At 43.4% G+C, this 275,094-nt stretch overlaps 7 protein-coding genes across 14 annotated transcripts; 4 read left to right on the plus strand and 3 right to left on the minus strand.

The window, feature by feature from the left end:
- Positions 1-14,571: 14,571 nt before the first annotated feature.
- Positions 14,572-106,227, minus strand: clip2 (CAP-GLY domain containing linker protein 2). 4 transcript variants are annotated; one of them, XM_055657930.1, is made up of 19 exons: positions 105,488-106,227; positions 105,081-105,322; positions 77,092-77,639; positions 59,050-59,174; positions 57,867-58,080; positions 56,776-56,973; positions 54,148-54,251; positions 51,309-51,369; positions 46,914-47,018; positions 39,845-40,762; positions 35,679-35,736; positions 34,822-34,905; positions 34,269-34,425; positions 32,592-32,751; positions 28,981-29,151; positions 28,058-28,144; positions 25,300-25,403; positions 23,437-23,545; positions 14,572-19,318 (listed from the first exon to the last, which is right to left on the minus strand). In XM_055657930.1, exons 2-19 carry the CDS (start codon positions 105,193-105,195, stop codon positions 19,307-19,309), a joined length of 3,330 nt encoding a protein of 1,109 aa, XP_055513905.1. In that variant the 5' UTR covers positions 105,196-105,322; positions 105,488-106,227; the 3' UTR covers positions 14,572-19,306. The 4 variants fall into 4 exon arrangements, with proteins under 4 accessions (XP_055513905.1, XP_055513908.1, XP_055513906.1 ...); XM_055657933.1 differs by lacking the exon at positions 46,914-47,018 and having other exon boundaries at positions 105,488-106,223; XM_055657931.1 differs by lacking the exon at positions 105,488-106,227 and having other exon boundaries at positions 105,081-105,481.
- Positions 106,228-109,209: 2,982 nt separating this feature from the next.
- rad51d (RAD51 paralog D) lies at positions 109,210-126,358 on the plus strand. The gene is given in 11 exon segments (XM_055657934.1): positions 109,210-109,463; positions 111,360-111,421; positions 113,147-113,215; positions 113,218-113,267; positions 115,437-115,518; positions 118,703-118,837; positions 120,236-120,331; positions 120,930-121,020; positions 123,371-123,441; positions 125,051-125,209; positions 125,377-126,358. Coding segments are annotated over 11 exon segments (999 nt in total). The 5' UTR covers positions 109,210-109,381; the 3' UTR covers positions 125,479-126,358.
- A 3,540-nt stretch (positions 126,359-129,898) lies between these two features.
- On the plus strand, positions 129,899-169,043 carry LOC129710735 (complement factor B-like). Its single transcript, XM_055657935.1, has 18 exons — positions 129,899-130,058; positions 136,378-136,584; positions 137,671-137,856; positions 140,887-141,057; positions 143,942-144,016; positions 147,053-147,177; positions 148,345-148,477; positions 150,895-151,029; positions 152,156-152,236; positions 153,368-153,520; positions 154,262-154,383; positions 156,629-156,737; positions 159,350-159,494; positions 160,025-160,110; positions 162,720-162,850; positions 165,068-165,149; positions 167,008-167,057; positions 168,383-169,043. The coding sequence occupies exons 1-18, from the start codon at positions 129,914-129,916 to the stop codon at positions 168,503-168,505; spliced, it is 2,259 nt and encodes a 752-aa protein (XP_055513910.1). The 5' UTR covers positions 129,899-129,913; the 3' UTR covers positions 168,506-169,043.
- Positions 169,044-171,376: 2,333 nt separating this feature from the next.
- LOC129710736 (P2Y purinoceptor 4-like) lies at positions 171,377-178,326 on the plus strand. Of its 2 annotated transcripts, XM_055657936.1 has the most exons (2): positions 171,377-174,257; positions 176,147-178,326. In XM_055657936.1, the coding sequence occupies exon 2, from the start codon at positions 176,147-176,149 to the stop codon at positions 177,152-177,154; it is 1,008 nt and encodes a 335-aa protein (XP_055513911.1). In that variant the 5' UTR covers positions 171,377-174,257; the 3' UTR covers positions 177,155-178,326. The 2 variants fall into 2 exon arrangements, with proteins under 2 accessions (XP_055513911.1, XP_055513913.1); XM_055657938.1 differs by lacking the exon at positions 171,377-174,257 and having other exon boundaries at positions 175,625-178,326.
- A 19,261-nt stretch (positions 178,327-197,587) lies between these two features.
- lig3 (ligase III, DNA, ATP-dependent) lies at positions 197,588-234,591 on the minus strand. Of its 4 annotated transcripts, none has more exons than XM_055657941.1 (21): positions 234,468-234,591; positions 230,043-230,613; positions 229,075-229,176; positions 227,376-227,570; positions 225,893-226,044; positions 222,527-222,693; positions 218,377-218,454; positions 216,977-217,145; positions 215,694-215,849; positions 212,539-212,670; positions 211,797-211,876; positions 209,752-209,839; positions 208,198-208,275; positions 206,031-206,154; positions 204,803-204,945; positions 204,624-204,698; positions 204,025-204,171; positions 203,204-203,381; positions 202,109-202,200; positions 200,253-200,324; positions 197,588-199,266 (listed from the first exon to the last, which is right to left on the minus strand). In XM_055657941.1, the coding sequence occupies exons 2-21, from the start codon at positions 230,611-230,613 to the stop codon at positions 199,033-199,035; spliced, it is 3,033 nt and encodes a 1,010-aa protein (XP_055513916.1). In that variant the 5' UTR covers positions 234,468-234,591; the 3' UTR covers positions 197,588-199,032. The 4 variants fall into 4 exon arrangements, with proteins under 4 accessions (XP_055513916.1, XP_055513915.1, XP_055513914.1 ...); XM_055657940.1 differs by lacking the exon at positions 234,468-234,591 and adding an exon at positions 234,226-234,427 and having other exon boundaries at positions 203,219-203,381; XM_055657939.1 differs by lacking the exon at positions 234,468-234,591 and adding an exon at positions 234,226-234,426.
- Positions 234,592-234,739: 148 nt separating this feature from the next.
- On the minus strand, positions 234,740-256,197 carry LOC129710738 (E3 ubiquitin-protein ligase TRIM50-like). The gene is made up of 6 exons (XM_055657943.1): positions 252,905-256,197; positions 244,626-244,721; positions 242,745-242,975; positions 241,832-241,854; positions 239,067-239,191; positions 234,740-238,045 (listed from the first exon to the last, which is right to left on the minus strand). Exons 1-6 carry the CDS (start codon positions 253,307-253,309, stop codon positions 237,498-237,500), a joined length of 1,428 nt encoding a protein of 475 aa, XP_055513918.1. The 5' UTR covers positions 253,310-256,197; the 3' UTR covers positions 234,740-237,497.
- Positions 256,198-256,338: 141 nt separating this feature from the next.
- On the plus strand, positions 256,339-272,527 carry nsun5 (NOP2/Sun RNA methyltransferase 5). The gene is made up of 10 exons (XM_055657951.1): positions 256,339-256,497; positions 258,633-258,755; positions 259,246-259,411; positions 260,285-260,393; positions 265,123-265,261; positions 266,974-267,089; positions 267,979-268,157; positions 268,946-269,159; positions 270,725-270,889; positions 271,912-272,527. The coding sequence occupies exons 1-10, from the start codon at positions 256,405-256,407 to the stop codon at positions 272,045-272,047; spliced, it is 1,440 nt and encodes a 479-aa protein (XP_055513926.1). The 5' UTR covers positions 256,339-256,404; the 3' UTR covers positions 272,048-272,527.
- The last annotated feature ends 2,567 nt before the right edge of the window (positions 272,528-275,094 follow it).

The following is a 275,094-nucleotide window of genomic DNA, read 5'->3' on the forward strand; positions in this document are numbered from 1 at the left end:
CATCACTGAAAAATCTAAGGAGCCTCTCATGCAGCCATCGTCACCACAGAGCAGCAGCACGCACACCTCCTGCCAGGCTGTGGCTTTGTGGAGCACGCCCATTCATGAGCTGGAGGCCTGCCATCAACCGGGCTGACCTCTACCTGATATGAACCACTCGTCATTGTGAACCGAGTGTCAGCAAGATCAATGCAGCAATGTGCCTTTACATCAACACACATTGTTCTGCGATGGAATGGTATGTGCAGCCTGCACCAACATGAATCCATGCAGGTTATCTACACAATACAGGTTTAGCACTTCTGTTTAGGAGCAATCCAAGTTCTGAGCACATACAATTGACAAATGCTGGATTAGTACTTTTGTTGCCTGTTTGTCTGGATTATTTTTACGAGGCTCTAACTGAACCAAGGTAGTTCATCATCTGCTTTACAACACTGTCGAGTTTCCGAAAGTTTTCATTTGACCACGAGGAGATCGTGAGGTTGTTAAAAGTTCACAATAAAATTAAGTGTTCCCTATTCTGGCTCCGAAGCAGTCAGCGAACCTGCTAATGTACCTGGCTTCAGATCACTGGGGTGGGCTGCTATATGCAAGCAAAAAATAAAACAGTGCATATCCTAAATGCCAGAAACAAGATCAGAAAATGGGCATAAATTCACCCTCGGTAACCACTGTGCACGATGGCAGCGGTTATGTTGTGTACGCTATGTTAGAGTTTGTTGCATTGTCTTCAATGGAATCAAATTTTAGACCTTCAGGACAGTGTGGAGCCATTGCCACATTATATGTAAACTATACGCAAATAAGGGTGGATTTCTCACATAGAAAACAAACTGCTACTTCCAAAAGACGTGGTCTGCATTTATGGACTTACTACAAGTATAAGGTGCAGCAGTAATTTTAAAAATAAATGGTGCCAGGATCTGGTAACGGGGGAAGAAAAATATGGTTGGTATATCCCTTTTTGCTTAGTTTTTTTTAATAATAGAGCAATTGTTTCTCTTTCTTTCTCTCTTTTCTAGGGTCTATTTCTTAACTTTCTTCTCTAACTGTCTTTCTAATGGGCTTTCTTTTCCCAACACTTTCCTGCACTGTCACGACTCTCTCTCTCACTTTCCTTACTTCCTTTATTTCTATCTTTCTTAAAGCTCAAAAAATGAAGGGGTACAACAAATGTAAGAAGATATACGTGGTGTGTATTACTGTAACTTATTGTACTTCTAATAAATAAATAAATAATCATTAATTTTTTTTAATTTAAAACAACAACATAAAAAACAAAAAAACTGCTAGACGAACAGCAGGGTCAGGCAGCTAATCAAAGAGATATAGTTATGAGTTTAAAATACATTTTGATAGATACAGTAAATGGATAGGAAAGGTTGAGAGGGTTATGGGTCAAATACAGGCAAATGGGACTAGCCCAGTATATCAAAGATAGACACAAAATGCTGGAGCAAGTCAGGCAGCATCTCTGGAGAAAAAGAATAGGTGATGTTTTGGGTTACATCAGACTCAGTATATTGAAAGCAAGGGCTACCTGAAGTTAGAGAAGTCAATGTTCATACCGCTGGGGTGTAAACTACCCAAGTGAAATATGAGGTGCTGTTCCTCCAATTTGCACTGGGCTTCACTCTGACAATGGAGGCCCAGGACAAAGGTCAGATTGGGAATGGGAGGGGGAGTTAAAGTGCTGATCAACTGGGAGATCAGGTAGGGGGGCTGAGCGGAGGTGTTCAGCGATCACCGAGACTGCACTTGGTCTCGCCGATGTGGAGAAGTTGACACCTGGAACAGCGGATACAGTAGATGAGGTTGGAGGAGGTGCAAGTGAACCTCTGCATCACCTGGAAAGACTGTTTGGGTCCTTGGATGGAGTCGAGGGGGGAGGTAAAGGGTCAGGTGTTGCATCGCCAGCGGTCGCAGGGGGAAAGTACCTGGTGAGGGGGTGGTTTGGGTGGGAAGGGATGGGTTAACCAGGGAGTTTCGGAGGGAACGGTCTCTGAAAGCTGAAAGGGGTGGAGATGGGAAGAAGTCGCCAGTAGTGGGATCCCGTTGGAGGTGGCGAAAATGTTGGAGGACTATATGTTGTTTACCACCCCCTCTCCAGGTCAACTGCAGTTCTTTCCTACACATGTTTCCGTGTTATACAGCTCCATGACTTCATCACACTTTCTGTGGAGTGCAATGGACATTTGGGATTTTGGGTCGAGATCCTTCATCTCGACTGTAAGATTAGAGTGGTGAGAGGCAGTATAGCATGAGGGGGGGGGGGGGGGGGGTTAGCATGAGGCAAAAGATGGCAAGCAACAGGTGGATCCGGTGAGGAGAGGTTGATTAACAAGTACATGGATAGGACAAAATTGGAGGGATATGGACCAAAAGGCAGGTGGGACTAGTGTAGTTGGCCGGTGTGGGTAAGTTGGGCTGAAGGGCCTGCTTCCACATTGTATCACTCTATGACTCTATGACTCTAACAGGTGGGGTAAAGCGGGGAAGTGTGAATTTCTACCAAATGCTGGAAATGTCCAGCAGGAGTATTTGTGGGGAGAGTGTAGTGGGGGTGAGTGTTTCTGGTCAATGATTTTCTGCCAGAGATCTGACCATTTAAGCATTTTCTGAAATTGTCCAGTTGGTTCGAGAACCTGTAGAATCTATTCTGAGAAGGTGTATTGGACCTGAAACCAACTCTGCTTCTCTTCACCCTCAACAACTTTACATTTGACTCCTCCCATTTCCTCCAAACACAAGGCGTAGCTATGGGCACACGCATGGGCCCCAGCTACGCCTGCCTCTTTGTCGGGTACGTTGAACAATCCTTGTTCAATACGTACCAGGGCCCCATCCCCGACCTCTATCTCCGTTACATTGTTGACTGCTTTGGGGCCACCTCCTGCACCTACATACAACTGTGGCCACTAGTCACCACCAAACTCCAAAATCTGGACCATTCAAACAGACCTCATCAGATCCATCGCAGGGGACGGTCCTGACCGACATACATTACAAACCCACTGACTCACATGGCCATGTGGACTACACGTGCCAGTCCCCTGTAAAGACTCCAACCCCTACTTCTAATTCCTCCGCCTACGCCGCATCTGTTCCCAGGATGAGACATCCATACCAGGGGAAAGACTCCTTCAGGGGACGGGGATTCCCCTCATAGATGAAGCTCATACACAGGGTCTTACTACCCCATAACACTGCTCTTGCACTCCCCATCCTTCGCAACACGTCATGTATCTCTTTTACCCCCACCAGCCGGTATCACATAATATCCGCCTGTCCGCCAATCCAACGGACCCCACCACTCGCCAATCTTCCCATCTCCCCCCATCCGCAAAGACCGCTCCCTCCGTATTGTCTTTCCACCCCCTCCCCGGGTACTTTCCGTTGCAACCACTAGAAATGCAACACCTGTCCCGGAACAAAGACTTTTCAAGGACCCAAGCAATCGTTCCAGGTGCACAAAGGTTCACCTGGCTCCTTTCTACTGCATCCTCTGCTCTAGGTGTCAGCTGATTTACACCAATAAGTGTAGGTTGGGCGATCGTTTAACCGAAACCTCCGCTCAATCCGCAATAACCAACCTGACCTCCCGGTGGCTCAGCACTTCAACTCCCCCTCCCATTCCCAATCCGACCTCTCTGTCCTGGGTCTCCTCTATTGCCAGAGTGAGCAACAGCAGAAATTGGAGGAGCACCTCATATTCCGCCTGGGGACCTTGCGTCGGATGGCCCTAACATTGAGCTCTCCCAATTTTGCTAGCCCTTGCTGTCTCCACCCTTCCTTAACTAGTTGTCTCCTCCCACCCTCCTATCAGCCCGCCCTCGGGCTCCTCCTCCTCCCCTTTTCCTCTTCTCCCCCCCCCCCACCCCCAGTATAAACGTCGCCTATTTCGTCAGTTTTGCTTTTGCACCCCTGTTAATGCAATTTAAAGATATGAATCTTCAGGTTGTGACCTGATGGTGTTTCCAGTATCATTCGTTGCTGTGGTCAATCGCTTGTCCCAGTCTGGGGATTGAACCACTAGTAATCAAATGCTCAAACAGGGTGAGGTGCACGTTTTTATGCCAGGCCTCATGCCAGCAATACATTAGCTGTGAGACATTAAACCCTTGGAGATCTTTGAATACTTTAAAGACTTTCCTGGCAATAAACCTCACGTCATGTACTCTTTAGTATGATCTATACACTGTGAACATTGTGCATGTAACCTGACTGGTTATCACCATTGCTTTTCACTTGCTACATGTACCAACCCACCACCAGATAAAAATCCAACTTGTGGGCATTTAAGGCAGCCAACGACATCAACCACATGTCTGGTTCCCTTCTGAGCTACAAAGGGTCACACCATTTACACCATCCCTCACCACAGGAGCTTGTCAGTTTTGTCCTGTTAATGAAAGTCCTTCATCTTAATGATGAAACCTTCATTTTGCATAATATCGACTGTTGATTCTGGATTGACCACCACAAATCTCTCTGGGTGAGGTTTTAAGCCAAACATGCCAATCATCTGTAAAAGTGAACATCCTGAATACCTCACATGACAGTATGTATATATAACAGTGCAGCAAAACTGAACACTGCCCTATCCACCCAGACACCAGATTAAATAACGACACAACAATATACTTCTGGTTCCCTGCGCGCAAGTCACACCCCACACCATAATTCCTTCATTAATGATGAAACCTTCAGCATAATATGACTGCAGGAAGACCACCACAAATCTGCTTAAGAATGAATATGTATAAGTGAACATGTATATGTGTATATATAAACACACACACATATATACAGACACACATATACACACACATATATACATACATATATATACTCACACACATACACATATATATATATATATACATACATACATACATATACACACACAAATATATGTATATACATACATATATACATATACACACACACACATATATATATAGCTTAATATATTAATTGTTTTTTATGAAATTATATATATATATATAATTTCATAAAAAACAATGAATATAATTAAGCTATATATATATATAATAATTAACAAAACTAAGCAAAATGACCCTCTGTTGATTAGTAAAATAGATCCATCAAGCTTCTTCATTAAGATGTGTTATCCCTCTTTACAACACATTAATTGGGAAACCATTTGACCATCAACACTGCAGCATCTCAAGGCTATACGCTCAGTCCCTTGCTCTACTCTCTCCATACCCATGACGTGTAGCCAGACACAGTTCCAGTGCTATCATTATATTCACTGGCAATTCCAGCATTGTTGGATGAAGAATGTTCATTGAAACTTCTGTTTCATTCTGGGAGGATGCATTGATGGACTTGGATCTGGGACATGTGCCAGGCAATGCGGTATAAGAATTCACGTGGGAAACACTTAAGAAACAGCTATCACAATATCTTAAAGTTTTGAATAGTTACGGGGAAAAGATACAGATCACTCTTGAGGTAGAAATAAACAATTGGATAGGAGCCAAAAGTCAATGTGATGGGAACAGATCCAAGCTGGGTAATTTCAGGCACAACTGTAATCGAGTAATGGGAGGTGTTCCAACTTTAGGTACTGTACGTTCCCCACAGGTGAGAAGGTGAAGGCCAGGACTCAGCAGACGATCAAAAAGACAAATAGTAAAAATAGGGCAGGATAAAGAAACATGCGACAGGTGCCAAGATGTTAGAAACCGACCACTAGGATGATTAGAGGGGAAATTTAGAAAAAGGAAATGTGGGGGAGAAAGAGGGAGCATGAGAAAAGACTGACAGCAAAATATAAAATAAAGTATTAAAATATTCTACAGACACGTGAATAGGTTGCATGAGAGGATGAGCTGATCGGAGACTAAATGTAAATTTATTATTGGAGGTACAAAGCATGGCTCAGACACTGACTGAGCTCCTTCCACCAGTCCGCCCTGAGGCAGTAGACTGGTATTGGCATTATCATGGTTTATTATTGTCACGTGTTACAAGATACAGTGAAGAACTTTAGCTGTGGCTATCCAGCCAAATCGTACCCGACATTAGTACAATCAAGCCACACACAAGTACAACAGGTAGTGCAAAGAGAAACTCACCAGAGCACAGACGTGGCATTTAAGAGGCTTTTAGATTTAGGCATGGACATGTAGGAGGGATATGGATCAAGTGTAGACAGATTTGTTTAACTTGTCCTCATGGGGTCAATGGGCACATTCCTGTGCTGTACTGTTTGATGTTCTATGTTGTAGACTACAACTTTCTAAATTATTAAAAAAAACTTTAAAATGTAAAAACAGTAGAATGTATATAATCCAGTCGAGAAAATGCTTTGAATGATTAAATATGTTTAAATGAACAAATAAAGGTAAGTAAATGAAAACGAGCCCACTCCCTCTCTCATACAGAAGTGGTATCTACATCTAAACGAGTGGGTGAGGACCACTGCCCCTGGATCAGTTTCAGCTGCAGATTCACTGACTGGGGAACTGGTGGAGATTGGGTACCACTGCTGGACTCCAACATCGGAGCGTTGGAATGACGGCAGCAGTGAGCTGCAAGGAAGTTCGGGACCTTTGTGCCCGGGCACATTGAACCTGAATTAAAAATTAATTCAATTTCAATTGAGCTGCAAATTTTTGCCTGTCATGGAGATACAAGCAGCAGTTCTGGATAAAGCTTCCAATGTTTCCAGAAAATTTGGGGCAATATGTTGAGTATCTTGAAATTCGTATTTAGTTTATTCATTCTCATGCAAAACGCATTGGGATATTTAGCCATTGTAAAGGAGCTGAATAAATGCAAGTGATTGTTGCATCGTTCAGGAAACACTAGTGGTCTTTAGGATGCTGAAGGAGAGTTTGAAGTAAATACTAAAGGGACCTCCAGCACAGAATCTTACTGCATATGCCTGTTCCAGCTCATTAAAAGATCTCCCCTCTTAGTTCTGGGCCACTGTTTTTTCTCGATGGAACGTTTCCAATTGAAACAATTCTTTTTTGAACATTCCACGGAATCAGCTTCCCCCTTGTTCTCAAGAAGAGCACGTTGGATCAAAGCCAGACACTGCACTTAAAAAGGACAATACTAAATGTTACTGCTGAATAATGAAAGGCCTGGATAGTGGATGTGGAGAGGATGTTTCCAGTGCTGGGAGAGTCCAGGACCTGAGGCCACCAGCCACTGAATCAAAGGATTTAACTTTAGAATGGAGAATGAGGAGGAATTTCTTTAGCCAGAAGGTGGTGAATCTGTGGAATTCATAGTCACAGATGGCAGTGGAGACCAAGTCAATGGGTATTTTGAAAGCAGAGATTGATTAGGTTCTTGATTAGTAAGGGCATCATAGGTTACGGGGAGAAGGCAGGAAAATGAGGGTGAGAAGGAAATTTCGATCTGCCATGAACAAATGCCGGAGTAGACCCGAATGGCCTAATCCTACTCCTGTGCCTTATGGTCTTATACTAAATAGTACGCTGAACTTTTCTCAAAACTGGATAACCTTAACGCTAAGTCATGAGATTGATATTCCAATCTGGTTTATCAACATGAGACATTTTTTTAACTTCTTGATTCTAGGGTGGCACAGTAGTCCAGCTGGACGAGCTGTTGCCTCACAATACCAGAGATCAGAGTGCGATCCTGAGCTCGGGTGCTGACTGTGTGGAGTTTGCACGTTCTCCCTGTGACCATGGAGGCTTCAATTTCATCCCACATCCCAAAGGGGGAGGGGTGGGGGGTGTTGTAGGTTAATTTGCCTGTGTAAATTGCCCCTAAGTGTAGAGAGTGGATGAGAAAGTGGGATAACATGGAAGTAATATGAGCGTGTGATCGATGGTTGTATGGACTTGGTGGGCCGAAGGGTTTGTTTCTTTGCTGTATCTTTAAACTAAATTAAACTGTACATCAGGAATTGAGGCATTTGTTATCCACGCCCATGAGCTTGCTATTCTCTCTTTCTTTTGATCTCTCTCTTTCCAAATCCTCTCAGTTTATTTTTCAGTCTTTGCAATTCCCTTGTCGAGCTCCTGGCACAGCTAGAGCATGTGGCTGCTCTCTAAATGCCATTTGTTGCCCTCGTTAGCAGCTAGTTTGCTTTAATTTTATTGCCGCACCACACTGATTAAGATGTTGATATTGGCACCCACATACCATCCTGTCAAGGCCAGAAGCAGAACCAGAGCAAAACAGCAGTCATTCGCCTATCTTTTCATGCTGCTGAGTGCATTCTGCTCTTGAACCTAGAAATTGGATTGCATAGTGTTTTTGTTTTATGGACTGAACTATCCCCAAGTCAATTGTGCTACTAAACATTGCTGGGTGAAATTTAGCGAGTCCAAAAATTTCACTGGGCACTTGTATGCCTGATCCATGACAACGTGGCTGATCTTTCCACAGCATCAGGCATGTAGCTACTGATACCTCTGGTCACGCACTGCACACTTCCACCCACAGACATTGGAGCTCTCAGCTACACACCGATGACCTTCCCACCATAACAGCCCAGTACAATGAGCAACTCATCACACATTGCCATGTAAAGGGACACTGTGCTGACCTTCTCAATCATCTTGTGCAGTGCGTAGAGTTTGTTGCAAGTGGCTGGGGGGTGGGGGAGGGGTGGCTTCCTGCACATTTAGCTGCTGAGGTATCACTCAGTCGGTGCCCCAATGGTGACTCAGGAGGATTTGGGATAGACAAGGCATGCAGCTTCAAATAGGCATTTCAGCCCACGAAGTCGGGGTGGGAAGATTGCAACCTTCACGTGGTCCGCCCTGTTTCGACGAATGCAATCAACCCGGCGTGCACAATCAAATAGAACAAGTTGTCCTACAACTTTAGGCTGTGCACACCATACGCAAGAAGAAGACGCCCACTAAGTCCATGCCAACCACTGCACACATCCATTTACCTGCATTTTATCTACTGCCTTCTTGGCCTTGGCGATTCAATTTCTTGTCCGTCTGCTCTTTAAATGCTGTAAGAATATCCACTTCCACCAGTTTAGAGATGCAGTACGGAAACAGGCCCTTCGGCCCACCGAGTCCGCGCCGACCAGCGATCCCCGCACACTAATACTATCCTCCACACTGGGGATAATTTATAATTTTTACCAATGCCAATTAACCTACAAACCTGTAAGCCTTTGGAGTGTGGGAGCAAACCGGAAAACACCTGAGGAAAATCCATGTGGTCACAGGGAGAACATAAAACTCCATACAGACAGCACCCGCAGTCAGGATCGAACCCGTGTTTCTGCCGCTGTAAGGCTGCAACACTACGGCAGCACCACTGTGCCACTCTACCTGAACACTACCTCCCCAGGTCGTGTGTTCAAACTTCCAACCCACTGTGTATGACGGGCAAAAGATACAAAGGCTCCAATATATGTACCACAACTTTTTTTCCCATTGATACCAGATTATGAATGATCCTCCAATACGCTAGGGTGTAGTTCTCACCTGCCAACCCACGTCATTGCGGATCTTGCACTTTTTGTTATTAGCACTTTCCCTGTAACTATAATGCTATAACACTATATTCTGCTCTGATATGTTTCTCTTTTCACTACCTGGTGAATGGCTGGATTGTACTCATGTATAGGATGATATGACCAGATAGCACAGAGGGATTTTCATTGTACCTCTATACACATGAATATAATAAACCAATATCAATATAAGAAGCAACATTCCATCTGACCTTATTATTACAGCTTACATTTGTGTGTTAGCTTTCCATGTTTTATACAATAGAGCTCTTCAGATCTTTTTTGTGCAGCAGCTGCCTGCAATTTCTTATCATTTAAACATTACTCAGTTCTTTCTTGTGATAGAAACAGCCAATGTCACATTTCCCCACATATTGTCAATTTGGTCACAAGATAAAAGGCAGTGTATGTAAGGTTTAGGAAGATGAAATCAGTCAGGGCCTTTGAGTAATATAAAGCAAGCATGAAAGAACTCAAGCAGGGAATTAGATGGGCCAAAGGAGTCCACAAAATTACATTGGCAAGTTGGACTAAAGAAAATTCCAAGCTTTTTACACACAATAAAAGAGTGACTAGGGAGAAGGTAGGAGGTGCTCAAGGGTAACGGAGGGAATTTAGGCTTGGAGGTAGAAGATGTAGATGGGGAATGAAGGGATATGGATTACCTGCAGGCAGAGGAGGTTAGTTGAACTTGGCATCGTGTTCAGGCTGGACATTGCGGGCCGAAGGGCCTACTTCTGTTCCATGTACTGCTTTATTTTCTATGAAGGGTTGACAACTAATACTTTCTCGCTTCACATGAACCAGTTTTATGATTTAAAACTGAAACATCGGGAGTCTGCAAAACGATGGAACAAAGCAAAAATCCTGAACTCCAACAAGATAAATGACTGAGAAAGTTTATCGGAGCATTATTTCTGAAGGTCGCGTCCTTTGAAGTGCATGGAAAATTTACAAGCATGGTGGTGTGCAGCGTTAGTTCCTGCCTGAAATAAGTAAACACAGTCTAAACAAATCTCGCAGCGGATGAACTAAAACATAAATTACAAAAGAACACCTGAATATATAAAGGCAACTGTGTAAGCAGAGTGTGAACAAGGATATATATTGAGAGTACAAAAACACATTTATACTATATTCGTGGCATGCGAGGGAACTGCTGAGGCAGAATTAACAAGCCCCATCCAGTTTTTGTTTGGCCTCCCAGTCCATCAATCGCTCCCAGGCTTCCTGAGACTGGCCATTGAATGCAGTGAGTCATCTTTGAAGTCAGATGTTGAGTAGATCACAAACCCCTGGGCAAGGCAGATGCCTGGGTATCAACTGTGCTGATTCATTGCCTTGCACATGCCCATAGACATCAACACTGAACACCGAGTTCCTGGTGCACTGCCAACCTTTATGGGAGGAATGGTTGAAGAAAGTTTGGTTCGTTGAGCAAGTGCGTAAAGAATGATGTTGCAATGCAAAAAGATCATCCCCTTACAGAACATAATGATAATAAATTTTATTTATGGGCGCCTTTCAAGAGTCTCAAGGACACCTTACAAAAATTTAGCAAGTAGAGGAAAAATATGTAAGGGGAATGAAATAAATAGTAGAGACATGACTAGTACACAAATTAAAGACAGAATTCAATTCAAAACACAATATGAGGCAATTCATGCACATATGAAAAGGGAAGGGGACGTGGGACTAAGGATAGGCAGAGGTGAAGAGATGGGTCTTGAGGCGGAACTGGAAGATGGTGCTACCACTGGAGACAACCATCTTTTTCTGCTGCATCTCAGTTTTCCTCGTCTCCTGCTTCCACGGGCCAGATCATACAGACTCGGGTGCTGACTAGAAATTGTCACCCACTCTGCAGCAATCCTCACACTTACCAGGGCCAGACGCAGGTGGACTATCTCACCGACCATCCACACCCTTCAGTCCAGAGGGCTGGTCTGGAGACGAGAGGCCTTGGGGTAATGCAGTGTTGGGGCCGCCCCCCACAAAACCACTGGTCGCAGACCGTTTTGAAACATAATTTAAAACAGCGAAGCAAAATATTTCTTTAACCCTCCCAAGAGCATCACAGTCCCCACTGAAATAAATGATCTGAACTGATACATGATCAGTACAACTGCCTGTTTGTCAGAAAAACCCTGGTCTGAGTCCATGTCTAATATGCCTGTAAATGTGAAATCTCCTTAGATTTTGCTTCACATGCTGGAATCTCGGATATAAATAAAAGCAGAAATAAATCTCATCAACCTGAAAGATTGACTCTGCTACTTTCTTCCCAGATGCCATTGGAACCACAAATAACTTTCAGCCTTTTCTCTTTTCATAAGATAGACACAAAAAGCTAGAGTAACTCAGCGGGCCAGACAGCATTTCTGGAGCGAAGGAATGGATGACGTTTTGGGTCGAGACCCTTCTTCAGACTCTTTTCTTATTTCAGAATTCCAACATCGTCAATTTCTTTTTGCCTTTTCTACTCCAGATTTAGTTTTGGTTTGCTGAAGGGTCATCAACCTGAAACGATAACATTTTTCTTCCCTCTCTCAACAAATGCTACCTGACCTGCTGGGATTTTCCAACATTTTCTTTTATTTCAGATCACAATAATAATTGTGTTTTTTTTAGTCTGTATCCCTTCCCCATTTATCTCATTTTTATATCTTCCCAGCAGCATCACTGTGATGAATGGATCATCACTACCATTTTGTCTCATTCAGTCCCCCACTTTATCATGGGGTATCTTATTTGCACCCCACCCCCCCCCCCCCCCCCCCCTCCCTCATTACTTTGCAACTTATAACATTTTCAATCTCTACTGCTTCAGAGTTACTGATGAAAGTTGAACTGAAGTACTAACTTTGTTCCTCCCTCACAGATGCTGTCTGACATGCTGAGTATTTCAAACATTTTCTGATTTTATTTCAGATTACCAGCATCTGCATTCATTTTGCTGACTTCTTATTTCAGTTTCAAGAGCTGGTGCCTGGTCAGAAACCCCCTGCAGATGGCAGCACAATCCAAAATATTCCCATTTTCCACCTTTGTAAAGCAACATTGATTGCTTCCAAAATTGCTGCATCCAAGTGCAGTGAAGGTTAAAACAGAGTTCTTGTTTGAATGAATCGATTGCCGTTTTGATTTTTGAAATAATTCCATGATAAGCAAATGATCAAGGAACCATCTATCTCTAAGGTACACAAAAATGCTGGAGAAACTCAGCAGGTGCAGCAGCATCTATGGAGCGAAGGAAATGGGTAACGTTTTGGGACAATGCATTTCGTTGTCTCTGTACTGTAATGACAATGACAATTAAAATTGAATCTTAATCTGAATCTGAATAAAGTCAGTGATTCAAATGCAATGACAAACTTAAGTTTTGATAAGGACTTTAAAAAAAAGATACAGCGTGAAAACAGGCCCTTCGGCCCACCGAGTCCACGCCGACCATCGATCACCCATTCATACTAGTTCTAAGTTATCCCATTTTCACATCCACTCCCTACGCACGAGGGGAAATTCACAAAGGCCAATTAACCTATAAACCCACAGAAATTTGGGATGTGGGAGGAACTGAAGCATCTGGAGAAATGATCACAGAGAGAACATGAACATTTCACACAGACAGCACCCGAGGTCAGGATCAAACCCTCACAAAAATTGCATGACAACTCCTCAGGTAAATTGCATAAGAATCGTTATGTTTAGATTGTAAAAGTTAGAAGAAATAAGATCAGCACTGATATCATCTGTTGGAAGAGTTGGTACTTCATATAGAATATTGGGTGTGCAATGCAACATCGGGAACATGTTTCCTGCCTCTAGCGTGTCCAAACCCTTAATAATCTTAAATGTTTCAATAAGAATCCCTCTCATCCTTCTAAATTCCAGAGTGTACAAGCCCAGCTCAATTAAAGTGTTTAGCAACCGGGGGATCCGGGACTGAGATTCTTCCCTCTCTACTGAAGGCCAACAGGACCAGCCAGCCTTTCTCTATCCACAGTAGAATGGTCCAGGATGATCACAAATGGTTGTAGAAATGGGTAACTCAATCACATGAAGACTGAAGAAGGATCTCGCCCCAAAATGTCACCTATTCCTTTTCTCCAGAGATGCTGCCTGGCCTGTTGAGTTTCTCCAGCATTCTGTGTCTATCCCCATGACAATACAATTGGATGCAATCAAAAGCTTAGTCCAAGAGGTGGGCAGTGTGGAAGGCCTTAACGTGGATGTTTTTGGGTTGGGGGAGATTAGGAAGTATAGGGTGCCAAAGGCACAGAGAGATTAGGAAACAAAGATGAGAATGTTAGTATTAAGGGACCAGACCCGGGCCTTTCTCTATCCACAGTAGAGAATGGTCCAGGAGTGATCACTTTTACTGGCTCTTGGTGTTGAAAGCAGAGATAGATGGGTTCAAGAAGGAACTGCAGATGCTGGAAAATCGAAGGTACACAAAATGCTGGAGAAGGATCAGCGGGTGCGCAGCATCTATGGAGCGAAGGAAATGGGTAACGTTACCCATTTCCTCCGCTCCATAGATGCTGCTGCACCCGCTGAGTTTCTCCAGCATTTTTGTGTACCTTAGAGATAGATGGTTCCTTGATAGACATGGGGGGGGAATGTTTATCAGGAGTAGACAGAGATTCAGAGCTGAGGTTACAGTGAGATCAGCTGTGATCGTGGTAAATGTTGGGACAGACTCAGCAGTCTAACAGACCTTCCCCTGTTCCTAACGTTTTGTAACCAGTGGAGGTCTCCAGGTCCTGGCCCTACCATACACTGTGGATAAGCTGTCCTGATGCAGTAAATTGCACTGTGTTTTTATAAACTGAGGGTGAAGAGCAAACACAACAGCCCCAAGACTCAATCCTTACCAGGAGGGTGATTCAGTCGGGTTAATCTCACTGGATTTCCGAGAATGTCAATCGCACACTCCAAACCCTTCGCTAACAACAACCCACTATTACTTGCAAATCAATTTTGCGATATTGCATTTTAATAACAACATTGATCGGGCCAGATGGGGGCAGAATGCTCTTGTAGTGACATTAATGGATTAAAACAGCCAAGGAAAACAGGATTCATTTTATTTTGAAAACAAGGTTCACACATGTACATCTCCATGCAGTTTACTGTAATAAGTGTTAGCCATAACTGAGTGTTAAAGATTAAATATTCACAACCAGCTCCACACATTAAGACAACAATGAGAATTCTGTTGAGCCTGACTGTAGCCTGCATCATAAGCACTGGAGTATGGTTGGATCATTGCGCCTCACCTCTGCACACGTGTGGAATTGAGATAAGGAGAAAGATTCTATACAGTATCTTCACTATATGACAGTAGATATAAAGGAGACTCCCACATGGTGCTGCACCTCTGATTCTGGCAACACTTATTCCGGCAACAGTCCCATCAGATTGATTCATGAAAAATGCTCTAGGTGATAAGCAGAAGCAATAGGCTGGGGGCTGGTTGTCTACACATTTACCTAGGCATCAAATGCTAAATGCAGACTGCTTTTGTTTACTACAGCACTGCAGTAGTCCCTCGTGGAAGCTTCATTATATGAATCAGTTAAGCAATCTCATTGTAAAGCCCATTTAAGATCAAAATGCCAGAATGTGTATAGGGGGTTAACATACAGATACAGAGCATAAAGTCAGCTCTGCTGTTGGAAGAACAGAATCAAGATTGGAGCACATGAATGGAGGGACAAAGGCTCCACTCCCATCCCCTGATCTTGCCAGTTTCCACCTGCAGCAATGCAGTCATACCCAGGAAGGGGATATGGATGGGGCGCAGAATACAACCAGGAGGCTCGAATGGCCACGTTGGTCTCTCTAAGCAAGTACATTGGGAAAGGCCTCTCTTTGAAACCCAAGAGCTCATTTCCAGGTCCAATTCATCCTTTTTGCAATCAGAGAGACACAATGTGGCAAGACATAATAGATCATTGGGGTGTGAAGGATGTCATACCCCTTGTAAGAAAAAAAAACATTTTAAAATTGTCACAGTGAAACACTTCAGAATGAAGGATGGTTACAACTATTGGCAAAGCACAACTGACTCATAGTTCCTTCCAATACAATACTGTCCATTCTTGTTAGTGTTCAAAATAACTCAATATATTTAATTCTATGGACAGTGTCGTCTATTGACGCTTGGAGACCATGTTACAGGTAGGTTTCCATTCAGATCTCATAAAGCAATAAAGCCAAGGAACTAACGGTCAGCAAACTTACGCTACTTCACAGTTCTGCACTGTAGCCCCTACCTTTAAGCCATTCGCACACTGGAACCCTGTATAGTTACAGTATACAAAGCTGAACTACCACACTGCATTCTAATATTATATCATGTACACACCATTTAATGTTAATCCAGTGTGTGCATGTGCGCATGCGTGCGTTTGTTGGAAGCCAGCTTTTGGACAAGAGGGATAATGCCATTATCATTAAATTATTGATTATTATTAACAGATCGTTAGTATTTTGTAGCATGTAGTGGGCAGAAACAGGGCAGGATTTAGGCTGGTCAAGTACAACAGATCAGGTGCAATGCATGAAGCAAATTGGCAGCTGTTTTCTCACAGTTAGGTACTTGCCAGTGAAACATGTGTAATGCCTTCTGGGAATAGTACACTTTATTTAACACTTCATATTATGACTGAAAAGGCAAAACAAATGTTACACCTTAAAAAAACAATCTACATCTAGATTAATAAATGATATCTACACACCATTCATTCACCGTGGGTTACAATCTTCTGGGAAATAGATGAAAAACCAAATGCAGGATTTAAATTATGCATAAAATTTCACATCACAAAATAGGTTTTAATCATTTGGGACAAATTTACAGTCAGCACTCTGACTTGACTCAAGATCACAAGTATCATTTTCAATTGCACTATGAAGTTAAAAAAAATGAGGGAGAGAGCCTGCACCAATTCAGATGCTGGGACTTGACCCAAAGCATGGATAGATATGTCCAGACACATATGGCCAGGCAAAGCATGGCCCGACCCGCTGAGTTACTCCAGCATTTTGTGCCCTACATTGTGGACAGCACCAACCTACTTTTAATGCTGTCAATGTAATAAGAACACTACCAAACAATACCTGAAACTGGGGCAATAAAGAGGTTTTAGGGCAGATGCTTGGCTAAAGCGGGAAAGAGGTGGGGAGGTTCAGGGAGGCAGCTCTAGAAAGGAGGGTCTTAGAATCCATGCTTTCAGCTGGAGAGTGCCAAGTGCGATTCTTTATTCTACCCACCACCCACCTTAACATGATGGAACAGGATGCCTGCCACTGTGGTACAGCCCCATCAATGAGGAATGTGCTGGCTTTTGTCAAGGCATTGCCACACTGGAAGGAAGAGCACAAGGAGAGTACCATCCTTTCAGCTATTAATAGGGTGGCTGCCCCTTGGCTACAGTTTCTCAGGAACATTAAGCACAATCAGTGGCATATATTCGAGGTGATGACCTTCAATACGTCAACTGCAAAAATGGGAGTAAGGCGCCTTCGTTTCTGATGAGAGGTTCATGAGCACCAACTCTTTGCAAACGTCCTTCAGCAAATACCAATGGGGTAGCTGCAACACATTAGGTGTAGGATATCAGGGCTGGTCCATGAACAGGTAATGCTGGAGATGCCTTGCAGGCCAGGCTGCACCGGCACAAGAGGCAAATGTTTCAGATGAAAGGCTCTTTCTTAATGGGGACTCTGATGGAGGGTCTTTTACCCGAAACGTTAACTGCTTCTCCTTCCACTGACGCTGCGTGACCCGCTGAGTATTTCTAGCATTTCCTATTTATATTTCAGACTTCCAGTCACCACTGTAGTTGATTTTCATGGCAGCCTCTGGTGAAGAATCTCATTGGTGGCCAGACCATGGATAGTTGTAAATGTACAAGTGTGCTGAATGTTTCTTGTTGAAACTGCCCCAATCTTATAGCTGAAAATAAAAACCCAACCAAAATTAAACCTCAGTAGTGAAGGGAGCTGCTGACGTTACCAGACAGGGGTTCTGCAACTTGTGGAGCAACTGGTCCCCCCCCAGGAAACCAGCTCCCCCTCACCCCACCATCACAACATAACCTAGTAGAGCATCATCCTCAACATCAACAGACATGGTATTCTTGGGTAAACATGCTGAGAATAATTGGAATGGAACACATCCATGGTGGGCACCACTATCTGTACCAAGGACTCCCAGGTCTGCTGCATCTTGGCTCCTCGAACCAGAAGGTTGTGGATCAAGGGTTACCTCTGAGCCTTGAGCTCCTGCTGAGGGCAAAGGTCGCAGCAGATCCCGAGAGAGCCTTGCACTGGCGATGTTGGTCATTGGCAGGTCATTGCCCTGTTCAGGCGGGTACAACAGAGCCTACAACAAGATCTGTAGTGGAGAAACAAGGGCCTGTCCCACTTGCGCGGGTGTCATTTGCGCGTCATAATTTACGTACTACGACACACACCGCGCGCACGGTGCACGGTGATGTAGGCTGTGACGCGTGGTCACGTGCGGTGCCCCAGGATTTTGGGATTCACAAAATCTTCGCGAGCCACCTGTCGTGACACACAAATGACGCCCAAGTGGGACAGGCCCTACAAGCTTCCCCAACATCCGGGTCTGACACCATCGCTGGAGTACTTATTGTAGGATGAGAGAAACATCTAAATGGGGAGGTACTCTGGGACATGCCTGGAATACAGAGTAGAGGCTAAGTATCTCCATCAGGGTGCTAGCTGTGACAGCGTGCTGGCATCTCCAAATCTGAATACCAGCTGATTCCAACACAGTGATGTGTAGCCGTTGGTGCTACGCCTCGAGAGACATGTTAAACCAAGCCCCTGCATCCTTGCAGTGGGGGCAAACAAAAAAAGCTCCTGACATTATTCAAAGAGGGAGCCCTCTTCAGTGTCCTGGCCAATTGTGATTCTTCCAGTCAAGATCTATCTTCCAGTCCCTTCTGTCATTGCTGTTGCAAGACCTTGGCATGTACAAGTCGTGTCCGATAGGGGCTTCCCTCCACAAAGTGCTACATAATGGTGGCAGGGCACCGGCTGTTCTGATTAGTGGTGAGCTCTGTGGAGAGTGAAGCACTAATCCAGCCTCAAATCCAAGCTCCCATGCAATTAAATAACATTTGGTAATTGTGTTTGTACATCACGTCCACTGTGAAACAATCTCCACGGGTACAGCATTCAGAACAATGTTTCCTGCACGTCAGAATGGGCTGGGTTTACTGTGCATCTTGAAGCTGATCAGGAAGTGTTTTTTTCCTCCTAAATCACTCAACTTGGTGTTTGTTCCACCACGATCTGAGAATCTGGGAATACAATGCGTGGGAATGGCGTCCGGGACAGGAACAGCAACTCGAAAGGTAATGACAACCATTGGGTTCTGGCCTAACAAATGTGGGTTTGCTCTTTTAATAAACACTGTATATTGGCCTCATTAAGAAAGAAAAAAAAGTCCTCCTTCAAGCTCAAGATCTGCTCGTGAGCAAATCAACAAGAAAAATGGTCAATGAAGAGGACTGTACTTGGGCAGGAACACGGGTATCGACTGATTTAGGTGTTTGCAGTGTTATGGATGGATAATGGTGACTGACTGGCTCTGGAGGCACCTTCCACTCCTATCGTGGCTACAGGATGGACACAGGGGCTTCAAACTCCAAGCTCTATCGCTGGTGAAAAGCAGTTTAAAAATAAACACAAGGGTCTTCCAGTTGATTATCTGCACAAAGCACCGAGCAAACTGGCTCATCCCATCGGCGAATGCATTCTGCATCAGTGCTGGACCTGGGAGAGAAAGAGAGCAGGAAAGAGTTAGAGAAAGAAGCGTATTGGGAACGGGAGGTTGTGACATGCAGGTTTGTAGGTTAATTGGCTTGGAAAAATATAACATTGTCCCTAGTGTGTGTGGGATAACGTTAGTGGTTTGCAGATCACGAGTCGGTGTGGTCTCGGTGGGCCAAAGGGCCGGTTTCCACACTGTATCACTAAACTAAACTCAACCCCGGGCCTTGCAACTCCAGGAGAGGGCTATTTTACTTCAGTGTCAATCAGCCATTGGCCAGTATTATATTCAGAGTGCTGATTGTAGGTCGGGGAGTAGGGGGGGGGGGGGGGGGGGGGGGGGGGGGGGGGGGGGGGGGGGGGGGGGGGGGATGGGGGGAAGGGGGCAGGGATGTGCCTGTTGGGAAGGTGTGGGGTAGATGAGTTGTTCTTGCCTTCTGTTATTGGTGTCGTGTTGGGAGGAAATAATGCCCAGTTTTAGTTGCTGATGAGGGCACACACCTTCCTAACATCATTAATGTCTTATTATTATTATTATTATTATTATTAATGTTTAGTGTTTTCTGAGTCATTCGTAACTGTCACTGTATGTCATGTTGTTATTTGTGCGCGGAGCACCAATGCAAATTCCTTGTATGTGAATACTTGGCCAATAAACTTACTTACTTACTTATCATATAATGACACAAGAGGTGGATATTCGGCCCATTTGTTCATGCCAGCTTCTGCAGAAGAATCTCATTTCCCTCTCCTTGTTTCCCCTGAAATTTATTCTCCCTCACACAGACTAATCAACCTTCCCCTTTCATTCTTGCTGCCATCAACCTTACACCAAGGGTTCATTTACAGCACTCAATTAACCTACTGTGTCTTTGAGATGTGGGAGGAAATTGGAGCACTGAGTTGGAAGGTGTGGGTTCAACCAAGGTCGAGTTCTTTTCCCTGGTGAAGCAAAGCAGCAAGGCTGGCAAATATTGAGAACGAAGATCAGAAAACCTGCCCAATTTAGTCAAGTCAAGTCAAGTCACTTTTATTTCTATAGCACATTTAAAAAACAACTCTCGTTGACCAAAGTGCTTTACATTGGTGGAGGTACCCTGTACTAACGTTATACAACAATGTTCATAGAACATAGAGTCACATTCAGATCAGAGGTCAGCGGGGAGCCTGGCATATGGAGGATGGCATCAGTCATTGGATGAGTCCTGACTGAAAACAGGAGGCCAGTGTCTTTTTACGCCTCAGTCATTTTCCCACAAACTGTACGGATTCTTCATTACGTTTTGTTGGAAGAAGAGGGGAGTGTGACTATTGGTCTTGTGGAGTAGGTGCAAGTAAACGAGACAGTGTTCAGGTAGTGATCCTCCAGGGAATGTGCAGCCAAATGATCCAATACTCCAGTTGGAAGAAGAGTGGCAGAAATCTCTGTCAGCTACAGCCTCATCATCATCTCCCTCCTGGACCGCCATCAGGATTAGACTAATGCCCCTGTCCCACTTAGGAAGCCTGAACAGGAACCTCCGGAGACTTTGCGCCCCACCCAAGGTTACCGTGCGGTTCCCGGAGGTTGCAGGTGGTTGCAGGTAGTGGAAGCAGGCAGGGGGACTGACAAAAACCTCCGGGAACCGCATGGAAACCTTGGGTGGGGCGCAAAGTCTCCAGAGGTTTCCGTTCAGTTTTCCTAAGTGGGACAGGGGCATAAGCAGTCCAAAGAAGGGTCCTGACCCAAAGCATTACCTACCCACGTTCTCCAGAGATGTTGCCTGACCCAAAGTTGCTGGAGTAACTCAGAGGGTCTGAAGAAGGGTTCCGATCCAAAACGTCACCCATCCTTTCTCTCCGGAGATGCTGCCTGACCCACTGAGTTACTCCAGCTCTTTGACGGATTAGTCTTGGAGGGGAGGATGCTCATCAACCATCTAGTACAATACAGGTGTCCCCCCCCCCATGAAACACTGGCCAGCTTGAGGAGCACCTTCAACAACAGACTGGTTCCACCAAGATGCAGCTCAGAACACCACAGGAGATCCTTTTTCCCTGTGGCTATCAGTCTGGAAACTCCTCCCCCTTCTAGACCGACCCCCCACCCCCCCCTGTTGGGAGACCTATTTCCCTTTTGAGATAAATAACATTCTATCGAAGTCCTTTCAGGGATTAGACTGCTCTTTTGCATTGTGGAAGAATTCTGTTCATAGACTGCTGCTGCCATCTTGTGTAGGTTGCCGTTACTGCAGGCGCACTCCCCACACAATCATTGTGGTGAATGGTTTGGAACATAGAAGAGCACAGCATAGCACCTAGCCCTTCAGTGCACATTCACTGAACAGGTGTAACGGGGATAGAAGCCTATTCTCCCCCTCACCCCACCATCCGACGTATTTAGTGTTAAAGTATTTGAAGAGGAACACAACATACAGTTGCCACTGAGGAGACTCATTACTGCCTGCACCGGATTCCTTTGGTGTTGTCCTGCTGGCAAGTGTGTATTGTCCCTGAAGATGATACGGCCACGATTGAAGAATCTTCTCTCAGTTGTGTTATCTCTCCTCCCCATCTCTGGAACCCTCAGCCGATTGGTAGCATTCTCAGATCTTGCTTATCTATTTGATATTCATCACTCCACTTTCGAGTCCTCAGCTACCAATGATATGGAATTCCTAAACCTCCGGGAACCGCATGGAAACCTTGGGTGGGGCGCAAAGTCTCCAGAGGTTTCTGTTCAGGTTTCCTAAGTGGAACAGGGGCATAAGCAGTCCAAAGAAGGATCCCGACCCAAAGCATCTTTCTTCTCTCCTTTATGGTGTTCCTTAAATCCACATATTCTTTGACCACTGTCTTCCATTCTGCCTAAAGTCCCTTCACAGTTTGGTGGCAAATTTCGGTTTCCAACCCCGCTCAACATAGTTTTGCACAAAGGTGCAAGAACAGTCACAAAGAGTTGCTGACTTTAATCGCACAACTCAATGCCTTTTTCATGGTCCACTATAGGTTGGTTGCTCCAAAGCTGGAGATAAAAATCATGTCTACATTCGAACACCAGACTCAGAAAAATAGTATATTCCGACACACTTCAAAATTGAAATCGTGATTTTACACATTGAGCCTGGATACATGAAGAACACTATTAAATGTTATTTTTTATTTTTGTATATTTATTGTCAGTGTATGTTTATATTGGCAAATTAAGATACATGATTATAACCCCCTCATTAAATTATGAATGGAATAATTGGATGACTTAGATTTTTATGGCATTGACAAGGAGTGGTATGGAAATAAATGCAATCTTCATGACTGCCAGCTTAATAACCAAGCAATACAAAGTGCAGCAGCTAGTCTAAGGAGCTATGTCGTAATGTGTAATTAAGTAGATGTCAGCTGTACAGGTGATAATTGAACGTCATAATTCAGGTAATATCAGGATAACAACAAATACAAGGTTGATGGAAAAGACAAAAACAAATCATTTTACTACGAAGTCTGGAAATTGGATTTGCTGCCTTTTGGAATCTCTTTCCAGTTTCCTCCACTCCCCACTACTCTTAGTCCCAAGGTACACAAAAATGCTGGAGAAACTCAGCGGGTGCAGCAGCATCTATGGAGCGAAGGAGATAGGCAACGTTTCGGCCCGAAACGTTACCTATCTCCTTCACTCCATAGATGCTGCTGCACCCGCTGAGTTTCTCCAGCATTTTTGTCTACCGTCGATTTTCCAGCATCTGCAGTTCCTTCTTAAACTCTTAGTCCCAATCTGCCACAACATTCCTCATTGGTTATCTATAGAGTGTGTGATCATTAATTCAACTCCCTTCTAAACAAATGTTTCTTTCTCCTGACTTTCCGTGTGGGTCAAATCCAAACATATTGCAACATTTCTTATCTTGTAATTCAAAGTTGCCTCAAAACATGGAACCTTTAATCCTGCTCCCAAGTCCCCCTTTTCCACCCATAACATGGAACGTCTAGAAACCAAACTAGTCATGATGTAACTCTTGTTAATTTAACTGTTGCTACCATGGCGATCTCTCTTACTACTGTGGTGCATTGGCTTTGATTATTATACATTTGTCTTTGTTTTTCAGCAAGCACAAGGTTTTTTTTTCCCGCGGCAAAGGCCTGACCTTTTCTGCAGTCTCGGTTCGATCACTTGACGTAGATTGTCTGACTGGAAGATCTCCGGAGCCTTTCAATTGGGGCGATTCAGGGGATGCACAAACACTCATCTCTTCTCTGTGTGGAGAAACACAAAAGCAGCCCTTTAATGACTCAATCCTTACACAAACTGTCTCGTTTAAATCTTTTACGTCTTTGGCATGTGGACGTGGGAATGTAAGTATTCTTCCAATTGCTTTGTTGAAGAAAGGTTTCTGATTGCTATTTTACAGCTACATTTCCCACATGGAACTGTGATTAAAGTTCTTTAACATGTAGAATAACTCAATCTCAAGATGCACACATTTAGCCAAGAACGGAACTCACTATCAAAACATGGAGGGGACGGGGGACACAATTTGTTGGTGGCCGTGCGCGCATGCGCACACTCACACACGTGCTCAATCCAGCACTAAATGCAGCTCAACTGCCTGTCTCACCGGGTTAACTACAGCCCTGTCTGGACTGACGGGACACCAGCGTTGCTTCTCCGCGCTGGCCATATTTCCCGCAAGCCCAGGCAAGTTAACCTGGCGGGGATGTCGCCCACCTCTCAAAACATGGGGGGGGGGCGTGTCCCCTCTGGCCCCCCAGGGTTTTCCGCCCCTGCATTTAGCAAATTAAATCTTTGAGGGCAAGATTGATGTATAAATGTATTTGCAGCTTGGTGGCAATATCAGAATAAACAGCTTATTCCAAGTGGTCAAATCACCACGACTTTGACATAAATAATTCAGATCATTCTGATATCTCTGTTCTTGTAAGTATATGCAATTATAAACAATTGTTGGTTAAGGGATCTGGACCATATCAAATTATCCAATTATATATAGAATATAAGAATCTGTCTCTTTACAAATATGGATATGCCATGAAATACAACCCACGTCCTCCAACAGATCTCATTTCACATCGAGCTTCATACAAGACCCTCTCTACAACCAGTAATTACCCCATCAATCAGCTCTTACCTTTTGATTCTCATTAATGCCCGATTTCATCAGACTAGGTCACATTGCCTGCATATTATAAATAGGCTCATTCAGTATAATGAAGACAACATGAGTCGATGGGAAGGAGTTAGATGTGGTCCTTGTGGCTGAAGGGATCAGGGGGTATGGAGAGAAGGCAGGTACAGGATGCTGAGTTGGATGATCAGCCATGATCATATTGAATGGCGGTGCAGACTCAAAGGGCCGAATGGCCTACTCCTGCACCTATTTTCTATGTTTCTATTAATGACCGAATTGATCATACTGGAAAAAAACACCTGATATTAATGTCAAAACAAAACAATACTTACAACAGGCCAGAGCATTGCGATGGGTGGGGAATTCCAATTAATATTTCTACGAGAGGGTGTTCCCATCTCCCTCTGCTGTTTATGTCTCAGACTAAACGTACGGAGTGAGGGGGGTGGGGGGAGCGGGGGGGGCAGGAGTCACTGGGGGAAGCTCTCGGGTAATGGAAGCTCTAAGCTCTATCGGTCCCCTTAATTGGTTAACAGATTCCATACCATGTTGGAACACGATTGGTGTTGTCCACCCTCCTGTTTCAGAATGAAGGAGGGTCCCCACCCGGGAACGTCACCTATCCATGTTCTCCAGGGAACCCAGCCCCGCTGAGGTACTCCAGCACCGTCTCTCTTTCTCCCGCCCCCTTGGGTTCGCCTTGACTTGCCCCCGGCCGTGGGCAGTGGTTGGCAGCCCAGTGGGTTACAGGGTGATGGGCTGTGCCTTGCCTCAGGCCCTCTGGCCCTGGTCTACATCCTCAGCCCCGGCACTGTGGCGGTAACTAAGGGAAGACGGGCCGATCGTCAGACACATGCGTACATTTCCTTGAAGAGCTTTTCTATCCTCCTGTTTTCGGTCACCAGCAGCTGCTTCGCTCGGCTGGAATCGTTCTGGCGCTGGGGGGAGCGTGACCGCGTGTATTCCTGGGGGAAGGAAGAAAATTGGGAGGTAAAGACATCGAGCTTTAAATGTTATACAAAAGCACAATACTGCCGATGCCAGAAAGCTGAGGTAAAAACTGAAATGCTGGCAACACTCAAAGGAAATATCAGTCACTGCCTTCAGGATTAAATTTGTAATTAGAATATATTGCAATATAACTATCAGCAGTTTCACCATTATAATGTTATAAATGGGGCTGTCACCAATTAATCAGGTGATTATAAAAATGATTATAAATTAATTGCAGTTTAATCATGTTGTAAATCAACAATGGAATACAATGTTTGAGATCAGTTCAAGAAAAATATGTTTTGTTACCGAGAGGAAAATTCTCAGACTGAGAAAAGTGAGTGAGAGGGAGAAGTGGAGGAGGAAGAAACAGGCCGAGTGGAGATTGGAGAGGGGCTTGTGAACTGAGGGGGGGGGGGGGTGGAGTGGGGTGGAGTGGGGGGCTGGAGCTATGGATGGGGGTGGGGGGGGGGGGGAGGGAATATGGAGTGAGCCAGGATCAAGATACAATCTACATTCAGGCCGTCAGCTTTGGTCAGACACCTTCCTGGTGGATTTCTCACCTGCCCACTGCATTAATCAACTAATTTGATTCAGACTCTTATACCACAGAAACCGGCCCTGTTGTCTGTGTCTGCACTCATCATTAAAGATATTAATTGTATACCAATCCATTTCATTTTCTCCACAGTCCCATCAACCTACCCCAGATTTTACCACTCACCAACACCAAAGTTTGACGACACAGTTGTGCAGCGGGTGGAGCTGCTGCCTCACAGTGCCCTGTGACCACGTTGGTTCCCTCCAGTTGCTTCCCACATACCCAGGTTCATAGGAGCGCATGAGAAAGTGGGAAAACATGGAACTAGTGTGAATGGTCAACGTAGACTCAGTGGGTTGTATGCCCTTTCCCATGCTGGATTTCTAAACTACACTAAGTTGCAATTTAAATAGCCAACTAACCTACCGACTGCCACGCCTTTGGGATAAGAGAAATAAAAGGAGCACTATGCAGTTACAGGAAAAATCGTGCAAACTCCACACAGACAGCACCAAAGATTAGGATTCAATCCAGGGAGTTGGTGCGTGTGGAAAACAGCTCTACTTCCTGGGCCACTGTACTGCCCAAAAACCTTCTTGGTACTGCCAGTTTTTTCAACTAGAGGGGGGAAAAACAGAGAAGGCAATCAGAATTTTCTTCTAACTCTGATACAAGAGAGCGCAGATGCTGGAACCTTGAGCAATAAAAACCCAAAATGCTGAAGGATCTCAATGGGTTTGTGGAAGGAATGGACAGACAATGCTTCAGGTCAGGATCTTCTAAACCCCCCCTACACCCGGAGGTTGCAGGTGGTTGCTGGAGGTTGCAGGTAGTGGAAGCAGGAAGGGAGACTGACAAAAACCTCCGGGGACCTCAGGGAACCGCCCGGGAACCTTGGGTGTGGCGCAAAGTCTCCAGAGGTTTCCGTTCAGGTTTCCTAAGTGGGACAGGGGCATAAGCAACTCCAGCGTTGCTTGTAATTTTTTTTCATTTTACCGAGATCAGTGGGAAGCTAAAGATGAAGCTCGTGAAACTGAAGGCAATCTATTGATTCGGTGAAAGAGGTTGAGTGGCTGGAGACAGAGACTGGAGGTAATGGGCAGGTTCACTAATTGCTAGATGTCCTGCAAGGATCTGCTTTGAGGCAGAAACTACTCTATGCATTTTTCATGATTTAACTGATGGGATGGAAAATAAGTTTGACATTAGGAAGATAGACAGTATCATTAGTGTAGAGAGAAAGATAAAATTACACACACTAATCGGTTGAACAATTGAGCAAATGTAGGGATAAATGGATTTCACAATGGAAGGCAAACTGGTAAGTCGTCTACTTTGGATCTAAAATGGATAGAATGCAATGCACTTTAAATAGTGAAAGCATAGATATTGTGATGTCCATGATCACAGATAATTAAAATATTATGGTCAAGCACAGGGAGCAGTCAATAAGTCGAGTGCAAGGTTTATAAGATCAAGGTGTCGGAACATGTGATCGCTTGGACAACTCTTGGATATTGCAGCTCTTCAGGACTTCATATCCCAAGGATAATTTGAAGTGTGAAGAGCGAGCAATACAAGGCTTCCCGGACTGCTGCCCCTGTCCCACTTAGGAAACCTGAACGGAAACCTCTGAAGACTTTGTGCCCCACCCAAGGTTTCCGTGCAGTTTCCGGAGGTTTTTGTCAGTCTCCCTACCTGCTTCCACTACCTGCAACCTCCGGCAACCACCTGCAACCTCCAGGAACCGCACGGAAACCTTGGGTGGGGCGCAAAGTCTCCAGAGGTTTCCGTTCAGGTTTCCTAAGTGGGACAGGGGCATAAGCACATTGCAGTCGCCTCCTGCTCTCTTTCTAAAGAGATAATTGTGGGAGGCAGCTCCAGATTCTGGTGAATACCCGATCACTCGGGAGAACTGGGAATCATTGACTCTCCAAGGAGATCGTGTGGCAGCTGAAATTGCCTTTTAGTGTCTCCCGATGTGTGACTAAGAGTTGCTTCCATACATCAAGGTCATTTGCTTTTTGTTTCATTTCAGACAGAGATATGTACTGAATATATCAAGCAGCTGAAATCCGTGCTTACCTCCTGCTTGAAGCACCTGCTGTCTGTCATGGCTTCAAGTTGACTCCGTTGATGAACCCCATTGGCTGAACTGGCACAATCCAGTGTCTGGAACACAGAAAGAACAGGACACTGTTTATCTACAGGCGGAAAAGTGCACAGGAAGAATCACCATCTGTATCACCTATCCACACATTGTACATTCAGAGATGGGAAAAGACAATTGCGATGGTAGTGCAAACAGAAAATGCTGCAAAAGCTCAGCTGGTCCGGCCAGCATCTGCGGAAAGAGTTTCAGGCAAAAGATAGACACAAAAAGCTGGAGTAACTCAGGGGGACAGGCAGCATCTCTGGAGGGAAGGAATGGTGACGTTTTGCATCGAGACCCTTCTTCAGACAGGCATCTGGCCCTTGCTCAAAACTGAGGAAGCGAAAACCTGCCTGTGAAGGGAAGTATCTAAACCAGTAATCGGCAGGCAAAAAAGATAATTGCAGATGTTGGAAACCGCAGTAAAATAAGAGAATTCCGGAAATACACATTACAGTGTATGTGGAGTGTCCACACTGTCCGTGGAGACAGAAATACAGTTAATATTTCAGGTTAATTACTTTTCATCAGGGCTTATAGAAAGATTTTTTAGTGAAACATTAACTGACGGGTACTGCATGTCCTGCAGAGTCTCTCCAGTGTTCTTTAGCCTCTCACTTGCATCTGCAGCCTCTTTTGTCCGCAAGCTTATTGGGCTTGACTGGTTGGGCAGTGCATCTACACAGCAGTTGCAACACAGTAAAGTGTGCCAAGGTACACGATCGGAGTGCCATCAAGTCAGTTTTGACTGAAGCACACATCATCGCAGATGACCGAAAGCTTGGCCAAACTCACAGATTTCAGATAGTGGTTTAAAATAGAGGTGGAAGGATTTATGAAGGAGCTGGGTACTTGCCTGCATGGCTTGCATTAGTTTCTCCATTTGCTGGTTCTGATCCAGGGCGCTCCGCAAGGCCTCTTCAGTGTTAACCAGCCTTTGTTGCAGTTTGGAGATCTCGGTGTCGGTCTCGGTGTCTTGCAGAGAAACGGGCCGTCGTTTCTGATCGGGTTTGTACTTTTCAGTACCCTGGAAACAGAGAGAAAGTCATTGCGGTGCAGATTGGTGATGAGAAATGCTGTAAAATAAAATAAAAATCCCTTGAACTCTCTTTAATACAATAAGAATCAAATGGGAAAATTGGTTTTGTCACAATGATTCCAGCAATCCTGGAGTGTGGGGAATCATCACCCCGCATGCAAAATAGTCTGTTTTCCTTTGCAGCTTCTTATCCTTGTTAGTTTTGTTTACCATTTACCTCGTATTTCTAAGGGGGTGAAGAGACAGAACGATGAGTTTGTCCGAATGGAGGCAATGTTCACTCATAATGCTCAGAGAGGCTTAAACTGCTCTATAGCTGTTGTGGTTAGGGCGAGTCTAGTATCACAGGGCACAGCCTCAGAATACAAACATGTGCCTTTAGAATGGAGATGAGGAGGAATTGAATTAGCCCAGAGGGTGGTGAATCTGTGGAATTCATTGTCACAATGGTTGCACAGTGGTAGAGTTGCTTCCTTACAGTGCCAAAGGCCCGGGTTCGATCCTGGTTACAGGTACTTGTCTGTACAGAGTTTTTATGTTCTCTCCGTGAACTGTGTGGGTTTTCCCCGGGAGCTCCGGTTACCGCCCACATTCCAAAGCCGTACAGGTTTGTAAGTTAATTGGCTTGGTAAAATTGTAAATTGTCTCTGGAGTGTGTGTGGGATAGTTTTAGTGTGCGGGGATCTCTGGTCGGTACGGACACGGTGGGGCGAAGGCCCTGTTTCTGCGCTGTATCTCCAAACTAAACTAAAACTAAGATGGCAGTGGAGGGCCTCATTGGGTTATGTTAAAGTAGAGATAGATAGGTTCTTGGTTTATAAGGGTGTCAAAGGTTACGGTTAGAAGGCAGGAAAATGCTGTCAAGAGGGAAAAATAGATCAGCCATGACTGAATGGCAGAGCAGACTCAATGGGCTGAATGGCCTCATTCTGCTCCTATTTCTCATAAACTTATCACGACGAAATCAGCTTTTCCCTGATAAGTTTTAAACTGGGTCTTGAGAAATATTGATTGTGGGTTTGTTGTGTTTAAATGAGTCTAACATTAATCATAGAGGGTCACAAATGTATTATTCTGTGTTAATCCATGCGTCACTAAGATCAGAGGTCGTGCAGCAGACATACATCTTGGAAAGATTTGCGTCGCAAAAGCTCGCTGTTAATTTACATTCAAAAAGCCACATCAGCAACAAAAAAAAAAAGCAGACTAAAAGTGCAGCACTCTTAAACAAAAAGTTCCTGTTAACAGAAAGAACAAACAAGGAAACCTGAAAGTATGCAGCACCTGTTGCGACTCCAGGATGCCCAAAGCACTGCACAGCCAATGAAGTACCAAGTCAAAGCAAAACAAAGTGGTGCTGCAGCCTAAATTCTGAACCTCAGGAATATTTCTGATGCAGGCAGCGAACATTGGGTAGGATTTATGATATGGACAACAGGCACTCGGACAAGAACCTGTAATAATTAGCTGTGGATCCATCATAATCCCTACTGCACCATTGAAGTATACCTTGATAAACTGGGCTGTCCTTTGTGTCTCTTTGTCTCTCTCTGTAATGTAGCTGATCTAGACAATGATATAATACAAGAGTAATTCTTTTGTTCCAATTCACTGTCTGTAAAATGTTTTATAATTTCCACAGCCAACTTTCTTTAAACCCTACATTACGGTAGTCCAGAGGGAATCGCAATTTCATTGAAACACCCATGTAATTGTCAGCATTGCAAGGTGCCTACCCTGAAATTGTCAATGGTGGCACCACATGACAAAACGGAAATGTTGCTCACTACCAACACTGACGGCCTTTCATGCACACAAAATAACGACCAAAAAACATAGTTAATGATAATCCGTGACTGCATTTTCGACAAACCTTGTTGCCCACCTTCCAATCTCAAGTGATCCAGCATGGTGCAAATCTTCAAATAAACTGTACAACAGGAGGACGATGTACCCTTCAGTCACTAAGAGCCAGGAAATATGTTCCCGATGTTGGGGGAGTCCAGAACCAGGGTGTCACAGTTTAAGAATAAGGGGTAGGCCATTTAGGACTGAGATGAGGAAAAACTGTTTCCACCCAGAGAGTTGTGAATCTGTGGAATTCTCTGCCACGGAAGGCAGTGGAGGTCAATTCACTGGATGTTTTCAAGAGAGAATTAGATACAGCTCCTAGGGCTAATGGAATCAAGGGATATGGTGAGGAAGCAGGAACAGGGTACTGATTTTGGATGATCAACCATGATCATATCGAATGGCAGTGCTGGCTCGAAGGGCCAAATGGCCTACTACTGCATCTATTTTCTATGATTCTATGCAACTATTACTGTGCTATTCCTTCAAATTGTGCTTTGTATTGTATTGCATTGTATATCTTTATTGTCATTTCCTGAGTATTCGCATACCCAGAGGAAACAAAAAAACGTTGCTCAACCAGTGTCCATTCAGTGTGCATGAAAAATAAATAGAAATAAAAAAATACATGTATCATGAACAAATTTAACACTCTACTAAACATTCGACAGGCGTTCCAACCGGCAGCGGCATAACAGTGGCTCTGCTGCAGTGTGGGGGTTTGTGCGCGATACTTGGCAGGGGGCAAAGTCCTTTGTGTTGCCACATGCCACCGCCAGGTCCGTCATATGAAACAAACTTCTGATAGTCGACAAGACTAATGGTCAATGTGGACAGAGCCATCCATCACGGTCACCCAGAACTGCTTCCCGGGGTTCACTGCTGAAAATAGAATAGCTCTTCCTCCCCAATCTCGTAGCATTGAAGTGCATTAAACAGGGGGCAGCCAGAATGGAAGAGTACACCCAACTGATCAAAGTGGATAGAGCCATAGAATACTAACTTGGCCATGCCAACCAATGTGGTCCATCTACTCTAGACCCCACCTGCCCACGTTTGGCCCATATCCCTAAACCTTTCCTGTCCAAACATCTTTTAAATGTTGTTATAGTACATGCCTCAACTACTTCCTCTGGCTGCTCGTTCCATATACCTACCATCCTGTGTGTGAAAACATTGCCCCATCAGGTTCCTTTCTCACCTTAAACCTATGTCTGCTGGTTCTCGATTCCCATGCTCTGGCTAATAAAAAGCCATTGTTAAAAAGAAAATGAATTGTATTTATTTATTCCACAAATAAACCTTTCCTGAAGATGACTATGTGTTTGTAAAGATAGAAAATAAAACCAAGAGAAGACCGTTTGCCGCTACAAATCTCCTCCATTATTTAATATGATCATTGCTGGTCATCATGTTACTGCCTTCTCTCAACGGCCATTGATCCCTGTAGCCTCAAGTAACACAATGGTTTTGAATTAAATCCAAAGCAATGAATCTCTGGATTTATGGCTCCTGATCTATGCTGCGGCTCAGAGGCTGGAGTTCAATGTTGGTGCACAGGGCTGCTGCTTACTTACAAGGACATAGAGTTTCTCTCGGAGGACCTTGATGTCTTCCTGCAGCTTCTGTTCCTTCATTCTCCACTCAGATTTATGAACTTCCCGGCTGAGGTCCTTTTCACCGGCACAGGAGTGACGATTGGTCTCCAGTAACAGTGAGCGGAGTTCATTTAGATTCCTCGTTTCCCAGACGAATGAAAGGTTCAATGAAGAGAAACAAATGGATGTCATCGGTGGAATTGAAAACCAGCATTAGTAAGGATGCAAGCATTTTGATAAATGGTAGCCATTACAAATCTGTACATTGTGCTGTTAGTCTGCCCCAAGTTTAGCACCCAACTGTACATTGAAAAGTATCTACCTACTAGGAAATTCTGTTAATTTTAAAGTTTAAACCTGTCTGGATTTGAGGGTATAATCTACGTTCACAAATCATAGGAGCAGAATTAGGCCATTCGGCCCATCGAGTCTACTCTGCCATTCAATCATGGCTGATAACCTTTCGCAGCCCATAACCTTTCGCAGCCTTACTAACCAAGAAGCTGTCGATCTCCATTTAAAAAATACCAGTGATTGGAGAAACATGGGTTGTTTTCTCCCCTCAGCCTCCGATGCTCCAGAGATCTGAGAGAAGCATCAACGTTATCAGGTGCATAGATAGATTAGACAGTCAGAACCTTTTTCCTAGGGTGGAAATATTGAAAACTAGAGGACATAGCTTTAAGGTGAAGGGGGCAAAGTTTAAAAGGAGATGTGTTGGGCAATTTTATTTGTCCCCTCACACAGAGGATGGTGGGTGCCTGGAACACAGCCTGGAACACAGTGCTGGGGGGTTTGGTGGAGGCAGATATGATGGTGGCGTTTGAGAGGTGTTTAAATGGACACAACGATCTACAGGGAGTGGAAGGGAATGGATCTTGTGCAGGCAACAGGGATTAGTTTAACTCACACTGTTCCTGTGCTGCCCTGCTCTATATTCTATGTTAAACAGTTCAAGCTGCTGGTGATACAACACTGAAATTAACTGAACTATGATTAAGGATAAAATGCATAAGAAGGTACTGCAGATGCAACCTGCTGCCTGACCCTCTGAGTTAGTCCAACTTTTGGTTTTGGTGTCTACCTTATGGTTAAGGATAACATCATTTATAGGTAGTTTATTCATTTATACACCAATTCAGTTAACAACATTTTGACCATCTCTCCGTACCTTCTTCCGTGGCAAAAATAAATTGTTTGCATCTATTTCAAAGTGTGGAGTGTATTGCAGGAACGACCTCTGGGCAGCGTGCTACATAGTAGTGGAGGAGGTACTTGAATGAACTTACACTGCATGAAGCCATTCCTGCAATTAGGACTGGATTTTTAAAAATACTGTAACATTATTCAAAACATTGCAGCATTTCTCACCTGTTCCCTCAATAAACAAAATATATGCAGCATTTATTTTAATATTCTCAGGTTCACAAAGCCACATTTCTTGTAAACTAATGTAAAATCAGCAGGAACGTCAAATATCTGTTCAGGTGCCTTTCCCCATCCATTGTTACTCTGCTGAAGCTTTTCACATCTACTTGTGCTCCTGATCGTTCCCCAAGCACTACCTTCTCTATATCCATTGCTGCGGTGACGTCAGCTTCTTCCCAACGTACCCACATGTCTTTTCGGCACCGATGCGAGTTGAACAACCCTCACCTCTCCTTTTTCAGCAGCTCCTGACTAATGAGGACAAGCTGTCCGGAGGCGTCGTGGGATTTGCGGGTCAAGGCCTCCAGCTCCATCTCCAGCTTGACTTTTTCCTTCGTGGTTACGTCAACCTTTTTCTCCGAAGATTTCGACTTGTGTTCCAGAGCTGTGGGATCAAAAAGGCATGGCTAATATTCTGACGCAATTACCGTGCAGAAAATTCTATACCTGGCCATTCTGCAGAAATAATCAAATGCAGCAAGGAGGAAATTTATTATTCTATCTGGGACATATGACAGTAAAACACTCATGTAAAACATAAAACATATGACAGTAAAACATTCCGCTCAGCAAGCATGCTCTTAATGGGTAACATGTTTTCATTTATTATGGTTATTTATACGATCACAGGACAAAATAGCATAAAGTTTCCTGAGGAATACCGCAAGTCCTCCTGCAAATATGGTCATTTAATTTTTTATAATACTTTAAATAATGACAAAAGTTCAGCCGTGTTTATCTCAACACAATACGGAAGAACAATCACGTTCAACTGACTTACCGACAACCTGGGTTTTTAATAACTCAATCTGCGACGACATTGAAGAGACGTCCTTTTCCCTTTTACTGAGCTTGTCCAATAAATCTGACGGTGTAGAGGCACAAAAACATAGAGAATGTGTGGTTAGCTCAAAGACTCAAGGAACTGCAGATGCTGGAACCCTCAGCAAGAAATAAAGGGCTGGAGAAACTCAGCGGGTCAGGCAGCATCTGTGGAGGGACTGCATCTTGGCTCGGGATTGATGGAGTTGGTGGAGGAGAGGGGAGAAAGCTGGAAAAGAGAGGTAGGGTGGGGGCAAAAGTAGGCAAATGATAGGTGGATCCAGGGGGGGGGGGGGGGGGGGGGGGGGGGGGGTGGGATTGGCAGATGCTTCTCCCATCATCTTAATCACCTCATTCCTTCCTCCTCCTCTTCCCTAAGCTCATCTCCCATCCCCAAATCGTATACTTCCCCTTTCCCCTCCCTGTCCCGTTTCACCCATAACCCTCAACTCCATCTGTCCATTTCACTCTTCTTTCCATTTCTGACTTTCAACTCCTTTTCACCTCTAGCGTTTGATGTAATCCCACCCCCCCCCCCCTCCCCCTCCCCTCCATAACCAATAAACCCCCCTCCTCATCTGCGTTCACCCATCACTTGCCAGACTTAGCCCCAACCCAAACTCTTTTCCAGCTTTCTCCTCATTCAGCCTACAGAAGGGTCCCAACCCAAAGTGTTGGCTCTCCATTCCCACCACATATGCCACTGACCTGCTGAGTTCCTCGGGCACTCTGTTGCTTGCTAGAGATTACCTCAAGTTGTGTGAAAATATTAAATAAAGCTTAAAAAAGAGAAAATCATAAATCACATCGAGTTACCTTCCATTGATTGCTTCATTTTCATTTTCTCTTTCAAGATGTTATTGTTGTCCATGGCCTGGAAACACAAGGACATTACTGAGGCGTTTTAGTCAACACACAGTCTCCCTGTTTAACCCTCAGGAAAAATAAAATTAGTGCTTTTTTTTTAATAGATATCCAATAAAATATGCATTATGAAATTCTGCACCCTTTAAATGTGAGTGTTAACAAGCAGAGATTAATTGCTTATTGCTGATTGAGCATTCATAGAATTGTTACTCCCACCCTGGTCTCCTGATAGTGGCGGAACAAAGCATTATTTATCTGTCCCTCTGAAAAATGTCTCACGTCTCACGATGTTGGTGGGAGCTTCCAATTGTTGCACGTGATTTCCCAATGCCTTGGAAAATCAGAGGTCTTTACATCAGGATGAAGCAGGATAGTCTCTGGTGCACAGGATGGGGAGAATGTTCTTTACCCTTGTCATCAGCCAGGTGCTGCTTGACAATGAAGAACACTTGACGAGTCCCTTGGAAGAGAGCAGCGTTGAGGAGAGGAGCTGGTGAATGTCAAGAAGGCAGTGAAGGATTGCACAATCCAATTGTCCCTTACAGAGGCCAACTACCTAACACAATGCCGTGCATCAACCTCTGTAACATCTGCAACTCACGAGCTGCCCAAAACTGCCACGGTTTTGGATAAGATTGCTTGGAGACCAACTGGACTTTGAGGGAGGGAATTTAATGGTAAAGGTCAATATTAGTACAATGACCCGTGTCACTTCCTCCCACCCTACGATGCATCACTAGTTCATCACTAGACCCGACGAGCAAGATTGAGGCCGAGATTCCTGTTCAGCCATCAAATTGGTAGATGGGCCGTTGGCAGAGCGCCGAATCCTTGCAAGTCGAGGCACCATCATCGCTCTGTGACCAGCTGAGGGAATGGTGCAGAGCCTGATCCCTTCATCAAACAACACTGTACTTGTAGAAAATGTGACTCTTTTGCCCAGATGCTGAGACACGCAAATCATTGATTAGGTGCCCATGCTACAGAAAATAAAGAAAAGGCAATATTAAATATAACATCTGCCGTGACTTGTCAGCATCTATGATTTATTGTTCCTGCGCAAAGTCGGCTGGCACATTGTTCCCTGCAGTGAGCAGCGTGATTAACTTTGTTAAGCAAGCGCCAGAAGGACATGCAGCCTTTAAGTGATGTTGAAGCTGGTTGTAAAGCGAGAGCTCAAGAGGTCAAGAGGAAAAGGACAATGATTATTGTTCCCAGAAAAGTCCACAAGTAATAGTGTCGGAGCAAAGCCATGCAGGCTACAGCATGCAGTATTAATTCAGAGGGCTGATGAATCTCACCAAATGCCTTTTGTCCTCTTCGGTCCTTGAGGAGTTTAAAGAATATAAAAAAATATAACATTCGGAGGAATCTGAAACAGACTTCAAGAAGGGAAAGCCGAGAAAACAGAAGCAATGTAAACTTAAGGTAGAAATTTGAGCTTTTCACAAATGGCTGAACCTCTCACGTAGATGACCATTTTTTTCAGGATGGAGTCGATTTGACGGGAATGTCGTCGCCATCTTCATGAAGGAATCCATGTCGGCAGTGCTCATGTTTGGTGCATGAAATCTTACTCATGGAGATTTTACAATGAGGAAAATATCGAGTGAATGTTTGGACCCAAACACTGCAAAGTAGAAGTAGTAATGGCAGTACACCAGGGTGAAAGGTCACACAGGGTTGGTAGGTAAAGGGGGAAAAGATGGCCACCTATGGGTTCGATGATGTACTTGGTTCTTCCTCTGGAGAGCTGGAATGGTGCTCTGTAAGTTGATGCTTGCCTCACTATTATGGAGAGTGTGGCACTGGCTTATGTGCCTTTGTAGCAAACCCATACAACACCATGGATTTATAACACAAGATACTCTTTGAATTAGTGGTCTGGTTTTAAATGTGGCTTTATCACGACACCCTCTTGGCTGCCATGACGGTCACAGGCCTGAGGTGTGTCTGCAGCATACCCCGTCAATCCAGCTGGACTACTCACTCAAATGTTGGTCTGCTGTAGGATTAGGAGCACCTGCATATCTGGAATATTGAGGGTGTTCCAGGTGAAGCTTCACAGTATGTACCTAGGAAGTAAGTGGCTTATAGACACAAAATGCTGGATCAACTCAGCGGCACAGGCAGTATTGCTGGAGCGAAGGAATGGGTGATGGTTCGGGTCGAGACCCTTCTTCAGACTGAGAGCAGCTAATCTTCTTTCAGCACCAGGCGTTATAGAACACAGGGCAACATATCCGTCAGGGTGGACAGCCTGGAAACGATCTGTTTTAGAGACAGTTCAAGGATTGTCAGTGGATAGCGGATAGCCAGTGACGTACATCCCCCCCCCCCCGGAGTCAAAGCCCGGTGACACTTGGCATACATACTGTATTGTACCCGAGGGGTTTCAATCGATCCCCCACCATCATGCCAGCTTGAAATGACCTTGAATTCAGGGCAGTTGCAGGGGTGTAGCCTAACTGTACGAAGTAGCAAAAATTCAGTGGTGACCTGCAACATGGCTCAAAGGAAGTAGAAGAGTTCAACAGCAGTACTATGGTCACCCTATGCCTAGTCAGTAAAATGAAGACAATGGTTAGCCACTGTGTTTATCTCAGAACCTATGCAGTGTTTCTGGCAGTGCCTTTTTAGCAAAGCAGCTTTCACAATGACTGGATAGCACAGGCAGACGAGTGGAGTGCATGCCAATGCCACCGATTCCAAAATCCTTTTGGTCACAAATCGTTCAAAATCTTCCCGTTTTCAGCAGAGAGAACTCCCAGAATGATGCTACGGTGAATTCTTCAATCCAACTGCTGTTGTCCAACAGGGGGGGGGGGGGGGGGGGGGGGGGGGGGGGGGGGGGGGGGGGAGAGTGGTAGCACTTTTACCACTGAATGTGCTCGGTTCAGGCCCCACTGCCGATTTAAACAGACAATCTGCATGGGCACGACCGGTGTATTGAGGGACAGCAAAGAGCCTCATTCTTGACGTTTGGGCAATTGGTGAACCACGGCTGAAGCAAAAGCACAGCCACGGTCGCAAATTGATTGACCTCGTGATATGGTGCACTACAGGCGTGCAATCCGATGCAGCTCACCAATTCCCAATGAAGCTCCGGGCCTGATGAGGCCAGGGATTTTGGTGACCGGCGGTGATTTTGTGATTTTGTTACCTTAGGAATATGTGGTAAAGCCTTTTGCAACCACCGCCAATCTGTTCGTGGCAAGCAGACAGAAGTGACCCAGGTCCCAATAAATGTCAGGCCAGGGATTAATCCAAAGGGCCATCTATCAGTTAAGTGGAAATGATCCTATGTGTTTAAAGGAGTTTTCGGTATCCCAAAAGTAATAATGTGCTACAGGCACTAAATCAATATACTGTTGCACCTTCTTCCCAATTACTGTGGCAGACAGTTAGAAATAGAGTGGAGATTAGAACCAGAGCAAATTTCTTCAGTTATCTAGGAGTCCATTATCTCCCCACCTTTAAAGAAACATACATAGTTAGCGTTCTCATTCATTTTCCTTCCTCTTGGCCACTGCCTTTTATTCCAGCGCACATGTTCAGATTTTTCTGTCTGGCGTTTAAATATCTGTTGTTGATGCAGAACTCCCCAGTCATTGAATTGTGACAGGAATAGAAACTCCAGTCAATTTACTCCTCCTTTAAACAGGCCCACCAAAGCATTATCCAGTAAACAGCCAACTCTCACAGAGCAAGGGGTCACACTGTAGTTACGCTACTACTTGTCAAAAAATTTCTTGTGGTACAGCTGGGACTCTTTAAACATCCATCTGTGAAACACCAAATGTGTGTGGTAATTGTGCCAAGTATCAATGAAACTTCAAATTACATTTCATGTGTGAAACGCATTTTCCTCTCTTGCCATTTAACACAACTTCAAGTCAATGTACAGACATCATATAATATTTAATTGTTCAAATTCTGACATCTATTATTTTAGTATGCTTAAAGCTTGGATATCATTAAATCCTTCGTTAACTTATCTTTAATATATTCCAAGTTGATTTTAATTAGAGCTCAATAGGTCTAACATGATTTCTCCTACCACAAACAGACCAAAGATATATATAATGTTTTTTTTTTTGGTTTTATTCTCATACTTCGGAAGAGTGCCGAGCCTCCATTGCTTGCAGCTTCTCCTGTAGGGTTTTATATTCTTGCTTGTGTTTGATCTCAGACTTCTGGAGCGCCTCATAGTCCATCATTTTCCTCTCGGCCGTGAAAATCTGCTCTTTTAAGAAGCTGATGGCCTGTGCTTGGTCCTTATACCCAAGCTGAAGTTTCGCCTGCTCACCGAGCCTTAGCTCTGCATTGTGGAGCTGGTCGACGGCTGCCTGGAGTTCTTGCCGGTATTGGCTTGCTGTCGTGTCCAACTTGTTTCGCCAGTTGGAATTGCATTCTTCCAGATCACACCTGGCTTCTTGCAGCTTGACTCTGAAGTCCTCCTTCTCCTTTATGTGCAGCGCCATCTCAATTTCATGCTTGGCCTTTAGGTTCTCCCACTCCAGCTGGCGTTCCATCTTTAGGCTTTCCATGGTGGCCCTTAGCTCCACCAGCTCACTGTTGTGCACATCAGTGCCCGAAATTAATGAAACCTTGAGTTCCTCAAGAGATTTCTGGTGGTCAGACACCAACGTGTCCAACTTGTTCTTCCAGTTGTCCATCATCTCCATGTTCTCCCTGGTTGCTTGGTGGAGTTTCTGCCGGAGCTCACCGACTTCATGGACGTATTTTTCATCGCTGGCCTTCAACTTCTCCAACTCTTGCTGGCTCTCCTGCAATCTGGCCTCGTACTTTTCCCTCAGTAAGACGTTCTCTGTCTGGTGCTCCTTGGTGACCGATAATAGTTGTTCTCGCAGCTTGAGGGCCTCCGACTGTAGGTTGTAGGGACTGTGCTCAGCAGTGCCCGAGGAGTTTGGGCTTCTCAGTCTCTGTTGCAGTTCGTCAATCTCATATTTCCTTAAACTCAGTTCATCTTCAAGCTGTGCGATCCTCGACTTTTCAGCCACCGTTGTAAGCTAGGGCCGGAAAGCAGAGAAAATGTTAATACCCATTGTATAATCACTCTATCATTTTCTGTCAGTGTTTTGTAATTTGCCAAGATACAAATTTTGACCTTCAAAGGTTTTCTATCATCACTGCTCCATACACGTAAACGCAGAAAATCTTTGCTGGCTTTACCCTTATCCTGGCTGAACGTTATTCCCTAATTATGTATCTATACACTGTAAATGGCTCGATTGTAACCATGTATTCTCTTTCTGCTGACTGGATAGCACGCAACAAAAGCTTTTCACTGTACCTCGGTACACGTGACAGTAAACTAAACTGAAAACTGATACAGGAGGTGGCTGTAGGGACCATTATATCTGCAACAGCTAAAGAGGTACCCAGCCTAACCCTCCAGCAAAAAAAGATAGTGCTGAGTAACTCAGTGGATCAGGTAGCATTTCTGGAGAGCATGCATAGCTGATGTTTTAGGTCGGGACCCTTCTTCAGTGGCTGGGGAAAGCCAGCCGAAAAAGAGGAGGGACAGGACGAAGTCTGGCAAGAGAGACCATATCTGGATACAAGTGAGGGAGGGAGGTTGATAGACAGATGGTTGGAGAAAGGCCAGAGATGAAAAGACAAAGACATGTGAAATAAGGATAGAAGTTGTGTAAATGGTGAAGCCAGGGAAAGGAATATGGGTGGAAGGAATGGGGAGAAATGGGTGCATCTCCAGAGGCTCAAAGGGAAGAGGCGTTGTAGGTTCATGATCTAAAATTGGAGAATTCATGTCATTGGGATGTAAGCTACCCAAGCGTAATACCCAAGTGCTGATCCTCTAGTTTGTATGTGCCTAGGTCTGACAATGGAGGCGGCCCAGGACAGAAAAGTCAATATGGGAATGGGATGGGGAGGTGAAACGATTAGCAACTGGGAGGTCCTGCAGGCCTTGGCATGCCGAGTGCAAGTGTTCGGCAAAACATTTGCTGTGTCTACGTTTGGCCTCACCAATGTACAGGAGGCAACATCAAGAACACTGGATGCAATAGACAAGGCTAGAGGAAGTGTATGTGAACTTCTTCCTCACTTGGAAGAAGCCCCTGGATGGAGGCGAGGGAGGAGTTACATCTTCAGCTTTTACATCTCCTGCAGTTGCAGCAGAAAATACCTAGGGAGGGGAAGGTTTAGATGAGATGGGGTGAGTGAACCAAGGATGTGCAGAGGGAGCGGTCTGTACAGAAGGCAGAAAATGATGGAGATAGGAAGATGTGGCTGGCGATGGGATAACGTTGGCGGAAATGTTGGAAAATGATCTGTTGGATGCATAGTCTTGTGGGAAGATGAGGACAAGAGGAGCTCTATCCTGGTTCCAACTGAGGGGGAGGGGAAGTGAAAGCAGAACTATGGGATGCAGGGTAGGGTATCTGGTGCTCCTTTAATAACTAGCACTGGCCACTCAAATCAGCTGCCCCGGACATTTTTATGATTGGTTTATTGTATTTTAACATTGTGATTTACCTGTTTTTAACTATTTATTTATACTGTTCCATCAGGGACGATTGTTTTTAGTGTTATTATGTGTGAAATGTTTTACATTTCATGTGCGATACTCCGGTATTCCCTGGGAAACGTCTTTTCATTTTGCACTGTACAACTGTTGCTTGCAAGATGACAATAAAGGTTGATTGATTGATTGATTGATGAGCAATAATATGTTCATGCAGCTTGAGGGCCTCTAACTGTAGGCCAAACCTGCACTCAGTAGTGCCTGAGAAGTCCTAGCAACATTAAGGATGAACAATCCACTATCATTGTGTTCCTCCACACCTCTCTCAGAATCGCCCACTTATTGTGCATCTCCGGCCTTGTTGCACCTGGCCCGTGTATTAATGCACACTTCTCTGCATTAAATTCCATTTGCCATTTCCCTGCCCAGCTGCTCAGAGAATCAATACTTTCCTGCAGCCGAGGATTTCCTCATCCTTGCCAACCATATGGCTAGTTTTTGCATGATCTGAAATGTCTTTAGAATGCCATCTACATTTAAGTTTAAGCCATTGAGATACATTGCAGAACAAGGTTTGAGCACCAAACCTTGTGGAACTCGACAAACATCACTCTTTACTTCTCACCACCATTAAATTTAGTCCAATTTTCCACTCTCCTTTGGATCCCATAAACTTTTACATTCACTCTGCTGTGTGGGGTTTTGTCAAAAGTCTTGCTTAAGTTCATGTAGTGCGCTCCTTGCAAATGCACTCCTTTTCATTGCCTCAAAAAATTGAATTTGCTTGGTTGGGCAGACATTCCGTTAACAAATCAACGTTGACTAATCTGTGACTTTCTAGATGCAGAGCTTTAAATGAAAGTAGGAGTCCAATAATTCGGCAGCCATTAAATCAAAGCTAGCTGGTTTCTTGGTTTATTCCTTCCTCCCTTATTAAACAATGGTGCCGGGTTCCCTTGTGATGAGGAGCCAGCGGTTGCATTCCTAGAAAAAGGTCTGCAACGCCATTTTCCATGAGGCAAAGATGCATCATCCATGCATGCGTCAAGAACACGTTGAAAGAATCAATTTTTCGTTTATTTATTTATTTACATTTTCTCCACATTAATTCTGTGAGAGTCAATTTTATTCCATCTCTCAAATTTTTGGCTGTTGATTGGTGAATTCTCTCAGGGTGAATTTCTGTTTATCGAACAGCCATAACCGAGGGTTCATTCACCTTTATAACTTCAAGAGAAGTCCAATTTTCTGGCATCATAGCCAGGGAGAACTGATATTTTCCTTTTTAAAATTATAGTAAGAGCAGAGTTAAGAACTAAGATTTAGTGTGGTGCTTAGTAAACTGCCAATTATTACGTACAATGCAAGTACATCTGGTGCTAAATAGTTTCACTACACCCAATCAATTTGATGGTCTTTGTCATGTTGCACTGAACGCACTTGAGTCAGTGATGTAAAATTGGTAGGAATTATCCCAGAGTTATCTCATCCATGGCAAATCCCCACTTACTTTATAACAGTCGTCATCTCAGTACATTATCATTGTTTCACATTTTTAAATATAGCAACCTAGATCAATCCAAGGTTATGCGTCATTGTCCATTCATATTATAATTGTAACCTCCAGATGGTGCGGTGAGAGGAGAGACTGAGGGAGTGAAACCAAGAAACAGAAAAAAAACACTAGGAATGAAAGATCAAAACTGATTTCCAGATCGGGAGAATGCACTAGACTGAGACCAGATGAAATTCAGATATAAAAAGCACCAGGCAGATCCTGAGACAATATGTAATAGAGATGGGCAGGCAGCAGAAAAAAGGGCAAAAGGGTGTTTGGTGTGATAGTTCTGTTCATTTCTCTGGTTTCCAGTGTATGTTTGCAAATGTATTGCTCCAGCCCTTGACTGGACGCAGTGTCCTTTGACGCAATCCATTTCAAAAACCAGATCCTGGAAATGACTCCACTGCTCCATAAAGAACAAATTATTTACATCCTCGACATGGACTCTGTGCCAATGGTTTTGCTCCATTTATCCTTCAGCTCACCCTAACAGCATAGTCTCCTAACCCCAACTCCCTCTTCGGATTATCTAGCTTCCCCAAATTTGCTTCGATGACCTATGTCTTACTTTCAATTGAGATGCAAAGTTCCAGAGTCTAACTACTTCTCGGTTCATGACATTTTGTCTAAATTCCCCTTTGAATTTATGAGTCACCATTTCCATTGCTTACTCTGTCATTCTGGTTTAAACCACAAACTGGAAGCATCTTCCCTTTGTTTACTGGATTGAAGCTCGTCATAAACGTTAGTCTTGTTTAGGTTACCCCTCTCTGTTTGGTCTTTGTTGGCAGGTGCAAAATCTAATTATTACACCCACTGTCCCACAATGTTGTTCAAAGATGGAAACTAGAACTTGTAGAACACATGGTCGAACATTGGATTTACACAAATGTAAACAATTTCAGTTGGATTCTTTAATAAAATTTAAAAAAAATCTGCTATTCCCCACTCTCACCACGTTCTTGACTTTAATTTGGCCAGTCTTCAATTTTGAAAATCTTTCCTGCTTTTTAGTGGATCTTCAACAATGTTCCTCTTTAAATAAAAGGATTCTCTGCACGGAATCCCATTACCTAAAAAGACCTTCCCAGGCCCACATTTATCAATCCTATGGACAATCTACCGATATTCTATATGAAGTATCATGAATAGCTCCTGCAGTCATAGTGCAACTACTTCTACTTAACACTATGCCTCTACCAATGTATATGACAAATCAAAATGCCCCATTCTATCTTCTCTAAACTCAATTGTTATTTTTACATTCTGGAGGTATACTTCTCCAGTTATGTGTGATACTTTATGCTTTGTTAAAGGAGCAACTCATTTAAAATCTTTTATATCCGAGCAGCATTACACAGAATAAATCCAATAACACATCCATTACTTAAATTCTATACAACATGGTCCAATTTGTTCTGGTAAATATTTTTCTCCACCCTCCAACATTTGTTTTTCTCATCCCAGTCTCTCTCTCATTACCAGAAACTCTCTCTCATTCTTTCTCTACTGCTCTTTGCCTTTTATCTTTGCCTCTAACAAATGCTTCATCATTGTTATACTCACTTTTCAGCCCGCACCTTTTTTTTTTTTAAATGTACAGTTACAAAGCAAAATTATTAGTTATACATCATGTTTGAATGGGATGATTAGTTCAAGAGACCTAGAACAGTAATCACAGGACAGAGAAACAGGGGCTTTGGTTATAGGTTAAAGCACTGGATTGGAATGGAAAAAGCCCCATCTCCACACCCCGTGCCAGCTCCCCACCCAAGTTGATGATATCTGGTACAGGCTGAGGTACAATGACTACATTTAAAATACTTTTGGACAGACACACAGACAGGAAAGGCCCAAACGTGGGCAAGTGGAACTAGCTTAGCATCTTAATCAGCAATGGGCTAAAGGGCCTGACTCCGTACACTGACTTAATTGACTCTGGGTTATGAAAACTACCTACGGGCCAATTCCTCCTTAAGTCAGTTTTCTGTGGCTACCCATGCAATAGTCACCCCCCATACCCTTGCTATAATTCTTTCATTTCATTAATAATTTCCCCAATAGAGTTAAACTCAGAATTAAACTAATTAAATATATACCAGATCCAGTCATTACCATGTGAAATTAAATATTTATCATCCTTAATAAGAACTTGAATTTTTTTTTTTTAATGTATGGGAGAATTTGAGTAAAGCAAGATCTCTGCAAGTAATGTAGAAATCAGGAACTGCAGTTGCTGATTTACAAAAGTATCAGAGAGCGGGAATGGGCAGCATCCCAGGAGAACATAGATAGGGGACATTTCAGGTCTGGAAACATTGTCATTTTTTACCTGCCATCCTCGACATAGCAGGTCTGACAGTAGTCCTCCCAGGTTCACATTGCTTTCCCACCACCCCAACCAAACTGAAAACACCTCCGACTCCAAGACCCCTCTCCCCTTGGGATACTCATCCTTCCATGTCTATGGGATCCCACCTGCACTCAGCAATTCTCCCCTCTGTTTTTATGATGCCGCTCCCACAGTGAATATCTACAACAGTTCCTCTCAATCCTGTGAGAAGCAAATCTAAATTATCTTTCCTCACGAATTCTTCATTGTGACCAACCATTGGAGATGTATTTGGTGCTCAAGATAGACACAAAAAGATGAAGCAACTCAGCAGGACAGGCAGCATCTCTGGAGAGAAAGAATGGGTGACGTTTCGGGTCGAGACCCTGCTTCAGACTAAATCTGATTTAAACAATTCTTTCATCAGAAATAGCATAAACCGGCACCTTTGAAGTGAAGGCCACAAATCCTGTTGCTTCACACACAGCCGATGCCACAGGCAGTGCTAACGGACGTAACAGGCAGCTTCCTAACACACATTCAGCAAATTAGAAGACAGTGTCAAGCTTTTGCAGAGCAGTTGCCAAGCAGAAATATCAAAAGGCTCACAATCACAGAACTACAAAAAATAAAAACACCTCTCCATTTATCTCCCAAAGCAAAGCGAAAGGCACAAATCAAACCCAATCAGCTTGAAAATAAAAATGCTCGTGTGAAGCCAAGCCGTTCCCAGGCAAGCCATGACACGGGTGGGCAGAAGGCCACATCAACTGGTTTTACCCGGGTGTCTTCAAACTCCTTTTGGAGTTTTCCAGCTTTGGTCCTTTCGAACATCAGGCTGTGTTCGAGCTCCCGAATACGGGCATGCTCCAACTTGGTTTGAGTCTGTTAGTTCCGTGGGGAGAAGATGTAAAGGAAAGAGGAAGGGAGAGAGACAGGCTGTAATAGCTCAGCACAATAAAGTCAACAGAGAGAGACAGAGAGAGACAGAGAGAGACAGAGAGAGACAGAGAGAGACAGAGAGAGACAGAGAGAGACAGAGAGAGACAGAGCAGGAGGGGGAGTGGGAGAAAAGACAAATGGAAAGGGGTTAGAAAGTCAAACACTAGATTAAGACTGTAGGAAAGAACTGCAGATGCTGGTTTAAATTGAAGGTCGACAAAATGCTGGAGTAACTCAGGGGGACAGGCAGCATCTCTGGAGAGAAGGAATGGGTGACGTTTCGGGTCAAGACCCTTCCTCAGACTGATGTCAGGGGAGTGGGCAGGGCAGAGATGGAATGTAGCCCGAGTCAGTAAGACTGGTGCAAGGACTGGGAAGGAGGAGGGGATGGGGAGAGAGGGAAAGCAAGGGCTATTTGAAGCTAGATTAAGACTTCTCCATTTCACCTTTTGAAAGATGCACCAGTTATTCCAAGCAGTTCTCCAGAGAGTAGAACATTCTGTGTGCAACTCATCTATAGCTGATTGCATGATCCTTCCAGTCATTTGCAAGCTACCCGTAAAATCTTTGGTGGTCTTCCCATCAATGGGAGAACTCTGGGCTCACACCCCGAGTTCCCCACAGCTGTAAACTGAGATTGGAAACCCAGTACTCTGAAGATCCTCATGATGGCCCATTACCGCATGACTGTGGAGAAGCTGGAAATGAGTGTCGCTTGGCACCACATCAGTCCCCCGATAGGTACCACAATGAGGGTGCTACTCCTTCTGATTACAGAAGGAACAGACATGGGGGAGGCTGCCCTCAAAGGGGGTCAGGTAGGAGCTACTTTGTGCACACTTCATACTTGGAGTAAACTATAATGCAGTGTTGCAAGCAAAAACAGGTTATCACAACCTAATGGAGGAGGAGGGGGGAATGGGTAGAAATAGAGACAGAACTGCATTGCTAGATAATCAAAATGATAGCATATTAGAAGAAACATAATGATAAACAGTTCAATGCCAATGGACAGACATTAAAGAATAAATGTTTATCACTTACGTTACACAATATTCCTGACAGGCTAACAAAAATGTCACATTTTTATTGATTCATGCAAGAGATGTCCCTACATTTACCACTGCCAACAAGTTAAAAGCTTCAGGAAACAGCAATGGTTGGTTGAATTCTATCTACCATGACAAGATTGGATCAGCTTTTGAGTCGTAGCTACATTTGGATCAAACCAACTCATAGTCACCTCCAATCCACCCCATTTCCCTACCCCATTTTCAATAAACTTTATGTTTAGGCTTAACTTGGTGTTATTGATGGGACATTGCCTCAACTTAAGTGGAGCAATATCTATTGGGGCAAGACAGAAACATATGGGGCGGTGCAAAAGGATTGTACATCGCACTTGGAGTCTAAAGGCAGATTTACTTCACTAACTTTGGAGGAAATGAGCAATTGGTGGTAGTAAGGCTTAGTGAACACAGACCCTGAAGTTTTGATTTAAATGCCAAACTTTTGTTTCAGTTTTATATGTGCGGCAGGTATGGATCTCACTATGGATAAGGGAAGCCTCAGAGCTCAGAAAGTGCCAGATGTAGCTGGAGATGTTTTACCATGCAACAACCTCCTTTGTTCAAAAATCTAAAAATAGCGCAGCCTAGAAGTAAATGTGGTTGAGAAGCCACATTATTCAGTGCTCCTGCAAGGAAGTGGCAGCAATTCACAGGCACATTGTAGATGCATTCCAATGCACCTCGCCACATGGCTGGTCACTAGTACTAACAGATGTACATCTTTGTGGTCGTCTCTTAACTGCCCTCTGAAATGGCTCAGCGGGTTGGCGAATCAAACCATGACAAACCTTATTAGGAATAAAAACAGGACAGACCATTCATTGTTGACATGGATACAGGATTCAAATACAATGGCTCATGCAAGTCACTCAAGCCTGGAAAAATCCTCCTCATGAACATCTGGAAATTAATTGTAGAAGCATAAATCTTCACCACATTTAAAAAATAAATAGCTGGATGATCACAGGGAGAGCCATCGCTGTAAGGGCTGTAGACCGATAGCTGGGACTAATCAAAACAATTTGAGCCAGTCATAACATGGGCTGAATGGCATCCTCCCAAACTCAGAAACTATCTGCTGATTACTACCTATTGTCCTCTCTCAGAACTTCTCCACGTTGATCAGTGTTGGGACACACAGCTTCGGGGCACAGACAACACTCTGGGTTGGAGACTTCAGTCCATCTTGGCCAATTTGATTTACTCCATATTATATCAAGAAATTGTAAAGTGGACTGGCTGCACTAAAGTCTATAGAAACATCCGGCTGTAATCTTGAAGACTTTAGCCAAGCTGCTCCAGTACAAAAGGGGTGCATTGTCGACACAACAATTCATAAGAAGCAAGACAAATCTGATCTGCTCAATTACTGCATGCTGTCCTCTTCCAATATCAGCAAAGTGCTGGATAATCTCATTGACACTGACACTTACTCGCCATTTACTGGCATGGGTTGCAAAGTTTAAGTTCCACCGGGACCACTTGCCTGCAGAGTTCACTGCAGCTCGAGTCCAAGTATGAACCAAGGAGCCAATTCCCAGAGACAAGGCGAGAATGACTGTCCTTTACAACAAGACGGTGTGTGACCAAGTGTAACCTCAAGATGCCCATGTTAAAATGAAGTCAATTGGAATTAAGGGGAGCATTTCATTAGCTAGGTTCCCACCATGGCAGCACAGTGGCACAGCAGTAGAGTTGCTGTCTTACAGAGCTTGAGTCCCAGGTTCGATCCTAACTACAGGTAGTGTCTGGACACTGTTTGTACATTCTCCCCCTGACCTGCGTGGGTTTTCTCCGGGATCTCTGGTTTGCTCCCACACTCCAAAGACGTACAGGTTTGTAGGTCAATTGGCTTGGTACAATTGTAAATTGTCCCTAGCGTGTGTAGGATAGTGTTCATGTGCGGGGATCGCTGGTAGCAGACTCTGTGGGCCGAAGGGCCATTTTCCGCGCTGTATCTCTAAACTAAGCCTCTCATTTGATGGTGTTGAACATTGGAGGCATCTCAGGATGCCCCAGGGCAAAGCTATAGGGGAGAGTCTTTGGTTCAAGCACCATCAGCTGATTCATCATTCGCTTTCCCTAGATCAGAACTGAAATTTAGCCTAATTAGTGCTGTTTACAATTCTATTCACAACTTCTGATTATTTTTTTTTGAGGCCATACTCACAAGCAACAAACCAACACAAGTACCAAGTAACTCAACACAGCCCAGGAAATGATTGTGGCTGCAACAAACTCTATAGATCCTGAAACATCCGGCTGCAGTCTTGAAGACTTTAGCCAAGCTGCTCCTTTACAAAATGGGGTACTTTGTCCACACAACAATTCATAAGAAGGAAGACAAATCTGATCTGGTCAATTACTGCATGCTGTCCACTCCCAATATCAGCAAAGTGATGGATAATCTCATTGACACCGACACTTACTCACCAAATACTGGCATTGGTTGCAAAGTTTGATCCAAATAAAAATAAAGTTAATCACCCCTGGCACACAATGGCATTACCATCACCGTACTGAGCTCACCACTGTTCAGGTGGGACACCGTCATCACAACAGCATAACAGATGTTTGGTGTCCTGTAATGAATGGCTCACCTCCTGATTCTCCAGCATCTATTCGCCATGTATAACGCATCCCAGAAATACTTTTGCCAGTCCTATTTTTACAGGTATCAAATTAAAGGAAAACTCGTCTGTTTGAAAACTGGGATTAAATAACTATTACTAGGCGCTCAATATTTTTTTTAATTGATTCAGACATTGAAAGTTTCCACACCTTTCTTACTTCCAATACAATTTGCCAATTTGCAATTTGTTAGCAAATAGTTTGACACAGAAAATCTACCAACCCCTTAACCTTCAAGTAATTAAACTGCATAGTTCCTCAAGATCTTTAATGCAAAAGTGTCATTATTGGGTAGGATCGCTGAATACAGCAACATGACAAATCTTTTTGCAAAGCTATTAATTCATTGATCAATCCATGCATCAATGCCAGACCATCCACACCCAATATCATTGAAACTGGGGAAGCAATAGTAAAATGCCAGAAAGCAAATGCAAGTTAAGTTGTGCTTCCTAGTTTGGATTTATTGATGAATCCAATGTATTTTGAACATCACGATATCAATCAAAGTGCCCATGTTCAACACGATTACCTCCAAATCTCCTTTGGTAATTGATTCTTCTTCCACTCGGAACTGGAGATCCTCTATTTTCCTGTTAATCAAGAGAGTGAAAGAGCAAAGTTAAAGTTAGTCAATCAGGAATATTAGACAGACTACAGCGTGACAAATCCAAATATTGCAACACTATTTGCTCGAGTCAGAGAGTTAGTAAATAACATATTTTCTGAAAATGTTGGAGCTAGCGGCACAGTGGCGCAGCTGATCGAGCTGTTGCCAAACAGCACCAGAAACCCGGGTTCCATCCTGACCTCAGGCGCTGGGTGGAGTTTGCTCCTTCTCTCTGTGACCGCGTGGATTTCCTCCGGGTGCTCTGGCTTCCTCTCACATCCCAAAGACGTGCGGGTTTGCAGATTAATTGGCCGTCTGTAAATTGCCCCTAACATGTAGGGAGGGAGTTGATGGAAAAGGACGATGATATAGAAATAGTGTGAACGGCTGATCGGTGGTGAATCTGTGGGCCTAAAGCCTGTTTCCATGCTGTGCCTTTAAACATATCAAAATCATAGTTAACTGTAAAAGACGAGGGATAGTAATTCAGCACAGAAACGTGCCCCTCAACAATATGGAACATTTTGCAAATCCCATTTACTCACACTGGGAGAATATCCTTCTATGCTTTGCCTTTTCAAATGCTTTTCTCATTACATCTTAAATGATGTGATGCATCTGCCTCCACCACCTCTTCCGGTGGCAAACTTGCCCTCTGATCCCCTTTAAACATCCTCTCACTCATCTTAAACCCATTCTCTCTTGCTTTTCATATCCCTATCAGAGGAATAGGCTTGTGACTAACTACCCTACTTGTATATACCCATCAGGTAATTTCATCGCGTAATAAAAAAGGAACTGCAGATGCTGGTTCCAAAGAAGGACACAAAATGCTGGAGTAAATCTGCAGGTCAGGCAGCATCTCTGGAGAAAAAGGCATCGACCCTTCTTTGGACGGATAACTGAGCAAAAAAAAAAACAAAAAAAATCGGGGCCAGCAACCGATGACCTAAGGCAAGGAGGTTCTCTGATAGGCCGTTTGTTGGCTTGAGATGGTTAAGCCCAAGAGGGGTACAATATTGCGACCCGTGGCATTGGTTAGTGGTTAGCAACCAGGAAATCCATAGGCCTTGGCGACCAATCACAATTGTCCAGCGAAACAGACACCGAGTCTACGTTTTGTCTCGCCATGTGGGTTAATTGGCTTCTGTAAATTGCCACTAGTGCGTAGGATCCAAAACTAGAACAACATAGAACTTGTGTAGGGGTGATCGATGGTTGGTGTGGATTCAGTAGGCCAAAGCGTGGGCCCGTTTCCATGCTGCATCTCTAAACTAAAATTACCTGTGGAGAAAATATCCCTCTAGTCAGTCTGATATAGAATCCTAAAAATCTACAGCATCGAACCAGTCCCTTTTGTTGCACCCTCATTTACACTGACTGTGATGCCTACATATGCCAATCCCATTTGCACCATTAGGCCAGAATCTCTCTGCTCCTTTCCTATCCAAGTACCTGTGCAAATGCCTTTTAAACAATGTAACAGTATTTACTTCCATGACCTGATCTGGCATCTCATTCCAAACATTCACCACCCTCTGCATGGAAAAACTTGCATCTCAGATTTCCTTTGAATTTCTCCCCTTGCACTTTAAATCTGCATCCTTTAATTTTAGACCGCCCCATCTTAGGAAAAGAAAAGATTCTGATTATCTATCTTATCAATGCCTCTCATAATTCTGTAAACTTTTAAAAGTCACTCCTCAGTCTCCTATGTTAAAGTGAGAATAGATCCAACCTCTCCAATCTCTCCTTTTCACCACAACCCTACATTCCCGGCAATATCCTGGTGATTCTCTTCCATGGTCTCGCCGTTGCTACCAAGAGCTTCCTGTAGTATGGCAACCAGAACTGTACACAATACCTCAAGTGCATGGACTTTATCTTGCATTAAATGTTATTCACGGTATTCCCTTTATCATGCATCTATACACTGGGGATGGCTCGATTGTAATCATGATTTGTCTTTCCGTTGACTGGTTAACACGTAACAAAAGCTTTTCACTGTACCTCGGTTCAGATGACAATAAACTAAACTGCAACGCATCTCATCATTTACACTCAATTCCCTCCATCTATAAAGGCAGGCGTATCTATTTCCTTTTTCACTATCCTAGTCACCCGTGTCATCACTTTCAGGGAGCTATGGACTTGTACCCAAAGATCTCGCTGAACATCAATGCTCTCATGGTCCCAGCCATTTATTCTCCAAGTACATCACCTCACATTTGTCTGGTCTATGTTCCATTGACACCACACCACCCAACTCTTTAGTTTGATCAACATCCTCCCATATCTTTAAACAACCTTTTGCATTATCAATAACTCCACCCATTATTGGCATCGTCCAGAATTGATCACATCAGCCCAGCTATATTCGCGTGCAAGTCATTTATATAAATGACAAACAACGAAGGTACCAGCTCCAGTCCCTGCGGCACAACACTTGTTATAGATTTCCTGTCAGAAAATCTGTTGATCTTCTCACTGCTTTGAACATGTAATCACACAAATGCATATCTTAAAGGAAGCAGTAATTAAATACCATATTATGGAAGCCTTGAGCGGTTTCTGATTTTATGACATGTTTTTTTTTCTTCCTCACTTCCTAGACTTTATGGTCTTCTTTTACCAAACCTTTCCTCCTCCCCACATATGCCACCTTCTTTAATCCCTCCTCCCCCCCCCCCCCCCCCCCACCCACCCCCCCACACTCAATTTACCAGTTACCACTCTCCCCTGACTCCACAGGTCATATTACCTTTTCTCCTCTTCCAGGGTGTTTAGCAGTTCGTGCTTTTGTTTTTCAGTGTTGGTCAGCATGGTTCGTACAACCTGAAGATTCCCCTCAGCCTCCGTCACAAACTGCGAGAAGAAAAATAAAACCAAGTCACTTCTCCACTGTATAGCTTGCACTTTTTGGGTCTGGCATGGAAATGGAAGTGACCATTATGCCCAAGTGGTTCAATTGAAATGGACACTAGACCTTGCTACAAAACACACTGGGCATTACTAGAGATGTTTAGAAATGCGTCTCGTCCCTTGTGTTATGCCACTGGCGACAAGTTTCCTACATGCCACGCCACTGAAGTCACTGGAACTAAATAATCAAGTCAAGAGTGCATAATTGTCATATGTACCAACAATTGATCAATACCATTCTTGTTGTTGCAGCTTTCAGGCCTGTGCATGTAGTACCTCACAAATAATATAGTTTTTAAATACAATAAATTTTGAAACTGGGATACAAAAGGTGGGCCTACTCACTGCATACCTAGCAAACATTAGAAGATTAATTTGGGCCCTTTGAGTCGACTTCTGGGAGAGGTCTCCAACTATTTTAAGTTGTCATTCTTTATAAGAGACAACGTTCAGGGGACGTGATCCAAGGTGTGGGACAAGAGGAGGATGATGATGATGAAGATTTTGGGACATGGCAAGACTAGCATTCAGAAGGATGAGTGCCTGGGCTTAGTGATCGGATTATGTAGATGGTGGGGATTGAAGGGGGAAAGTGGAGACTCAAGCCTCCATCGGAATGCTTTTGGAACAGTGTGTCAGGAGATGGGAAGGCTACGTGTTGAGGGAAGCTTTTTGCTGGGCAGTCAAGGGATCAGAGATTTGAGGGAACTGTCACTTCCCTCACTGTTAGGACAGATGAGGGCTGCAATAAAACTGGAGCAGCAGCTTTGCGGTGGGGGTCGAATGCCCAAAGAATGAAGGACTTACTCGAGATGGGTTCTGGGAACGTCCATCAATTGTCTAAGTTCCCCCCACAAAGCCCTAAAAGGCATAAGTGCGCAATAAGAACATCTTGTGCATGACTGAAATGGGAAAAATGTTTGCCTTTGCCAACCATACAAGATCAACTCATGTCCCAAGTTTTAATCTGAAGGACAAAGAAATGGGCATCATTGTGTTTCATTCTAGAGAGAAAAGGGCCTGGCCCACGAGCATGCGATTGCATGCGTCTAGCGCGACCAAACGTGGTGGCTTGAGGCGTACGGCCTCGCGTGGCCGGTCCCACTTCCAACCGCGGAGCCATCTGAAGTTGTGCGGGGCTGGTCCCGACATCATACTCACCAATCAGCTGGGCAGGAGGCGGGTCGACTGAATTTGGACGTCGCACGGCGTCGGGCGGTGACGCCACGCGCTATGTGTACGAAGTCAAGACGCTACGTACAGCATCGAGGCGCTGCATACGGCCTCGGTGCGGCTGCGGGCCAACAGACCGTTGCTGCGCGGAATTTTTGGACAGTCAGTTTTTCGGAGCCCCACGCGATGTCGGGGCCAGCCCCGCACAACTCCATACGCCTCCGGCGATCGAAGTGGGACCAGCCCCGCGAGGCCGTACGGCTCAAGTGACCACGTTAGGTCGCGGTAGCCACATGCAGTCGAATGCTGGTGGGGCAGGCACTAAAAAGACCAGTCTTCAATTGCACACTGCTGTAAAAATTAGCATTTTGCAATTGGATTTCAAAGAGTATACTTTAAACAGTCACACTGTCACAAAGGCATGTAAAAAAAGTACATCTTCATTCAGGTCTGAGGTGACTGATCTTTGAACAGTTACCTTGAATGAGATGAGAAGTTAATAAGGAGTTGCAAATACCAAGCCCACTACATCTGCAAAGACAAGACTGCAGTGATGTCATTATAATGTAGATTGTGAGGTTGTTACCCCGGACTACTCATGAGCCATTTCACAGGAGATCCACGTTGCATAAATAAACGCAAGTAAAAGTCAAAGCATCGATAGACAGCTGGTACATTCAGTTTAAGAAAACCAAAATCAATCCAATCTTCAAAATATAAATGAACTACTGGACAGAACTTTAAGAAACTTATATTTTCAGTGCCAGGATAGGATTGTTCCCGAAATAATGACGTGATTTAGCTAAACTGTTGAAATTAATTGCATTGTTGAGAAGCAACTCACAATAAAATGGATGCCACTAAAATACCAGGGAATGTGTTTTGAATAGATCAGAATCAGAAGGTCAGGTCCAGAGTCTTTCATTTCAAGGCTTAATTTCATCAAAACAGTACATTTTATTTTATTTGAAAGATATAATTGCTAAGCAATAATATATTAATTGAAACTTGCAACCAGTGGCGGACTGGCCAAGGTGTCAGCTTGCCCGATGGCAAGTGGGCCCCTAATGAAGTGATAGCAAGTGGGCCCCTGTTAAATGATCGCATTGTAGTTGTGGGTGGGTCCTCTTTGTCTCCTGGCAACCAATATTCTTAGACCCCGTCCGCCACTGGTTGTGTGATGATTCCACCTTTTTCTGCTGCCTCTTTGATAGCTCTTTAATCAACACATCCACACCATTTGCTATCTGACAGTTCAGAAACCAGTGGTGTAGAGCAGTGTTAGGCGTTGTACCTGTGCATGAGTAGCCTTCAGGATTGCCAGCTCCTTTTCCACTTCACAGATGTGGCTGGTTGCCTTGGCAACCTCACCTCGCTCCAGGTCTCGTTCTGCCAGCAGCTGCTCGATGTGCTGCTGTTTCTCCTTGAGAGCTTCCTGCAAGGCCGTCGTGCCAGAGATCTTCCTGGCGTAGCGAGAGGACGTCTCGGTCAGCTGAGGGAAAGAAAGACAGATGATGAGAGGCTGTGGAAGTGAGGATATATCACAGTTGCTGGTGCAAATCCCAGGCCTGGCAATTTCTTGATTAGTACAGGCGTCAGGGGTTATGGGGAGAAGGCAGGAGAATGGGGTTGAGAGGGAAAGATAGATCAGCCATGATTGATTGGTGGAGTAGAACGGCCTAATTCTGCTCCTATGACTTATGAATAATGTCTATAACTGGCCTTGTATTGTGGCTCAGCACTGATTCAGAGTTGATTCATGACGCCAAGCGGCAACAACTTCACAATCTTTACCACAACTAACTTCGGGCCAAAGAACAAAAAAAATCAAGTTGGGTCAGTTGACAGTGTTGTCACAAAGTCAAAGGCCAGCGAGCTTACATTTTCCTCTCAAACGTACAACCTGCATATCTTTAGGACGTGGGAGGAATCTTGCACTGTCAGAGGGAGAACAAGCAAACTCCACACAGACAGCATCTGAGGTCAGGGTTGAACCCGTGCCCCTGGTACAGCGAGGCAACTGCTGTACTAGCTGCACCACTGCCACGTGCGAATGCAGGAAAAAAACACAATAAACCCATTCCACAAATATTTTTTGGGTTAATTCCCACTGATGCAATGATAGTGAACCGCTTATGAATCCATCCAAGATGGTCTTGAGCAAGTGATAACAATAAACCAGTCAGGCTGTGATACAAGATGGAAAAAGGCAAAGACCTACATTGAAAGGCTGCTGGAATAAAAAAAAAAACAAAAAAAAACAAGCACACTTTAGAGCTTCAATATCATCAATAAGTCATTGGCAGTTGCATCAAGGACCTTATGCGGCAAAAAGCAGACCAGTAGCTCTGGGTCTGGAGATGGTTGATGTAAGCAGATCCTTACCAGTCCCGTCCTGCTAGGTCTGCCTCCAACTGAAGATGCCACAGAGCTGACGGAACTTATAGAGGAGCTGCTCGGGCTCTGCGTCAAAGCCGACACTCCCATGGTCATCCTCTTACTCTTTTTGCTCTTGGCCGGAGTGGTGGAGGGGAAGCCAATCCGCATGACCTTGTGAATGGGAGCAAAGAGACCGAACTTGGGTGGGCATTGGAAGTACCTGCGAGGCACAGAAGGGAAGCATCAGATCCTGCTGCTAAATACAAGAAGCGGGCAGAATTATCTGCACCCAAATTACAAATATCCTTCATGACAGACATCCAACTGCATGGACAGTGGATGCAGTTCATGAGGTTTCTCATTGGGATATTTATGATAACAATCGAGAGAGCAAATGGCGTCAATGATGGGGCGACTTTCATAATTCAACGCAGATTACACAGGCAAGGGTACTTTGGGAGAACACCATTTCTCTCTTTTGCTTGGAGAAAATCAATCAGTCACTCTCAGTAGAAGTGTTTAAGAAGGAACTGCAGATGCTGGAAATTCAAAGGTACACAAAAATGCTGGAGAAACTCAGCGGGTGCAGCAGCATCTATGGAACGAAGGAAATAGGCAACGTTTCGGGCCGAAACGTTGCCTATTTCCTTCGCTCCATAGATGCTGCTGCACCCGCTGAGTTTCTCCAGCATTTCTGTGTACCTTCTCAGTAGAAGTAATGGTTTTGCTTCCAGACAAATAGAACAATTCATTTTTTCCCCCCCCACAAAAGCTAACCCACAGTTAAATCAATTTAATAGTGGGGACAAGGTAAATGCAGTAGGATGTTCTCGATGCATTGATTTACAATATTGCAGAACAAAGTACCGAAGCAGGCACGTTCCTTCCCTCTTATCCCAGATCAGATAGCTTCAAATTCATGCCGACACACTTCCGTGGTTCTGAAATAACAAGTCAATTTCTTGGAACAAAGTCTAAGGATTTCCGTCCATGGAAAAAGGGTACTGGATAACTCAAGCACCCTCATATTATGGTGTATGACAGGGCAGGCATTGTTAAAGACATTCCCAATGGTCAGTTCCCATGCACTCATCATCTTGTATATATTTCTACAAAACCTTTGTGCATGTCAGATGGGGTGGTGGGAAAACCGACTCAACGTGGAGAGGTTAGCAAGATGGTCCTTTACCTTGTTCCAGCAACAGCTCCGTCATTTTTACCCAGGGGCTCGTCCAGCTCAACTCCACACCATTCACCTTTGGCGAAATCCGTTTCCCCCACGTACTTCACCACTCCAGTCTTCGTGCCGCCCACCTACAAAGATGATAATAAGAATTAACTAAAAAAGTTTCATCGCCGCGTCATTATTTCCAAAGTGCCACTCACCAAAAAGAAGGTAGACCAAAATGCTGGAGAAACTCAACCGTTGAAGGGCTTCGACCCGAAACGTTGCCTATTTCCTTCTCTCCATAGATGCTGCCTCACCCACTGAGTTTCTCCAGCATCTTTGTCCACCATTGATTTTCCAGCATCTGCAGTTCCTTCTTAAAACACTTACCAAAAGACCTTGTGATCCCCGAATCTAACGCCATCAAGCGGTGTTTAGGAAGGAACTTCTGTTTAAACCGAAGATAGACACAAAAAGCAGGAGTAACTCAGCTGGTCAGACAGCATCTCTGGTGAAAAGGAATCGGTGACATTTTGCATCGAAATGTCACCTATTCACTTTCTCCAGAGATGCTGTCTGACCTGCTAAGATACTCCAGCTTTTTGTGCCCATCTTATGGTGCCGTCACTTTCCAATCAAAACTTTCCTTTAACTTGCGGCTCTGATTTGATGACAGCAAGCCTGCATTGCTGCAGTGGTTTTACAAGTCTAGAGTTGGGACCTAGAGTCCTGCGGTGAGCTTATGAACACTATAGCCTCATGGCAGCTCTGCTTGGGTTTAATGCATCATTTAAAACAGTTTATGAACTCCTTAGAGAAGGAGGGGTGGTGGACAAAGGGGAAAATGGAGGGAGGGGAAAAGGGTTCACAAGACCATTCTGAGAATGCAACTCTAGATTACAAAGTGTTTGTGTTGCAAGATCAAATTGGTCGTTCTCACTTCAGGCCTCCATCCCAAAACCATTTCTAATGTAAAAGTTAGAAATGACCTCAGCGAACACTGCTGTTTTTTGGAGTCTGTCCAGGCCATTTGTCAGTTTGTCCTTTTTGTCATAAAGTCCACTTCAATAACACTGCATGCCGTGGTCTCACCTAGACCTTTAGCATTAAACTAGCACTTCCGCAGATGCTCATTGGGGGTTACTCCCAACTAACTAAACAAGAGGGCAAATAAGTCTGAAGAAGGGTCTCGACCCGAAACGTCACCTATTCCTTCGTTCCATAGATGCTGCCTCACCCGTTGAGTTTCTCCAGCATTTTTATCTACCTTCAATTTTTCCAGCATCTGCAGTTCCTTCTTAAACAAGAGGGCAAGATCATTAGTAGATTCTGGGTCTCAGGTCAACGGAGGGGATCATGACAGAAGCTTCCTCGTGGCGATCCCCGGAAACGACGACACAATGCACTCTGTGACTCATCGGGTGACCAACTCTGTCAACATGCTGGACGATGGCAGAAGGCAACACCAGGTTATACATGGTCTGACACACGAGACAGTGATCTGTTATCAAACTCCATCTTTCATAAAACGTGTCCGCTTTGAAACAAAGAAGCCATCTACATCACTATGGTGGCCAATGGTAGGATCCCCACTAACAAGATTAAGTCCAATTCTCAGTCGCCATTGTCTTTTGTACTTGGCTTCCATCAATGGCTGAGAATTGGTAAAATGCACAGAGAGCACATTGTATAAATTAATCTCCCAAATGGTCAGTCAGAGAATTTGCAGCACTTTACAGAACCTTGGCACATAAATCACTCTGGCTCCCAAAAGGGGGGTGGGGGAAAGCAGCAGCTATCTAAAAATTACTTATCGTGAATTCCAGGAAAGCATGCATGAAAATAAATGCTTTAGCACCATTGAGAGCCTTATTAATCTTACAAAAGGCATGTTCGTGCAAATCTGAATTTGAGTTCTCTGCAGTGTAGGCCCAATTGCAGTGCTAATGGAGATAGATGAGCATTGATTTTCTGATCTCGCATTACGCCACATCACAGCCGCAGCTGGATTGAGAAAGATGGTGCGTGCATCTGTGCTGCTGCTGACCTTCACTAGGAGGAACGTCAGAACTAGCACCAACCATTTGGGAAGAAAATGGATCCCACCAAATCCACATGATTTACCAAGAACCAAAACAATTGTCATAGAGGGAGTCCAGAGAAGGTTCACCAGACTGATTCCTGGGATGTCAGGACTATCTTATGAAGAAAGACTGGATAGACTCCGATTGTACTCGCTAGAATTTAGGAGATTGAGGGGGGGATCTTATAGAAACTTACAAAGGGGTTGGACAGGCTAGATGCAGGAAGATTATTCCCGATGTTGGGGGAAGTCCAGAACTAGGGGTCACAGTTTAAGGATAAGAGGGAAGTCTTTTAGGACTGAGATGAGAAAATCATTTTTTACACAGAGTGGTGAATTCTCTGCCACAGAAGGTAGTTGTGGCCAGTTCATTGGCTATATTCAGTCATTTATGGCCCTGGCCCTTCTTAGTACAGGTGCCAGGGGTTATGGGGAGAAGGCAGGAGAATGGGGTTAAGAGAGAGAGATAAGCAAGCTAAGATTGAATAACAAATAGATTTGATGGGCCGAATGGTCCAATTCTGCTCCTATAACTTATGACGAGTAACAGGGAACCTGTAAGTTCAAATCACACATATGCAAATGGCAAAAATTACTTTAATAGATAGATAGATAGATCCTTTATTGTCATTCAGACCTTACGGTCTGAACGAAATTATGTTGCCTGCAGTCATACACAGAATCAATAATAACAAAACATACAATAAACACAAATTAAACATCCACCACAGTGAGTTCACCAAGCACATCCTCACTGTGATGGAGGCAAAGTCTTAGTTTCCATCTCTTCCCTCCTTGTTCTCCCTCTGCGCTGAGGCGGTCGATCCAGGCCGGAGATGCCGCTCTCCAGTCCAGCGGACCTCCGTGGTGATGTCGCCGCTGCCGAAAGCCAGAACGCCATCTCCGCTCCGAGACGGCCCGCCACAGCATCAGCTCCGGGCCGCCGCCCCAGCTCCAGGTCCTGCAGTCTCTGCACCGGGCCGCTGCCCCATCTCCAGGCCGATGCCCCAGCTCCAGGTCGCCGCCCCAGCTCCAGGTCCTGCAGTCTCCGCTCCGGGCCGCCGCCCCAACTCCGGGTCTCGCAGTCTCCGCTCCGGGCTGCTGCCCCAGCTCTGGGCAGCCACCCCAGCTCCAGGCCGCCGCCCCAGCTTCGGGTCCCGCAGTCTCAGCTCCGAGTCCCGCTGCATCAGCCCCAGGCCGCCGCCGAAAGCCAGAACGCCGCACCAGCAAGTCGGGCCACCGCTGCTCAGCCCCGAAGACGGCCAGCTTCTCGTTGGTAAGTCCTGGCTGGCTCTGCCTCCGGAGCCTCGGGGTCAGTCGCAGGCTGGAGGCCGCCAGCTCCGCCATTAGGCCTCAGCGCAGACGGAGGCAGAGAAGGGGGATACGACATGAAAAAGTCACATTCCCCCGAAGGAAGAGACAGAGAACATGTTCCACCCCCTCTAACACAACCCAACAAACTAAAACTTAACCAAAACAAGACAAAAAAAACAACAGAAAAAAGTAAAGACAGACGGACTGCAGGCGAGCCGCAGCTGTTAACAGCGCCGCCACTTCTCGAGAGAGTGACTGCAATGATAGCTGTGTAAACCCAACATGGTTCACATCTATTTCAAGGTTGCTGACCTAGCCTGGTTTAAGTGTGACCTCAGTATTGCACTATGCGGCAAGGTTTCTTGCAGCAAGGGACTCATCAAGTTTTGCTTTTATTTCTAGTTTCTACGGCACACTTCGGGTTCAACACTTTTCTCATGAAAAGACACAGAGTGCTGGAGTAACTCTGCGGGTCAGGAAGCATCTCTGGAGAACATTGGGTAATTTGGGTCGGGACCCTTCTTCAGACTGCTTGTTGCCAGAGGATTACAATTTTGAAAGAGTGTGTTTGTGTCGCCAGTGTCCTCAACCATTGAGTTCCAAGGAATGCAGAATGGAGGAATGTCTGAAAATAAGTGGACTGAGAATAAATCTCATTTCTCGTCCTGTTCAATCTGAAGAGACTGAAATAGTGGATTTTAAAAAATGCAAGCGAAAAATATATATATTTCCTCCTGGAAAGTTTAATATACAAAGCCAACTAGCTTAATTTTGGTGCCAGAAGGTTTGGTTTGTATAATTTCGCAATGTTATTTGCTTGCAATGACTAAACATAACTTTTTACGTTAAAAGACAATTAATCGGTTAATAAAGCAACTTCCCCGAATAAATAGTGTGGTTAAGAGGCAGGATGCATTTCCATTTTTGCAGCAGTCGTTCACCCAAAATTGTTCTCTCGTTTGTGTCATCGACCTTTCATTAGTTTTGATAGCAAATTCTGCTCCGAGGTGACCGACCTCACATGCGAAGGCAATAGGAAAAGGATTGCTATATCCCAGGATAGGACTTCCTTTCAAAGAAAAGGGTTAGAAATCCATTCAGGAACAAGTTAGAAAGCTGGTTAACCATCACACAGGACATTTGTCCTCTTCTCCAGGAGCCCAAAGTCCAATTGGAAATTCAACTCTTTCCATATTTTCTTTTGGCAGGAGTTTCTATCTCCATAACACTACCCTCCCCCTCCACCCAGGGTAATATGCCCCCAAATTACATCAACATTAGCTGAACAAGCAAAAGTTGTCTGCAGCAAGATATTCATCTCGCTGGTCTGAAAACAACTGTTTATATTCACCCACAGAAACACTGATTGTACAAAATCTGGTTTTCCCTGGAATAATTTTTTTAAACCAGATTTGTCGTCCTATCTAGCGATCTGTGACCATCATCTTCACGTGATGTCTGGGTCATGGTCTGGACCACTCCAGGCTGCTACATGCTGTGATATATTTTGCTGCGCACTGCTACATTAGAGGGCACCCAATCCACACTGAAGGAGACGAGACTTCATTTAATTTTCTTTTGTCTATACGAGCAGGCAGAGTGCTTGTGGGCATTTGCATGTGGCACTGGCTTCTCCAATGTGCAGACTTTTATAGACCCCTCTTCCTTCCCCCCCCCCCCCCCACACCCCAAGATCTCCCTGGCTGGAGTTAATGCTAGAAGTCCAGGATGGGACTAGGGAAATCCAGAACTAGAGAACATAGGTTTAAGGGGAGAGGAGAAAGATTTAATAGGACCTAGAGGAGCAACTTTTTCCACCAAGGTGGGTACTACATATGGAAAGAGTTACCAAAGGAAGCAGTTGCAAAAAGTACAATACCAACATTTTTAAAACATTTGGACAGGTATTGGGATAAGAAAAGTTCAGAGATACATGGGCCATGGGACAATCTTAGATGGGGCATCTTGGTCAGCATGGGCGTTTGGCCGAAGGGCCTGTTAACATGCTGTATGACTTTATGACACACCCGAGTGTGCAATTGGACAGTCTCTGCAAGCTACTTCACAAGAACGTACCCCCTGTGGACTTTCTCCCTGACCAGCATCCATTGAGAACACACTCATAGCCAGATGAGTCCCTTGAATTGCGGTGTATCCCTTTAAGAGCCAGTGTAAAAATCGTGGTTGCGATGTTACAGGGAACACTTTAATAGGGAATGCGAGGAGGAAGCTGACAAATTGCATTGATAACAGTGAAACATGACAACTGCTCTGTGATCCTTACAATAACGATTTGTTCTTTAAATGATGTTCACAAAAACAGGATCAGGGTGACCCAATGCATGGTTTTAAATGTTAAATGGTTAAACTGTGCAATGCAATTTCTAAGCCAAAAAGCTGAGTCGTAACACCATCAGCCTTGGAGTTGGCAAAAGGCGAGGCAGATATCTGCGAGTTACAACAAGTAGTTGATTGTAAGGCAGACAATGGCATGTTACGCAAAGCAGTCCACTCAAAGACTGGAGGGGATAAAAATTTACAGCTGAACCACAACAATCACTCTGTCAAAAGAGCACTTTTCGATAAAAAAAATGTTGAGGATAGTTATGTACAAGTTACATATAATCATGCATAAACTCAATCTCAGTCACTGTCAAACACCAGCTCTCCAAACTGGATTGAGAGTAGAATGCACCCAGTCTCAGAACTGCAGAACCATAGAAAATATACAATAGCAGGAGACCGTTTGGCCCATTGCCAGTTTAAAAACTATCCCACTAAGCCCAGCTTCCAGCATTAACCCTGTGACCATGCACGTAAAGTACTGTCAAGCATTGTTCAAATGTGATACTTTATTCTTTCACAACCATTTGTAGCAGCGAATGCTGGATGAATCGCTATCTTCACTCTAATCCTGCTAGAGATTATTTTAAATCCTGTCGTTATTACTTAATACAAAGACCCCCCCACCCAACTTAATTTTATATGCCTCAACTAAATATCCCCTCAGCCTTGTTGCAAAGAAAACAACCCAAGATTCCCTCATAGCTACAATGTTCTTTTGACTTTACAGATACAATGCAGAAACAGGCCCTTTGGCCCACTGAGTCCGTGCTGACCAGTGATCAACCCATACCCTAGCACTATCCTATACACCAGGGACAATTTACACATTTATTTCCCCCAAAGCCAATTAACCTACAAACTTGTACTTCTTCAGAGTGTGGGAGGAAATTGCAGAAAACACAGTCACAGGGAGGGCATGCAAACTCCGTACAGACAACACCTGCAGTCAGGATCGAACCTGTAAGGCAGCAGATCTACCTCTGCTCTGCACTTTTCTGGAAATGTCTTTGTAAATGTGTCTTTGCCTCTGCACCCTCACCAGTGCAAACAAATCTTCCCTCTCACATTGTGACCATTGTTGTATTTAATATTCAAGCAGTGGCCTAACTGGTGGGCCCTGTTGATTAGTAAGGGAGTCAAATGTTACAGGGAGAAGGCAGGAGAATGGGGTTTAAGGGGGGAAAAGTGATCAGCCATAATTTGAATGGCGGGGCTGACTCGATGGGCCGAATGGCCTAATTTAGCTCCTATGCCTTAATGTCATATGGTTGTATAAAGCTAGAGAACAACTTCATGTTCTTGCATTTGATGCATCCATTAACAAAGAAAGGCTTCTTGTCTATATCTGTATCCACCTTATTGATTTGTCCTACCATTAATGATTTGTGGATGGACAGCCCAAGGACCATTGTTCTTCCAAACACTTGATATTCTCCAGTTTATTGTATAGTCCCTTGCCTCGACATTCTACTTACGAGTGGGCTGCCCCTCACCATGGCACTCAGCAGATCCCCTGAAGATATAGATTACAGTCTGAAAATCCTGTGCCTTACGCAATTTTGGAAAGACTAATGCCTCCCAAAGATTGCAAATTGCAAGGCTAAATTGCCCCACGGAAATACTAATATCAATTATGTGGCTTTTTAATTAGTTAAGCTGCAATCTTGCTTGGGCACTTTGCATGCATGTGCACATTATAGCCTATAATGGAAAGGGAAGCAGTTTGCACTAATAACAGAGCACAGACTACAATGTTAAATGGATGAGAGTAGACTAGCAGCCTGGTGATTACAAGTTTGATTGATTGAAAGATCCCTAGTTCTATATTATCCTGCTTTCTCATCCACTCCCTATCACTGGCAGCAACTTAGAGGCCAATTAACCAACAAATCCACATGTGGGAGGAAACTGGAGCACCCAGAGAAAACCTGCGCAGTCACAGGGGGAATGTGCAAACCACACATAGATAGCACCCGAGGTCGGGATTGAACCCGGGTCTCTGGCTCTACTAGGTACACCACTGTGACAACCAAGTTCAAGACTCAAGATGGTAAATTGCATCCGATAAGTGGGTAAGAGGATCTCTACCAGTCTAGAGACATTAGTTCTGCTTGGAAGGTGAATTTTGAAGGGCAATTTCAGATCCAAAGCTCATTTTCAGCATTCGGGTGCATTGTTCTGACTTAGAGTGCTCCGATGGCTGTGGGTTTACCCCTCCCAGGCCTCTGGCTTATGTTCTTAGATATGTCACCAGCTACCACAAAAGCAGGTGTCCTTTCTCACAAGCAGCCAGCAGTCACTATGCTTCAATGCACAGAGCAGGAAGCAATAACTGCCACAGGAGAAGCTAATCAGCTTGTGGGCAATCTGGAAGATCGCAGGTGAATAACATGGTAACTGCATACCAGCTGTGTGTTCACCTGCAGTTAATGATTGCTCCCGAGGGATCTGGAGCAGCCTTGCATTCAGTCAATGACTTGTCCCACCTGCAGTAAACCAGCCGGCGTAACAAACCTGACCAACTGCAGAGTCTGATTGACCTCATCAGTGACAGCACTGTTGGAACTGGCTGCTCTGGCAGGCAGCGTGTGTACATCGCCAACAACTATTCCAGCTAGTGTCTCCAGCAGAGCTCCAGAGGGATCACAAGGCAACTTCAAGAGTAAAAGTACGTGACCATCAGGCATTGGGAAAGGCGTAACAAAATGTTCCAGCGGGAAGCACGTGTTGCTCCTGTAGGCTGTGGGGCTCTGGCCCAAGATAAAGTGACTCTTAGCCTTGTGGTGATCACCGATGAGCCTCTGTCCACACCGCATGCACCAAGCACTGGCTCCTTCACCTTGCACCGTTCATAGAGCCACGCAGCACGGAAGCCAGCCCTCTGGCAGTGCTCACCATCAAGCACCCACTTATGCTAATTCCAGTTTATTCTCTAACATCATTTACACCCCTGCGGCATGAACATTGACGTCTCCAACTTCAAGTAGACATTGCTTTCCATCTCTCTCCATACCCTCCCCCTTCCCAGTTCCCTCACCAGTCTCACACTACATTTTATCTCAGTACTGCCCACTCCCCCGACATCAGTCTGAAGAAGGGTCTCCACCCGAAACGTCACCCATTCCTTCTCTCCAGAGATCCTGCCTGTCCCGCGGAGTTACTCCAGCATTTTGTGTCTACCCAGTTTATTCTCTCCTGTCTTTTCTCCTCCAGATCCAGAGTCTACCACTCACTTCTCACAAGGGGCAATTTACCTAGCAAGCTACCAAATACCAACCAATGTACCTACCAATTAACCTACCAACCTACACATCATTGGGGTGTGGGAGGATCAGAATGTAGTCTGAACAGTGGCACATCTATAATGGCCCTGGTTCACCTATAATGGCCCTGGTTCACCCCTGACCTCCAGTGCTGTGTGGAGTTTGCCTGCTCTCTCTGCGCTTTACGTTGGGCCCATGACTCCCCAAATCCTTTGTCCATGTGCCTGTCCAAATGCATTGACTACCTCCTCTGGCAGCTCATTCCACCATTCTTCATATGAAACACTTGTCCCTCAGATCCCACTTAAATCTTTCACCTCTCACCTTAAACATATGGCCTCTAATTTTGGACTCCTCTAAAATGGGGTAAAAGACAGTGACCATCCACATTATTTATGTCCTGAATCATGGCAGCTAAAGCAACCACCATATTAACTGTCATCAAAGTGCTGTCTGAAGAAGGGTCTTGACCCGAAACGTCATCCATTCCTTCTCTCCAGATGATGACAGTGATGTATTTAGTGGGAATGGGACATTTGAAGGTGCACAAACTGCCTGACTACACAGGGGGGAGTTTGTCAGGCTGCATCCAGGCCCTCGAGACCTGGCATTAGTTGTCAGGTTATCTTCTCCCAATACTCTCTCTCAGCCCTACATCACTGGAGGGCTTCCTGAGTCCCTGCAGACGCAAGGCATCTCACCTCGTTCATCAGGACCTCATTCGTAACCCAAACAAAGCCACAGCAATTCCTCCAACCACCATCGTTAGCCACATACATAAAACCAAAGTTCAACATCCATGGTTTGGCCGACAGAAACACCAACACCTTCACCAACAAACCTCAAAAAGTAACTTCCACACAGTTTCTTAGCATCAACATTCGAATCCCCCTTCATTAGTCAGAGTATTGAGTATAGAAGTTGGGAGGTCATGTTGCAGTTGTACAAGACATTGGTGAGACCGCATTTAGAGTATTGTGTTCAGTTCTGGGCACCATGTTATAGGAAAGATAATGCAAAGTTTGAAAGGGCTCAGGGAAGATTTACGAGGATGTTGCCAGGACTGGATGGTCTGAGCTATAGGGAGAGGTTGAGTAGGCTGGGACTATTTCATGGAGTGACGGAGTGATCTAATAGAGGTGTATAAAATCATGTGAAGAATAAATTGGGTAGATGCACAGAATCTCCTGCCCAGATGGAGGGAAATCGAGGACCAGAGGACATAGGTTCCAGGTGATGGGGAAAAGATTTAATAGGAATCCGAGGGATAATTTTTTCCACCCAAATGGTGATGGGTGCATGAAACAAGGTGCCAGAGGGGGTTGTTGAGGCTGGGACTATCCCAACATTTAACAGTTAGCCAGGTACATGGATAGGACTGGTTTGGATGGATATGGACCAGGCAGGTGGGACTAGGGTAGCCGGGACACGTTGGCCAGTGTGGCCAAGTTGCGCCGAAGGGCCTGTTTCCACATTGTATCACCACGACTCGATGACTCAATAGCAGTGTCAGAAATCCCGAGCTCACGTTTTCCATGAGTTACTCTTGGATGTCAGATTCAGCTCAAGGATGCACTCCCATCAGATCTTGCTCTGGGAACTAGACCAGTTCAAAGCTTTGACAGAGTGGCCTCCCCAAGTAGAGAGCAGTCCCGATCTACCATCTACCTCATTGGAGACCCTCAGACTATCTTTAATCAGACTTTACGTTGCACTAAACCTTATCCCCTTTATCTTGTATCTAGACTCTGTGGACATCTTGGTTGGAATCATGTATGGTCGTTTCGCTGACTGGATAGCATGCAACAAAAAAAGCTTTTCACTGCACCTCGGTACAGGTGACAATACTAAACTAAACTCGTCTACGGTCATTATAAAGATAACAGAGTTGACACATAATCTCCACACACTGTTACTGACATCCAGTGTTTTAGCTTGCATTACATACATCTTGTGCTAGCCTGGGATGAAATGTGCAAGTCACTGGTTTAAAACCAGGCTCCTGCTGACAGGGGAATGTACATGACTGCAGCTTCACACTGGCTGCAAGCTGAAAGTGTGGTAATTAACAGACAACATTAAGTTGACGTGCCACCGCATCAGAAGCAATGGGACCGAGCTACATTTCATTTCAATGGTCGTTCTGTCTAAACCCCCCTCCGTTTTCTTTCATGCGTGATTGGGATTCAACCGCCCATCTTTGCATTTGCTCCTTATCTTATACCTTGGTCGCAAAGCTGCAATTGAAAATTAATCATAAAATAGATTGCACCTTACGGCTTGTGTATAGCCTGATAAATAATTTATCCCGCATCGCTTCCCAGCATATCATCTGCAATTGTGGTTAATGGAATTGGTCTTCATGCTGGGAAGGCCGTCAGGCTCAGCTTTTCAGAGGTCAGCCCACAGTAGGAGGGAGGAGAGAAACAGAAAGTGATCGGACGTGCAAGGTGGAGGCAGGCAGGGGGTGGGGTGAGGTGGCAAGTCAGGGAGAACAAGGAAGGAATTTGAGGAGGACAGCATGTAACGCCTGAACCCAAACTCTTTGCACACACGTTCAATGAGATTCAAAGCAGTACAGTGGAATTAGTTATCCCTTTTTTTGTTTCTTTTTTTTAAAATAAAAACTGAAGGATACACTCCAAAGTTGTCTTTTCCCAGGCCCAAATATTCAACTTTCTCTCAAGTTTCCTTCCTGGGATGGGTTATTGTCACTCCACGCTTCACAGCACTGTCCATTTTACCATCTCATGTCCCAGCACCAGGATTCCCGCAGACCATTATATACACATTGAAAAGGGTTTAAATCCCGATTTGGTAATGTTATGATCTGCATTTACACACCACCAACTATATCATGTCCAGAGGTCTGTATCCAGCTATCACAAGTCCATTTTCAATGGGATAAAATTAATGCTTAAATTGTGGCTTTCTGCATTTCCCTCCCTTTTCGCACCATACACATTTCACATTGTGAGCAACAAATTACATATTTATCCCCTACTGTTCACAATGCCACTGATAGTAGCAATGGAAAGCACAGAATGTTGTCCAACCCTAAACTTATGATGGACCTGCCAGTGACCGGACTGAGATTAAGAAATACATAGGCAGGTGATAATAGCATTCTCCCAGCCTACATCTGTGCAGCCAAGTCACTGCGCATTGCTCCTTTCATCAGCCCCTTGGGCAGTGAAGCTGGTGGGGGGAGGGGGGGGATAAAGTTATTTAATCCTCACCATTTTTCATTCAAGACAGAGCCTCGTTTTACTTTGATTCTCATCTTCGTGGCAAAATGTTGACACAGCTTCTCATCTCCACAGACGCTGCCCGACCTGCTGAAAGTTTCCTTTATTTTCCCTTTTTAATTCAAGTTTTAGTATCTGTAGTTTATTTTTCCGTTTTCCAGACATAGTCCAACGTCAGTCTTCAGCATGGGGACTGAAGCATGAGCCAGGTTACTGACGTATAATCTCTTTAAAATGATTTCTTCTCTAGGTTATTTCCCCCCCACTATCTTCAGAAGTCAAATGGTTTGAAGGAAATTAAAATGTTCTAGTTAAAGTTTCAGATTGAAGACCCTATGGCTTTAATGAGATGCCTTTTTCCACAGTTGTTGCCTGATCGGTTGAGCATTTCTAGCATATTCTGTGGTACTATTGATGTTACAATACAAAGATCCCGATTCCAGACTAAATTCAGTGTAACACTCATGAGTACAGCATACAAGCCCTTTGGCCCACTTTTTTTTCTATGCTGACTATCATGCCTATTTATTCTAATCCCACATAATTCCACATCCCTCGATGTCTAGTTCATTCAAGCACTTGTTAAGACTCCTTCTAAATGTTGTTACCGTTCCTGCCTCCCCAATGTCTTCTGGGAACTCATTCCCGATACCTGTACCAACTACTCTGTAAAAAAAAACAACTCAGCAGTTCTCCTGCCATGTGAAGCTGGTTCTGGCTATCTACCCTATTTATGTTTCTTACAGTTAAAACTTTAGGTCAAAATCTGTTCTGACGAAGAGCCTTTGTCCTGAAACAATAAATCTATTTCTCATCCCACAGATTCACCCCGACCTGCTGAGCGTTTCAACCATTTTCTGTTCGTATTTTAGATTTCCAGAATCTAGTTTATTTTTCATGTAACAAACTAGCACGCTGCAGGGTATCACTAAGCAGGATACCAGAGACACCATAGAAAATAGGTGCAGGAGTAGGCCATTCGGCCCATCGAGCCAGCACCGTCATTCAATATGATCATGGCTGATCATCCAGAATCAGTACCCCGTTCCTTCTTTTTTCCCCCCCATATCCCTGGATTCCGTTAGCCCCGAGAGCTAAATCTAACTCTCTCTTGAAAACATCCAGTGAATTGGCCTTCTGTGTTGGAGGATTCCACAGATTGACAACTCTATGGGTGAAAAAGCTTTTCCTCATCTCATTCTTAAATGGCCTTAACGGATGTTGTTCTTCCTGGTTTTTTTTTAAATGTTTAAAAAAAAAAAAATGTATATAAAAGGACCAGGAACATTATATTTTACAATACAGGAAGTATTCAGCACAACTGTGCTTTGCTGGCAGACGTTTTGCTTTAAACCCACATGGTTTAATTGCTAAATCTATGAGAGTCAGAGGCCAGTTTTTCCTCAAAGGAATTAGAATTCAGAGACGAGGATACTTCATTCAGATCTCACATAATCTTGTATCCATTCATTGCTATTACTAATTAGTTCTGGTTTCTCAAGAGCAAATTTGAATAATGCTTGCATGAATGTGGAAATGGTGATTACAGAGCCTTTATAATTCTTCTTTTAATCACAATTGGATTTAAGATCAGAGTAAAGTAGCGCATTGAACAGTTTTCACAGGAACAAACGCTTACAACAATCTCCTCTTTAAGCCATTAAAAATAGTTTTAAGTCTTTATAAATAGTTATAATAAAACAGACAGCAGCATTAGATTTTTCAGCTGTGGTAACACAGATGTTGCAAAGTGAAATAGTCATTTGCTCTGTGTTATAATAGTACCTGCTCTGTTGATGAAACAAGCTTTGAGGATAAGGGTCAGTATCAAAGGTATACAAAAAAGCTGGAGAAACTCAGCGGGTGCAGCAGCATCTATGATGCTGCTGCACCCGCTGATTTTCTCCAGCTTTTTTTGTGTACCTTCGATTTTCCAGCATCTGCAGTTCCTTCTTAAACACAGGGTCAGTATCAAGTTCATCTAGAGTCTAGGGTAAGCAGCATCTTGTGAAGGACAAACCAGAAGTCACAGCACCTTGTCTGGCACCAACCATTTTTCAGCAAAACTAACGTTACCAATAATTGCAGTAAAGTACAAAGGGAGCACGGTACCATTTGACAAAGGGTAATTTACAGCAACAGCCGAACACAGTCCTTTCTATTAAGTGAGTGAAATAGCACAGGAACAGACCGTTTGGCCCACCGAGTCTGAATCGATTTTCATAAACCAACACTACCCTATATGCACACACAAACTACAGACAATTTACAGAATCCAAGTAACATACAACCCAGTATGTCTCGAGTGTGGGAGGAAACGGGAGCACCCGGACAAAACTCATGCACGTCACAGGGAGAGCACACAAACTCCATACAGTCAGCATCCGTAGTCAGGAGTGAATCCGAATCCGACGCTGCAAGGCAGCAAATCAACCACTACATCACCATATCTACAGAATAATACCTTACAGAGACAGCCAACAACTTTTTCTATCCTTCTCCTTCCCCGTTCTGATAAAGGGTTTGCAACTTGAAACTTTAACATTAGGGCGGCACTGTGGTGCAATTACAGCGCTTGCAGTGCCAGAGACCCGGGTTCGATCCCAACTACAGGTGCTGTCTGTACAGAGTTTGTGAGTTCTCCCTGTGACCGCGTGGGTTTTCTCTGAAATCTTCAGTTTCCTCCCACACTCCAAAGACACACAGGGTTGTAGCTTGATTAGCGTACAGGTATGAAGGTTAATTAGCTCGGTGTATGTGTAAAATTGTCCTTAGTATGTGTAGGATAGTGTTAATGTGCAGGGATCACCGATTGGCGTGGACTCGATGGGCCGAAGGGCCTGTTTCCATGTGTTATCACTAAACTAAAACTAAACAACGTATCTCTTTCCACAGATGCTGCCCAACACACTTAGTGTTTTTTATTTCAGATTTTCATGCTCAGTTATGATCTCTGTTACCTTTTGCCCACCACGGGCAGGTCAGACTCTCTAGAGGTGGTGATACAGCCAGGAGCACAGTCCTCGACATTGACACCAGATCCTAAGATATCTCGGGGCATCAGATCAAACGAGGGCAAGAAGCCAGTGGTCTCAGATTGAGCACCAAAGCTATCAAGGGCAAAGTATTCACTTTGCATGGAGGAGTTGAATATCCTCCATTCAAGAGTAGCTTGATAAGGGATATAACTGGCCAAATACTGAAGGGGCAAGCTGTCAGACTGGGTTTGTGGTAAATAGCAAATTAACCAACACAAGGGGAAAAACCTGCTTCACCTCGTCCTCATCAATCTGCTTGTGCTAGTCACATCTGTGCACAAGAGCACTGGTTGAAGCTCAATCCTTGGGGAGACAAAGTCCTGTCTTCACACTGAGGTCATCCTCCATCGTTTTATGTAGCACTACAAATGTGCTAAATAGTAAAGACTCATGACAGGAGGACCCGCAGACCAACACCGTAGATCATCAAGAAAGGTCTGAAGAAGGGTTTTGGCCCGAAACGTTGCCTATTTCCTTCGCTCCATAGATGCTGCTGCACCCGCTGAGTTTCTCCAGCTTTTTTGTGTACCTTCGATTTTCCAGCATCTGCAGTTCCTTCTTAAACATCAAGAAATGCTGCTTGTCTACGGAACTGGTGCACTACAATGCTGAGATTATATTCTGCACACTGCATCTTCCCCTTTGCTCTACCTATTGTACTGAGTTTGTATTTATGTAGAGTATTATCTGACTGGATAGCATGCAACACAAAGCTTTTCATTGTACCTCTGACAACATGACAATATACCTAAATGTGTGTTACTATAACTGTATCAGCATGGCTCACATTCCCCTCACACCCTCATTAATATCAGGTCAGGGTAAAATCAACCGTGATTCAATGAAGAATGTGGCAGGACATAGTGTGAGCCCTCCAGGCTTACCATGCCAACCAGGTGAAGCTGCAACGCAGGGTAACTTGCATGTTAAACAACAGCATGCGTTAGACAAAGCAAAACAATACTACAGGTTTAAGGCGAGGGGAGAAAGATTTAATAGGAACCGGAGGGGTAACTTTTTCACGCAAAGGGTGGTAAGTGTATGGAACGAGCTGCCGGAGGAGGCAGTTGAGGCAGGTACTATGACAACATTTAAGAAACATTTAAACAGGTACATGGATAGGACAGGTTTAGAGGGATAGGGGCCAAATACAGGCAGGTGGGACTAGTATAGATGGGAGATGTTGGACGGTGCGGGCAAGTTGGGCCGAAGGACCTATTTCTAAACTGTAAGACTCAATTCAAAGCGTATCTAGCTGGGACAGGAGGTGGGCAATCACACAGGTAATGGTGAGAGGGAACTCCAACAACCTCAAGCCCAATCACGACGAGACCCAGCTGGAGACAAGACTGAAGCATTCTCAGACAAAAGAGTTTGAAGGAGGTCCAAACCCAAAAAAGTCACCTCTCAATTCCCTTCAATCATAGGTCAGAGCTGAGCATGTTTGATGAGTATTACACAATGTTCATCTCCTTTCACAACCTTTCAGCCCATGTCTGTTGGCAGCAAAATTGAAACTTCACACAAGGATGGGATGTCAAGCAAGAATTTATATTCGCACCACTAAAGTCCCAGGCAACAGCAACGATTGTGCGGCATGGTAGCAATATAGTTGCTGCCTTACAGCGCTTGCAGCACCGGAGACCCGGGTTCGATCCCGACTACGGGTGCTGCCTGTACAAAGTTTGTACGTTCTCCCCATGACCGCGACAGGCATGTCAGCTAATTGGCTTGGGGTATGTGTACATTGTCCCTAATGTGTGTAGGATTGTGTCAATATGTGGGGATTTCTGGTCGGTCTGGTCTCGGTAGGCCGAAGGGCCGGTTTCCACACTATCTCCAAAACAAACTAAAAAATAAAAGGTCGGGCTAATAAACACTACAACCTCCAAACAAGCTCCGACCTGTGGATAGGAGTGCTATAGATCTGGGACACCTTCCAGATATCAGACAATTACCGATTGTGTTAATCAAAGTTGGAATAAAGATAAATAGCTCATAGAACTCTCACGGTAGAAAAAGGTTCAAATTTGCAATTGGTATTCTTGCCTGAAACAACACAGGAAACCTGTGGCTAGACCAATAACACTACAAAGAACGGGCACCAGTAAAAGTCAATACTATTTACATTATCATCCATTAAGACTAACCGTGTCCTTGGCATCTCTCATGGAGGTGAACTGATGAGCACCACATGATCTAGAGACGTGCCAAGATGCTGGTGAACCCTCCACACCCATTATGCACATTCTGGACATCAGCAGTGATTCTGGCTCAGGTCAAGAAGATAAAACTAAAAATATTTAACCTTTCACTGATGGGAAGTGAACTGAAGTTTAAAGAGGTGACAGGTAAGTTTGGCGAGAGGGAAGCTTGCACATTACAGAAAAAAAATTAATAAATTAAATTAAATTAATAAATTTTAAAAAACCACAGCTCCAGTAATGATGTACTAACTCTAAATTAAAAATTAATGACCAATCACCGGGTTGGGTTACCGTCAGAAACCTCAGACGTTACAATAAGACAATTGCAGCTTTTTTTCTGGAGATTTCTGTGCAGCGGAACAAGTGGAGAGCTTCTCCAGCTAACGTTGGAGATGCAGGGACATTGTAAGCCACCAGACTGTGGTTGTACCACACACTGCCTCACTGTCCTGTTAGACACAATGTCTGTCATTGACCCCCATTGTTTAAAGGCAATATCGAGAGTTCTGCCAATTCATCCTTTCACAAACAAAAAGTGCTCGATGCCGAGAATGAAGAACTTACCAGAACCCGATCCCCACATCTCAGATCTTTGTCCCCTTTCTTTACAGATCCGCTGTCGGACAGGTTTGATCCCGACTCGTTCCCAGTCTTCATGGAGCTGTTCAAAATGCTTTCCCTCAAAGGAATGGTGCAGTTGATGCGCTGAGTGGAGAGCGGTGGGGTGGCAGTGCCATGATGCGAGGCTGACACTGGAAACGTAACGGACTCGACGGAAAGCGCATCGCTCCCGGCACCGTCACTCGAGGGGTGCAGTGCCAGCTTCGAGGGTCTTGTGAAAATACCTTGCAAAGCTTCGCACTCGAAGTACCGCACGCCTCCGACTGATCCATCATTCTTCCCCACTGGATCGTCGAGGACAACGCCAGCCCATTTACCGGGGGCAAACTGTGCCTCGCCAAGGAACTGTATGATGCCTGGCTTCACACCGTTCACCCAGATACGGTCTCCAATGGCAAAATCCCCAATGCAGTCATCTCCCATCTCGGCATTCTTTGATGTCAATCTTTCACCACACGTGGGGGCAGAAACCTGCTTGTGCACGGGGGAGCCTAGAAAAACAGCAGGAAGAATTACAGAATGCATCAGTTTTCAAGAGACAAGCCAATGGTCACACAGCCACCATTGGTTAATGGGCAACAACATTGACAAGAAAACAAAAAGCCAAGATGCCTGGGGCAGACACTGCATAATGAAAATCACATCATGTACAAAACCACAACCTGAAAATGTAGCAGTCTGCCAAATATGGTGGATCACAAAAATGAAGGACTTAATTCCCATAATTTGTACAGTGGAAAATGAATAATAACTCCCATCGATATTTTCTTTAATTTTTATGCCTAAATCTTTCATGGTCCAGTAAAATTAGACCGTATTTTCAGAACAAATTGTTGCATTTAAAAATATCCTTTTCTATATTTAGTTTCACCAATACAGCTGCTGATCTCCAAGCCCGATTTTTCTACTGACCTCTTTACTGGACCTTATACCTCTTGGGCATCTGATCATGACCCCCTCCATCAACAAGAACCTCCACCCATTACAGGTCAACAGAGGCTCTCCACTCGACTACTTGGACAATAAAAACACATATGTCAGGCTGTTGTTTATAGACTACAGCTCGGTGTTCAATACCATCATCCCCCCCCCCACCCCCCACCCATAACGGAACTGGGCTTCGGTGCATCTCTCTGCAAATGGATCCTTGACTTCCTCATCAACAATCCACAGTCCCTTTGAATTGGCAAAAACGCTTCTCAATAACAATCAGTACGGGAGTACCTCAAGGCTGTGTGCTCAGCCCCCTGCTCTACTCACTCTATACTCATGACTGCGTTGCCGGACACAGTGCGAACTGATGACACCACAGTTGTCAGACAAATTACTAGTTGGTGATGAGTCAGAGTATAGACACGAGATCGGTCAACTGACCAAATGGTGCCAGCACCACAACCTGGCTGTCAACGACAGCAAGACCAAGGACCTGATTGTGGACTTTGGAAGAGGAATGATGAGGACCCAGGAACCTGTCTGTACATCAACGCCTTTACTTCCTGAGAAAATTACAGAGATTCGGTATGTCAGAGAGGCTTCTCTTGAACTTCTACAAGCATACAGTAGAGAGCATATTGACTGGTTGCAACTTGAATGTCCAGGTGCAAAGAAGTCTGCAAAAAGTTGTGAATACTACCCAGTCCATCATGGGGTCTGACCTCCCCACCATTGAAGGGGTTTACCGGAGTCACTGCCTCAGAAAGGCAGCCAGCATCATCCGAGACTCACACCATCCTGGCCACACACTAATTTCACCCCTGCCATCAGGAAGAAAGTACAGGAGCCTGGAAACTATAACATCCAGGTTCAGGAACAGCTTCTTCCCAACAACCATTAATTACTACAACTTCAAATAAGCTCTGAACTATATAAACTATTATTGCACTATTATTATTTGGGTTTTAGAATGCATACATGTGTGCCTGTCTACACACCCTGAACATTTTTTTCTCATTTAATATATTGTTTACAGTGTACTGTATTTACATATTCTGTTGTGCTGCTGCAAGTAAGAATTTCACTGTGCCATCTGGGACACATGACAATAAAACATTCTTGACTCTAACCTACATGTTGCCCGTGTCGACTGCAAAATGTCAGCTCTCTCTGGCGCCATCGGTGTTGAGGTCCACCTTGCACTACCATGTACATGTTTTCTAGTTGCATTTTGCACTAATGTCTTGTCATCGCCAGTCATTTTTATCACTTTATACAGTTTGCATTGTGTTGTGTGCAACTTATGTACGATTTATGTTTTTGTGTGTTATCTGTGTCAGTGATGCTGCTGCTACAGGCTAGATGTTCATTGTGCCTGTACTTCACCGTACCCGTGTATATGACAATAAATTTAACACGACTCAATCCAATACCATTTCCTAATTTCCCCATCCCGACTAATAATCTCCATTGTGCACCCACACTCCACCTGATCCATATCCCCTCCAAAATGTACACTGTACCACATGCAATCCTGACATCTGCAAAGGGAGAACTTTTCTCTGTGAAAGCCCTGGCAGCCCTCAAGCAAAATGCTTGCTGGCCCATTGTGCAGTACTCCAGTTATCAGCAATTTCTAGGCGGGGAGTTTCAGATGGTGGATAATGAAAGCAGAGAAAAGCCCTTGAAATACTCTAACATGCAATGTCTCCTCTACTAGAACATCTGTAGATTAATGTTAGGTGTTTGCGCGAAGTTCCTGTCCACGTATCTGGAGATATGCTTTTACAAATTTCTGTACCTCTTGGCTGATGGAAGAGGGGAGAAGAGGAAGTGACTGGTCCAAGGAGACTTACTGTTGCTTTTCACCAGAAGCTCCTGAGAAAGTGTCTCTTCCCTATGGATTACAAAGGGACCAGTGGTAGGAGCTGTTGTAAAGCTATGTGGTGGCCCCAGTATCCACCCACAGCTGCAGCCAACAGATGTGCTTCTTTGCATCGATTTCTTCACCATATTCAGGATATGAACCAGCATCCAGAACTGCTAGGGTTGACAAAAGTGCTGGAGAAACTCAGCAGGTGCAGCAGCATCTATGGAGCGAAGGAAATTGGCAACGTTTCGGGCCAAAACCCTTCTTCAGACTGATCCCTTCCCCCGAACTGCTAGTTAGCGATTGATGCAAATGCCTTCATTCCTAGTGGACTACTTCATTGTCACAGCACCTTTACTATTCAGCTTTTACTTATAAAATCACCACTTCTGAAACATTCAGATTTAATGAAATGCGCCATAAAATGTTTGGACAGAAAATATTTTACCCTTGTAGAACGGAATGGAAAAATCTACCAACATTTTAATCATATGCTGAATGTGAAGTCCAATAATGTTTATCATATTTGCATTTCATGTGTGCATGTGTGCAGGTAGAACAGGAATTAGAACAATCTTTCTGCTGAATGTTGATCTATACCAGCCCACTCAATGTGACAAATGGTATTTAACAGCCCACTCACAGCTTGCTCTCTGAAAGCAGTAAAGCTGCTAAATTAGCTACTAAAGAACTACTGTCTGTGTAACGTCAATGTTTTACTGAGGCAGAAGGATTAACACCGGCATAAAATACATTTTCTCATGGTACATTGAGGGAAATTTGTGAAATTCCAGACCTGTGCTTAAAGCAACTTTAAGCAGCGCTGTGAAAACCGCATTCCACATGTGTTGCATCTCTGCAGTGGTATCAATGGAGCTGGTGTAGATCCCAACCATGTTCCTATCAAAAGCAATGCTTTGCCAAAACTGAAGTGGCACAATGTACAATACAGTCTGCTGGCTTTGCCCAATCAGTCCAAAGATAGTGCAGAACTAATGCAAGTTATGGAAACGGGCCCTTCGGCCCACCACGCACATGCTGGATTTTTTATCCATCTAATCTAAAACAACCTCATTTACCCACATTAGGTTTGTATCATTTTATGACTAGCTTATTTAATGCCTGTCTAAATGCTGCTTAAATTAGGTATGTTACAAAACCTACCTGAATCGTGGCTGAGCATCTGCCCTGCCCCGTGTGCGCGATTTTGGCGCTGTTTAGAGGGGGCGGGTTTAAAACGCGATTTTTACTAGGCTGTTGCAATCGAAAATGTTCAGCCTAGTAAATCATTAACGGAAAATCGCTGAAAGACCCCGTCGCAAAAGGTATTATTAGTTTTTATGGCCTTGTATAATAGTTATAGTAGTTTAAAAATCACTCTCTAAACCCGCAACCTCTCGCAGCCCCAGGGTTTTATAAAGCAAACAATTAAAGGTATGTACCTTATTTTTACATTAAATGGGGCTTCTTAAGAACCCTGTATATAAAGTTTTCTATAGCGAGTAGTTCATTTTGGGCTCTTTATATCCCGCAGTATTTTTCTGGGCACTTGAGGGCACAAATCCAGCGCAATGTGAACGTTCTAAACCAGTGCGTTCACAGGAACCCACTAGAAAGCCGATTTAAATTGACTTTAATTTACAGCAATTGAACACTAAATTCCTTCCATTTGGCCTATAAATTGATGTAAATGAGATTTAAAAACCATGTTTTATTGTGAATTATTTGTGAATATTATTTGGACACTTGGGCTATTTAAAAATGTTAATCATTTATTAAGAAATGGATAGATGTTTAGATCTAGTAATTGAAGTTTGAAATTAGCTACAATTGGGTAACTAACTAATTATATGCTTTAATTTCAGGTCATCCAAGTAAGATTATTTTATATTTGTTTCAGAATGCTTCAATCTATGATAACTGAAAATTTCATTCAGTTCTCTTAATTTTTAAGAAGGTCATGGGCTTTTGACTGTCCACGATCACAGCTTTTATGTTATGTCCATAGAAAATCAATAGGGAACAAGATGCTAATTTCCGAGTATGAAAATGGCCATAATTTTTTATTACTTGAGATATGAAAGTGAATTAGGTGTCAAATTAAACTTATTGTTATGCTTTATCTGATGGGATAAATTGCAGACTTGATTTTTTAAATCTCAAAATTTTGTAACATTGCTACTTAAATGTAGTGATTGTATCCGATTCCACCATCTCATCTAGCAATACATTCCAGATAACAATCAACCACTCTCTGAAAAAGTTATTCCTCAGATGCACTTTAAATCACCACCCTCTCATCTTAAATCTATGCTCTTTTGAAACACCAACCATAGGAAAACTGATTATTTACACACAGTACACCTCTCCAAATGTTATACACTTCTATTGGGTCACATTTCAAGCTCCTTCACTCCAGAGAATACTAGCTTAGTCCCTCCAATCAAAGGAGGACCAAATGAGGGGGGGGGACCGCCATGGGGGTTGGGGGGGGGGGGGGGGGGGGGGGGGGGGAGAACAAAGGAGCGGGATATTTTGTAACTTTGCCAGCACCCTTTACGTGACGAACATTTGCATATCTACATTTGCAGTGTTGTGGGAGCCGGAATAACCAGATGCAAGTACAGGAAGGTCCACAGTGCGGTGCAGAGTGGAGTGCATGCATTTTTATTTTAAAGGGATCCCTTTGAAAAACGGATCCAGAGTGATACCGAGTGTTAGCCTTGTCGGTAGCCAAGACCATTCTGTCACCATTGGAATCTGTGGGTTGCGAAGGGTGGCCAGACTGAAGCACTACTGGCATGTAGTTAGCAGTGGATGAGGTGAGGAAGTGAACATTGACACCCACAACCTTACAACCTCCGAGGGGTCAGCAGAGACAGCCTTCTTTAGATTTCTGATTGACCTCAGCTAATTAGAAGGGAACAACTGTTGAAGAATGGAGGGAGTGAAAATAAAGAGTTACAGATTAGCCAGCCTTCCATCAGGGTCGCTGTTAGTGTTAGTTGTCAAAATTCTTCTTGCCTTTTTATTTTAATTAACGTCATCTTCTCTGCTCGTCATGTTTACACTGCAGCCAGTTTCGCTCAGTCGCCCCTCATCGTTGCTAAATCTATGGAGGGTTTGTTCTCAAGCTTATGTCACCACATCTGGAGGTCCTGAGTCGTGACTGGCAGGCAGACGACTGTCAACTCTTCTCTTCAGCTCAGCCACGCACAGATGCACGCATCGTCTGGCGACACCCCCCATCATCTCCTCTCTCGCAAGCAACCACAGAAAAGCTACACTCGTTGACAGTGATGACTTTGTTTTTAACCGCTGCAAGACTGCTCTGGACATTTGGTTCCTTAGGGGGGAGGAATAGTCCAGTTGCAACAAAGCAACTGAACAAGACACACCCACCACATCAGCCGAGCTGTCTGGGATGCTGAGCAAGTCTCTAAAAATAGTCTTGCGTTGCAACTTAGACCTCCCCTCCCCAGGTCAGTAACCAAGGCAACCTTACGGAGTTAGAATCAAAGATCTTATAGCAGAGCTCTGCTCCAAGATCTTTGGTTAGAATCACGGAATTGGTTATTATTATTATTTTGGGGAATGAGTAGCTACAGTAAACATCTCTCTGAATCCCGCCTCTCTGGAGGAGACACACACACACATCTGTTCCCAGTTTCTCCCGCAATACGAGATCCGATTCAAATTTTCCAGAAGCCAGTCTCTGCCTGGTTTAATTCGAAATCTCTTGCTCGCTTCCTGCCGGGGAACATATGGTGTCAATAAATGTGGCATCTGTTGGTCAATTTCCCCCACTCCACAATGGAGAAGATCCCACTAGTCCGAGCTGCAGAGGCCAGCGCAAATTCACCACAAGCAAGCTCGCACAAACATTGGCACGGTTTCAAAAGAGTTAGATTTGATTTATAGAAAGGCATCTTCTGTCCGATCACTTCCATTGATTTATGATCCCATTCCATTTTAACAGCAAAAGCTCTATGGGTTCTGGCTCATCATTCTAACAGCGGCATTGAAGAAATATGAACCCGCACACAGAGCAATCCTCTGCATTGTGCTGCAGAGTGGCGCAGCTGTAGAACCCCAGCCTCACGGCGCTAGAGGCTTCGATCCTGACCTCAGCTGCTGTCTGTGTGGAGTTTGCATGTTCTCTCCTTGCGGCCACGTGGATTTCCTCCAGATTCCTCCCTCATCCCAAAGGTTTGCAACTTAATTGACCCTCTGTAAATTGCCCCATGTGTGTAGGCAGTGGGTGAGAGAGTGGGATCACATAGAACCGATGTGAGCGGATGATCGATGGGCCACTGTGGGCCCGTTTCCACGCTGTATCTCTAGTTTACCCTTTTTTTTTAAATCCCCAGCGGGGATCTATATGGATTCCTGCTGAATCCAATGTCAGTATTACAAGCCCAACAAAATTCAGCATAGCCCAAGGCAGCCACGTTCATTTATCCTTCGGTATACACCCGATGTTACAATCCCTCCCCTCCAACATCTTTTGCCCCGAAACTCATTCCTGCCCCCAGTGGGTAAACTCATGATCAACTACCTACCTTTCGCAAAATGCATGTTGAGAAATCTTTGCATCATGTTGTTCGACTGCGCTTCACAACTCGTTCTTAATGATTTCCAACAGAATGCTTAGGAGCACGTTTCCAACATCGAGACTCAAACACCAATAAACGCCTATTCAATGCAAGGCTGCAATTTTATATCAGAGCCCAAGATTCCACAAGAGTAAGCCATTTCCTTTTCAGATTCTTCTGCCTTGCGTCACTTTGGAACTTGTTCAACGTTACAAACAAAATATGTTGGGGGCAGGGAACAATCTGGCAACTTGCTTCCTTTTGCCTGCATGACAAATAGGCTATAACTTTTGAACCAGGAATGTTGTTGAAATGAAGATCTTCTCATCCACGTAGTTCATTCGTTCATGCTTTTTAAATTACACAACACTCACCACTGCCCCATACAGCACCGGCAAGCCCACAATAACCCACTGTCCCACCGTCACCTGGCATCTTCACGGGTAACCCACCCCACCCCACCCTGCCAGCAACCCAACATTACAGTCCCACCATCTCACCCCTTCACCACCCACAATACTCATCCACCCCATCCACTCCCCTTCCCCCTCAACTACCCACCAGCCTCATCCTTCCTCTCAACCACCTTCCCCATCACATCCTTCCCTCTCCTCAACCACCCAGCCTGTCCCCTTCCCCCCCTCAATCACCCATCCCATCTCCTCCCACAACCACTCACCAAATCCCCTCCCTCCCCTGCCTACCCCAACCGCAACCACTCCCTTCCCTCCACCATCCACTCCGCCACCTACCCATCCCCTCTCTCCATCTATCCCATCTGCTTCACTCCACCATCTACCCCATCGAAGGGCCGAATGGCCTACTCCTGCACCTATTTTCTATGTTTCTATCCCCCACCACCACCACCACCATACCCTCCCCCTGCCTCCACCATCAACCCCATCCCTTATCACATTCTCGTCCACCTCCCCTCCCTTCCACCACCTATGCTATCCCCTCCCTCCCCTCCTCTCAACCACCCACCCCCAGTCCCCTTCCAGCCCCTCACAACTGTCCCAACCTATTCAATTTCTGTCCCTTTCCCATCCCCTCTCCCCAGATTGTTTCTGGCTCCCCTTGCAACATACCCCCCTATAATCTCATCACCTCCCCATTTTTCTCACCCAATCAGCCCTCTTACTCCCAACACACACCCCATTCCCGTCCACTCACAGTGGTCCTCCTTATTCCCAACCACAATCCACCTCGAACCCCAATCCTCTCACCCTGCCCTCTTCACCCCAGTTCCCTCCCAATCTTGATCTCTTCCTGTCTTCCCCCACCAACACATACACCATTCGTCATCCCCTGAACCCTATCCCAGACCCAATCATTAACTCACTGAGAGGTGGCAGGTGCTGGCTTGGTAAACTCTGAGACTGGATGTTTAAACCAAGGCCCACATTGGGTAGTGCTTTAACTGACATCTCCCAGCCTGATTTCACATTAATCCTTCCAGCAAGATGAAGCAAGCAACTTTCATTCTGTCTGTCTTAGCTGGAATCAGTTGCATTTATCTGACAAAGTTATCCAATTCCTTTATACTCACATGTGTGACCATGCCCTGACCAGTAAATGTGGCTTGCAAACAATATATAATTACTCTTATTAAGTAATTGAAGGTAATTTATTAGACATGTCAGCTGATCTAGGACTCCTGAATTTATTGGCAGCAATCAGTTCATTGAATTCAGTGACAGCTGTGCTGCTCACATAGTATAAAGTTCAGTTTAATATTCACTTCAGATGGCTTTCCCTTCAAGGAGAAACTTTAACCTCCCATCTGTGCTGCTTATTGTAGTGTACGCTGGAGTAACATCAGAGGTGTGGGGAGTTGGGGAGAGAAACATCTGTTAAGCTTGCACACTGACTCACCAGCAATGGTCCCTTGTGGTAAGAAGGAGTAAGATTAAAGTTGCATGGATACTGTCATGGAAAAGGCAAGTGTAAAACGTGTGCTTTTCACATTTGGCTGAGCCACTTCCTTCTGTGTGTAGGAAGCAACTGCAGATGCTGGTTTACACCAAAGATAAACACAAACTGTTGAAGTAACTCAGCGGGACAGGCAGCATCTCTGGAGAGAAGGAATAGGCGACGTTTCATTTCGAGACCCTTCTTCTGACTGATCAGAAACGTCACCCATTCCTTCTGTCCAGAGAGGCTGCTTGTCCCACTGAGTTACTCCAGCATATTGTGGGTATCTCTTCCTTCTTCTCCAGATAGATGGCACCACTAATAAGGGTCAGCGATCTCACACAAATCCTTGGGAGGGAACTACAACCATTGTATTTAATAGTGGACCATGATCTGTCCTGGTCCACAGAGTGAGCATGTGGTCCAGGCCCCTCTGAATTACTGATTTCCTGCTGCTCTGTTGTGAAAGAGTTGGGACCTAAGCAAACTGATCAAATGGGTTTGATGGTAACTCCTTCCTCCATTGGGTGAGACAAGGTCAGGAGAACTTCAAAATGTGACAATATCTAACGCTATCCCAACTTCCTGAGGTGTCATCAAAGGGTTTAGTTTAGTTTTTTTTAGTTTACAGATACAGCATGGGAACAGGCCCTTCAGCCCACCGGGTCTCTGCCTACCAGCGATCCCCGCACATTAACACTATCCTACACCCACTAGGGACAATTTTTACATTTACCAAGCCAATAAACCTAGAAACCTTTGGAGTGTGGGAGGACCACAGGGAGAACGTACAAACTCCACACAGACAGCACCCGTAGTCAGGATTTAATCCGGGTCTCCGGCGCTGTAAGGCAGCAACTCTACCGCTGCGCCACTGTGTCCCCTGTTGTCAGTGTTAGCCACCTTCTCCATGTCAATTAAGATCAAGTATTGCGGAAGTATGTTCCTAAAAGCACGTTGACTTAGGGTGGTACAGTGACCCAGTGCCTGAAACCCGGGTTTGATCCCGGCTACGGGTGCTGTCGGGGCAGAGTTTGTTGTATCTCTGGGTATCCTCCCACTTTCCAATGACGTGTACGTTAATTGGCTTGTATAAATTGCTCCTTGTATGCAGAATGCAAAAGCGAGATTATATAGAATGAATGCATGGGAGGTCAGTGTGGACTGGGTGGGACGTATAACTAAAACTAACTTAGTTACTCATGGCGTGTTCAGCGAGGCAGAAATCTAAAATGATTGTTTATTCCCCCATTTAATGTTGAAGCCATTGAGTGTATAGGGTGACCATGTGCCTGGAAAAACTCACAATTAGTGTTGAGGTGAGGTGCAGACTTGAACATGAGGAGAAGGGAACATGCTGCAAAATCGAACACAAATAGAAAGCAGCACAGAACGGTAGTCCAGGCTTCAGCCGAGTTTAACAAGGGAATTAACAAGGGGATTTTGGAAAGAGGGTTGGACTAAACATTTCCAGCAAGATGCCAAGTGAAATCACAAAATGCAATCGCAAAATAGTGAGCTTCTAATTAGAAATAGAACTGGGTATTATGTGATGCTGGCAAACTTGCTTCTGAGAACAGTTGATATCTATTTGACAAGGTATGGGCAGGGCCTCAACCCAAGAGCAGGGCCTCAAACCAGTGCCATTGGAGATTGTAGAAAGTCATAAGTTTGAAACCCATAAGCAGAAGGGCAGGAGAGACAATTTGCAATTTCTCTAGTTTAAAAAAAAAATCAGATGCAGCTTTTCAATTTCGGATCACACGCAGTGAGACATATTTGCATGTCCAGCCCACGTCACTCACAAAACACACTGGATCAAACATTGAGACGGAATACAAGATGACTACATCCACAGAAAGGAAAAGGAATATCCAACTGCATGTTGGTGCAAATGCTGCATACAGATCATCAGCAGAGGTCAATAACAGCAGCTCCGTTATCAATGCAAGGTTATGTGAATCTGACTGGTGTCTAAGGGAGGGTTTGGCAAGAAGCCTCACTATTGTTGCAGAGGGAATCATTTAGCACAAGTGCATTCGTTCTGAACAGGAAGTATTAGAAACAAGGTCATTTTGAACACCACAATAAAACATTGACCTGCAGTATGTTGCCTCAGCTATGGAATAACACCCCAACGGGCTGCACTCCGGTGAAATTGCTGATGGACTAGGGACACAGAATGTGGGCGAGTCTCGCTCAGTCCAATGGTGGAAAGGCAGATAAAACTGCATAAGCATCAAAACGCAAGCTGCAAGAAGAAATGGTTCTGTCTGCGCAGACGATTGTCTGTACTGAGACCTCCCAGTATTTTGCAGTTGAGAAGACGGGATTTTAGGATATTAAAGGAAGTAGAGAATTCAAAACATTACCCCGAAGGTTTGGAGAAAAATTCGTAGAAGTTAACTGAGATCAATTTGCTCCTAGTGCAAGATATCCATGAATAAAACAGTGACTGAAGATGTTTCTGAAGTGAATATTGCCGTTGCTCATGAGCAAACATGTTATTTGTGTCAGCATTGAGTCCAACGATGAATAGATACATCAAGGCCAAGCTGTGAAATCAACAAAGGTATTACTAGTACCATTGCAAAGATCTTAGAGAAGGAGAGATCCTGTGTCTCCAAGTTAAATGTGCAAAATTTGTAAATACAGTAAACCATCCTTATAACAGACAACCGGGGCGGGGGCGAGAAAGGTGTTCATTATTGCCTATTGTACAGAGTAAGGGATTACCGAGTAATAGACTAGCATTGTATAAGTAGTAGAAACAAAGAACTGTGGATGCTGGTTAATACACTAAAGGACGCAAAGTGTTGGAGTGACACGGCAGGTCAGGCAACATCTCTGGAGAACATGGATAGGTGATGTATTGGGTCCAGACCATTCTTCAGACCCTCGGTCTGGAACTGGACCTAGAATCCAGGTGAGTTGACAGTCCAGGCCTGGTGGCGTCCGGGGGAGAGGTGAGAATCGACGGAGTCTTTGGTCGCAGCCCGCGGGGCAGCCATAGCGCAGGTAAGAGTTGGCATTGGCGGCAGGGACAGGCACAGCCGGGAAGCAGCCAAATGGCGCAGGCAGCCCAGCCTGGATGTGGCCATGGAGGATGTGCGGACCGCTGGGTGTCGGCAGCCCAACTTGGCCGTGAAGGTCGACAGGTTCATCCGCTATAACCAAAATGTGTTATTAAAAGGTCCATAATAATGATGGTTTCTGTATGTTTAATCACTTCCACATTTGTTTTTAGCAAGGGAAACTGCAGCAAACGCTACATTGTCTTTGAACAATGATTGTTGCTTTAAGGCTGCTACTCCTGTTAGGGACCGTGTCTTATGCCAAACTGCGCTCTGGGTGGCAACAATACATTTGACAGTTTAAGGGCCCTCACACAAACCTCGTTTGAGCTCAGATATGACAGTCTTCTTGAACACTGCAGTGTAGTCAGCAGCTCAGAATCCATTGAACACAAATACATTACAAAAACATCACCATCCTAAGAGGAAAGCAGTTGATTGTGGAATCCATTCATATGTTTTGAATGTCTGCCAACTAAATGCAAGAAAGCAGGAAGGCTCTGTGCAGCAGAGCAGTGTACAGGCTACACCAAAATAACCTCATCCTTACTTCTCTTGTTTCCAAAAAGCATGGGAGTCCCTCCAGTGATAAAACACCATTGAAGGCTGGAAATCATTGAGTTTAAGGTCATGTGTTGTCACCATAGCAACAACCACAAAAGTATTGACCTTTTTGCAATGGAAGCTCAGTTTCATGTTTGATCGTGCAGCCAGGTGTTGTCTTTCTTCCTCTTTTACTGAAATAAACTGGGCCCAATGTTAGGTTTATAGATGCTGCCGACTCACATTCAGATTCGTTTATTGTCATATACAGCAGGGTTGAATGGAATTCCTTGTTCACACGAAGCCTACAGAATAAACAGTACTGTCCTACGGTACAGATAAATATAGCAATAAATACTGCACAGACAAGACAGCAGAATGGTGCAAGATTATAATGCAAAATCTGTGCAGAATATGAGATGATAATAATGGAATAGATGAATGAGGCAGAGTAAAGAAGGGCCTGTCCCACCGTGATTTTTCGGCGACTGCCGGCGTAATATCAGTGTCGCCAAAAGATTTTGAACATTTCAAAACCCAGCGGCAACAAAAAAATGTTGCGACACTTGAAAAAACACCGCGCGTCAAACGTGATCACGCCGCGTCACGCCACCACCGCATCACGCCGCTAATTTTTTGGTGACCCGATACGTCAGTCGATGATGCCGGCAGTCGCCGAAAAAATCACCGAGTAGGAGTATGTGCCAGCACCTCCGGGAATGAGTTGTGAAAGAGATAATTGTTTCAGGAGCAAAAAACAAAGTGTTGACGGAACTCTGCAGGTCAGGCAGCATCTGTGGAGGGAATGGAAGGACAACGTTTCGGGATGCGGCCCATTCTTCAGACGGTTTTGGATGTCGGATAGCAGTGGGGAAAAAATGTTCTGGAGTCATTCGAGCTGTTGTATCTTCTCCGAGAAGGGAAATGGAGAAAGGGGAATGGCTGGGGTGGCAGGCATCCTTGATTGTCGTTACATGGGTCCGTAATCCTTATGTCATGCTGTCCCCCAAGATCCAGGTGGGACGTGAAAATGCTTGTAGAAACAGAGGCAGCAAAGATCAGGCCATCAGGTGCTCCTTCAAGTGATTTCCAGACCTCTAATCCAAAACACTTCTCATTCCTCCAGATGCTCTGGTTTCCTCCCACATACCAAAATACGCCATCAATGATTTTACCGAGTTGAGCTTTGGAGGTTTTCCTCTGGATGTCTGCAGCTTTCGAGACTTCCACTTGTAAACAGCTTAGCAACCACAGGTGTGACTCTGTGTCAGATAACTTCACAATGGAGACACAGTTCAAAATGCATGAGGTTGCAGCTGAACGCTAGCAAGAGGGATATCATACAGATGGATTAAATACGCTCACCCTGAGTTGAGTCTCATTTTCTATTTATTGCTTTCGGGTAGAGTCATACAACTTCAGCCTTACTTGTCCACGCAGATCAATATGCCCCATCTACACTAGTCCCACCTGTCTGTTTTTAGCCCATGTCCCTCTAAAACCATCCTATCCAGGTACCTGCCCAAATGTTTCTTAAACGTGAAGATAGTACTGCAGTTACCCGAGATTACAATAATTCTGTTCAATATATTATTTTCTCGACAGGCAAAGGGACTGTGCTGTGTTAGAATGGTGAGTGGCTAACAATAGATCTCGATTATATTTAATACCAAAGAGACAGGTAGGTCAACCCAGCTAAACAGGAGCATTTTTACTGGGCAATGCACTGTAATCCTATCTGTGGAGGCCGCAGCAGAAGTAAGGACGTTGACTGAATGGAAGGACAAGAATATGACCATAGCTGAAAGTGCTTTTACTGTCAAAGTTCCTGCCAGGTTGCCATGGCGGCAGAGAAAGGAGGTGTGGAACTCCACACACAATCTCCATTCAGCAAATGCACAGAGTCAGTGCAAAAAAAAAAAATAGTGGAGTCAGCAGAACAGTGACTGTTAAATCTGGAGCCAGCACTCGGTTCCTTACAAACATCCAGTTGATTACAATTTCAGGCCTATCCTCAGAGTTTAAACCTTCAAACACAACCAGCACCATAAATACATTTCTTTATGTCTCAAAGGAATCCCTGTCATGTGGAAAGAAACCTTTCTCTGCAAGTGGTGATTAATGGGCCTGATCGTGCGACACGTCCCAAGGTTGTGCGGGCGAGGTGGTACAGCTCGACGCACTCTGAACCTCTGCGGTGTTGCAAGCAAAACGTTCCAGGAGAAAGCTTCCATGCCCCTGGTGGGCAAGTCCATCTTCATCCTACTGTCCCTGCATTTAAACTCCAGATTAGTATGACTGATCTATCCAAGTTGTCGCATCCAGAAAAAATGGGAAAGAGCGGAAACACAGCAAAATAACAGTTATTTTTATTTAGCAAGAGCTGAGGGATAGATAAGGTGGTCTACAAACCTGCAGGCTGAAATATTTAGCAAATGGGAGGACAGAAGCTATTCGGGCTGCTGTGTGGGTTTCTGATTAGATAAACTAAACTTGGATCCACCCCATCAAAGCTAAAGTCATGTTAAACTTTAAGGCAGGATTAACAGTAGATGGTTTATTTCTAAGTGTTCTCAGGAAAGCCAAACAGCTCACAGGTAGGGTTGCGGGCTTTATGCCTTTGACAGTATTGACGTTGAATTAGATTTTATTGGAAAACATTTCAGATTTAAGGTTGGTTTCCTGAGGCAGATTTAGAACATCATTCTAGCTGGTCCATTGCTATTGTTCATCAATATCACTCAATATCACTGGGAAAGATCACATTTAGCAGAGTCATCCGAACATGCTGAGTTAGTGCACAGAGAGCCAGCCAGCATAGGGCAGGTCAAACAAGAGGGAAGCAGAGGGAATGTAAAGTAGGAACATGTGAGGTTAGTTGCATTGTTTGGAAGAGGAGGAAAACAGAATACTTTCTAAACAATGGGAAATGAGTAAGCATTTGGTTTACAGCGAATTTTTGGTTATGCAAAACATGAACACACAGGCATAATTAGGAAGGCAGGTGCAATGTTGGTGATTATTATACTGTAGGTCAGACTTGAGCGTTGAAATGCACAAGGAAGAATGTCTTTCCAGAAATTATTTACCAAACACACCTTCACCACTAGGCATGCGGCCCTGCAGATAATATCTCTTCAAGTCCACATCTAAGTACCTCATCAATGCTTTGACAGTTTCAATCTTCAAAGTTTCTGATCCATATTATAGGCAAAAATATTTTGACCCTGTCTTCCCTCTAATCCTTCTACCAACCTCTTTAAATCCATGCCTGGAATGGCTGGAACTGTGAGTGCACTCAAGTGAATGCACAAGATGTTTGCAGCACCAGTGACTGACAGCCATTTAGTTTGTTCTTCTGTCGTTGCAAATTTTAGTTGCACCAGAGGCCTTTACTGGCCAGGAGTTGCGATCGGGTGTGCAGGTGTTCAGGGAAGAGAGGGCCAGAGGGAATGTTGAAATCGGACTGCGAGAGAAGTGATTTGTGGGGAGAGAGTTCAATAGATTCTAGCAGAGACATTGGAGCCGAAAAGTGGAGCAGGAGGTGCGGTCGGCTTAAAGATCTGGCGTAGGAGGTAGGTTTAAAGGTTTGGGACAGAGATGGGTAAATGGCAGAAAATCAGGGCCTGGGGCTTGTTAGGAATGTGGTTTATGTACATTGAGGGCTCAAGTGGGTGTATGGAACACAAAGGGTGGTGGGTGTAAGGAACAAGTTGCCAGAGGAGATAGTTGAGGCAGGGACTATCCCCAACATTTGAGAAACAGTTATAGACAGGTACATGGATAGAACAAGTTTGGTGGGATTTGGACCAAATGCGGACAGGTGGGACTAGTGTACCGGGGACATGGTGGCCGGTGTGGGCATGTTGGGTTGAAGGGCCTGATTCCACACTGTATCGCTCCATGACTTAAATTATCAGGGCTTTGGTACCTCAAAGAGTATCAGAAGGATTGGGTTTCAGGGCATGTTACTCAGAGGACTTTGGAGCAAGATGGGTTTAGGAGGACTGGGGGAAGGAGCTGGTCCCGTATTGATAATGCATCCAGCACTAAGCTATTATAATCAAACTCTCCTGCGAGTGCTCAGCAATGGAGAACTGGCTGTGGTCTCACAGATCATAGAGAAGCTGTGACATCGATGGAGGGCGTTTGGCCCATTCTGATTATGCCGGTCAAAAAAAATGCTATCCACTTAATTCCACCTTCCAGTGGTGGGCGTGTAGCCCTGCAGCTGACAGTGCCTAAAGTGCACATCCACGTACAGCTTCAATGTTTAGTTTAGTTTAGGGATACAGCGCGTAAACAGGCCGCGTCCGGGTCCGCGCCGACCAGCGATCCCCGTACATTAAAACTATCCTACACTCACTAGGGACAATCTTTACATTTACCAAGCCAATTAATCTACAAACCTGTACGTCTTTGGAGTGTGGGGGGAAACTGAAGATCCCTGAGATCTCTCCCACACAGGTCACGGGGAGAATGTACAAACTCCGTACAGACAGCACCCGTAGTCAGGATCGAGCCCGGGTGTCCGGCGCTGTAAGGCAGCAACTCTACCGCTGCGCCACCGTGCCGCTATGTGATGAGGCTTTCTGTCTCAACCACCTTCTCAAACAGCGAGTTCTAGACCTCAACCAACTCTAACACACGCACGTTGGGCCACAGCACATTGTTGGGATGTGGGAGGAAGCTGGAGAACCCATCAGACACTTGTGTAGTCAAAGAGAAAACAGGCAGACTCCACACACACGCCACCTGGGTTATTACAGCTGCAAGTGCACATTATATGCAATTAATTAACAAAATCCAGCATTTAAAGCTCAAGTAAGGAACAATGTAATGCTGGTCCAATCCTTTTTAAAGATGTGAATACTCATGTGGCCATGTGGGTTTTTGCTTGATCACAAGTCATTAAGGTTTTTAATATGATATTGACAATGCTATATCGGTAATTAAAATCACTTGGAGAAACTAGGAGCTTTGAGTCACCTACAGGAATAATCAGAAACTCAGAATTCAGGAGTGTTTACTGGAGAATGGAAAACGACGAGCTCTGCCAGATCTCAAGTTATGCCACGGTTACCGACCTCTCCACAAGGCAGCAGGTGTGGAAATTGCAGCATCACATTTTCATTGAAAGCTTAGCAGCAAAAGCATCATCATCCAAAGTATGGCATCAATCAACTGGACCCAAATATAAAACTTTAAATGACATATTTTGCGTCATTTGATTGAAGAAGTTAATTCACTCATTGAGCGGTTTACAATTGTATAAATCTGTCTATTTCAATAATCAGGAAAACAGACAGGCCTGGAATTTCTTTACAGCTAGCAGAGGTGAGCTAAGTGATCGCTATCAAACAGTGATGTTCTTTTTACAACCATGTTCTCGGGATATCTAAATCCAAATTTTATTAGTTATTTATGTTATGACATCAGTTGGAAGCTGCATACCAAATCTTGTTGCGCTTATGTGCAATGACATTAAAAGATATTTTTATTATTATTCCTTCTCTACTCCCAGAATTGTCAATAATTCCTTTCCCTCCACAGATACTGCTCAATCTGCTGAGTTTCTTCAGCAATTTCCAGCATCTGCAGTCTCTTGCGTCTCCACAACATTGTCTGTCTGTTTGACATTGCAGAAGAATGCTTGAGGTTGCAGGGAGATATGGATGGTTTGGCTTGTTGGCCAGAAAAATAGCAAATGCAATTTGATCCAGAGCAGTGTGTGAGATTGATGGTGGTAGGTATATGGAAGAAACTGCCAGAGGAGGTGGCGTAGGAAGAAACAATTGCAACATTTTAAAAAGGCTTTCGGATAGGAAGAGAGTAGAGAGAGATATGGATCTAATATAGGCAAATGGGATCAGTACAGATATTATCATGATCAGTATTGATGAGTTCGACCAAAGGGCCAAAGTCTGTGCTGCACAGCTCAGTGACTCCATGAAGACACTTCAAACTTGAAAACCAACTCAGAATCTGTCTACTCATTTTTCTCCAATGGAAATGCTGAACAAGCTACATATCACTCACTGCCCTTGACACCAAACTGGATGGTAACTGGAGTGGCAAATTGCTGACTTCTGGCATAAACTTCACTGAGAAAATTGAGCAGAGGAACAAAAATAAAACTGGGAAATCGGTCTAAAATAATGAATATATAGATACAGCATTCCAAAAACAAACCGACAGCCACATACAAGGAAAGATGGGGTAGGTAATCAGCGAAGAAAGATGCGGCAAGAGCATTTCAGGAATTGAGGCCTTATACTGTATGTAAGAAGGAACTGCAGATGCTGGTTTAAACCGAAGATAGACACAAATAGCTGAAGAAACTCAGCGGGACAGGCAGCATCTCTGGAGAGGAATGGGTGACGTTTCGGGTCAAGACCCTTCTTCAGACCGGTTAGGGATAAGGGAAATGAGAGATATAGACGATGATGTAGAGAGATAAAGAACAATGAATGAAACATATGCATAAAAGTAACGATGATAAAGGAACCATGCCTTGTTAGCTGTTTGTTGGGTGAAAACGAGAAGATGGTGGGACTTGGGTGGGGGAGGGATAGAGAGAGAGGGGCCGGGGCTGCCTGAAGTTAGAGAAATCAATATTCATACCTCTGGGCGTTAAGCTGCCCAAGCGAAATAGGTGATCCCTTTGCATTCTCCACCTTTCTATCATACAACTATTTCATCTCTTTCTTACTCCCCTTTTCTTATTGCTTCATCTTTTTCTTTTCCTTCACATCCATCCTCTTCTCTGCTTCACTATATTTCCCTCCTCTCCCCTTTTCTACTGCAGCTGTGACTGGGTGACTGGAAAGGAGCTGTGATCTGGCTGTGATACGTGTGTTGGTCTGGGCCTCATCGATTGCTCCCAGCAAAGAGCTCGGCTGACAGAACTTGCGGCTGCACGGTGCTGCTCCCACGGCAGAATCGTGACCAATCTCTGCCTCCTAATCCCATTTTCCTGCCTTCTCCCCATAACACCCGACACCCAAATTAATCAAGAATTTGCCTATCTCTGTCATAAAAATATCCACTGACTTGGCCTCCACAGCCGTCTGTGGCGATGAGTTCCACAGATTAACTACCTTCTGACTAAAGAAGTTCCTCCTCACCTCCTTTCTAAAAGAGCTCCCTTCACGTACTAAATTATGGTGTTTCCCATTTTAACCTATTTGAGATACAATGGGCAGATCACATTAAACCTGACACAGTGACGTTTTGTTCCTAGTATTGACCTCCACTACAATGTTATTCAGTGCGCCAGAGTATAATGAGGGATTTTAGAAGGACACACTGCGATCATAGGACTGCTCTTTCGATCTGAACATAATAGAATACAAAGCAAAATCCCAATAATTCATACAGTTTATTGATAACCACTTTTTCCCTTGAGGGAAGTATTGCTTGTCATCCACGAGTTGTATTGGAGGGAAACCTGGGGCAATAACAGACGATTCGAAAAGAGAACAAGACAGGCTTGTTTTCGGTTGATGAATTGTCCATGGCATGGGTGAAGGGCTTCAGCTCAGTGATTCATTCCCAGTCTTTGGAACCCATAATGGTACAGACACAGGCTGGAACATGAATCAAAAAACAAGTGTAGCAGAAATGACTGTTGCCCTGTTCTAATCTGAATGATAAGTGCACTCCTCGCAAAGCCCTTTCTCCATCAGTTTAATGGAGGTCATAGCCCACTTACTTTCTGAATGACAATTATAAAAAAAAATTAAACTGGAAGAATTACTGCCTTCATTCAACCCTGATATTATACCAAGTGTTTTTTGACATGGCACAAATGAACTCCAGGGCCTTTGATAGTGTATTTGTTCATTGGTCTGGATTGATTCGGTTATAAACCTACTGGCTCTCTGTTACAACAGCTGCACATTCAGTCTTAAACCAGAACTAACAGCTGCTTACTAGCTAAGGTATCTTTCATGGTTAGTCCTACAAGTGTCCCAAGCCCAGTCCATTAAAGTGGCAAGTATTTGGAACAATTGAAAACCAACATTTGAAAGTACTGTTTTATATTAAGCTTTCCTTAATGTTAATGGAGTTTAGACAATCAACAGAGCTAGGTTTGGACCAAGCTACAGCTTTAAGTTCGTACAGCATTTTGTGTTAAAATGGCGATAATTGAAGTTTAAATTTAGAGGGAGATTTTCCCATCTTTACCTCCTTTAAAAGGAAATTCCAGCCATCCTGGAATCTTTGTAAGAAGAAGGCTCATAAGAAATTTGAGTGTACGATGAGCTTGGGCAAGGGGCTTTTAAAAGCATCTTTGTGATATGCATGTTAAAATATTTTAAAAGTCTAAAAATGTGCAAAAATTGAATTTCTACATATTCTTAAAAACAAAGACATTTCAGAAAGTTGAACACGTCAACATATGAAAATGAAAACTGCAGTTGTCAACGGTGGTGTGAATTTTACATTAATTATAAAACCAGTTGAAACACATTACGTCACCAGATCATTGCAAGAATTGTGTAGAAAAAGGGGGAATTGGAGGCTTTGAGGATTATAACTGCTGTTGAATTGAGATATCGAATCAAATGAGGTAACTGGTCAAGGGGTCCTGAACTTCCAGATTGACCAAGTGAAGAACACCAGCCAACCCTTCCATAAAATGGAATCCGTAAACGAGGGTACAATCCAATTCTTCTCTACATCAATGCAGACATTGGACTTTGTCTCTGGGCTGTACAGTACAGTATTGCGATGTACTGCTGATAATTATATTCTGCACTTTGTATCTTTCACTTCGCTCTCCCTATTGTATTTGAGTTCGGTTTAATTATATTTACAGGTATGTATAAGATTATCTGATTTGATTGGATAGCATGCAAAACAACGTTTTTCATTGTTCCTCAGTATACACGACTATAATAAACCTAAACCAGACCCCGCAAGGCCTGCCAGTTATCTGGAGATTTTAATTACTTTTAAGGACAAAGTTTAGTTTCCAAATCAAAATGGCAGTATCAACAGTCTCACAAGATTGCAAATCATAGTTTCACTATACCTCAACTCTGTTTACCTCATGCATCCCCATATCCCTTGATACTCATTACATAAAGGACCTATTCAACGTTGACGTTATGGCAACAACCACTGCCTTTCATAGGAGATATTCTGAAATTGTTAATTGTTAACAATGTTCTCTTCACTTCCCTTTCTGAATGGCTTATATAAACTTTAAGATGATATCCTTTGATTTCTATATCAGAAACAAATAATTTATTGGTATTTATCCTACCAGATGCTTTGAGCATTTTATACACCTCATCCAGACCAAATTTCAATCTTATCATTCATTATGGTTTTGTCTGTAACTATGATTGAGAGTACCTGAAAACATGTTTAATGGTTGTGCTAATTATAACAATACGGTGAAGGTTGGTAAGCATGAAGGAGAATGGATTAGTTGGATCTGTTCGATAAGGCAGTTTAAATAAGGTGGAACAATGATCATATGCTTAAAGAGGGAGCAAGGCATTAAAAAAAGGCTTTATAATAAATTTTATAATAGAAAATTATAACATACTTTTAATAAAGTACACCGAACATCTTTCTCAGGATTTCCAACAGCATTGTGCAGTCAATGCACTTCTAAAGCCTGGATACCGACCGCTATAGAATGGGAAGGTCGTGTCTTGCAAACTTGATTGTATTTTTTCAGAAAGTATACCAATGGGGAAACTCATTCTACAATGTTATACTGGTCACGTTCACACATTTGGTTTGCATACGGATTAATGTTGTCAGATTCAGTCTTGGAGCAGACTTCAACAAGCCATTCATGAAAATAAAGATATTCCGAGACGCACCACACCGCAACAAACACAAAAGCTCTACTCTGTGCCTCATAGACTGTACAGCTGTGGTCTGATGTAATACTAGTTGGGTCCCACCCCTCCTCCCTCTCTCAGCATCTCACACCGTCTGTGCTAAGCCCAGTGGTTTGGCCTCCAATACAGTCCAATACTTCAGTGCGATTTTGGTATAACAGTAGACAAAGAAATCTCTCCTCTCAATGCCTCCTCATGCTCTAAATCATTCCGAGTGAAATCTCACATACAGAACCAGTGCCCATAGAGATGTTACCTGGGTGTTACTGAGTCCTGGAAGATGTTAAGCAACAGCACTGGTAGTGCAGAAATTAGAGAATCATAGAAAGTTACTGCACAGAAGACCATTCCGCCCATGCTGACTAACAGTGACCTGTTTAGGTTGCTGCTGCTGCCCATTTGTCATCTTACTGTACATTAGGTGACAACACAATATCTGGATCTTTTCAATGAGAGCTCCAGCCATTAGCATCTTTGCAGACAGTAAGTTCCAAATTGCAGCAGCTCTCAAAAAACATTCCTCAGCTCTCAAACCTTCCTCAAACCTTCCACATATTCCTACTATTCTACACTCTTTCCATATTAATCCAATCATCTAGAGAAAGAAGCCCTTTCTGACTTCCTGTACCTGTACACCACATGATTAAAACTCCCTCAGCCTCCTGGGTAAAAAAAAAACCCCACTCTAGCCAATCTTTCTTCAAAACTATAATTATCCAACTCTGTGAACTATCCCTTTCTCTCTTGAGATATTACATCTCTCCAATCTCCAAAAACAATATATTGTCAGTCAAGTACTTCTGCTGGACACAAAATGCTGGAGTAACTCAGCGGGACAGGCAGCTTATCTGGGGAGAAGGAATGGGTGACGTTTCGGGTCGAGGCCATTCTCAGACTGATGTCAGGGGAGTGGACGGGACAGAGATAGAATCTAGTCGGAGACAGTAGGACTGGTTTGAGAAATGAGAATGGGGAGGGAACGGAGAGGGAAAGCAAGGGGTATTTGAAGTTAGAGAAGTCAATGTTCATACCGCTGGGGTGTGAGCTACCCAAGCAAAAATATGACGTGCTGTTCCTCCAATTTGCACTGGGCCTCACTCTGACAATGGAGGAGGCCCAGGACAAAAAGATCAGATTGGGAATGGGAGAACGAGTGCTGAGCAACCGGGAGATCAGGTAGGTTAAGGCGGACTGGGCGGAGGTGTTCAGCGAAACGATAGCCGAGCCTGTGCTGGGTATCGCCAATATACAGGTGTTGACACCTGGAACAGTGGATACAGTAGATGAGGTTGGAGGAGGTGCAAGTGAACCTCTGCCTCACCTGAAAAGACTGTTGGGGTCCTTGGATGGAGTCAAGGTGGGAGGTAAAGGGACAGGTGTTGCATCTCCTGCAGTTGCAGGGGAATGTACCTGGGGATGGGGATGGGGATGGTTTGGGTGGGAAGGGACGAGTTGACCAGGGAGTTGCAGAGGGAACAGTCTCTGCGGAAAGCAGAAAGGGGTGGAGATGGGAATATGTGGCCAGTAGTGGGATCCTGTTGGAGGTGGCAAAAATGCTGAAGGATAATATGCTGTATGCGATGGCTGATGGGGTGGAAGGTGAGGACAAGGGGGATTCTGTCTTTGTTACGAATGGGGGGAGGGGGAGCAAGAGCAGAGCTGCAGGATATCGAGGAGACCCCAGTGAGAACCTCATCCATAATGGAAGAGGGGAACCTCCGTTCCCTAAACAATGAGGACATCTCCGATGACCTGGTATGGAAAACCTCATCCTGGGACACAGATGTGGCATAGACGGAGGAATTGGGAGTAGGGGATCGAGTCTTCACAGGAAGCGGGTGGGAAGAAGTGTAGTCTAGAGAGCTAGGGGAGTCTTCTGTTACATGCACTGTCGTCAAATGGCAACCAATTTTTCACACAGCATGTTCCCCTTAAGAGTAATGTGAGAGTTAGATGTCATGTCTTAGTGATGCAGGTTGATGCACATTGACTAGAAATCTGGGGACAAATCTCCTTTTCTTTCTCCTTGAATATGGCCGAGAGGCGTTTCATATTAGTTTCTGAGGACAGATAGGGCCTCAGTTTGAGGTGTCATCTGAAGGATCTCATATCTGCCATTGCTGCACCAGCTCAAGACAGGGCCTTGTGCTTCAGTAGATGAAATGGGATTTCTGATTGCGGAACCAATCCAAATTACAGGCCTCCGTCAAGCAGCGGTCTGTCCAAGCTCACATGCCATCTGCTCTTGTAGTCCCTCTCGTCTGGAGCACACTAACCAAGCCAACTAACTAGTGTGGCCCAGAGAAGTATGTGTTCAGTTCTTACCTCAACAGCATGTATAGAGAGAGAATATTTAGTGCAGACCCTAAAGCCCGAGCAACCAAAGATGTACCGGCCACTTGGATAATAGCTATAATTGGGGGATCCCATAAAAGCCAAGTTGCACAAGTGCAGATATCTTGTGGAGGTTGTGGAGATTTAGAAGCTTGCAGAGATGTGCAAGGCTGTGTAATGGCATGGCTGTGGAGGGATAGCAAGGATGAGCATTTTAAATTTGGGAGCCTCTATGTACCAAGAAGAAGTATGTGGTGAGCTGGATTTGGCAAGAGTTAGATTACAGTCAATGTCATTATGTGGCTGAGAGAGCTGCAGAATAATCGAGTCAATAGCACCATAGGTATAGGAGAGGGTTTCATCAGCAAGGTGAGTGGTACAAGGCAGACTTAATGATGATGCAGATATCTGATAACCTGGTTCATCATCAAGACTTGCCACTGAGAGAGATGGAGTTGGTGGTTTATAAAACAGAGATCCAAAGCAATGACTTTAATATTTGATCGGGGGGAGTTTCTAATCATCCAATACAACCTGCCTGAGATTGGAAGGGGCAAGAGAGGTGATGAGGATGTGGAGCTGGCTCTTGTTAGTGCAACCCGATGTGTTTTGGACCAGAGATAAACACAAAATGCTGGAGTAACTCAGCGGGATAGACAACATCTCTGGATAGAATGAATGGGTGATATTTCGGGTCGAGACCCTTCTTCAGACCATTCTTGATATTATCAAAGGGCAGCATGCAAATAAGAAATAGATTCTTGAAGGAACACCACAGGTAACATGCAATGTGGGAACAGAAGCCATGAACTAAATTGACCCAACATGTAACAATGAAGTATAATATTATAGATAAGACTTGGAAAGATTATTTGGGAAGATGGTGTGGCCAACAGTGCTAAAGGTTGCAGGCAAGTTGAAAAGGGTGATGAGGGCTTGGGCAATGATATCACAGTCACCTTGAATGCAATATTTGAATTTAATAGAAGGCATTTTATTGTGTAACTATTTTGACTCAAATCTGAACAATTAAACATGCCATTAAAACATTTTCCTATTAAAAAACATATCGTTTTTAATAGGTTTTGATTGTTTATGAAAGGCAGTACAGTAGCAGAATTAGTTCAGCCACTGCCTTACAGCACCAAATACCCTGGTAACTCCTCATCTTGGGTGCTGTCTGTGTGGAGTTTGCATGTTCCCTTTGTTATTGCCAGGGTTTCCTCTGGGTGCTGCCATTTCCTCCCACATCTTGAAGATCTGCAGGGCAGTAGGTTAATTAACCATTGGCCCTGGGGTAGAATCTGAGAGTAGTTTAAGGGAATGGGAATGGGGGTGTGGGGGTTGGGGGATTAGGGGGCAGTGAATAAAAATGGGTAATAGACACAAAAAACTGGAGTAACTCAGTGGGTCAGGCAGCATCTCTGGAGAAAAGGAATAGGTAACATTTCAGGTCGAGACCCTTCTTCAGAATGAGAGTCAGGGGAAAGGGAAATGAGAGATATAGACGGTACATAGGTGAAATGAATGAAAGATATGCAAAAAGCGACAATTATCAAGGAAAGGTGGGGCCCACAATGGTCCATTGTTGGGTGTGGGGTAGGTGATAATGAGTTACACAGACAGTGAAACTAATACAATGACTTGGGTGGGGGTGGTGGAGAGAGAGGGTTTGCAAGGGTTACTTGAAGTTAGATAAATCAATATTCATATCGCTAGGTTGTAAGCTGCCCAAGCGTAAAAAAATGGGATCAAGTCACATGGGTGGTGTTGTCTCAGTGGGCCGAATGGCCTGTTTCTGGTCTGCATTCCTCTACAAACACACTTGTAAATGCTCTTCTTCCATTGAGTTTCGCTGGTCAGCTCAGAGATAGCTAGCACTAGGAATGCCAGGGGAATCCACTTCAAGGCAAGGGCAGATTTGGTGGGATGATCAGGGGTCAACATGGGTGGTGAGCAGCACCAGGGACATCCCAGATCAATATTCCAGGGATAGAATCTGATAGCCATGGGAGATGACAGCACATTCCGTGGTCCAGGTAAGGAACACAAGAGAAATAAATTGGCATTTCCTTATTAACCTAGATCATTCCACTATGTTCTACATCACAGTTAATCTTAGCACAGGCTCCTAATTTCAACCAATAAAGAGTATTTATTCGTCCATTTTACAAACATCTACATTTCATTGAATGAAAACCACCCGTCATCAATGTGATGGTGCAGCACATTTCAGGGGCAGTGATTGGGGATGGGGGGGGGGGGGGGGGGTAAGATTCTTTATCTTATATTCTCAAAGGTACTTTTAATCACCCAACAAAAATTGTGATTACGAAATCACAAAATTGTCAGTGTCTTGAAAGTTGCAGAATATACCACTGTTCAATTATTGATAACAACGAACTCGTATTTAAAGAGCACCTTGAATATAGCACAAATCTTCAAAAGCAGCATCGTTGAGCTAAATTTGATACTGAGCCACATCATAATAGGCGGGTTAATGTCAGTAATAACTCGGACGGTCAAGTGACAGATAGGGTTCCAGCCCCGTGCAAATTTACCTCACAATAGCGCCAAGGTGCTTTGTGCATTTGAAGGCGTCAGATTTGATGCCAGTCCCTAGGACGGGTGCGTAAGGAGAGGAAAAAAGGCAAACAAAGAATTTGTGTGAAGGGCTCTCTTAGCCCACCGAGAGAAACGCAGTCACCATGTTATGCTGAGAATGTAGCTACTGGTACTATTCATTTTCTCTACCAAAGACAGCGGTTTCTCCGGGGCGGTGCTCTGTGTCTCGGCCTCTTACCTTCCTTGGGTCCGGCTGCCGCTGCAGTGCCTCGGCCCATTGGGCTGGAGCTGGAACTGGAGTGCTTGTTGACCCGTCCGGGGGCTTTCAGCCCACTTGGCTTTAGCAGGCTCATCTCAATAACGTCTGCCTTCCTTTCTCCCCGGTGCAGACAATGCTTGTTCTCTAGGAGGAGCGGGGATTAGCACTGGCTGCTTCACGCATCTCCCCAGCCCGTCACTCCCCTCTCATCCTTACAAGACCTAATTGTTAACCAGAAAGACAGAGAGAGAGAGAAAAAAAATCTGCATCACAGCCGTAATCAACCCACTGACCCTCCTGCAGAAATCAGCGGTAGCCCACCCCCATCTCCGTGATCCGCGACCCGCTTTACATCCAGGAGAGGTCCCTTTATTCAGCATCCTTACCGTGTCTTTCCTCTCATCCAGCTCGTTGCGCTACGCCGATTGATTATTGGTGCTCTCGCTCCCTCCCTCCCGCCCCTGGGCTGCTATCCTACCGCAGCCTCCCCGCCTCTCCCTTTGGCTGCCCGTGTAGGATGCAGGAGAGCCGAGGAAAGCTGACAGCACCCAGTCACATGGAGCCGCACACACTTGCACACACCCGCGTCCCCTTCATGCCAGTGTGCGGATTGGAGCAATGAAGCATCGCACGTTTTTCCTGGTCATTCAGAAATCCGGAACCCAAGGAGCTGTCCAATGCTGCGCTTTCTGCAACAATAAAAGCAGCATTCACACGAAAGCCACCGAATGAGTGTGTGTCCCCCCCCCCCCCCCCAGACTGACTGAGCGAGCCGCCCTTAATTCTGGACAACCAGCACCAGGAGACTGGCTCGTATCCAATGCAGTGTTTTTTCAAGCAGGAGGGGGGTTCACAGTTCACTGGAAGGCTGTGATTGACTCCCAGCTCTGCTGAGTAAATGAACAAAAGGAAAAGTGATAGGGGGAGGGCGCTGTCTCCCCCCAGCTGCCTCTTGTTTCTTCGCCAGCCTGCCTTATGTTTTATTCATTGGGGAAGCAGCTGGGACAGGAAATGAATGTCAAACAAAGGCGGAAGCTCAATTCTGGTTGAAGTGCTGCTCCTCTCGATCTGCTGCAGAAAATCCTGTCGGGACAGTGTTGAGGAAGGAGTTTTGACAGCTTCACTCTGCCGCGACACTTTAATCACTCCCCAACAAGCATCGGTATTTTTTTTAAATCAAGGCTTTAACAAAAAATATTAAAATATCATACGCGTGACCCCAGGTTGGCATGAGATTCATTTTTTTGTATACAGTTCTGTACAAGTATCGCCATTTATAGTGATGCCTGTACTGAACGGTATACAATAATGCATTTCACTGTACCTCGGTTCATGTGACAATATAGCACCATTGAGTGAGAGGTTGACAAAAATGCTGGAGAAACTCAGCGGGCGAGGCAGCATCTATGGAGCGAAGGAATAGGTGACATTTCGGGTCGAGACCCTTCTTCAGACCCTGAAACGTCACTATTCTTTCCTCCATAGATGCTGCCTCAACCGCAGAGTTTCTCCAGCATTTTTGTCTACCTTCGATTTTTCCAGCATCTGCAGTTCTTTCTTAAACATTGAGTGAGAGGTAATCGGAACAATTCTTGGTACTGTGGAAACAAGGAATTGCAGATGCTGATTACTACACAAAGTGCTGGAGTAATTAAGCAGGTCAGCCAGCATCTCTGGTGAACATGGAGAGGTGATGTTTTGGGTCGAGATACCAAATGTCACACGTCTATGTTCTTCGGAGATGCTGCCTGACCTGCTGAGGTACTCCAGGACTTTGTGTCCCTTTGTTTTTAATTATTGGTTCTATCATTTAATCTTACTGGCATTGCGCATTGGGCTCTGTCCTCTATTCTTGAATATCTGCGGGCACTTGTTAAGTTTATATGTGAAGGCCTGTCGTCTTAGCAAGATATGGAAGGCTGCTGACAATCCATACATCTGTCATAGAGTCATATAGCCCTTCAGCACAACTTGCCTACGTTAATCAACATGCCCCATCTAAACTAGGCCCACCTACCTGTGTTTGGCCTATATCCCTCTAAACCCGTCCTATCCATGTACCAAAGACAGACACAAAATGCTGGAGTAACTCAGAAGGTCAAGCAGCATCTCCGGATAGAGGGAATGGGTGACGTTTTGGGTCCAGACTCTTCGAAGCATCACCCATTCCTTCTATCCAGAGACGCTGCCTGTCCTGCTGAGTTACTCCAGCATTTTGTGTCTATCTTCAGTGTAAACCAGCATCTGCAGTTCCTTCCGACACTATCCATGTACCATGTACACCTGAATACAGTGCTGCAGTATTAATACAGCACAAAGAAGCTGGGTGGGACATCTTAAATAATAATCTACAGGACTTGGGTCCAGGAAGATATTGAATATCTCCTTGTCATCTAACTGCTTGGTGAGAATGCATTTGTGCATTTTCACCTCATTTTCTATTGATTGCAAACATTGTTAAGTAAAGTACTAAATCACTGGCAAAAACCAAAGATTTGAACAAACAATTGTACAGGTGTTGAATGCTGGAAAATCGAAGGTACACAAAAATGCTGAAGAAACTAAGCAGATGCAGCAGCATCTATGGAGCGAAGGAAATAGGTAACGTTTCGGGCCGAAACCCTTCTTCAGACTGATACTTAGGTCTTTTACTGGTGTTACCATTCTCTAAAACATGGTGCTGAGTTGCTACGCTTTGGGTTGAGAATACTAAAGCCTAAATTTAATTATAAATGAATTTGACTTAGAAAGAATAATTCAGTATTATCAACATTTCTGTAACACCCAGCTCTTATAGAGTGGCTGTAAATACATAGAGGTTAGAAGAAATAATAGAAACAAAGTGAAGTGGCAGTTATGTTGGTGACCTCACCCTCTGTTAATCTGATAATATCCAGGTCCTTATTAAATAGTGAGGGAAACAAACAAAAAAAACACCATCAAAGTCGACCTGAGTAATAATACCAGCTATAAAAATTAAATTAAGGGAGAAAGCAGTTAGCTGAAAGGAGGAAAAGGTCAGAAAGTTAAAGATTAACCACAGCACATATGCATTGGTATTATTAACACAGTTATGGCAGTAAGCCACACAATGCTTAAGTTAAGTTAACAACAAAAAACCCCAGAAAATTCTACAAACACTCAGCAGGTCAGGCAGCATCTGTGGAGGGAGAAACAGAATTGATGGTTCGGGTCAAAGATCCATGGCCCGTGATTAAATTGCAGGGCGAGTAGGTAGTGTTCTTTACTATTGATTCAGAGACACAAGTTCAAATGCCATCATGGCCGATGTGGAATCTGGATTTTCTTTCAAGAAGCTAGAAATGATTTCCATGATCTAGTCTGTAATCATAAAAACAAACGCATCCAGTTCACCAATGACCTTCAGGGTCTGTTGTCCTTACCCAGTCTGGACCATAAGTGTGACTCTCGACTCACCAATCTGGTTGACATTGAATTGTCTCCACAGTTCACAAAAATGCAGCATGGACAAAAAAATGGCTTGCCATTGATGTCCACGCTGCATGAAAAATTATTTTGTCTTAAACTGTGGGGTTTACCAAAGATAGACACAAAATGCTGGAGTAACTCAGTTTACCAAAGATGTAGAACAAAAAACTAAAATAAACTATGGGGGAAGTTTTGGCAAAATATTAAAGGGGCAAATGGTATAGGAATGGAACTCAATACTACGATCACAACGGTATCTCTAATTTCCCTCTCCCCTGACTCTGTCTGAAGAAGGATCTCAACCCAAAACGTCACCCATTCCTTCTCACCAGAGATGCTGCCTGTCCCGCTCAGTTACTCCAATATTTTGTGTTTCTGTTCAATAACATGTTCCGTAAGGTCATAAGTGATGGAAGCAGAATTAGGCCATTCAGCCCATCAAATCTACTCCGCCATTCAATCATGGTTGATCTATCTATCCCTACCTAACCCCATTCATCTGCCTTCTCCCCATAACCCCTGACCAGTACTAATCAATAATCTGCTTTAAAAGTCTGCGGCTTTAGGGGGCGGGATTATATAATATTTACGGTCAGATCTGCCTGGAGGACGGATTATACGAGTGATTACGGGAGCGGCCCATTTTCTTTGATACAAACCGGGTGACGTCATGGGGTTCTGGAACTTTGTGACAGAACGTTCGATGTTGTTAAATTGTGGCGGGAAAGCGCCGAGTTTCAGTATAGGGCCAGTATAGGTGGACAAGCTGCCGGACAGCGGGCTCACTCGGCTGCTCACACCATTTGCCCCAAACTCCCCGCTCCTCCACCATGGTGATCCTCAGAGAGGGCATCTGCCCCGGAGCCACCGCCCAGCTCATCAACGCTTTAAAAGAGCAGAATGTGAAAACAGGTATGGAGTGGCTTGTCGCCCCACAGACCCTAGTGGGAAATGCAATACTCACAAATATAGTCTTACCGCCTCAGGACGTACCAGAGGGCAGTATCGTCAATTATTATGCTGTACGAGTGCCCAGGCAGAGGGACGTAGACATGTTAAATTCCCCAACTAGAATACATTCCCTTACAAGCCGAATCTCGCCAATTTTTAATTTGGTGGATTTCAATTGGACACCAAAATAGGATTACCTGCGGGATTGGATTGAGTCCCGGATTTTTGTTTACTCCTTGCTTCCTGAATTACGACATGTTACTTAAAACGCTCTGCTAGGTAATTAAACAGGCAGAGTCGGCAAAGGCCAGAGATCTCAAGGTTTTACGGCAGTTTTTTTTCTATCTTTTGACCTTTTGTAATTCATCCAATTGCCTCTATTACATTCTCCTGGATATTCCTTTTGTTATTTGGCTCTTGCCAACTTTCCAACGCTTTTATGTGTAACCTGTCACCAGATGGTTCAGGAGGAGGGAGGAGGGAGGAGGGAGGAGGGGAATGTATGGACCACTGTGACTCCAGACCCACTGAGGGTTAACTCTCAAATGACCAAACAAGCAACTTGGTTCAAGAGGTGTAAGGATGGGTAATAATGTCTAGACTATATAGTTGGACAGAAATATGGACAGGAAGGATTTAGAGAGGGATATGGGACAAATGTAGGAAAATAGGATTAGCCCCGAATGCCACCTTGGTCAGCATAGGCACGTTGGGCCAAAGGGCCTATTTCCATGCTGCATTGCTTTATATGACTCTAAATACTGTCTCAGATATCAACATTTAGTAAATAAAAAATTGTTCCTGTTCCCCAGTGACCTCACTTTGTTATTTTCCACCCCCACCTGTTTCCCTGCGATTTAAAATGTGTTTAATTTCTAACATTTTCAGTTTTGACTATAAATAATGGCATGAAATGCCAATTATTCTCTCTCTGTGGATGCTACCTGACGTGATTAACATTTCCAGTATGTTTTATTTCAGCATAGCCAGTGTTTTGTATTTGAAAGTTGGAAATCTTAGATCTCCTTTAGTAAGACCACCAAGCCGTGGGGACTTCATCAATCTGATGAAGGGTCTCGACCCGAAACGTCACCAATTCCTTTTCTCCAGAGATGCTGCCTGATCCGCTGAGCTACTCCAGCTTTTTGTGTCTACTCAAGCCATGGGAGAGTCCCTCTCATCTCCAGCGAATATTTATTAAACTTCTAGGCATAGCTATGAGCATCACACTCATCACAATCCCTGTTATATTAGTAGGGAGATAATCCTTTGCATTGTCCTGGTACACTCCAAGAGGCCAAATTCTTGTAATGTTATGTAAAGATGCTGTATATTTGTCTGACACAGTTTACACCTGGAGTTTGGTTCCTATGTCACCCAGAATGATGGTTTTTAAATGGCTATGTTTGCAAGGACTTGTTCTCTATTTTGGGAATTGCAATCTAATTTGTACTGGATGTGGGGTTGTGAGAGTTGAGTGCTATCCTTGGCTTGTCGTAAGTGAATGCACAGAATCGGAATCATTCCAGCGAAGAAATGTGAGGTGGGAGCGTCAGTCTGGAACCGACGATAGAGACAAAATACTGGAGTAACTTAGCGGGACAAGCAGCATCTCTGGATAGAAGGAATGGGTGACGTTTTGGGTCGAGACCCTTCAGACTCTTCAGAGGTTAGTCTGGGACCCTCTGTACTCAGTTATGTACAATCAGCCTTGCGTACACTTCAGAAGACAAGGAGCGCTGGAGTAGCTCAGAGGGTCAGGCAGCATCTCGGGAGAACATGGATATGAACATTTATAAACCAGTACCCGCAGTTCCTTATTTCTACTCCTCTTACATACTCTTCAATCTGTTTCAGTGGTGGACTTGGTGTCTGCAGACATTGAAGATCTGGCACAGAGGTGTTCTATTTCTTACAAGGTAATAAAGAAACTCCCTCGAATGGTATTTCTAACTGAAGGCAAGTGTATTAAGCTATTGTTGTTAGCTGATGGTTTACAGGGAAATATTACTTAACTCTGAATGATGCTCATTCATTAAACCAGCATATGCAGTTCCTTTTTATTATATTTAATGAATGATGCTGCTGCCTTAAACAGGGCTTCTTTTCTTGCTCCAAGTTGCCATATTTTGTATTTTGGGCAATGCTGGTAGGACGCATTTAATGCTCACCCCTGGTTCCCTTGAGTTTTAGCTTCAAACACCTTGCTTGATCTCTTTAGAAGGCAGCCAGGGATGAGCTATGTTAAAATGGAAATGGAGTCATGTTTGGGTCAGGATGGATAAGGACCGCAGCTTTCCTTCTCTCTGGTTGGCGCAGTGGCAGAGCTGCTGCCTCGCAGAGCCTGAGACCCAGGTTCGATCCTGACATAGGGAGCAATGTTCCTCCTGTGAGCGCGTGAGTTTGCTCCGGTTTCCTCCCTAATCCCAAATCCCAAATGCGGGTTTGTAGGTTAATTGGTAAATTGCCCCTAGTGTGTAGGGAGTGGATGCGAAAGAGGGATAGCATAGAACTAGTGTGACCAAGTAGACACAAAATGCTGGAGTAACTCAGCAGGACAGGCAGCATCTCTAGAGAAGGAATGGGTGACGTTTCGGGTTGAGACCCTTCCTCATGTGATCGATGGTTGGGCATGGATTCAGTGGGTCGAAGGACCTGTTTTCATGCTGTATCTCTAAACTCAACTTAACTAAAAGACCAGTCTGTTTATTATTGACAGTCCAACAAGTTTGCTTCTGTCAAAAGTACTTGCTATTCTTTTTGCAATTTGATGGCCTCTAACTGTGCTGACTGGTTTGGAAGCTGTGCACGGGATGATTTGTGCTCTCTCTCTGGGATGGAGCGACTCACCTTCTCACAGCTTTGAGGGTTTTCATAAGATCATGTGATAGGAGCAGAATTAGGCCATTCGGCCCATCAAAACTCTGCCATTCAATCATAGTTGGTCTCTCTATCCCTCCTAACCCCATTCTCCTGCCTTTCTCCCCATAACCTCTGACACTCATAATAATCAAGAATCTATCTATCTCTGCCTTAAACATATCCACTGACTTTGCCTCGACAGCCTTCTTTGGTAAAGAATTCCACAGATTCACGACCGTCTGTCCTAAGAAAGTTCTTCTCATCTTCAGTCTAAAAGAATGTCATTTAATTCTGAGGCTATGATCTCAAGTCCGAGACTCTCCCTCTAATGGAAACATCCTCTCCACATCACAAGTTGAGTAGCATTAGCAGCCAATGTTGTTTGATCTTTTTCTCCATCAGCGGTGGCCCATCGCCTGAGGTTTTGGTTCACACCTGGGATACGTACCGGAGGTCCCTGCGATGCCCTGCTACCCCAGGAAAGTGTCGTATCCTTCACCTAGCGATCTAAGGTGTTGGCAGTGACAGGCTGTGCCCACAGTACGAGGCAGCACAGACCACATCACGTTCGAGTTTTAGAAAGGAAATGAGGAGGATTTTCTTTAGTCAGAGAGTGTTGAATCTATTGGATTCTTTGCCACAGAAGACTGGTGGGCCTTAGGGGCTGTATCTCTAATACTAAACCTAACCATAACAACTTTAACTACCTTTCTACTGATAATAGAAAGTTTTGCAGTTTATTTCTTGAATTTGCCTACGGTTAACTTCTTTCCTGCTTTCAGACTCTGGTGGCTGTGAGACGTGTGCTGCTTGCTCAGTATTCCCCATTCCCTTCCAATGCTGCCGACCTGTATATGAGGAACTGCTGGGCTCCACTGCCATTCTGTCCACAGGGAACCAGAGGTAAGTACTGCCCAATGCACCTGCTGTGCCAGTAAATGTAAAGAAAACTGCTTTATAAATCAGAGCATTGAGATATAAGTTAAAATTGTCAGGCATTGGTAGCCAATGGAACCATCTCAACAAAATAGAGAGAGTACATTTACTAGAATGTTGCCTGGGTTTCAACAACTAAGTTACAGAGATAGGTTGAATAAGTTAGGTCTTTATTCTCTGGAGCGCAGAAGGTTAAGGAGGTACTTGATAGAGGTCTTTTAAAATGATGAGAGGGATAGACAGAGGTGACGTGGAAAAGCTTTTCCCACTGAGAGTAGGGAAGATTCAAACAAGGGGACATGACTTGAGAATTAAGGGACTGAAGTTTAGGGGTAACATGAGGGGGAACTTCTTTACTCAGAGAGTGGTAGCTGTGTGGAATGAGCTTCCAGTGAAGGTGGTGGAGGCAGGTTCATTTTTATCATTTAAAAATAAATTGGATAGTTATACGGACGGGAAGGGAATGGAGGGTTATGGTCTGAGCGCAGGTATATGGGACTAGGGGAGATTATGTGTTCGGCACGGACTAGAAGGGTCGAGATGGCCTGTTTCCGTGCTGTAATTGTTATATGGTTATATGGTTATAACCATCTCAAAGCATTTCACTGTTACCTAGATACATATGACAATAAAGGATCGTTGAATCATTGAACTCGGCCCAAGTAGACAGCAACCATCGATCACTTGTTGACACGAGTTCTACGTTATCCCACTTTCGCATCCACTCCCTATACACATGTGGGGCTGCACGGTGGAGTCGCGGTAGACTTTCTGCCTTACAGCGCCAGAGACATGGGTTCGATCCTGACCACGGGTGCTGTCTGGACAGAGTTTGTACATTCTCCCCGTGACCTGTGTGAGTTTTCTCCGGGCGCTCCGGTTTCCTCCCACACTCCAAAGATTCCGTATAGGTTTGTAGGTTAATTGGCTTTGGAAAAATTGTAAATTGAGTGTAGGAGAGTGTTAATGTGCAGGGATCGTGGTCGGCGCGGACTCGATGCGCTAATACGTCTGTTTGCGCACTGTTTCTCTAAACTATATGTACCGAGGTACATTGAAATACTTTGTTTTTGCATACAATGCCGTAAGATCACACAGCAGACCTCACCTCGACAGTACACCATGTTCTGGTGCCGACAAAGGGACGAAAGTTCACCAAACAGTTCATGGAAGGGCCTTTTCCATGCTACATCTCAAAACAAAAAAAATCACCACCAATTTTCACCACTAAAATTCACTTGGACCATCTCTGACACCTCCATCCCCTTTCGCGATCTCGCAATCTCCATCACAGTAGATACACTGTCAACCGACATCTATTATAAGCTCACTGACTCGCACAACTATCTCGACTACACTTCTCCCACCCGGCTAAGTTACTCCAGCAGTTTGTGTCTAAATTCCTATGCTCCTCAGTTTTAATGATTACTCATTACAGTTTCCAGGGGAACAAAGTGAGCAGGACATAAAGAGCAATGCTCTTGCAATGCTGTTTGTTTCGATTTTAATCCTCCATTGCAGTGTACACTTGGATCCAGGTTTACGGTCTACCACTGTGGATGGGATTTAACAGTGTACACACAGTGTGCAATTACTGACAGATCGCCTGATTCCTTCAGCTCAATTTCCAGAGTAACCCAGTGTCAATGTTAGAAAAAAAATGCAGGAAAGGTTTGCAAGGATGGGAAAGTCATTCAGCTCACCCGTCTTGAACCAGATGTTCATAAATTCATTGAGAGGTGCAGAATTAGGCCTTTCGTTCATCAAGTCTACTCCGCCATTCAATCATTGCTGATCCATCTCTCCTTCTCAACCCCATTCTCCTGCCTTCTCCCCATAACCCCTGGCACCCGTACTAATCAAGAATCTTATCTAACTCTGCCCTAAAAAATATCCATTGACTCGGCTTCCACAGCCTTCTGTGGCAATGAATTCCACAGCTTCACCACCCTCTGACTAAAGAAAATCCTCCTCATCTCCTTCCTATAGGTATGCCCTTTTATTTTGAGGCTATGGCCTCTGGTCCTAGACTCTTCCACTGGTGGAAACATCCGCAGATGTAGCTGCTGCTCTGATGAGTAGTGCTGTTGTCTGCTCAGCCATTCTTTACTCAAGGTGTCTGCTTCTTCTCTGTAGCCTGGACAAGTTGCTGGATTCGGGCCTTTATACGGGAGAGCTAACAGAGTTTGTCGGATCACCAGGCAGTGGAAAGACTCAGGTAAGGAAACTGGTCTTTTGCAGCTACTGTTCTTGCAGATTATCTAGGTCACGAAAAAGTCCTCTGTCCAACCATTCGTTATTCCTCTTCAGTTTTCTTGGAAAACTCCTTGCTAAACTCAGAAGATTTACATTCATTTGAGGCTGACTGACGCTGGCATTTTTTGAATTTGTGACACTCATATGAATGGGTCTTCCTTATTCGTCAGTGCTCTAACCTGAACCATAAATTAATTTCCCTTAGCCCATCCTTCCTATAAACGATGGTATTTTTAAATCACTATCGTAGTATCATTTAACCCAAACTGTGGTGTGTTCATCTCTGGGGATAAGCAAAGCATCTGTGGAATTTACACGAGAGAAACTGTGTGACAGCACGTTTAATTTTCATCATACTCCAAGCCTCTGAGTTGACCCTCAAGTGAGATGATTTACATGGGCAACTCCAGGAGTGAAGTGTAGGAAGGAACTGCAAGTGCTGGTTTCAGATCATAAGTGATAGGAGTAGAATTAGGCCAATTGACCCATCAAGTCTACTCTGCCATTCAATCATGGCTGATCCACTTCTCCCACCCATTCTCCTGCCTTCTCCCCATAACCTCTGACACCCGTACTAATAAAGAATCTATCTATCTCTGTCTTAAATATATCCACTGACTTTGTCACCACAGCCTTCTGCAGCAAAGAATTCCACAGATTCAACACCCTCTGACTAAAGAAATTCCTAAAAGAATGTCCTTTAATTCTGAGACTATGACCTCTAGTCCCAGAATCTCCCACTAGTGGAAACATTCTCTCCACATCAACTCTATCCTAGCCTTTCACTTTAAACCAAAGATAGATACAAAAAGCTGGGGTAACTCAAAAAAGCGGGTCAGACAGCATCTCTGAAGAAAAGGAATAGGTAAATGTTCAGGTCGGGACTGAAAAAGGGATCTTGACCCGAAACGTAACATCACCTCCTTTACTCCAGAGATGCTGCCTGAACTGCTGAGTTACTCCACCTCTTTGTGTATATCCAGGAATAAAGTCATGTTTTTTGTACAGTGTGTGGAAATACTAACCAGACTTATTACGACTGATCTTCAGGCAGCCTGCAGTCATAAACTGTGGCCTGCACTGGGAAATAAAGAATTATCAACATATTGAAGAAATCTGGTCTCCTGATTTTTACCGGAAGGCGGGAGGGGACAGGGCTGCTGCAGTGAAGTTTGCGTTGGGTCCTTGAGGCCCAAGTTGGTGTGATGGGCGGCCGGTGACACACCACCCTGTCACTTTGTTGCCCAGGCTGCAGGCCCAACCAGTGCCTCGCCGCACACGAGTTACCAGCGTACTCCACCAGGAGGCAGTGTCCAACAGCTCTGGTATCCCCACGTGTTGCAGCCATCCGCCAGCAGGTGGGGCCCCGCTGTCTCACTGCAGTCAATGGCTGGTCAACAGGAGGATTTGTGCCCCATATATGAGGAAGGATGTGCTGGCTCTGGATAGGGTCCAGAGGAGGTTTTTCGGGAAAGATCCCAGGAACGGCCATGCGGCACGTTGGCGCAGCGGGAGAGTTACGGCCATATAGCGCCAGAGACCCTGGTTCGTTCCTGCCTACGGTGCTTGTCTGTACGGAGTTTGTACGGTCTCCCCATCACCTGCATGGGTTTTCTCCCAGAACTTTGGTTTCCTCCCACACTACAAAGACGTGCAGGCTTGTAGGTTAATTGGCTTGGTACAAATATAAATTGTCCCTAGTGTGTGTAAGATAGTGTTGTTGTGCAGAGATCGCTGGTCGGCACGGACTCTGTGAGCCGAAGGGTCTGTTTCCGCACTGTATCTCTAAACTAAACTAAATGAGTGGGTTAACATATGATGAGCTTTTCAAGGCACTGGGCCTGTACTCGCTGGAGTTTAGAAGGATGAGGGGGAGACCTCATTGAAACTTACTGAATAGTAAAAGGCCTGGAGAGAGTTGATGTGGAGAGGATGTTTCCACGAGTGGAAGAGTCTAGGACCACAGGTCCAGACCTCAGAATTAAAGGATCTTCCTTTAGGATGAAGATGATTTCTTTAGGCGGAAGGTGATGAATCTGTGGAATTCATTGCCTCAGATGGCTGTGGAGGCCAAGTCAATAGATATTTTTAAGGCTGAGGTAGATAGATTCATGATTAGTATGCGTGACGGGGGTTATTGGGAGAAGCCAGGAGAATGGGGTTGGGAGGGAGAGATAGATCAGCCGTGATTGAATGGAGAAGTAGACTTGATGGGCCGAATGACCTAATTCTGCTCCTATCACTTGTGAAGTTATGATTGCAGGTTCCTTGTGAACCGGTGAAATGGCCCACTCGAGCTGTCCAATCAGATTAATGAACCTGCAGAGTGTGTTTTGGGCTTTTGATCTTCACTGCTTTGGCCCTAATATCTATTTGGGTTGTGTATCGAGGTCATTTCGACAGGCACATGAACAGGCAGGGAATGGACGGATATAAAAAGTGTCTCAACCCAAAACGTCACCCTTTCCTTCTCTCCAGAGCTGCTGCCTGTCCAACAGTCCTCCAGTATTTTGCGTCCTTCAATGGAGCGATGTTAGGCAGATGACACGAGTTAATCGCGGCATAGACAGGGTGGGCTGAAGGGCCCCTTTCTGTGCTCTAGCTTGGTTTTACAGATACAGCGTAGAAGCAGGCCCACCGAGTCCACTCCGACCAACAATCACCCAGACACTAGTTCTATCGAACACACTAGGGACAGTTTGCAACAAACCTGCACGTCTTTGGAATGCGGGCAGAACCCAGAGCACCCGGGGAAAGCCCACGTGGTCACAAGGAGAATGGACCGCACAGACAGCACCCGTAGTCAGGATCAAACTCGGGTCTCTATCACTGTAAGGCAGCAACTCTACCGCTGTGCCACTGTACCACTTGTAATGTTTTATGTTCTCGATCCTGAGTAGTAAGGGTTCTGTGTGTAGATGGGTGTAGGCGAGAGAGATGCTGATAACCGCTGAGGATAAATTCCACACGGATGCACAGAACTAACCACGTCAGCGAGACCTGTGCCTTCCGCTGTTCCTCCGGCACTGATTCTCCTGCCTCTCCTTGTCAACTCCATCCTCTCAACGTTTATCAGTGTGTACAGGTGGTGGGCCAGGCACCAACCAGCCTCAGTGGTCTCAGCTCTGCTCTGACTTGTGTTAAAGGTGTGCCTCAGCCTGGCTGTCAATGTCGCGTGTGCGCTGAAGCAGAAGGTGCTGTACGTCGACACGACGGGGGGGCTGAGCAGTGCCCGCCTCCTGCAACTGATCCAGAGCCAGGTGGACAGCCTGGAGGAGCAGGTAGGGGCCGGGCTAACCCCCACTCCCTCTCTCACTCACCCCCTCCGCACAACCCCGTACATAGACACAAACACGTTAACACCTCCTCCCATTCCCCACACTGACCTTCCTGCCCTGGGTCTCCTCCACTGCCAGAGTGAGGCCCAATGCAAATTGGAGGAACAGCACCTCGTATTTCGCTTGGGCAGCTTACAACCCAGCGGTATGAATATTGATTTCTCTAACTTCAAGTACCCTTGCTTTCCCTCTCTCTCTCTCTCGCTCCCCAACTCTAGTTCTCCGACTAGTTTCACTGCCCTGATTCATTTTATTGATTGCATGCCTCGTTGTCAGCTTCCCCTCAGCTAACAATGAACGATTCTACATTTCCTTATCTATGACTGACTCTCTTGCCCCCCCCCCCCCTTACCCCCTCACTCCTCCCTCTCCCCTGACTCGGTCTGAAGAAGGATCACGACCCGAAACGTCACCCATTCCTTCCTCTCCTTCTAGACGCTGCCTGACCTGCTGAGTTTACCATTTTGTGTCTGTCTATGGTCAAAAAGGCCCTGAATGAGCTTGAATCATTTTTGGACTTTAGAGATACAGCGTGTAAACAAGCCCTCTGGCCCACCGAGTCCATGCCAACCATCGATCACCCGTACACTAGTTCTATCCTACACACTAGGGACAATTTCCAGAAGCCAATCAACCTACAAACCTGCATGCCTTTGAAGCGTGGGAGGAAACCGGAGCACTCGGAGGAAACCCACTCAGTCACACGGAGAACGTGCAAACTCCACACAGCCAGCACCCATAGTGAGGATCGAACCCGGGTCTCTGGCGCTGTGAGGGAGTAACTCTACTGCTGTGCCACCGTGCCATCCACATTCAGGGATGCCCCAGCACTTTGCCAATTCCCACTTTATTTATTTTTTTCCTGTCATTCCACCCCATCCCCGTCCGTCCTTCAACCCTCTTCCTTTCTCACTGACTGTCTACCCATTCCATGCCTCCTGTGATTCACATATAATATAAGGAGAGGCATAGATAGGGTAGACATTCAGAACTTTCATTTTCTTAGGTTGGAAAAATCAGATACTAGGGGACATAACATTGAGGTGAGAGTGGCAAAGGTTAGGGAGATGTGCGGGGCAAGTTTTTTTTTTCCACAGAGAGTTGTGAATTTCTGGAAAGTGCTGCCAGGGGTGGTTGTTGATGTAGGTATAATAGTGGCGTTTAAGAGGCTTTTGGATAGGCATATGGATATGCAGGTTTATGTGTGGGCAGATAAGAGTTGGTCTTGGCATCATGTTTGTGCAGAGACATTGTAGGGTAATGGGCCAGTTCTTGTTTTGTACTGTTCTATGTTCTCCCCACCCCCCCCCCCCCCCCCCCCCCCCCCCCATCATTGTGCAGAGTGAAGCTCTCCAGAGGATCGAGGTGATCAGGGTTTTTGAGGTGTACCGCTTGCTGGAGGTGCTGCAGTATGTCCGGGCGACCTCCACATGCCAGGTACTGGCCTTGAGGGGAAGGGAGGGTGGGCCACTCAACCATGAATAATGAACTACCCACATGCAGGTTCCTTTCCTTCCGCCCCCCCCCTGCCCCCGCCCAGCCCCTGCCCCTGCTCGACCCGGCCCCTACCCTGCCCCCGCCCGTCCGTCCCCCTGTCAATAGGAAATGCACGACTTACTGCTACTGTTCACATCGCTGTTTCCCTTCGTTCAACTGTTAATATCGCTGAATCCCTTTGTTTGACTTTGCATCTCTGTATCCCCTTCATTATCACCTCTTCCCCAGCCAACGATGGTTCATTTTGGTCTCCACCCTTCCTTGCCCTAATTAGTTGTGACCTGTCCCTACCTCCAGTACTCCCTCCCTCCCCTCCTTTTCTTTCAGTCTGAAGAAGGGTTCCAACCCTAAATGTCATCTGTTCCTTTTCTCCAGAGAGGCTGAGTTACTCCAGCACTTTGTGCCCATCTTCGGTATAGACCAGCATCTGCAGCTTCCTACACTTACCGCCCCTTATGTTGGTGCCCGCTCGCCATTCCCCGCCGTCCCGCTCTCTCACTGGGCGATGGTGGTGACTGGGGCCATCTTGTCTCTGCAGGTGACGGGTACGCGTGGTTCAGTGAAGGCCCTTGTGCTTGACTCCGCCACAGCCGTGCTCTCCCCCATTCTGGGGGGCCAGCAGATGGATGGTGAGCTTGTGGGGGGAACCCTTCCATCGGGCGGGCTGGTCCGCTCCAGCTTCAGAGCAGCGAGTGAGGGGTTCTAGCCAAGCGAGTGTCGGCTGCTCGCCTGTGGTTTGTGTCTGCATCTTCTTCACATCTTCCTCCCCGGGTTGTAAGGACAAAGGCTTTTTCTCAATTGCGTAGAGACCCGGGTTCGATCCTGACCTCGGGTGCTGTCTGTGCGGAGTTTGCACGTTCTCCCTGTGGCCACGTGGGTTTCCTCCAGGTGCTCCCATTTCCTCCCACATCCCAAAGACGTGCTGGTTTGTAAGTTAATCGGCTTCTGTAAATTGACCCCAGTGCGCAGAATGCAAAAGTGGGATAAAATAGAACTAGTGTGTGGGTGATCGATGGTCGGCATGGAGTCAGTGGGCCGAAAGGCCGATTTCCACACTGCATTTCTAAAAAAATGGGAATGCTGGAAATCTGAAATTAGAAGCCGAAAGTGACCGATCATATAGTTGTGGTCACCTCTGATTCTCTCTCTGACCTTTGCCTATTTCATCCACTCTCTACTTTTATTATTGATAATCTCATTACATTTTTGAGGGTAATTAAACAGGTTTGAAAGGGTTGCGAGCACCTAGGCTGGTAGTCTCGCATTAAGGCAGCATTGTTTTTAAAATGGAGCTCAGCCTTTCAAAGCTAGAGAGAGGGAGAAATTGGCGATGGCATCATGAGACGCCACACACTCGATTGGCCGAAAGACCTGCGTCGTAAGGAAATGTGGAAGATAGGAACACACTTTTCCCCTCACACCGGTCCTGTTAACATTTCCCAATGTAAATAGTGTTGAAAGCCTTTTGGTCTGGAGTCTGGGAATGGTACATTGATGTCGAGGGCATGTCTGCTGATAGTGTTGGAGATGAGCCAAAGAGCTGTTAAATAAATAGTGTCTATTTTTAAAATTTCTTGTTCAATGGCCTCTGTAAATTGCCCCCCCCCCCCCCCCCCCCCAGTATGTAGAGAGTGGACGTGAAAGTGGGAAAACATAACTAGAGTTTTGGAGAGGCCTCGTTGGGCCAAAGGGCCCATTTCCATTGTCTCGAAACTAAGCTAAAAAGTTGTGTGAGTGTCCCTGAGGACCAAGGTGACTGCTAGTCCTTCTTGGAAAGACTAAGCTGGGGAACTGACTGGCAACATTACTCACTGTCTGACAGGACCAGGGAAGGGAGCCCAGAGGTGGTGTGTTTACTGCGCACTGGAGGAGCCAGAATGGTCAACGGGAAAGTCTTAAAACAACAATGACTTGGGATGATCGACACAAAATGCTGGAGTAACTCAGCGAGGCAGGCAGCATCTCTGGAGAGGAGGAGTGGGTGATGTTTCGGGTCGAGACCTTTCTTCACGAAATGTCACCCATTCCTTGTCTCCAGAGATACTGCCTGTCCTGCTGAGTTACTCCAGCACTTTGTCTCTACCTTCGGTTAAACCAGCATCTGCACAATAATTTTGGTGATTTGTGGTATTGACTTTAGAGATACAGCATGGAAACAGGCCCTTCGGCCCACTGAGTCCGCATCTATCAGTGATCACCCGTACACTAGCACCATCCTACACACTGGGGACAAATACCATATTTTTTTAATCAAAGCCAATTAACCTACAGACCGTTACATCTTTGGAGTGTGGGGGGAAACCAGAGCACCCGGAGAAAACCCACGCAGTCACAGGGAGAACGTACAAACTGCGCCTGTAGTGTAGTCGGGATTGAACCCGGGTCTCTGGCGCTGTAGGGCAGCAACTCTACCGCTGCACCACCGTGGGTTAGTAAGTCGGGCACAGTTCATCTCCGTGTTTGGCTGAGTTTAGTCAATCTGACAATTCACAGCAGACCGGAGGAAAATGCTGGAAACACTCAGCAAGTCAGGCAGCATCTGGGGAAGGAAAAGCAGAGTTAACATTTTCAGGTCTAACACCATTCATCAGAAGTGGAAATAAGAGAAAACAAGTTATTTTTCAGCAGTGGAGGAAGGTTTAGGTTTGTTCTAGTCACGTGTACTGAGGTACAGTGAAAAGCTTTGCATACATGCTGTTAAATCAAATCAGCAAGTCAGGTAGGGATTAATGGGGAGAACAAAGGAAATATCTGTAATTTGAAATCAAAGAGCTCCATGTGGCGGTAGGAAGTAGATTACGTGTCATTGTCTGTGTTAATGCTAAATTTGTTATCCTAGACTGTAGGATGTGCTCAGCAGACCAGGCTGTATAAGGGTGAGGGAATATCTGAATCAAATCGCATGGCAGTAACTTTTCCCCTTCCTCCCTCCCCCCCCCCCCCCCCCCCCCCCCCCACTTTATGGATCTTGTCTTGTAGGTATGTCCCTCATGATGCAACTTGCGAGAGAACTGAAGCTATTAGCCAGAGAACTGGGCATCTCCGTAATTGTGAGTAAAAGACCTGTCCCACACAGAGGGCTCTGAATGATGGCCAAACAAAGAACTGCAGGTGCTGGTTTATACCAAAGATAGACACAAAGTGCTGGAGTAACTCTGCGGGTCAGACAGCATCCCTGGAGAAAAAGGATAGGTGATGTTTTGGGTCGGGATCCTTCTTCAGACTCTGTCTAACTCTGAAATATGTGCTCACTTGCAAATGTCGTGGCACATAGGATATTGTTCAGAATGATTCCAGGGATGATTGCTGGAGTCGGGAAACTGGGATTGCTTTTGGGTGAAATCATGGGTGACAGCTTTATGCTCTTCTCTAACCTCACGGCTTTGTTATTTGGAGGAGTTGATTGGGGAATATGTAGGAGAGTGACGTTGAGATGACCAGGATAACCTGACTGGTATGTCAGAGGTCGGAGAATGCATCATGAACCGGCATAGATTGTGTTCCTTCTCGTCTGAATTAGAGGGTCAGATACTCACTGGTAGTTTTAACACATTTTAATTCACTCACAAAGTGCTGGAGTAACTTAATGGGTCGGGCAGCATCGAACAAGAACACAGATCGGTGACGTTTTGGGTCCAGACCTCTCTAAAACCTGAAGATGCTGCATGACTTGATGAGTTACTGCAGCACTTTGTCCCTTCTTCTGGTAACCAGCATTTGCATTTCAATGTTTACTATATTTTAATTCGCAATCAGCAAAGACATAAAACCTTAAGTGAAAAGCCAATTGATTCTAGAATAGTGGAAGGAGTGGATGAGGAGAGGATAGTTCCACTAGTCGGAAAGTCTAGGACAGAGGCCATAGCCTCAGAATTAAAGGATGTTCCTTTAGGAAGATGAGGAGGATTTTTTTGTTTTTAGTCAGAGGGTGGTGAATCTGTTGAATACATTGCCCCAGAAGGCTTTGGAGGCCAAGTCACAGGATATTTTTAAGGTAGAGATAGATAGATTATTGATTAGTACAGGTGTCAGGGGTTATGGGGAGAAGGCAGGAGAATGGGGTTGGGAGGGAAAAGATTGAGCAGCCATGATTGAAGGGTGAAGTAGAATTGATGGACCGAATGGCCTAATTCTTCTCCTATCACTTATGAACCATTCTCCTTGGGCAAGCTGGAAAGGGTAGAGGGAAGATTTACGAGGATGTTGCCAGGACTAGAGGGTCTGAGCTATAGGGAGAGGTTGAGCAGCCTGGGACTTGACTCCTTGAAGCGCAGGAGGATGATGGGTGACCTTATCTAGGTGTATAAAATCATGAGAGGAATTGATTGGGTAGATGCGCAGAGTCTTTTGCCCAGAGAAGGTGAATCGAGGAGCAGAGGACGTAGGTTCACGGTGAAGGGGAAAAGATTTAGTAGGAACCTGAGGGGTAACTTTTTCATTCAATGGATGGTAGGTGTACGGAACAAGCTGCCAGAGGAGGTCGTTGAGGCAGGGACTATCCCAACAGTTAGACAGGTACATGGATAGGACAGGTTTGGAGGGATATGGACCAAACGCAGGCAGGTGGGATTAGTGTAGCTGGGACAAGTTGGCTGCTGTGGGCAAGTTGGGTTGAAGGGGCCTGTTTCCAAACTGTATCACTCTTTGACTGTATGGCAGGTGACCAACTGTGTGGTCCGGGACATTGGAGGAGGGGTGAAGCCCGCCCTGGGATGCACGTGGAGTTACGTCCCCAACATCCGTATCCTGCTCCGGCGTGGAGCTGACGCAGCCGGCCCCGGCAAGCACAGTGCTACTGTACTGAAATCCTCCAGGCAGGTGAGTGGCAAATCAGGCAACCCGACTCATCCCCATTGTCTCTGTGCCAACAGCAGCAAGTGAGCCCAGTTCATGAGACTCCCCCCATCCCCCCCCTCGACCTCGCCCTCTCCCTTCCCTCTGATTATTTTTTTCAAACCATGATCTAGTTATCTTTTTGCTTGCAGCCAACCAGAATGAGTGTAGAATTTGACATTACTTCCTGTGGAACTCTGAGCAGCCGAGCTGCTGCTGCTCTGCCCTCTGCCGGTGACCTCGACAGCACCTAACCGGATCTGTGTGGAGCTCTGTAACCATGGAAACGTGTGTAAACACCTCCATTTCAAAGATAGCACGATAGGCGCCGTTTTGACTGGGGCGTTCCCTTCCCTCACCTCGACCTGGTGCAGTTGACTGGATGGTGAGAGTGCGCGGCCACTGCCTGTCTTCAAGGTGCTGCTTCAACAACATTGCTTCCCTGCTGCTTCTGAGCCACCTCGGTATCTGGAGAGACATGACAATGAGCTTCTGGAAATTCCAGGAGCAGAAAGTGAGGCCCAGCGTCATGCCTGGAATCCAGGAAGAGCTGAGGATGTACCCGGCAGCTTGACTTTGTGAAGACAGTCGTTCCGAGCGTGCACCTTTGGCAACCTGGAGCTCGGGCTTGGTGCGGAGACTACCAAGAACGGCCGGCTGTGTCGCATTGAACAACACAAGGCTTCTGCGGTCGGCCTTTGTATTGTGGCAGAGATTGAGAGGAAGCATTTTAAAGCCAGCGTACATTTCGGCCACGGTTTTACCACGGGGAATCGTTGGACAGCCTTATCCCTGGATGGGGAAAGAACATCCAGCTCCAAGTCAAGTATTTACAGCATTTGCCTTCCTGGTCATCGGTCCCACCAGGGATTCTAGACCCTGACAGTGGCTAGCACCTTCTCCTGCACATTGAGCCTTGTTCCCTCAGCAGCACCGTTCCCCTTTGGAAGAGAGGACATGGACTGGAGGCCATGTTGATGATGTTGGGGGAGAGCTGTACTGGGCAGAGTGTGCTGTTCAGAAGCCAAATCTCCATTGTAAGACTGATTGATATCTGATGTGATGTGGATATAACTACGTATTTTCAATGCCTATTATTGCCCCAAAAATGCAAATAAAATGATATTGTTAATATTAACGTCTGCAAATGGAAACTAAATATGCTTTCGGCTTTTCATCTGAAAGGAAAACCTGTGTAAATCTGACTGCCAGACTGTTACCAAACTGGAGATCTGAACTCTTCAACCCGTGTGAAAGGGCTATGGTTACCCAAAACGATAAGGCCCATCTCTGTGACAGTCTGGCTTTCCAGATTAAAAGACATATTCTTCAGAGATGCTGCCTGACCCACTGAGTTACTCAGGATTTTTATATTCAATTGTTTTTTATGAAATGTTGTTTACTTCAAGAAAAAGTCATTTTATGTGGCGAAAGGTGCACTCTGAATGTGAATCTTTTTATCGGAGACTCTCTTGGTAAATGTTGCAGAGTTGGCACAGAATCAACTAACGGCAGCACAATTCTGGTTGGCACCGTGATTTCACCGAGTAGATAATCTCCGGCCATTCCCCTCAATCCCACGCACACGTTAAAAATATCTTCAAAGGCACGACACTCCACATGTCCTTTTTGTCCTTTATCCACTTTCACAGATTCCCCTCTTTGACCGTCACTTCTGAATACGAGGACGAGCGTCACTGTTCAGTGTTGCTCCTGGTCCACAACCTATCTCTTGTAAATATTAGTTCTCTGTAACAATAAGTTATCCATTGGACTCTGTCTCTGCTTCCATCCCAGGCCCACATCAGTGAACCCATGCTACCTCAGTAAATAATCATTGTTTACTCACTTCGATAGTACTTTATTGTCACACATACTGTCATAGTGTCACACAATACATATTGTCAATGGTACTTTATCGTACACATACAGCGAGATTTTTTTTTGCATACAGTTAACTATACATTGGGCATCATATTTAACTACAAGGGTGTAAGATAGTGGATTACACTGAAACAGTATACGAGAGTTTCTGGTGCCATCTTGTAAGAATAAGGGGTAGGCCTATTCGGACTGAGATAAGGAAAAACTTTTCCACCCAGAGAGTTGTGAATCTGTGGAATTGTCTGCCACAGAAGGCAGTGGAAGCCAATTCATTGGAGTTTTTCAATCGAGAGTTAGATTTTGTTCTAGGGGCTAACGGAATCAAGAGATATGGGGAGAAAGCAGGAACGGGGTACTGATTTTGAATGATCAGCCATGATCATATTGAATGGCGGTGCTGGCTCCAATGGTTACTCCTACACCTATTTTCTCTGTTTTCCAGTCCATTGGTGTTAAGTGTTAGTGTGCCATTAAGGCCCTTTGTCCTGGCGGCTGAACTTGGTTGGAGTTGCAGGGGTCGGCATGGCCTGGCCATGTACAGTGCCCTCCATAATGTTTGGGACAAAGACCCATCATTTATTTATTTGCCTCTGTACTCCACAATTTGAGATTTGTAATAGAAAAAAATCACACGTGGTTAAAGTGCACATTGTCAGATGTTAATGAAGGCCATTTTAATACATTTTTAAGTTTATTAAGTTTTATGAATAAGTTTATTGGCAAGTATTCACATACAAGGAATTTGCCTTGGTGCTCCACCTGCAAGTGACAACATGACGTACAGTGATGGTTAGGAATGACACATAAAACATTAAACATTAAGAATAAACATTATAGTTTAAACATGTGAATTGAATAAGATACCAGAGCAAAAGGAGGCTACAGACTTTTGGTTATTGAGTAGAGCTACTACTCGTGTTTTTATATCTGGCTGTGGCAGCTTTGACAGTCCGGAGTCGCCTTCCAGAGGGAAGTGATTCAAAGAGTTTGTGTCCAGGGTGAGAGGGGTCAGAGATGATCTTACCTGCTCGCTTCCTGGCCCTTGCAGTGTACAGTTCGTCAATGGAGGGAAGGTTGCAGTCAATAACCTTCTCAGCTGATCGGACTATTCACTGCAGCCTCCGGTTGTCGTGCTTGGTGGCTGAGCCCAACCAGACCATGATGGAGAAGGTGAGAACAGACTCTACGATGGCCGTGTAGAATTGGACCATCATTGCCTGTGGCAGATTGTGCTTCCTCAGCTGCCGCAGGAAGTACATACATCCTCTGTTGTGCCTTTTTGACTGTGGAGTCGATGGTGCCCCCCCCCCCCCCCCCATTTAAGGTCCTTGGAGATGATGGTTCCCAGGAACTTAAAAGACTCCACAGATGTGACTGTGGTGTTGCTGATGGTGAGTGGGGTGAGGGGAGGGGGAGCTCACCCCCACCATCATTTGATTTCACCATGTAGAAATTGCAGCAGTGTTTGTACATATTCCCCCCCATTTCAGGGCACCATAATGTTTGGGACACAGCAATGTCATGTAAATGAAAGTAGTCTCATAATGTTTAATCAGTACTGTAAAGCTCAGATAATTCAGTATTTATATGTTCTCCCTGTGACTGTGTGGGTTTCCTCTGGGTTCTCCGGTTTCCTCCCACACTCCAACGATGTGCAGGTTTGTAGGTTAATTGAGATTTGGGAATCCCCAATGCGAAACAGAGCTTTAGAAATACTCATAGGGTCAAGCAGCATCTGTGAGGGTGATAGATGTAAGTTCATATTTCAGTTTGAGTCCCTGCATTTGGAAATCCTGGCAGTTCGGTGTCTGGCTCACTAGGTGATATTTTCCATACTTCCTTCCCCTCTCCCATCTTCCCACTTTCCACATCCGGTGCCCACACTCATTCCTACTCTCCCGGATCCTGGTTTCCACACCCCCTTCCACTCTGTGGGATCCCAGTTCCCACACTTCCTTCCTCTGTCCCAGTTCCCATTCAAGTTCCCTACAACTTTCCACTCTCCGGGATCCCAGTACCCGTGCTCCCTTCAGACTGACCAGGATTTGGGACAGAGGAAGGAAGTGTGGAAACTGGGAACCCACTGAGTGTGAGACCGGGAGATCACGTGTGTCTAGGTATGCGGACTGAGTAGAGGTGTCCAGCGAAAACATCGCCGAACCATTCGCATACTGCCTCTTCTGTCCTGGGCCTCCTCCACTGTCAGAGTGAGGCCCAATGCAAATTGGAGGAACAGCACCTCATATTTCCCATAGAACCGAGATCTTGGAGAGTAGGAATGAGTGTGGGAACTGAAATGTGGAAAGTGGAAGGGAGCATGGGAACGGGGATCGAGAGAGGTGAAGGAAATGTGGAAAATATCACCTGGTGAACCAACTATGGATTTCCAAAAGCAGGGTTTCAACCTGAAACGCCAACTTACTTTGATTGCCATTGTACCTTGCTAACTTACCCTATTCACTGAGAAATGCATAACATAAAGCAACACCAAAAAGTGAATTTAAAATATGTTACCGTTTTAACATGAAGACTATTCAAGTCATTACAATTGGCTAACCTGCCACCATGCTGAAGAATGTCAGATTGCTTCACCCTGCATCATTTCCAGCTACGGGCTTGGAATGTATCCAGCGGTTGCAGAGAAATTACTGGAAAGGAGCAGATCGAAGTACATTTGTTTTGCACACTCTCATGGCCCACACTGCTCCATATACTGAATCATTAATGATTAGCTGCCAAACAGAAAAACAAACATCAAGATCAGAAAATATGCCTCAAAGCTGGCTAGACTATAATGATTAACCAATGGAAGTGAAACCAATGATTTTAAATCATTGCTCTCTGCTGATGGCTGTACATTTAAACATGGCATTTCATACGATCAGACAGCGTGGCCATGATATAACGTTAATGGTTCTGATGATTGGGCTGTGGCCGACTGCGATATGTGGTATGGTGCTTCTTTGGTGCTTAAATGGAGCCTTAAGTTTATTTTAATTGGTGCAGTATTATTATTATTATTATTATTATTATTTTCTCTAATGTAAGATTTAGGGGCGGCACAGTGGTGGAGTTGCTCCCTTACAGTGCTGGTGACCCGGGTTCAATCCTGACTATTGGTACACACCAAATGCTGGAGTAACTCAGTGGGACAGGCAGCATGTTCTTCAGACTGAAGAAGGGTCTCGACCAAAACGTCACCCATTCCTCTCCAGAGATGCTTAATTGGCTTTGGTAAAATTGTAAATTACCTCTAGTGTGCAGGATAATGCTAGTGTTCGGGGTGATCGCTGGTCAGCGGCAATTAAGATAAGGGAATATTCATTTAGTAAGATGTTAATGTTACACTGTTCCGGATTGGGGTCTTTTTGATGACAGTGATCATTACAGAGATGGATGTGAGAATCCTTGGTCTGAAGAAGGATCTCAACCTGAAACATCACCCATTCCTTCTTCCCAGAGATGCTGCCTGTCCCGCTGAGTTCCTCCAGCATTTTGTGCCTATCTTCGATGTAAACCAGCATCTGCAGTTCCTTCCTACACTATTTAAAGGGCACCTGGGTTGAGTCATTATTCTTGTGATCTGTTCTCTAATCTTTGGCAGCAAGATTATTCACTTAGGTCAGGCTTCTAGGCCATTAAGTGCAGCCTTCTAGGCCATTAAGAGTAATAGAAGATTTAACGAAATGATCCTCCCCGACTGAGTGCCACAATGAAAGCATTAGTAAGTCATGAGGGCTATTTTAACACCTGTTATGCTCATGATTTAGTTCTAATACGACTCTAGAATGTACGTTAACCTCCCTGCCTGACTGCCGCCACCACCGCCTGAGGCTGGTTGACGAGAAGGAAAATGTCGGGGAGAGTCCACTGGCCGTCCAGTCTACAGTATTATCAACGTTTGACAGCGGTGCTTTGTGATACTGCAATATCAACATTGAAGAAATTCAATGCTCATCAGCCACTCGTAAGGGCCACAAATATTTCAAATTAGAAAGTGAGGCACAAAAGGTTGCATTGCAGAAATTAAAAGATGAAAAGCAAAGGCAGCGGTAAGACCCGGAAATAATGTTACTGAAGCAACATAAAGTAGCTTATATACTCGGGGGGAGGGGGGGGGGGAGGAAGGGAAGCCATTTAGCGATGTAAAAATCGTCAAAGAATGCACTGTCGAAGTTTTAGTTTGCTTAGACCCCGATAAGGTTTCAAAGGGCAAGCAACTGCTTCTTTCAAGGAAAACTATAGAAAATAGGTGCAGGAGTAGGCCATTCGGCCTTTCAAGCCTGCACCGCTATTTAATATGATCATGGCTGATCATCCAACTCAGTATCCTGTACCTGCCCTCTCTCCATACCCCCTGATCCCTTTAGCCACAAGGGTCACATCTAACTCCCTCTTAAATATAGCCAATGAACTGGCCTCAACTACCTTCTGGCAGAGAATTCCACAGATTCACCACTATAACTGATCAACAGCGTGATTTAGTGCTCAACGTAACAGAACAACTTCACACAATACTCCAAAAGGAAAATATATATCATTCAATCGCTTTGGGTGAATTAACTGATACTGCTGAATTGGCACAGGTTTTATACCTCATTCGGGCCATGACAGAAGATTTTCTTTGCTACGAAGAGTTACTCGCTTTGGGCACTCTTACGGGTAGAACACAAGGAATAGATTTCTTCAACAACTTTCAAGATAAATGTTGTGAAGTTGGACAATGGATTTGGTTAATTTAGTGAGTGTATGTACAGACGGTGTAACTTCCATGACGGGAAAACGTCAAGGGTTTATTGCACAGATAAAAAAGGTTATCAGATCCAGATGCTCTCATTTCTTTTCATTGCATCTTACATCAGCAAAATCTCTGCTAAATCTACTATTTTAAGTGACACTTTGCAACAAGTTATAAGTATTGTTAACTATATTCGTGCAAATGCAACACGTCATCGTCAGTTTTGTAATATGCTAAAGCTGGACGATGAGGCATTCAGTGTGGATTTGCCGTATCATTGTAAACTGTTGGCTATCGCAGGGACAGGTGTTAGCTAAATGTTTATCTTTGCGAGAACAGATAGTTACATTTCATGAAGAACAGAATCAGCCATGTGAATTATTGAAAGGAGATTGAAGATTACTGCATTTCTGTGTGATATCATGTCAAAGCAAGACTTGAATGTTTTGTTGCAAGGTAAAACTGAGTCTACATATGATATGTGACAAAAAATCCAAGCATTTCAAATAAAATTATCTTTTTTCAAAATTCTTCTTCTTCAAAATGAAATTTTGGATGCACATATTCCCCAGTTAGCTAAGGTCATTGATGAGCAGGAGGATTCATGCGAATCATTTGATGAATACGCAGCTGTTATTGACTTCGTAATTAACGATTACAATGAAAGGTTCACTGACTGAGAATCATGACATCACACTTAAGTTAGCATTTCAACCTCACCTAGGTGATGTCTCCAAGGCTCCTAAAGAACTACAGATGGAATTGATTGAGCTCTCAGGAGATGACATCTTAAAGTCCTTATTTGACGCTTAGAAAGATCCGATTGAAATATGGAAAAATGCAATAGAATATCCTCGTCCTCGGTAACATGCACGAAACAATGCTTTCTTGCTTTTCAAGCCACTTATTGCTGCGAATCTACATTCTCTTACCTAACCCAAATTAAGACGCCCTTAAGGTCACAAATGACGGATACCCATCTATAAGATCAGCTGAAACTGCGTACCTCCATGTTGCAACCAAATATTCAAATGCTTTCCCACAAAAAGCAGTCACAACAAAGTCATTAATAGGTTAGTCAACTTTAGAATTAACAATTTTTTTTTTCATTTTCTTGAAGTTAATACATAGTAGTTAGATTTTTACAAAATAATGTACATTTTGAAGTATGTCTAATTGAAGTTTTTTGCATGTGGCCTTATAGGATTACAGGTAACTTAATGCGGCATTCCAACATGAAAAGGTCCCCCACCCCTGACTTGGGTGAATCACATATGTTTAAGGTGAAGGGGAAAGATTTAATAGGAATCTGAGCGGTAACCCTCGCGCAAAGGGTGGTGAGTGTGTGGAACAAGCTGCCAGAGGAGGTACAGTAGATGAGGCAGGGTCTATCCCAACGTTTACGTATCAGATAGGTTCATGGATCTGACAGGTTTGGAAGGTTATGGGCCAAATGCGGGCAGGTGGGACTAGTGTAGCTGGGGCATGCTGGCCAGTGTGGGAAATTTGGGCCGAATGGCCTGTTTCTCTCCTGTAGAAATAGCATTGTGAAATGCGAGCCAGGACATCTACGATGCTAATTGATCTTGGAGGTCCTGCCCTATCACCAAGGCCTAGGATTCTTCCTATTGAGCTCTAGAACTCACATCATCTTATTTGATTAATTGCCATAAAATCTAATGCTACCCTGGGGCGGAGAAACAAAATTAATGTAGACACAAGAGACTGCAGAGTCTTGAGCAATAAACAAAGTACTGGAGTAATTCAGCGGGTTAGGCAGCACCTGTGGACGGGGTTAGAATGCATTGTATTATAGAACATATTAACTAAGACTGGTGAGTCTGTTGCACAGTGATGCATGAGTTTCTCATAGAGCAAAAATGTTCTCCATATGAGAGAGTATCTCTGACAATCAGATACACATGAAAGATAAGAGAAGGAAAAAAAGGAGAAAGCCTCCAAGATATTAATTTTAGTTTAGAGATAAAGCGCGGAAACAGGCCCTTCGGCCCACTGAGTCTGCAATTCTCGCACATTAATACTATCCTGCACACACTAAGGACAATTTACATTTATACCAAGCCAATTAACCTACAAACCTGTACGTCTTTGGAGAGTGGGAGGAAACCGAAGATCTTGAAAAAAAACCCATGCAGATAACGAGGAGAACATACAAACTCCGTACAGACAGCACCCGTATTCGGGATCGAACCTGGGATACGGGGCTCTGGCGCTGTAAGGCAGCAACTCCACCACTGTGCCACCGTGCCGCGCATGGGATGGGAACACTGTAAGAATTCAAAATTGTTTGGTTCAAGTTGATATTACTGATGCTTTTTATCCATCAAATGATGGGTGGGAGAAAGGTTTGACAATACCAGAAAATACAAGGATTGTCAAACTAGTGGAAAAAATATTAAACTTCAGGTGTCCAAAGGAAATCTGAAAAGGTGACAGAGAATCCATGAACTGAGAATGTGTTTCAAAGCTTCTGAGGGAATGAAGAGGAAGGAGGTTTTCAGGTTTGACCCAAGAGAAATGGGACACGTTTCACTGGGAAGTGTTTAAGGAAAAAGTGGTCACAAGATTAGGTGTGATTAAATTTAGGCGGTCACGGTGGCGCAGGGGTAAAGTTGCTGGTGCTGTCTGCACGAAGTTTGTACATTCTCCCCGTGACCTGTGTGGAAGAACTCTCCGAGATCTTTCCTCCCACACTCCAAAGACGTACAGGTTTGTAGGTTAATTGGCTTGGTAAATGTAAAAAATTGTCCCTAGTGGGTGTAGGATAGTGTTAATGTGCGGGGATCGCTGGCTGGCGAGGACCCTGTGGGCTGACGGGCCTGTTTCCGCGCTGCATCTCTAAACAAAACTAGAACTAAGGATATCTAGGGTTGGATTAGCTACGGTAAAAAATAAAAGCATTCGAATATTAAAAATGCTCATTCAGAAGAAAACTACTTTTCCTGATCCGAAAAGTGAATACTGTTGCAAGTGGAGTGGATACAAAAACTGACACATAAAATTAGACATCAAAGAGAAGATGGGGTTTAGACTGGACAAGCCAACAAGGGGAGAAGGAACGATATTTACCCCTAGATATCCTTGGGTGATTAAAGCAATGAAACCGAATAAAAATAGTTTGATTAATATAAGTATGGTTCAGCAATTGTTTGTGGACCAAAAGTAAAAAGGTGAACTGTAATTGAAATATGTAACTGATAAAAAAAGGCAGAAGGAGCAGTGTGGGCTTGATTAGGAACAAAACAAGGGTTTTTTGAAGAGGCAGAATACATGAATGGTACATGAGTTACTTACAACTGGACTCACCAAAGAGGATAGTCAAAGTCAAAGTAAGGAGATGGTAGTGATCGTAGCATGTAAATGGACCAGGAAAAAGCTAGTGCAAAGGTAGAAGAGCCACCTAGGAGAGATTCTCACTGAGGAAAGGATGGGGAAAGCAGAGGCTGTGGTTACAATATACCAATCCCAGGAATAGTATGTGCCAGTAGTTGTGGAGTGTAGCTTTATAGCTTTTTTGATATTTTGGGGATAAAGAAACATAGGATTCATAAGGTCATAAGTGATAGGAGCAGAATTAGGGCATTCGGCCCATCAAGTCTACTCTGCCATTCAATCACGGCTGATCTATCTCTCCCTCCTAACCCCATTCTCCTGCCCTCTCCCCATAACCCCGACGCCTGTTTCATGCAGGAGCGAGGCAGTGAGGATTCAGTGACGACCCCTACAAATGAGGCAGGAGGTTAGATGAGCTTCCTCCTCTTATATTTATACTTTTACTTTGGTGTAAAACCACCTCACACACATTAGAGACAATTTAACGTTTTATACCAAGCCAATTAACATGCAAACCTGGACATCTTTGGAGTGTGGGAGGCAACCGAAGAACTCGGGGGGGGGGGGAAAAACCACGCAGGTCACGGGGAGAACATACAAACTCCGTGCAGGCAATCACCCATAGTCAGGATCGAACTCAGGTCTCTGATGCTGTAAGGCAGCTACTCTACCGCTGCGCCACCGTGCCATCCCTCTTTTACGGAATATAGCCTTTCTTGGCATATCAGATCATGAGTAGAGAAAGCCCTTTTGTAAGGATCTGTAAGTAGAAATGCCTCGATGTACTGGCCAATGTCAGCCTCTGAGAGAGTGGTGATTGTGCAATTCATTTCGGTATATTTTAGTCAGGAAGTTGAGAATTAAATTAGCCCTGGATCCCTTTCCTAATCGTTATGCCATGATTCTCAATTTCTTCTGGAAAGTATGGGTTGTTAAGTACTTATTTGATGTCAATAGGTGAGAACATCTTTTGGATTCTCTATATTTAAAATACCTTGATAGCACTCTGGGTGTAAAGATGGAAAATATTCCAGAGAGAAAGGTGCTGATACTTTCGAAGGAAATGTACTGATTAGAAGAATAAACGTACCTTGTAGAGAGGATAGCATTTATTGGAGAATCATATTAAGCAGATTAAATGTACTCATCTGTAATGCTTTAATGCCGAACATTATAGAAGGTAACCTCTGCCCCGATGATGAAGTAATTGATGGAGGATGGATCAAGTGGCCAGAGAATCGAGTGGAAAGAAGTGTGATGACTTACATTTGTCCTGTGGGATTCCGGCCCCACCCTGTCAGCTGGAGATGCTGTGGCTCGGACGGGAAGTGGAGTCGTCTGAGAAATGCATATGGTGAAGTTGCACTTAGAGCATCGTGCAAAGGTTAGTCTTTATCTAGACTGTTAATCCCCTTGCAGGGATAAGGAACATGCTGGATGTTACTTTTAACTGAGTTGAAGGTCAACATATGCATTCGCACATCTTAGCCCTCTGCATTGGTAGCACCATCTCATCATATCAGTGTTTATGTTGAAAGAAATAGACGAATGAAGGCAAAAGTGGTGACAGAATAATTTGCTGAGAATTTCTCCGTTGAACTGCTTTCAGTGATTCACTTCCGCCCTTCAGCCCCGCTATGGATGTCAATGGTTCCAAATGACACAGGGGTGCCAGATTACAAACTAATGTTTGATAGTTATCACCAGCTCCACCATCCCCAGGAAAGTTCTTTAAACTTTTAGATCTGCCACATCCCAGTGTTTTACTTACAGCACAGTTTTGTTGTTTTAATTCAATGTTAGATCGAACAATTTCTTCAAACTGAGTTGAAGAATGTGGTAGCTCAGCTTATCCTTGAAATGCACTGGGAAGTCCAACACTCAAGCCAAAGGCTGCCCCAGCGTTTATTGCACTTTAACCAAGTATGGTGTGTGTCACTAACAGTACTTCTGTTATTTACCATCCTTGCCATGTTACAGTGCAATCTAGGCCTGAATTATGAAAATAACCCTGAAATTTATGAAAAAACATAAGATTTCCATTCAACTTCAAATGTTCCAAATCAATTTAATGTTCATTTCATTCAACCACAGCTCATGACTGGGCCAGAGAGAGAGAGAGTTTTATTTCCTTTGCTTCATTACATCCTTTAATTATTGCCTAGAATACAACACATTTTTTATATGGATTGAATCTATAAACTCATGTGCATAACCCCGACCATATGAACTCCGAAACATGGCCTGAGTGTTAGCTCATGCACTAAATATTATCCATATTATTCCCATTATCATGTATCTGTCATCACTGTGAATGGCTCAATTGGAATCATGTATTGTCTTTCCGCTGACTGGTTAGCACGCAACAAAGGCGTTTCACTTCACCTCGGTACACGTGACAATAAACTAAACTAGAATCATGTGGTTTCAGATGTAACCAATTGTAACTCTCTCCTCAATTACTTTGCAGAACTAACTTGCCTTGCTCCTCAATATTTTGAGTTTGGATCGTTCCATCCTCGTAGAGTTGTCCACCGGTTCAATGACTCCATCTCCTTTCAATGCTATGATGGGTTCCAGCTAGTGGGACCGGCTTTAAGGACCTGTTTACCAAATGGTCAGTGGACTGGGAAACTGCCCAGATGTTACACTGAAGGTATTTATTATTATTATTATATAATTTTTACACTGCGCGGTGGTTAGCATAACAGTTTACAATTTTGGTTTGCTTCTAGTGATTTAATACGTGATCTCTTGTCAGAGTTATGCTGCATAACCCAACATACACAAGGAGTCACATCCCAGAACTCTCTAGTGTATTATACATAACACCCTTAATTATATGACTCCTTCTATTCAAATTAGATTATGTGCTACACAATTATCAGGATATATTTCATGAAATCATTAGAATCTGTTTTAAGTGCAAAAATTTAGTTATAAACACATGCATTTTCCACCCCTGCAACGGACTGTTCCAGCCTTTGGGAGTGTAGTGTTTATGTGCTATGGTCAGGCAAACGCCTCCGTTGACATGCAGTGAGAACGGAGAGGTTGAGAAGGAGTTTCTTCCCAGAGGCAATTCGGACTGTAAACGCCCATCTCACCAGGGACTAACTCTACAGAACGTTTTTCCTTCTATTATTTATTATGTAAAAGAATATGTGTGTTATGATTGTGTTTATAATTTGTTTGGTTGTTTTGTTGTTTGTCTTTTGCACAAAAGTCCGCGAGCATTGCCACTTTCATTTCACTGCACATCTCGTATGTGTATGTGACAAATAAACTTGACTTGACTTGACTTTAAAGAACTGAATGTGGTTTGACAATGATAATATAGGTTAACCTATTTGGTGTTACACAGCATATCTATTCTTGTTATTATACCAATAGCATTGTTTACCATATTACAAAACAAAACATAGAACACAGAAGAGTACGGCACAGGCACGTGCCCTTCGGCCCATAACATGATGCCAAGTTCAACTGATCTCATCTGCCCGTACATGAGACATATCCCTCTATTCCCTGCACTTCCACATGCCTCATCAAAAGCCTCTTAAACACCACCATCATATCTGACTTCGCCACCACGCTTGGCAGTGCATTCCAGGCCCTCACCACTCGCTGAGGGAAATAAACTTGCCCCGCACATCTACATTAAACTTTCTTCCTCATCTTATAGCTATACCTTCCAGTGTTTGACATTGCCATCATGGAAAAAAGGTTCTGATGTCTATCCGATCTATGCCACTCATAATTTTAAATACTTCTATTAAGTCTCCCCTCAACCTCCAACGTTTGAGAGAAAACAATCCAAGTCTATCCAATCTTTCCCTGTAGCTGAAACCCCCTAATCCAGGCACTATTCTGGTAAGCCTCCTCTGCACCCTCTCTAAAGACGCAATATATTTTCTGTAATGAGGTGAGGAAATAAGGCAGATGCTAATTAGTAATGGAAGTGCAGCGATTTATCAGTTTTGGGATTATTATTATTAAAGCCCTTACAAATATGGTACAAACCAATAACATAATCGCTAACCATGGTAGATATCTCATCTTGCATTTTTATGCATATGTTGTACCCATCCAACATTTGTATTAGCTGCACATTACAATTGACGCAAGCTCAAAATATATACATAACCCTTCATTAACTATTTGAAGGGATAGATTGGTTCGGCACGGAAACTTAACTGCTTGAACTCAGGAATAGATGAAAAGTTATACTTTATAATCTACGAACCTATCTCCAATGACGTATTATTAGTAATTCATTCCACCTTTTTTTCTTTTTTGACATTTGTAATTCTTTTTTTTTTCTCTCTCTATCTATATAAACACAAACTAGAAGCAGAATCAATCCACAATTGAAAATTTTAATAATGTATGATTGATGTACATGAAAGGTTTTTACTATAATATGTAACTATATTTTACCATAACATGTCTGCTTCTAATAAATATATATATATATTTTAAATTAAAAAAAAAATATATATATATATATATATATACATAACCCTGATTTGAAGAATCATTCGCAAATTTAAAAAACACATACATATTATTTGATGGTACAGTATATATTGCTATCTAATGAAGGCTGCTGAGAATACAGATTACATTTTAATGGCGTATGTGGTCTGATACTTCCTGCTTAAACTGGAGACAAGATCCATTGGAGGATCCTCAAGCTTATATTGGTAAGATTCTCAACACCCAGCATTTGAACTCTTTTTTTGGCATGTGCAACATTACTCCTTTGCAAATATGTCACTTTTGTTCAGTTTAGTTTAGAGATACAGCGTGGAAATTAGCTGTTCAGCCCACCGAGTCTGTGCTGACCAACAATCCTGTGCACTAGGAGACCTCTCTCGACCATACAGGCGACCCCTGGCGACATGTCCCCTGGTGACATCCCACGACACCCGCTACATGTCGCCAGGGGTCACCTGTATGGTCGCGAGAAGTCTCCTAGTCACCCAAAGAGTCGTAGCATCTTTCTGGCCGCCGCTGAATTTTAAACATGTTTAAAATGTTCAGCGACCTATCACGGGTGCCGGCAGCCGTCAAAAAGGTTGCGTAAGTGGGACAGGCCCTTTAGGGAATTTTTAGTCATTTTTCTAATAGATGGAGTTCCATAATGGAAAACGAATTATCATTAATTTGGCACAAACTTACATCAGCACTGAGAATATGAGAAGCAGTGAGAACACTGAAGAAGGGTTTCGGCCCGAAACGTTGCCTATTTCCTTCGCTCCATAGATGCTGCTGCACCGGCTGAGTTTCTCCAGCTTTTTTGTGTACCTGAGAATAACAATGGTGAGATCTGTTCTGGAAATTGATTATCAGTGTATGGTTAAAACAAAAACACAAAGTGCTGGAGTAACTCAGCGGGTCAGGCAGCATCTCCAGAGAACATGGGTAGGTGATGTTTTGGGACGGAGTCATTTTTTAAATATCAAGTATGGTATTTGGGGCATGCAAGGGCTTGGCAAGCAGTAGAGGTAATTTAGGCCACAGTTTCATGTCTGATCTCGACTCAAGTTTCATCTAAAAATCAAAGGGTTGATGGTACTACAGCCAACATCAACGTGTGTCTTGACAGTCCTGGCAGGATAATCTCAACCTGCTGAACTAGTCTTGATTAGAAGGTTTCTAATGGTCTACTTTCTCTCTTTAGGCACATTATGTCCCAACCCTGGAATTCCTTTTGGTTCAAAAAGAACGGGCAATAGGTTTAACCTCTTTTCGATTGTGCTATACAGCTGTTGGACAAGCATTTTACGAGGTTCATCAAAACGCCAATGCTTGCAATCTGGCCAGTGGTCTGGAGTGGAACCACGATGTGAAAGTAAATATTTATTCTCTCCCCAATTCCTTTAAGTATCTTCGGACAAGCAGCGTTCCCATGTTGTTGCAACGTGGAACTTAGGAGGTGGACCTTTAAAAAAAGATGTGGTATCCCACATCTCTTTACAGTCAGTGGAAGTTCTTTGAAGTTGTGATGTGGGAAACACATCAGTCGCAGGGAAGAAGCTATTCTTGAACCTGGTGGTCACAGTTTGCAGGCTCCTGCAACTTCTTCCCGATGGTAGGATCGAAATGAGAGCATGGCCAGTTAGGCTATCCTTTACTCTCAATTAGAAGGAATTTATTAAGTGAAATCAACTCAACAATCCACAAGCTCATAAGCTCAGAAGCAAAAAAAGCAGATGGTGGAATTCGGGAATGAGAACAGAAAATGTCGGAGAAATTCAGGCAGCATGGGATCATAGAGTGCAGGAACGTTTAGAGTGTGGCTCTTTATTGTTAAACTTGCATAGTGTTTACATTTGATTACAGACCAATTTATACCTTGGTTGTATATCTATTAGTGAGACCACACCTGGAGTATTGTGTGCAGTTTTGGTCTCCTAATTTGAGGAATGACATTCTTGCTACTGAGGGAGTGCAGCAGAGATTTACAAGGTTAATTCCCGGGATGGCGGGACTGTTATATGCTGAGAGAATGGTGCGGTTGGGCTTGTATACTCTGGAGTATACTCTGAAGGATGAGAAGGGATTTATTGAAACATATAAGATTATTAAGGGTTTGGACAAACTAGAGGCAGGAAACATGTTCCCGATTTTGGGGGAATCCAGAACCAGGGGGCCACAGTTTAAGAATAAGGGGTAAGCTATTTAGAACGGAGCCGAGGAAACACTTTTTCTCACAGAGAGTAGTGAGTCTGTGGAATTCTCTGCCTCTGCCAGGGCGGTGGAGGCCGGTTCTCTGGATGCTTTCAAGAGGGAGCTAGATAGGACTCTTAAAGATAGCGGAGTTAGGGGATATGGGGAGAAGGCAGGAACAGGGTACTGATTGGGGATGATCAGCCATGATCACTTTGAATGGCGGTGCTGGCTGGCCGAATGGCCAACTCTTGCACCTGTTGTCTATTGCCTATTATATATTCAACATTGGGTGTCATAATGTTGCATAATCAGCAGATTTTCATTTTGCTTCTGATTTGTTTAAAGGAAAGGTTGTCATTTATGTTGAGGCTTTCATAATCTCACAACTATATAACATTTAAATTATAATGTTTTATTTTTAATTGTCTACTGTATATCATTTTGTTACTCGTGATCAAAGCTCCAAAGCAAATTCCTTGTATGTATACATACTTGGCTGATAAAATGTATTAATTAATTAATTCCTAGCGACGCTTCACAGCCAATGACGCAATTCTGAATTATAGTCAGAATGCAAGAAATGTCGCAGTTAAGCTGTTCAGCAGCAATAGAATGGAAAATGCAGATCATCTAATTTTATTCATGCGGACTTTGGATGAAGGTCAATAATTAGACAAAACATCAGAAATGTCCAGTTCTTCGTGCAAATCGTGCTGTAGGGTCTTTTTGTTGTCCTGTGGATAGGACAAGTGGGTGATTCAGAAGTGTCATCTTCATCTGAAAGTTGGCATCTTCAGAAATGCACTGAAAACCCATATGTGTCCTTGCAGCTTACTCTTGAGGAGGCCACATACTTGGCAGCTATAATTATGCGTGCAAACACTTTCCTGTGCAACGGGGTTCTTCTTGCCGTGCGATGTAACAGGAATTAATATGAAGCCAAGGCATGCAACATGTTATATTAGAGGTATTTTTTAGTTTAGTTTAGACACAGAACGGAAACAGGCCCACCGAGTCCACACCGACCAGCGACCCCCACATTAACACTATCCTAGACACTAGGGACAATTTAAACATACACCAAGCCAATTAACCTACAAACCGGCACGTCTTTGGATTGTGGGAGGAAACTGAAGATCTCAGAGAAAACCCACACGGACACGGGGAGAATGTATAAACTCAGTACAGAGAGCACCCGTATTCGGGATCGAAACCCGGGTCTCTGGCACTGTAAGCGCTGTAAGGCAGGAACTCTACCGCTGCGCCACCGTGCTGCCCTTTAAATGTCAGTTTTAGTTTTTTTAGGTTTAAAGATACAGGGGAACAGGTCCTTCAGCCCACCGTGTCCATACTAGCCATTACACTAGCTCAATGTTATTCCACTTTCACATCCAGTCCCTACAATTAACTTATAAACCTCACGTTATTTGTTTAGTTTATCATTTTAGTTGAGTTTATTGTCACGTGTACGAGGTACAGTGAAAAGCTTGTGTTGTGTGCTAACCAGTCAGCAGAAAGACAATATACAATTACAATCGAGCCATTTACAGTGGATAGCTACACGATAAGGGAATACTGTTAAGTTACTGCAATGGTTACCTGCCTGAGAAACCTCATGTTATATAAAGGCATGTTGTAACATAAGGCCATTGGTGTCTTTAAAACACTTACTTAAATAGATTTCCTGATCACAGTTGCGCTATAACCAATGAGTAGTGTTGCATGATCCATCAATCACTTTATAACTAATTTGAGTCATGGAAACACACGTAATAGCAGAACTAGCTGTCCAAGTAATAGCAAAGCAATCACTTCTGTCTACCTGCCTACTAGTTCAAGTTCAAGTTCAAGTGAGTTTATTGTCATGTGTCCCTGTATAGGACAATGACATTCTTGCTTTGCTTCAGCACACAGAACATAGTAGGCATTTACTACAAAACAGATAAGTGTGTCCATATACCATAATATAAATATATACACACACGAATAAATAAATTGAATACTGCATACTATTCTGCATACTGCATACTGCATACTGAATACTGCGTTCCATTGATGAACAGACAGATATGCTTTTGATAACGTGAAGGACCTGGCAAGAGAACTGGACATCTTGGAGTCAACAGTACGCACTAATGGTAAGACTGATACATTTCTGACATTCATTACTGCTATTGCAAGCTGAACTAGTGTGTTGCTACACATGGACAAATTAGGATCATGATTAGATGGTTAGCTGGAGACCTCATCTCCCCCTCTAGGTCACGGCTCGGGATTCTCCAGATTGAATTGCTCTAATTGATACTTTCTGCAATTCAAAACTAACTGCTGTTGGAATTTATTCCAGATTTGGCTTCCTTCCTCATGTATGGGGCAGAAATCCGATTGAAGTTGTTTAGTTTTCATATCTTGGCTTTTTTTAATGTGGGATCGTGAGACCTGGAGTGTTTGACTTGGTCACAAACTTTACGCATGTTCATTACAAATAGCAAGTTGATTTTGAAACCAAAACCAATCGCAAAGTAGTGGTTGGTTGCAGGGAATCCCATGTTCAAATAATTGCTCAAATGGTATTCTATGGGATACTTGGAGCGGAGTATTCTGACTATATTTGTATACCTAGAGTCACAGAGCTATATGGCACGGAATCAGCCCCTTCATCCCAACTTGAGCATGTTGACCAAATTACTTAATCGCGCTAGTCTCATTTGCATATGCCCGACCCTTATCCATCCAAACCTTCCCAATCCATGTACTCATGCAAGTATTTTGGAAATATCGTAATTGTACCTTCCTCTACAACATCACCTGGCAGCATGTTTCATGTAGAGACCTAGGCCCACGCATCCCTTTTAAATTGTTGCCCTCTCAGCTTAAATCTATGTACCTTCGATCTTCCAGCATCTGCAGTTCCTTCTTGAACACTTAAATCTATGCACTCTAGTTTTAGACTGCTCTACCCTGGGAAAAGACTGTGGCTGTTCACCTTATCTATGTCCCTCATGATTTTACACTGTCTTTTACCCTGCAGGGAAAAAAGACACCATCTATTGAGTAGGGAATAGACACAAAAAGCTCAGCGGGTCAGGCAGCATCTCTGGAGAAAAGGAATAGGTGACATTTGGGATCTGAACCCTTCTTCAGACGGAAGGACTGAAAATGGTCGCCTAGTTATAGGAAGGATGTCAACAAAATAGAGAGAGTACAGAGGAGATTTACTAGAATGTTTCCTGGGTTTCAGCAACTAAGATACAGAGAAAGGTTGAACAAGTTAGGGCTTTATTCTTTGGAGCGCAGAAGGTTAAGGGGGGACTTGATAGAGGTCTTTAAAATGATGAGAGGGATAGACAGAGTTGACGTGGATAAGCTTTTCCCACTGAGAGTAGGGAAGATTCAAACAAGGGGACATGACTTGAGAATTAAGGGACAGAAGTTTAGGGGTAACATGAGGGGGAACTTCTTTACTCAGAGAGTGGTGGCTGTGTGGAATGAGCTTCCAGTGAAGGTGGTGGAGGCAGGTTCGTTTTTATCATTTAAAAATAAATTGGGTAGTTATATGGAAAAGGTATGGAGGGTTATGGTCTGAACGCAGGTGTATGGGACTAGGGCAGAATACGTGTTCGGCATGGACTAGAAGGGTCGAGATGGCCTGTTTCCATGCTGTAATTGTTATATGGTTATATGGAAAGGGAAACTGTAGGCGAGAAAAGGCCAGAACAAATCAGGGCCAGCAACAGATGACGTCAGGAAGGGAGGAGTCCATAATGGCCCATTGTTGGCTGAGCAGGATGTCCTAACAAGGATGCAAACAGTGGAACCCCAATTTAATGACGTCCTTCCTAGAGCAGGGTGGCCAGAACTGTGCACACTACTCCAAATGTGTTTTGACCAACATCTTGCGCGACTGTAAAATGATGTTACAATTCCTGTACTCGGCACCTATACGATGAAGGCAAAACTGCCAGGTGCCTTCTTCATCACCCTGTCCTCCCACGTCAACACTTTCATGAATCAATGTACCTGCACCTTCAGGTCTCTCATCCCACTGCACTCCGGCCCTGGTTTGTCTTACCAAAACGCCACACATTTATCAAAATTAAACACCATCTGCCATTCCTCGGCCCAACCTCCTAAGTGATCAAGAACCCTTTGTAATCATAGATGACCTTCTTCACTGTCCACTATACCACCCATTTTAGCGTCTTACTAACCATGCCATCTACACTCACAAAATTGATAATATAAATAACAGACAACAGTGGGCCCAGTACCCATTCTTGTACTTGGTACAGGCCTCCAGAATGAAAAACAACTCTTCACCATCACCTTGTCTCCTACACTTCAGTCAATTTTGTATCCATTTGGTTAGCTCACCCTGGAGCATTTGCATTGGATGGGATCCTGTAGATGATGGTCTCAACCATTTAAAGCTCTTGTCCTTCTTCACAGTGGAGGTTGCGTTTGAGAGGAGCTGTTGGTGCAGTTTAGGCTGGTAATTGGAGCCCAGTTTGCAGATGGTATATATTTCATCCCCTCTGGACCAATGCTGGAGGAAATGAATGTTTTAGTGTGGTGGATGGGCTACCAGGCAAATGGGTTATTTTGTCCTGGACAGCATCGAATTGTTGCACGCTGTTGGAGCGGCTGTCGTCCAGGATAGTGAAGGATATTCCATCATGATCTTGACTTGTGCCTTGCTGATTATAGTAAGGCCTTGTGGTGATGGGAGGTGAGTCACTCACCATAGGATACCTGGCTTCAGGTGTGTCCTGTTGCTGTACATAGATAGCTAATCCATGTATCCATGATCCATATTTCTCTTCACGATGACTCCCAGGATGGGAATGGTGGGGGATGCAGGAATAGCAATGCCATTGAATCTCAAGAGCAGCTGTTGGAAGTAGTCATTGCCCAGCATATCAGTGGCATTGATGGCATTTATAATTTACCAGTACATGCATGATTGTTGTTTAGGTCGTTTTAAGTATCGATGTGGACTGTTTATTTTGCTATGAAGTTCTGAACAGAAATGAATTTTGTGTAATTGTTAGGAACTGTCCTCAATATTGACCTTAATATAGTCCCTAACCTCATATTTCCCTGCCCGGTAACAAGGCCAGTGTGCCCAGATTGTACCACAGTGTATCTGAATAGTTGTGTTTTTATTTCTGCAGACCTTACTCTTGGACCTAATGACAAGAAAAGGGTTGATTTCTTCTTTGTCGTCGATATTTCAGCAAGTCTTGGGAATGAAAACTTCATCAAGGCTTTTGACTTTGTTACAACTTTCATCAATAGGGTAAGTGTGATTAATCAGTGCTCTAAAAATCTCAGGGGCTCAGGGCTAAGCTGAGCAGGACGAGGGAGGAATGAATACAGACTGGAATAAAATGAAAACTGTCTTACGTACTGTCACAATGTCCTGGCCTTTGCATTGTTCCTTTTGGTGAGTCATCTTGCTATTTAAAATACATTTCAACATTTGATTTTGATAGAGCTAGCGCTGCATTTGCAGTTTGCATTTAATTGAGAGGTTTATATAATAAACAATGCAAAATGTCATTTGTGATAGGAACTCATGAGCATCTGGTTTTGATACCTGAATCGGAGCTGACTAGCCCATTTAATCCTTTTCTGTTAATGTTATGCAATGCAAGCACAAATTATTTCTACTGATGTAGAGTTCCAGACACAGAGCATTGCTGATGTAGGAAGAGCTGAGGATGAGTCACAGGTTAGAATCGAACCAGGGATCAGATTGTTTCCACCTGGATTAATACTATCTGAGGAAAATATCCCCCAGGGTCAGCCTGGGCTACATGCCCTGATGGTCAGTATCAGGTGATTCTGGTAGGTAACTGAGGTCTAGTCCCTTACCACCATCACAGCATAGAGGTTACAGCTGAGGTTTAATTTAGTTTAGAGAGACAGTGGAAAACAGGTCCTTCTCAGTCCACGCCAAACGTCCACGCCAACCAAGAGACGTGTTCTATAATTTAAACACTTTTACAAAACTGGAATCAAAGTAAATGCAAATTGGAATTGGAAACGGTTAAACATACAACTCCGGATACCTGGGTTTGATTCTGATTCCCAATGTGTCAACTTTGGGACAGCACAGAAGCGCCGATGTTAGAGTTACTGCCTCACATCGCCAGAGACCCAGATTCAATTGACCTCTGGTGCTGCCTGTGTGTAGTTGCAAGAAAGTGGTTACTAGCAATTACGTTTAGTGTAGGATGGTGGTGGATCAATTCAGGGAGAATTTGATCAGCGTGTGAGAGAGAATAGAATACAGGTTAATAATAAGTGGGGCGGGGCGGGGCGGGGGTGGGTTGGAATGGGATTGATGGAATTTCTCTGAGAGTCAGCAGAGAATGTTGTTTCCTATGTTATCAGGAAGAAGGGACATGAAATACGGAAAATGGACCATGTGGGTTGAAAGATTCTCTTTTCCGTGTTCTAGTTTTCAGATTTTAATGATGTGGTCCGGTTTGAAGTTATTGCATTTGGACCTGATGTCATAACAATCACACACATCAAGGACCATCTTACTCCTGGGAGGATGATAGAAAAGATTAAAGGTCTTAAATATGGAGGTAAGTTGGACCGTTTTTGTTGTGGCTGCGACAAAAATTCAGGAGATTCTGGGAACGTGTAGCTGATCATGCGGTGACCGTGAAGGATGAAGGCACGTTCAAGAACGTCAAGAGTGTTTTATTGTCATATGTCCCAGATAGAACAATGAAATTCTTACTTGCAGCAGCACAACAGGCTGTAAACAATATAATAAACGAGAGAGAAAAAAAAGCTCAGTGAGTGTACACATGCACACACACATACACGCACACGCACACGCACACGCACACGCACACGCACACGCACACACACACATATACACACATATACACACATACGTACACACAAAAAACCCAAATAATAGTGCAATAATAGTCAATGTAGTTCAGAACTTATTTGAGGTTGGAGTGTTTAATATCCTGATGGCTGTACCAAAGAAGCTGTTTCTGAACCTGGGCGTTACAGTTCTCAGGCTCCTGTACCTTCTTCCCAATGGCGGGGGTGAAATGAGTGTGTGGCCAGGGTGGTGTGCTTCTGATGATGATGGCTGCCTTCTTGAGGCAGTGACACCGGTAAATCCCTTTGATGTTGGGGAGATCAGAGCTGGTGATGGACTGGGCAGTGTTCTCAACTTTTAGCCCTCTTCTTCACTCCTGGGCATTCAAGTTGCTGACCCAGGCCGTGATGCGACCAGTCAATACGCTCTCTACTGCACACCTGTAGAAGTTCAAGGTTGGTGCTGATTGAGTGACCCCCCCCTCAGAGAAATCAAATGTATTTCACTACATTAAGAAATTAGAGGAGAAGAGAACCAATGTACCAATCACATCAATGGTGCTCAGACTGCTTGGTAGAACTACTTGGATAATACAAGACCTTCTTCGGTGAGATTACAGAGATCTGCAGACGAGGGTGCAGAGAAGATTTACGATGGTGTTGCCAGGGCTTGAGGGCCTGAGCTGCAGGGAGAGGTTGAGCAGACTAGGACTGTTCCTTGGAGTGCAGGAGGGTGAGGGGTGGTATTATGGAGGTGGACAAAATCATGAGAGGAATAGATTGGGTAAACGCAGAGTCTCTTGCCTGGAGTACGGGAATCTAGAACCAGAAGACACAGGTTTAAGGTGAGGGGGGAAAGATTTAATAGGGACTTTTTTTACACAAAGGGAGGTGGGTGTGTGGAAGGTTCTGCCGGAGGAGGTAGCTGAGGCAGGTACTATCACAACATTTAGGAAACATTTAGATAGGTGCAGGATAGGTTAGGATGGGATACGTTTAGAGGGATATGGGCTAAATGCAGGCAGGTGATGTAGAGTAGATGGGGCATGTTGGTCTGCAAGGGCAAGTTGGGCCGACGGGCCCATTATCAAGCTTTATGACTCTAACTATGAGCGACAAATAGTTTCCGGGAAGATATAAAAGATGAGAACGTCTCTAGAAACCACTGGGTCAACCAACGCTGGAAGTGATGCAGGACGCGGGAAAAAGTTTGGTTTTACAACAAATCTCCTGATAGATCTCTTAAGCCTGATCAGGTTTAGTTTACTTTTTAGTTTAGAAACAGGCCCTTCGGTCCACTGAGTCCTCACCAACCAGCAATCCCCACACATTAACACTATCCTACACACACTGGGGACAATTTACACTTACACCAAGCCAATTAACCTTCACACCTGTACGCCTTTGGAGTGTGGGAGGAAACCGAAGATGACGGAGAAAACCCACGCCATCACGGGGAGAACGTACAACACCGCACAGACGGGAGTCGGGATTGAACCCGGGTGTCCGGCGCTGCAAGCGCTGTAAGGCAGGAACTCTACCGCTGCACCACCAGATATATCCAAAGACATTGTTGGAAGCGAGGGAAGAAATTGCAGATGACCTGGCTGAGATACATGGATCATCTGGTGCAGCAGCATCTATGGAGCGAAGGAAATATTTCCTTCGCTTCATAGATGCTGCTGCACCCGCTGAGTTTCTCCAGCTTTTTTGTGTAACCTTCGATTCTCCAGCATCTGCAGTTCCCTCTTAAATACATGGATCATCTGTTGCAGCTGGTAGAGTTGCTGCTGCACTGCACCAGAAATCCGAGTTCGATCCTGACCTCGGGTGCTGTCTGCATGGAGTTTGCACATTCTCTCCGGCTGCTTTGTTTCTGCAGTTGGGCTCATTTCCAAATCTGCGTAAATGATCTTCATTCTAAATGGTATTCTGTCTTTTGGTATATATTGAAAATGCTGTTAATGCTTTAGTGTCACAGGTTAGAACAAAATGACTTCCATTAAAGTGCATCTTCATAATCTTCATAAACTAGCTTTTTGGACATGTGTTTCCGAACAGATTTGAAAGGGAGAAATAAAGAGTTGGGAATTTGATTTAATATTTGATGTCTGTCCATTTAGCGTGACTTTCAAAATAACTGTGACTTTTTTTATCAAAGACTATAACATTAACAGGGGGAGAACAACAGGATATGCGCTGGAAAAAGTTTACTCCACCATTAATGATACTCTACATATTTGGACATGGAATAGGAGGCCCGTGCCAAAACAAGTCATTATGATCATCACTAATGGTGAGTCTCTAGGAGGTCTGAGTGAAAATTAGCACCTGCACATTGGGCAGGGAATTTGAGTGAAACAGATCAGTTGTGCAGGAGAAAAAGTGCTAATAGCAGGGTTTGGCTCTTGAGAAAACATAGACATATAGAAACATATAAAGTAGCTGCGGGAGTAAGCCATTCGGCCCTTTGAGCCAGCACCGCCATTCAATATGATCATGGCTGATCATCCAGAATCAGTACCCTGTTCCTGCTTTTTCCCCATATCCCTTGATTCTGTTAGCACTAAGAGCTGTATCTAATTCTCTCTTGAAAACATCCAGTGAATTGGCCTCCACTGCCTTCTGTGGCAGAGAATTCCACAGATTCACAACTCTCTGGGTGAAAATGTTTTTTCTCATCGCAGTCCTAAATGGCCTACCCCTTATTCTTAAACTGTGACCCCTGCTTCTGGACTCCCTCAACATCGGGAACATATTTCCTGCGTCCAGCCAGTCCAATCCCTTAAAATGTTTATATGTTTCTATAAAATCCCTCTTATCCTCCTAAATTCCAGTCATCATATGTCAGTCCCGCCATCCCAGGAATTAACCTGATGAACCTACGCTGCACCCTCAATAGCACGAATGTCCTTCCTCAAATTAGGAGACCAAAACTGCACACAATACTCCAGGTGTGGTCTCATCAAAGAAGCTCAACATCGATTACTGACTCCGATTGCAGCTCATAACACACGTGGGAAAATAGAACAATAAATCTTTCATTTCAGAACTAACATTGGCCTTAAATTTCCTTTGAGGACAACCTGCTCCAGATTAGACAGTCAAAGCAAGGAACTGCAGATGCTGGTTTAAAAAAAAAAAAAAAGACACAAGCGCTGGAGTAACTCAGTAGTTCAGCAGCATCTTTGCAGAACATGGATAGATGACATTTTGGATCTTACTGTCCATGCAAGTTATTGTGTTGCTTGCTTTTGGCATGAACTTCCTTAACCTCGGTTCGTGGTAATTCTTGAATAAATTTCTCCTTCACTTCTCCAGCGCAGGTATAGATTGCTGTGCACCTAGACATGAAACTTATTTCACTTTGGATCATTCTTCACTGTGGCAGAATGTAAGTTATTTGTCTTTTCTTTCTATAGGACCGTTCAATGGAGCATCTTCACCTTATTCAGTCATGAAGAAAATTTCCAACTCCCTCTCACATTTGTCAGATCGTCTAGGTATGTAAAACCCTCCACAAAGGCCCCTGACATGTGGGGCCCACAAAACTTCCCCTGTCAATGGAAGGCAATGGATCTGATTTTTAACCCGTTAAAAGGTGGGAACCATGATTGTCAAGATTTTGTTCACCATCTCTTTTGCATGGTCATCCTCTCTCCAGTTATACACATTGGATTCCTGGGGTAGATAAAGGAGCCCCATTACCATTTTAAGGCAAGACTGATCAAGCAGATTGAGAAAAGATAAGATCCATGTATTTGGAGACATCAAGAGATGCAGCACGGATACTGGCCTTCGACCCACTGAGTCCACACCGACCCATCAATCACCCATTTTTACACTAATCCTACTTGAACTAAGTTTATTCTGCCCAGATTCCCATCAACTCCCCTCCAGATTCTAACACTCATCCACACATCAATGGCCATCTAACCTACCAACCTGTACATATTTGGAAACTGGAACACCAGGAGGAAACCTGTGCGGTTCCAGAACTTGCAAACGCCACACAAACAGCACGACTGAACCTAGGTTACTGCAGCCCTCCCACTGCCCCCCAGAATACCAGAATGCCTAGATGGCATACATGTAAAGATGTGGTTTAAGAACCATGTTCTTGCTCCTCTCCTCCTCCACTCACCACCAACCAGTTCTCTTGAAAACACTCCTGATCCTCCCTCCCAGTGTCCATTTTACTTGCATGGGACAGGACATAGAAACATAGATGTGAGTATTGGCAGCTCACTCATCCATAGATAACATTACAAGTGCAATCTTGCCTTATCTGATTAAGAGAGACGTTAGATTATAGGGATGAGGACAGGCAACTCTCTTCCTGACCACTCTGACCGAAAGCACATCAACCAATTCCAGTGTCAAATTGCCATTCCAGTTTTATAAAGTGACTCCTCAAAACTTGTGCATCTTGATTACCCATTGAAGATCGTGGACTCACCAATCCCATCGTACAAAGTCATTTTCTACGGTGCTCTGTATGAAAATCAGGCTTTAAAAATGTAGTGTTTTCTCATTATTCCTATGTATCACACGTGAGACAGGAACTCTCTTGTTTGCCGAATGGGGATTACTCATGTATTCTCTCAATTGCATGTCCTCCTCCAACAATGCAGATGTCTATGCCATTGGAATTGGGGGAATAAAGAAAGATATTCTTGAAAACTTGGTACCAGTGAAGGAGACGCTTGCACACGGTCAGCAGTATGCCTTCTACTTCCCAACCTATGATTACCTGGAGGAAGCGCAGGAGAAGCTCAAAATGAATAGTGAGTAGATGGAATCTGATCATTGCCGATAGATTCAAGAGCTGCCTTGGTGGTCACTGAGGAAGGCAAGTGCAACAATCTAGCCCAAGGTCCATTCTTCATGTGTGATCTTGCTTCTGTTTCTTCCCCTTTGCTCTATCTATTGTACTTGAGTTTGAATTGAATTTAGGTTTATTATGTATTGTACGTGTACTGAGGTACCCAGCAAAAAGCCTTGTTTTGCATGCTATTCAAACAGGTCAGATAATGCTATACATGCTTATATGGTATCGTCTGTTTGAATAGCATGGATAACACACTGTACCTCAGTGCACGTCCATAATAAACCTCAACCTAAATTTGTAGGAAGTTGGTTTACATCGAAGATAGATACAAAATGCTGGAGTAACTTATCGGGTCAGGCAGCATCTCTGGAGAAAAGGAATAGGTGGCATTGCAGGTCGAGACCCTTCTTCAGACTGAGAGTAAGGGGAGATGGAAACTAGAGATTTGAAAAGGTACAAAGAACAAATGATGCAAAAGGACATTTGTCTTTTTTTTTTAATTTGTCCTTTTGCATACCTTTCATTCATTTGTCACAGATTAACGTTTAATAAATTCCAATCATAAATTGCAAATTTGTTTTCTAAAGAAGCACAGAATTTCTAAAACCTTCCTCTGTAGATCCATTGTTTTCCAAAGGTAAGACTCAAGAGCTGAAACTATACCCGCTTCACTGCACTTGGCTTTTGTTGTTATCAGGTAAATTTGATTGCGGTGTCCGGGGGAACTTGATACAAGGACCAGTCGGGAGAATATTTGGTGGTGTCCAGTCGAGAGAGTATGATTGGCCATGGCAAGTCAGTATACAGCTACCAAAATCAGTAAGTTAACGACTTTTAAAACTCCCACTTGACAAGATTTTAAAGGGAATATTGAATATGTCGATAAGGCACAGCATGCCCCAACGCCAGCTCTTATTCAGTGCCTCTTCTTTCTGCTCCAATCTATTTCTACTCCTGTAGCATCACAGGTTCTCTTCCAACTTCTACACACTTTGCAATGTCCAAACTGTTCCACTCGAGCCATTCCGTCTTCTCCCCTCTCCCATCAGGTATAGAAGTGTGAAAACGCACACCACCAGATTCAGGGACAGTGTCTTTCCAGCTGTTACCACGCACCATCCTACCGCAACTACAGAGCAGTCCCGAACTATTATCTACCACATTGGTGACCCGTGGACTATCCTTGATCGGACTTTACTGCCTTTACTTGGCACTAAACATTATTCCCTTATCACGTATCTGCACTCTCGATTGTAATCATGTATTGTCTTTCCACAGGCTGGTTAGCATGCAACAGAAGCTTTTCACTGTATCTCGGTACACGTGACAATAAACTAACTGAACTGAACTGAAACTATGCTGCACAATATCATATCCTGAAGTTAATCCACTCTGACCTCTCAGGATCAAATCCGTGTCCCCACGCAACTAGCGGCACCACTGTGCTGCCCACACAACAAAGTATCCAGTCTCTGTCTTGCTTTTGTACCAGTGATATTTTTGGTTAAATTCAAGGCCAATGGTGAAACCCTTTCCTCCCTCAAACAAAGGTTGATGAGAGTTTTAGCAACGGTAATGTCTCCGAAACTCAAGGAGAGGTGGTCAGACAGTTCACTACTGATGTTAACGGAATCAAGGGATATGGGGAGAAAGCAGGAACGGGATACTGATTGTCGATGATCATCCATGATCATATTTAATGTTGGTGCTGGCACCAGGGGCTAAATGGCCTTCTCCTGCACCTATTTTCCATGTTTCTACGTTAGCCTCTGCCTGATATTTTAGTTTAGTTTCGAGATACAGCACAGAAACAGGCTCTTCAGCCCACTGAGTCCGCACCGACCAGCGATCACCCCGTACGATAGCACTATCCTGCACATGAGGGGACAATTTACAACCAAAGCCAACTAACCTACAAACCTGTACGTCTTTGGAGTGTGGGAGGAAACTGGAGCAGCCGGAGCAAGCCTGTGCGGTCGTGGGGAGAACGTACAAACTCTGTACCGACAGCACCCATAGTCAGGATGGAACCCGGATCTCTGGTGCTGTGAGGCAGCAACTGTACCACTGCGCCACTGTGCCACTCCTGTTTGAGTGCTGCACAGTTAATTACCACCTGTCAGTCTGACAATAAAAGCTGTTTTGCACTCAAACTCACACAGCTTCTCTGTAAGAAGTGGCAGATGATGCTGGACCTCGTAATCAATAAACACCCATCCTTCTGAAGGATCCTTATGATGGAAGTTGGTTCATGTGCAAAATATCTAAAGATGCATGGACCTTAAACAGTGGAATGAGAACTCCTCAGTACTGGGAGTGAGAAGTTCTTCTTGATCTTTTAATTGGGAAAATCATTCTTAACAACTCAGAGGGGAGATAGAGAGAGGGGAGGGGAGATAGAGGGGAGAGGGGGAGAGAGAGAGAAGGAAGAGATAGAAAGACAGGTGGGGAGAGAGAAGTGGAGATGGGAACATGGGGGTAATTTTTCCACACAGGCTATAGGTGACTGGGCATTCTGAACCCAAGCACCAAGTTGTAAGCGGCCGAAAGAGCGCATCCCTCGGGACAGCCCCCACTCTCCCATGGCCACCCTCCACGGGCTGTGGGTCGGGTGGAGCAGGGATGTGGGACAATGTTCATCCCTCCACAGTGATGTGATGGACGTGGGGGCCTGGACCAATCGCTGACAAGTCCCGCCCCCCCGGCAATGTCATATGTCCGTTATTTTACCTTTCTGTTGAGCGACATTCAGTTCGTTGGCTTGTAGGCGACGCCACCTTTCGGGTAGGTGGCATTTCGACAGAGCGCCCATTCGGTGAGTTTGCTTTTAGGCGACGCAGCTTTTCGGTTAGTTGGCTTTTATGTACCCATCCTTTCGGTTAGTTGGCGTTTCGGCTTCATACTCTTTCGGTTCTTTTTCATTCGGTTCTTTGGCTTCAACTTTGCTTCGGCTTCACGTCCGTCAGCGCCACGTCCGCACACGGCTTGTACAGCTAGGTCCAAAGAGGCCTGGGTTTAATGTTCAACTTATTCTTCCAATAGCCTAATTTTCTTTCATTTCTAGGTGCAGGAGTTCTGTGGAGGTTCAATCATCTCAGCACGTTGGATTCTCTCCGCTGCTCATTGCTTCAATGAAACAATGGGAATGATAAGTAACATTACCATACGAGTTGGTGAGAATCAGACTTTTCAATTCTACGAGGACCAGGTTGCTGTCAATTCGCTTTATCTTGTCGAATTCCTACCAGTAACTCCGGGATTTCAGCCATTCTGCCATCTGCTAAGTTATTGTCGTATCAAGGGTTAATGGCATTTTGGAGACATTAAATTCTGCTTTGAACTATCCAGGGTTTAGTGGGTAGAAGGCAGGAGAATGGGGTTAGGAAAGAAAAGATAGACCGGCCTTCAGTTCCTCCTTCCCACTAAATCCTCGGTCCCCTAGTATTTCTGGAAGATTGTTTGTGTCTTCCTTAGTGAAAGCAGAACTAAAGCACTCGTTTAACTGTTCTGCCATTTCCTTGTTTCCCATTATAAATTCACCTGTCTCTGATTGTAAGGGACCTACATTTGCCTTCACTAATCTTTTCCTTTTTACATATCTAAAGAAGCTTTTAGAGTCAGTTTGTATATTCCGCGCAAGCTTTCTCATGCTCTTTTCCCCCCCTCTTAATTAACCCCTTTGTCCTCCTCTGTTGAGTTCTAAATTTCTCCCAGTCCTCCGGTTTGCTGCTTCCACTGGCCAATTTATCTGCTTCTTCCATGGATTTAACACTATCCTTGATTTCCCTCGTTAGCCACAGCTCAACCGCCTTCCCCATTTTATTTTTTCGGCAGACAGGAATGAACAATTTTTGGAGTTCAACCATGCGATCTTTAAATCTCCACCATCAACCCTATAAGTATAATTTGCCAGTCTATCCTAGCCAATTCCCATCTCATACCTTCAAATCTCCTTCCTTTAAATCTCAGAATTAACTGTGTCACTCTCCATCCTAATTCCAGAATTCCACATCACTGTTGCCCAAGGGGCTCTGCACAATAAGATTGCTTACTAATCCTTCCTCATTACACAATACCCAGTCTAGGATGGCCTGTCCTCTCGTCTGATCATCTATATATTGGTTTAAAAAACCCCATCCCGTATAGTATAGAGTATAGAAGCTGGGATGTAATGTTAAAATTGTACAAGGCATTGGTGAGACCAATTCTGGAGTATGGTGTACAATTTTGGTTGCCAAATTATAGGAAGGATGTCAACAAAATAGAGAGAGTACAGAGGAGATTTACTAGAATGTTGCCTGGGTTTCAGCAACTAAGTTACAGAGAAAGGTTGAACAAGTTAGATCTTTATTCTTTGGAGCACAGAAGGTTAAGGGGGGACTTGATAGAGGTCTTTAAAATGATGAGAGGGATAGACAGCGATGACATGGATAAGCTTTTCCCATTGAGAGTAGGGAAGATTCAAACAAGAGGATATGACTTCAGAATTAAGGGACAGAAGTGTAGGGGTAACATGAGGGGGAACTTCTTTACTCCGAGAGTGGTAGCTGTGTGGAATGAGCTTCCAGTGGAAGTGTTGGAGGCAGGTTCAATTTCATCATTTAAAAATAAATTGGATAGGTATATGGATGGGAAAGGAATGGAGGGTTATTGTCTGAGTGCAGGTAGATGGGACTAGGGGAAAATAAGTGTTCGGAACGGACTTGAGGGGCCGAGATGGCCTGTTTCCGTGCTGTAATTGTTATATGGTTATATGGTTATGCATTCCAGCAAATCCTCCTCCTCAGCGCTGCTACCAATTTGGTTGGTTGGAATGGCGGAGTTGACGTAGGGCCGAATGACATAATCTTACTCCTATCACTTATGAACTTACTGTTCCCCTAGCTCACATGAAAACAATGATTCACATTCATTGTAACGTCTGTCTGTTTTATTGGGTAACTGTGAAAAGACTTTGTCATGGAAATTGTGATTAGGAAATGGTGTAATAAACAGTGGAAAAAGTTTGGTAAGAAACTGAGCTAGGTTTGTGAACTCTGCTCTTTGCTTTGGGAGTGACTGTTTGTGACTTGGACCTGGCAATTTCCTAGTGCCCTATCCCCTGCTTATGTAGCAATGCTGTGGGACCAGAAGAGGACACCAATTGCAATGTCCTCTGGAAGTGCTGCGAGCCAGTATTAAGGTGGCAGTGGGGGTTGCACAGAAGAGGGGATCAGCAGAGGGGTATAGGTCTGTGCCTGCCAGTCAGAGGCCAATCCACGATTTAGACTTTAGAGATACAGCGTTGAAACAGGTCCTTCAGCACACCGAGTACTCGCGGGCCAGAGATCACCCCATACACCTGCACTATCCTGTACGCTAAGGGCAATTTATAATTTTACCGAAGCCAATTAACCAACAAACCTGCACGTCTTTGGGATGTGGGAGGAAACCCACGCACTCAGGGAGAATGTGCAAACTCCATACAGACAGCACCCGTAGTCAGGATCGAACCCTGGTCTGTGACGCTGTGAGGTAGCAGCTCTAGCACTGCGCTACTGTGCCACATGTTCGGACACCAGTGTTTGTGGAGGTTGAGGGTTATTTTGTTCAGCTAAAATACTGCAGCCGTGATTTCCTGGAAACTATCTGGATATATTTTCCCTCATTGATACATTTCTATGCTTTAATACAAAACTAGCACTGTTGGCTTTAACTGAATGTTTACTAGAGGAAACTTTAGGGGCGGGGTTCTTTATTAATTGCTCCGATGGCAGGAAAATAATTGTTGATTCTTACGTTTCAGGTTCAATTAGGAGGATGGATAGTTTGCAAACATTAACTTTGGAAGAGGTGATCTTGCATGACGACTTTAATAGACCCACAGAGATGAATAACGACATCGCCCTTTTGAAGGTTAAGGAAACCATCACCTACAGTTCTCATGTGAGGTATTTAACAGGCCAAGATGTTACCAAGAATAGCATGTGTTACGAAGCACTACTTTGATGCTTGTCTTACTTTATTATGGTCAGTCTTTAATTGACGCTATTTATTGTGACCCTATTTGAATGTTGACCTTTCCACCTGCCAACAAAAGGAATTACCAAGTGTATGGATAATTATATGAGGGCTCTTCCAATGATTTTACCATGAGGGTAATGAGTAGTTCAATCATTTGATCTGCAACGTTTCCAGCTCTGCGTTGATCTCAAGCAGGTTGGGAGAGGCAATGTTGCTTTGTACTCTTGCCTAGAATCAAATGTAGCAACAGTTGTCTTTTCAGACCTCTTCTGTTGTACCACCAGACTTTACTGAGCGATGTATTGTCTCCCAATGATAACTTGAAAAAGTATCAGGGATTGAATAGGGACCAGACATTGTCCAGTGAATGACTGGGTAAAACAGTGGTACGTGTAACTCCAATATCCCTTCTTCCCTAGTTCCAGTGGAATTAACCTTCTGGGCTCTTATCTTACAGGCCTGTTTGTTTGCCTTGCACCAAGAGGAGCGCACAACTACTCTCTTCACCTGGGGGCAATTGGAATGAAGCTTGTCAATCTGAAGGTAATGCGATTCACAAAATTTCCATTTTAATATAAATTGTCAGGTAAACTATTAAACATCATCAATAAAAGTTTAATCAGGTGTTATATAACGATTGGTCCATTTCATGGTGATAACACCTGACTGTAGGGATTCTCATGTTTAACGATACATCTCTGCATTCGTAGACTTTGCCTTCCTTGCCTGTAGTAGTTTTGTTTATTGTTCGGTATTTAATGCATCCTGGAGTCTAGATATTGTAATAATGAAATCTCTCATTATGTGAATGAGAATTATAACCTCACTCAGAGAAAACAATTTTCGTCCATTTATGTAAAAACCCTCACACCTTTCTCCTCTCTTTATAAAGGTGCCACATTCTAATTAGATATGTACAGTGTTAAGCATCTATTTTCAGATTCTTTTACAATTTAAAAAGTGATATTTGCTGTAAATTTCAATTTATTCTTAAACACTCTACCCCATACCATCCCTAATGTTGACAAATTCCATTTGTTGAGTTAAGGTACACTTATCAAAATATCAACTCTGTTTAAATAGCATTCCTGATATGAGAAAATATTTCCTGAACCCTGACAGGGCTTTTCAGAAGTAGTTATTAATGAGCAGAGGAAGTGGGCATTTTAACTTCTTGGGGCTATTCTGCTATTCCGTTAGGTCATGGCCAACTCCACAGAACACTTGTGCAGCTTGCCCCATATCCCTTCACGCCAATGGGTAACAAAAGTCTATCTCGGATTTAATGTTAACAATTCCATCAGATGCCATTCACAGACTCCCACCATCCTTGTTGTGTGGAAGTGGCTTCATGCTGAAAACCTGATCCTTCATTCCTAGACCGAGTCTTCAATCTGCTCACTGGCCCAGGTCATAGAGTCAGAAAGTTACTACGGAAACAGGCCTTTTGGCTCAATTTGTCCATGCAACCAAGATGCCCCATCTAAGATGACCCCATTTGCTTGCATTACATACCCTCTGAACCTTTCCTATGCGTGTACCAGTCCAAGTGTCTTTTAAATGCTGTTATTGTACCGTCCATACCAAACTCCTCTGGTAGCTCATAAATGAGAGCACATCACTCATTGAAAAGATTGCCCCTCAGGTTCCTATTAAATGTTGCCCCTCTCACCTTAAACCCTTGTCTTATGATTTATATTTTTCTTTGTCCTTCCTTTCTGTCACAATGACAATTCCACTTGATAGCTTGAATCAAAAACTAGTTCCATGGCTTCCGATACAATTACAGATGAGTTTCTATCCTTACGATTTATCCCTTGAACGACATATCATTCTTGTAAAACTCCAGCGCATTCCCTCCAAAGCGAGCACCTGAGGCAAGGCACTAGAACTCTTCATCATTCTTGCAAAGTTCTTGCATGTTACAACAACTTACATGAGTGGAGCATATATTCTACCTGCTCACAGATGAAGATAGTTTTCCCTGGACTCTGCCCTGGGGAAACTCCAACAGTGATGTCCTGGGGCCGGGATGAATGGCTATCCAACAAGCACAACCATCTTCCTTTGTGCAAAGTCTGACTCTGGCCATTGAAGTGTTTTCCCTGTTGACCTGTAGCTATTGACCTGTTTTTGTCAGGGTGCTTTGATGTCTCATTTCATCAAATGTCACCTTAGACTCAAGCCAGTCAATTCTCATCTCACTTCTGGAGGTCAGCTCCTTGGTCTGTGTGTGGATCAAGCTGATGTCGTGGTCTGGAGCTGAATGGTTCTGCCAAAACCCAAATGGGCTTTGATGAGCTAGTTATTGGTGAGTAAGTGCTGGTTGGAAGCACTGTCAATGACAGCTTTCATCACTGTGAGTTGGCCGATTGGGTGGATTTGCTGTGTCCTGTCTTTTGTGAACAGGGCAACTTTCCACATTGCTGAGTTGATGCCATTGTTGTGACTATAATGGAAGAACTTGCCTAGAAGTTTCTGGAGTGCTACAGGTAGGACGTTGTCTGGCCCCATACCATTTGCAGTATCCAGTGCTCTCAGCTAGTTCTCAATATAAGACCATAAGACTTAAAACATAGGATACAAAATTAGGCGATTCGGCCCATCGACACTACCCTGATCATGGCTGATTTACTTTTTTTTTTAAATCACGGTGGGGATGTCAAGAGGGAGCTGAGGTGGAACACTTGGAACTTGTGGCTTAACTTGGCTATAAATGCTTCAGTCTTTCCTTTGGCACTCACAAGCTGGGCCCCACCACTATTGAGTCTGGATGTTCTTGCCTTCAGCTGTTTAGTTGTCCACCTCCATTCGTGCCTAGATGTGACAGAGCTTCGATCGGCTGCCTTGCTTGTGCGATGGCATCTCTTTGTCTTTGGCTGTTCTTGCCTATTTTTACATGCAGACAGTCTTCTACTGTATCATCTCTAGACTTCCACCAGCCTTTAAGGAGGAGGCTGTCAAAGTTTAACTACTCTCTGAGATCATCTTGCTAGCTGAGAGGAGTGATTTTGGGAAGCTGAGATCTGGACACACAATGCCCAGTTCCTGCATTCGAAAGATTCAGATGCCACATGTTCTGTACATTACGATAATGCTGCAAGTTTAGTTGAAACAGTGGTGATGAACATTGTATGAATATTTCTTCTCAGCTATTAGGTTGACGGGTGACGGTGGAAGAAAGGCGACGAAACTCTCGGGTTACGTGACCGGGTGGGGATACCACAGGAAAGCATCAAGGATATCGAGTATCGACCTGCTTCACGCTCAAATAAACATTGAGGTACATTATAGAATGTCCCTTTCCCTAACTCTTTCCCTCAAGTTCTTTGTGCAAAGCCTGACCAAAGAAACAAATACATGCCGTGGAATGTAGCTTCTTGCTGTAGAAGCAGGTAGAGCAGAGGGATCTAGGATTGCAGGTGCATGGTTCCTTAAAGTTGGCATCACAGGTCAATAAGGTGGCCAAAGAGGCTTTTGACACATTGCCCTTGGGAGGTCATGTTGCAGTTATATAAGACGTTGGTGAGACCACATTTAGAGTATTGTGTTCAGTTCGGGGCATCATGTTATAGGAAAGATGTTGTCAAGTTGGAAAGGGTACAGAGAAGATTTACGAGGATGTTGCCAGGACTCGTGGGTCTGAGCTACAGGAAGAGTCTGAGCAGGCTGGGACTCTACCTTGGAACACTGGAGGATGAGGGTGATTTTACAGAGGCGTATAAAATCATGAGAGGAATAGATTGGGTAGACACAGAGTCTGTTGCCCAGCGTAGTGGAATCGAGAACCAGAGTACATAGTTTTAAGGTGAAGGGGGAAAGATTTAATAGGAATCGGAGGGGCATGTTTTTTCATGCAAAGGATGGTCGGTGTAAAGAACGAGCTGCCAGAGGAAGTATTTGAGGCAGGGAATATGGCAACGTTTAAGAAACAATTAGACAGGAACGTGCCCTTCACGACGCCAGTAAAGACGCGCACGGGAACTCTCCCCCACCTGTGCATGCGCAGGTACGGACACTGTTTTACGTAAAACATTTTTAAACCTTAAAAACTTTTACCATCAATCTGAACAAAACTTGTTTCATTTACAGCACAGGACAATGGTGAGTAAGGTGGGGCAAAAATCATACCGCTGTCATGTACCATTTTTGCGCAAATAGAGGTACAAGCACAAACAAACAAACAAATAAGATGAGAGTTTTAGTAATATATATATAGACAGGCCAAATGTGGGCTGGTAGACTAGTGTAGATGGAACTTGTTGGTCAGAGTGGGCAAGTTGGGCGAAAGGGCCTGTTTCCACACTGCATTACTTTATGATTCCTACAAACCTACTGCAATACATTGACTTTGTATAATCAGATGCATTGGGCATGGGCCAAATATTGGCGTATAAAACATTCAGCAGAAAAGTATCTATGGAGAAATTTATAATACTAAAATTCGGTTGTTTGGCCAAATGAGATTTAACAGTAAAAGCCCGTAAGAGTTGTAATTGACTGCAGTGTGGGTAGATGAAAATGGTCATCATTTTAATCATGTAGTGGGTTCAATTGCTTTTAAAAAAAGGTTAATAGATCTATTACAGCAAGAATTAGTTAATTGCTCTAAAAATGGAAAATGCTGGAAATACTCAGCAGGTCATGCAGCATCTGTGGGAAGTGCAACAGTGAACATTTCAAGTCACGAATGGGAAAGACAAAATGTTAGTTTTTGGTAGGTTGGAGGAAGAAAGAAGGGAATATCTCTGAGAGGGTGAGATCGACGACTTATGTGTAAGAAGGAACTGCAGGTGCTGGTTTAAACCGAAGAGAGACAAACAGCTAGCGTAACTCAGCGTGTCAGACAGCATCCCTGCAAGAAAAGGAATAGGTGACGTTTCGGGTCAAGACCCTTTTTCAGTCCCATCAGGTGATTTAATCTGACCGTTAAGATGCAATTAAGATCAGCTTTGATTAGTTGGTCTGTGTAATGTGTGGCTAAAAGTAGACCTCTGGGTTGCGCCCAGCGGCCCAGAATATACAAAGAAAAAGCTAAGCGAAATGATGCTCGGCAGAACTGACCATTTCTGATGTAGACACTGTGGCACAATAGTTGAGTTGCCGCCTTACCGCGCCAGTGATCCACGTTCGATCCTGACTACAGATGCTGTCTGTGCGGAGTTTGTACATTCACCGAGTGAACGCGTGGGTTTTATCCGGGTGCTCCGGTTTCCTCCCACATTCCGTTTTCCTCCCACACCCTACCTACACACACTAGAGACAATCTTTTACATTTATAACCAAAAGTTATAAAAATTAACCTACAAACCTGTACGTCTTTGGAGTGTGTGAGAAAACCAAAGATCTCAGAGAAAACCCACGCAGGTCATGGGGAGAACGTACAAACTCTGTACAGAGGATGGATCCCGGGTTTCTGGTGCTGTAAGGCAGTTGTTCTACCGCGGCGCCACCGTGCCGCCCATTCTTGGATTACATTGAGTGTTCCTTACTTTTGTAGAATCGTCTTGCATGTGATTCCCCATTTCCACTGACTGAAACCATGTTCTGCGCGAGAGGCGAAAAGACAGACAGCTGCCAAGGTATGTCTTTCCTTCCTGAGGCCATCAATTCCTTTGAAGGAATTAACTCTGAACAGAAATGCAATTCCGTCACCACACGCTGCTTGATGTAACTAGTGATTTTGCTACCTTTTTCAATCATTCAATTGTGAAGCATGATTCTGGTGGCACGTCTGCACAGCTGGTAGATCCACTGCCTCACGGATCCAGTGGCCCAAGTTCAATCCTGACCTCAGGTGCTGTATATCAGGAGTTTGCACGTTCTCACTGAGACTTGCATTTCCTCCCACGTGCAGTTTGGTAGTTAATTGGCCATTGTATGTGTGAGAAGGAACTGCAGATTCTGGTGGGGGGGGAGGGGGCTTGATGGGATGGTGGGAAGAATGGAATGGGATTAGTGCTGTATCATTTGTATCTATAAGCCTAATCAAATCCCTTAGTTTTCATTTAGTACTCTATAAAAGCTCCATTCTGATACAAAGTTTGGTGTCGCTGTTAACCCCTTTCCGTCCGCCAACAATTGCCCCGCAATGGAAAGTATCAGGCTACTTCATTCTAATGTCAAGTTGAGTCTCAACGTTGACTCACACTGACCTCTTCCTCCCAGTTATTCATAGCTACAGGATGTTTATTCCCGCACAGGTTAATCAATGAAGCATAGGGTGATTATCCATCTGTTTATCTTTATTAAAAATCAGCCGTCGGGCACCGTCACCCTGTCTGTGGATCCTACAGTGGCCACGTCAGAAACATTAAACCAGGCTCATCCAGCTAGGTGAAGAAGAAGTGCCGTCTCAGCTTTTGCCTTGCGATCTTACAGATTATTCTTCCTCACACATCACCATTAACTCCCCTTGGATTATTTGTTCGACTAGCCAACACCAAGGAGTAGTTTACAATAATACAATTATCAGCATGTCTGTGGGATGCGGGTAGAAACTGGAGCACAAGGGGGAAACCCACATGGTCACAGAGAAAACATGCAAACTCCACGTAGACCGCACCCAAAGTCAGGACTGATTATGGTCCCTGGACCCGTGGGGCAGCTGCATGACCTGGTACACCATCATGTTGCCTTACTGTAACAGGATCTTTGTTGCTCCTGAATTCAACCAAGCTTATTTGGTGGGTGTGGAGTAAAGAATGACAAATGATAAAGGGAATGGAGGAAAATGAGTCAATACCCAGTTACTTTGTGAGTTCTTCAGTGTCGGCTTACAAAACCTCACTTCCCCACTTTATTGTAGGGAGTGATATTCGCACCGAGGTTTTGTAGGTAACTGTTTCTAACTAGCCCTTCAGGTGTTTGACATGTTGGTATTCTGTGGATATTGAATGGTTAAATTACTGGGTTTGAAAGCAAGTTGCAGCATGTGGTCAGTGTGCTGGCCAGCTGTTGCGAAAGAGGAAGGAAAAGGGGCTTGAGACCAAAAGAGGAAGTGAAAACGAACCGGAAGCCACAAGGAGAAGGAAAAAACGGGCTGGAGAACAAAGGTTCTTGGTTTCTTCTCTGTACCCGCACCACCCCCCTCCGTCCCCAACCTCCTCAACTACTCATCACACTGACTCAGCGGGATTTCCCCATTGGAATGTTGTGACCGCACTGTTAGCAACACAGGTGAAGCAGGGCTTAGCTAATGAGGTGGATGAAGGGGTTTACAAACCTTAACCTCACCATCTGAAAGTCTCCCATTCGACAAAGACACTAGGACCAAAGGGAAGTCCCTCTCTTTTTCAAGGACCGGGAAGAGTGCTGGGCTCTTTCTGAGATCTGATGGGGTGGAACATACCCCTTCATCCCTCAAATAGGATTTAATCAGATGAACAGTATTTCCGCTACTTGATAAAGTCTCACTATTTTCCTCACTGTCTTTGGCAGGAGACTCTGGTGGGCCCTTTGTCTTGGAGAGAAACCACCGGTGGATCCAGGTACTTCATCTTAACTACTTTAGATAATATTCAGAATGACCATGGACAGATTTCACCTAATTGCTTTTGATTAATTATTTCATTAAATGTATTTTGAAATGAATGCAATTAACTGAAATGTAATTGCATTATTTCTTTATGTTACATTTACATTGATCTATTTGAATTACTGGATCGATTTGTGTGAATTTTTTTTATTAATTTAACGTGGGTTGTGGGTGAGCTGAGAAATAATGCTGCATTGAGTAAGAAACGTCACTGTTTTTCTTTTTAATTCAATTAGCACCCAGTATATCCTGGTGTGACAGTTCATGGCCACGTGAAGTGTACATCCATTGCTTTCTGGGAATGTTTATTAAAGAAATAGAGGGAGTACAGAGAAGGTTCACCAGACTGATTCCTGAGATGTCAGGACTTTCATATGAAGAAAGACTGGATAGACTCGGCTTGTACTCGCTAGAATTTAGAAGATTGAGGGGGGATCTTATAGAAACTTACAAAATTCTTAAGGGGTTGGACAGGCTAGATGCAGGAAGATTGTTCCCGATGTTGGGGAAGTCCAGAACAAGAGGTCACAGTTTAAGGGGGAAAATATTTAGGACCGAGATGAAAAAAACATTTTTCACACAGAGAGTGGTGAATCTCTGGAACTCTCTGCCACAGAAAGTAGTTGAGGCCAGTTCATTGGCTATATTTAAGAGGGAGTTAGATGTGGCCCTTGTGGCTAAAGGGATCAGGGGGTTATGGAGAGAAGGCAGGTACGGGATACTGAGTTGGATTATCAGCCATGATCATATTGAATGGCGGTGCAGGCTCGAAGGGCCAAATGGCCTACTCCTGCACCTAATTTCTATGTTTCTATGTTTCTAAATCTGGCACGGTAATGTGATGAGATAACGAGAAACGTGGCAAAATTTATTCAAAAAGAAAAAGAAAGCATATATAAGGTCTGGAAAGTTGAAATTAGACATGGCTCCTTAGGAATAAAGGAAACAGGAAAGATACTAAAAGCTGGAGTAACTCAACGGGTCAGCCAGCCTCTCTGGAGAAAAGGAATAGGTGATGTTTAGGGGCGAGACCCTTCAGGCTGAGAGTCAGGGGATAGGGGATAGGGAGTCTAGAGATATGAAAGGGTAAGATGTGAAAATTACAGATCAAAGCAGATGCTGGGAAGGAAATGTAGAGGGCTTCATTGTTAGCTGAGGGGAAAACACCACAAAGTTGTCAGGAGGAGCTCAAACAAAGAGTTCTCACATCCTCGGTGTTCGTTGCATCTGCATATCCCACCTTGAACTAACATGCAACCTTTCATGACCCATCCATAGATTGGCATCGTCAGTTTTGGAAAATCGACTACCTGTGGACAGGACATCATGGGGATTTATTCCAGCGTGCCCAAATTGATGAGCTGGATTAAAGAGAGAGTAACAGATGTGGAGTATGAATAAAGAGTCAAGATCACAATACGAACATCCCATGTGCAGGAGTTTCATGTCAGAACCCCAGTAAATTGAAGGAAGCAAGTCGACTGATCCACGCGTCATCCCATATATCTTAGACGTGTGAATAATTACATTAAGTTAGCAGCCAGAGGAAATTACCCCCCCCCCCCCCCCCCCCCCCAGTGTGATGCAACCAGCAAGACTGCACTACTAAAAATAAAAGTGTTTCATGCAGAATGCAGACTATACACTGAGAAAAAAATCTTCATAATGTCCAATAAAACCACTACTTTGATATTGCGTTTCAAGGGTGTGTCAGAATGTCGAAGCAAGCACATTACACTTTTACATAAATAACCAGGGAAAAACTTAACCTGGAAGAAAAGTATTGAGGTGAGTTTGCATGAGGCCTCACTCTGACAATGGAGGAGGCCAAGAACAGGAAGGTCAGAATGGGAATGCGTCTCGTCCTCATCAGCTCCCAAGATGAGGCTTTCCATTCTAGGACATCCGAGATGTCCTCGTTCTTTAGTAAATGTGACTGCCCCCTGCTGCCACAGATGGATCCCTTGCCTGCCAAAACCATAGTTCCGCTCTCTCTCTCTCCCTCCCACCCCCCAAACAGAAAAAGGCGTTCCCCTGGTCCTTATCCTTCACCCCACCAGCCTCCGCATCCAACACATTATCCTCCGAACAGCACCTCATATTCCACTTGGGTAGCTTAAAACCCAACAGTATGAACATTGAACCCTCTCTCTCCTTCCCCCACATTCCCTCGATTCTTTTGTGTGCCCCACCTGGACTCGCATCTATTTCTCTCCCCCCCCCCCCCCCCCCCCCCCCCTTCCACCTACATTCCTCCTCTCCTCTCGCTTCACAATGTGGAACTCTTCATTCTTTCTCTCACACCTTGTGTCTTTTCATCTCCACCCTTTGTCCAACCATCTGCCTTTCAAACCGCACGGGCTCCTCCCTTGCATCAACCTAATACCTGAGGAGGATGCTAGGAGACTGCAAGGTGACTTGGATAGGCTGGGGTGAGTGGGCAAATGTTTGGCAGATGCAGTTTAATGTGGATAAATGTGAGGTTATCCATTTTGGTGGCAAAAACGGGAAAGCAGATTATTATCTAAACGGTGGCCGATTGGGAAACGGGGAGATGCAGCGAGACCTGGGTGTCATGGTACACCAGTCATTGAAGGTAGGCATGCAGGTGCAGCAGGCAGTAAAGAAAGCGAATGGCATGTTGGCCTTCATAGCAAGAGGATTTGAGTATAGGAGCAGGGAGGTTCTACTGCAGTTGTATAGGGTCTTGGTGAGACCACACCTGGAGTATTGCGTGCAGTTTTGGTCTCCAAATCTGAGGAAGGACATTATTGCCATAGAGGGAGTGCAGAGAAGGTTCACCAGACTGTTTCCTGGGATGTCAGGACTGTCTTATGAAGAAAGACTGGATAGACTTGGTTTATACTCTCTAGAGTTTAGGAGATTGAGAGGGGATCTTTTAGAAACTTACAAAATTCTTAAGGGGTTGGACAGGCTAGATGCAGGAAGATTGTTTCCGATGTTGGGGAAGTCCAGGACAAGGGGTCACAGCTTAAGGATAAGGGGGAAATCCTTTAAAACCGAGATGAGGAGAACTTTTTTCACACAGAGAGTGGTGAATCTCTGGAACTCTCTGCCACAGAGGGTAGTTGAGGCCAGTTCATTGGCTATATTTAAGAGGGAGTTAGATGTGGCCCTTGTGGCCAAGGGGATCAGAGGGTATGGAGAAAAGGCAGGTACGGGATACTGAGTTGGATGATCAGCCATGATCATATTAAATGGCGGTGCAGGCTCGAAGGGCCGAATGGCCTACTCCTGCACCTAATTTCTATGTTTCTATGTTTCTGCCAGGCTTTTCATTCTTTTGAAGAGGTGATCCAGTTGTTCGGGTTTGCTCGCGGAGATTCAGCGACAATCACCCCATCTCCTCGTTACTACACTTATCATTTTATATTCCTTATTCCATATACAATTCACTTTCACATTATGTGTATTCTCCAACACAGTGCTCACTATGGGAATCAGTTCCATATTCCAAAAAGTGGCAATAGTAAAGTATCTCCTCATCTACCTTTTTTTTCCCACTTTTAGGAAGACAAGCATGTATTGATGCAAATTCAAGCCCCTTCATTGGACTAAGATTGATAATTGCTCCAACGATAGTTTTTGCTCCGCATTAAGATTGTTATCATAGTTACCGCAAAGTTGCCCAATCAATAGACAATAGGTGCAGGAGTAGGCCATTTGGCCCTTCGAGCCAGCACCGCCATTCAATGTGATCATGGCTGATCATCCCCAATCAGTACCCCGTTCCTGCCTTCTCCCCATATCCCCTGACTACTCTATTTTTAAGAGCCCTATCTAGCTCTCTCTTGAAAGCATCCAGGGAACCTGCCTCCACCGCCCTCTGAGGCACAGAATTTCTCCGTTCTAAATGGCTCACTCCTTACTCTTAAACTGTGGCCCTTGGTTCTGGACTCACCCAACATCGGGGACATGTTTCCTGCCTCTAGCTTGTCCAAGCCCTTAACAATCTTATATGTTTCAATGAGAGCCTCTTATCCTTCTAAACTCCAGAGTGCACAAGCCCAGATGCTCCATTCTCTCAGCATATGACAGTCCCGCCATCCCGGGAATTAACCTTGTAAACCTACACTGCACTCCCACAAGTGATGATGTAACTACATTACAGTTCAGTTTAATTTAATATTATAACATGATCAAGTTCGATTGTACACTCTGCATTTAGTTTGGTCTCATTTGTTTGATTGTGTAATCCAATGTGTATGGAAGCGTTTCTATTGTGTAAAACTTCTATTGTGTAAAAGGGCACACTGTCATGTTTCTTGATCTGACACCTTTACTGGATCAAACAAATCCCTTATGAGTCTGAAGAAGCATCCTGACCTGAAACGATGCTCACCCATTCCCTCTGCAGATGCTTCCTGACCCTCTGAGATGCTCCAGCACTTTGAATTTTGGCCAAGGTTCCAGAGCCTGCATTTGGAAAGCAGTGACAGGATCGGTCAAAGTCAGCATGGATTTGTGAAGGGGAAATCATGCTTGACTAATCTTCTGGAATTTTTTGAGGATGTAACAAGTAGAATGGATAAGGGAAAGCCAGTGGATTTGGTGTATCTGGACTTTCAAAAAGCCTTTGACAAGGTCCCACACAAGAGATTAGTGTGCAAAACTAGAGCACATGGTATTTGGGGTAGGGTATTGACATGGATAAAGAACTAGTTGACAGAATGGCAGGCAGTGATTAATGGGGTGCCGCAAGGCTCGGTGCTGGGGCCCCAGTTATTTACCATATAAACGATTTAGACAAGGGTATTAAATGTGACATCTCCAAGTTTGTAGATGACACAAAGCTGGGTGACAGTGTGAGCTGCGATGAGAATGCTATGAGGCTGCAGAGTGACTTGAATAGGTTGGTTGAGTGGGCAGATGCATGGCAGATGCAGTATAATGTGGATAAATGTGAGGTTATCCACTTTGGTGGCAAGAACAAAAAGGCTGAATTTTTTGAATGGTGTCAGATTAGGAAAAGGTGAGGTGCAACAAGACCTGGGTGTTCTTGTACATCAGTCACTGAAAGTAAGAATGCAGGTACAGCAGGCAGTGAAGAAAGCAAATGGCATGTTGGCCTTCAGAGCAAGAGGATTTGAGTGTAGGAGCAAGGAGGTCCGACTGCAATTGTACAGGGTCCTGGTGGGACCACACCAGGAGTATTGTGTGCAGCATTAGTCTCCTAATTTGAGGAAGAACATTTTACTATAGAGGGAGTGCAGCATAGCTTCCCCAGGTTAGTTCCCGGATTGGCAGGACTGACATATGATAAAAGAATGGGTCAACTGGGCTAATATTCACTGGAATTTAGAAGGATGAGAGGGCATCTTATAGAAGCATGTAACATTCTTAAGGGATTGGACAGGCTAGATGCAGGAACAAAGTTCCCCATGTTGGGGAGTCCAGAACCAGGAGACACGGTTTAAGAATAAGGGGTTGGCCATTTAGGACTGAGACGAGGAAAAGCTTTTTCACCCAGAGAGCTGTAAATCTGCGGAATTCTCTGCCATAGAACGCAGTGGAGGGCAATTCCAGAGACAGAGAGTGGTGAATCTCTGAAACTCTCTGCCGCAGAGGGTAGTCGAGGCCAGTTCATTGGCTATATTTAAGAGGGAGTTAGATGTGGCACTTGTGGCTAAGGGGATCAGAGGGTATGGAGAGAAGGCAGGTACGGGATACTGAGTTGGATGATCAGCCATGATCATATTGAATGGCGGTGCAGGCTCGAAGGGCAGAATGGCCTACTCCTGCACCTAATTTCTATGTTTCTAATTCACTGAATGTTTTCAAGAGAGAGTTAGATTTAGCTCTTAGGGCTAAAGGAATCAAAGGATATGGGGAAAAAGCAAGAACAGGGTAATGATTTTGGATGGTCTCTATACCTCGGTGTACGGTATTTACTACAAGTCTTCAGTCATTTGCCATCCCTCTTATTCCATGATTCAATAATCCAATGGTGTTGCCACATTTTCTCTTGTATCATCTGCCTGAACGTTTGCAGCAAAATTCTAGCCTGACACCTCCCAAACATCAACTCAGTTTGCAGGTGACCATGGCAGGAGAATGTTGCGCATCCCCAAGTTGCTCAAGTATGAAAGGTCGTTTACTAAGGTCGTCGCAGTCTGTCATTTTGGGACTAGAGTCACTGAAGTCAATCCAGGTCAACCATTCGGTGACAAATGAGTCAAAGCCAATCTCTTTTGCCAAAGGACATTCATGAACCTAACTGAGAGTGTAAGCTGAAGATAGGAAATGCTGGTGTAACTCAGCGGGACAGGCAACATCTCTGGATAAGACATTTGTGTCTATCTTTTGTGTAAACCTCTATCCAGAGATGTTGCCTGTCTCACTGAGTAACTCCAGCATTTTGTGTCTGTCTTGGTGTAAACCAGCATCTGCAATTACTTCCTACACATGAGAATGTAAACCTCTCCGCTTTGTGATCACTTTTACAAATAACTGTCACGGCATCAAGTGGTGGGGCTGGGAAGTCAGAACCCTCGTCATTGGTCGGCATGGTCACGTGACCGCGGGGGGTTCATTCGCAGAGTTTTAGTTATCAGCGCTCCCCCCAGCGACAGGACCTGTGTTCTTTAGCTCGACTAGGCATGCGGTTCTTACGGGTTTATGTTTGTTTTTAGCGAATTAAAAACTATCTCACTCAACCCGCCTGGTCTCCCTTCATGACGATTATTTATTGCAAATGAATGTAAAACCTCAAACATACAAGTATTGAAATTTGTTTTCTGTATTATTGCAGGCTCCAAGTTTACTAGCTCAGTGGCATTAGTGTGACACAGCCATACCTGTACACAAGGCTGTGAAATAACAAATTCAATCGGGTTTTAAAAAATGCTGAGTGTGATATAACCTCTGAACTTACTGGACAAACAAATCAAACTATTTATAAAAGTATCTTTCCTTTTGTCTTTCAGTAACTTGACAGTTAACTAATTTCCTGATTTAAAAACAAAACATTTGGTAACTTTCAGACATGCAGGATGTTGAATTATGTTCCCAATTTTGGGCCTCTCTTAAATTTCATCATCCACATAAGGAATAGTAAGAGTTGTGAAACGAGTTTCAATAGATATTCTTGCTGAGCACTGTCGCTGCTGCACTGGGACGTCAAGGCAGACTGGTAAGCAATCATCTCCTTTTATAAAATTCTGATCGCTTAATGAGTAGGGTCTTCTTGCATATGGCGTGCACAGCCTAAAGTTGTTGGTCAACTTGTTCTATTTGATCTTATATTATTGTGCACCACAGGTTGATTGCATTCGTTGAAACAGGGTGTATCACGTGAAGGTTGCAATCTCCCAGCCCAATGAGTAGCGTCATAGAGGTATAAAACATGAAAACAGGCGCTTTGGCCCAACCCGTGCATACTGACCAGGTTGCCTAACTGAGTGGTCCCACTTAACTGCGCCTGACACATATCCCTCCAAAACTTTCCTATCCATGTACCCATCCGAGTGTCTTTTACGTAACTGGAGAAAGGTCCCAACCAGGAATGTCATTGTGTCCATTTCCCCGCATAGAAGCTGACTGACTCGAGTTCATCCATCAGCTTGTTATTTGCTCAAGATTCCATCATCTGCATTCTCTTGTGTCTTGTCTATTAATTATCATAATACCCCTTTTCCTGGCAGTTCGCTTCACCACCCTCTGTGTGAAAAATTGCCACTCAGGTCATTTGAAAATCTACACCCCTCTCACCTTCAATCTGTGCCCTCTACTTTTAAACTCCCCAAAAGACTGTGACTATTCACCTTATCTATTATCCCCCTTGTGATTATTACAGACCTCTCAGGCTCATGCACACCACGGGTAAAAGACCATGCTTATCCCCTCCTTCTTATCAAACCTTCTGAACCCGCTAACATCCTCATGTTTGTAAAACAGAAAAATAGTTATTAAAAATCTATCGTAGGGAACATTAATTTTTTTTCCGTTAGCAGTGACTTGGGGGAAGACAACGACTGCTTTCCTGTGTTCAAGGGTGACTGATGGGGCCAGTGAGGGACCGCCAAACTGCCTCAACTGTGGCAAGAATGTGTCTAGTGAGATGGGGTTGGGGAGGTGGGGGTCAGGGTGTTATGAAGAGGCGTTGCTTGGTTTCTATTTCCACCTCGTGAACTCCCATAACAGAGTTCAGATTAAACTATCGGTTTTGGGATTCCAAGTACCATATTGTCACAAAGTGTTGGAGTAACTCAGCAGGTCATGTATCATCTCTGGAGAAAATAGATAGGTGATGTTTCAGGTTTTGACCCTTCCTTAGTCTGAAGAAGTGTCCTGATCTGAAACGTCACATATCCATGGTCTTCAGAGATGCCACACTGACCATCAATCACCCGATCGCACTAGTTCTATGTTATCCCACTTTCGCAACCAATCTCTACACATGAGCAATTTTGGGCACCATATCTGAGGATGGCAGAGTATGCTAAATGGGCCGAATGGCCTAATTCTGATCCTATCACATGACCTTATAACCTTATGATGTGAGGCACAATTTGCAGAGGCCAATTAACCTTAACCAAATTAATCAGCATGTCTTTAGGACGTGGGAGGAAAATGGAGCACTTGGAGGAAACCCATGTGGTCACAAGAAGAACGTGCAAAATTCACACAGACAGCACCCATGGTCAGGATCGAACCTGGGTCTCTGGTGCTGTAAGACAGCAGCTCTACCAGCTGCGCCATTCTGTGTACTTCATTTTCCAAAAGGAATTTGCTAAGACCCAACCAAAATCAAACGCAGAGGAGTGGAGATTCAGGGAATAGGCGATGAGTGGATAGGAAGCAGGTGTGTGCATGGGGTGGGGGTTGGACAATGGGATGGCAGTGAACAAAATGGAAGAGGACACAATGTACAGACCAAGTGCAAAGTATTATAGTAAAGCAGGTCTGCAGCCATTATCCAATGTTCTACAGCACTGTTTGCTCATGACCAAAAAGTCAAGCAATGCTAGAGAAGGGTTGGTCAATTTAAATTATATTTTTGGTTCTTCTTCTTCGTCATAGATGGCCCTTACTGAAGAAACAGGCAATTCATCAGTCATAGCCACAATTAATAGAACATGTTTGCTGGATGAACAGTTCCTCACAATAATGATGCCTCCGATCCTTACAATCTTCTTCATTTTAGCTGCAAGCTTCAACAGTCTGGCCCTATGGATATTTTGCTCGCACATGAAGAAAAAGACCCCAATTGACATTTTGATGTTGAATCTGTGCATGGTCGACTTGCTTTTCACACTCACCTATCCTCTCGTAATAATTTACCACAGCAACAGCAATTATTGGATATTTGGAAACTTTGTGTGCAAACTCCAAACATTCATGATGTATTGTACCGTGTTGGCAAGTGTCTTCTTCCTGACATGCATCAGCAATTATCGATGTTACGTGATCATCAAGCCTATCCACTCCCAAAGCAGGGTTACAAAGAAATGTACCATTATTATTTGTGTGTTGATCTGGTTATTAGCTGGTTTATTCGCATTTCCGTCTTTTTATAGAGTCAATGTTTTTGAATTGAATGGAAAAATACATTGTTTGAGCTTCAATCATCCAAATGTAGAGACAGATGTACTCACTTTCACTATTATGTTGTTTATTTTGACCTTTGGAATTCCATTTATATCCTTGCTGGTGTCAACTTTACTTATTCAAAGGAAATTGGCCAATTTGACATTAACTGCTCATTCAGAAAAAGGCCGACATGCTATCAGGATGATGATAGTGATATTGTGCATCTTTGTAATATGCTTTCTTCCTATAAACGTAGCACGTTTAATTATGTCCGTTGTGAGTGTCAAGAGCTGCAAAAATTACCAACAAATCGGAGTGGTTTACTACTGTTGCGTTCTTGCCCTTTACGCCAATAATGTTCTGGATCCTTTTGTGTATTTTTACGCTGGCACCAAATATCGTTCAAAGCTCATTAATGCCATCAAAGGTGTGGCCTTTTGTAACAAGCTGCCAATAGCTGCCAGCAGCACCCAATCCAACACTGAGTCAAGAGTGTGACCATTGATCCAAATATTTAGAATATGCTGTTATTAGGCCAATGTTTACTCAAAATTATGCAATTTGTGCAGCATTATCTGTGTTTTCATTTGCACTTCAAGTTAAATGTTAAACTTAAGGCTAGATGACCTGTCCAATGGATCAGGCTCACCATTACTAATGCCATTGGATCAGGCAGAGGAATGGACAGCATCATTTTTTAACTAATGTTAAAAACAGACTAGCAGGCCATTCTTTTACTAATTGAACGCCTACAAATGCTTGCCGTTGTTTGTAGCTAATTACAAAAGTGAATGATTGTGTTATGCTTCCCTAAATATGTCTCTGAAATAAGCATTTAAGGCACTTGAAACTTTTCAGCAAGAATTGTTTTGTTTTGTCATATCCTGATGCTCTTTTATCGTTGCTCCCATGAAATTATCTATCTATGCAAATAAAAATATTGAATCTAAGACAGTTGTTGACAATCCATTCACTTACGTATGAAAACTGGAAGGAAGAGAGAATGAAAGAAAAATGACAATCAGATAAGGACTCAAAAAGACAGGTGGTTTATAATTGTTTTTAAGTCCTTGCCATTGCACAGGAGTTGGATTTAAACCAACTTACTACGGGAATGGGAACCTGACAGTTTCAGATGGTGAGAAGAAAAAGCTTCATTAATGCATCAGGAAGACAGAGTCACGCTTGAAGATCAGTGTCACCAAACATTGCAATGGTTTGGACATCAGTTCAATGAGTGAGAAAATAAAGTCAATGAACAGGAGCACAGATAGACATGTGAAACTAAGATGTGGTTGTTGTTCGTGCTACTGGCTGAAAGATGGACATAAACTGCGCGTTGTCGTTATTCTCATGAATTTGCTAACCAGGCCAATCATTCATATCAAAGATGGGAAATCCATTGCAACCTCAATTTGAATTAATAAATCCTATACAATATTAGGTGTAAATTTCTTGATGTTTTCTAATATAACCTACTGCTCCAAATAGCCACAGTATTGCCATGTCTAAAGGTCCATGGTTGCATTTGGACTGCTAACCCAGTCTCCTGTGGATTAATTTTTCTCTCCAACAAATCACTTCAACTTTGTCTGCACCCAAATGTTCCCATCTGTTCTACTCTCATCTACACAGTTCCCACACTTTCCTATAATAGACAGAAAAAAAATTCTCCCCTCAGACTCAAGGACGTGGTTCAAATCCCATTCTAGATTCCCAAGTGGATAATCTTGCACAACAGCTGGGAACAAGAGAGTGAATCCTGTACTGATGATGGTGCTTTCCTTCAGATGAGACCTTAAATCTAATGACTTTATTTGGGAAATATTAATAAAATGAAGCTGACAAGAGGGAATCTGCCACACTTACCATTTGCTACTGTGTTTACTTGCACAACAGCGACAGCATTTTTTTGGAACAAAACAAAAATTGACCAGTCAACCTTTATCCTCAATTCAGTTTGCTCCATCATGGCTTGGAAAAATCTTGGCAATGAGTATTTTAAACCCTGCCAATTTGAGAAATGCTTCACTGTCAATGCAAGCCTGTCTATGCAATCCATTTAATGAGGGTGGATTGAAAACTTAGTTCTTGACATTGTCGCCCTTATCTCCATATTTCAACATCATTTTCAGGGTCTGCCCATCACTGGCAAGACCAGCATTTACTGTCCATCCAAAAATGTCGATGAGAAGGTGATGATGATATGTCTTCTTGAAACCCTGCAGAATATCTGCGAGAGTACTCCCACTCACCAGTTCTCCTCCTCCCTCTTGGTCACGAACCTCTCGACTCAACCCACCCAATAGTGAAAAACTCGATAAACCTGGTTATCCTTCATCTCCCAAATATTTCCAAACCACAATAGAACGCCCAACAGCCAATTGTTAATTATTCTGATTTCCAACAACTCTAATGTTAGGTTCTTCTTCTTCTTATCACTTCCACACACAAGATTAGAAGTTGTTCAGCCTGAGCTGAACATACTACTTGGCATCTACATACAATGGTGTATGTCTTGCACTTCTTGTGCGTGGTGGTGGAAAGATTGGTGGAAACAGGCCCGCAATGCGCACGCTCTTTCCTTGACCCCAATGTCTCTCTTTCCCACTGTCTTTCTTTTGTAAACTAATCTTCATTCCCTGTTTCTGTCTTTGTCTGCTTTTCTTTTTTCTTGCCCATTTCTATCCCTTTCACAGGAGAACCACCAGGAAGAAACACGGAACTTCTGAGGAGCCAAGACCAAAGTAGAATGCATATTTGCTTTCATGTCTCCCATCTCCCTTTCACCTTCATTATTAAATTACAGTCAGACGGCATAAACCTGCTGGGTTTTATTTAAGTAGATCATTTACTGATATGTCAGCATGAATTCTTCATAATGTATTGATCTACAGAACAATTCAGAAGCTGGCAAAAAGTGTTTAAATCAAGTCTGAGATCAAATCAATTCTCTTCCCACAACTGCAGGGTGACTTGGACAGGTTGGGTGAGTGGGCAGATGCATGGCAGATGCAGTATAATGTGGATAAATGTGAGGTTATCCACATTGGTGGCAAAAATAAGAAGGCTGATTTTTATCTGAATGGTGTCAGATTTTGAAAATGAGATTAGGAAAAGGTGAGGTGCAACAAAACCTGTGTGTCCTTGTACATCAGTCACTGAAAGTAAGCATGCAGGTTCAGCAGGCAGCGAAGAAAGCAAGTGGCATGGTGGCCTTCACAGCGAGAGGATTTGAGTATAGGAGCAAGGAGGTCCAACAGCAGTTGCACAGGGCCCTGGTTGATCACACCTGGAGTTTTGTGTGCAGTTTTGGTCTTTTAATTTGAGGAAGGAAATTGTTGAGGAGGTGCAGTGTAGGTTCACCAGGTAAGTTCACGGAAAGGCAGGACTGACAAATGATGAAAGAATATATCGACTGGGCTTGTATTCACTGGTGTTTAGAAGGATGAGAGGATATCTTATAAAAACATGTAAAATTCTTAAGGGATTGGACAGGCAAGAGTGTTGAATCTCTGGAATTCTCTACCACAGCATGTCGTTGAGGCCAGTTCATTGGCTATATTTAAGAGGGAGTTAGATGTGGCCCTTGTGGCAAAAGGGATCGGGGGTATGGAGAGAAGGCAGGTACAGGATACTGAGTTGGATGATCAGCCATGATCATATTGAATGGCGGTGCAGGCTCGAAGGGCCGAAGGGCCTACTCCTGCACCTATTTTCTATGTTTCTATGTAATCTCCATCCTTTCTAAGTATTATGTTTGTATGTATCTGTTTTGTTCATGGAGGTTGAGTCATTTCAACATGTTGGAATGTATTAGTCTGAACTGATGCAGGTTTATTCCTGATGAATCACCGTTTACAGCATTTTCAATGCAATCACATCCTTCCTGTCACATGGCACCCAGAACTGCCTACAATTCACTTCCTGTGCCTCAACTAACATTCCTGCTCTTGTGTTTTGTGCCCTGGCAAATGAGGTGTCCCATATGTAACCTTAACTGTCAGTGCAACTGCCTTCTGGGAACCAACGACATGTAAATCAAGATCCCTTTGTTCCTCAATACTTTAAGGTCTGATCGTTCATTGTGTATACCCTACCCTTATTCATCCTTCCAAAATGTAATAACTCGCGAAGATCAAACTCCATCTGCCATTGTTCTGCCCCCCCTTACAGCTCATTATCTTATGAATACATTCATTTGCCACAACATCTCAAATCGTCAGTTTAAGGATAAAGGGGAAATTGTTTAGGACTGAGATGAGAAAAACATTTTTTACACAGAGTGGTGAATCTGTGGAATTCTCTGCCACAGAAGGTAGTTGAGGCCAGTTCATTGGCTATATTTAAGAGGGAGTTAGATGTGGCCCTTGTGTCTAAAGGGATCAGGGGGTATGGAGAGAAGGCAGGTACAGGATACTGAATTGGATGATCAGCCATGATCATATTGAATGGCGGTGCATGCTCGAAGGGCCGAATGGCCTACTCCTGCACATATTTTCTATGTTTCTATGTTTCAATACCTCGGTGTACGGTATTTACTACAAGTCTTCAGTCATTTCCCATCCCTCTTATTCCATGATCCAATAATCCAATGGTGTTGCCACATTTTCTCTTTATCATCTGCCTGAATGTTTGCAGCAAAATTCTAGTCTGACACCTCCCAATCATCAACTCAGTTTGCAGGTGACCATGGCAGGAGAATGGTGCGCATCCCCAAGTTGCACAAATATGAAAGGTCGTTTACTAAGGTCGTCGCAGTCTGTCATTTTGGGACTAGAGTCACTGAAGTCAAACCAAGTCAACCATTCGGTGGCAAATGAGTCAAAGCCAATCTCTTTTGATAAAGGACATTTATGAACCCAACTGAGAATGTAAGCTGAAGATAGATAGAAAATGCTGGAGTAAATCAGTGGGACAGGCAACATCTCTGGATAAGACATTTGTGTCTATCTTTTGTGTAAACCTCTATCCAGAGATGTTGCCTGTCTCACTGAGTAACTACAGCATTTTGTGTCTATTTTGGTGTAAACCAGCATCTGCAATTACTTCCTACACATGAGAATGTAAACCTCTCCGCTTTGTGATCACTTTTACAAATAACTGCCGCGGCACCGAGTGGTGGGACTGGGAAGACAGAACCCTCGTCATTGGTCGGCACGGTCACGTGACCGCCGGAGTTCGTTCGCGGAGTTTTAGTTATCAGCGCTCCTCCCAGCGACAGGAGCTGTGTTCTCGACTAGGCATGCGGTTTTTACGGGTTTCTGTTTGTTTTTGCGAATAAAAAGCTATTTCACTCAACCCGCCCAGTCTCGCTTCAGTGGTGACCCCGACAATCAGGTCTGAACATGAACGCCGCCGAAAACCTCGATGCCTACTCCGCCCAGCAGACACGGTTTCCCTAGATCTGCCCGTTTTCTGGGCGGTTCAGCCTCATGTGTGGTTTCAACACATCGAGGCCCAGTTCGAGATCCGCCAGATTGTCAAGGATTCCACCCGGTATTTCTACATGGTTGGCGCGCTCAGCCAGGACACCGCCACCCTTTCGCTCCCTTACCTGCAGAATCCGCCGCCATCAATAAATTTGAGGATCACAAGGTGCTGCTGCTGCGCACCTTCGGGCTCAGCCGCCCCGATCGCGCGGCCCAGCTCTTACACATGGATGGCCTTGGCGATCGTAAGCCGTCGGTGTTAATGGGCGAGATGCTGACAGCCATCAGCCTTGTCTCCTGTTCAAGCAGGCTTTCCTGGAGCATATGCCCGATGACATCCACCTACTCCTCGCCGGGTGCATCTTCACTGACCCCCTGCAGCTCGCCAAACTGGCGGAGGAGCTGCGGCTCGCCAAGCAGCAGGATGGTGTTTCCATCAGCTGGTGTCCGTCCCTGCCACCATCGAACGACAGCGCCGCGCCGCAACCGACCGCCGTGGATCGCAGCAAGCGCCAGTGGTGTTACTAGCACAAACGTTGGGGTGTGGAGGCCCGCCGATGCCGTGCTCCCTGCGAGCATCCGTGAAATGCCTCAGCCGATCGCCAGTAGAAGCTATCGCAGTCTGCCAGAAACATTGCCTCTACGTCTGGGACCGCCATTCCGGGCTCCGATTTCTAGTGGACTCTGGTGCTGAGCTCAGCATCTTACCTCCGTCCGGGGCTGATACCCATTCTGTAAAGCGAGGCCCCACCCACGGCAGCCCCATACGCACGTATGGTACTAGCACTGTTCCTCTCGTTCTTGACTCTTGCTGTTACTCATGGAGGTTTACTATCGCGGACATCTCCCAGCCATTGCTAGGCACCACTATTTTACGGGCCTTTTCTCTCCTGGTTGACGTCCAGAGCCAGCGTTTCGTTCATCCCGAGTCCCTGCAGCTTGCGTTAACATGGTCTGCGGTTTCCTCCGGCCCGCATCTCGGGTCGGTGTTTGATGCAGACAGCGTGGTCGCTCTGATTCTGGCCGTGTTCCCGGAGATCCTGACCCCTCAGTTTCACTCGGCCGCCCCTAAGCATGGTGTCGTCCATCATATCCTCACCACCGGCCCTCCGCTTCACGCACGGGCGCGCAGGCTCCCGCCCGACAAGCTGCCTTTGGCTAAGGAGGAGTTTCAGCGGATGGAGGATATGTGTATTGTGCGGCGCTCCGATAGCCCACTCCATAGGAGCCCCGAGTCGTCCAGCGGGTGGAGACCCTGTGGGGATTACCGCCGCCTTAACACCGTCACGTCCGCTGACCGCTATCCAGTCCCGCACATCCAGGACTTGACAGCCCATTTGGACGGGGCTAAAATATTCTCCAAGGTTGATCTGGCGCGCGGTTACCACGAGATCCCCGTCCACCCCGGTGATGTGCCATCATTACCCTCTTCGGCCTGTTTGAGTGGTTGAGGATGCCGTACGGCCTCAAGAATGCCATTCATGCTATTCAGTGGCTTATGGACATGGTTGGCCGGGGGTTGGACTATATTTATTTACCTGGATGACATTCTGGTCACCGGCCGCTCCCGCCAGGAGCACTGGGCGAACCGCCAGGAGCACTGGGCGAACCTCCGGGACCACGGTTTAGTCATTAACGCCGCCAAGTGCCAGTTTAGTCTAGATTCCATGTTACCCCACAAGGCGCTATTCATCTCCCCGCCAAGTTTGAGGCGATTCGGCAGTTTCCCCGGCCCCACAAAATTAAAGGGCTCCAGGAATACGTGGGGATGATCAACGTCTATCACTGGTTTGTGCCAGCGGAAGCCCGGGTCATGTGGCCTTTGTTTCAGTGTCTGGCAGCGGGACCGGGTGTGGGACGCAGAGACCACGGCCGATTTTGGCGGGGCCACGGAGGTGCTCGCTAACGCCACCATGTTTGTGCACCTGCAGGCTACTGTCCCCACCGCCCTCACTGTCGACACTTCTGATACTGCAGGCGGGGGGGTCCTCGAGCAGTTTATTGATGGTCGTTACCGCTTGCCTTTTTCAGCCGACGTCTGCGCGCCCCAGCGTGGAACTACAGTGCATTCAACCGTGAGCTCTCTATTTGGTGCTCTCTATTTGGCAGTTTGGCACTTCCGGTATTTCCTGGAGGGCGTTCGCGAAGGCTGTCCGACCCCTGGTCCGCTCGCCAACAGCGGCATCTGGCATTCATCTCCGAAGTTACTACCAATGTCCAGCACGGGGCTAGTAAGCTTAACCAGGTCGCATACGCCTTATCTCGCCCTGCGGTTCATGCCGTGCTGTCCGTGCCCTGGGCATTGATTATTATGGGCTGGCTGCTGCGCAACGAGATGGGGACGAGATGATTTCCCATCCTGATGCTGTGTTGGGGTTGGTGTTGGAAGATATCCCGCTTGGACCCGCGGGTGTCACGGTTCTGTGTGATGTCTCCACCGGGCAGCCGCGACCCATCGTCCCTGCAGGTTGGCCGCGACATTTTCGACTCCATCCACGGTCTGGCCCACCCTTCCATCCAGGCAACTACTGCGTTGGTGGTGGCCAAGTTCGTCTGGCATGGCCTCCACAAGCAGTTTGGGGCCAGGACCTGCATTCCCTGCCAGACGTCCAAGGTCCAGCGGCATGTACGTGCGCAGCTCCAGGATTTCGTCATCCCTCAAGAATTCATTCATGTCGACCTGGTGGGTCCTCTGCTGCCTTCCCGGGGTGTCACCCACCTGCTCACCATTGTGGACCATTTCACGCGGTGGCCCATCACGTTTCCTGACACCTCCGCCGCGACTTGTGCTCGGGCTCTCGCGGTCCACTGGGTAGCACGTTTTGCAGTTTCCGCCGACATCTCTTCAGACCGTGGTGCTCTGTTCACCTCTGCCCTGTGGTCGGCCATGGCTCAGCTGTACGACGCTCAGCTGCATCACACAACTGTGTACCATCCTCAGGCCAACGGGTTGGTCGAGCAGTTTCACCGGCACCTGAAGTCTTCGTTGAAAGCACGGCTCATGGGTCCTGATTGGGTGGATGTGTTACCATGGGTGTTGCTGGGGATCCGCATGGCACCTAAGGTGGATTTGGACACGTCATCTGCTGAACTGGGTTATGGCTCCCCTCTGAAAGTACCTGGTGATTTCCTCCCTGGGGCTCGGGGGCAGCAGGAACCCCCTTCGTCTGCACTGATGCACCTTCGCGAGAAAGTGGGTGGCCTGGGCCGTGTCCCGACGTCTCGCCATGGTGTTGCTCCTTCCTTAGTTCCACCTGCGCTCAAAGACTGCCACTTTGTTGTCATCCACAGGGACTCCGCTGCAGCAGCCTTATGAGGGTCCTTTCCGGGTGTTGCGGCCCGTCGTCGCGACTTTTGTTTTGGATGTTGGGGGCCGAGAGGAGATCGTTTCGGTGGCCCGCCTCAAGCCCGTCCATCTGGATGTCAACAGCCCGGTATGGTGGTCCAACCCCGGCATAGAGTTTGGCCGCTGGCCGACCCGCTATTGCTGGTTGCACCTGTTGTGCCTGTCTCCACTCGGTCTGGGGCTGGGAAGGCAGGACACTCATCATTGGTCAGCACGATCACGTGACCGCGGGGGTTCGTTCGTGGAGTTTTAGTTATCAAGACTCCTCCCAGCGACAGGAGCTGTGTGCTTAAGCTCGAAGAGGCATGCAGCTTTTACGGGTTTCTGTTTGTTTTGCGATTAAAAAACTATGATTTCGCTTCATGGCCATTATTTATTGCAAATGAATGTAAAACATCAAACATACAAGTATTGAGATTTGTTTTCTGTATTATTGCAGGCACCAGATTTAGTAGCTCAGTGGCATTAGTGTGACACAGCCATACCTGTACACAAGGCTGTGAAATAACAAGTTCAATCAGGTTTTAAAAAATGGAATAACTTCTGAACTTACTGGAAACGCAGAATTGACAAACAATCAAACTATTTATGAAATCATCTTTCCTTTTGTCTTTCAGTAACATGACAGTTAGATCATTTCCTGATTTAATAACAAAACATTTGGTAACTTTCAGACATGCAGGATGTTGAATTATATTCCCAATTTTGGGCCTCCCTAAGTTTCATCATCCACATAAGGAATAGTCAGAGTTGTGAAACGAGATTCAATAAATATTCTTGCCGAGCACTGTCGCTGCTGCACTGGGACGTCAAGGCAGACTGGTAAGCAATCATCTCCTTTACTAAAATTCTGATTACTTAATGAGTAGGGTCTTTTTCTTGCGTATGGCGTGCACAGCCTAAAGTTGTTGGGTAACTTGTTCTATTTGATCTTATTTGATTGTGCACGACAGGTTGATTGTATTCGTCGAAACAGGGCGTATCATGTGAAGGTTGCAATCTCCCAGCCCAATGAGTAGGGTCATAGAGGTATAAAGCATGAAAACAGGCACTTTGGCCCAACCGACCAGTTTGCCTAACTGAGTAGTCCCACTTACCTGCGCCTGACCCATATCCCTCCAAAACTTTCCTTTCCATGTACCCATCCAAGTGTCTTTTACGTAACTGGACGAGGGTCCCAACCAGGAATGTCATTATGTCCATTTCCCCGCATAGAAGCTGACTGACCTGAGTTCAGAAATAGTTATTAAAAACAAAAATACTTATTAAAAATCTATCATAGGGAACATTAATTTTTTCCGTTAGCAGTAGCTTGGGGGAAGTCAACGACTGCTTCCACTCTGCTTTGCTGTGTTCAAGGGTGACTGATGGGGCCAGTGAGGGGCCGCCAAACTCTGTCTCAACTGAGGCAAGAATGTGTCTAGTGAGATGGGGTTGTGGAGGTGGGGGTCACGATGGGTGGTTTGGCGCTCAGGAGATTGGTACAATCCTTCCATCATTCATGCGGCAATTTCTGCACTTCCCCTGAATGGCCCCAGGCTCTCAACACCATCACAATCCTCCATTTTAAGAGCAAACAAGCCAGAGAATCTTAAGAGCTCAGAGGCCAGAATCAATCACAATGTTACTTTTTTTATGAAGAGGCTTTGCTCGGTTTCTCTTTCCACCTAGTGATCTCCCATAACAGAGTTCAGATTGAAGTATCGGCTTTGGGGGTCCAAGTACCATATTGTCACAAAGTGTTGGAGTAACTCAGCAGGTCATGCATCATCTCCAGAGAACATGGATCAGTGATGTTTCAGCTTGGGACCCTTCCACAGTCTGAAGAAGTGTCCTGATCAGAAACGTCCATGCTCTTCAGAGATGCCATGCTGACCATCAATCGCCCAATCACACTAGTTCTATGTTATCCCACTTTCACATCCATTCCCTACACATGAGCAATTTTGGGCACCCATGTGGTCACAAGAAGAATGTGCAAAATTCACACAGACAGCACCCGTGGTCAGGATCGAACCTGGGTCTCTGGTGCTGTACAACAGCAGCTCTACCAGCTGCGCCACTCTGTGTGCTTCATTTTCCAAAAGGAATTTGCTAAGTCCTAAACAAAATCAAACGCAAGATGGGTGGAGATTCAGGGGATTGGCGATGAGTGGATAGGAAGCAGGTGCGTGCATGGGGTGGGGGTTGGAGAATGGGATTGCAGTGAAAAAAATGTACAGGAGACCTTAAGTGAAAGACACCTAGACTTATCAGTGGGACCATCACTAAAGCCAATGTGAAACAGACCAAGTGCAAAGTATTATAGTAAAGCAGGTCTGCAGCCATTATCCAATGTTCTACAGCACTGTTTGCTCATCACCAAAAAGTCACGCAAAGCTAGAGAAGGGTTGGTCAATTTAAATTATATTGGTTCTTATTCTTACATTCATAGATGGCTTCTACTGAAGAAACAGGCAATTCATCATTCATAGCCCCAATTAATAGAACATGTTTGCTGGATGAACAGTTCCTCACAAGAATGATGCCTCCGACCGTTACAATCTTCTTCATTTTAGCTACAAGCTTCAACAGTCTGGCCCTATGGATATTTTGCTCGCACATAAAGAAAAAGACCTCAATTGACATTTTGATGTTGAATCTGTGCATAAGCGACTTGCTTTTCACACTCACCTATCCTCTCGTAATAATTTACCACAGCAACAACAATTATTGGATATTTGGAAACTTTGTGTGCAAATTCCAAACATTCCTCATGTATTGCTCCGGGGTGGCAGGTATCTTCTTCCTGACATGCATCAGCAATTATCGATGTTACGTGATCATCAAGCCTATCCAGTCCAAAAGTCGGATTACAAAGAAATGTACCATTGTCATTTGTGTGTTGATCTGGCTGTTAGCTGGTATATTTGCATTTCAGTCTTTTTTTACAATCAATGTTTTTGAATTGAATGGAAAACTACATTGTATGAGCTACAATCATCCAATTACAGAGGTAGATTTACTCACTTCCAATATTATTTTGTTTATTCTGACCTTTGGAATTCCATTTACATCCTTGCTGGTGTCAACTTTACTTATTCAAAGGAAATTGGCCAACTTGACATTAACTGCTCATTCAGAAAAATGCCGACATGCTGTCAGGTTGATGATGGTGATATTGTGCATCTTTGTAATATGCTTTCTTCCTATAAATGTAACACGTTTAATTGTGTCCATTATGAGTTTCAAGAGCTGCAAAAATTACCAACAAATCGGAGTGGTTTACTACTGTTGCGTTCTTGCCCTTTACGCCAATAGCTTTCTGGATCCTTTTGTGTATTTTTACGCTGGTACCAAATATCGTTCAAAGCTCATTAATGCCATCAAAGGTGTGGCCTTTTGTAACAAGCTGCCAGCAGCACCCAATCCAACAGTGAATCAAAAGTGTGACCTTTAATCCAAAGATTTAGAAAATGCTGTAATTAGGCCAATGTTAACTCAAATTAATGCATTTTGTACACTAATATCAAATGTCAAACTTTAGGCTAGCTAGATGACCTGTCCAATGGTTCAGGCTCACCATTACTAATGCCATGGATCAGGCTGAGGAATGGACAGCATCATTCTTTAATTAATGTCAAAAACAGAATAATGGGCCATTCTTTCACTAATTTAATGCCGACAAATGCTTGCTGTTGTTTTTAGCTAAGTTCAAAACTGAATTACTGTGTTATGCTTCCCTAAACATGTCTCTGAAATAAGTATTTAAGGCACTTGAAACTTTTCAGCAATTGTTTTGCTTTGTCATATCTTGATGCTCTTTTATCGTTGTTCCCATTGTTCCCAATAAAAATATTGAATCCAAGACAGTCGTTGAACATCCATTCACTTAAGTATGAAAACTGGAAGGAAGGAAGAGAGAGAGAGAAAAACTGGCAGTCAGATAAGGGCTCAAAATACAGTGGTTTAAAAAAAAAATAACACCAGAGACCTTGCCAGTGCACAGGAGGTGGATTTCCACATCCTAGAATTAATTAAAAAAACTCTTCCTCAATAGTTTATGGTCTATTCAATGTAGCAAATAGGACCGCGCTAACACCTGTCTTTATCAAGTCTTTTTGCATTCTTAATTCTCAAGCTTTATACATTTTGTTTGCCAGCAGATTTCAAGGTCTCTATACCTCGGTGTACGGTATTTAGTACAAGTCTTCAGTCATTTGCCATCCCTCTTATTCCATGATCCAATAATCCAATGGTGTTGCCACATTTTCTCTTGTATCATCTGCCTGAACGTTTGCAGAAAAATTCTAGTCTGACACCTCCCAAACATCAACTCAGTTTGCAGGTGACCATGGCAGGAAAATGTTGCGCATCCCCAAGTTGCTCAAGTATGAAAGGTCGTTTACGAAGATGGTCGCAGTCTGCCATTTTGGGACTTGGTCACTGAAGTCAAACCAAGTCAACCATTCGGTGACAAATGAGTCAAAGCCAATCTCTTTTGCCAAAGGACATTTATGAACCCAACTGAGAATGTAAGCTGAAGATAGATAGATAATGCTGGAGTAACTCAGTGGGACAGGCAACATCTCTGGATAAGACATTTGTGTCTATCTTTTGTGTAAACCTCTATCCAGAGATGTTGCCTGTCTCACTGAGTAACTCCTGCATTTTGTCTCTATCTTGGTGTAAACCAGCATCTGCAATTACTTCCTACACAAGAGAATGTAAACTTCTCTACTTTGTGATCACTTTTACAAATTAGCATTATTTATTGCAAATGAATATAAAATTTCAAACATACGTATTGAAATTTGTATTCTGTATTATTGCAGGTTCTACATTTACTAGCTCAGTGGCATAAGTGTGACACAGCCATATCTGTACACAAGGCTGTTAAAAAACAATTTCAATCTGGTTGTTAAAATTTTTGAGTGTGGAATAACTTCTGAACTTACTGGAATAGCTGAATTGACATACAAATTTAACTATTTATGAAATCATCTTTCCCTTCGTCTTTCAGTAACTTGACAGTTACCTCCTTTCCTGATTTAAAAACAAAACATTTGGTAGCTTTCAGACTTGCAGGATGTTGCATTTTCTTCCCAATTTTGGGCCTCCTTAAGTTTCATCATCCACATAAGGAAGTGTTGTGAAACGAGTTTCAATAGATATTCTTGCTGAGCACTGTCGCTGCTACACTGGGATGACAAGGCAGACCGGTAAGCAAACATCTCGATTTCTAAAATTCTGATCACTTAATGAGTAGGGTCATAGAGGTATACAGCATGAAAACAGGTGCTTTGGCCCAACCCGTGCATACCGACCAGGTTGCCTAACTGAGTAGTCCCACTTACCTGGAAAAAAGACCATGCTGACCCATATCCCTCCAAAACTTTCCTATCCATGCACCCATCCAAGTGTCTTTTACGTAACTGGAGAAAGGTCCCAACCAGGAATGTCATTGTGTCCATTTCCCCGCATAGAAGCTGACTGACCTGAGTTCATCCATCAGCTTGTTATTTGCTCAAGATTCCATCATCTGCATTCTCTTGTGTCTCGTCTTTTAATTAACACAATACCCCTTTTCCTGGCAGTTCGCTTCACCACCCTCTGAGTGAAAAATTGCCACTCAGGTCATTTTAAAATCTTCCCCCCTCTCACCTTTAATCTGTGTCCTCTACTTTTAAACTCCCCAAAAAAATGTGACTATTCACCTTATCTACTATCCCCCTTGTGATTATTACAGACCTCTCAGTCTCATGCACACCAGGGAAAAAAGACCATGCTTATCCATCCCCTCCTTCTCATCAAACCTTCTCAAACCCGCTAACATCCTCATGTTTGTAAAACAGAAAAATAATTATTAAAAATCTATCGTAGGGAACATTATTTTTTTCCGTTAGCAGTAGCTTGGGGGAAGACAACGACTGCTTCCACTCTGCTTTCCTGTGTTCAAGGGTGAATGATGGGGCCAGTGAGAGACCGCAAAACTCTGTCTCAACTGAGGCAAGAATATGTCTAGTAAGATGGGGTTGGGGAGGTGGGGGTCAGGGTGGGTGGTTTGGCGCTCAGGAGATTGGTACAATCCTTCCATCATTCATGCAGCAGTTTCTGCACTTCCCCTGAATGGCCCCAGGCTCTCAACATCATCACAATCTTCCATTTTAAGCGAAAACAGGCCAGAGAATCTTAAGAGCTCAGAGGCCAGAATCAGTCCCAATGTTTCATTTTTTATGAAGAGGCTTTGCTTGGTTTCTCTTTCCACCTAGTGATCTCCCATAACAGAGTTCAAAATAAAGTCCAGCTTTGTGAGTCCAAGTACCATATTGTCAGGATCTTCCTGCTGGCTCTCAATGATATCATGAATGCTCCCTTGTTATTCTCAGCTACATAAGGCCAGAAATAGCCATTAGTTGGTGGGAATGTTACAATGCTCTTCTCAAGGAGGCTTTAAGAACATTTGTGAATTGTTTTCTCTCTATACCTGGTGTGGCAGAGCACGGATTGCAAGTGTCTGCTTAGGGGTCTGTGGTGGCAGACATGTGAATGTGGTGGCTTTTTGCCAAAGCCATATATGTTCTAATTAAGGGCAGGACAAGCAAGGAACTGCAGATGCTGGTTTACAAAGAAAGACACAAAGTGTTGGAGTAACTCAGCAGGTCATGCATCATCTCTGGAGAACTTGTAAAGGTGATGTTTCAGGTTGGGACCCTTCCACAGTCTGTTGAAGTGTCCTGATCTGAAACGTCACCTATCCATGATCTTCAGAGTTGCCACACTGACCATCAATCACCCGATCTCACTAGTTCTATGTTATCCAACCTTCGCATCCATTCCCTACACCTGAGCAATTTTGGGCACCATATCTGAGAATGGCGGAGTAAACTTGATGGGCTGAATGGCCTAATTCTGCTCCTGTCACATGACCTTATAACCTTATAATGTAGGGCACAATTTACAGAGGCCAATTAACCTTAACCAAATTAATCAGCATGTCTTTAGGACGTGGGAGGAAATTGGAGCACTTGGAGGAAACCCATGTGGTCACAAGAAGAACGTGCAAAATTCACACAGACAGCACCCATGGTCAGGATCGAACCTGGGTCTCTGGTGCTGTAAGACAGCAGCTCTACCAGCTGCGCCACTCTGTGTACTTCATATTCCAAAAGGAATTTGATGTCCCAACCAAAATCAAACGCAGAGGAGTGGAGATTCAGGGAATAGGCGATGAGTGGATAGGATGGAGGTGTGTGCATGGGGTGGGGGTTGGAGAATGGGATGGCAGTGAAGAAATGGAGGACACAGAAGTCCTTGAATGGAAGACATATCTGTGGGACCATCATCACAGCTTTAAATTTACAGGAATGAATTCAAAAACAATCTTTCACGGCTCTTGGTCTGATTTTATTAACCGATGAAGCTCCACTAAAGCCAGTGTGAAACAGACCAAGTGCAAAGTATTATAGTAAAGCAGGTCTGCAGCCATTATCCAATGTTCTACAGCACTGTTTGCTCATCACCAAAAGGTCACGCAATGCTAGAGAATTGTTGGTCAATTTAAATTATATTTTTGGTTCTTCTTGTTCGTCATAGATGGCCCTTACTGAAGAAACAGGCAATTCATCAGTCATAGCCACAATTAATAGAACATGTTTGCTGGATGAACAGTTCCTCACAATAATGATGCCTCCGATCCTTACAATCTTCTTCATTTTAGCTGCAAGCTTCAACAGTCTGGCCCTATGGATATTTTGCTCGCATGTGAAGAAAAAGACCCCAATTGACATTTTGATGTTGAATCTGTGCATGGGCGACTTGCTTTTCACACTCACCTATCCTCTCGTAATAATTTACCACAGCAACAGCAATTATTGGATATTTGGAAACTTTATGTGCAAACTCCAAACATTCATGATGTATTGTACCGTGTTGGCAAGTATCTTCTTCCTGACATGCATCAGCAATTATCGATGTTACATGATCATCAAGCCTATCCACTCCCAAAGCAGGGTTACAAAGAAATGTACCATTATTATTTGTGTGTTGATCTGGTTATTAGCTGGTTTATTCGCATTTCCGTCTTTTTTTAAAATGAATGTTTTTGAATTGAATGGAAAAATACATTGTATGAGCATCAATCAACCAAATATCGAGGAAGATTTACTCTCTGTCACTATCGCATTTTTTATTCTGAGCTTTGGAATTCCATTTATATCCTTGCTGGTGTCAACTTTACTTATTCAAAGGAAATTGACCAATTTGACATTAACTGCTCATTCAGAAAAAAGCCGACATGCTGTCAGGATGATGATAGTGATATTGTGCATCTTTGTAATATGCTTTCTTCCTTTAAATGTAACACGTTTAATTGCGTCCTTTGTGAGTGTCAAGAGCTGCAAAAATTACCAACAAATCGGAGTGGTTTACTACTGTTGCGTTCTTGCCCTTTACGCCAATAATGTTCTGGATCCTTTTGTGTATTTTTACGCTGGCACCAAATATCGTTCAAAGCTCATTAATGCCATCAAAGGTGTGGCCTTTTGTAACAAGCTGCCAATAGCTGCCAGCAGCACCCAATCCAACACTGAGTCAAGAGTGTGATCATTGATCCAAAGATTTAGAATATGCTGTTATTAGGCCCATGTTTACTCAAAATTATGCAATTTGTGCAGCATTATCTGTGTTTTCATTTGCACTTCAAGTCAAATGTTAAACTTTAGGCTAGATGACCTGTCCAATGGTTCAGGCTCACCATTACTAATGCCATGGATCAGGCAGAGGAATGGACAACATCATTCTCTAACTAATGTCAAAAACAGACTAGCAGGCCATTCTTTTAATAATGTAATGCCTACAAATGCTTGCTGTTGTTTTTAGCCGAGTTCAAAAGTGAATGACTGTGTTATGCTTCCCTAGAATTGTCTCTGAAATAAGCATTTAAGGCATTTGAAACTTTTCAGCAACAAATATTTTGCTTTGTCATATCCTGATGCTCTTTTATTGTTGCTCCCATGAATGTATCTATCCATACAAATAAAAATATTGAATCTAAGACAGTTGTTGACCATCCATTCACTTAAGTATGAAAACTGGAAGGAAGGAAAAGAGTGAAAAATAAGGACTCAAAAAGGCAGGTCGTCTAAAAAAAAAAAATCACACCAGAGTCCTTGCCAGTGCACAGGAGGTGGATTTAAACTTACTGCGAGAATGGGAACCTGACAGTTTCAGAAGGGAGAGTTGAAACAAGACACAGAAAGAAAAAACAAAGCTTCATTAATGCATCAGGAAGACAGAGGAAAGCTGAAAGATCAGTTTTACCAAACATTGCAATGGTTTAGACGTCAGTTCAATCCATGAGAAAATAAAGTCAATGAACACGAGCACAGATAGACATGTGAAACTGATGTGGTGGTTGTTCATGAAACATGGCTGAAAGATGGACAAAATTGCGCGTTGTCATTATCATCATGGATTTGCTAACCAGGCCGATCATTCAAATCAAAGATGGGAAATCATCGCAAACTCAACTTGAATTAATAAAGCCAATGTGATATTATGTATACACTTCTTGATGTTTTCTAACAAGTCAAGTTACATTTATTGTCACATTCACCAATTGGTACAGTGAGATTTGATTTACCATACGAATAAAAAAAAAAAAACACAATACACTATAGAATTTAACATGCACATCCCCACAGTTTCCCACTATTGCCTCCCCTCATAAAGCTTCCTTTGTTCATGCCTTTATGGCATGGGTGGAAATCCCAGGGGGGGGTTGAGAGGTGGGGGACCCATGTTTTGTAATCCGGATTTTAAAATTCTGTGAAAAATGTTTAAATTAAAAATCTTCACTTTCCGCGACAGTGGGGGTGGGACTGATGAATGAGGGAGGGTGCCGATTGGGGGAGACATCGGTCAGCAGGCAGGGGGGGGGGGGGGGGGGGGGGGGGGGGGGGGGGGGGGGGGGGAAGAGAGCGAACCATGATGATTCAGCGCAATGATTGGAGGAGGGAGGTGTCGGTCAGAGGCGAAAATAGGTGGGTGGGACTGAGGATAGAGCACGGTGCTTGGAGGCGACATCCTGGTGGACCAAAGATCATAGAGCGGAGTTGAATCAGCCAATTTCCAGGGCTTTTCATTGCCCGGACAAGCGCAACTTAAAATCGATTGCAGTACCTTCCACCGCCCCGCAATCAAATTGCTGCGTCGAGGCGATCAAGGCTCCCGAAGTTGAAACCCCCGTGGGCGATGAAAGGCCCCGCGAATGGACCGATTGAAGCCCCACGATTCGGGGCGGACGAAGCTGTTGTTGCTGGAGTTTGGAGTCGGTCACCAACCAGGTCAGCTCCCGATGTTACTATCCGCAGGGCCCACGGCCGAAGCTTGTGTCTGGCGACCCACGTCAACGGATCCCAGGCCTCCGCGATGTTAAAGTCAGCGCCGCTCGCAGCTGGAAGCTCCGCAAACCACAGCTCCACGATGTTAAAGCAGCAGGCCCAACACTCCGGGCCCTCAACACAGGCAATCCCCGCAAGGCAGCGTCCCACTGCGCAATGGTAATTCCGTGCTGTGCCCCTGCTGAAGCTCTGGCCGATCTCTGGCAGGAAAGGTCGCGCCAATCAGTTGGTAGGTCGCGGGGGGGGGGGGGGGGGGGTTGGGCGAAGATACGACTCGGGAGAAAAGATGCATATTCTCGACCAGGTAGTGACTGGGAAATGGTTTCCCCTCTTCCCCCCCACCCACATAAAAAAGACTAAGAAACCTCCAAAAATATGCTTTTAGATAGACTAAAAATAACAAAAAGGGTGAAAGGACAGACAAACTGCTGGCGAGGCTGCCGCATGCTGCGCCGCTCGATGACAGACCTGCTGCTTCAAATAGCCACAGTATTGCCATGTCTAAAGATCCACGGTTGCATTTGGACTGCTAACCCAGTCTGCTGTGGATTAATTTTTCTCTCCAACAAATCACTTCAACTTTGTCTGCACTCAAATGTTCCCATCTGATCTACTCTCATCTACACAGTTCCCACACTTTCCTAAAATAGACAGAAAAAAAAGTCTCCCCTCAGACTCAAGGATGTGGCACAAATCCCATTCGAGATTCCCAAGTGGATAATCTTGCCCAGCAGCTGGGAACAAGAGAGTGAATCCCCTACTGATGATGGTGCTTTCCTTCAGATGGGACCTTAAATCTAACTACTTATTTGGCAGATATAATAAAATAAAGCTGACAAGAAGGAATCTGCCACACTTGCCATTTGCTACTGTATTTACTTGCACAACAGCGACAGCATTTTTTTGGAACAAAACAAAAATTGACCAGTCAACCTTTATCTTCAATTCAGTTTGCTCCATCATGGCTTGGAAAAATCTTGGCAATGAGTATTTTAAACCCTGCCAATTTGAGAAATGCCTCACTGTCTATGCAAGCCTGTCTATGCCATCCATTTAATGAGGGTGGATTGAAAACTACATTCTTGACATTGTCGCCTTTATCTCCATATTTCAACTTCATTTTCAGGATCTGCCCATCACTGGCAAGACCAGCATTTACTGTCCATCCCAAAATGTTCACGAGACGGTGATGATGATCTGTCTTCTTGAAACCCTGCAGAATATCTGCGAGAGTACTCCCATTCACCAGTTCTCCTCCTCCCTCTTGGTCACGAACCTCTTGACTTAACCCACCCAATAGTGAAAAACTCGATAAACCTGGTTATCCTTCATTTCCCAAATATTTCAAATCACAATAGAATGCCCAACAGACAATTGTTAATTATTCTGATTTCCAACAACTCTAATGTTAAGTTGTATTAATTTGCTTTTCTTTTTCTTCCCCATTTCTCTCCCTTTCACAGGAGTACCACCAAGAAGAGATACAGAACCTCTGAGGAGCCAAGTCCAAAGTAAAATGCCAATTTGCATTCATGTTTCCCATCCCTATCACCTTCCTTATTAAATTACAGACAGATGGCATAAATCTGCTTTTTTTTTTTTTTTTTTTTTTATAAAGTAGATCATTTACTGATATGTCAGCATGAATTGTTAATAATGTATTGATCTACAGAACAATTCAGAAGCTGGCAAAAAGTGTTTAAATTACTTCTAAATACATTTTCAATGCATCATAGTTAGTAAATAAACACACAATTCATATTGAGTCACATGAAACATTGCCATTTTATAAACTCTTTAAACAGAAATCAAAGCTAAACGAAAGATTTATTTTCCATGAATTCTCTTTCCACAACTTTCGATAACTTGCCAAGCTGTGAGCTGGGAAGAGGTTGGGGAGGAGAAAATATAAAGCCCAAAGATTAGGTTAGGGAAAAGAAAATCCAAATTGTTTGCAGAGATTTGAGCAAATCACTGATGGGTAATGCAACTTTATTATGGAAACATCAGCAGCATCCCAAACCCTCACCTATTCACTTTACATAAATGTGCTTTTACTTTTAAACATATAGCAGTCTCTACAAAGAATTTAAAAAGCTAAAGAGGAAGTGGAGAAATTTTATGCAAGCCTTCCTCTTTGACAGGTAGCGCAGCACACTCTCATAAGAGCTTTGTCCAAATGGCCGTACCCGAGGCACCTTGATGCCAATTCATCATGGATGCTAGAAGATCACCACAAGAACATGTGTGTAACATTCACAGGGGATAATGAGAGAATGGCTGCAGAGGGCCATGGTCTCATGATTTTGCCAAAACATAACCACCCCATCCAATATTTAGCTGAGAACAGCCAATTCAACGCAGACACATTATTTTACCTGTATGTCTCAGTAACATACCAATAATGCAGTTATAGGGCATGTCATCAGGGGAAAAAGGGGGAAATGTACCTTTGTTTCACCTGAAACCTTTGTCCTCTGCAAATTTTGCACCAAAAATCCTGTACCAAAATGCTACAAAAACTTAGGAATCAAGAGGTTAGGTTCGAGGGAAACATGTCTGCAAGAATTATGCCGGGGTTGAAATAAAATTATAAACATTCTGGAAAAAAACTCAGATCAGGAGAAGTAGTCAATACTGCAGATCTACAAAGGGTCACAGATCCATAACATTTCTTTTTCCGTAGATACTACCAGATTTTTTTAACATTTTGTTTTTGTTTCCGATTTCGAGCATCTGTGAATTTCATTTTTAAACCGATGAACTATAAATTTCAATCGCATTAAAAACAAATTGAATAATTTTATTATTTGAAGAAAGTCATCGTGACTCCAGGTTGAACACCAATCATAGTTATTCAAGAAGTTGTCTTTTCACAAGGGGGTCTGCAACTTAGCTTCCTATTAGGTCTGTGGATTGGAATGCACATTTCCATGGCCTCAAAGAAAATCAGATATAGCACCACAGTGCAGAAACTGTTATGTATGTTGGAAACATGAGCATTAAAAACACACTTGCAGCACCTCTTTCCATACGTCTTCTTACTACAAAAGTCTAGAATCGTATTTACATGACACCAAGGACAGAATTTCAGTCTGCAATCTCATTCATCCCCACGATATAGAAGATTACAAATCTCAAATCTCTCAGTTATCTCAGTTCACCTCAGATTTAAGAGTTTTATCCTTTTGCTTCGTTGTGAAGAATGCATCCTTTTCAGAATGGTGGAACCAGCCGCCTTTTCTTGATGCACGCCCATATCCAATTCACAGAGACACGTTTGGCACATGTGTTATCCTCTACTTCACCAATCAGATGTGTTGCTGTGGCTACATCATACTCTTTAATCAGATCACCATCATATGCAATGAAATACCGCCGAATTCTGTCGAAGTCTTGCACAGATGCAGGCAAATAAAGTTTTACCCCTGTAAATATGTCCAGCAAGGTCTGAGAAAAATAAAAATATTTATTTTAAAAAGTGTTGCAGCAGATCTGTCTCTTTTAAGGTGGGGTTTTTTTTAAGGTGCAAAAATTTGTCTTGGCTACAAATAGGCATCATAAAATTTAAACTATTATTACAGATAGCTAAAGTATTTAAGCTAACTGACTTTTGCGTTGTCTTATCAGTACCATTTATTAACAGACAATGATTAGGATCAGAGGCAGCAGCAGCATCATTGATACCAGTAGATTTGTCGGTCCTAGTTCTTCGTGCCAAAAGTTGATATCTTTTGGCAGATATTTGACTGTGGAACTTTGCCTTCTTGTTTTCTTTATTATGAAATATAAAGCCATATGAAATTCCATTTGAAACTAAACACATCATTCATTGTGAAGTGAGTATCCACATTCAAGGTGGAAATTTCATTTTCATATTTGTTTTATTAGAGGTGCTGCAAATTATTAATGTTCTATTATCATTGATAATACTATTACTGATGTTCACCGTGGATGTTCACCATCCCGGCTCGGGTCTCAGGAATTATTCTTTTGAACGCTATTTAAATACAGATACCCAAATCTTTCAAAGATATTTGTATCTATAGGATCAAAGAAAGAGAATTAGCTTATTTGTCTCCAAGTCATTTAGTCCATCAGATCAATTTTAATTTTAATGCCATTTATGCTTCCTCCTGACCCATGGTCCAGCAAAAAAATTTGAAATATTAAGCAAAGATATAATTCTGTGAGCATGCTCTATGCTTCTGCAACCTTTTGCATTAAGATGTTTTTTCTATCCGGAAGGGTCAGTCTTGGATTTTTCTGTCTTCCTGCTCGAAGAACCAAACAAAAAATCAACTAATTTTGTTCCAACCGAAAGTGATGAGAAACACCCTTGAAATCACTGTGTAAGGTTTGCTGAATTAAAGCCGAAGGAATCTGATGAATGCTGCAAATCGTTTTGCAAAATAATAATAACAGCAATAAAGTACCTGATTAGGAGATGGCAGAGATGGACTGGAAAGCAAAGAGCCATTACTCTTTTCATTTACAGGAGATTTGATCTGTTTAAAGAAAAAAAAAAAAAGCCAAGTTAAAACAGACACAAGGATCACTTCCATTTACGTTTTGGGCAAACGCAGACAGGTGCAGTGCATTTTGACATTTATTTTACATGATATGGTTTATTAATAGTTTGGCAAGATTTCAACAAGAGTAAATCATGGATGCCTTGCATCCATGTCCAACATAAAGAGCTCTTTATCTTGTTAAGAACTTGAGAGGTTGTACATTTTTGCATAAGCTAGAGAGGCTTTTAATAATATAAGAAAGGTTAACTCAGGTTTTCTCTTTTAATTATGTTATTGATGCCACTGTAGTGAATGCCTCACTTAAAATTGCCAAAGTTGCCAATATATCTGCCGGAAGATTTTACTGTCTAATTAATTCATCTCCATGTGCCATTTGCTTTATCAGGGTCTCATCATTAAGCAAACTCTTTAAGTGGTCTATCTTGCTTGTAATAACATCGTTTAAACCAATCCTTCAATTCTTTTTGGCTAAATGGTGTTTGGTATTCTCGCCAAGCCACACTTTCATCTCATCCAAATTTCCCACCTATAGTTATGGCTAGGAATGGGACCCTGTCCCTCTCCGCACACAAGTCACCAAGAGACACGCCAAACTGTAGTTCAGGGAGCAAACTGCTTATCATCACTAGAACACAAAACTCAGTTACTCACTGGATAACTGGAGATTTGGTCACCATGTTATAGGAAAGATATTGCCAAGCTGGAAAGGGTGCAGAGGTTTATGAAAATGTTGCCAGGACTCGAGGGCCTGAGCAGGCTAGGACTTTATTCTTCGGAGCACAGGAGGGTGATTCTCATCAAAATCATGACAGGAATAGATTGGGTCTTTTGCCCAGAGTGAAATTGAGAACCTGAGGACATAGGTTTAAGGCGAGGGGGAAAAGATTTAATAGGAACCTGAGGAATAATGGGTTTTTTTTTTACACACAAAGGTTGAGGGGCGTATGGGACGAGTTGCTGGACATACTATTGCAACACTTAGACAGGTACATGGATAAGATTTGTTTTGAGAGAGATATGGGCCAAACGCAGACAGGTTGGACTAGTGTTGATGGAGTACTTTGGTCGGAGTGGGAATGTTGGACCGAAAGGCCTGTTTCCACGCCGCATGACACAATAACTAACGTCACTAAACCATAAGGGCAGACTTAAAAAAACAAAACAACTAGAGAACTTTCTCATACAACCGCAGGAACTGTCCTTTTACTTTTCCACCAGCCAGAGACCACGAGGTAATGGGACAGTTGCTGTGTTTTCTGCTGTTGCATTGGAAAGTTCTTTGAGAAGTGGGCCGGGGGGGGGGGGGGGGAAATGTTAAAAAAAAAGTCACTCATTTCAAATTGGCAAAAGCAGCTCAAACAACTTCTGCCATTTGTTGCTCCAAAGGAAAGTACACCAATTTCTCAAACAGTACTACAGAAGTCAAAGATCAGCAATATAAACAGAACATATTCAGGATGCCAGGCAGCATCTTTCATGACAGGTACAGAGTCAACCCATTTGGGTTAATGACTTTCATCAGAATTGGAACAGCATATTGAGCAAAAACAGCATTTATTTTTCCCTTCACAGATAGTACCTGACCTGGTGAGTATTTGTAGCAGTTTTAACAAATAGTTTGAAAATTGGGTCTTCAAAATGTGGGATCACAGGCAATGCCCATTAGCCCGACAAAGCACCAATGTTAATCTAGAGGGGGGGGGGGGGAACAAACCACCAAATAATGTGAACATTTGAGGCAGTAAAATGGGCATCACCTTCTTTCCGTTCCGCTCCATTGCCGGCAATTTTCTCTTCAACGTCTTTCTCGTTGAACTTTCAGGTGGTGATTTTTGAGAAGTTCTGTTTCCTACAACAGTTTAGGCATATTAGTATTCTTGCTGAAACAAAGTTAGAAGTCTGCACAAATATTCAAGTAAATACCAGTTTTTCAAAACTGGTTGTAAATCAGAACCATTTAATTTACTACTTGCTTCCATTGCATACTTCTACTGGGTGGCATAATCATTATTTTCATGTCAAGGAAAGAGCTTTATTTTCTTAATCTCAGTAATAAAATGGCGGTGTGCGTCTAACATTTATGTCTTTGGTGGTACCAAGGGAGATAAAGGAAGGACAAGTAGAAACCCCAGGCAAACTAAAAAGATCCAGAGGGTAATGTTTGTTGAGCAACAGGCGAGCTTGTCCAGGTGTTCTGCCAATATTATTCCTCTACGAAAACAATGAAAACCCATGAACCTATTAATTCCATTAGTGTTTGTGAAATCCTGTAAATTTAAACTGACTGCCATGACAATAAGTGTGAAGCATCACATGATATTAACAGGCCTGAAACATTATGTAAATGCACATTCTTTTATATATTAAAAAAAAAACATACTTCCAATATCTGCTTGAATCTCCAATTGGCCAGAGTAAATCAGAGGGAGGGCTACATGCCGAATTAGCTAAAAAGGAACCAAGCTAATTTCACAAAGGGCAAATCTGTGTGGAACTTACACATTCTCCCTATGACATGGGTGTCCTCTAGGGGCTCCAGTTTCCTTCCACATGTCAAGGTACAATGGTTAGAAGATTAATTAGCAAATGTAGGTGTCTCTAGTGTACTAGAATCTGGGGGAGGTTGATAGGAATGTGGGAAAAATAAAACTAAATTAGTGTTGGGTTGGAGAAACATGTGCTTGGTCAGCACAGACCTGTTGGGATGAAGAGCCCGTTCCTATGCAGCACGACACTGCAAGAAAATATCTTTCTGCACACAAATCTACTCAATCCAAACCACTGTTCCAGAGCCAGAAATGATTTAAGCTTCTCTTCAAGTACCACACATTTAAAATTGAATATTTCCTCACCTCCTTCGCTCTTACTTTTCTTTGCAGGCAATTTGGAGGAAGTGTTTGAACCATGTGGGGTCTGTTTCGATGTCATATCAGAGGCACCAGAACCACCCGAGGGCCATTCATCATCATCTTTCTCAGGAACTACCACAATATCAGCACCTTCATTCATTTTAGAAGCTCTGTACAAGTCCTGAAAGATATGAAGATTTAATCAATGGATTAAGATTAATGAAGAACATTAGTCGTTAAAATAAAATGCAGAAGATAGCGTTAACAGGAATTAAAATAGAGCCAAAAGCAAAGTGCTGAACTGTCAACCATCCCTTTGCCTTCAGAGATACTGCTATGGTTCCTCCAGCACTTTCTTTTTGTTCCAGATTCTGAAATTTGCAGTCACTTGCATCTCCATTAAACTGGAGCCAACTGCATCTAATGCTGCTTTTACATAGGATAGCAGAATACACAGGTAGGTAGCCGGTCTGAGATTCCCATTGCTGAACACAGAACATAACCTGCCATCACTAGAGAATTTCCAACCTAAATGTACAAGCCAACCTTTCATCCATATGTAAAGAGTAATCCACACCCTGTCACCAAACCACAGCAAACCTCACTGTCCTGCCCGCACCATCTTGCATGCAAAGAAATGGCAAATGATTTGAAAAAGCCAGAGTCCCTTTCTCAAGCCCACTCGTATTCATCGTAGTCCAGCACTGGTCCAAAACTTGCTCGGACCTTGCACACAAACACATGCCTTGGATGATTAGTCTTCACATCAGTCTGAGACTCCGTAATAAAACACACTATACTGGTCCACCTGAAAGGTTATGTACCTTGAGTTGAGGAAGGTTTGTTGCTGTTTCCCAGTCTTTATCGTCACGGATTCGGGTGCATCGTGGGAATCGGATTGATATCCCATCTGCAGAATGGGCCTCCGATTTTGAGAATTCTGCTCCAGTGATTTCCCAAACTGGTGCTTTCTGAGAAACAAAGTAAGAGAAAGAGAAAAAAAAAAAAGCAGAAAGTAAACACACTCACACACCAGAGAGATACAAACCAGAATGTCATGGAATTCTTACGAATCTGCCTGGAGGGTAAGAAATTCATAGAGTCAGTTATGGAATCCTACAACGTGGAAACAGGCCCTTTGTCCCATCTTCTCCACGCCAACCAACATGCCCCATCTACACTAGTCCCATCTGCTTGTGTTTGGCCCATATCCCTCTAAACCCATCCTATTCATGTACCTGACCAAATGTTTTTTGAACGTTGTGATAGCATTTCCTCAGAGGGAAATTTGCCGAGTGAATGAAAGAAACACAGATGCCTCATCCAATGCTGGCAAATTAAGGAAAATCTCGTTACAGCCAATTAATTGGATTGAGAAGATTTGTGTGCAGAAACATATTTTCTTGGTAGCTTGGAAACTGACCTTTGGGTCTCGAACAATGAAGTCAGGAATGTAGTTCTTGGTGACATTTAGCCAACTTGGCACCTTGCTTGGATCCTGCAGCAACAGAATATTTATTTAAAGTTATAGCAAGAACGAATGATTTTATTTAATGCTTAAATCTTTCTAAAACAGTGCGAGCAATGGAAATGTCACATTACCTTGCTTATTTTCACCATGTCGAGTTCATTCTGTAATCGGGCCAGAGTTGCATCATCGTGGCCACCTCCACACTTGGTCACTGTGCACCACCGTGAAGTGTTCGGATTAAAGCAGCCCATCAAGAAGATAGACATCATCCCACCTGAAACAAATCCAAGGAAGCCACAAATTCCATAGATCTTCATCCACCCACATACCTAAGCAATATCATAAATTAAGAAAACAGAGGCTGAAATCCTACCTCAGTATCGATTGACTATGACAATGAAATATTTACAATACGCTGTACTGATTTTCACCATTTGCCTGCAATAGGACACAATGTCACTCTGCATCTCCAGAATGCTGGCAAGATACTTTTATAAGGACAAGGCTGAAGAAATAGAGCCTTGTGAAGGCATTACAAAAGTTGATAAGCCAGAAAAAGGAGCCGCAAGGTCTCATTATGTAGTGATTCGGTCTTATTTCTTTCTGGCATTATTTCAGATTTCCAGTATCTGCAGTTTGTTATTTTACAGATGGAATCACAATTGACAAGAGATTGGAGCGGATAATGGCAAGAATGTATCTATTACCTAAAATAAGCTTTAAAGTGTCTACCAAATTTTGATATCATTCCACTTGGCCAGAACCAAGACAAAAACAACCAAGCTCTTATTTGGTAAACTTAACTCAAGTGCTACAATTTGCTTGGCAAAGTCATTATCACCGGCTAAACCAAACACACTATGTTTTGCTTAAAGTCTCAGGTTTGCAAATTTATACCCAGACCTTGTGGTGCTGCCAAAATTCATTCTTCCATTCCAAATTCACAGGCTTGTGATAAATACAGTTATTGTTTCTCGATACCATACTGGATGCAAGAGTTTTTGAATGTTGAGTAATGTTAGTGAAAGTTGAATTTAGTGGTGTCGCTGGGTCTACCACCAGAATTGTACCCTCAAGCCCAAGAATGCAAAATAGTCAATGGGACTGCCCTCCAATCTAGATCAAGAGTTTTGTTATTGAGGGCTTGTTAGAATTAGAAAACTGAAGGAAAACACCCATTTTGGATGGACCTGATCTGATGGCACCATCAGTTTGTCTAAAATTATTTGGTTACAAAAATAATAAAGCAGACACACAACTGTTTAACATCTCAGAATATCCTTAACCCGCCTAACATTACAATAAAAAAAAGTTTTTATGCATGTCGAAATATCTTATTTCACGCAATAAAGCCATTACCTTTATTCCCTTGTCCATAGAATGCTCCCAGCACAACAAGGTCTGCAGAATCAGCCATCGCACCTTCATTGAGATAGTCTTTTTTTACTTTTAGCCAGTGCCGTTTGCCTGGTTCATAGAGACTCTAAACATATGAAAAAAGAGGCTCAATAGCCCTTATATCGGATAGCTACAAGTGTTAATATTTCAAAACAGGTACCAATTTTTAACTTTTAGTTAAAAACCTCTCCAGTGAAACATGTTTAGTACATTAGAGGCACTACAGCTATCATGCCAGCAGCTGCACTTCCACTAAAATAGCAGGGATCAATTCATTCACAGAATTTCATTACTGAACATTTAAATTACAATTTCATTTTATAATAGAACTCTATCCCCTGGCCATTTCTCAGACTCTTCCTTTACTCTGTTAAATACACATCAGATAATGATTGTGAATATACATTAGGCAAATGATTGCAAAAGAAAGGGGGAAAAGTTCTTAATGTCATCATGACCAGTGCTCAAAGTAGAAATATCAGGAAGGCGAATTGCAAACAGCAGAGGGAAATACGGCCCTTTAAGCCCACTCATTGATATGACTACTAAACCTGTGTAGAAAATCAGCAGCAAACCCAGCCTTACAGATGGTGACAGGGTGGATGGGGAAGTTGAACAAATCTGACTCTCCAATCTGACATTCCACCATTCATTAAGACCTGTGCCTTGGCCAATCTAATTCCCATATCCTAAAATTACTCGGTCTCCAAATACCTACCATTCTCACCTTTGTATAATAGAAGTTGAGGGCCTAGAAAGCGGCCTTCTGTTCCTTTACGCCCATGCTTGCCAAAATAGAGCCATCTGCATTACTCCTACTATCTAGCTCTGCCGATAACCTGGGACTCTTCACACGTCAATCCAAATATCTTTTAAATGTTACGTAGGATTCTGTCTCCATCCTTTCAGGCGGCAAGTTCCACAGGCACCACTACTCTTTGCATGGAGAGATTTTTCTCAACTGCAGTGTAATTTTTCCATTAATACATACACTAAACCTTTGTTCTAACATACCATAAGGGTGAGGAAATAGTGTCCGTTATTGCCAATTGTCCGCTATAACTAAGTAAGTGGGGCGGGTAGAGCGGATAAAATGACAGACCGACTGGATTAAGCAGTAGCAGGTGGGAGGGGAGGGAGGCCCTCGAAAGCCCTGTCCCCAGGTCCTACAACGTGAGCCTCAACAACAGCCTCAAACAGACCATTCGGTGGGTGGAGAAGGTGCACCGTGCGAGCCAGAGGTGGTGTTGGAAGCTAGGGGCTGTAAGCGGAGGGGAGGAGGTGGGAATTGCGTTGGCAGGTCCGTACGCTATAACCAAAACACGTTATAAAGGGGTCTTGGTTCTTGGTCCTCCAAAATATTCCAAATGGAATTTAAACTGGAGGTGGTGGAGGGAGGACTTAAGCCAGAAAGGGTTATTGGGAAGAAAGAGCTACTTTAAATTTAGTTGCATCTGGTTGGGTAACTATAGTTGGGTGGAGATTATCCCACGCTTTAATTGTGCGTGGGAAGAACAAATTGCTGTACACATCTGTCTTTGTAGCTGGGATCACAAATTGGATCGAACTGCTCCTAATTGGTTTGGGTTTGGTGTAGGTCTTGTAATCTATGTCGAGCTGACCATTTAACATTTTGTAAAAACAGGTCAAGCTTCACGTCTGTCTTGGAGAGGGTTTCACCCCAGAGAATTCAGAAGTTCGTTTCTCTCTCTCTCTCTCTCTCTCTCTCTCTCTCTCTCTCTCTCAGAGGTGTTAGTAACAAATCGGGTCCATTAAAACGAAGGGCTTGCTGTATATATAATTTCTCTGTTTATCAATGTATTGGGTGAGGTAAATAGGTTTGCTGTACATTCATAACCTGGACATACAGAGCATGTTTAAAGTCTGCAACTGACATGAAACTCAAATGGGATAAACAGGAGAGGTGTGCACCTGGAAACAAGTATAAATGACAGCCTCTCTAGTAAAACAATCTGAAAATAAATAATACTCTCATTCAATTAACAATGCAGAATAGATGTCACTATCTGCATATAAACACCTCCATGGTGTTGACATCATAGTCCATAGTACACTCAGTTCCAACATTATACAAGAGAACAGAGTTTTCAGAGAAAGAAAATCTCACCTTAAGGTCTTTCAGTACTAGTCCTTCTAATCCCTCTTTGATAACTCTATTGATCATTTCTCCCAGATCGGAGGCCCTCTGACAAAAAACAGATTAAAAGATAAACTTAGTCAGTAAAAGTCCTACTCATTTACAAAATAAGATAAAACAGTGAAAACATGTTTTTTTTCTCCAGATACTCTTGTCAGGGAACATCTGTGGTGGAAGGACACTAACCAGTATCCTTCACTCCGTTTTATTTTCCAAAGATATTGACCTGCCAAGTATTTCTGGCATTTTCCGTTTTCTAGATTTTCAATCACAAACTCAGATAAATCTTGGAATTAATTTTTCAATACTGCTTCTGATAGCAAATTTGCTTGATTTGAAATGTCCTAAAGAGTTAAACAGGTTACACTACATGAAGAGGGAATTGATTGCAACACAACAATTATGTTGTGGAAAAATGTACCCAAAATTGTATGTCAATTATTTAACACGAAGCCCTAATCTCTAGAACTGTGATGCTGCAGACCTATAGAATTAAAAATATCTATTAAGATAAACTATGTATATCATCAGACATGTAATGAGATTCATTCAATAAAGTGAAAGTTCATATATAACCAATGGGATAGCTAACAGAAGTTTGATTAAAATTAACCTTCAGGATTTAGCTGCTTTGCTAATTACAGCATTCATTATATATGTAACATATATAGATTTTTTTTTGGTTATTATTTTTCATTCAAAATAATCCAATTTAAACATACCAGTTTCCTAGGAGTGATGTAGCTTTTAGAAACATGCTACCACTCAGTTATATCGGAAGGGACTAATGGAAAGAACAACAAAATCAAATGGCAATCCAATGGAAGGAATCAACAATTTACATTTTTTTCAAGTCTTGAGGAGATAAGGAGGAATTTCTTTAGTCAGAATGTGGTGAATCTGTGGAATTCTTTGTCACAGAACACTGAAGAGGCCAAGTCAATGGATATTTTTAAGGCAGAGATAGACAGATTCTTGATTAGTATGGGTGTCAGGGGTTATGGGGAGAAGGCAGGAGAATAGGGTTAGGAGGGAGAAATAGATCAGCCATGATTGAATGGTGGAATAGACTTGATGAGCCAAATGGCCTAATCTGCTCCTATCACTTATGACAATACAGAAGAAAACTTCACAGGATTGAACACTAAACCACAAATGGTTATTATTTATTAGCATATAGCTAAAACTTTTGATTTGAGATCTGAAACATGAACAAAATGGTTTACAAGTGTAGTATGAACAATTAAGGGGCAAGACAAACTCGGGTTCAAGATGCCTGTGGCAGTGTGAATTGGCAGCACTACAATAACTCGTACATCCCGCTTAGATAAACATGTGGCCGAGTTTATTTTCCTACCTGTACAAACCTACTATGTTTCTCCCTCGCAGATATTCTGATGAATTAGCAATTACTTTTCAAACAGAATACCAATTCAATACCGAATCAAAATCAAAGGATGTTAAATAATTTTAGTAATAACTACATGCAAAACATACTGCTTAAAAATGAAAAGAACTGCTTACTGTTACATGCTTCATCTCCGAAAACATGATCCTGTTTGGAATTTCAACCATGTTATCAGATAGAAATTGCTTTCGTTCACTTATTGGCCTGCAAACAATACAAACCATAAACATAATTAGAGATAAGGATGGCCATTGGGCCAGTACAGCTCATAGTTTTGTAAAAGGCTAGAATTATAGTGAGCTGCTAGAAGTTACCGGGTATCCCAACCAATAAAAGTTGACAAAAGGAAACCAATTGAGGAAAAAGGTTCAATGGAGAGCACTCAAGTCTCTCACGAATCCTAGTGACAACACTAGGATAAATACTTCAATAAAAGTACAAACACATCTTTAAATACTTTTATGGATATTAACAAAATCAAAGAATATGGAATTAGTGCTGAAAAGGCATGATGGCAAGGTAAAAATAAGTCATCGGGTGGCACCGCGCGCGACAGCTTCGCCAGCAGTTTGTCTGTCATTTCACTCTTTTCGTTATTTTTAGTTGTGTCAAAGTATGTTTTTGGAGGTATCTCAGTCTTTTTTATGTGGGGGGAGGGGGAAGGGGGAAACCGGTTTCTCAGTCACTTCCTGGTCGAGGATGCGTCTTTTCTCTGAGTTGCATCTTCGCCTCTACCAACTGGATTGGCGCGGCCTTTCCTGCCAGAGACTGGCCAGAGCTTCAGCAGCGGCGCAGCACTGGATTCCATCGCGGAGCGGGCCGATGCCTTATCGGGGATGACAGGAGCTCCGGAGTGTTAGGACTGCTGTTTAACACTGTGTAGCTGTGGTTTGCGGAGCTTCCAGCGCGGGTGGCGCTGACTTTAACATCACAGAGTCCTAGGATCTCTTGCCGGGGATCGCCAGCGTTGAATCTCCGCCCAGCTCGGCCTGTGGACTACGGGAGCCGCGGGCTGTGGCAGTTTCAGAAACTCGAAACCGCTGAGTGTTCTCCGTTCCGACGCCGGAGCTCCGATCATCCCGGCACGAGGGCCTGAAACATCGGGCCGCCCACAGCATTGGGCTCAAAAGCCCCGAGCACAGGTGAACAAAGAGGAAGAGGACTGAACTTTATCACCTTCCCTCACAGTGGGAAACGTTGATTTGCTGTGTGGGGATGTTCATGTTAAATTCTATCGTGTATTGTGATTTTATTCGTATGGCTGTATGGTAATTCAAATCTGACTGTACCAATTGGTGCATGGGATAATAAATATCTCTTGAACTCTTAAAAGTTTGGCCATCGCATTATATGACAGATCAGGCATCAGGAGCTTAATGGACAAATTTTACTGAAGTAAATAAAGGGACCGCTTTCTGCGACTGGAATGGTTAATAACTAGAGAACACCTTTCACATGACTGGCAAGAGCCAGAGGCAATAGGAGAGCACATTTTCACAGAATGAGTGGTTAGGATTTGAAACGCCCTGCCGACAGGACTGTGGAAACAAACTCAATAATTGCGTACATGAAGGAACTGGATACATTCAGGGGAATAATTGATGTGGCATGGAAACAAAAAGACACAAGGGCAAGACTGATAAACTCAGTGAATGCTCATTGATTGAAAACAATAACAAGGGTTTGCAGATGCTGCTTGACACACCGAGTAATTTGTAAGACTGATTCAGTTCTTTTAAAGAACAATTCAGTTAATAGTCACAGAATCAGAGTCTTAAGGCACAGAAGGCAAATATCCATAGCAGTGGCGCAAATTATATCCTTCTGTGTGGTGCTTTTCTATGCCTCAAGGGATAGCTTCTATGCTGCATTGTTTGATTCCTCAGGGGGCAGCAACTCAATTACACATTAAACACTGTTGCCTCAATATGATGCCAGGATCACAGGGAATTTCAAACAAAACATCTCGCAATTTTATAATGATTGTTATATTCCTTATAGTTCCTCTCAAAGCAATTTATACTCCATTGTACTTTTGAAGCAGCCATTCTATAAGAGCAGAACAGCATGAATTTCCCCCACAGCAACCTCCATCAAACAGCAGTAATAATGATCAAAAACAATCTGTTTTCAGCAAAACTAACAAAGGGGTTGTACAGACCTGTTCATGAGACTGACTCCATTAAAATAAATGCAGTCAAATACAAAAAGACAAACATTCGCATCCTTGAAGGCGAGTTTCTGCAAGAGAAAAATAAAACATCCATTTTTTTCCATACAAATTAAACATACAACGCTGGAATGGACAATTTCACGAGTCTAAAAGGATATTTTGTACCCATCCCTTGTAATGAAACTTCCAATCATTGGTGCGTGATGGCTTTACTGTTGGCAGCCTTCTTTTACCTTACGCTGATGGGCATAATTGATCAGTGTCTTGATGTTGTCAGCGAACTACAAGAGTATGGGATGCTTCCCAGCTGAGCCTAATCTGCCCAAATGAGAGGAATGTATGGAAATGAGGAATGAGACATCCACGGAAGACGACAACAGCTAACCTGACATGATCAGCCATCTTAAGTTATTAAACCAAGGAAATGTACTGTTTGTAAAGCTCAGAACTAAATACCAATTACCAAGGAACTATGTAGTTTCTCTCAATAGAGCTCCAAACATAACAATACACTTTTAAATCAATCGTATATAAAATTATGGATGAAATATGGATCTCTTTCATCTAATCTGCATCTCATGCCCCTTTTTCACCCTCCAAGTTTCCTCTTATGTATGCTCCTCAATTCCCCTTTTGTCATTCAACGATGCACTTGATTCCAACTGCCTACAAATCAATGCTAATTCTAATGGAGAGAGAAATTAACCCTGGTTGCTTCAAAACAAATTACCTTATGAATGCCCAGCGTTCCAAATGGGAGTGGTTTCCCAGTGTTTGTATCAATCAGCAGAACTTCTGAATCCAAGATCATACTGTCACCACCAACAAAAGCTTTGGGAATGAAATCTTTGAAATGAGCAACCTAGAATACAAAAGGAGAATTCTATAGTATTTAGATGACCTTTACCACACAGCTACCTGGGAGTGGGATAGAGATGCCAACAGGATGTTTATGATACTCTCATCTAGGAGTCCAAAGATCACAGATTCAAGACCCGCTTGAGCCCATATTCTTAGTAAGGTGGCGCTAAAGGGAATCTTCGCCTCCTGGTTCATGAGATTCATGAAACATATAGGTGCAGCATTCAATTTCAAAGCGAATGGAATATTCGTCTTTATTACGAAGATTGACACAAAATACTGGAGTAACTCAGTGGGACAGGCAGCATCTCTGGAGAGAAAGAATGGGTGACGTTTCGGGTCAAGATCCTTCTTCAGACCCTTTGTCTGCTCATTCACCTTTATTATAATAGATATGGAATGCTAAACTAGGGAACTTGCTGGAATTGTAACTTGACATGAACAGACATGGAATATGTGCACTCTAATCTCTATATCACAGGAGGATATTCAGTAGATAGATTCCAATGATACGGCAGTAGTGGGAGGACAAAGGAGGAAAATCCTATACTCACTAGAATCTTAAAGAATGAATGGCAAACTCATACTGAAAGTAGATGATGCAAAGTCATTTATTTTGCTGCAGAATGTGGAACAAGGGGGTAGAATTTCAGAATTAGGGTTTGCCATTAATGCCCAAGATGTGGAGAAATTTCATTATTCTTCAAAATTCTCTGCCCCAGAGTGTCATTGGCACCAAAGTCATAGATTCAAAGAAAATGTACAAAAAAGAAATTAGAGGATTTGGGGAAAATCAGGTGCAAAAGGATACAGAATCAACCACGACCGTAGCTAATTTCTGAACAAGTTCAATAATCCCCATCTCTCCTACCTCTTATTACAATGTTCTCAGATTCCAATAAGGAATTGGGCAAAATGGGGTTATAGGGCTGTTCTAGTAAAATCTGTAGGATTGTAAAATAATAAAATCTGCAGGATTAATGCTGAGGTGTTATTTACATAGTTGTAAAATCCAGCAATTGTGGCCATAATATCAGGATGCGGCCGGGCTTGCAGTTTAGTGGAGAAGATTTTCTCTGCTCAAATGGATGTGCACGAGTCCAGTATATTCAAGAATTAGTGAATGATTTGTACTTGGACTAACGTTAAATTGATCAGCACCAAAAAAGTACTTCAGTGAGATTAAGTTATCGATCCAAATCTTGCTGGGTTCCATGTTGATAATGACATTTTATGCTGAGCAAACAGCAACAAATGCAAGAGCTGGAGAACAGCATTACATACTCCTTGCAAATTGTACGAACAGCGTGAAGAGATCCAAGCAAGACTATGCCAATTGCCATGATTTTCCTCTATTCCTTCTCAACTGTAGACATACAGTGGCTTGCAAAAGTATTCATACCCCTTGAACTTTTCCACATTTTGTCACGTTACAACCACAAACGTAAATGTATTTTATTGGGATTTTATGTGATAGACCAACACAAAGTGGCGCATAATTGTGAAGTGGAAGGAAAATGATACATGGTTTTCAAATTTTTTTACAAATAAAAAACTGAAAAGTGTGGTGTGCAAAAGTATTCAGCCCCCTTTACTCTGATACCCCTAAATAAAATCCAGTGCAACCAATTGCCTTCAGAAGTCACCCAATTAGTAAATAGAGTCCATTTGTGTGTAATCTAATCTCAGTATAAATACAGCTGTTCTGTGAAGGCCTCAGAGGTTTGTTAGAGAACATTAGTGAACAAACAGCATCATGAATCCCAAGGAACACACCAGACTGGTCAGGGATAAAGTTGTGGAGAAGTTTAAAGCAGGGTTAGGTTATAAAAAAATATCCCGAGCTTTGAACATCTCACGGAGCACTGTTCAATCCATCATCCGAAAATGGAAAGAGTATGGCACAACTGCAAACCTACCAAGACATGGCCGTCCACCTAAACTGACAGGCCGGGCAAGGAGAGCATTGATCAGAGAAGCAGCCAACATGGTAACTCTGGAGGAGCTGCAGAGATCCACAGCTCAGGTGGGAGAATCTGTCCACAGGACAACTATTAGTCGTGCACTCCACAAATCGGGCCTTTATGGAAGAGTGGCAAGAAGAAAGCCATTGTTGAAAAAAAGCCATAAGAAGTCCCGTTTGCAGTTTGCAAGCCATGTGGGGGACACAGCAAACATGTGGAGGAAGATGAGACCAAAATTGAAGTTTTTGGCCTAAATGTAAAATGCTAGGTGTGGCGGAAAACTAACACTGCACCCTGAACACACCATCCCCACTGTGAAACATGGTGGTGGCAGCCTCATGCTGTGGGGATGCTTTTCTTCAGCAGGGACAGGGAAGCTGGTCAGAGTTGATGGGAAGATGGATGGAGCCAAATACAGGGCAATCTTGGAAGAAAACCTGTTAGAGTCTGCAAAAGACTTGAGACTGGGGTGGAGGTTCACCTTCCAGCAGGACAACGACCCTAAACATACAGCCAGAGCTACAATGGAATGGATTAGATCAAAGCATATTCATGTGTTAGAATGGCCCAGTCAAAGTCCAGACCTAAATCCAATTGAGAATCTCTGGCAAGACTTGAAAATTGCTGTTCACAGATGCTCTCCATCCAATCTGACTGAGCTCGAGCTATTTTGCAAAGAAGAATGGGCATTTGAAAACCATGTATCATTTTCCTTCCACTTCACAATTATGCACCACTTTGTGTTGGTCTATCACATAAAATCCCAATAAAATACATTTACGTTTGTGGTTGTAACGTGACAAAATGTGGAAAAATTCAAGGGGTATGAAAACTTTTGCAAGCCACTGTATAATTGTCCAAAGACTAAAAGCCAGAATAAACCATCCTTTTCAGAAGCAGGAAGCTATTTAGAGACAGTAGAAAATCATACATTTAGACATTCAAAATTAAGTGTACTAGCACTTCCCACCCACCCTAGCACTACACCAGGTCTAAGTGAAATAATGTTTCAGTACCCACAGATAAATTGAGTAGCAAGAAAGATGGAACAGATACTCACTTTATGTGGTAACACAGGCTTCAGGCTTCTGCTGTAATATTGGAAGGTGTCTCCATTCTTGTGCACTTGAACTCTCTCCCCATCATATTTGATCTCTGCATACATTCCATTTGGACACTTCTTCATAGCATATTCAATTGATTTGCAGGCTTCAGCCTGAAGTCAGAATAGTTTTTTTTTTTAATATCCAGGTAGAGTAAGACAATATAGACAAATATAAAATATCTTTCATCTGATACTTTTGTCACATGCATTCTAACCTTCAGTAATATTCTGTCACGGATATGTTAATAACATACATAACTAAACAGATGCAATCTTGTCAAGGGTTTGGATGAATTACTGCAAAGTTGTCAAACATTTGCAGTTGCAGTTTAAAAAAAATCTACCTGAATTCATCACAGCAGACCTTAATTTTCCAAAACAATTAATTCACTTTTGCTTTATAAGCTACTTTGAGAAATACCAGCTATATACTATATCGTATTCCCACTGATAGATTTCCTATGAAAAGCATTGTTGCGTGTAAAAGTGACATAAAACTGCAAGCAGAATAAACATAGCTAATCACATGCCATGTTCCGAGGAAATTTTGGGGATTAAATTCCAAAACTCACACAATGAGTTTTACCTATTTTGGGAAACATTACGAGTTGGTCCCAGGGAGAAACTAAAAGCAAGAACCTCACTTCCAACAAGCATCAGGAGACTTGTGCTGCAAAGTGCAGTATTCAGTATCATTGTGACATGCCCACAGATGCTCACTGTTGGACTGAGCAGATGAAGTGTCATTAATTCTCAGTCAGCAAAATTTGGGATGCGGAGGGAAGTGGCTTGGGTAGAAAAAGTTGAAGTTGACACAAAGACAGATCACCTTCTGATCACTTGCACCCTGGACTTTTACCCAATGATTGGCAAAAAGAGGAACATTGCAGGCTTGGCGATAGTTCTGCAAAGGAAACGTGCATCTTTCTCCTCATAATCTGACTGTGAAAAAAATGTGTATTTATAGTTCATAAAATTGTGTCTTAACCTCTCAAAAGACATTGTTGATCTTTCTGAAGCAGTAGTAAAACACATAAAATCTACAATCAACTTTCAAATTAAATAAAGTGCCTCGGTTCTGACACAGACAAATCCCATCTCTATTATTCAATTCGCACCTTCGCCCGAGATTTAGCCTGCTAAGTCTCAGGCAACATGCATTTCCCAAGTCCCAGCAACATGGGAACCAATCTGTCACAAAGGATCAGACAGAATGAAATAAGCATTTTATTCCTTACCAGCATTGGTTGTACTGGGGTTAAAAGGTTGGCCTTAACACTGAGTATTTTCTTCATTCCTGGTACCCGCTCAGATTCCTGTTGGTTCTGTAGAACACGGTCAACCACATCTTGCAAATTACGAGAAGCTTTGAAAGCTTCGTAAGCATTGGGATCTAGAGCATCCAACCTAAAATAAAGCCAAATAGGACTTTCAACACAATTAGTAATTGTAAAAGATGGACAAGACTGATGTACTTCATCAAATTAGATCAGAGCTGGTAACTTGAGTATTCCACACCGCTGGAGGAATGATCAAAAAAGGCCAGGAGGTTAACACAAAAAGAGACATGCATCGAAGATTTGAAATGAGCATTACCCAGATTATTGATGTTATGTTGTGCCTTCTCCAACCTTACTTTTAAAAATATTATAATTCGTTGGTATACTTGGTTAAGAATGCAGAAATGCTACTTAAGTACTGATGTGAATGGACTGCATGCAATGAAATTACATTTAATAGAATATTAATGTGTACATAGACACACCTTCCCACAGCATTCAAGGAATCTGTGGAGTGGAACATTTTTAAGACCACTTTATCCAGCCTGAAAAAATATATCGTAGCCGTTACCAGTTTCTGCAAGAAATGAGTCAACAACTGTATTTCAAGAAGGACAATTAGTATCTATCCCACTAGAAACCTTGAATGAACAGGGAGGTTCACTCAACATCTTCAACCTCTCATTTCAACAGTCTACTGTCCCCATCTTTCATTACCATATACTCAATAAATTTCTAGCGAACAAGGAATTTCACTGCACCCTGATGTATAATTAGTTTAGTTTTAGAGATACAGTGCGAAAACAGGTCCTTCAACCCACCAAGTCCGCGCCAACCAGCGATCCCTGCATTTTAACACTATCCTACACACACTAGGGACCATTTTTTTACATTTACCAAGTGAATTAACCTAGAACCCTGTACGTCTTTGGAGTGTGGGAGGAAACTGAAGATCTTGGAGAAAACCCACGCAGGTCAAGGGGACTATGTACAAACTCCGTATAGACAACACCAGCAGTCGGGATCGAACCCGGGTCTCCGGCGCTGCAAGCACTCTAAGGCAGCAATTCTACCACAAACTTAATCCATATCAGTAGGGATGGTTTTGCGGAAATGAGTTCACCAAATATTGTAGCTGGCAGAGTCGCTCAGGTTTACCAATGAGACACAGATCTAGCTGCTAAACAGAGTCTGCATTTTACATGATAAAACCAACAAAATTAAAAATGTGAATAAAAAATATTTATCCCTGGGTCTAAATTACCAGAACATCTTTGATAGAAGATCTTAAAAGCAAGGTGAAAGGTATATCAGAATATACAATTTTAAATTTGCAAAGATTGAATCATCTCACTTACACATGTTTTGCACCAGAATTCATCCGTAGGTCATGTTTAATCAGCCTGATAATGCATTTCAAGTCATTAGCTGTGCATCTGCAAAACACAAAAGACCACACTTTCAATTAGTTTTATGACCATCCTACCAGGATGCATGCTATTCATGACACAGCTGTACATTCAGGTACTGGAGAGTAACTGAAGGGAAGAGATTTATTAAATGCACTAAAACAAAATCTAAAAGCAAGCAGTAAAGCCAATCAGGGAATAGTTACATTTTAGTGATGAGTGATTAATTAAAAAATAATTAACAGAACTCTAGATTAGTGACTGCTGCATAATCATTTTAAGACGGAAGGAGGAACAACGAAATGTACAATTTCTGGCTATATGTTAGAGGTCAAAGGATAAGCTGGAAAGCAAGTTGAAAGGATAATACAAATACTCTACAAAGCATTCTAGACAGGCCAAAACAGTGGTTAAAAAGGTAGCATTTGCAGTATGATGTTGGGAAATGCCACATTATCCACTTTAGTGTGAAGAGTAAACAAGATTTAAATGGTGGTGGTTATTAAAAGCTAGTCTTCAGAGAGAGTTATTATGCAGGCGAAGCAAGTAATTAGGAAGGTAAATGGATTATACTTCATTATAAGGCAGATGAAATAATTAAATTTGACTGCAACTATACAGGATTTATAGCACAGCAGGCCTTTAAGCCCAGTACATCCACACCAACTGTGATATCCATCTATGCTAACCCATTTGCCTGCATTGGGTCCTTATCTCTGTTCGCCCTTCCAAGTACCTGTCCAAATGCCTTAGAAACATATTAATTGCATCTGCCTTCCACAAACACTGGCAAATCATTGCAGATGTTCACCACTCTGTGTGAAAACAAACATACCCCTCTGATCTCCTTGAAATTGTTCCCGTCTCACGTTAAATGTCTTTTTTTTACTTTTAGACTACACTGCCTGGCCAAAAAAAAGACTCTTATGTTCCAGTGAGAATAAGTGCCCACCCAGTCCAATATCTCCTTATAATTACAACCTTCTATTCCAGGCAACACCTACTTTAATCTTTTCTCATGCTCTCTATTATTATCATATACATCCTGTACACAACTAAGTGCAGTATAACTAATAATTATTTAGAAGAATAATAGGCATGCAGTGCAGACTCAGATTGATTCATTTTATAAAGGAGTTGTCCAGTGAGCTGAATGGACTTGCTCCCTCAGAGGTTAGAAGAACAAAAGATAATCTAGTGGCACATGAAATCCAGACGAGGTTTGACAAGATAAATGTTAGGAACGCGTTTCCCTGGTTGACGAGTCTGGAAAAGGGAGTGCAGTTTTAAGATGAAGATGGATGCGGAGGAACTTACTCCGAGGGTAGTGAATCTTTGCAATCGTCTATTTCAGAGAAAGCAATAAATACATTAAACTACTCGAGAGATTTTTTGAGGTTAGGAAAGTGGCATTGATGGCATTGATGAGCGTTTCTAATGAATGGGCAGTATGTTCTACTCACATTTGTTATCGTACTCCCTTCGTAAAAACATGCAAGTTACATTGGGACAAGTCGTGGTTCATTTACCGCAACATTTCTACAGACCAACCATGGAATTTGGTGAGTATTTAATTCTTATTTCCCTTATCTATATTAAGAGTAAAAAGCTAGCATGGAGATATTGCCATCTTCAAGTAAGGCAGGGCCCATATTAAACAAAGTAAAGTCATATAAAGGGCAAAGAACATTAGTGAAATCAAACATCTAAAACAGTGCCAAGTAATATTGGTTTTTAAGTAATTTAATTAGGAAAGATTGATTTGTGGCTATTTCAAAGATAAGAGAGGGTAGCTTGAGGGTAGGGGGTGTGGAGGATAGGGGGTTTAGGGGAGGAGGGGGGAGAGAGAGAGAGAGAGAGAGAGAGAGAGGTTTAGGGGAGGGGATGGAGGGGAGGAGAGGGGGTTGGTTTTTTTTGGGGGGAGGGGGGGAGAGGTTGGGGGTTTTGGGGGGGAGGGGGTTGGGTGTTGGGGAGGGGGGGAGGAGAGAGGGGGGGGGGGAGAGAGAGGGGGGGGGAGGGGAGAGAGGGGGAGGAGAGGGGGGAGGGGGGGGGGAGAGGGGGGGGGGGGGGGGGGGGGGGGGGGGTGAGGAGGGGGGGGAGAGAGGGGGGGGGGAGAGAGGGGGGGGGGGGGGGGGAGAGAGAGGGGAGGGGGGGGGGGGGAGAGAGGGGGGGGGAGGGGGGGGGGGAGAGAGAGAGGGGGGGGGGGGGGGAGAGGGGGGGGGGGGGAGAGAGAGAGGGGGGGGAGGGAGAGAGAGGGGGGGGAGAGAGAGAGAGAGGGGAGGGAGAGGGGGGGGGGGGGAGAGGGGGGAGGGAGAGGGAGAGAGAGGGGGGGAGAGAGAGAGAGAGAGGGGGGAGAGAGAGGGGGGGGGAGAGAGAGGAGGGGGGGAGAGAGAGGGAGGGGGGGATGAGAGAGGAGGGGGGGGGGGAGAGAGAGGAGGGGGGGGGAGAGGGGAGAGGAGAGGGGGGGGGGGGAGAGAGAGAGGGGGGGGAGAGAGAGGAGGGGGGGGGGGAGAGGAGGGGGGGAGGGGGGGGAGAACCTAAAAAACATTTTAGAACCAAAAAAAAAACACATTCTGCAAGCATTGTAGAACCAAGAGACACTTGTTGCAAACATTTTAGAACCAATAGACACTTTTTGCAAACATTTTAGAACCAAGACACATTCTGCAAGCGTTTTAGAACCACTAAGGACACTTACATTTGAGTATACATGTGTTCAGTGTTATTCACAGCTCAGAGAAACGTGACCCTCTGCCTTCCTCCATCTTGAAGAGATTGTGAGGCACACCACTTCCTGGTTTTATAGTCCCTCCCCCCTGCCGCCAGCAGGGGCAGCAGAGAGAATGGAGAATTTTGTAAAAACATTAATAGAGATATTAATGTTTTTACAAAATTCTCCATTCTCTCTGCTGCCCCTGCTGTCATTTTTCATCGACGGGAAGAATCCTCAGCACACATACGGCGGAGGGGGGCTCTGAGCAAGGTGGCCAAAAATTACGGCCATAGGTGGCGGCGTTCTCTCGGAAATCGTAGCACAGATGGCCAAAACCGGTCAAGAACAGACTTTTAGTAATATATATACAAGATATAAGATAGATGACAAGACCCTTAGGCACATAGATATACAGAGGGATCCTGGGGTGAAAGTCCACAGCTCCCAGCAAGTTGAGCACAGCTAGATAGGATGGTAAATAATGTGTATGGCATGCTTACTATCATCAATTGGGGCAATGAGTATAAAAGCCGAGATGTCACATTGCAGCTGTAGAAAATTGACATTAGTCCACATTTGAAGCATTAATCATGGTAGTGTGGGAATTGGGAAGGTTTGGAGAGGATGCAAAAAAAGAGGTTCACAAAAATGCTGCCGAGATTGGAGAACATTAGCTATAAAAGGAGGTCAGACAAACTTGGAGTTCTTCTCTGGTGTGTAAGAGGATGAGGGGTAACGTATATAAAATTTTGAGAGGCATATATAAGAGTACATACATTATGAAATACCTAATACCATTGTGCATACAGACATCAGTTCAGCATCTCCTGTTATTTTAATCCTATTTCGTGCTATAAAACCAAGTTTTAATGCCACTGCCCAGAGTGGATTCACCCCGAGAAACAGACAAACACAAGTCATGAATGCAGCAATAAACAGTCATTAAAGATATGATGTGGGGACACCACAAAAATGACAAAATGTGACTCGAAAATATTCTGTCTACGTTTTTGAATTGGTCAGTGAATGAAAGCCACAATATCTGTGTACATGAATCCTCCCACAGTCACAACGACAAAAACAGGTGGGGAAAAAAGTACTTCATGCAAAACTACTGAACAAACTTTATATCATACCCAACAACTGTATGATTGCTGTGAAGGACACCTACCTGAAATTCAGTTTACTTTAAACCAGGAAAAAAAATGATCGTGCAATTTAAACACTTTAGGGTCTTTCATCCAGGTAAATGTCAGTATTCGGTTTCACGCAAGACTGCCAATACAGAGGAGGTTGAGAGACTTTTGCAGATCTGTTATTTGAATTCATTAGCATTACTTGTTTCAAAACGCGATTAGTAGACATTGCTGAAAACCCGAGACTTACTTTGAAGCAATAGTCTGTAGCTCCTTCTGTTGATCTTCTTCCCTGGTCATTTGCGAAAGCTGAATGAGTGCTGAATCAACATCGTGAATTGTCATCACACTCTTATGAGCTGGGGGGAAACTACTACTCTGATCAAAAAAGATACGCACAGTTTCGGAGACATCACCCTAAAAAAGAAAGACATCAAGAAGACATAAATACACGTGTAGAAGTACTTTCCACCAATATATATTTTAAGTAGAATACTTGTAATGCAGAAATATCTAACTATTCACGCACTGATCAGAATCATTTGTTTTAGGGACACTAATCGAGGAATAAGTATTCTCATGTCAATGTAGAACTTAGCTGCTCGAGATGGAACCAAGGGATTTTATTGGTTAAAGCCACGGGTCATGGTCAAGTGTGTGTGAAAGATACATATTCTAGATGCGCTGGGATGCATCGTCAGTGATGAGACCTGGGGCCATTGGGTGTTTCGGGACTCACAACATCAGACACACTCACCCAGGAGACCCAGCCGGGGTTGATCAGGCCCCGACTTGCGCCCCAGCAGCAACCGCCGACGAATCAGCCCTCTTAATCCAAAGCCACCTAGTGGCTTTCTCTTACTATAGATGGTATTAACAAGCAATTTAATTGAAATGATCCTTCCAGATGATGTGCACAAGTTCCTAATGTTAAACCAAATTCCATAATCTTTTGATTTTACAGGCAGGGGTGCAAATTGTTCACCAATGGATGAAATTCAGAATTCAAATAATTACAATCTATTAAAGAGCCAAATAAAAAAGAAGAACAGATTTAGGACTGACAGGGAGTGAAGAGAAAGTGCATGACACATCGAGTATTTCTAGGTCCATTCCCCAGCAGCGTTAAGTCTACAATCCAAATTGTGACTGATATGTCACATGGAGGAAAATATCAGGGTTATTCACTGGTATCTATCTGTTAGCATAACCTACTTTACACAGAAGTAAATGTACATTCAGTTTAAACGGACATGTTGATGTTCATTGCTACAAAAATATTTCATTTAGTTAGAGCTGGAAATAATCTACAATGTCGTTCCATACTTTCAAAGTTTGAAATTTTAATTACAATCAAAATGGATTCCCAGAATTATTCTGGTACAATAAGATTTTTTTTCTTCTGTTGGCTGTGAGATATCTGAATCAATCTCAAATGAGTCTGATGCTGAAATAGAAACAACAAAGCTGCCAATTATTGGAAAATGTTACAAACATTGCCGCTAAAGAACCATAAATTCAACTAGAAATCAGTGGCATTATTGCACTCCAGTACATTTTGCTTTATACTGATGTATTTATTAAATATACGAAGGTGCTGGCTTCCGTTGGTTCAATTAGCAGAAGGATTGCTTACGAACTATACAGAGGAGAATGTTGACGTTCAGTTTGAAGTCTCAGGTAAAATAATACATGTCAAGGTAGGTTCAATCAGCAACATCCCAGCTTGGAAATCATCTATCTCCCTGTTGCAACAAGACTTGTAAATTTTGCTCCTACATTGCTAACCAGCATCTCTTCTCCCAACCCTCGCTCCCTGCCAAACACTGCAACCATCACCAAAATGCTAGGTGTTGCACAAACAGTATGGCTTCAAAAAATGCTTCCCATTTCCAAGAAACAGGGTGTAGCCATTGATTAGAGTTTTCATCCACTGCATTAAATAACCACAATTTCCAAAATCGAAACTTATAACAGAAAACAAAATGGCACGGAGAAATTTTTTTTAAAGCCTAAATTGTTACATATAGCGAGTAGTGGACCAAAATCATTCTCTATTTTTAAGCAATCATATAGCAAGAAAAGATAAAACTTTGGCTCAGTGTCCGTCCAGCCATCTAGATATAATAACTCACTTTTCAGCATTCTGCACATTCCATTTTGCACAATAGTATTATAAATGCTCATTTAAAGATCACTTAAATGTTGAGATTTCCTACCTCCACCACCTTATCAGGTAGCATGTTCCTGTTTTCAACAACGCTCTGGGTACAAAAAGAATGCTCTCAAATCTACTACCCCTTGCCATAAACCTACACCCACTAGTCATGGGCATTACTGCTAAAAGAAAGAACTTCAACCATACAACCAATATGCATCTTTTAGCCCTCTCCACCAAAGAAACCCAGTTATCCAGTCTTTTCTCATAGCTTGGCTGCTCCATCCCAGTCAACATCTTGGAAAATCTCATTGCATTCTCACCACTGCAAATCACAATTTATAGTGTGGTGATCAGAAATGCTATGTCTTAACCAATATTTAACCTCCTTACTCTTTTGTTTCAAGTCCCAGCTAATGAAAGCAAGTATCCAACATCTTCATGACCTTTTCTACCCATCCTGTTCCTTCAGAGATCCTTGGACATATACACCATGGTCCTTCTTTTTCTCAGTGCTTTTGGTGTCCTACCATGTATTGTGCACCTTCTAGCCTCATTATGTCTTATATTGGGAGGACAAATATTTTTTTCAGGATTGGCTTCGATCTACTATTTCTTTGCTCATTTTTATCAATGTTGATATCTTATCGTAGTTAAAGACCTCACTATCCACAACACCAGCAAATGTTCAAGTCATCTGGAAACTTACAATAGCATCTCCTACATTTGCATCCAAATCATTAATGTTAACAACAAAGAGCAAGGATCCCTGCACAAATACCTACAGTATACCTCCACTCACAAGCTTCCTAGTGTGAAAACAATCCTTGGCTAATACTTTCTGTACCAATTGGTAACATGGGACCTTGTCAAATGCCTTACTCATGTCCACTTAGACTATATCAAACGTTCCATCTTCAAAGACACTTTGTCATCGCCTCGTAAAATTCAATCAAATTAGATAGAATATTAATAACAAACCCTTACCAATTATCCTTGTTTAATGCCTACCTCTCCAAGTGCAGATTAATCCTGGCCTTCAAACTTTTAATCAATAATCTTACATTCACTAAATTAGATTTATCTGCCTGTAATTTCCATTTCCAATCTGATTTCTTTTCAGCTTGTTTCCCAGCCTCCACAACCTAACCCCTAAAATACAAATACCTTAAGTTGCCAGCTAAATTCATTAACAATTTTAATTCACTTAGCTGTTAGATTACGTAATCCCTTCAATCTTCCTTGCAACTGGTATACCTATGAATTCTACTTTATTTTACTAAAACGCTTGTGGTTTATTGGTTAGTTTTGATGGAGAGCACAAACACAAAACATCATGGCCCGCCTCTATTTATTCTTCACACAACTAACCATACTGCTTACTTTTCCTTTTATGATCTCTACTCTGTTTCTAGCAGTTTGTCTATAAACCAGTTTAAATCAAACATTGCAACAAACCTGCTCCAAGTCTCGCACCATGTCATCAAGGTTGCAGTTGAATACTCTGCTGAACAGTTTGACAATCTGTTTGTCACTCAGGTTGTAAACTGTTTTCACCACTCCTGGTAAAAGTAGCTTTATAGTCAGATAAACATCCCCATGGAATTTACCTGAGGGTTTAAAGCAAAAGTAATTATCTTCATATCTAACATCAGTCGTTGGGAAGTTATTGAAAAATATTCCGAAGCATAGAATTAAACTGGAAGGAACTGATCAGGGATAGTCTGCTTGATATCATTAAGGAGAGATCCTTCCAACTGATTTGACGGCATTTTTTTTGTAAGGTGACCATCTGAGTTGATGTGGTCATATAGTCCATATAGACTTCAGAAAGGACTTTGACAAAGTATCACATTGAAGACAGGTCAAAAGATTAAGAGCTTTTGGCATCCAGAGCCATTTGGATCAGAAATGGCTTGGTGACTGCAAAAGGGCGTTGTTTGAGGCATGGTTTTGTGATTAGAAGTCTGTGACCAATGGTGTACAGGAGGGATTGGAGTTGCAGCCCTTGCTGTTTGTTAGGTATGATCAGTAAGTTTGTAAAGGACATGACGATTTGAGATGTTGTGGCAAGCGAGTGTATTCATAAGATAATGAGCTGTAAGGGGGGGGCAGAACAATGGCAGATGGAGTTTGATCTTCACGAGTTATTACATTTTGGAAGGATGAATAAGGGTAGGGTATACACAATGAACAATCAGACCTTAAAGTATTGAGGAACAAAGGGATCTTGATTTACATGTCGTTGGTTCCCAAAAGGCACCTGCACTGACAGTTAAGGCTACATATGGGACACCTCATTTGCCAGGGTACAAAATACAAGAGTAGGAATGTTAGTTGAGGCACAGGGAGAGAATTATAGGCAGTTCTGGGTGCCATGTGACAGGAAGGATGTGATTGCATTGAAAATGCTGTAAACGGTGATTCATCAGGAATGGTGCATTTAAGCTATGAGGAACTTGCATATATATTTTTTAAACAATTAACTTGACACGCAAATATTGATATAATAAATGGTACACAAAAATGCTGGAGAAACTCAGCGGGTGCAGCAGCATCTATGGAGCGAAGGAAATAGGTAACGTTTCGGGCCAAAACCTTTCTTCAGACTGATATAATAGATATCTGGCACTACCCAATAAACCTGCATCAGTTCAGACTAATACGTTCCAACATGTTGAAATGACTCAAACTCCAGAAAACAAAACAGATACATACAAACATAATAATTATAAAGGATGGAGATTACAGGGCAAGGACAAAGGTATTGGGATACAAACAGCAGATGCTGGAATCTTGAGCATAGGTTTCAATTTTTTTTTCTTGGAATGAAACAAAGATAAACAGCAAGAATACTATCCGTCCAGAATTAAACTTTTCTCTTGAGTGGAAGACATTCAAAGTAGTTGTGTTAAGAATTTTTTTTTAAAAAGGGACTTACCATCCCCACCAGTGCCCTTCTTCAAAAAGTCCTGTATGATCTGTGTTTTAATATTATAGCTCGGTTTGTCTGCAATCATGGCACACAGTTTACGGAATTCCCTCAAGGAACAATCCTTGTGGTTGGGGTCACATACTCCAACCGATTGTGTATTTGTGGAGGTAGAGGGCTCTTCATCGAGGGTCTCTGCTTTAGCTGGGTTTTTTAGTAAGACAAAGTAGAATCACAGTTAATTAAACCATGCAGGACAGTGTCTAAAAGATAAAATTGTGTTCACATCTCAGGAGATACCTGCCCCAATTTGCTCCCAGTGAAACCTACATCTTTCATGCAGATGTTGACTGGCATGCTCCTCTCCCAATACCGTAGTCTCATATTCCCTTTTATCCCATCTATCTCCACCTTCCCATCCACTTCCACCCATATCCCTTTAGCAGGGAAAAGAGGGTGGCTAAGGCCTGCTACAGCTCCCCAGTTGGAAACCATTTTAACTCACCTTCCCATAATGAACAAGAGTCAAGAGCGTCTTATTGTCATATGTCCCAAAACGGAACAATGCAGTAGCAGAACAGATATGTAAACATATTTCTCTGTCCTTGGCTTCCCCCTTTGCAGAGCGAAGCCACACTCAAACTGGAGGAACAGCACCTCATATTATGTATGGATCTCCTTGTCCCACATTTCCTTTTATCACCTTTTCCCCATCCCCCCTTTCACTCACAACCTCCGGCTTTGCATTTCAATCTGCTTGTTTCCTTATCGGATGCCCCTTTGCCTCCTTTTTCATCTCTATTTTTATCACCATCTCCAGCCATTTGCCAATGAACCCCCTCATCTGTATCTGCCTTCCATTTGCCAGGCATTGCTTCACCCCCACCTCTATTTTCCAGCTTTCTCCCCCCCCCCAGTCCATCAGCCTGAAGAAGAATCCCAATCCAAGCCAGGTCTGTCTATTCCCTCCAGATGACACCCGACCTGCTGAGTTCCCCCTGCACTTTGTGTTTCACTCAGTGGGTTTATCTGATTTTAGACTCTACAAAAACCTCCTTCACTCTGCCTCAAATCACAGCCCTGCTTCATTGCATTATTTTCATTTATGTCTTTATCCCGATTCCTCTCAAATATATCTTTGCTGTTCATTTCAATGCATCTTCACTATCTGGTCACACTCACATTTTAAATACGACCTGGATAAATGCATTTCTCAAAATTATTGACATGCACGGAATATGAAGTAACAGCAGCATGTACTACCTTACATAAGAGATGGAAGGTTTTTCACAAAGCAAATTTTCGCACCCCAAAAGTAATCGATTTCAGAACAAAACTGGCTTACCACTCAGATCTGGGAAGTGTGGGAACGAATAAGTAAGTAGCTCCCGTTAAAGTGCACGCACACTGTGAGGAACGAATTGGAAATTCGGTTGCAATGTCTTTGTTTGAATATTTCACTACAACCCACAAACATTAGCCAAAAAGGAACCCTGAAACTTTAATACAAGACACGCCAGTCTGCAGTACTGCTTTCCTGCCTGCTGGTGTCATCACGGTGCAGAGTGGTGCAAATACAAACATTTCAATTTTTTCTACAAATCCATCATTCCTCCCTTCCTGGATATTTATGAACATTTAAAGCCGACACCCACAATGCAAGATAGCACGCACAAGAGAACATTCGTGAAAGAACATGCATCTTTACCAGAAAATCCAGAGAATTTACGAGGTGATGGGGTGACTGCCGTCGGTTTACTTGAAGGGGACTTGACTTTTGAGGATAACAAGCCATTCTTGACCACAAGTTCTAGAAACAGGATAAAAATTGTATTAGCATATTTTTCATTAAACACACTAACCAACCCTTAAAACTGCAATCCAAGGCAAAAATTATTTGCAAATTTTGGTAAGTCCTGCCTTCAGGCGACATTAATGGAAGTTAGCCACCATTATCAACACAGACAATCCTGAGAAAGGCATCACACAGCCTTTTCTCACTTTCTGCTTTAAGGACATTAGCATGGATCCATGGTTATACTTCACGGTAATTCACACATGCACTGATACACCGCCCAACAGCATCTGCTAGCGCCGCAGAATTTGTGCAATTCCCCCCCCCCCCCCCCCCCCTCTCCCTTCTGTTTTTTCTGTTTCTTGTTTTTTGCACTGAGTACGAGCAGCTTTCAGTTTCACTGTACATGTATAGTGACAATAAATGGCATATCTATCTATATCTATCTATCTATTCTCACTTTCTGCTTCTTAAGGACATGGCCCATCCAGCAGCATGCTGAAAACTCATCCATTTGGTTATGCTTCATGTGTAATCACAGACAGCTAATAATCATGCAGTAATTGATAACAAGAACCATAGGAACTGGGTTTGATCCTGCTCTCAACATCCATGCTTTCCAAATTACTTTTTGGATAGTAATTAGCAACAAGAACCATGGCTATTTCCTCCCAATCCTTCAGCTCAGGGACACTGCGGCCAAAAATAATCCCCCTGGTTCTGCTTAATGCACATTTCAGATCAAATACGGGACCTCAGAACGATCCAGTTCAACCACAAATGAGAAATAAGAGTATATTCCACCTATTAAGCCACTGGATTTATATTGCAAAGACTATATGAACTTATCTCATAATACATTATCAAGTTCTTGCTCTCACCTTTAATATGTTGGTTGATAAGATCCCTCTCGGGATCCTGAAGCTCTAAATAACCTTCTAAATCAGTTAAGTCATCGATCTTCTTGGTACTTAGTCGGGCTCTTTCCAGCTTCTCAAACATACATTTAATGTGATACCATTCTTTCATATCAGTTCCCTCAGAAAAGGGATTCGGCATAATCCTCCCAATCCGCACCGACCCCTTTGGGAGTTTTTCTCTGCACTTTTTGCAGCCAGCTGTGCCACGCTTTGCGTAGTCCACACAATATCGCTGCTCTGGCATTTTGGCGTTTGATATGAAAAATGTACAACTGGGAGCCCAAGAGAATGTCACGACAACTGGGCTGATAACACAACGTCTCAATCCTTGCACTGCTGATAACCAGATGTTGTTCACAACCAAACGTACTGAGAAGAGATGAACAAGCTGGACCACCTGAAAATATGTAACAGAAAACAAGGTGGGAATGCTTTGGCTTTCAACTCTCAAAGTATTGAGTTGACTTTGTACTGGATGAGTCTTCTCGAGCCGAAGCAAAATTTTTGTAAACTGCGAAAACAGCCGGTACATCTGCAACACAAGTAAAGAAATATCTTAAAAAAGTAATTTATAATTTTAAGTTATTTTCTATTGCAGAGTTGCAACACAAGTTGCGACCAATATTCAACAATACATCACCATTACAAGTTCCACCGACACCCATAAACTTGTCACAAAGTAAAGGTTGAGGGTAACAACTTAAAAAAGTAAAACAAGTTCACCGCCACAATAGCCAATTCAGAATTGGTTTAAAATGTACAAGATACATGTACAACAGTCGTTCATGCACGGCAATTTTTAGACAAAACTGACAATCCCAACGATGGTAAAGGCAAACCAAGTTTAGACACATGAAAATATGCATGGTTAACAGTACCAATCATCACTTTTTACAAAATGTCTCCTTGTGAAGACATAACAAAAAATAACTTTAGCACAAAGGGTTAAACAAAATTGTCATTCAGCAATAAAGTACTCAGCCAATTGATCTCATAGTCACATCTAATTACAGAAATTTGAGAGATCCGTGTACATCCATCCACTGTCTTCTTTAATCAACGATTTATTACATCCTCTCAAATAAGACTCACAGAATCATGGCAACATTGTTCTCACAAAATAAAAGACAGGAACCTTGAAGAATTGATGTGCAGAGGGTACTTGGGGTGCAAGGTCATAGCTCCCTGAAAATACATAGGGCTAGGGTAATGAAAAAGGTAAAAGGGACTAAAGGTCCCTCTGCTCATGTCAGAAGCAGGGGTATTGACTGCAAGAGATGGGATTTCACGTTGTAGCTGTACAATACTTTGGGCAGGCTACTCTCAGGATATCATGTTCAATTTTGGTCACTGCAATATAGAAAGGGTAAGATAGCGCTAGAAAGTGTGCAGAAGACATTCACCAGGATATTGCTCAGAATGGAAGGATTTAATGATACTTTATTGTCACATGTACCCAAGTACAGTAAAAAAGAATTTGCATACAGTCCAGTGACAATCTTACTATACATTAAGCACAATCATACAAAGCACAAGAGTGTAAAATAATACATTACACTGAGTCCGTACACAAGACTCTACACGTTTTTGGCACCATTTTGTACAGTTCAAGTCCAATTTTTTTTTTTTTTTTTTAAAGATGTTAACTTGGCAATAAAGGCACGTCGCTGTGATGGCAGCACTGGTCGGAGTCGCAGGGGTCGCCCTGCTCAGGCAATTTGTCGATGTCTTTAACCGTTGCTCTACCCCGCAGCAGGCACTGTCTGTTCCACGTACCTGGCCACTTGGAGTGCTAACAAATCTAATCGAGTCCCACACTGCCTCAGGGCCTTCAGCAGCAACTCAACCACTCCGACGCCTCCTCGACATCAGCCCATCAGTTCCTCGCCTCATGCGGCCACCACTCAGCCTCTATGCCCTGGAGAGCCTCCAACTGCCAATCCAGAGCACCTCCAATGGAGCGGGTGGCTAGTCCCCAGCTTTTGTTCTGACTAATAAAACCTTTATTTACAAGTTTTAGAATTACACTGTATCAAAGCAAATAAATTGTTTTATAAATGGAATAATGATATGTTAAAAATAAAATGTTCAATCTCCCACAGAAACATTTAAATAAGCTTTGAGGACTACAAGGACTCCTGACTCCCATGGAGGTGAAATAAAACTGAAACAGGGATATAAGAAAAGTGCACATTCTATTAATTCACAAAAATCCAGATCAAGTAGGGGTTATATTTCAACACCGGATATGAAAGTCTAATCCAAGATTCCTTTATTAACAAGTGCTTGAATACATTACCAAAACTAATAAAACACCACGTCTTAAAAAAGTACAACGTGGCAAAATATTTTAATATCAGCCAACCATTTTGCTTTAAAAATGGGGCTTTTGAGAAGTGGATGTTATGTGTACACTTAAGATAATTCACATTTGTTTAGGAATGCCAGGGCTTTGGTCATGGTCAGGGAGTAATGTAGAATTGAAAGATGAGCCAGAGAGAAATAAGTAAAATTATGGAATGATAACTTTGAACATGCAGATAAGCCCATCATTATCAAAACAAAATGCTTGTGACGAGAAAATAACACCTCTGAACCCAACTAGAAATAAAATGAACAATAAGCTCTGAATATTGTCTATTACTTATGGATGGTATTTTAGTAGTTCAGGATCAGATTACAGACAGCATCTTTTCAAGACATTTATACAACCAAGCCTGGAAATCATCAACTTTTCTTGTGTGAACAACAAGAAACCCTTAAAGATGCAAATGAAAATTAAGTGAATCATGTATGTTTAATTTGCAAGTTTGCAAACGAGACAAAAATCAAGTGTTATCGATAGTGAGGATAGGTGTAGGATATAGCTGATATTAAACATTTGCTAAAATGGGCAAAATAATGGATTTAATCCTAATGTGACATTGTCATGTTTAAGAACCATTTGGACATGGATAGGATAGTACACAAAAAAACTGGAGTTACTCAGCAGGACAGGCAGCATCTCTGGAGAGAAGGAATGGGTGACGTTTAGGGCCGAAACCCTTCTTCAGACTTGTCAGGGATAAGGGAAACTAAAGTTATAGACTCTTTATCTCTCCACATCACCATCTGTATCTCTCGTTTCCCTTATCCCTAACAAGTCTGAAGAAGTTTTTCGGCCCGAAACGTCACCCATTCCTTCTCTCCAGAGATGCTGCCTGTACCGCTGATTTACTCCAGTTTTTTGCGTCTATCTTCAGTTTAAACCAGCATCTGCAGTTCCTTTTTACACATGGATAGGATAGGTTTAGAGAGATATGGGTCAAATGCAGGCAGGTGCAACTAGTGTTAGATGGGGCACATTGGTCAGCAAGGGCAACTAGTGTATGGGTGATCGATGGTTGGCACAGACTTGGTGGACAAAAGTACATGTTTCCACACTGTATCAATGTTAAACATTGCCAAAGGTAGACAAAAATGCTGGATAAACTCAGTGGGTGAGGCAGCATCTATGGAGCAAAGGAATAAGTGATGTTTCAGGTCGAGATGTCCTAGATGACATCAGTAAAGCGCTGATCGTGGAAACAGGTACACTTGCAACATTTAAGTCGTAGATGATCACCTGAATTATCAAGAGAGAGAGGCTACAGACCAAGTGCTGTTAAAATGGGACAAGCATTGATGTCAGAATGGATACGGTGGGATATGGGGCCCATTTCCATGTTGTCTATCTCTGATAAATCCATATACTAGAGAAAAATAACCACGGTTGTCATTTTAGTGCAAAAGACATTAGCACTGTGAAAGCACTGTGACATTTAGACTGGTAAAAAAATAACTCTGCCCATTCAGATGCCCGTGGACAATTCCACAGAACAATATTCTCACCAGTGCCCTGATCAATATCATCAAAAATTACGACCTGCTCGTTCCCACGGTACAACTGCATTGCCAGTGCTCATTCTCTGCCGGTACTTAAACTGTAAAGCTATTTGCCAATTAACAGTTGTTTTTTAAATCGAGGTTTCTTTCCCAAGGTGTATATAATAGGAACCTGGGGCATTTTAAAGTGCACAATTTCACCTGAAAAGCAAGGCGATAATACTAAAGGCAGCCATCAGGGAGATCCTCTGAACCCGTGCTCACAAAATGGACAATGAACCTGTGGTTGCAGTCTTCTCCGACCACAATCACTCCCGCTAAACATGGGTCACCGGCGTGCTCATCCCACCGCCCAACCCTTCTGGGAAGCGGCCACGCCACAAAATTGAGGCCGGGGCCTCCAGGCCCAGGCAACAAAGTTAACTTCGCCCCTGATCGTATAAAACAGCGAGCAGGTTCAGCGAAGCCCAGTCTTAACGCGGGGACGGGCAGTGATCCTCCCCGGCTCGCCGACTCACTGACCTGTCGCCAAAGCCCGCTGGCAGCCGCGGCCCACTCTCCGCCAGGCCACAAACCTCCCCTTTAACGGCCCAACGCTCCCGCTTTGTCTCCGCTTCAAGCCCGTGACGTGGCCGCCATTTAAAGGCGCGAGCCAGCTACCAGTTTTCATTATTTGCCCGGTGGGGGAAAAATGCGTGGTGCAATAGTATTATTGGGAAGCAAAGATCCTATAGGATCTTTGTTGGGAAGGGTTCTCAATAAACTTTGGGAAAATGTTGCAATAAAGCAGCGCTTAAGAATTGTTTCATGTCTTTCCTTCCTTAATTGCTTTTGCTGCATTTAAAATGACAGTAAACAAAATGCTAATAGATATTTCTTCAGAGTCCCTGATGCATTTGCTGGATTCACAAACAGACTCCAAAGCTAGTGTGCTGGAATTGTATCCATACTCAATGCTTGAAGGGCAAATGTGTTTTCCGTGCGAATTATCAAACAAAAAAAACAAACAAATGTTACCAGTACAAAATCAACTGTTTTATTTATAAATTCGTAACGATACATGCAGCATTCAATAAGTTGTCCATATTTATCCAGTACATGTTCCTCAGGTTGATTTATGGATCTGATGTTACAAATTAGAAAGAAAATACTTAATTCATCAAAATGTTCTGTAATGATTCTACAAATGGAACTGAACATTCAACAAAAAACTAACAACAATTTACAATCAGATTAGATGTTGCGCAACTTTCTAGCACTTTGCAATGAAAGGAAATTTCACATGAGTGCTATTTAGTCGTGTATTCAAGCCTGAATGAAATCAGTAGATTTAAGATCCAACTACAAATTAAAAAGATGCCCAGGGATCAAGGAAATAAGATTATTTCTGTTGTGTCCAAATATTATTTTGAAAATCAGCATGGTTATTTTTTAGAGTACTTAAAATTTCTTCAATGTATCATCAGTTGTAAAAACCATCCACAAAGTACAATTTGTAGACCCATTATCAATTCCTCAGAAAAATAAATGTAACTTTGACAAAATTACCTACAGTGCCCTCCATAATGTATGGGACAAAGACCCATCATTCATTTATTTCCTCTACTCCACAATTTGAGATTTGTAATGGAGGAAATCACATGTGGTTAAAGTGCACATTGTCAGATTTTATTAAAAGCCATTTTCATACATTTCGGTTTCATCATGTAGAAATTACAGCTGTACAGCAGGTATAAGAGAGGTCTCAGCACCTAGTATTCCTCCATCCATCACCTTTGGAAATTTTTATTGCTGTTTATCAACATGAGGACCAAAGTTGTGTCAATGAAAGTCAAAGAATCCATTATGAGACTGAGAAGCAAGAATAAAACTGTTAGATACATCAGCCAAACTTTAGGCTTAGCAAAATCAACTGTTTATAACATAATTAAGAAGAAAGAGAGCACCGGTGAGCTTTCCAATCGCAAAGGGACTGGCAGGTCAATGAAGACACATCCTATCTGCTCAAGTTCAAACAAATGCCTCAAAACGCATTGGCTGGGGGGTTCATTCTACAGAAAGACAACGATCCCAAACACACTGCTAAAGCTAAAAAAAATGGTAAATACTTGAGTGACCAAGTCAATCACACGATCGGAACCTAATTGAGCATGCCTTTTATATGCTGAAGAGAAAACTGAAGGGGACTAGCCCCCAAAACAAGCATATGCTAAAGAGGGCTGCAATATAGGCCTGGCAGAGCATCACCAGAGAAGACACCCCGCAACTGGTGATGTCCAAGAATCGCAGACTTCAAGCAGTCATTGCATGCAAAGGATATGCACCAAAATACTAAACATGACTACTTTCATTTACATGACATTGTGCTGTGTCCAAACATTATGGTGCCTTGAAATGGGGGGACTATGTATAAACACTGCTGTTATTTCTACAAGATAAAACCAAAATGTATAAAAATCGCCTTTATTAAAATCTGACAACCCTTCAGGTTCAAATCCTTCCATTTTCACCTTAGCATATGCCCTTCAGTTCTTGTTTCCCCTTCCCTGGGAAAAATACACTGTGCATTCACTCCTCCCTCCATGGAATCATACAGCACAGAAACAGGCCCTTTGGCCCAACCTGCCCTGGCCACTTAGATGCTCCATCTACACTAGTCCTACCTGCCTGCATTTGGCCCATATCTCTCTGAACCTTCCCTATATGTGGACCTGTCCAAGTGTCTTATAAAATCTTTTAATTTTATACACCACTATAAGATCACCCCACAGCCTTCTGCACTCAAAGGAATAAAATTTGAGCCTATCCAATCTTTCCCTATGGCTCAGGCCTCAAATCCTGGCAACATGCTCACAAAGCTTGTCTACATTCTTTTCAGAGTAGGGGAAAACATAAAGGACCCTTGTTGAATGGACCAGGGAAATAAGACAAATTGGTCAGATCTTTAAAAGAGTCAGCCAAGGCATGATGGACCAAATATCCACCCCACCCCCCCATACAATAAATTTTCAAGATACAAACTTAATATGGACAATAACATTTGCATCCATCACTAAATTGTTACATTCCAGACATCATACAAATAAAAACACAAAACAAAATCACTCTTTGTTGGAGATGGAAAAATCTTGAAAAAAGATGAGATAGAATGTTATACTTTTCACATTGGGTTCTTTTGACCCAAGTTTGAACATTTTAAAAAATGGTTAATTGTCGTGGATTTGATTACAGCACTTTTCATTAAATTTCATGACATTTGGATAATTTATATAAACCAATAAACCCCACAGTTCAATGTCCTAAGCAATTAAGCTCCGTGAAATGAAAATCTACTTTACAGCTGAACATTACAAACATATTTCTTGCCAATTCAGGAGATCAGATAGTAAGTTTAAAAGAAAGATTGGGTGAACTAAATGCTGCCACTTAAATGATGTCGTGTTATAAGATTAGGATAGTATTAATTATGCAACAATAACTGCTAACCAGGGCATTAGATAAGTAGTGGTTTATATTTTTGATTTATGCCTTTTGCTGTTTGTTGGAATAAATTCAAACACGGCAGAGTGTGATAGGTGCTAAGTCATTACTTCTGTCGACACAGCAGAGGTCAAAAATTGGATAAATCTTTCCTTGAAAGGCTGAATCAAAAACATAGATCAAACTCAGCTCATCCGGATTATCCACATTATAGAATGAAAGTCGCCCTCCCTCATAATCAAGGAACACGCCAATCTTCCGTGGCCTCACCAAGAGTGAAAGCTGAATTTTGGGATTCTGATATGCCTCATAATTTTTTCCTTCTTTCACTCCAATCATCCACACACCATTCTCAGGAGTCTTGGTCAACTTCCCTTTGCGGCCTGTGGTACCTTTGATGACACCAAGGCGCCATCTAATCTTGTCATCGACAATCACTTGCCAATAGTGCTTGCCTGAGGAGAACCCTTTGTTAGCAAGAATGCAGGTGTTGTAATCAAATCGCTCCTGTACCAACGACAAGCGCTTGAGGTAAGTTCCACATTCTACCCTGGTACTACTGTTGGTTATGATCAGAAGTGGGTGTGCAGTGCTGGGATCTAATTTTAATTCCTCTGGTTCTGAAAGAGATAAAACAAACATGTCCAATAAGTATCCAGGAAGCTGCATGGAGAAAACTTGATACTTCAATCTCAAAATAAAACAATTAAATTCTGTTTGTGTTTATGTTCTCAGGGGTTAATTTTATGAATATATAATTTCCCAGCCGATTGGGACTATTGCAAGTCAAAGCACTGGAGACATTGCAAGAGCCTATTTTGATTCATTTGGTGATATGGCTATTGCCAGCAAGGCTATTATTAACTGACTGTCCATTGTTAGGTGAGAAAGTAGTGTTGCAAAAGTTGTGAAAGTACCCAGCAAGGATGAAGAGACAGCAAGATGAATCCAGATTTGTATTGTGAGTGACTTTACAGGAACTTACCAAGTTGTGATATTTCCATACAATCATCTTCTAAGTGGTGAAAGTCAGGAGGTTGGGAATGTCAAAGAATCCTTGGTGAGATGTGTAGGAAGAGGCTACAGATACTGTTTGTACCAAAGATAAACACAAAGTGATGGAGTAACTCAGCGGGTCCGACAGCATCTCTGGTAAAAAAGAATGGGTGAGGTTTCGGGTCGCAACCCTTCTTCAGACTGGAGAAGGGTTCCGGACCGAAACGCCACCCATCCTTTTACCCCAAACCTTGGTGAGAGGTTGCAATGCCTCCTGTATGTATTACACTCTTCAGACACAGTATGCTAAAGTTATATGAAAAGATTGAATGTCGATCAAATCAATGGTTTTGTCCTGGATGTTGTTGAGATTCTTGGATGCAGGAATAAACAGTAATACTCAAGTGAATGTGCTCACCATTGAAAAAAAAAAATCATACTTCAGTACCCCTTAAATACTCAAAATGCATCCTTAGACAGGGTGGACCAACACAAGTCTTCAAATAGCCTTTCCCCAGTATTCTTTAACAGTTCCACGTTGGTGCATCATACATTTGTAAATTAAATTCAACCATAATTATTTTTAATCATCTGTCTGGCTACATCTGGATCCCATTTGTTAACAAGGTAAATATTCAAACCCACCTGGTAAAATCCGCTTCTGCAGTTTTTTCCAAACGGTTAGTTTAATATCATCATGCCTAAAGCCAGGCTTGAACAAAACGGTACTGAAGATTTTGTCTGATTGTGGCTCCGGCATCTGTTTGCAACTAAAAGGATGGTAAATATATAAAACACTCAAACCATGCAAACCGGAACAGACCACAGCTGATCCCTGCAGTTGTCTACGATTAAAGGGGAATCTTAAATAGAAGAGAGGGATCTGCCCAGTAATCTGAATATCTAATTTTCTTCTTTGTGCTTTGCAGCAATGCTTTTGGAATTATTGAGCAGAGGCAGTATAATTCCAACCTGAAACGTCGCCTATCCATGTTCTCCAGGAATGCTGCCTGATCTGCTGTCCCTCCAGCATTTTTTGTGTTTTTCTTTGGTATAAATCTGCAGTTCCTGCTTATTTTACATAGAAACATGCAAAATAGGTGCAGGAGGAGGCCATGCAGCGCTTTGAGCCAGCACCGTAATTCAATATGATCATGGCTGATCATCCAGAATCCGTACCCTGTTCCTGCTTTTTTTGCACCTGCAGTGAGAGATAGGAACCTGTGTTCTTCATTTCTTTGCTTTAGACTTTAGAGATTCATTGTGAAAACAGGCCCTTTAGCCCACTGAGTCTGTGCCAACCAGCGATCACCTCATACACCAGCACGATCCTACACAAGTGACAATTTACAATTTTACAGAAGCCAATTAACCTACAAACCGGAGCACCCGGAGAAATCACATCGGGAGAACGTACAAACTCTGTACAGACAGCACCCATAGTCATGATCAAAATCAGGTCTCTGGCGCTGTAAGGAAACAACTTTACTGCTGTGCCACTGTGTCACCTCACAGCTGTCCTCAAAGTTCCAACTGATGCCCTAGACCTTGATACCAATCGATTTGGAATATAAATTTGACATGTGAAAACAATGGTTTCACTTAATTTTGCACATGTATGTACTTGTTCAGCAATAGGAAGATTGTCCCAATCTTAACTTTTTAAAGGGGTAATCAACACCTTACTATTTAATTGATCAAAAAACAGGATCAATTGCTGGAGGAAGTGCTGTAATTCAGTCCCATCTGGCCTTTGTCTGTCATGCCATACATATATCAAATAAAATTGTAATTGTTTTTATAATTTGTTTCAACTTATAGTATGCACCCTGTGTCTTATTCTTAGTGCCTAGTGTAAACAGTTGTCCTTATTATTCAAATGATAAACAAATCTAAATCACAAACCAGCAGTAGCAAATGTTTATATATCCCCTACATCTCAAAAGTCCTTCCCAAGCTGATGCTCGGAACTATTTTAATTAATGTCAACTCAATGTTGAAATTCAAAATTGTGTCTTTGCTTAGTTTAGTTTAGTTTGGAGATACTGTGTGGAAACAGGCCCTTTGTCCCACCAAGTCCACGCCAACCAACAATCACCCACATCCTGCCCACTAGGGGTACTACACAATTTAAAGAGACCAATTAACCTACAACCCCACCCATCTTTGAAATCTGAGGAAACTGAAGCACCTGGAGAAAACCCGCGCAGTCACAGTGAGAACATACAAATTCCATATGGACAACACCATTAGTCAGGATCGAACTCATGTCCCTGGTGCTGTAAGGCAGCAACTCTATTACTGTGCCACTGGGCATCCATTCTGCAAATGTAAAAATCCTCAGATTCATGCATGTATTTTAGATATTACTTTATTTGGAAGTGAAAATAGTCCATGAAGTCATGTGCAATGTCACTGCTGTGAGAACAATAACTGCCTTTTCTTGTGTAAATACTATAATCATCAATTGGCTGGTGTAACCTTATTTGTGTGACAAAACTATTGTTCTTGGCTTAGTTTAAGTGTATTACTAACACCTATTTCTGCATTAGGTAATGTAATTTGCAAACATTGTGTCTTTGATAAGAATCATTTGAAGTTTGCACACCGGAATCAAACCTTATATAAAGGGGCTTGCCAGAATAACATTCAACACCCACATTCCTGCCTTTTGTGCAAAAGTAAACAAGTTTCCCAATCTTGAAACCTGCTATGATGCTTTCCCCTATCTTGCGGTCACCTCTCTTAAACTGGCACCTGATCTTAGTATTTTCTCTTATCGATGTTTGCTCAGCTCCATGAAGTACCAATTTCAAACATAATAATTGAAGAAAACAATATGTTAGGACATTGGGATGAAGTAAGTTTAACCTAGTCTAGAAACTGAGAATGTAGAAGCAAGGAACTGCAGATGCTGGCTTACACAAAAGTACACAAAATACTGGAATGATTCAGTGAGTCAGATAGCATCTCTGGAGAACATGGCTAGGTGATGTTTTTGGTTGGGATCCTTTTGAAGAGTCTAAAGAAGGTTCCCGACCGAAACGTCACCTATCCATGTTCCCCAGAGATCCTGCCTGATCCTCTGAGTTACTCCAGCACTTGTGTTCTTTCCAGAAACCGCGAAACCATTATTAATAAAGGAATTGTACATTGAAAATAATGATATATTTATTTTAGTTAATAACAGTTTCATCAAAAGATTTTGGAATCCTTAAGAACTGATTAATGAGAATCAGATGGGGAGATGTGGTGGTTGGTGGTGGGAGAACCAGCTAACGTAATCAAGCATATTGTGTTAACAGGCCTACACCTAGTGTGTGTATTAAAAAAAATACAATCAAGAATATTATTAATCTTGTTTCATTAGCAGTGAATGAGGCAACAGACACATTGGAAATTGCACTTACATTGAGGCGATCGAACTGTACTCCTGCAAAATATTGAGAAAATAAAATTAAATTTTAAGAAATAAATGAGAATGGGAAACATTAGCCATTACCTTTCTATGATGTTTTAATTTATCATGTTTCTGCATTCACAGGTCTTGCATCCCTCACATCCAGATGGATTACCTGCCACCAGTTATTGCCAATATTGTTGATCAGCCATGGGTAGCTGATCCGACTAGTTTCACCCGACCACTACCCCCCACAATCATTTGATTCCATCTTTCAGGTGAGGAGGTGCTGAGCATATCTCACAGGTTTCCTGCGGTAATAGGGTTGCAATAGTAAAGCTAATCATGTGTGAGATTAAATGCGTGCCATCATTTCACAGTGGGATGTCAATACATCAATGTTTAGAGCCAGTGCTTCCCAGGTTATATCGGTGAAAGCTCATCTCAACATTCTTCTCCCAATGTACCAAGTACTGAACATGGATGGGAGCTGATTGTGGAGCAAAAACAACCGCTGGTGGATCTCAGTGGGTCAGGCAGCACCTACAGAGGGAGTCCATCAAGGTAAAAGGTACATGTTTAAATGTGTAAGAACATTTTTTTTATGTGTAAAAAATGTGTGCTATTTATGTGTAAAAAGTATTTGTCATTCATTCAAAATGCGTGTTCTAATACTGAGCAAAGCAAGAACTGATTAAACTGCAACATTGATTAATAGTCAGGGAATTAATTAGAATTGATGGATTACCCAATTTGACCCTTAATATATAATTGTTCTACATGTAACATATTTCTATCTTCCTTTCTAATAACTGCTTTATTTGTGAGATATATTAACACACTTCTCTATATACTACATGATTATTCTTAAAATTCCATCCAAATCCAGCTTGATTGGAGAAAAGTAATTACTGTATACTTACTCTTATGAAATCTAAATGATTTTCATTGCCCAATTTTTTCAATGAAACCTCAACTTCCTTCAGCTGTTTCAGTGTTTTGGACATTTCTTCCAGTTGTTCATCAATTGTTTCAACAGTAGTGGTACACTTTAACTGTGTGGACTGAATGAAGTTGGCCTCTTCCTCATCAACCAAACCTCTGAGTTCCTGGAATTCTTTCTGAATCACTAATTTGCAGACATCAGATTCATTCTGGTGGAACACAAGCAAGAGAGAAAATACTTTCTTGAGGGGAAAATGAATTAAATAATCAAAGCAAAAGAGGAAACCGCTTTAATAGGTAAAATATGGAGTAACAAGTTTGGCAAGCCAAACAGAGACATGGAATAAATAAGGTGAGAGAAATACATGACCATAGTATTGTTGATGACATATTGCGAGCATGTATTGTGAATACATACTGTGTTTGTAATTTCCTAAAAGGAATACTTTCCACCCATAATGTGGAGTGGTGGGGCAGTGAGTGATATGAATTACACTAGTATTGTGTAGGGTAGTAGCATTGTCTACGTGGATATACAAACTAGACACTGTCAAGGAACGTAATAAGAGCATCGAAAAAATGTCTGTTTATCAGGGCAGTACTGAAAGCAAGACCTTGTGCTGTCCTGCAATTTGTATCTGGAGTTCATTTGCTGTGAAATTTTGGATGTTTGGAAAACTATCAACATTATCATCACCAAAGATGGTCATGAGACAGATGTACTTATTTTGAGAGTGTTATCAATAGTGAATGCTATTGGACCTACTAGCTGAATCTCACACCATCCAGAGTGAATGGCAAAACTTGTTAATAACACAATTGCTTTCTGGTGGAAACTCTTATAAAACAAGGAAATTATTTGATTTTTAGTATTTCTGGGTTCCACTATTTCAACCATGGGCTTCCATATTGCGATGGAGGGATGGGCTTCTCTGAACTATTGAAACGCTCGCTCATATGGACATACAACGCAAATGATTTTGGAAAGATTTCCTAATATCTTGGACATTCTGTTAATGGCAGGACATTTTTCATAATATAAAATAGGTTAAGCATTTGTTTTGTTATTCTGTTTTTTTAATTTTTGCACATTGTTGTCATGGTAGATTTATCCTGAATAATATAGCCTTAAACATGGTATTTTCTGAAGAAAAGTGACAAATTATGTAGAACCCAAGTAAGTTGGCAAACAACCTGTTAAACATCAATGCATCTTCCTTTCACATAATACACAATGCCTTTGTGATCATAGAACAACTGTGTCTTAACAGCATGGAAACAGATTCTTCATCCCGTCTGTCTGTGCTGGTCATTAAGTGCTGATCCAATTTCCCAGCACATTGCTTTCGAAAGCATGGCATCCATCTTAAATATTCTGAGAGTTCTTGCATCCATCAAAGCCACATGTAGTAGGTTACAGATTTCAACCACACCCGGGTGAAAAAAAATCTTCCTCTAATAAAAATATTCTTCAAATGCCTTCTAAATCACCTATTCCTTAATATGAATCTATACCCATTTTTATATACATCACTGATAAGTGTTGTTATCTCTCCATCATCTATGCCTCTCCACATTTTGTAAACCAGTCATACTGTAAGTAGGTACACAAAAATGCTGGAGAAACTCAGCGGGTGCAGCAGCATCTATGGAGCGAAGGAAATAGATAACGTTTCGGGCTGAAACCTTGTAAGTATGTGTAGTATACTGAGATAAATGTTTCCATCAATACAATTTTGGAAGAATGCATTTCAGAACATGCTGCGTGGTGGGAATTGAGTCTGGCAAGAAAATTGATGATGTCCTTTTCAAAAGAAAGCACGCACCAAACATTAAACACCAAGAGTTATTAGACTCACAATAATACGAGCTCTGTTGTGTTTTAATCTGTTTGTGTCCCTCTCCATGTTGTTCTTTTGCATCTGAGCTCCTGTTATGAGCAAAGCAAGTTGTTCCTGTGAAGAAAAACAACAGCAAAAGGCTTAGATATATACAAAACGCTGGAGTAACTCAGTGGGACAGGCAGCATCTCTGGAGAGAAGGAATAGGTGACGTTTTGGATCGAGACCCTTCTTTAGAGTAAGACTCAGGGGAGAGGGAGTCTAGAGATATGGAAGGGTAAGGTGTGAAAACGACAACAACAAAAAGGCTAAGATTTATTCTCAGGACATTGGTGTTGCCCAAGCCAAAGATTTAGATTAAGCAGTATTTCACAAATAGATAAGAGAGCTCCTTCCTTCATCATGCTCACTTGTGAGTTAATGGTAATCATTTTGACAACTAATGGTTGTAGGAAGAGACAACAAGGTGAGTGAATGAAAGCAGTGCACTGATGTAGTCTACATGGATTTCAGCAAAGTTTTTGACAAGCTTCCAAATGGTAGATTAACATAGAATGACAAGATGGATCCAAGACTGGTTCAGTGGCAGGAATCAAAGGGTAATGGCTGTCTGAAGATCTTGTGACTGGAAAGACATTGCCAGTGGCAGTCCAGAGGGCTAGTACTAAGTTATTTCAGCTTTTTGCAGATGATACTAAAACTAAAACGGGAGGAAAGCTTTCAACTGTAGGAAGGTACGAGCACAAATATAGGAAATTAATTGAGAAAACCTGAGGTACTGCATTTGGGAAAGTGCAACATTGCAAAGGACATACAATATATTAGAGTATATTGCGTGGAGTAGCTGGAAAAAGGGCCCTTAAGACAGTTAAAAAAGTACATGGATGCTATCCTATCTTACTGATATGTAGGATATACAGCAAATAAGTTCTACTGGAACTGTATGCAACACGTTATATCACAATACAATTCTATTCATCAGATAGAAGACCTGAGTAATATGGTGTCAAGATAACAACCTCACCCTTAATATTAGCTAAACAAAGGAGCAAGTCATCGACTTAGAAGTGTAATTCCCATGTCTCCAACCACTATTAATAATTTCTTCAGATGTACTATTACGATGCATCACACCTAGGTTTGCCAACTGCTCTACTCAAGACTGCAAGAAATTACAGACGGTTGCAGATGCACACAAACCAGCCTCCCCATCATCAGCCTCATCTACACTTCACACTGACAACACAATTAAGTACTGCTTGCACCCAGTCATTCTTTATTTTCTTCTCCCCTGTCAGCCAGAAAATGCCAAAGCTTGAAAGTACGTACCACTAGGTTCAAGAACAGCTTCCTATCTACTGTAATTAGACTCTTGAACGGATCTTTCATGAGCTATGGATATATTCCCAATCTTTCCTGCACTAACCTCATATTCATTGATATTTTAAAAGTTATTAATCTCCTCTCCTTTTCTCAATGAGTAAGCGTTCATAGCACTCTCAGGCAGAGAATTCCAAAGATTCCAAAGATCTCTGCCTGGGTTGGGAAATTTATTTTCATTTTTGACCTGAATGGATCATTTTGAGATCTTATTTTGACCACTGATTCTAGTCATCCCACCCACAAAAAATATTGGAAGCCAAAGTTTTAAACACCAAAGATGCTCAAAAAGCAATAATGGGAGAATGTCTTTCATGTTTGCTAGTATCGCGGATTCACATGAACACCAGTTAATGTAGACCAGACAAGTAGGATGAGGAGCAAAGAACCCGTCTATTTATATTAATGGTTAATACTGACACTTAGCACATACAGTCAGAATCAGTGCTCTCTATCCTGGTTCTCTCGCATGTCCCTTCTTCCTACAATATCTCCAGCCCATTTTCAGTGTCTTTTCCTTCTCCACTTATCCTATCTGCGCATCACCTATTTCCTCCCCTCTCTCGCCCCCCCCCTCCCCCCCCCCCCACCCGCATACCCCTTCCCTCCCGCTGTTCCTTCCTTTCTTTTCCGATTCTAGAATTTGTAGCCTTTTGTTGTCCTCGTTTATCATTTCCAAGGCTTTGTTGCCAACTCAACCCGTATCCTACTGACTTTCTCTCCCACTACTCTTTCACTCCAGGTGAAAGGTCTCCACCCAAAACTTTGTCTGTTCATTTCCTTCCACGGATTCTGCTTGACCCACTGAGTTTCTCTGGCAGTTCTCATTTTTTTTTTACTCCAGATTCCAGCATCTGCAATTTCCTGTGCCTCTATATATTTCTTCATTGTGTACCTAGTACTTATAAATATATCCTCTATTTACCAACCATTCACTTATCTTATCAAAACCCTTCATGATTTCAAACATTACTATTAAATCTCCCAGCAATCTTATTTGCTAAATATAATTGTTCCTTATCCCTAATACCAGTCCAATAAAGAACATAAAGCCTTGACATCCTATGTATTTGTGGTTCACAGATTTGAACATATTATCCCACCTAACGTCTAACACATGATTTGTAACGATTTACATAACTTCCCCGCATCGGTATTCAAACCTCAATGTATCAGTTAAAGAATCAACTGCTCTTTTAACAGCCTTGGCAAAATTTCCTGTTGTGGTCAAGGATTTATGTACATTCATTGCAATGTTCCTGTGCCGTCTTTAAAATTGTATCAGCTACTTCATTTTGGCTCTCCATATTTTTCCTATGGAATTGCATGAGATCTTAGAGAGGTTGCAGCGTTAAAGGCTTATAGTGGGTCTCAACTCCACTTAATCATTTTTTACTGGTTATTACTGTAAAAAGAAATAATCTCATTTGAAATGTAATACATTTGATCTGTGTTATCCAGCCTGATGTACAGACTAACTTCATTGCAGTCACCTCGTCCTACACATAGGCTTTACCATTGCAGTCTAGTCCAACAGACATTTGCTATCTAATCCTATATGCCGATTACCTTCTAATTGCTTTATATGTATGAAGGACCTGCAGCTGCTGGTTTAAACTGAAGATAGACACAAAAAGCTAGAGCAAATGAGAAAAAACGGGAAAGCGAGTTTCCTGGGCAGGACCTACAGTGAACTGGTTACGCCAAGGATATGGGAAGAACGAAGGTGTGTGAGTGAGAGAAAGGGTGGTAACCGTGGAGTACAGGAGACCCGGGTGGCTGTGCCTAATGAAAACAGGTACGCAGGGGGAGACGACGCTTCCAATCCGAGTGGCGGACACGCTTCCAATCCTAGAGATGGGACTAGACCGGCGAGACCGACATTGGGCAGAGCCACAATGATGGGTGACTCCATTGTCTGAGGTGCAGACTAGCGATTCTGTGGAGGCAGGCGAGACGCGAGGATAGTCTGTTGCCTCCCTGGTGCCAGGGTACAAGATGTCACCCACCAAATTCAGAACATCGTCGAGAGGGAAGGTGAACAGCCGGCAGTAGTTGTGCACGTAGGCACAAACGACATCGGGAAGAAGAGGAAGGAGGTTCTGCAACGCGAGTTCAGAGAGTTAGGAAGACGACTGAAAAGCAGGATTTCTAGGGTGGTTATCTCTGGATTGCTTCCAGTACCTCGTGCTAGTGAGGACAGGAACAGGGAGATAGGGGATCTGAATGTGTGGCTGGTGCAGGGAGCAAGGATTTAGATTTATAGACCTCTGGGATCTCTTCTGGGGTAGGGGTGACCTGTACAAAAGGGATGGGTTACACCTTAACTGGACGGGGATCGACATTCTGGCAGGCAGGTTTGCTAAGGCTACACGTGTGGGTTTAAACTAAATAGTGGTGAGGGGGGGAGGATTGACAAATTGGGAGTATAAAGATGGAGTTGAAGGGGAGGTGAGTACAGGAAAAGTTGCAAAATTAATAGGAAGGAAAGTTTGAGAAGCGATAAGAGAGTAAGGCCAGGACCAATTGCGAGCGGTGCGAGATGGGAGGTGAATACTGAGGTCAAAGTGTTGTATATGAATGCGCGAAGTATAAGAAATAAAGTGGACGAGCTTGAGGCTCAGTTATGACGTTGTGGGAATTACAGAGACATGGCTGCAAGAGGGCTAGGGCTGGGAACTGAATATTCAAGGGTATACCTCCTACTGAAAAAACAGACGGGCGGGCAGATGGGGTGGGGTAGCTCTGTTGGTGAGGAATGAAATTCAGTCCCTTGCAAGGGGTGACATTGAAACAGGAGATGTGGAGTCAGTATGGATAGAACTAAGGAATGGTAAGGGTAAAAAGACCCTAATGGGACTTATCTACAGGCCCCCAAACAGTTGTCTGGATATAGGGTGCAAGTTGAATCAGGAGTTAAAGTTGGCATGTAGTAAACATAATGCTATGGTTGTTATGGGAGATTTCAACATGCAGATAGACTCGGAAAATCAGGTTGGTACGGGACCCCAAGAAAGGGAGTTTGTGGAGTGCCGCCATGATGGATTCTTAGAGCAGCTTGTATTGAAGCCTACCAGAGAGAAGGCAATTCTGGATTTAGTGTTATGTAATGAACCGGATTTGATAAAGGAACTTGAGAGTAAGGAGCCATTAGGAGGTAATGACCATAATATGGTCAAGTTTAATCTACTATTGGAGAGGGAGAAGGGTAAATCGGAGGTGTCAGTGTTACAGTTGAATAAAGGGGACTATGGATTAGCTAACATGAGTGGGGAAACTGCTAGGGAGGAGCTGGTAGCAAATTTGATTGTAAAGATACCCTAGCATGGGAGGTGACAGTGGAACAACAATGGCAGGTAACTAGTTTAGGGGGAATAATACAGAAGGCTTTCGACAAGGCAGGATCAGTATCATTCCACAAGAGGTTCAGTATTGATGTGGATAAAGAACTTGGCCAGGAAGCAAAGAGTAGTAAGGGGCACACTGTGGCTGACAAGGTACCCCAACAACAGTATTAAAATTAAAAGAGAAGAAGTATCTCCAAGTTTGTAGCAAAGAGTGTGAGCAGGAAGCAAGAGGATTGGGTAATGTTTGGCAGATGCAGTATTTAAAGAGCAAAAACAGAAAGCAGATAACTGGAAAAAATGCAGCGAATACGGGGAGAAAGATGATGCAGGTATGAAAATGGGTAAGCTAGCCAAGAATATAAAGGAGGATAGTAAAAGCTTTCTTTAGGTATGTGAAGAGGAAAACATTAGACCAAAGTAGGACCCTTGAAGACTGAAAAAGGTGAATTTATTATGGGGAACAAGGAAATGGCAGATGAGTTGAACAAGTACTTTGGATTGTTCTTCACTAAGCAGAACACAAACAATCTTCCTGATATACTAGTGTCCAGAGGATCTGGGTTGACGGAGGAATTGAAGGAAATCCACATTAGGCAGGAAATGGTGTTGGGTAGACTGATGGGACTGAAGGCTGATAAATCCCCAGGGCCTGATGATCTGCATCCCAGGGTACTTAAGAAAGTGGCTCTAGAATGCTGATAATTTTCCAATGTTCTATAGATTCAGGATCAGTTCCTGTGGATTGGAGTATAGCTAATGTTATCCCACTTTTAAAGAAAGGCGGAAGAGAGAAAACAGTGAATTATAGACCAGTTCAGTTAGCCTGACATCGGTGATGGGGAAGATGCTGGAGATGAAATAACGGCACATTTGGATAGCAGTAACAGGATCGGTCTGAGTCAGCATGGATTTACGAAGGGGAAATCATGCTTGACTAATCTTCTGGAATTTTTTGAGGATGTAACTAGGCAAATGGAAAAGGGAGAGCCAGTGGATGTAATGTACCTGGACTTTCAGAAAGCATTTGATAAGGTCCCACATAGGGGATTAGTGGGCAAAATTATGGCATATGGTATTGGGGGTAGAGTGCTGACATGGATAGAAAATTAGTTGGCAGACAGGAAACAAAGAGTAGGGATTAACGGATCCCTTTCAGAGTCGCAGGCAGTGACTAGTGGGGTACCGCAAGGCTCGTTGCTGGGACCACAGCTATTTACAATACACATCAGTGATTTAGATGAAGGGATTCAAAGTAACATTAGCAAATTTGCAGATGACACAAAGCTGGGTGGCGGTGTAAACTGTGAGGTGGATGCTATGAGAATGCAGGGTGACTTAGGTTGGTTGGGTGACTCAGGTTGGGTGAGTGGGCAGGTGCATGGCAGATACAGTTTAATATGGATAAATGTGAGGTTATCCACTTTGGTAGCCAAAACAGAAAGGCAGATTATTACTTAAATGGTGTCAAGTTGGGAAAAGGGGAAGTACAATGGGATCTGGGGGGGTCCTTGTTCATCAGTCAATGAAAGTAAGCATGCAGGTACAGCAGGCAGTGAAGAAAGGGAATGGCATGTTGGCCATAACAAGAGGAGTTGAGTATAGGAGCAAAGGTTCTGCAGTTGTATAGGGCCCTAGTGAGACCACACCTGGAGTATTGTGTGCAGTTTTGGTCCCCTAATTTGAGGAAGGACATTCTTGCTATTGATGGAGTGCAGTGTAGATTTAAAAGGATAATTCCCGGGATGGCGGGACTGTCATATGCTGAGAGAATGGAGCGGCTGGGCTGGTATACTCTGGAGTTTAGAAGGATGAGAGGCAATCTTATTGAAACATATAAGAATATTAAGGGTTTGGACACACTAGAGGCAGGAAACATATTCCCGATGTTGGGAGAGTCCAGAACCAGGGGCCACAGTTTAAAAATAAGGGGTAAGCCATTTAGAATGGAGACGAGGAAACACTTTTTCTCACAGACAGTTGTGAGCGTGTGGAATTCTCCGACTGACTGGTTGAGGCCAGTTCTCCGGATACTTTCAAGAGAGAGCTAGATAGGGCTCTTAAAGATAGCGGAGTCAGAGGATATGGGGAGAAGGCAGGAACGAGGTACGAATTGGGGATGATCAGCCATGATCACATTGAATGGCGGTGCTGGCTCGAAGGGATGAATGGCCTACTCCTGCACCTATTGTCTATTCTAACTCAGCGGGACAGGCAGCATCTCTGGGGAGAAGGAATGGGTGATGTTTCGGGTCGAGTCCCTTCTTCAGACTGTTTGTTAAACATTTTTAATTGCTTAAGATCTGTATTGCTTAAGATTGTATTTTATCTCAATCTTTCAGAAATCTAATGTTATTGCAGTGCTATTTCCACAAATAATTACATATTTTTTAATGTAATCTTATTTTTTTAGGAGGCCATTTGGGTTTCAAAGCTTTCCCAGCAATCCCATTCACCTACTTATTTCTCTACACCCCACTCTCTCTCACATATACATTAAATAATCCTCAAATCTCCTGCCACCCACCTAAACCAAGAGGCAATTTACAATAGTCACTTAAACTTGCAGCACATTTTTTGGAATGTGGGAGGGAACCAAAGTACCCAAACAAACCCTGTGTGGCTGCAGGGAAAACATGCAAACACCACATAGACAGCACTGGGGGTCTGGATTGAACCCACGACATTGGAATGGTGCAGCAGCAATTCTAAATGCGGTACCACTATATACTAACTTTAATAGTCTTATTTTTACATTAACATACCTCATGTTTAACAAAATACTGGATCATTTTGGTCTACTTTGATCCCATTTAAACACACTTACGTAGGTAAGTCACTCAGAAAAACATGCAAAGATATTAATCCTTGCTGCTTTTCACTTAAAGCCCTGCAACTAATTCCTCATCTCAAGCTATTGCTAGTTTTGTATATTTTCAGTTGCCAGTGGCAAATGTTGGCTAAAATAGTGTAGAACTTGCAGGTTCGTTGGCCTAGACCAATGGCTCAGCAAATGAAGGACCTTACAATGCGGAATTCTCTTTTCCCCCAAGCTTTCTCCTTTAGCTGTGAGCAAACATTTGCCTGCCTCTGAAGAAGGGTTTCGGTCCAAAACGTTGCCTATTTCCTTCAGTCTGAAGAAGGGTTTCGGCCCGAAACGTTGCCTATTTCCTTCGCTCCATAGATGCTGCTGCACCCGCTGAGTTTCTCCAGCTTTTTTGTGTACCTTTGCCTGCCTCTTCTCCCTTTCACCTTTAATTATATCCCACCCTTCACACATTTATACTTCAGTCTTCAAATTCTGTGTATTTTACTTCTGTACTCCAATGAAAAAGTATTTTTACATACTCAGTCCTTTACACTTTTACCCTAAACCTGATACCAACATCACCTTCCTTGGAGCTGATTTTTTTGAGCAGTTTCAACACCTATCTCTGCATTGCAGATAGACTCACTTCAATGGGGTTTGCAACTTGCATTTTGCACCCCCCCCCCCCAAATGGTAACAAAGGGGGCTTGCTTAATCTGCTGTTAGTCAGTCAACGGACAGAAGGAAAAAGCACTAATCATTACCTTCATCCTCTCATACACACTGGAGAGGGGGGTTAATTTATGTTGCTTGTGTTGTCCAATAATTCCGCAGAGTCCACAGATTATCTGATGGTCTTTCTCACAGTAGAGGCTCAGGGGGTTGTGGTGATCCCTGCAGTTTTCTTGATTGCCACTGGACCCACTTATCACTGTCAAGGTGTCAATAACACGAGCTAGTGATACATTAGGAGAAGAGCTGCTGCTGTCCACCATCTTCCGACACACAGGGCAGGTAAAATAGTTGTCCAGGTTTCCAGACAGAGATAGGACACAGTCTTTGCAATAACTATGACCACACTGGAGCATCAAAGGCTGCTTGAAGACCTCCAGACAAACAGGGCACACGAGCTGGTCCTCCAAGCACTGGAAATTCTGCTTTGCTGCCATGTTTTGGACTTCTAATGTAATTTCTCCACCTCTGCCAGGCGCAGGTTCTTATCTTTGTTTTGAGCAATTTCAGCAGGGTGGAGGGAGGTACTGTTGAGCACTGTAATCATATGATCTTGATTTTTTAAAAAGGCTGGATATGACACTTTATTTACAATAGATTCCTTTAGAATTAGGTCAGTATTTGTCATTTCATTGCCTTTGAAATGTCAAACTTTCATCAGACTTGGTATTTTTCTCTTCTATTCTCTCTCTTCAATACAATTACTGTGGCTACTCCGATTATTGTGAATTTCAGGACTGCTTTGGATACCATCTTGATTAGAAGTATTCTTATGAAGGGGCAAAACACTACCTGCTAACTTTATTTAACTGTACCACCAAGACATTATGTTCTATTGTTTTAGTCATTAAGTTCTGCTCAGACCTTTTGTGCGATGCCAAGCCCAATCCAAAAGCTTCAGTACAATTGTGTAAACTGACTGCAGCGCATTACTATGGCACTGGTGATTGTATTGCAGTTTTTAGATGAGCGATCAACCTCCACTCTCAAGGCAGGATAAAAAGGGTGGTATCATGGCATAGCTGATGGAGCTACTGTCTCACAGTGCCAGAGTTCTAGGTTTGACCTTCATTTCGGGTGCTGTCTGTGTGGAGTTTGCACTTTCTTCTTGTGACGTGGGTTTCCTTGTGATCTAGGTGCTCCGGTTTCCTCCTACATCCTAGAGGTGCACATTTCTAGGTTAATTAGCCTCTGTAAATGCCCCAAGCATGTAGAAAGTGGATGTGAAAGCGGGATAAAATAGAACAGTGTGGACGGATGATCAATGGTCAGCCTGGATTTGACAGGACGAAGAGCCTGTTTCCATGCTGTATCTTTCAATCCAATCAAAGAGAACACAGGGCACTATTAGAAGAAAAGCATGAAATTCCCCTGGTGTCCTTGCCATCACTTGTCCTTCAGACAACACCAACCCCTTACCCAATATGTAAAGGCTATCTGCCAAGTAATCCTAGAGCATCCAAAATGGGTGATCTAGAAAGGCATAGGAGAGGATCACCACCACTATTTCAGTAATTTATCCTTCACTTAAAATGCAGTTGTGTTGTTTGGTATTCCCTTCTCAGGCTGCTTCAGGATGCCACCGGGAGATCAGGTTGGTTATTGCGAACCGAGCGAGGTGTTGTGTGAAGCGATCGCCAAGCCTCCACTTGGTCTCACCAATGTAGAGCTGCTGACACCTAGAGAGCAGCTGACTCCAACATCGCGGCGTCCCTGGGGCCCTTTGCCGAGGGCCGCCAGTGTGAATCTCCGCCCGGGGATGTGGGAGCCGCGGACTCCGGTAGGAAGCGGCCGATTCAGAGGCCCAAGCCGCTGAGGTAGACCTCACGTTCCGACGCAGGAGTTCCATCATCCCGGGGAGTGGGCCTGAGCGGCGGACTGCCCGTAGCGGCGACTGCGGAGGGCTCCGGAGGCCCCGACCACAGGTGAACATCAGAGGAAGAGGACTGACTTTGGTGCCTTCCCTCATAGTGGGAAACTTTTCGATTCTGCTGTGTGGGGATGTTTTATGTTGGACTCTATTTGTGGGTTGTGTTCTTTATTTTACTGTATGGCTGTATGCAAAAACAAATTTGTCCGCCCTGAATCATGGGGTTTGAATCGGCCCGTTTGCAGGGCCTTTCATCGCCCGGCGCGGCTTAAAATTGGCTAGCGGGGGCTTCAACATCGGGAGCCCCGATCGCCTCGATGCAGCAATTTGATTTTAAGCCTCGCCGGGCAATGAAAAACCCCGCAAATGGGCCGATTCAGCCCTATGAAGCGCCTGATACCCGCTTGAATCTTTCAAAATCTCCAATGTGATAAATAACTTAAACAAATAAAACTGAAGCAAATAAAGGCAAACAGAAGAAACAACCTTGGAGGGAGATAGAGAGAGAGATGGGAAAAAATACTAAATAAGTGACCGTGAATGAGAGACTTACCTGCAAGCCAGCCACTAACCCGTTCAACTGCAGCCCTTAATGACCTGACCCGTTTAAATCCGATACCTGTTTAAATCTTATCCGTCCACCAATACATCCAAATGGTAATTGGACCCACATCAGACAGCTTTAAGAAATTCTCTGTGAATACCTTTAGTAATACTTGAAGGTCAAAACACAACTGGTGACATATCGTGTTAATACGATGTTAACAGAGACTGTCTCGTGGAAAGCGGAAATTTTAATTAATTTTTTTAACCGAATTTCAAAATCCGATTACAAAACATGGGGGAAAATGGTCCCTCACCTTTCAAAACGCGGGCGGGGCGTGTCCCCCTGCCCACACCGGGATTTCCACACATGTCTGGAGAACATCAATGTGTGACATTTTGGGTCAGGGCTCTTCTTTTTGTAAAGCAGGGTTTGGGCGTGGAGAGGATGTCACGCTCCTGTTGGATGATTAAAAATGGTGGGGTATGGTCTGAGGATGCAGGGTGATACATTGAGGACTGAGGAGAGAGGTGAGCATGTGGAACCCTCCAGCACACTGGCCTGGTGGTTGCGGGAGATAGATGAGGTGCCTGATGTGGAGGGCACATGGGCCATGGTGGTGCGGAGTGGCGGAAGGGACTCGAAGGGCCGAATGTCCTTGTGCAGCATAGCGTCCACAATGCCAATGTTGCCGCCACCGCCGCTTCGGGGGAGTTGTTGTGGTTGCCCGTCCCTGGGACTGGGAGCGGCGGGTCGGGGACAGGAGGCTGTGATTCGAGCCTCCGTCACCGGCGTCTCCGTCTCAACCAGATCTTTGGTCTCGACGCCAACGGCCGCGCTGCCGTAAATCGGTTGGTGCGCAGCAAAGCTCATAGAGCGGAGCGTCAGTGTCACTCGGCTCCTCCCGGCGGCTCGGCTCCTCGTGTCCCGGCGACTCGGCCCCACTCGGCGGCTCGGCTCCTCGTGTCCCGGCGACTCGGCCCCACTCGGCGGCTCGGCTCCTCGTGTCCCGGCGACTCGGCCCCACTCGGCGGCTCGGCTCCACTCGGCGGCTCGGCTCCTCGTGTCCCGGCGACTCGGCTCCACTCGGCGGCTCGGCTCCTCGTGTGCCGGCGGCCATGGCTCTATACGTGAAGGCGGCTGCCATCCTGGGACAGCTGGAGGCCAAGCGCGGATCCGTCAAAGCCCTGGTGTTTAACAGCGGCCACAAGGTGCGGGTGGGAGCCGGGGACCGGGTCCTGGAGTGGGGAAGGGGCGTGAGTGAGGGAAGGGAGGAAGAGAGGAAGCGAGGCACCCGGCAGTGGGTCAGTTGCCGAGGGAGCCTGCCTTAGTGAAGTGTGACCATAGACCGGGACGGTTATAACTTTGAGATAGACGCAAAGAGCTGGACTAACTCAGCGGGTCGGGCATCATCTCTGGAGAGAAAGGAAACGGTGACGTTTTGGGTCGAGACCCTTCATCAGACCCGATACATCCCCATTCCTTTTCTCCAGAGGTGCTGCCTGTCCAGCTGAGCTACTCCAGCATTTTGTATCTCTTCCGTATAAACCAACATCTGCAGTTCCTTCCTTCACAAAGTTATAACTTTGCTCAGTTGATGAATGTAAGACAGACATTGTGCACATCTGCAACTTAAAAGAACATAAATTGCGGGAACCATTCAGCAGGGCAGGCAGCATCTGTGGAGAAAACAGTACTTTTTCTCAGATGTAGGCTGCTCCACTGAATGTTTCTAGCCTCATCTGCTTTTATACATTTTTTTTAATTTTATTTAAATAGGAACAGTTAGTTTATCATTTAAGAAAAAAATATATTACCCTAAACCATTGCAGTTTAGTTTTAGGTAAAGTATTAAGGGGAAAGATTTCTTACAATCTACTCTTGTCTACACCCTCATATTTTTGTACCTCCATCAAGTCTCTGAATGGCCTCCTGAACACTGTATCTTATAACTGAAAAGCTCCAAAGCAGGCAATTTCCTAGTGAATCTCCTTAATTCCCTCTCCAAGCTTTTTACACAGAGAGTGGTAGGAGCTTGGAATACTTGGCTGGTGTGGTGGTGGAAGCAAATATGATACCAACTATTAAGAGGCATCCAGATAAACACATAAACAGACCAGGGGATGGAGAGGTAAAGACTGCAGAGGGAGGGGAGTAGATTAAATTGGCATTGAGGCATGAACAACTTGAGCCGAAGGGCATGTTTTTCTGGTATATTGTTCTATTTTCCTAGTACAGGTACAGTGCAATCATATCCTATAGCTTGGTGATGCAAACTGTAGGTACAGCTCCAGCCTTGGCCAAACCAATGTTTTAAAAAGTTATACCTCTTCTCTTGCACCTTGCACATATCAGGATTTAATTTCTGCCGTACTCTGGCTATCATTTACATACTGGTCAAATTTATTCTGCAGCCCATAGCTGTCCTCATGATTGAGTCCACCACTGATTTTTTTTGTGCAATCATAAGAGACTGCAAATGCAGGAATATTCAGCAAAACAAATGGTGGAGGAACTCTAGATCTGGCAGCATCTGTGGAAACTGTAACTGTATTTGTTGATTTTTGTGATTTGTAAGTTTACATTCATTTATAGCTATGGATCAATGATTTAGTATACACACTATGGACTTGTGTAAAAGACAACAGGTCAGCGCAGAGTCAGTGTACAGTTTTCTTAAATTCTTTTAAAAGGCAAACCAGGAATATCCATGAACATGGATTTACTTCTCCAGTCTGAAGAAGGGTCCTGATCAGAAATATCATCTGACCATTTCCTCCCACGAAAGCTGCCTGACTCGCTGAGTTCCTCAGCGGGTTTTACCGATTTTTGTGTCATCTGTAAACTTTCTGATAATTTGTGTAACAAACAGTGAAGGTGTCAGCACTGATCCATGTCATACATCTCTGACCAGTAGCTTCCAATCATACAAATAATTCTCCACCACTCTCTGCCTCCTATTACAAAGCCAGTTTGCCTGGTTTGATCTCATCGTCTCTTATCTTCTAGATCACACCCCTACGTGGGACCTTGCCAAAAGCTTTGCTGAAATTAGTAGTAAACTACAGCAAATGTACTGCTACCATTAGTACAATTGTTAAATTCCTGATCAGAATTTTCAGGCTCAGGAGTACAGAAAACCTATTTCCACAGTTACACCCCCCCCCCCCCCCCCCTCCTCCTCCCCCTGCTGTGGATCGTCCTGGCTGGTGTCAATGAAGAAAGCAAGATTGGGCTGGATGCAACACTTCGGCCAATTGTTAACCAAACAAACTTGAGAAAAGGTACATATTTATTGGGAGTGAATTGTACAGAAAATGCCATGTTGATGGTTACTGTCTTTCAGAATATTAAGCAGCTCTATGCTCTGGTGTGTGAAACCCTGAGATACTCTCCTGTGCTGGAAGATATTATCAGCACGACAGCCCTGCTGAAGAAGGAGAAGAAGCTGCAGATGAACGTTGCCAAGGTATGACCATCGACGTGAGTGCGTGGATAGGAACTTTGAGGATATCTTCTCCATTGGTCCTCTATCATTTTACATATAATTAAACAGCGTGTGCAGGTTTCATGACACTCTATTCTGTGCTGGAACTGGTATAGAAACAAAATATGTTTTTACTGATTTTTCTACTTCATAGAAAATATAGAAAATAGGTGCAAGAGGAGGCCATTCGGCCCTTCGAGCCGTTCATACGTTTCAAACTTCATACGTTTACGTTAATTTGTAGCTATGTAAAGATGATTTAGCCTGTATGTTATGGGCTGGTAAAAGAAACTAGATCAGCGGATAGTATACAGGTGATCAGACAGTGAAATAGAAGGATAGAATGGAATAGGTTGGGAATAAAGTGGAGGGAAAGCAGGAAATTAGAAGGGGGTGAGGAAGCTAAGAATATGCTTGTGTTTGGAAACTTGACTTGTGAAAACTATACAATTTGATACTTTTTAAACATTAGGTACTGGTGTATGACCTCCTCTTTGGGAAGGGCCTGAAGTGTGGCGGGAGTTGGAAAGCATTGATTATGAAACATCGTTCCCAGTTAAAATCAACGCTTGCCAGACTGAAGATAAAAAGAAAGGTTTGCCGCAACGAGGACCTCATTGAATCAAAACCTGCAAAAGGTATGGGTCCAGGCACAGAGGGTGAAAATATTTTAATCATGTGACTAATCCAGCCATCCGAACAATTGCATTTATCCTTCTTGACCATATTCTCACATCGTCCCTAGGATCTTTCCTGATATTTTTTTATAAAGTGTATTTACTTTGAGCCACTTTATCTACATGGGCTCAGATGAGGCCTGACTGGTTAACAGTTCTGTTTTTTTGTGAGATGTTGATCAAAGGCAAAATTATTGTCCAGGACATTGAGAGAATCTACTGCTGGTCTTTAAATGGTGCCATGGTATTTATAATGTTGACTATGATAGACAGACAAGAAACAGTGCTTCGCCATCTATGTTATGCTGATTTCATGCCCCGAGTCCAAAAAACGTGAACTGTCTTACTGTACTTACAGTAACCACAGTATGAGTATGATCCTACTATTCACAAATCAATGTATGAAGAGAATTACATAAGACCTAGGAATATTGGCTGATTACTTCAATGTCTTTCTAATATGACAATGTGGGGAAGGCTAACTCAGTAAATGTTAGGGACCAAATCTGAGACTTAATTGGTTGGATGTTGATAATTCTCTAATCATCTCATTCAGAACAAATGCAATTGTGTTAAACACTGGATGCATTACCTATGTTGCTGTTTAAAGGCAGTGAATTCAAGAGGAAAGTTGCCAGTGGTTGTAGATTCTTCTTTGCTTCGGATAGCTGGATTAGTCACATGATACCTCGTTCTTTTACCTGCAGTTTGTAGACCCCCCCCCCCCCCCCCCCAGATTCTGTTTCCATCCCCCTCAAAGCTTCTACTGCATCATTTTCTCAGCATTGTTATAAGGGGCTGCTATAATATCCCAGATTTTGCCTTTCTTTCCAGATTACCGACTGCCCCGTTATGTCAGAGTGAATCTGCTGAAAACCAACATGGAGGATGTCATTGACTATTTCAAGCGCGAGGATTACCTTTACCTCGGGCAGGCAACTGAGTAGGTTTGATATTTTTCTTCGTTAGCAGGCACAAGATAATTTCAGAAGAGGTTATGAAAGTCAAGGTTGGTTCACATTGGTTCCTGAACCATAGGGATGCTGAAGGCTTGCAGTCCACATGGGGTGGAAGATTGCAACCTTTACGAGGTCCGCCCTGTTTCGACGAATGCAATCAGCCCGGCGTGCACAAGATCAAATAGAACAAGTTGTCCGACAACTTTAGGCTGTGCACGCCATACGCCAGAAGAAGAAGCAGTCCACATGAGGGTCCTGGGATTTACCAACTTGATGTTAGAGCTTCATGTTCAGTCTGTTTTGGTGATTACTGCTTTCTGGTAACTTTATGTTAAGTTTAGTGAAAGTCTCGCCATTTTTCATATTTACAATATAAAATGAAATTTAAAATGCTGTAAACACTCAGGCAGTATCTGTTGATTAGTTCATGTTTCAGGTCTGAGACTCTTTCTCCCACTTGAAAATGCGAGGAAACAAATTAGTTCCTAGTTGCAGTGAATGGGCAGAACAAATGAATATCCTTGATGGGGTGAGACCGCATGTAACAATTGTAAGCAGATGATGCTTCTTTATCTGCGTTGTGAGTTGCTAGTAGGAGGGACGTGGCCAGCAGGTCAACCTGTACTAATGGAGAACAGGGGAAAGAAACAGAGCCAGAATCACAGATGGACAATTGGCAGAAATGACCAATTCTGATACAGACACAAAGAAAGAGCGAGTTATGTCAACTTGGATTATTTGATGTTGAGTTCTGAAGCTTACAATGTGTCCAGATGCGAGATGAGGTGTTGTTCCTCAAGCGTTGGGCCTTCTTGTAACTGTGCAGGAGGCCACATACAGATGGGTCAGAGCAAGAGTTCAAGAGTCAATAGTATTTTGTTGTCATTGGACGGAGAATTAAAGCAGCAGGCAACCGGAAGCTCAGGACCACTCTTGTGGGCTGGACACAGGTGTGTTGCAGTCTGTGTATTGCTTCTCCAATGTAGAGGAGACAATACAATGCAATACTACTTTATTAGCCAAATATGTTTTGCAACATTACGAGGAATTTGCCAAGTCAGTCATACAAATAAAAAGCACCAGAACACACAAAATACATTTTAACATAAACATCCACCACAGATTTCTCACTGTGACGGAAGGCGAAAAAAAAGTTCAATCTCTTCCCGTTTACCACATTGCAAACATCAAATAATAATAATAATAATAATAACTTTATTTGTTAAGCACCTTAAAAACAACCAAAGCTGACCAAAGTGCTGTGCAGAAAAAAGAAAACAAGCAAGACATCATAAAACAGGCAGAACAACAGTACATACAACTAACACGAGGCGCATAAATTACATACAAAAATCCAAACAATAAATTAAAAAACATAAAACACGAGGACGAACAACGCAGCAAAACCAAGCAAATAAAGTTAATAAACAATTCAACACCTCACTGGTCTACAAAGGCCATGGAGAATAGATATGTCTTCAGGAGTGACTTAAAAACAGCTAGAGAAGGGGCCTGTTTAACGTGCAGAGGCAATTCATTCCACAATCTCGGAGCCGACACAGCAAAGGCACGGTCCCCTCTGAGCTTCCGCTTAGTCTTTGGCTCAATCAGGAGCAGCTGATCATCTGACCTGAGAGAGCGGGAGGGCGAATAAGGGTGAAGAAGCTTAGATAGGTAGGACGGGGCAAGACCACTTAGGGATTTAAAAGTAAATAAAAGAATTTTAAAACGAATCCTATACTGAATAGGCAGCCAGTGAAGAGAGGCCAAAAGGTGTGAAACATGATCATGCTTTCGTGTGCCAGTCAAGAGACGAACAGCTGCATTCTGTACCATCTGGAGACGGGCGATGGAGGACCGACTAACCCCCAGATACAGTGCATTGCAGTAATCCAGCCGGGTGGTAACAAAGGCATGGATTACCGTCTCAAAGTGCTGCCTTGACAAAATCGGCTTTATTTTTGCCAGTACACTAGAATGGGAAAAGTGCACGTGACTTTGCCTGAGAATATGGTGTGGGTCCCTGGCTGGCATTTCCTATTGTATGGATGCGGTGTGCCGAAGGGCATGTTTTCCTGTTGACTAGAGCAGCTGCATTTGCCCAGAGTAGGGGAATCGTGGACCAGAGGAACCCATGCTCCTTCCTCCAGTGTGTTACACCCTACATGTTTCGGTATGTTGGTGTGAATTACATTTCTTATGACTGTATCCATTAACACCATTTGTCAAGGTAATTCGGTATCCCTTTGCTATTGCTTTGACTTCCAGCCAAGTTAGTATCACAACCACTTGTCTGACTGCAGAATTCAATTGTGTAGAACTGGAAATAGCAGGAACTCGATCAATTCCTCAGATATTTGCTTCCTAACTTGCCCCTGCTATTTTCTCTGCTGGATTGCCTAACTATGTTTACCAGTCTCTGATGAGGCCCTTAACCAGATTTAATGGAATAATTTACAAACTGATGATAGTGCAGATAGTGAAGATGGTTGCGAAAGGTTGCAGCAGGATGTGGATCGATTGGCCAGGTGGGCTGAGGAATGGTTGATGGAATTGAATACAGAGAAGTGTGAGGTGTTGCATTTTGGGATGTCTAACAAGGGCAGGACCGACACAGTAAACGGTAGGCCTCTGGGAAGTATTGCAGAGCGATCTAGAAGTGCAGGTGCAAGATTCCTTGAAGGTCGAGTCACAGGTAGATAAGGTAGCCAAAAATACTTTTGGCACAATGGCCTTCATCAGTCAGAGTATTGAGTATAGAAGTTGGGCGGTCATGTTAATAGATAATAAGATAATAGACGTTGCAGTTGTATAAGATGTTGGGGAGTCCAGAACCAGGGGCCACATTTTAAGAAAAGGGGTAGGCCATTTAGATTAGAGATGAGGAACACTCTTTTTCACACAGAGTTGTGAGTCTGTGGAATTCTCTGCCTCGGAGGGCAGTAAAGACCGGTTCTCTGGATACTTTTAAGAGAGAGCTAGATAGGGCTCTTAAATATAGCGGAGTCAGGGGATATGGGGGAAAAAGCAGGAACGGGGTACTGAATGTGGATGAACAGTCATGATCACATTGAATGGCGGTGCTGGCTCGAAGGGCTGCATGGCCTACTCCTGCACCAATTGTCTGCTGTCTATTAACCGCATTTAGAATATTGTGTTCAATTCTGGGCACCATGTTATAGGAAATATATTGTCAAGCTTCAAAGGGTTCAGAAAAGATTTACGAGGATGTTGGGTGTGAGCTACAGGGAGAGGTTGAGTAGGCTGGGTCTCTATTCCTTAGCGCATAGGAGGATGAGTAGTGATCTTATAGAGGTGTACAAAATCATGTGAGGAATAGATCAGGTAGATGCACAGAGTCTCTTCCCAAAGTAGGGGATCGAGGACATAGAGAACATAGGTTCAAGGTGAAGGGGAAAAGATTTAATAGGAATCCGAGGAGTAACCATTGTCAAGGTACGTGAAACCAACAGTTGTGAACCTGGGTTTTAGGATGGACAGTGACTTTAAATTAGATCGCCAAATATGCGCGGTGGTTAAGTCCAGCTTCTTTCACCTAAGGAAGCTGGCGAAGGTGAAGTCCATTCTCGAGCGGCAGCATTTTGACCTAAATTCTGGAAAAATGCGCCGACACCAACAATAAAAATGTGGATATCAAATATGTTTGGCTCATTACATTTGGTTCAGATGATTCCTCCTCGCCTTTTAAAGGGAGACCAAAGAGGGAAAGACGTGGTCTATGTTTCTGGCCTCCCTACACAAGCTCCCGGTGCAATAGTAAGTTCATTTTAAAATACTGTTATTTGTTTTAAATCTCTGAATGGGCTCGCCCAGGACCTACCTCTCGGGAGGTGCTCCATAACCATACACAGACTTGGTCCCTCAGGTAGCTGGTCAGCCCTTTCTGCGGAGGTGCCGCGTCTACTCGGAGGCTCAGAGGGGATAGAGCCTTCTCTGTTGCTGCTCCGGCACTCTGGAACACCCTGCCGTTTCTTTTCTAGGGTCTATTTTCTCACTTTACTTCCTTCTCTAACTTCTTTCCTAAGGGGCTTTCTTTTCCCAACACTCTTGCACTGCACGACTCTCTTTGTGGTGTTTTTGATGTTTCTTTATTTTACATGTTTTGATGTTTCTTTATTTTACATGTCTTTTCCTACTATTTCTTTTGATTGTTATTTTTGGTGTGTATTAACTTTTTTGTCAATGATTAGTGATGTACAGCACTTTGTTGCAGCTATGTTTGTTTTAAAAAAAAAAAAAAAAAAATTATTATTATTATTAGGATTAACTTTTTCACACAAAGGGTGGTGGGTGTGTGGAACGAACTGCCAGAGGAGGTAGTTGAGGTGGGGACTATCCCATCATTTAAGAAACAGTTAGACGGATACATGCATGGGACAGGTTTGGAGGGATATGGACCAAGCGCAGGCAGGTTGGACTAGTGTAGCTGGGACATGTTGGCCGGTGTGGGCCGAAGGGCCTGTTTCCACACTGTATCACTATGACTCTATGACTGTCTATTATCTAGTGGTGAAGTTAATTGGTGAAATATATCATACTTCATTGGGCCTGGATCCAGGGTTTATTCATTAAGTTTGCTCCAAATAATCAATTCTAAATTAAAACTTTGAAAATGATTGTCATTAACTTAATGGATCTTTGGCTACCCAGTATTTGGCTGGTGATCTTACATGTGAATTATTTTTCCCACAGTGCAGATCATTTGAAGAATCTTGCTTCTAAACAGTTTGTCTCTGATCCTCATCTCCCTGAATTACTAGTTTTCCACCCAAAGATTGACCTTCATGAAAATGTCTTGTACACAGCTGGACATATCATTCTGCAAGATAAGGTAAGCCTACTTGCGCATCACCCTGCTGCACATAATGAAACATTAAAATACATATGTTTATTGTTTAATCAAGATCTATATTCCAATTTGACAGAAAAAATCTAATTTGCCTTTTAGTGGCATTGAAAGAGGACAGGTTCCACATTTCCACCTCCACCATTTTGGGGATTATGTTATTTATAAAGGTCTCTTTGGGAGATTAATTGAAACTCTATATTCTGATTTATTATCCTTCGTCTGAAAGTGTGAGTTTGACACAATAAATGGCAGCTCGTAACTTCGTAGAATTGTATTCTCGCACTATATATTTCACAAACCATATACCATATAATGGTATATGGACACACTGATCTGTTTTGTAGTAAATGCCTACTATGTTCTGTGTGCTGAAGCAAAGCAAGAATTTCATTGTCCTATCAGGGACACATGACAATAAACTCACTTGAACTTGAACAAACATGATTGACGCCAGAATGAAAGTTTACTTTGAGAACTGATCTATGCTTCTGTTAGACAGAGGAACTATTTCTCCCATGTCTGGGATGTATTCTAATTTAGATGCTGCAGGTCACTTTGTATGTAAATGGTGTTTTATGATATTGAGAGAAAGTTGCTGAATTTTGCAACATAGATTTCTCGAGACTCTGTGGAAGTTTCCTGGCACAGCAGTAAGTACAGATATGTCGCACCCTGGTACATGATGCAAAAGCCTACATCTCATAGGTCATAGGAGCAGAATTATGCCATTCAGCCCATAGAGCCATTCAAACATGGCTGATCTACCTTTCTTTCTCAATCGTATTCTACTGCTTTTCCCCATAACCTTTGACATCCCAACAAATCAGGAATCTGTCAATCTCCACTTCAAAAATACCCAATGGTTTGGCGTCCACAGCCGACTATGGCAATGAATTCCACAGATTCACCACCCTCAGGAATTGCGAGTTTCTCCACTGTTTCGCAGTGTGTCTCCTGCAGGAGTTTGACATTCGCTTTGTTGGCGTATGTGAGCTGCTCAATGATGGATATCTTAGCACTGGTGAGACCTTCGACATTCAGCTGTAGTATCCCAGCATCCTTGTCTTTGACGGCAACTGCCGTCCCGTTCTGTCACTCAGTCTTTGTCCTATCCTTGGTTTGGTTTCGTGTTGTCGGCATCTGTCTCCACAAAGTATTCCACAAGAGAAGACTAACTGGATTAACAGGAGAGACCACGAGAAGGTTGCCGACATCTTGACGCAGAGACAACAACCTGGCTGCTCAACACTCGTCTTGAGATCTTACTATTCCTTTGGTTTATGTTTCATTCACAAGAAGAAGACCACCCTCTGGCTAAAGAGGTTTGTTGCGTAGTTCGAATAAAAGGTCATTCACCTGAAACGTTAACTTGTTGCCTGACCTTCTCAACCTTTCCGGTATTTTCTTTGTTTTAGATTTCCATCATCTGTAATGTTTTGTTTATGTCTTATTTCTGGATGGGTCAAAAGCAAGTGAGTTACTGCGGCGTTGCTCGTGTTGCAAATGTTAGGATCTTGTGAAGAACTAACAGCCCGTTCTAGATCAGTGTATGCGATGACTCTGCTCCCTCAGCTGATCCTGCTCTAGCTCTCAATGATTCACTTACTGCATTGTGGGTTATATATGTTGCCTGAATCACTCATCCCAATCACTTGTCCAATAAATGTATTTTCACCCCCTTTTTTTATCCGCAGGCCAGTTGTCTCCCAGCACATCTCTTGAACCCTCCAGTGGGTTCTCACGTAATTGATGCGTGTGCGGCTCCTGGAAACAAGACCAGCCATCTCGCTGCTATTCTTTGTAACAAAGGGTAAGCCTGGCAATAGCTCAGTAAGTTGGAAAACAAGGTGTGTGCGATACTAGAAAGAGATTAATTTTACAAATGCAACCAGTCACTTCTTCTTGTAGCTGAAGCTGTTTTTGCATAATGGTCCAGAAACTGGCAGGTGGCATTGCTGCACATTTTCCATATCGTTACTTAACTCTCCTTTTCCAGGGCATCTATTGTTGACTGAAGAAGGTTCCGACTCGAAAAGTCACCTATTCCTTTCCTCCAGAGGTGCTACCTGGCCTGCTGTCTATCTTCGGTTTAAGCCAGCATCTGCAATTCCTTCCTATGCAAGTTAGCAGATGGGTCGAATAAGTAGTTGAGGAGGCAAATGTCATTTTGGCGTTATTTCAAAGGAGTTTAATAATAGGGTGTTGGTGATGGCAGTCATGGAATACCATGACGAAGAAAGGATATAGTAGCATAGGTGATGTCCAAAGGTGTTTCTCCAGGTAATTCATGGAATGCGAGGGTTGTTCTGTCAAGTGAGGCTAGACAGATTATATTTTTATTCCTTAGAGTTTAGAAGAATGAAGGTTTACCTCAAATTGTAGAAACGGTAGATGTTGCGTAATTCTCCCTAGTGTGACAGTTGTGAACAAGACAACATAGTTAGAAAGTCATTTTAAATAGACGTGGGTATAAATCTCTTCTCTCGGGCTAATAGGAAGTACCAGCATACATCAGGAGTTGCCAGCAAGGTCTTGTTGACTGGTGGAGTGGGCTTAGTAAAGCCAAATACCTCTTTCTTAACGTTATTACCATTTTTTTTAGTACTTTATTCCCACATAATCGACAGTCTTAATTTTACTATTTCCATTTCCTGGCTACTTTTCGCCTTTCCAATTTGTTTTATGTTCTTTTTTTAAAGTAAACTCTTTGCATTTGACCTGGACACCAAACGCTTGGCTACAATGGGCACTCTGTTGTTGCGGGCTGGAGTCACATGCCATGAAATGGCCAACCAGGACTTCTTGCTAGTGGATGCCAGCGACTCCAAGTACCAGGGTGTGAAGTACATTTTACTGGATCCTTCTTGCAGCGGCTCTGGTCAGTAATCTTTTCTTGACATTTTGGGAGAATTTTGAAACAAAAAAGTTTAGGTGGTTTACATGTACTTCAAACTGAAGGTAGAAAAAATAGGTGAAATCCAGACAATTTTTTTGTAGTCCTCCGGTAATAGACAATGCGTAAAGGGACAGTTGGATACAAAGCAGGGATGGAGCAAAGAGAGCAGCCATGCGGTGGCTGAATGCGTTGGTTTTATTAAAAAGGTGCTCAAATAAAGAGAGCGTTAACAGCCAAGCCAGCTCCATTCAGTGAACACCCACCCGCCACCTCTATTCCGAGTGACAATATGGCTGCTCTGAGTACTGTCGGGAGAGTACAAATAATGTTTCGCTACTGGACTGGTCCCATCAGCAATTAATCAAGAAGCATTGAAATCTTAAAATGCCGTGAAAACTGGTTGACTATCAAACACTTTTTAGTTTAGTGCAGAGATAAAGAGTGGAAACAGGCCGAACTAGCCTACGCAAACCAGCAATCACACTGTGCTTGCACTATCCTGGAAGGATAATTTACAATCTTTACCGAGGCCAATTAACCTACAAACCTGTAAGTCTTTGGCGTGTGCGAGGAAATCAGAGCACCCGTGGAAAACCCACGTAGTCACGGGGATAACATACAAACTCCCTACAGGCAGCACCCGTAGTCAGGATCGAACCTGGGTCTCTGGCGCTGTAAGGCAGCAACTCTACAGCTGCGCCACCGTGAGATTTGATTTGACCCACACATACTGAGAGGCTTTTGCTTACCTTGTCCTTTTCCCAAATCAGGAATTGTAAACCGCTTGAACCAGTTCACAGATGATGAGGACTCGTCATCCACACAGCGCCTGCAGGCGTTAGCAGCTTTCCAGCACAAAGCCCTCAGTCACGCACTGAGCTTTCCAAGTGTGGAACGGGTTATATATTCAACTTGTTCGGTCAACCGTGAGGAGAATGAAGATGTTGTTGAGAAGATACTGCAGCAATATGGAAACCATTTCAGGTAGTCTCAAGGGGGAGGAGTCCCAGTGATCTTTCCCTCCTGCCCCAGATTATTTCATTTGCCACATTTCATGAACTGAATAGGAATTTAATGAATTTCGGGCATGATAATACAGTCTGAGGTGATATTGTACCTCACAGAGAGTATGGCTGGGGAAGCAGATTGTACAATTCACTCGAGCCTTTCTCCATTGCTAATGTCTGCGGTTTCACTCCCATGCACGTTTCCTTTTTTGCAGCGTTGACTTGGTGATTACTGCCTCTGTCTGGCAGGTCCAGGCACCTGGGTTTGACCTTGACAGTGGTGATGTATGTGTGGAGTTTGCATTGTTCTCCCCCCCCCCCCCTCCCCTCCCAAAGGTTTATTGGTGGATTGGTTCTTTCACGGTTGCCTGTTGCCCGTGGGTGGCAGGAGAATCGTGATGAGTTAATGGGCATTAGAGAGAGAACAGATCACTGGGAGATCATTGAGGGAATTATATCAATGGGATTTATCTAGTTTAGTTTATTGTCACGTGTACCGAGGTAGTGAAAAGCTTTTGTTGTGTGCTATCTAGTCAGCAGAAAGACAATACATGATTACCATTGAGCCCTTTACAGTGTATGGATATATTATGAGGGAATAACGTTTAGTGCAAGGTATCAAGTAGCTGGCAAAGATGTGATGGGCTGAATCGCCCCTCCAATGTCCTGAGCAATAGGAAAATCAAAGACCAAACTGAAATTCCTCGTGATTCCAGGATGAATTCAGCTGTAAATTCAGTTTTTTTTGGCAAGTATTGAATGAATTAAGAGCTTGTCAAATGTCCTTTGACTGTTGGTGCATTAATCTGGTGAGATGAAGTTCTGGATTTAAAGGCAATCAATGAACATTTCTCCTCATTTTCATTGGATTCTCCCAATGTTCCTTGGCTACATCTATTCTTCCAATCTGAGAGTAATCCATTGGGGTGGGAGATTGCAACCTTCACGAAACAACCTGTTTTGATGAATGCAATCAACCTGGTGTGCACAATCAAATAGAACAAGTTGTCCTACAACTTTAGGCTGTGCATGCCATACGCAAGTAGAAGAAGAAGAGTAATCCATTCAAGATTCCTGGAGTGAGGAATGTGATTTCAGCAGTTGTTAGAACTTTTATTACTCATGAAGACAGGAGGAAGAAAATCATTGGCATTCTCAATCCTGACTTCTGTTTAGTGCAAAAAACACACAAAGTGCCGGGGGAACTCAGCGAGCCAGGCAGCATCTATGGAGGGAAATGGTCAAATTATGTTTCAGGTCAGGACCCTTTCCATAGGAGTTCAATCGATGTGTTTTGCTGATTTTAGAATGGACACAGTTACACTTGCCCGAGATTACTTCCATACTTTCACAGCCTGCCAATTTGTTGTGATTCACATACAAAGAATGACCAGTGGAACCAACCTTGGGCATAGCTATTTCCTCTGAGAGAGAAATTTGGGAACTAACCATGTGGTTCTAAGTGAAAGATAATGGGAATATTTAATGCTGTACATAATGTTGGGACATATGATCTAACAATATTTTTTTGGTCCCATGCAGACTAGTCAACCTGATGCCCTCGTGGCCATGTCGTGGTCTGGACACATTCCCTGAAGGTCCCAGGTGTCTCCGTGCTTCGCCAAGCGCCACACTGACAAATGGCTTTTTTGTTGCTATGTTGGAAAAGCAAAATGGACAAAATGAATTGGAGCAAAACAGAGAGAGGTAATGATTGCATAAGGAACATGTTCCCCATAAAACCTTAATAACCACCTTAATGAAGTAAAACATTGGAATTGGTGTCAGAAGTATTTATGCATGGTTCTTTAGTAGCACAAAATTTAAAAGTTGAGAAGTGTTCATTTCTCCAAAGCTGCTGAGAGGCCTGTCTTTATTCAGAAATGCCAACTCCCCTACCATGGGAGAAGAATGTAGCTGTTTACCTTATCTACTATTGCCCCTTATGATTTTATAAATCTCTAACATCACCTCTTCCAGTAGATCCAGCTTCTCCTCATAACTCAAACCTTCCATGCTTCGTAACGTCCTTGCAAATCTTCTTTGCACCCTCTCCAGGTTAATGTCCTTCCTATGGCAGGCGACCAGAACTTTGCACAGTACTCCAAATGTGGCCTGATTAACTTCTTGTACATGTAACCTTACTGTAACCTGATATCCCAACTCCTGTACTTGAAACCCTGACCTATGAAGGCACGCGTGCCAGACACCATCTTCACTATCCTGTCTACCCGTGTTGCCACCTTCTTAGGAACTATGTATCCTTTCCTGAATGTTTTATTTAGTAGGCAGAGTGGTCTTCCCTAAGTGTCATTGTGACCAATTTGCTTTTACTTACAATAACAGTTTTGCAGTTGGCACAAAAATGAAATATGATTAGGTGCAGAGTTCTGTGAGAAACTTGGGAACAGACATGTTAGTGGGTGTGTTAGTTATCTCCTGTTCTGTATTATGTTTACATATTCTGTTGTGCTGCAACAAGCAAGAATCTCATTGTCCTATCTTTGACACATGGCAATAAAACTCTCTTGACTCGTGTAGATGGAACAAATAAAACATTTATATCAGTAATGTGAGGCGATGTGTATTGGGACAAGGAATAACAGGATGTCGAATTTAAATGTCAAAATGAGTCGAAAAATCAGAGAGGACAAGTAGACATTCGTAGTTTCAGAAGTTGAGTGGAATTAAATGTAGTGGCTCAAAGGAATGTTGTTTTATCTTTTCAGCTTCTCTGAAGAGAGGGTGCCACTGCCAGAGTCTGATCTTGCTCCTGCGAAGACATTGGAAGGAAAGCCTGCAGCTTGCACACCAGCTCCTCGAACCAAAAAAGTGAAACGGAAGAAAGTCCAATCACGAACATGAAGAGAAAATAAACTCCAGATGTTGGAATGTACGGCAAAACGCAAAATGCTAGAAGATCAAGCAGCATCTGTGGAAGCAAAACGTGAAAGTTGATGCAAAAGTGACCCTTCAACAGAACTGAAAAGTAGCAGGAAAGTTGGCCTGTGTATAGCAGTACAAAATAAGGGGGGGGGAGGGGAAGAAGAGGCTGGCTAGGTGATAGGTGAAGCTGGATGGGTCGTTTTGCTGTAAATGTGAATGAACTACTTTTGAACCACGTAAACCAGCTGTCTTGAGTCTCTTTTTATAAAGTTAAAGCAACCAGGTAGCATGTGGGTGATACCATCGTGTAGACAAGATCTGGCGATTTATAGAATGCAGACAACCTCCACTCAAACTTGTACTCCGAAGGCTTCAGAGTGGAAAAAATTGTAACAGGGCAGCTGTGAAGGAAAGCTTAACTCGCCTAACTGGAATATGTATAATAAAAGGTTATCATGGCTTTTGTTCTTTTATCGTCAATATATTTATAGTGATATATTTCACCCGATTTGAACTTGAAGAGATCCGGTGGGAGAAGAAGCACGAGGCAAAGTAGTTAAGATATTGAATAGGTACAAAATGTGTTGGAAGGAACTGCAGATGCTGGTTTAAACCGAAGATAGACGCAAAAAGCTGGAGTAAAATAGGTACACTTGTTTTACCTCTTTCAGTGTCCCCTCCACACGCCAGAGCTATTCAAATACACAAATCAGTAAATGGCAGCTAAATACAACTCGACTTTGCATCATTTGTAATTGAGGGAAGAATAAAAAGCTTATTTGTATAATTTAGGAAAAAAGATAAACGATAAAACTCCAGGAGTGAAATGAGTGTCAGATTATTGAAAGATTAGCTCACCTCTAATGAATGTATTAAATCAAAGCAAGAACTTAAAGAGCGGAGACTAATTTTGTAAAGAAAAAACATGGAACTGGCGGCATCAGCAACTTGCTGATCACATTTGAGAAAATATTGCACAGCGAAATGGCAGAGGCCCTGGAAATAACAAATGTACTAGGCACCACAGCCTCCTGCTGGCTATTTTCTATCACTGCAATAATATTTAGGTACTTCCACTGTTCTAACCACAGTCCAGCTGCTGTCCTTCTGTTCTCTTCTAATACAGATTACGTACTACCTTTGGCAACTGTTCGGTCTTGTCCTGAAACTCCCATTATTACCTTGATTAGACTCTAATCACTGCTACAGGTCTTTGGCATTGAAATTTGCTTCTTCAATCGATACACTGAAGTGGTCTGAAAGATGTTTAGTTTCATCGTCATGTGTACAGTGCAGGAGGTACAGTGAAAAGCTTTTACAAAATGTGAAAGGTCTTACCTATATTTTATAGCCAAAACAAGACTATTGCGAAAAGCAGACTTGAACTTTTTCATTAGCCAATTTAAATCAGGGAATTAACTTGCCAATTAACTTACTAGCCATAAACATGTCACAAAATGTAGTTTCATCGACTGCTTTAAGGAGGGCTTTTGAAAATACTGCTAAGCGATCACTAATCAGTTTATTTGTGAAATGTGCAAATTAATGGCATGGTGGTGAACACAAAACCTGGACATTTTGGTTATGAGAAGAGAGTAGATATATAAATTACTAGAACACCCGAGTAAGGTTAATTTTAATGCAAACATTTAATTTTTTTTACACCCATGATTAGCACAACAAAAAACCAGGGCATACTGCGGTTGTGATATGAGACCCAGCTAGCTAATATTACAGTCTATTAATTTGATTGGTTTTACTCCTGATTGGCCTTCATTTGCAATCCTCTGGATTATTTTTAAATTGGGATTTTGAGAAAGGAAAATAAATTAAAGCTGGCATCAGGTTTCAATTCACAAAGAATTAAAATTAGTTAATTAAAATCGTTAGTCCTGCATACATACCGATCCAACTGATTCGATAGTTTACGCATTTTGTAATTTCACTGGAGCTGTTAAACCCTTGGGATATCCTAAAAGGGAGGTAAAATGCATTACAAATGCAAGACTTGTAATCTATAAAACAGCAAGTCTAGCATCATTCCTAATTGTTGAGAAGTTGATGGGTCATCTTTGAACACCCTGTCCTCCCATGCTGCTTGCATTATGAATCTTTCGGATGCTTTTTCCGAGTAGTTTTGCACCAAATGCTTTGGATTGTTTGGAATCAGCTCTTGCTGTATGGAGTATGGAGAAATGTTTAAAAAAAGATCCTTGCCATTAAGTTAGTAATGGTGGAAACTTTTTTTCCCCATTCACCACTGCAGAATGGACACAAACCAATGAAACTAAGATCGGCCATCACAAACGTCAGATTTTCAGCTGTCCTGCAGCTGGTTTCCTAATACATATTGGGGAGAAAACAACAACATTTTCAACCACTGGACACCTCAAACCTGCCCGGTTATTCTATAAAATCATGGATAATCTGATTGTAGCCTTAATTCCACATTCTCCTAATTACAAATCTACCTACCTCACTTAATATAAAACTGGACTTCTTCCTCAAACAGAAGCAAACACTCAGCTCTCAAAGTTTAATCTGATCCCACCCCCTCTTGATAAAGTTCAAGAGAGTCAAGATAGAGTTCTATTGTCATATGTATCAGGTAGAAGCTGAATGGCTGTAGGGAAGAAGCTGTTCCTGAACCTGGACGTTAGTTATCAGGCTCCTGTACCTTCTTCCCGGTGGCAGGGGTGAAATTAGTGTGTGATTGAGTGGTGTGGGTCTTTTTGAGGCAGCGACTCCGGTAAATCCCTTCGATGGTGGAGAGGACAGAGCTGGTGATGGACTGGGCAGTGTTTACAATGTTTTGCAGTCTAGACCTCTCTACAATAGTGCTGCATATTCTTTGACCAGCTGGTTAATATTTTTCCTGTCAAAATGGACAATTCCACATTTTGCATTTTCTCTATGCGCTAGATCTTTACCTGCTCACCCCCATTTCCTTTTTGTTCCCACCTCATGTCCTCTTCTCAAATTGCTTTCCTAAGTACATTCCTTGCTAACCAGCTACTCCTGCTCAA

The sequence above is a fragment of the Leucoraja erinacea genome, chromosome 28 (genome assembly GCF_028641065.1).
Source record: "Leucoraja erinacea ecotype New England chromosome 28, Leri_hhj_1, whole genome shotgun sequence".
NCBI classification, from domain to species: domain Eukaryota; kingdom Metazoa; phylum Chordata; class Chondrichthyes; order Rajiformes; family Rajidae; genus Leucoraja; species Leucoraja erinaceus.

What these genes read in the sequence shown, in the direction of transcription:
- LOC129710738 (XM_055657943.1), bottom strand. Translation starts at nt 253,309, where the DNA reads ATGGCAGCAAAGCAGAATTTCCAGTGCTTGGAGGACCAGCTCGTGTGC. An exon ending in GTGTGTATGAGAGGATGAAG is followed by an intron (nt 244,722 to 252,904) that starts GTAATGATTAGT and finishes TTTTCTTCACAG; the next exon opens with GAACAACTTGCTTTGCTCAT. An exon ending in ACAACAGAGCTCGTATTATT is followed by an intron (nt 242,976 to 244,625) that starts GTGAGTCTAATA and finishes GTGTTCCACCAG; the next exon opens with AATGAATCTGATGTCTGCAA.
- nsun5 (XM_055657951.1), top strand. Translation starts at nt 256,405, where the DNA reads ATGGCTCTATACGTGAAGGCGGCTGCCATCCTGGGACAGCTGGAGGCC. An exon ending in TGAATCAAAACCTGCAAAAG is followed by an intron (nt 259,412 to 260,284) that starts GTATGGGTCCAG and finishes CTTTCTTTCCAG; the next exon opens with ATTACCGACTGCCCCGTTAT. An exon ending in TACCTCGGGCAGGCAACTGA is followed by an intron (nt 260,394 to 265,122) that starts GTAGGTTTGATA and finishes TTTTTCCCACAG; the next exon opens with TGCAGATCATTTGAAGAATC.
- clip2 (XM_055657930.1), bottom strand. Translation starts at nt 105,195, where the DNA reads ATGAGCCTGCTAAAGCCAAGTGGGCTGAAAGCCCCCGGACGGGTCAAC. An exon ending in AGGCTCGGCACTCTTCCGAA is followed by an intron (nt 35,737 to 39,844) that starts GTATGAGAATAA and finishes TTGTGTTTCCAG; the next exon opens with GCCATGGACAACAATAACAT. An exon ending in ATTAAAAACCCAGGTTGTCG is followed by an intron (nt 34,426 to 34,821) that starts GTAAGTCAGTTG and finishes TTGATCCCACAG; the next exon opens with CTCTGGAACACAAGTCGAAA.
- lig3 (XM_055657939.1), bottom strand. Translation starts at nt 234,270, where the DNA reads ATGTTTAGCGGGAGTGATTGTGGTCGGAGAAGACTGCAACCACAG. An exon ending in TAAATTCTCTGGATTTTCTG is followed by an intron (nt 227,571 to 229,074) that starts GTAAAGATGCAT and finishes TAAAAAACCCAG; the next exon opens with CTAAAGCAGAGACCCTCGAT. An exon ending in CTACAGACTATTGCTTCAAA is followed by an intron (nt 218,455 to 222,526) that starts GTAAGTCTCGGG and finishes TGTGTTTTGCAG; the next exon opens with ATGCACAGCTAATGACTTGA.
- LOC129710736 (XM_055657936.1), top strand. Translation starts at nt 176,147, where the DNA reads ATGGCCCTTACTGAAGAAACAGGCAATTCATCAGTCATAGCCACAATT.
- LOC129710735 (XM_055657935.1), top strand. Translation starts at nt 129,914, where the DNA reads ATGGAAGTGAAACCAATGATTTTAAATCATTGCTCTCTGCTGATGGCT. An exon ending in GTGGCCGACTGCGATATGTG is followed by an intron (nt 130,059 to 136,377) that starts GTATGGTGCTTC and finishes CGAACATTATAG; the next exon opens with AAGGTAACCTCTGCCCCGAT. An exon ending in TTACAACTTTCATCAATAGG is followed by an intron (nt 147,178 to 148,344) that starts GTAAGTGTGATT and finishes TCCGTGTTCTAG; the next exon opens with TTTTCAGATTTTAATGATGT.